The following is a 288,358-nucleotide window of genomic DNA, read 5'->3' as shown; positions in this document are numbered from 1 at the left end:
AGAATAGGCATATTCATACACACAGAAAATAAACTAGACTTCCCTCGTGGCTCAGCTGGTAAAGAATCTGCCTGCAATGCAGGAGACCTGGGTTCAATCCTGGGTTTGGAAAATCCCCTGGAGAAGGGAACAGCTACACACTCCAGTATTCCGGCCTGGAGAATTCTATAGATGCTATAGACCATGGGGTCACAAACAGTCAGACATGACTGAGTGACTTTCGCTTCACTTCACTGGACTGGAGGTGGGCTTCCCTGGTGGCTCAGCTGGTAAAGAATCCGCCTGCAAGGTGAGAGACCTGGGTTCGATCCCTGGATTGGGAAGATCCCCTAGAGAAGAGCATGGCAAACCCCTCCAGTATTCTTGCCTGGAGAATCCCCATGGACAGACGAGCCTGGCAGGCTACAGTCCATGGGGTCACAAAGAGACATGACTGAGTGAGCACAGGGCCTGCAGTGAGAGTGGGCAGCCACATGGCCCACTGGGTTCCTAGTTCCCTGACCAGTCCCTTGGCAATGAAAGCACAGAATCCTGACCACTGGACCACCAGGGAATTCCCTGAATTATGTCTTAATAAAGCCATTTAAAAAAACAAGACATAAATCTCTTGGTTTCTAACCCACTTGGCCCTTCTTTCCTCACTCACTCACCTGTATCCATGTTCTCTTCTTTCTGTCAAATTTCCTATACTTTGTAAGTATGGTTCCTACTTAGAACATTCTACCCCAAATTATCTCAAGCTGAAATTATTATTATTTACTCTCAATTCAAGTGAATTCTCCTCAGAGACATTATCCCTGACCACCCCAATTAAAGCAGTCTCTCCCCCTGAAAATGGTCTCTTTTATATTCTGTTCAGGAAAAAAAATAAAGTAATTCAGCTATTCAGCTGATGCATGTCAGGTGCACCTCAAAATTAGTTAAGTTCCTGAGCTGAAGCAGAATAGAAGTTTTTATATGGCAGGAGAAGAGAGGGGTATATGGTTATGGTATTGTCCCAAGTTGCAATTTTCTTTATCTGTAAATGCTGCAAAACATTGCAATTTAAAAGGGTGGGATATGTTGGGGTATTCACGCCTCTTTCTCATAAATGACAGTACTTTGGTAGCAGTTCAAAGGATTCTTTTGAGAGCTATCTTTGTAAGCCATGTTGAAGATCTAATGTCAATAAGGTTAAAGGGAAAGGACTGACCGAAAGGGGAAAAAAGAGGAAAGAAAGAAGAAAGGAAAAAAGGAGGTAATGGGACTTCTCTGGCAGTCCAGTGGGTAAGACCCCAAGCGTCCAATGCAGGGGATTTGGCTTCAATGTCTGGTTAGGGAACTGAGATCCCACATGCTTTGCAGCCAAAAATAAAATTTTAAAAAATTTTAAATTAAAACAAAAGGAGGTAAAGACTGAAACAAGGAAAAGCAGGATCTGTTTCAATTCTTTAGTACACATTTCAGTACCTGAAATCATCTTAGCTATTTGTTTGCTGCATGTTTATTTTCTGTCTCCCCTATCACTAGGACATTTCTGTTTTGTTTGTCCACATAGTAGATGCCTAATATGTGGTGGCTGATTGACCAAATTCCACACCAACATGATAATCAAAGATGAAATCATGAGCAATTATTTTTGAACTTTTCAGCCACTCCTCTCATTTCTCATGATTATAACAAACTCTGCCTAGTCTCTGTCATCTGGGTGTTGAAAAGAATTAAAAATTTTTGGGCCACACCTCCACAGACTGGTTCATCTGTGCTTTAACTACATCTGCCTGCCTACAGAAACAAATATTTTAAAAGGTAAGGAAAAGTCTGCGTGACAGTCTGGGCCGTGCTTCAGTGGAACTAGACACAAGTCATTGAACTAGACACTAGGACAATTAATTGTACAGAAGAAACTGGATCAAACTTACTGCAGTTTTTTTCAGGGCTCTTAAGTCCTTAATTCAAGCATGCTTTTCTTCCCAGTAGTAGCGGGGGCCACTGTGCTTAGTTACTTCTGCAATTGCTAGAGGATAGGAGCAAAGACTCAAAGCATTTAAGCTATGGAAGGAAATTCTGGGCACTACTTAGCTTGTTTCCTTCTTATCAGATGTTTCCTTCTTATTGTTTGTATCCCAAATATCAAGATTTCACCTTCTAAGAACACTTCCCAACTCAACGCATTTTCTCAGACCAGCATCACTGGCAGTACCCAGACGTGCATTTGGAAACGCAGGATTTCAGACTTCATTCCAGAGCCATAGAATGTGTCACACCATAAGACCCCCAGGTGACTAGTGTGCAGTTTGAGAGGTATGTAGCAATTCTGGACATGCTGAACCAGTGCTACTATCTCCAACAGTGTGTACTGATCATTAGCACTATACCTACAAGCTGGACTAATGGAACAAGGAGAATTCATAAGTGAAGTTTTCCCAAATGCCCCCTGTAGAATTCAGGACCTGTGTATTAGGGAAAGAAAAGACAGGCTGAAAGGATAAAACTCAAAAGTAATTACAAAACTTATTGGCAAAATGGTGATTTTTTTTTTTAATGAATACACTGAGATTCATTAAACTACTCTAAAAGTGTTTAAGGAGAATTTTTTAAAATTATATTTACACTTGTGTATTTGCTTGTTTGGTTGCACCGTGTAGCATGTGGGATCTTAGTTCCCCAACCAGGGATCGAACCTTTGCCCCTGCATAGGGTCTTTGGCATTAGACCACCAGAGAAGTTCCCTGAAAGTTTCATAATAAAATTTTTTTTAAGTAATCTCAAGTTAGTGATAACTACCAGTCCCACCAAGAGGCATCTGTGGTGGGAAAGTGTACTCAAGAATGTGTATCTGCCCAAAGTGAAGACTGACAGGGAATGGGGAAAGAGTAAGGTTTATGAACCAGGCCCCCTGGGTCTTTCATTTAATCCCCCATCACAGCTCTGTTAGGTAACACCACTTTAACTAAGTGATTGAATTTAGCATCAACAATCCTGGGACAAACTAGTATTGTATGGCCCCTGGTGAAGCATGGGGCTTCCCTGGTGGCTCAGAGGTTAAACTGTCTGCCTGGAATGCAGGAGACCTGGGTTCAATCTCTGGTCAGGAAGATCCCCTGGAGAAGGAAATGGCAACCCACTCCAGTACTCTTGCCTGGAGAATCCCATGGACGGAGGAGCCTGGTAGGCTACAGTCCATGGGGTCACAAAGAGTCGGACATGACTGAGCAACTTCACTTACTCACTGGTGAAGCGTATGGGGGAAGTAAACATCCTCATTGACATGGTCCTCTCCTTTAAGCAGTAATTCAGGCAGTTGGGCTCCTTCCATTCTGTGCTCTGCCATCTTCAACTGAAGGCTTCTAAAGCAGCACTAGTAAAAGGGTTTTCAAAGTGAGGCTGGAGACCATTCACCAATAGCACCAATTTACCTTTTTTTTTTTGGCGGGGTGTGGGGTATAGAAATGGAGAGGGTTCAAGGTTAGATTAATTTCTGGTAAAGACTGCCCACAGCAGATGCTACACAAAGTTAAGGAAGCTGAGAAGTTCAAGTGGCTAGCAAGAAGGTGGCTGAGTACTGCACCTAGGGCTAAATGCTGGGAAAAAAAAAAATAGAATAACAATAATGCAGGGAGTTGATGGACTTGGGAGAAAAGTGTGGAGAGATCAGAATGTTGAATAATGTCTAAGTATAAACTGTGATCAATCCGGAGGGCAAGCAAAGTGTAGGAAGTTACTTATATATCAGGGTTTAAGATTAGTAAAATAGTCTAGTTCAAGGTCACCATAAGGAACAAAGGTGTGGCTGTGGGAGTGGGTGGCCATAATAGGGGTAGGATTTACAGTGCCTCCAGTCCGAGATAGGCAGGAGGCCTTAATAGGTGTTGGTTGGATTATTCACAGAAATACTGAAATTCCCACATGTAAAGGCCCCAAGTAAACAGAATATACAGAAAGGGTGTAAAGTAATATAGCCTATATTTCATTTTTTTCAATTTTTATTGGAGTATAATTGATTTATAATGTTGTATTATAGCCTATATGTTAAAGGATAGTTATTGTGTGACTCAGAGAACAGAGATCCTGGGAGGACAAACAATATGTTAGACTTCTCAGTTCAGTTCAGTTCAGTCGCTCAGTCGTATCCAACTCTTTGCAACCCCATGGACTGTAGTACGCCAGGCTTCCCTGTCCATCCCCAACTCCCGGAGCTTACTCAAACGCACGTCCATTAAGTCAGTGATGCCATCCAACCATCTTCTGTTGTCCCCTTCTCCTCCTGCCTACAATCATTCCCAGCATCAGGGTCCCTTCAAATGAGACTTCTAGACTGAGGAAAAAAAAAATTTGAAACAGGCTGTAAGGCTGGCACTGTCTTTCAGGAGACAGCCAAGTTACACTTCAGGAAAAAAGGTGAAGGAAATATTCTCAACAATTTGGGAATGGCACAGAATTTTATCTGCCATGGAAGAATTCCAGGGGAAAAGAATGGAAGGAGGAAGCATGAGGTGGGAGGGACCAAAAAGTATGGGAATATCTATAACAATATCACAAACCAGATAACGTGAAAATAAATATGTGGGCTTCAAAACACCTAGATATGTTAAATCAAATCTAAAAGACATACTTTCAGATTCAGAGCTAATTTTGCAAGAGGGTAAAGGTACCTCTCAAGGATCACAAAGAGAGAACTAAAAACTAGAAGAAAAAAAGAGTATGGTTGGGACTTCCCTGAGGGTCCAGTGGTTAATAATCTGCCTTCCAAAACAGGGGACGAGGGTTTGATCCCTGGTCCAGGAACTAAGCCTGCGCATGCCACAACTACTGAGCCTGCTTTCCACAAATACTGAAGCTCTCTTGCTCTGGAGCCTGTGCCCTGCAACTAGAGAAGTCTGCCTGCCTCAACAAGAGAGAAGCCCCTGCATGCCACAGCACTCAACGCAGCCAAAAATAATATTTATTGTTTTAAAAAAGAGTATGGTTATGCTGGTGCTATCTCAGTAACCAGGCTTCCCAAGTAACTCGGTGGTAAAGAATCCACCTTCCAATGCAAAAGACACCAATTTGACCCCTGGATGGCGAAGATTTCCTGGAGGAGGAAATGGCAACCCACTCCAGTACTCTTGCCAGACAAATCCCATGGACAGAGGAGCCTGGTGGGCTACAGTCCGTGGGATCATAAAGAATCAGACACAACTGAGCAGCTGAACCCAGCACACATCTCAGTAATCAAGAGGTTTGGATTTTAAGATGCAGAGTGGAGGCCTTAGGCCCAAGTAAGGCAGGGACTAGAAATTTAAACTCTGCATGAAATCAGGACCCTTCAAATGCTAAGCTTGAACAAAAGGATGAATTAAAAATTAATCTCCCTTGGTCTGCCTTTTGGAAGAAAAAAAACCTCTCCCATGAGAATCTGTAACCACAGGCATTCCTTTGTATGGATTTGGTGTTCAATTGCATTCTACCTACCTGAATGGTCTGGAATCCCAAGCTGAGAAATTCACATGAGAAGTGGTCCTAATCCAGTAGTTTTAATAACAGAAAAGATGAGCAGAAGGGGCATTGGGGGATATTCTAAAATCGTGTTGATGGTGGTTTGATTGTCCTTCGTTCTATTACTGTGCTTTATTTCACTGATTGATTTTTTTCATGTGTTGAACCATTCTCATATTCCAGGAATAAATCCCACTTGGTCAAATCTGCTGTTGAATTCGGATTGCTGGTCCTGTGCTCATCTTCTCTATATTGTTCCCATTTTAGTACATGTGCTACTAAAGCAAGAAGTCCCTGTGGTTTTGTTTTTTAAATAGGGGATAATGTACTTTCGCATTTCAATTTTCAAACGAGTAAATGTCTCAAAGAGCAAGAATTATTTTCTATGCCTGAAACGCTGACAAAAATTAAGACCCACATGCTCGTTTACAGACTTTTCTTCCCAGAACTGGCATCCCTCCCTCCTACATAATACACCTCAACTGGAATATCAGAAAGCTACCGTTTCTACAAAAGGTGCTGTGCAATAATCTGACCCACAGAGAGAATCCAGATTTGAGGTTTCTATGTCACCACATGACACCCAACTGCAAACTGTTTAAAGTAAGAGTATGACTAACATGTCCTTGGAATTCTCTTCTCCAAAGAACTTAATAATTCAACCTTTGGGGTACTTAAAATTCAGACCCCCAAGCACAGTAACGTGTGCTGTGTGTGGAGTTCAGCGGAGGATTCATCTTTCTGGTTCAGCAGAAATCCAAACACGTGTGTCAGGTACTGGGGACGGTGAAAAGCAAGATTATTTGAGAAAAAGTTCCAGGGACAATACTTTTGAAAACTGACAACAGCTACTGGAAATTTCTTTTCCGTTTCACAACTCAAGGAACTTACTGGCACCTGCCCAAAACGAGGAATAGGTTAACAGGTGTTCACAATACCTAGGGACGACTACTTGCTGGAAGCCTCCCGCCTGACGGGGCCCGAAAGGGATTCGGTGGGGTGGGGTGGGTAGGAAGGGATTCTCTCAAGGCGTGCGGTCAGGAAATAGGCTAAAGAGGAAACAATACCGAAGACTAAGGAGAAGTAACCGCCTCACCAACAGAGACCAACTACGGCCACCGTCTGCTTCCAGAGCACTGCACCTAGCCCCAAGATCGCGCATGCGCCCTGAGCAGTGCAGCACGCCCCCCGCCCCGCCATCTGCGCCTGCGCAGGCGTGGGTTCTTTCCCCGCTATCCACAACAGCCGCTTCACTCCCCAACCCCGGTCTTCGAAAGCCGCCACGCAGCCCATACCCGGGCGTTCGTGGTTGCTAGGGACTAGAGTGGCATGGTTTGTGTATTGGGTCCGTTATAACTCGTCAGTTACCGCGTAAACGATGCTTTGGTTAGAATTCACAGCCGCGAGCCCTTGTTTCCCGAACTGTTAACGCATCCTTCGTTTTGTCCTCAGATACTCGGATGTCCTGCTGTCGCCATGCGTGAGGCGGCTAGAAATTTTCTCTTGAGAATTTTAATCTTGTTTGGAAGCAGCCCCGGCCAGTGGTTCCTTTTTTTTTTTTCCTTCCCTAGGATCACCCATGACGTGACGGACACCTCAGAAATGTTATCCCTCCTTTGATTTCCATAGGAAGCTGAATTAGAAAGTTGTGCTTAGTCGTGTCCGACTCTTTGTGACCCCATAGACTGTAGCCCACCAGGCTCCTCTGTCCATAGGGATTCTCCACTCAAGAAGAATACTGGAGTTGGGTTGCCATGCCCTCCTCCAGGTGAATCTTCCCAACCCAGGGATCGAACCTAGGTCTCCCGCATTGCAGGCAGATTGTTTACCATCTGAGCCACCAGGGATGACCAAGTAATAGTTAACTTTGAAGGAAAAAAAGAGAAAAAGGAAAAATTCATGTAAACATTTACGTGTACAGAGGATAATCTCAAAGAACTGGACAGCAACTGCTACTGTGATTACCTCAGGAGAGAAATGGGTGGCTGAAGGATTGGCATGAATGTTTTGGGTTTTTTGTGTGTTGTTTTTTTTTTTTTTTGCATCGCTTGAAATTTGTCCAATATGTGTGTGTGTTTTAATCTTTGAATGTTCATTTGACTCCCTTACCAAAATGTAGATATCAAGGAAATTTGGAAACTTAAGACGTCTGTCTAGATGCCCTAATGCTAGATGGAATTATACATTATGTGTGAAGATAAAACGTTTTGTGTAAACCACTAAGTTTTCCTGTTTATTTCTGAACAAACGTCCTTGGGAATTGGGGCGGAAAGTACAGGAAAAGAGGAGCCAGGAATTTTCGAAAAGCCGGCAGGGTTGGCATACAGGAAACAAATTTTCATCATCTCAATCATTTGTATATTCCTTTTGGATTTGCTGAAGAAAATTGAAGGGTAAATTTTAGTTGATTTCGCTAAAGTCCAGCTAGATCGGAAGGGGGACATTTGATGTTTATTTTTGTAAAGGAAGTTAATTGAGTGTGTTTGGCAGGGTTGGGACTCGAAGTTCCTATTCTAGACAAGGAAAATATCCCTTAGTAAGGAATCTCCAGGATGGTTATGATACATTCCTTCCCCTAACCTTGTAAGATAACTTCAGGTTCCCTCCTCCAAGGGAATGGTGAGGGGAAAAAAGTAGGCAACTGTGCCTAAGAGGATTTGCAGACAAAAAGCTCATATGGAAAAAAGATCTTGGACACACCTCATTCTCTTGGTTAGCTGAACCAATTCAACTTGTTACCCAGTAAGTGGTTAGTGAATCTAGGCGACAGAGAAATAAATGAAACCTAGTGGGTAATACATCAACCAGGTTGAGCAATAAGCAGCACCTGGGGATAGAAATTTCCCACAGAGGAGAAAAATGGCATCACAGAAGAGAATACTTAGTAAAATTTATTAAAATAAAAAAGAAAAACAATAATTTATGCCCTTGGCAAAATAAAAGATCTTGTCAATATAAATGTTTCTTAGAAAACATATGAAAAGATAATATAATATATATATATCAATAAATCAGTATCAATGTTACAGCAAAAGTAATAATGATTGACAAGTGAGGATAATTCTGGCCCTTACACAGCAGCATTTCTGGAAGGTCCTCTGATTCCTCCTTTTTTTTAGTACAGATATGCCTTCATTTTAAGAAAGCCTGATATACATATATCTATATTTAGAAACTATCAATTGAATTATTTGTCACAAAAGAATTCTCTACCAAAAAATCAACAAGTTTCTATGATATATCCTTCAAATTAACAAATTTTCTTAATGTGTTTAGAATTAACCAAATACATGTGTCCCCAACTTCTTTCCTTCTAGCACTGTTACATACAGTGAGGTACACCTGAAGTGAGCCAGAAAAGCTGGGCTTCAAACCTGACTACAGAGAGTGTGTTCTTACTTAGAATAAGAAGAAATGGTTGGGGGCATGTGTTCCCTCAATCTTTTGTTTCTTGAATCCTAAGCTCTTGATTTTCTTGTCCCTGCTGTTTCCTGGGCCACTTTGTTTACCTGGTACTCTCAAGATAAAAGGAGGAAATCAAACAGGAGAGGGATGGATTAATGAATTAGTGAGTCACTCCGGCAGAGCACAGTGAGATGAAATCTGGGGTTTAGAGTGTGTGTGTGCGGCTATAGCTGGGGAAAGCCAGAGCAATTCTCTGCCCTTGACGTGGTGTTTGTGAGGCTCCTTTCCCAGCAGGAGCACCTGATTCCTGGAGGGGCAGCAGGGCTCAGTCCAGTTTCCCCAGCCAGACGGGACACATACTCAGGACACATACTCCATCCTATTTGTCACATTCCTCCTGGCTCCCTTCAGCACAATGGTAATGCTGTTCACAGAACTCTTGGATCCGGCTACAGGCCTCCAGCATCATCACTTCAGGGACTGTGATTACCACTCGGAAGAAATTTGGATATTCAAAGCACTGCAAAAATAAAAGCATACTATTCTCAGAGCAGTTGAATCAGTGACTAGACCACCCTAGTATGGCCAGGGCCCTAATCAGCAAGAGGAAGCAATACCATTTACCCAGGGCTATCAGTTCCCACTACTGGGATGCTGAACCAGTAACTGAGTTAATTTATCTTAAAAGGAATTTGTGGAACAAGCTTGATTTCCTCTCACTTAGAATGTCCAACTACAATTTTTCTTCCTGAATCAGATAGGATAATGATGAGGAAGAAACAAATTTTAAATAGAGATCATGACACCCACCAGTAAGAATCTTCTCAAAAGAGAATACAGTAAGTAGTCCCTTAGTATCCATAGGGGGGTTGGTTCCATAACCGCTGAGAATGCTAAAATCCGAGGATACTTAGGTTCCGTATATGAAATGGCATAGTACTTGCATAACCTACATACCTCTTCCTGTGTACTTTAAATAATCTCTGGGTTACTTATAATACCTAATACAATGTAAATGCTATGTACATAGTTGTCAGGCTGTAGCAGATTCAAGTTTTGCTTTGGGGCACTTTCTGGAATTTTTTTTCTTCTAATATTTTTCTATCCCTAGTTGGTTGAATACTTGGATGCGGAACCTGCACATATAAAGGCCAACTGTACACTTTGTTCGGGGAGGAAAAGGCTAAAGACCAGCTCAGGGAGAGCTCCCAAGGCACTATATACCACTGAGAGTTTCTAGAGAAACCTGAGAGGGATGTAAGCACTCACCGTTGCTGGGAGGCAGTGGACGGATTGCTCGGCAACTAACTGCTCCGTGAACTCCACATCATTCTCAAATTCTGGGAAATGTTCCATCTCAATTCCAACCTATACCAATAACAGGGAAAGGCAAACTGATCATAAGGAGGGAAAACAGGCCACTCCCTATGCCAGAAATCAAGGCAGGGACTGCTGTAAAAAATATCTTGGAACTCCACTACTGATAACTAAGAGTTCTTGCTCTTATGAGCTTGTGGAGTTTTTCATAGGGAAGAGAGGATATATTCATATTAATATTTTAGTTTACTGAAGTGTTCCTTCTTGGATGCTGATAAATGAAAGCTGAAAATAGGATGCTAGTGTTCTTTAAAAAAAGGCACTATTGGTACTGTGGGCCAGGCTAGTCTTGATTGCATGGAACTACCCTGCCCATTGGAAAATATTCAGCATTGCTGGCGCACAAGATGCCGATAGCACCTTTCAGTCCTTCTAGAAACAAATAACATTCCTATGTATCCCCAAACACTCCAAGGGAAGCAGATCTCTCCTGGTTGAGAGCTACAGTAGTGTGGAAAGCCTCTTATATGTGTCATATCATCTCTGCATCTGCATATAAAACAATTCTCTGTATTGAAAAGTTGTCATTTTAAGAGCTTTTTTTTTTCTTTCTTTTTATTTAGCACTGAGTTTAAACCACATCAGTGGGACAATTCAGAACAAGGCAGTTCTTAAACTGACTGGCTCAGGAGCCCATCTGGTTGTCTCTGTGAGCCTTGCAGACTGGCTTCCCTCACCTGCGACCCACATACTCACCATGAGGTACATGGCCCCAGAAGGGCGAATGGGCCGGAGTCCAGGGATGGCAGCCAATGCCCCATAGCAGAGATCTGCATTGGACTATGAGAAGAGGCAGAGACATCAAGGATAAAAACTTCAGCTAAAGAAAAACTGGGTCATTAAAAAGAGAGCCCACATCAAAGGCGGGGAACCTAGGTTTGCTCTGCTGGCATAAGGAGTTAACAAGAAAAAAAACTCTGCCCACTCACAGCTTTAGGCCAGGAGCAGAGTGGATTGCCAGAAGTTAGAGTAATGTATGGATGAATGTTGACAATGATGCCACCTTCTGGCTTGGAAGCCCCATAATGGCGGGGCTTCCCTGGAGGCATTCCCTGACTCCCAGAGTGGAAGGCTACAGGCTGCCCTTACCTTGAGGAAGCTTAGAGTGTTGTGGTAGAATTCTTGAGGCGTGCGACACAGGATGCTTTTCAGAGCTCCCTGGACAAGGGTGCAGGGGCCCAGGATCCGTTGACTTAGTTTCACCAGCCCATCTCGGATCTAAAAGCCCCCCGGCAAACACATTATTTAGCCTTTCTTAAGCATCCCTGCTGTGGAGATTCTTGTTCTGATCATTCTTTCTATAAAGTGTTTATTTTTGTCTATTTTCAGTTTTGTTGTTGTTGTTGTTATCTTCTATCTAGGCAGAGTTAGGGTTAGTTTTCAATCTCTGGAGACATGGTGGTGCCTCGTGTCATTCTTAAATCAGACCACCTGGGTTTGTAGCCCAGCTCTGCCACACACTGACTGTGTGGCTCTGAGAAAATTATCCAACCTATCTGAGTTCATTTTTATCAGCTGTAACATGGAGATAATACCAATACTGGCCTCACAGGGTTGTTGGGAGAATTACATTGAAATAAAGTACATAAAGCACTGGTACCTTGTAAGCCCACAAATAGTATTAGGGATCATTACTGCTTGTTGCTTCTTTTTGTGTGGTGATAAAATTGGAGGTAGATGGAACTTCCTCACCAACACAGAAAAACTGAGTTCTGGAGAGAAATAACCAGTACTATCTTTATCCAGTGTCTTTCCAGGCACACAGAACTACAGGGCCTAGAAAGGAAAATCTCACATCTATACCACCACTGTAAGATAAAGCAAGCAAGTAATAAGTAAACAAACAAACGAATATTTAGAATATATATATATATATACTCACCTCATTGCCAAAAATATCTCTTCGGTCATGGATAAGGATCCAGCCCATCCTCCAGCCAGGAACCAGCCAGCGCTTGGCCAGCCCTCCACAGGACAGGATGGGGACATTGCTGCTGAGGGTAGCCAGAGGCTCAAATTTGGAATCTGAAAACACCTGAGGAGAAGAGGTGCTTCTTACAGTTGTTTTCTGGCATCCCTCCAAATCCCATGCCTCCCCAAATTTTCCTTATATCATTAAGCACAGGGCCTCAGATTTACAGGCTCTTTCTACCCTGAAGCATGACTGGGATCTCAAGAAGCTTCAGAGGGAACTATCCAAAAACATATAACCTGGTGTCTTGTCTGGGTTAAAAAAAAAAGCCTAAAATGAGGAAACTGGTCCCAGCCCAGTAATATGTACAACCCCTGACTCTAGGGAATGAATGAAATAATTAGATCCTGCCCGAGACTCACCATGTCTCCATAGATCTCATCAGCTAAGATGGGGACACACTGCCTTGCAGCCACTGAAAATAAGAGAAACATGCTGATGTCATTTTTAATATGAATTGCCTTAGCACTTAAATATTTACCTGGGCTTATACTTTACACTCAATGTTTGTGGGTTTTGTCTTCCTCTTCAAGAACTACAAATTCTTCTCATATTCTTCCAGGGTACAGAGCCTAAATTTGCTGTTTAGTTAACTAGATATTTCAAGTCCTTTCTTCCACATGATGGGAGTGATTAAGAGGCAAGTCTTTTTCTCCTTCTTTCTACCTTTCCAGTGGGACACCACCCACTAGGGACCCCACTGGAGCCCTCTGACCTCTATCCTAGTCTCGGAACTTAGTGAAGGACTTCTTTCTCACTCCAGGAAACAGCTAAAGGATTCCATCCCCATCTTCTTTCCTGTCAAGTGAAATCTGTTGGACTTACCTGCCAAAATTTTCTGGAGATGACGTCTACTGAACACTGACCCACAAGGGTTTGATGGATTGTTGACAATAAGACAAACTGTCTTTTCATCAATCAGAGATTCTAATTGTTTCAGGTCAATTTCCCAATTCTTCTCTGGCTGGGGAGGGAAAAAACACTGAGATCAAGATGATTCTGAAAAATGTAGGAAGACTACTCACTTCACTCAAAGGTATAATATAAGTCACAAAATGTGTCTGTGGCCTCAGACTTCAGATCTTTCTCTGCTAAGCTAATGGTCATGTATGTTTATGAAGTATTAATTGAGCATTTGTGTCTAAAATTATCTAATTTGTATCTAAAATTAATAAGTCATTTACCAACAAATTGTAGAGTTTGACCTCAATTCCCATAGATTCAGCCAGAGTCCTGTAGAGAGAGAAGCCAGGTCTCGGAACTAGGATGTTTTGCCCTGGGTTGGCCAACACAGCCAAACACAGTTCAATAGCCTGACTGCAGCCACTTGTCAGAATGACATCCTGTGAAGAAAAGTTTTGTTTTGTTAGGAGTTCCAACAGCAACAGGAAAAAAGGGATTATCAAATGAGTGAGTGGGAAGCAAAAATAAGCTTACTTTTAAAAATCCTATGTAAAGTAGTGGGGACTATAGTAGGCCAAAATTGAAATAAACGAATATGTTTATATATGTCCATATCTAGAGGCTGTTGAAAATGCTGGCCACTTAAAAGAAAAAAATCGCTTTAAAAAGGACAGGTTGGCTGTGACTCAGCAGACCTCCATGAGAGGTCATTATGACCTTGGACTTTTTCACCTGGTTATTTATTTACTTTTGACCAGAGATTTGAAGCATGGCTCTCTTCTGAAATACAAAGGGCTCCCCTTAACGTTAAGAAATGTTGACCTCCACCCTATAAACAACAGAGTGGAGGGCATATAAACTTGACCCTGCCATGAGTCCAATATGCCATGGAAACTCGATCCTCCCATCTAAGTGACCTTAGGTAAGTGAAGGGAACTACAGATTAATAAAAGACCATATAGGTAAAATTAAATTTTCCAATTATTTGGTATTTATGAATTACTGTTTTTCAATGATCTTTTGCAGAAAATCAAATAAAGGGTGACCTCTGAGTCCTTTGAGCCTCTATGAGACAGACATCACATAAGTTGTATGCAATGTTATTATCATACTATAATTACATTAAATATAATCACTGACTAGCAGTCTCCCCATATAAAAAGTCCTGGAATTGCCAAAGGGAAATTATTCTTAGTTTTTGTTTCCCTTAAAACCCTTATTCCTCGTGGAACAGAAACAAAGGGTAGAGTTTGCCTGGTATTGCTTTAGAGAAATTGCTCTAGAGCAATTTTTTAGAGCTAGCAACTTGTCTAGGGCTCACCTTAGCTTCCAGGGGTGCCTCGGGACAGTGGTAATAAGAAGCAACTTCCTCCCGACTGGATAAGCAGCCTGAGAGAAAAGAGCAGAAGGAGAAAGCTGGAAGTTTTCATCCCACAACTGACAGAGATGCCCTTAAGTCACAGGGCTTCAAGGCTACCTTCTGTCCCAGATCAGAGCACATAGCATTCGGTTCAGCTCTCAGTCACTATAGTTAAAGGAGATTAACTTTGTACCTTACAATTTTATAATGAGCACACGAATGTATAAATAATAACAAAAAGAGTTCACAAAACTATAAAGTATTCTGCAGCATCTACTGTGATTATGCTTTCTTTTAGATTATTTAATCTAAGATACAGGATTTAGATTATTCTTAAATCCCTTTCAGGGATTATATTTGAAAACTTGTAATTAATGAGTTCATTACACTGGGTTCATTTTAACTTTCTCACTTTGTGTTGTATACCTATTAGTATTTTCCTTTTATATTATATTTAAATTAAAATATTTTCCTTTTAAATTATATTCTCATGCAATGTTTCCAAATGTTGGCTTGCAAGCTTGAAGTATAGACAGTTTCATACCAGTTATTATGTTTTACAGAATTGCTGTCCAAAAAGATTATCTTCAGTTACCAAAGCTAGAGGCAATATTTCCTAATGTTTGATAACTTAATAGGTACAGATAGTTCTCTTGAAATTAATCAGCATTTCCTTAGTTGCTAAGAAAAAACACAGATAAACATTTTCTGTGTTTCCTTTGGTATGAAGTGTTCATATCCTTTGAGTATTTGTCAAATGGAGACTTGGTTTTAAGGTTTCAGGTTAAATCAGTTTCTTAATACTTTGAATATAAAAGTCATAATAAACATTTTTAAAAATTGTATTGAAGTATAGTTGATTTACAATATGGTGTTAATTTCTGCTGTACAGCAAGGTGATTCAGTTATACATATATATATTCTTTTTCATATTCCCTTTCATTATGTATAAACTCTTTTTATAACTAACTTTTGGTCTTATTTTGTTTTGATTTTTATTTATGAAGCTGCATAAAATGTAAATAATCAACCTAAAAATCATGTTCCTGATATCTCTTTAAAGTGTTTTTAAATTCTATTTTAGCATGAAGCTGATTTTTATTCTGCACATATACACAGTGGGGGAGTGTGTGACACTGAAACAAAGTCAAGGAGTCACTTATCAAAATGCTTAGGGTAGGAATGTTCAATACATGGAGAGAGTTGCTGCTGCTGCTGCTGCTAAGTCACTTCAGTCGTGTCTGGCTCTGTGCGACCCCAGAGACGGCAGCCCACCAAGCTCCTCCGTCCCTGGGATTCTCCAGGCAAGAACACTGGAGTGGGTTGCCATTTCCTTCTCCAATGCATGAAAGTGAAAAGTGAAAGCGAAGTCGCTCAGTCAGGTCCGACTCTTGGTGACCCCATGGACTGTAGCCCACCAGGCTCCTCCGTCCATGGGATTTGCCAGGCAAGACTTACACCTAAATAAAATTATTCCTGTCTTAACCTTCTGTTCTCTAATAGAACAACTCATTCTTTGCTGTTGTTTTTGTTTGTTTGTTTTTGCCTTGAAACAAGCATAGTTACATTGAGAGTGTGACCAGAACCATAATTAAAATAAATCTTGAATGTGCAGAGGAGGAGAAATAACGCCAAGAAGTATTTACACAGGGCAGTAAGTAAATTGATTTAGGAGCTAGACGGCTCTGTCAAGAAGCAGCTGCAGCCAAACTCAAGGCCTCCGTGGAGAATGAGCAATGATAGGAAAGGAGTGTTATTTGAGCAGAGTGTGTGATGGGAACCGGAAACAGGGAGGTGCCATAATGCCAGAAGAAGCCAGGAAAGAAGCTGGACCTTGATGGCTTGAGGTTAAGAATTCTGAGACTCCTTTCCCCAAATTCAACAGCCATATTATCTTAGCCTCTCCTTAGGAATTATGCATCAGGAAAACAAAGAGAACTGCTAGAAATTTATTCCTGTCAGAAGAGCACAGAAGATTTGGAAACTGCCAGAGTAGAGTCTCAGGGTGAACTTACCGATGGAGGGTACATAGCCATTAAACTTCCCTGAGTCGAGGGCATCTTTCATTGCTTGGGTAACTTCAGGATCTGTCGGCAGGTTTCCAAATACAGTAGGGTCCCCTTTTCAAGAACCACCAAGAGGTTATTCTTCCAAGCCCAGTACCCAGACCCACCCTCCACTTCCGTCCGCTCCGCCCAACCCATGAGGATGGGGTGAGAGGAACAATGCCTGCCTCTTGGTTAAGTGTACTCAACTCACCGATCGACAAAGCAATCATGGTCTTGTTTGGATTTGGCTTCACCTTCATGTTGTCCACAATGGCCCGGATGGGATTGAAAGTTTTGTTGGACATTTCCGAGGGCCTCACGGACCATCTGGCCTTCCTGCTTTTCACTTTCCCCAGCACGGAGCTTCTCCCAGTGACATTGACATGCACATCCAGAACTGAGGGGAGGCTGCCGTGGTCCTGCATCTGAATCACATATGGGTCCATGACTAGCAAAGACTATGGGGAAAAGTAGGGGTCACTGTGACTCTAAGGACAGATACAGTCCAGTGGGGCAGCTACAGTTGGACCTAAACACTGGGGTGACTTTGCCAGACATCTCTTTTCAAACTCCTTTCACATGTAAAGTAGCTTTAAATGAATGAGGGCAATTTAAAGACTTTTCACTCAGATGGAAAATAAGCAAAATAACCATTCTACAATATTAGCAGAGTGTTCCATTGAATGCTTATCTACCGTGAGATTCACTGTGTGCTACATCATCACCATGAAAATTTAACTATGCTGTCCACAAAACCAAGAAAGAATGACAAGAAAACTAATGTTAAACAAGGAAAGCGTAGGTATCCCTTCCTTTCCATGCAAGAAGAGTCTCCTTACACTTCAACAGACTGTGTCTTGTCCTGTGCAAAGAATAACCAGGAAGAATTATTCCATATTGTTAGAAATTTAGTGTTAACATTATCATTAGTAAAAATAAAGACCTATTCTATGAGCAGCTTGCTGCCCTGTGGAAAAAGAAGTCAATACACCACAAAGAAAAAACCATGCATCCCAAATCACAAGGTTAGCTGAGGCTTGAGATTTTACCTTCCCAGTAAAGGAGAAGCAGCCTCCGAGCAGCCAAACCAGGAAGTTGCCTAAGTTCTTTGACAAGTGACAGTGACCGTGAATTCAGATGCAACCTCTGATGCCTGAAATAGTCCCACAAATGGGCGTTGGGCCTGAAACTCTCATGCTATTGGTTCAGGTAAGAACAGAGCAACCAGCCCTCTTCTTCCCCCCCCCCCCCCACTTCACTTTTTGGTGCTTTTTACCTCTAACCCTGCCTCCACCTCCACCACCAAATCAGGAATTTGAACACTTCAGCCCTCTGGAATTGTCTGCGTTAACTCTTTCTAGGTAATTTGTGAGATATTTGAAAGGATTGTCAGAGAATAGTTAGGATTACAGTTGGTAATTTTTATTAAATCTTTTTTGTGTGACAAAATGACCTATTAAAATGTTAATAGTACAGAAATGTATAGAGTAAAAAGTGAGAGTATTGCAAGGGCCAGGCAGTGGTAATGATCTGGCCATTTCTATCCATTCATCAAGACAGATAGATGATAGTAAATAGATCTACAGATGATAAATAGATAGGTGATAGACAGTAGATAGATTAGATGATGGATACCTAGATACAGAATTGTAAATATTTTCAAAACACAGCTGAGATCATGCTCTACAACTTGTTCAGCAGCATGCTTATTTAATTCCTACATCTGGGGTTCCTTTCCTTGTTAGTTCACAAAGTTCTACTCCAGTTAGAACAAGCTGTGCAGCTAGAGTAAATGAAGGCCCACTCCATAAACATTTAAAAAGTACAGGGTATCTAAGGCAACTAAAACCTGTGCAATTTTATCCTTATGCTGTGAATTCTTAATTTTCCTGTTATGGAGTTATTGGAAAAATAAGATGTCAGGTGAGATCTAAACAACAACCTTTGCTAAGCCAGCACAGCAGACATCTCAGAATTCCTGTGAGCCTATGAAAAGTATCATCCACCCAAGAGTTAAGAGAAACCTTAGTGACCTCATGGCTCAAATCCTACCGTTTACTTATTGAGAGACAGAGAGTTGTTTCATAAGCTCTGTCTTCTTCAGCTGTTTATTGGTGATTTGAGTCTCCACTGGGGTTGAATAACCTTTAATTTCTCTGGTCTTTCCATCTTCTTCTTTTCCCTCTTTTATTTGTTATTTATTTTTTTTCTTTTATTTATGTCTTTATTTTTAAAATTGGAGGCTAATTGCTTTACAATGTTTTGTTGCCTTCTGCCATGCAATGATGAGAATCAGTCGTATGTATACATATATCCCTTCCAACTCTTAGTGCTTTGAAAAATTCACCTAATGCAGTCACTTCCCCACTCCACTGAAGCAAGCATTTACCACTTCATCTCACCAGTGGAGAAGCAGAAGCACCAGACAGGTGCAGGAAGCCAGCCAGGTCAAAGAAAATTTAGGTTAATTATGAAGCCCTGAGCCCCGAGCTGGACAACCCAGACAGCTTTGTTTCAAAAAGCTATGTTTAAAACATCTAAAAGGCAAAAAAGGAAAGGTTTAGGTCTGTTACTTGGCACCCTGCTGCTGCTGCTAAGTTGCTTCAGTCGTGTCCAACTCTGTGCGACCCCACAGACGGCAGCCCATCAGGCTCCCCTGTCCCTGGGATTCTCCAGGCAAGAACACTGGAGTGGGTCGCCATTTCCTTCTCCAATGCATGAAAGGAAAAGTGAAAGTGAAGTCACTCAGTCATGCCTGACTCTTAGCGACCCCATGGACTGCAGCCTACCAGGCTCCTCCGTCCATGGGATTTTCCAGGCGAGAGTACTAGAGTGGGTTGCCATGCCTTCTCCTACTTGGCACCCTATACATAGGCAAATGGCTCAGTTTCCTAAATACAGTTAACCATTTTACAGATAGACACACGCTTCGCAGGCTGGATCTACTACCCTTGGTGAGGTTGCCAAGTGAGAACATGGTACTGTTTCCAAAACACATAGATCTTGTCAAGAGAGAAGACCACCCCTTCCTAAACACATTTATTCCACCACCACCTCCATTTAAAATATATGTGTGCTGGAGAAAATCAGAAAAATTTAAAAGCATTTATAATCTACCACCACTCTTAATACGTTAGTTTTACTTTTTCCCTGCAAAGTTGGGATCTTGTTCTATGCACATATTTTTTAAATTGAGAAAAAAATTATATAACATAAGATTCACCATCTCAAAGTGTAAGATTCAGTGATTTTTAGTTCATTCACAACATTGTGCAACAATCGCCACCATCTAATTCCAAGACATTTTTTTTCATTGTTCCAGAGAGAAACTCCATACCTATTAACTAGCCCCTCTCAATTTTCCTCTTCTTAGCCCCCAGCAACCACTAATTTACTTTCTGTCTCCATGGATTTGCCTATTCCTGATGTTTCACACAAATGGAATCATACAATATGTCATCTTTCATATCTGACTTCTTTCACTTAGCAAATGTTTTTCCAAGTTGTAGCATATTTCAGTACTTCATTCCTCATTATGGCTGAATAGTGGTCCATTGTGTAAATATATTCATTTGTTCATCTGTTCATCAGCTGCTGGACATTTGGGTTTTTTCCACTTTTTGGCTATTAGAAATAATGCTGCTACTAACACTTAGATCTAGGTTTTCATATGAACATATGTTTTCAATTCTCTTGAATATATACCTTGGTGTAGAGCTGCTGGACCATATTATGGATAGTTTTGCATTGCAAATTTTTTAATTATATCATGAATATTTTTTCATGTTCTGAAAAACATTCCATCATAGAGAATTATCAGAATTTATTGAATAATTTTCCTATTGTTGGACATGATGAGGAGTCTAGCTTTTACTATTGTAAGAAATGCTGCCAAGAGTGTCATTGTATATAAATATCAGTTCATACATGTTCATACATGTCCCTAGTAGCTCAGTCGGTAAAGAATTTGCCTGCAGTGCAGAAGACCCGGGTTTGATCCCTGGGTTGGGAAGATCCCCTGGAGAAGGAAATGGCAACCCACTCCAGTATCCTTGCCTGGAAAATCTCATGGACAGAGGAGCCTGGTGGGCTGCAGTCCATGGGGTCACAAAGAGTCGGGCGCGACTGAGCGACTAACACTTACTTACATACTTACATGTTATTATCTCCTTAATGTAAATTTTACTATACATGGACTTACTGCATTGAAGACAGCAAACATTTTGCTTTCACTCTTCTAGTAATTAAAGTATAATATATAATCATATAATAAATTCAAATTCAGATGTTTATGAACTAAACTCTTAAAAACTTCTTTCCTCATAATCCCATTTCATAGAGACAGCCAGTTTAGCCATTTCTTGGTTATCTTTCTAAGTGTCTTCTATGTCTACATAGTGCTTGTACAGCTGGTTTTGGAGTTGTTCAAAATTGTATATATACTATATGTTCATTCTGCAGCTTCACTGTCTCTTATTGTAACCACTATTCTTAAGTGGCAATTGAGTACTTGGAATGTGCTTTATCTGAATTGAGATGTGTCATTGGTGCAAAATACACAACAGGTTTCAAAGACTTATATAAATAATGTAAAATGTCTCACCAATAATTTTACATTGACTACATGCTTAAATAATACTTGAATCTATTGGGTGAAACAAAGTATATTACTGAAATTAGTTTCATCTGTTTCTATTTTTTTGACATTTAAAAATATTCCCGTTAGAAAATTTGAAATTACTATGTGGTTTGCATTCCATTTCTATTGAACAATGTTGTTCTATAGCTTGCTTTTTAAAAACTTCAATAATATGTTGTATCGGCTTCCTTTTCATTTTCATACATGGAGATCAACTTAATTCCTTTTAATGGCTACGTTATGTTCAGTTAGCTATTCCACTCTTTTTGGACATGGGGCAGCTTCCAACTTTTCTTGCTATTAGAAATAAATCATATTGCATACACTTATTATTTATGATTGAGAACTTTTATGAGCATCCTGCAATCTGTGGGATAATTTCCTTGAGGCAGGATCACATTTCAAACACTGATAGACCTGACAAATTGATCAAATAATGGACTATAAGAAGAAGAGAGAACACAAATATATCTTATCATGACAACTTCTTGGAGTTCAAACCAACTATTAGAACTTGAAGGGTGATACAGGGAATCAACTGAGTGTTATGGCAGGGGTTTTCCAGGTAGAGAGAATCTCAGTGGTTAAGGCCCTTCCTCTCGATACTGGCCTTTGCAACAATTAAGTCAAGCAAGGATGAGGTTGTCTCAAAGTTAAAAGCTACTGTGACTATTCTGCCACTCCAGGTTTAACCTTTCAAAGATCCCAACTACACTGGAGACTCAGGTTCAACTCGCTCTTCCACACACCCACACAGCCAATAGGCTTGTTGTCCTGTGCCCAGCTCAACATTAAACCAGAAGTCTTAGACTATTCAAATTGATAATCTCCGTGGGGCATCAGCAGTGTCAGCTCATCTGTCCCTCTGGTTTTCAGTCATTCTCATAGGTTGGCCTCTGGGGCATTCCACTTTTATCTTTGGAGCTCAGTTAGGCATTTTGTTATATTTAACCCAACATTTCCAGATATTTTTCTAACTGGAGATCTTCCAGGTCCTCCAGACCTCAATATCACCAAAAATTAAAGTCTCTCTTTGTTAATTTGAAATGTCACCTTTATCTCGTACTAAATTCTTCCAGCTTCCTAACCCTTTATGGAAAATTATATTCTAGAATGAAAAATTGTACAGTTCTTGACACACATTGCCAGCTTCCTTTCAGAATGGCCATTTACCTTCCTATTAGTGATTGCTTGCAAACCCTGAGAGCTATTTTCTGAAAAAAATCTTTGCTCAATTGATCAATAGGAAAAAAAAGTGTATTAAAGGTTGTTGTTATTTCTGTTCCTTTTTATTTTAGTGAGGGTGGTCATTTTTCATGTAGTCAGAACTGGACATGTAACAACAGACTGGTTCCAAACCGGGAAAGGAGTATGTCAAGGCTGTATATTGTCACCCTGCTTATTTAACTTATCTGCAGCATACATCATGCGAAAAGCCAGGCTGGATGAAGCACAAGCTGGAATCAAGACTGCCAGGAAAAATATCAATAACCTCAGATACACAGATGACACCACCCTTATGGCAGAAAGCTGAGAAGAGCTAGAAACTCTTGATGAAAGTGAAAGAGGAGGGTGAAAAGATTGGCTTAAAACTCAACATTCAGAAAAGTAAGATCATGGCCTCTGGTCCCATCACTTCATGGGAAATAAATGGGGAAACAAGGGAAACAGTCACAGACTATTTTCTTGGGCTCCAAAATCACCGCAGATGGTGACTGCAGCCATGAAATTAAAAGATGCTTGTTCTTTGGAAGAAAAGCTATGACCAACCTAGACAGCATATTAAAAAGCAGAGACATTACTTTGCCAACAAAGATCCATCTAGTCAAAGTTATGGAGATTTGAGAGTTGGACTATAAGGAAAGAATAGCCAAAGAATTGATGCTTTTGAACTGTGGTGTTGGAGAAGACTCTTGAGAGTACCTTGGACTGCAAAGAGATCAAACCAGTCAATCCTAAAGGATATCAGTCCTGAATTCATTGGAAGGACTGATGCTAAAGCTGAAACTTCAGTACTTTGGCCACCTGATGCAAAGAACTGACTCACTGGAAAAGACCCTGCTGCTGGGAAAGACTGAAGGCAGGAGGAGAAGGGGACAACAGAGGATGAGATGGTTGGATGGCATCACCAACTCGATGGACATGAGTTTGAGCAAGCTCCAGGAGTTGGTAATGGACAGGGAATCCTGGAGTGCTGCAGTCCATGGGGTTACCAAGAGTGAGACACGATTGAGACTGAATTGAACTGAATAGCTCTTCACATTTTGTGAATTACCTATTTACAATCCCTCGGCTGTCTTGCCCGGGGTCTGGATTTTTTCTTGGGTGAGACCTGGGCCAAGGAAGGCACTGCAAGGCAACAAAACAGCAGGTCTGAGATCATTGGCCTAGCCTCCTCTGTCTCAATCCAGCTGGCTCAGACTCAGGGTTACAGATCAAAGAACAGCCAGCAGCACGGGGTTTTTGAGGGTGGTCCTGCAAATAGTGCAATTGACGCAGAACCAGCAGGGCTTGAGGGTGTGTGAAGGGAGCAGGTGCCGCTGGGTCAGAAGGCCATCCCCTGGGCATGCCCTCATTCAGTAGCTGACAAGCAAATGCAGATGAGAAGGGAAAACAGACAAAACAAACAAGTTTCAGTAACACTCCTCTTCTGTAGTTCACGTTTTCTCTTCATAGAAAGCAGAGCAGGGAGAATGAAAGAGAAGGCCCAACCATGCTTATGGAGCTTAACGGCCACCAGCTAACCTTCACCTGGCAGTCAGGGTCCAGTAAACCATAGAAACGCTCACTAAAAGGTACACCAACCAACCATTAGGGCTTTCACTTAAAAATCAAACAACTTGCACTGAGTTTGTTCTTAAATATGACACTATTGTATTTGCCATAGAAGAGTGTTTGTGTGTGTGTGGCAAAAAACAAACAAACAAACAAACAACATAACATTAAAATTGCCATCTTCACCATTTTTAAGAATAAAGTTCAGCAGTGTTAGGTATATTCACTTTGTGCAACAGTTCTCCAGAACTTTTCCATCTTGCAAATCTAAAACTCTATACCCATTAAACCAATTCTCCCTTTCCCCTCCCTCCAGCCCTTGGCAACCACCTTTCTACTTTCCACCTTTTCGTTTTCCAATAAGTATTTTAAAAATAGTCCTACCCACCCAGAGATAAGCACTGTTAACTATCTTGCCCACAATTAATATTCCGAAATATTTTTCCTTAGGGGTACATCCATAGGCCTTATATATCAGAATTTGGTATTCCATATGATGCTGTGGTCTTACTAAGACTGTAAAAAAATTTTTGAACCTAGTTTTTAGGAATCACCTATAACCCTGTGTCCTCCCATTTTTATACATCTCTTGCCACACCCTTCTTTTCTTGACCCAGGCATAAGAGTTTATGCTCATGGCTATTTATCCTATAACCAGCACTATTTGATACACTCTATTCAAATCAACTCATAATCCTCACCTCTCTCCCAGAAGTAAGGCCTGTTTCATTTCCATTTTAAAGATGAAAACAAGTCCCATAGTAGTGAATGGTGAGTTGCAGTTCCAATCTTAACCATCTGGTTCCAGATTCCGCTACACAAGTCTGCCCCACTTTACCACAGGACCAAGTGAGTTGAGAAATACAGCCCTTTCTTTCTCAAATAGAAAAAAAAAAAATCAAAAAAGACAGAAAAAAAAAAAAAACCACCATGGAGAGTCACTGGGGATAAATTTAAGAAAATAATGAATCAATTATGTGGATTAAGCATGGAGGATTCCCCTTTTATTACTTATTACTTGTTATTTTCTAACTTTCCATCCTGAGTCATTCCCAGTGATCACTCATCTGTTGGGTACAGAGGAATTCGTAAGTTTTAACTCCCCTGGTGGACTGTAAGCTCCCTGAGGAAGTGCAAGATTGAGAGCATTCCTTACACTTCTTGACAACCTCCTTCAGGTCTGGCCTGATACCTTCTATCAGTCATACCCAATGCTTGCTCACCAGCTGGCGGTGAATAGTACATAAGCCAGAGGGAGAGGAATGGCAGAAGGGGCGATCAGTGAGGCGAAACTCAAGCCTTTGCCCAGGTATAGACGATGAGGTGAGGGATGTAGGAGGGGATAGGTGGCTAGGTTAAGCTTTGTTCATTCATGGCGCCATCTTACATTTACAGAGAGAGCTTCACAGTTTTTTCCTACGTTCACTATCAAGTAATTAAAAACCAACCCACATGCAAACCACAGACCTGTGAGCTAGACAAAGAGAAGGCTGTCAGAACAGAGAGGTTGCTCTAGTTGAACTTTTAAAATTTAAAGTAAATATTTAATTTTAGAATAGACTTAGATTTACAGAAAAGGTATGAAGATGGTACAAAGAGTTCCCACATACCTTCACCCAGGTTTCCCCTTATTCTTAATATCTTACATTACCATGGCATATTCTTAATCAAAACTAAGAAATAAATGTTGGTCCGTTAATAATCACCAAACTCCACGTTTTATTTAGATTTCACAAGGTTTGTCTGATATTTTTCTCATGGTGAAAGGGGAAGGCAAGTTAAGCTTTTAACATTATGGCCATTCACTTAATGTCAGGACACTAAAGGCTAAAGAGAAAATAAAGCTTTCATCTGTTTGCTGGTTGAAGCACCTGCTAGCTACTTCTTTCATGGAGCTTAGCAAATAATACCAACTTGTTTATTTTGCACTTTGCATAATCATTTAAACCATTCTCACATTAACTCAGTCATTTTCCCTTATTCAGAACTTGGGGTTCTTTTATTTGAGAATGTCTAGGACCTCAGTACCACTCCAATTCTTAGCATTCGCCAAGAAAGAGTGTCATTTGTACTTACAGAGGGAGTCACCAGGCAAATAAGCTTAGATTCTTGGGAAACGATTCTGTGTTCTTGCCATTCTGATGTTGAGAATAACCTAGTGTCTAAACTATGCTCCAATCCATCAGCCTGTCTCTAGACTACAATTTCCCACTGTTTTTCTCGTAATAAAAATATTATTTTGGATTGTCTTTAAAAATTGAGATATAATTCATATTTTGCAAAATTCATCCTTTCCAAGCATACAATTCACTGGGTTTTAGTATATTCATAAAGTTGTACAATCATCACCACCATCCAATTCCAAGACACTGTCATCATTCCAAAAAGAAATCCTGTACCTATTAGCAGTCACCCTCTACTGCTCAATCTTGCCTTGCCTCTGGCAACATTTAATCTACTTGCTTACTCTGAACATTTCCTGTAAGTGGGAACTGTATAAGTAGTCTTTCGTGTCTGACTTCTTCCACTTAACATAATGTCCTCAAGCTTCATCCATCTGTAGCAAGTATCAGGATTTCATTCCTTGCATGGCTGAGTAATTTTCATTGGATGAATACAGCACATTTTGTTTATCCATTCATCTGCTGATAGACATTGAAATCATTCCATAATTGATTGTGTTTTGATAGCTGTTCAATATTTACCAGTTGACTCAGCTCCTGGTGTCATAACTTATCTTCCTAATTCTTAATCCCCATTCATGTCTTACCTCCAGCTGCCATGAAAATGTAGCCAACAGTGGCTATCGCTGAAAACGAATATATTTAAAAAAAACACAAAAATGACCACTTCTATAGAAATCAGAGAAGATTTTTCTACCATTTTCATTCAGTAATTGACTCATCTCTGCTTACGGAGTACCTGCCATTGGTTAAGCACTGTTCTAAGTTCTACAGATACAGGATTCAAGAAGATGGGTACAAAACCTGCTCTCAGAGTACTATTATTAAAGTCTAGTGAGAGACTTTAAGCAAATAGTTATACAGACATTTAAATAGCTGTTAGAAATTTTTGAAGCTGTTCAAAGTTAGGCAGTTTTTCTTCCAGCCCTATGAGGTGCAATGTCAGTCCTGAATCTCATTCTTGCCCAAGGGTCACGTATTCTTGATATTCGGTCATCTACTGGGATGCTGGATATCTGTGAATGTTTTAGAAAGCCTCAAGAATTTTTTTTAATATTTATCTATTTGGCTGTACCAGGTCTTAGTTGTGGCACATGGGATCACTGATGTTCAGTGCAGTATGTGGGATCTTTTTAGTTGCAGCACATGGGATCTAATCCCCTGACCAGGGACCAAACCTGGTCCCCCTGCATTGAGATAGTGGAGTCTTAGCCACTGAACCACCAGGGAAGTCTCACTCCCAAGTACATTTTCATAGGTCTGCAGTTCTGAAGAACTCTCTCAGCCAAGAAGCACAGAAATGTCCCAAAGTTTAAAGGGTTGCTGCTCTCATCCCCCAGCGAGGCCTCAAGGACACTACTTTGCTCTTCTGCCTGGAAATAAGTGCCAGAGGTGATGCAACCCAGCAAATTCTATCTGGATTCACTGCTCAGATCCATGAAAGGGAGGGGACCATCGATAGGGGCCAAACTACAGTGAATTACCCAAGTCTGGGAACATCAAGTTCCTGCGAGACTCTGATGAAACAAAGACATGATGGGGGTCTCTAGTGATTGAGAAGAGTACCACAGGGTACACATCGCCCTCCATGGGAGGACTATGAGGGAGAGAATAAAAAAGAACAATATGTTTACCAAAGGTGAAAGAGGGTGGGGAGGGTAAATTAGGAGCTTGGGATTAGCCAATACAAACTACTATACATATAATAGATAAACAACAAGGTCCTTATGCACAGCACAGGGAGTTGTAGTCAATATTCTGTAATAAACGACCATAACAGAAAAGAATAGGAAAAAGATATATATGTATAACTGAATCATTTTTCTGTACACCAGAAACACTAACATTGCAAATCAACTACATTTCAATTAAAAAAAGAAAAAGAACAAATCAGGATAATAGGACTTCAGGTTTGAACCAAAACATGGAGAGGTGGGGCATTGCGGCTACTTGTCACTTAAAGCCCTTCTACAGCAAGAGTTCTGCAACCAATTTTAATTAATAAATTCAATCCATAAGTATCAATGAGCCATGCACATGCCTAATACTGGGGAGACAGCAGTGAAGGAACAAGGCAAGCCCTGCCCCTACGTTCTTGGAACTGACATTCCTGTGGGGCAAGAGAAGCAATGAACAAAGAAACATATGTCAGGAGGCATCAATATCACAGATAAGAATGAGGCAGAGTGTGAGATGAGACTAGTGGTATTTTGAGTAAGATCATTAGAACAGCTCCTCACCACCTACACCCTCCCTGAGGCAGTGACGTCTAATGGAGAAAGGAAAGGAGAGAGAATGAGTGCAGTGGATGACAGGAGAACAGGCATTCCAGGCAGAAGGAACAGCAGGGCAAAGCCTTGAGGTGGGCTGGCACCTGGTGTGTTCGGGGTGTGGCCAGGCCAGTGGGCTAAGCGAGCCAAGGAAAGGTTGGCAGCAGATGGGGTAAGAGAAAGTGCTTTAGTCTTGCTTCCGAGAGGACGAACTAGGGACACTGGTTTAAGACAGGAAAATTTGTTTCACCGCCCCAGACTGGTCCTGTAGCCCCAACTCACTGTCGATAGATGCCTTTAGACATGAGGAGTTAGGAGTGTCAACTTCATCAGTGCTGACCCCACACAAACTAAAATAAAACCTGTAAAGGACACATGCTGTTGCTGGTGGGTCAGCAGGATCACCTCATTCTGTAGTTGCCGGGCAAAGGCCAGAGGACCAGACAGAGATGCAGGGGGAAATTAGGAGGTTATCCTTCTGGTTGAGTCTGTAGAGAACTGGGGCTCTGCTAGGGAGATCCCTGCAGACACCCCCAGGAAGTGAGTCCACCCCAAAGGGACTTTACACACAACCTGCTCCATCTCTCCCAAGGCCCTTCCAATCGAGCTGCTCCCTTGGCTGTCACCTGAGAGTCCTGCAAAGTGCTGCTTTGAGGCAACAATGATATCAGTGCTTATGGTGGCAGGACTCTGACCCTAGGTTTTAGAAAAGGAATGGAGAAGCTGTTAATTTATTTTTAAATATCCCACTCTGGTTCTAGAGATTATTAGGCAGTCATAGACTGTCACAGCATGGAAGGACACCACCCGGGAGACTGAATTGCATGGCTCCCAAGTGCTGGGGCTGGCCTCCTCCCACCCACGCTGCAGCAGCCTCCAGCCTTCCTTCTCCCCTCTCCTTGCCCCAGGTAACGGGCCCACCTCTCATATCCAGGGTTTAGTGAGTATCCCTGGCACTTCATAGCAATAAAAGAGGAAAAATTGGAAACAGTGACAGATTTTCTTTTCTTGGTCTCTAAAATCACTGCCAACAGTGAATGCAGCCAGCCATGAAATTCAAAAAACACTTGCTTCTCAGAAGAGAAGCTATGACAAACCTAGACAGCATATTAAAAAGCAGAGACATCACTTTGCCGAAAAAGGTCCACAGAGTCAAAGCTATGGTTTTTCCAGTAGTCATGTATTGATGTGAGAGTTGAACCATAAAGGAGGCTGAGTGCCAAAGAATTGATGCTTTTGAACTGTGGTGTTGGAGAAGACTCTTGAGAGTCCCTTGGACTGCGAGGAGATACAACCAGTCAATCCTAAATGAAATCAACCCTGAATATTCATTGGAAGGACTGATGCTGAAGATGAAGCTCCAATACTTTGGCTACCTGATGCGAAGAACTGACTCACTGGAAAAGACCCTGATGCTGGGAAAGATTGAAGGCAGGAGGAGAATGGGACCATAGAGAATGAGATGTTTGGATGGCATCACTGACTCAATGGACATGAATTTGAGCAAACTCTGGGAGATGGTGGAGGACAGGGGAGCCTGGCATACTATAGTCCATGGGGTCACAAAGAGTTGGACATGACTTAGCGACTGAGCAACAATAACTGGCAGCTGAAAGGCTGGGCCTCCAGGTTGTCTCTATGTGGGAAGTCTTCTGCAGGAAAGTTAGGGAAAGGCAAAGAAAACCACAGAGTTCCCGGCTCCTTGACCCCCTCACCCCCACTCCCCTCCCACTCTTACCCCCTCCTCAGGGAAAGACAGTTTGCTTTTTCCTCTTGTCACTCTTTTCAATCCACTGCATAGAGATAAACCCTGACCTTTCATTTGATTTGCCAAAAGCCTTTTCCCCTTCTCTCATAAAGTAAAGAGGATCAAAAACTCTGGTTCTCACAGCTAATGTCTTTAAAATCAACTTTGAGAATCCTTTTTAGAAGTCAGAGCTGAGCTTAGATTCTCCCTCTGCTCTAACACTTCCTGGTCTTCCCTGTGAGATGGGCAACTCTGAGTAAAAGGCAAATGAAGGTCACAGATGATGAAGAAAAAAGAAAAGCATCTCAATGCTCCTTCAAGATAATATTTAATGCTCCATTAACCGTACTACATTTATTATTGTGATACTAACAGAAACTTCTTGAGCATACATATGAAGAAAACTGATGTTCTTTTTTTAAGATGAGTACTCTGGATTGGAAAACAATGTTTTTTCATGAAGTTCCACATACTTAACCATACAACACTAAAAGTCATCTTACTGTATTACAGGAAAAGATTTTTCTTAAGTTATTTCACACAAAACTCTGGATGTGAATGTTTATAGTATACTTGTAACTGTCAAAAATGGGAAACAGCATAAATGTCCTTAAGCTAATGAATTAGTAAGCAAATATTAGTATATCCAAATAAAGAGAAACTACAGAGCAATAAAAAGGTATGAATTGCCAATACACCCATCACCAGGAATGAATCTCAAATGCATTAGGATAAGTTAAAGAAGCCAGACTGAAAAAGTGATAGTATGATTTCATTTGTAGGATATTCTGGCAAAGGTTGAATTACAAGGAGAGAAAACAGCTCAGTGGTTTCCCAGGGGCTGGAAGTGGGGGAAGGGATGGCTGCCGGTAGTAGTTTTGGAGGACACTGTCCATATGTTTTTTGTGATGCTGGCTATATGACTGCATACAGTTGACTGCAGAACTGTACACACACACACACACACACACACACACACAAAAACCAGTGAATTTTCTACTCCAATTTTAAAAAAGTAACCCAGAACTCACTTCAGCAGCACATATACTAAAATTGAAACAGTACAAAGAACATCATGGCCCCTGCACAAGGATGACACACAAATTTGTGAAGCATTCCATATTAAAAATAATAATAATAATAATCCATAGGTTTGTTTAAGATTTTTCAGTTGTTTCCCCTCCACTATATTAAAAAATCTTCAAAAAAAAGCTCTTGACTACTAAAATCTTTTAAAAAAAAAAAGTGAATTTTCCTGTTTGTAAAGTACAACTTAATTTTTTTTTAAAGAAAGAATAATAACAGGTTACCTCAAAAAAAAAAAAAAAAAAAAAAGGAGCTAAAACCAACCCAAACCAAAACACCTGTGCTGAGAAGGATGTCGCTGACAGTAATTTTGCAGAAACAGATGGGATGACATCACCTGAAGGGTGGTTTGTTCTTTTAGGAAGCAGAAGTGTCCTTCGTGGACAAAACACTACATCCTACCATACACACCCCACCCCTCAACTTCTCCAAGGTTGGCCATCCTGGCTCTCTGGGTCCTTGAACAGGTGAAGCTCATCCCCACCTGAGGACCACTGCCCTAGCTAGGTTTGGACCACAGTTTCATCATTTCCTAAAGTGAGCAAATTACTTAATCCCTGTGCTTCAGTTTCTTCACTGGTGAAAATGGGAATAATGATAGTACCAACACCATAGGGTTGCAGTGAGATCTGGTCAATTAACATGTATAAAGGACTTTAACAAATGCTGGAACCGTGTAAATATTTGATAATTGTTAGCGGTTATTACTTCTGGTTCCCGAAACTCTTGCCTTTTCTACCTTTCAGCCTTGTAATCCAGAACTGTTTGTATGCATGAATGTGCCTACTGGGTAAAATATCTTACAAAGAAACTGCGTCCAAACAAATAGGTTATTTATTGGCAAACAGAGTGGCTTCAAGTTCACTAATAACATTTTTTGTTAAAGTTTTTATTTGACGATAAAAGTAAATATACCAAAAAGTTGTAAAGAAGGTACAGATTTTTCATATACCCTTACCGAGTTCCTGCTAATGTTATTACATATAACCACAGTATAATCATCAAAATTAAGAAATTATCATTGATTCAGCCCTTAATTATACTTGCAAACTTCATTTGGATTTCACTCTTTTTCCACCAAAGTCCTATTTCTGTTCTAGGGTCCCATTCAGGATACTACATTGCATTTGGCACAAACAATGTTTTTAAACTATTATTTGACTCAATAATTGTGGTTTTGACTTCTAAAATATGTGAATATAAAAAGACACAAGAGTATATGCCATATTTAACTTGCAAAGCTTCCCAAGTTCCCTACCCTCATCCTGCCTTATTTTTTCTATATCATTGATTTTATCTAACATGCTCTCATGCGTGTGTGTGTGCTAAGTCTCTTAGGTCATGTCCAACTCTTTGCGACCCTATGGACTGTAACCCACCAAGATCCTCTGTCCATGGGGATCTCCAGGCAAGAATACTACAGTGGGTTGCCATTCCCTTTTCCAGGAGATCTTCCCAACCAAGGGATTGAACCTGCATCTCCTGCTGTTCCAGCATCACAGATGGACTCTTTACCACTGAGTGACCAAGGAAACCTGACATGCTCTCATATAACGTCAAATTTAAGATGCCATTGCATGAAACATGTATTACCATTTCATGTATGAAAGAAAAAATGCCAGCAATTACAAGCACAAAATGCCATCAGTTACAAGGTGCATCCCAAGTTCTAAGATATTAAGACATGAAAATGTGTGTCCTAAAATCTATGAAATATATGAAATTTACATGTTCTATTTATTGTCCTTTTGCCTCATTGGAATGTTGATTTCTTTGTTCCCCAATGTATCCCTGGTTCCTAGCGCAAAATGAAAAGAAAGTGAAAGTGAAAGTCACTCAGTCATATCCAACTCTTTGCAACCCCATGGACTGTCCATGGAATTCTCCAGGCCAGAATACTGGAGTGGATAACCTTTCCCTTCTCCAGGGGATCTTCCCAACCCAAGGATCAAACCCAGGTCTCCTGTATTGCAAGCAGATTCTTTACCAGCTAAGTCATCATGGAAACCCAAGAATACTAGAGTAGGTGGCCTATCCCGTAGCTATGAGGTTCCCTCATAGCTCAGTTGGTAAAGAATCTGCCTGAGATGCAGGAGACCTGGGTTCTATTCCTGGGTTGGGAAGATCCCCTGGAGAAGGAAATGGCAACTCACTCCAGTATTCTCACCTAGAGAATCCCATGGGCAGAAAAGCCTGGCAGGCTACAGTCCGTGAGGTCACAAGAGTCAGATATGACTTGGTGACTAAACCACCACCAGCCTATCCCTCTCCAGTAGATCTTCCCAACCCAGGAATCAAACTGAGGTCTTTTGCATTGCAGGTGGATTCTTTACCAACTGAGCTATAGCACATAATAGTCACTCAGAAAGTATTTGTTGAATGAACAATTTAATAACATAATGCCAGCTAAAATGGAGCCCTTGTGCCAGGCACCATTCAAAGCTCTTTGCTTGTATTAACTCTGTTCATTGCTTAGATGCCTGGTGGGCTATAGTTCAAAGCGTTGCAAACAGTCGGACATGACTGAAGCAACTTAGCACATGTGCATGCAGCAATAACCCAGAGAGTAATATTTCCAATACCTAAGCTAACCAGAACATAAAATTAAGCAACTGGGAAATTTCCTGGCATTCCACTGTTTAGGCCTCCACATTTCCACTGCAGGGGACTCAAGTTTGACCCCTAGTCGGGGAACTAAAATATGACGTGCCACATGGTACAGCCAAATATAATCATATAATAATAAATAAATAAATAAAATTAAGCAACTGAAAGAAAAACAAAAAAAAGAGTATGAGTATCTTGTTTAACAATGTACTGAGAATTTAAAATAATTTTACTCATCAACAAATATCAATTGAGTACTTGTACAGTATCAGCCCTTTTGCCAGGCAATCCACTCCAGTATTCTCACCTGGAGTATCCCCATGGTCAGAGGAACCTGGCAGTCTACAGTCCATAGGGTCAAAAAGAGTTGGACATGACTGAGCAACTAAGCACACACACACAAGTGGTAGTTAGTTCAGTTCAGTTCAGTTCAGTCATGTCTGACTCTTTGTGACCCCATGGACTTCAGCACGCCAGGCTTCCCTGTCCACCACCAGTGAAGTTGCTCAGTCGTGTCCGACTCTTTGCGATCCCATGGACTAGCCTACCAGGCTCCTCCATCCATGGAATTTGCCAGTAAAATAATAAAAATCATGTACTTCTGTGACCAAAGTGACCCCCTTACTCTCTGGTTAATTAGGCCATTGCCTTTTCTGGCCAATGATTATCAAGTGAAAAAACCTACTTTGGTTGACTTTTGTCCTACTGACATTTGTTGAATGCCCTTGATATGACTAGTACTGTGGTATGTAATGGGGATAGACAGGTAAGACACAGGCTGGGAAACCAATGATTGTCACCGTGGAGGTCTGTAAGGAGCTTCAGGATGAGCCCAGAGGAAAGGAGAGGACTTTATGAAACCTTGAGTGGAAGCTTGAGGGAGGGCTCAGTTTGCCAAGTGAGAGCAAAGGAAGGCTACACCCACTGCCAGGCAAACCTCCTAGCCTCCAGACCTGAGGCTGGATGGACTCCCCCTCTCTTTACAAAATGGTTTTCGCTGCCTTGGAACAAGAGATCAGCTCTGGCTGCCTGTCTCTGACACAGAGCAAATATTGAGAAACATCAGACTCAGTGACTCCAGTGTTGCACCTTATTGCATGTGCCACGGAAGACATCTCTTCTCCTGCCCTCGACCCCTCAAATGAGCATCAGGTAGTCGAGGTAGAACTAGTAAATGAGATGGGATAATTAGAGGCTGCCAAGGGACACAGAGAGTGAGGAAAGAACTAAAAAAGAGTGACTGAAGACTGATCCTGCAAAGTTTCCCACCCACAGGGACCCTGGGCTTGTGGAGTTAGTGATGAATATTGCCTGACATCAAAGGAATAATCCATAACTACAAAGCATGTGAATGTTAGCTGTTCTGGGGTCTCCCAGGAACCACTGTCTCCTTTCTTTAAAATAAATTTTAAAAAATAAAGTTACAGTTTTAGGTACACATACATATATACAGTAGTGTTTTCTCAAATTTTATATATGATCAATCTATCAAAGTAACCAATAAAATTGCTTATAGAAGTTTCTGATTTTTACTGTTCTATTGATTTTTAACTGCCACTAAGTTCTCACTTAGATGTCAGTGTGCCCTAACATGAAAATTATTAACTGTAATGGTTATGTGTGTCTTGTAAATATTTGATCAACGTGTTCCTAGCCTGCGCTTTTGCTAAAGTGTGGACTCTAGAAAAGGGTATATATCCCTGTTTCTTTTCATGTTTGTGCATTTCTGAAGGCAGGGGCCATATTTGTTTAACTTTTTAAAAATACAGTTCTAGATAGTTCCATGAGCAAGGGAGTGCTTAAACAACCCAGTTTAATCAAGAGGTGAATGTTCATTTCCAAGAGGAAGTAAGATATGAACACATTCAAACATTTTGATGTTTTAAAACTCATAAAAAATGTGGTTTACAAGCACCAAATAAATTGGACCAAATATACATACTCATTAATAAAAATGACAATTTGGATAAGTTTGTATATTTTGGTTTTTCATCATGGAGTGACAGTCTGAAACTGGCAGCCACAATTTGTATCTGATGTAGGCAGAACTGGAAGAACATTCCAGCACAATGGTAATATTCCAACTCCAACTGTCCTTTTCCATGCATCTTCAAGTCATGTCTACCATGATTTTTCCCTCTTTTTTTAAAAAAATTACTTGCTTATTTGTTTTTAGCTGCTGGGTCTTCATTGCTGCGCAGGCTTTCTCTACTTGGGGAGAAGTGGAGGCTACTCTCTAGTTGTGGTGTGCAGGCGTCTCATTGCAGTGGCTTCTTTAGGGCCCAAGGGCTTCAGTAGCAGGCTCAGTAGTTGCAGGTCCTGGGCTCTAGAGCACAGGCTCAATAGTTGTAGGCCACAGGCTTAGTGGCTTCACAGCATGTGGGATCTTCCAGATCAGGGATTGAACTCACATTTCCTGTGTTGGCAGGTGGATTCTTTACTACCGAGCCACCAGGGAAGCCCTTCCCTTTTTTAAAAAAAAATTCAAACTTGTCCTTTCCCTTCTATACAAACTATGGGAAGGTTCCGGTGTGAAGCGACACAGAGAAAATAAATACAACAGCTAATACTTATACAGAACTTCTTACATGTAATACCAATTCTAGGTGTTTTGCATATTAATCTGTATACTTCTTACAACAATCCCATGAGGTCACTTTTAATATTATGCTCATTTTCATGAAGGAAAGTTTTTCATTTCTTTGAAGGAAACAGGTCCAGAAAGATTAAATTTCTTGTTCAAGTTCCCAAATTTATCAGGTAGTGGATCTGGGATTCAAACTTAGGTAGTCTGACTCACAGATTTATGTTTTTTTTAATTTTTAAAAATATGTATTTGACTGTACTGGATCTTAGTTGCAGCACACAAGATCCTTTAGTTGCAGTATGCAGGATCTAGTTCCACGACTAGGGATCAAACCCGGACCCCTTGCACTGGCAGTGCAGAATCGTAGCCACTGGACCACCAGGAAGTCCCTCACAGATCTATCTTAACCACTAATATATGACCAGAAAAAAGCCCTTCAAGAATGTGCCAGTCACCTTTATCTTTACCATGAGTGGATCTGATCTGCATGCTAAGTAAGTGGCACAATAACTCTCAAACTTCTTAAAAGTCATGGCTAAACCACACGTGGAAAAATGAAACAGCAATGAAAATTTCAAAGTATATAAAACTTACTTTAAGTTATTTGATATGTTGACATATATGTCATGTGAATTTTGGAAACATGATACCTTAGAATGGAAGCTCCCAAAAGCTTAGGGACCTGTGATGATGCTCAAGCTATTTCTCCAGCTTCTTCCAATCACCTGGCATTTACATCTGCCTCCTCTATGTCCTCTCAGACATAACAGAGTTCACACGTCCCTAGCAGTCAGGCCAGATGGCAGCAGCTGCTGGACACTTCATATGATATGTTGCAGCAACTCTAAACTCTGATTTTTCCCCTCACGGGTTGTTGCTATTGCTGTTCTTTTGGTTGTTTATAGTGACTTGACTGGACTAATTCTGTAGAGTCTGTTTACCCTACAAAATGCAGCCCCAGATATCTATGGATGGTTTGTTCTTTTTTTCCATTACTTTAAAAGTCTGGCTTCCTAGGAGTTGTCCCTTGATCAGGATAACTTAACACTCAGTACTAATCCAGAAACAACTGGATAGCTGTTCCCGTACATGGCCTCCTGGATCACCAGAGGTCTGTGGGAGCTCATCAAGACCTACTATGTCTGTCTCAGTTCTTAATTTCACTATCAACTTTCTGGCCAATCTACTGCCCTGTTGCTTGCCCAGACCCTCAGGGTAGCTATGGCATTTGCCTTCCTTATCTGTTTGCCACTAAGATCTTTCCCTGGTAGCTCAGAGAGTAAAGAATCTACTTGCAATGCAGGAGACCCAGTTTTGATCCCTGGTTTGGGAAGATCCCCTGGAAGAGGGCATGGCAACCCACTCCAATATTCTTGCCTGGCATATCCCATGAGGAGCCTGAAGGGCTATAGAGTCACAAAGGGTCAGACACAACCGAGGGACTAACAGAGAAAGAGAAGATGGTTGCTATTTTTTTAACAAACCCTTGGGCATTGGGTTCCCTTTCTGTCCTGCTCCAAATCCAATTGGTCCCCTCTGGCAATGAGGGTGCTATTTTATAGCTTAGCCCAGCTATAGTCCATGGGGTCTTAAAGAGTCAGACATGGCTGGGTGACTGAACAACAGCAACTCTGGTGGAATTACCAGCCAGAAGAACTGGGTCCCAGGGTGGGGAGCTGTCCAAGACAAGAAGTTATAAACGCTCACTGCTCATAACCTGATGCTGAGTAGTGTTTCCTGAATAAACACTTCTCAATTTGTTGTACACCTCTGCTCAACTTCCAGAATCCCTAAGTGGTTGTTTTTGATCATTTTATTCAGTTTTGTTATTGCTTTGAGGGGAGAGGATTTGTCATGTTCCTTGCTCTGCCATTCCAAAGTCCTACACCCCTCACTCTCAAATACAATCAACCACTCAGTTCTAGCAAATTTATTTGTCATAGATCTCTGGAATCCATTTCCTTCTCTTTATCTCCACTACCTCCTCCTAGTCCCAGCTACCATCACCTCTTAAGTGAACTATTTGTAATCATCTCTTTGGAAATCTCTCATTCTAACTGTTCTCCATGTTGTAACCACTCATATTGTCCAAAGGTATTTTCTGATCACGTCACACTTATCTCCTTCACCCTAGCTTAAAATCTTTGACTGACTTCCCACTGCTCTCAAGATAAAAAGTCCCTAGCACTCTCTCAGAAGACCTGAGTTCTCTAACTGCCCATGGTATGGCTTCTTTTTCCTAGACCCACGGATCGTCCCATCATTCTGGGATTATCCCCATATTATTTCTATCTTAGGGCTTTTGCACATGCATTTTCATCCACCTTGAACTCCCCAGTCCTTCTTAATCTAGCTAAGGCTCACTCTTACCCCAGAGACCATACTGCAAATATCACTTCCTTGGGGAAATCTTTCCTAACATGCCCTATGTCTGCTCCCACCAGAGTTTACTTCTTGGCACTAATTGCAAGTGTGATATTATATTTATGGTGTGATTGTTTCTTTGTTTTCCATTGCCTCCTTCACTGAATTGTAAACTCATGAAAGTAGGAACCATATTTACCTCTACATCTCCAACACTGAGCTCATAGGATGTGTTCAATCAGAATGAATGCATGTATCTCCCAAAATACATCAGTTCAGTTCAGTTGCTCAGTCATGTCCGACTGTTTGCGACCCCATGAATCACAGCATGCCAGGCCTCCCTGTCCATCACCATCTCCCGGAGTTCACCCAAACTCGTGTCCATCGAGTCGGTGATGCCATCCAGCCATCTCATCCTCTGTTGACCCCTTCTCCTCCTGCCCCTAGTCCCTCCCAGCATCAGGGTCTCTTCCAATGAGTTAACTCTTCACTTGAGGTGGCCAAAGTATTGGAGTTTCAGCTTTAGCATCAGTCCCTCCAATGAACACCCAGGACTGATCTCCTTTAGAATGGACTGGTTGGATCTCCTTGCAGTCCAAGGGACTCTCATGAGTCTTCTCCAACACCACAATTCAAAAGCATCAATTCTTTGGCACTAAGCTTTCTTCACAGTCCAACTCTCACATCCATACATAACCACTGGAAAAACCATAGCCTTGACTAGATGGACCTTTGTTGGCAAAGTAATGTCTCTGCTTTTGAATATGCTATCTAGGTTGGTCATAACTTTTCTTCCAAGGAGTAAGCGTCTTTTAATTTCATGGCTGCAATCACCATCTGCAGTCATTTTGGAGCCCCCAAAAATAAAGCCTGACACTGTTTCCCCATCTATTTCCCATAAGTGATGGGACCAGATGCCATGATCTTACATTTCTGAATGTTGAGCTTCAAGCCAACTTTTTCACTCTCCTCTTTCACTTTCATCAAGAGGCTTTTGAGTTCCTCTTCACTTTCTGCCATAAGGGTGGTGTCATCTGCATATCTGAGGTTATTGATATTTCTCCCGGCAATCTTGATTCCAGCTTGTGCTTCTTCCAGCCCAGAAATACATCACTTCATGGCAATTCAATCTAAATATCAAAGGAGATATAAAAGCAAAGTTCTAAACTTGATGTTGAGAAAAAAAGATGTAATATATACATTATAAAGGAAACTTGTAGAGAAAAAGGACCTGATGAACAAGAAACCCAACTATTTTTATCACACAAAAATCACTCCTCATATTTTAATATAACTTTTTTAAACTTTTGGCCACACTGCATACCATGAGGGATCTTAGTTCCTTGACCAGGTATCGAACCCCTGCCCCTGCAATGGAAGCACAAAGTCTTAACCACTGTACTGCCAGGGAAGTGCCCCGGTATATTTTTAATAGACTATGTTTTTTTAGAGATGTTCTAGATTCACAGCAAAATAGACCATAAGGTATGGAGATTTTTCATATATCCTCTGCCCCTACATATGCATAGCTTCCTTCATTATCAACATCACTCACCAGAGTGACACAGTTTTTTCTTTTACCAAGAATAAACCTACATGGAGACATCATCATCATCCAAAGTCCTTAGTTTACACTGTGGTTCACTTTTGTTGTTGTACATGCTATGGGTTTGGACAAATGTATAATGACATGTATCCACCATTATAGTACTATAAAAAGAAGTTCCACTGACCAGAAAATTGTGCTCCACCTATTCATCCCTCTCCACCTAACCCCTGGCAACCACTGATCTTTTAACTGCCTCCATAGGTTTGCCTTTTCCAGAATGCCATATAGTTTGAATCATACAGAAAGCAGCCTTTTCAGGTTAGCTTCTTTCACTTAAAAATAGGCATTTATGTTTCCTGTCTGTCTTTTCATGGCTTGATGGCTCATTTCTTTTTAGTGCCGACTACAGTGCCATTGTCTGGATATATTCCCCAATTTATTTATCCATTCACCTAGTGAAGAACATCTTGGTTGCTTCCAGGTTTCAGAATTACTAATAAAATTGCTATGTGAAAGTGAAAGTCACTCAGTCACATCCAGCTCTTGAGGACCCCATGGATTATACAGTCCATGAAGTTCTCCAGGCCAGAATACTGGAGTGGGTAGTCGTTCTCTTCTCCAGGGAATCTTCCCAACCCAGGGACCGAACCCAGGTCTCCTGCATTGCAGGCGGATTCTTTACCAGCTAAGCCACCCGGGAAGCCCCAAAATTGCTATAAACAACTGTAATTAAAATCTCTGTGCAGGTTTTGCTTTGTTGTTGTTGTTTGGGCACTAAGTCATGTCTGACTCTTTACAACCCCATGGACTGTAGCCCGCCAGGCTCCTCTGTCCATGGGATTCTTGTCCTAGGCAAGAATACTGGAGTAGGTTGCCGTTTTCTTCTCCAGGGGATCTTTCCAAGCCGAGGTCGAACCCATCTCTTATGGCTCCTGCATTGGGAGGCAGATTCTTCACCACCGAGTTACCAGGGATGCCCTCAGACTTTGGTGGGACCTAAGTTTTCAGCCCCTTTGAGCAAATACTGAAGAAGATGAGTGATGATGAGTGATCGTATGAAAAAGTAAGTTTAGTTTCGTAAGAAACTGCCAAGAAGATCTTTCTAATGGCTTACCATTTGCATTCTCTCCAGCAATGTATGAGGTTTCTATTATTCCTCATCCTCATCAGTAGTTGGTGTTCAGTGTTCTGGATTTTGGTCATTATAGTAGGGATGGCTTGGGTCTACTTCACTTTGAATTTCCATTTTCCTGATGACATATGATATGGGTATCTTTTCTTGTGCTTATTTGCCATCTGTATATCTTCTTCCATGAGATAACCTGTTAAGGTCTTTGGCCCATTTTTTAATCTGGTTGTTCATTTCCTTATTGTTGAGTTTTAAGAATTCTTCATATGTTTTGGATAACAATACTTTATCATATGCATTTTTTGCAAATACTTTATCTCAGCCTATGGTTTGTCTTCTCACTCTCTTCATATTTCGCAGAGCAACGATTTTTAATTCTAACGAAGTCCAACTATCAATTATTTCCTTCATGGATCATGTCTCTGATGATAAAAAGTTATCACTACACCCAAAGATATCTAGGTTTTCTCCTGGTATCTACTAGGAGTATAAAACTATAAAGTTTTGAATTTTGCATTTAGGTCTGTGACCTGTTTTGAGTTAATTTTTGTTAAGAGTGTAAGTTCTGTGTCTAGGTTCTTTTTTGTCTCTGTGTGTAGGTCCAGTTGTTTCAGCACCATTTGCTGAAAAGACGATCTTTGTCCCATGGTATTGCCTTTGCTTCTTTGTCAAAGATCGGTTGCCTATATTTACGTGGGTTATTTTTGAGCTCTCTATTCTGTCCCATTGATCTATTTGTCTATTCTGTCACCAGTGTCACACTGTCTGACTGCTGTTGATTTATACTAAGTCATGAAGTCAGGCAGTGTCATTCCTTAAGTTTGTTCTCTTTCAATATTGCACTGGCTATTCTTGGTCTTTCCCCTCCAGGTAAATTTCAGGTTGTCAATATCTACAAAATGACTTACTGGGATTGCACTGAATCTACTAGATCAATTTGGGAGGAAGTGACAATTTGACAGTAATGACTCTTCCTTTCCATGAATATGGAATATCCCTCCATTTATTTAGTTCTCCTTTGATATTTTTCATCAGAATTTTGTATTTTCTTCATATAAATCTTGTACATACTTTGTTAGATTTGTGTCTTTTCATTTTTTTTGCAGTACTAATATAAACTGTATTACGCTTAAATTTCAAATTCCATTTATTCACTACTTGCATAGGAAACAGTTGATTTTTATAAATTAACCTTGTATCCTGTAACCTTTACCATAACTACTGCCTTGTTTATTAATTCCAGAAGTTCTTTTGTTTCATATTTTCTACATAAATAATCATGTCATCTGTGAACAAAGGTAGTTTAATTTCTTCCTTCCCAATATGTATACCCTTTATTTCTTTTCTTTGTCTTACTGCATTAGCTAGAATTTTCAGTATGATATTAAAAAGCAGTAGTGAGGGGGGAAATACTCGCCTTGGTTCTAACCTATAGGATTACAGAAATGTAGTGGTGAGAGGGGACTTCGGAGTGGGAATGCTTCTAGCATCTCACCATAAGTATGATGTGAGCTATAATTTTTTTATAGATATGCTCTAAATTCAGGAAATTCTCTTCTATTCCTAGTTTACTGAGAGTTTTTATCATAAATGGGTGTTTGAGTTTCTTAAATGTTTTTTCTGCATCTAAAATATGATCATGCGGTTTTTCTTCTTTAGCTTACTGATGTGAGGAAGTGAAACTGTTAGTCGCTCAGTCGTGTCTGACTCTTTGCAATCCCATGGACTGTAACCCACCAAGCTCCTCTGTCCATGGAATTCTCCAGGCATGAATACTGGAGTGGATTGCCATTCCCTTCTCCAGTAGACCTTCCTGACCCAGGGAACAAACCTGTGTCTCCTACATTACAGGCAGATTCTTTAACATCTGAGCCACCAGGGACTTGTCTGATAAATTACACTGTTGTGATGGATTATATTATTTGATTTTCCAAGTGTTGAACCAGCCTTGCATACCTGAGAAAATTCCCTCTTGGTCATGGCACATAATTCTTTTGATTTGCTAATATTTTGTTGAGGATTCTTACATGTGTGCCCATGCAAGAGATTTGTCTGTAGTTTTCCTGTAATCTTTTTATCAGAGTTTGGTATTAGAGTAATGTTGGCCTCATAGAATGTGTGAGGAAATACTCCCTCTGCTTCCATCCTCTGAAAACTAGAGAGACTTAATACAATTTTCTTCAATAAATGTTTGGTAGAATTCACCATTGAATCCATCTGGGCCTGGTACTTCTGTTATATCAATTTATCTTTTCAAAGAACCAGGTTTAACAATACTAATAATTTAATAATAATCCACTACTATCTAAAATAATAATGATATTACTAATGAACAATGATAATGATATCAATAATAATGATTGATTTTAAAGATGAAGATGTTTCTTTGTCTATTCAACAAATGTTTGTTGAGCACTTAACTCCATGCCAGGCACTGTCATAACGTAAAAACAACTTCTATGAAGATTCCATGCGGAAGTGAAGTGAGTGAAAGTAGCTCAGTTGTGTCCAACTCTTTGCAACTGTATAGTCCATGGAATTCTCCAGCCTAGGATACTGGAGTGGGTAGCCTTTCCCTTCTCCATAGGATCTTCCCATCTTCCCAACCCAGGTCTCCTGCATTGTGGGTGAATTCTTTACCAGCTGAGCCACAAGGGAAGCCCAAGAATACTGGAGTGGGTAGCCTATTCCTTCTCCAGGGGATCTTCCCAACACAGGACTCGAACCGGGGTCTCCTGCATTGCAGGCGGATTCTTTACCAACTGAGCTATGAGGGAAGCCCTTTCCATGCAGAGGAGAAGTGATATAATCAGGCAGAGGTCATTCACCCTCTGTGCAAAAGCTTACTTTGGGAAGATTCTGGGGTGGGAGTGATGTGGCAGAAGAGACTGCCACCTGCTGGAGGGAACATGTGCCCCAAAGAAGGAAAGGATGCTGTGTGCAGAGGTCTGAAGGTAGTAATCAGTGTGCTTCCTCTGTGTATACATTTTACCTGAAGCTGGCTCTTGGAGTCAAGTTGGAGTTCCAGCCTCCCTGGCCCAAGGCTGCCCTTTGCACTCAGCCACCATCCCTGGGACATTATGAATCACGTGCACCCGATACTACTGACCAAGATGGGGCTGATGACAGGACATCAGCGCACAGAAAGCCTCAAACACAGGTCAGCTGATGCAGGTGCCATTTCCTGGCAAGGAAGTGGTTTCTTTCTGAGTCACTTTTAGAGGCAACATACTGAATGTTTAATGAGATGAAAAGGTTGGAAGAACCTGTTTTTGATTAGTGTACACATTACTGACATCCTACGGTTTAGTGAATGGCTAGGTTTTGCTAGTGACTGGTGGACTTCCTCACTGAATGCTAAAAAGGAAACTATGTCCAGTGATGCTCAGAGGGCATGACAAAGAGCATGAAGGGAGAAGCCTGCAATAGAGAAAAACAATTACACAGGACTTTGGCCTGCCACAGCCACGTTACAAGAATGTCTCTTTGAGAAAAGAAAATGGCAAGACACAACTGGACACAAAAGATCCATATTCTTGAACCCCAGGAATTCCTCTTCAGAGAATTTATCCCAAAGAAGTAATTTATTTCTGCCTCAGCTCTAATACTGAAGCATTGAAAACATCCTAAATACCGACAATTGGAGGACAACTAAGTGAACCGTGATGATACAAACTGAAAGTACAGTTGTCCCTCAGTACCCAAGGGGTACCAGGACCCCCACGGACACCAAAATCCAAAGATGCTCAAGTCTCTTACATAAAATGGTATAGTATTTGCATATAACCTAGATGCATCCTCCTGTAAACTGTAAATCATCTCTAATTACTGATAATACCTAACACAATGTAAATACTATGTAAATAGCTGTAAATACCATGCAAATGCAGGGTAAATAGTGTCAGCATGTGGCAAATTCAGGTTTTGTGTTTTGGAACTTCCTGTAATTTTTTTCCCAATATCTTTGATTTGTGGTTGGTTAAATCTGAGAATGCAGAACCCTGCTGATACCAAGGAACAACTGTACCATAGATTGAGTGGATTCAACAACCGAAATACATAGAAGGGTCTGTTCTGGGCCTCTTTCACTGGTCATCTTCTCCCTGTCTCTTCACATTGTTGTCCCTCTATACACATCTATCTCTGTGTCCAAATTTCCCCTTTTTTAAATAAGGACAACAGTCATCTTAGATCAGGTCACACCCTAACGATCACATTTTAAATTGATTATTTTTGTAAAGTCCCTATCTCCAAATAAGGTCACAGTCTGAGGTACTAGGGGTTAAGACATATAGGCCGTAATGTGCATAGCTTACAGGACATTAGCTCCCAACCAGGAATTGAACTCATGCCCTTGGCAGTGAGAGTACGAAGTCTCAACCACTGGACCACCAGAGAATTCCCCTTTTTGTCTTTTTGAGGGGAGATACAACTTAACTCATAATAGCGTTTCATGGCACAATGCTAAGGGAAATAATAACAATAGCAAACTCTCATTCAGTTCTTTCCCTATATCAGTGTTATAAATGCTTTAGATATGCTAATTCATTCAGTCCTCAAGACATCTCTATGAGGTACCATTATCCTCATTTTGTGCATAAGAAAACTGAGGTATAAAAATGTTAAGTTATTTTCTCAAGGTCACATGAGTAATAAATGCTGGAATCAGGATTTGAACCCAGGCCATCCAGGTCCAGAGATCATATACTTGTCACCATACTGCAAAATCTCATGTATGTTAGGATGCCAACAATACTTAAACATGTAAAAAATATTTTTGCAGGCAAAGCCTTAATAAAATACACAAAAAGTAAAAGCAATTTATAGTCAGGAGCCAGGTTATTTTTTATGTAACATTACTTTTACAATTAACAAAGGCACATGCCTCTCTGATTCCCTAAAATCAGAGACTGCTGTGAAAACAGTCTTCACAATCTGGGAAAATTATTACATATACACCAAAAGATAAGTGATGAAAACCATTAGGATAGCCAGTCTCCAAGATGGCCCCAGTGATGCTTGCCTGCTGGTAGCCAAGCTTTGGTGTGGTCCTTCTACATTCAATAAGCGCTGACTTGTGTGACCAACACAATACTGTATGACTTCCAAGGGAAAGGTCAAAAAAGGCACTGCAGCTTCCACCTTTGTCTCTTGGATCTCTAGCTCTGGGAAAAGTCAGCTGCCATGTCATGGTGACACCCAAGCAGTCTGGTGGAGAGCCTCACTTAGGGATGAATTGATGCCTCCTGGCCACAGCAGCATCAACTTGCCACCCTGTGAGTAATCAACCTTTGGAACAGAAGGATTAAAACCTGGCTAACTATAGACTCAGCTACAACCTCATGGGGGACCCATGAGCCATCCAGCCCAGTCATTACTGAATTTCTGACCCATAGTGTGGTAAACAGAATAATGTCCCTCCCCAAAAATGTCTACATCCTACTCCCTGGATCCTGTGAATATGTCAGCAATACATGGCAAAAGTGACTTTGCAGATTCAATTAAGGATCTTAAAATAAGGAAACTAGTCTCAATTGTCTGGGTGGGCCCACATTTGGGGCTCAAACTCTAACCTGCCTGGAATTACAGCCTTTGCAACCTTAGGAAATGGTGGATAGTATGGGAGAGATAAATCTTAATTATGCAAGTGGACAGCTTACATCAAGAGGAGTCCCCCCAGTTCAAAAGGACCAGGCTTGCCCTTGACAACTCTTCTTTCCTCTAGAGACATGGGCATTTGTGGATGAGGTATAGAAAAATGATTTAACACTTGGAAGTAAAGAAAAAATAATTGTATGTCTTCAACATCACATGGAACATTGTTTAACAGGCCTGCCCAAAGCTATTGATTCTCAGGACTTCCCTGATGGTCCAAGTGCACTGATAACTTTTATTCTGTGTCACTGAAAACAAACAAAAACCAAAAGAACACACTTAAGGGACTTCCCTGGTGGCCCACTGGCTAAGACTCCATGCTCCCAATGCAGGAGCCCCAGGTTCAATCCCTGGTCAGGCAACTAGATCCTACGTGTTGCAATTAAAGATCCTGCAAGCCAATGAAGACTGAAGATTGCATGTGCTGCAGCTAAGACCCAGCACCAACAAATAAATGCATACTTTTAAAACTGAAAAAAAAAATTTTTTTTTAAGATGAGTATTTTTGACAAGGAATTTCTCTGGTGAGGGGGGGAAGTGGAGAGGTGCTTCTAGAACAGGCCCTGAAGTTCTATACAAGAGACATCATTTCTGTTTTTCATGCCTTTATTGATCCCCTTTCTCTCAGTCCATAGGTATGATTAAGTCTCTCCTTTCTAGAAGATAGCTTCCCTTCCTTCTGGCTGTGGTGCTGTCTCCTACTCTTCTCACCTGAGAATGCAATCTGGTTCCTCCTTAGCAACCCTCTCATGATCTAGCCAAACTCATTGTCGTTGTTTAGTCACTAAGTCATGTACGACTCGTTGGGACCCCATGGACTGCAGCCTGCCAGGCTCCTCTGTCCAGGTGATTCTCCAGGCAAGAATACTGGAGTGGGTTACCATTTTCTTCCTCACGGGTTCTTCCTGACCCAGGGATCGAACTTGTGTCTCCTGCATAGACATACTCTTTACCACTGAGCCACCAGGGAAGCCCAGCCAAACTCACTAACACTGTCCAAATACAACGGCCACTTTCCAATCTTGAATTCACTTAGCTTTCTGTAATAAAAAATATTTATAGCTACCAATATCTGACATTCATTGAGCACCTGACACTCTTTTGAGTATTCATCTTTCATTGAGTGACCATGCTCTTGGTCACTTGGCACTTACTGATTGGTTGCTCTTTCTCATTTACTATATACTTTATTCCAACACTGTTAGTTGCTCAGTCATGTCCCACTCTTTGTGACCCCATAGACTGCAGCCCACCAGGCTCCTCTGTCCATGGAATTCTCCAGGCAAGAATACTGGAGGGGTTAGTCGTTCCCTTCTCCAGGGGATCTTCCCGACCCAGGGATCAAACCCAGTTCTCCCACATTGCAGACAGATTCTTTACCATCTGAGCCACCAGGGAAGCCCAAGAAAACTGGAGTGGGTAGCCTATCCCTTCTCCAGGGGATCTTCCTGACCCAGGAATCAAACTGGGTTCTCCTACACTGCAGGCAATTCTTTACCAGCTGAGCTACCAGGGAATCCCCTTATTGCCTAAATCAACTTCCTTTCCATCCACAATGCCCTGGCTTGAACCAGCTCTCCTTCCCAACTTCCTAAAAGGTTATTTCTATAGCAAATTTAACTAGATACTTCCTCATAAAAAGCCATCTGTGGGTTCTGCACAACTTGTGGTCACAAACCTAGCATGCATGCCAATACACAAATATTTATTTATAAATTATATCCACGTACCACTGTAAATTATATCCATGTAGCCTACCCTCGTGTTTCAGTAGTAGAAAATCTGCCTGCCAATGCAGGAGACACAGGTTCAATACCTGGGTCAGGAAGATCCCCTGGTGAAGGAAGTGGCAACCCACTCCAGTATTATCGCCTGGACAGAGGAGCCTGGCAGGCTATAGTCCACAGGGTCACAAAAGAGTTGGACATGACTTAGCAACTAAAACAACAACCACCACTGTAAAAATATATTGCTTATATTTATATATAATGAATTAAGTATAGAAGAAAAATTCCCAAAGAAATAGCATTTACAAATTAAGTAGAAGTTCTAATTTCTTTCTCTTCAGTGCAGGAGGGGTTCTGTGCACTTGCTCAGTAACCACAGACCCATAGCGGTTAAATTCAAGAACTTATGGCTGACTTTCAAGGCTTCTCTCAGTCTGGCTCCTGCCTGTCTCTTCTGTCTCTTTGTTCTTTGCTTCCTCTCTCACTCCTAATGGTTTGGTCCAAATGGAAGGATTTAAAATTCAAGCTCCCCAGATCTTCCTGCTTTCCATTTCGTGCCCTCTTTGGAAGGCTGTCCCCTGCCTTGGCTCCCCCAAGCCCCTCGATCTTATTTATTCTTCAGGCACTCCCTCTGGAAAGCTGTTTTTATGTTACTTCTGCCTCATACTCCCTCAACACACCTCATACACATCTCTTCTTTCGTAGTCAAACACAATGTGGAGGCTTCCCTAATAGTCCAGTGGTTAGGATTCCGTGCTCCCAGGGCATGGATTCCATCTCTGGTCAGTGAACAAGGATCCTGCATCGGACTGGCACAGTCCAAAATAAACAAATAAATAAACCCACACCTCGCTTCCTCTCTCATTAAGCTGTGAGCTCTGTAACTGTCTTGCTCACTTAGGAGTCCACAGTGACTTATAAATAATAACAATGACAGTAATAACAGCCAATATTTTTATAGTGTTAATATATGCCAGCTACTGGAGTCAAGCTGCTGTACACATATTTGCTTTATTTAATCCTATGAAATGGTATCATTATCCCTGTTGTGCATATGAGGACACTCAGACACAGAGAGACTAAGTAACCTCCAGAGGTCACTTATGTAATAGACAAAGTTCAGGAAGTACTGGACTAAACTGAACTGCATCCTTTCCATCCACCTGTGATGAGAGTACAGTCATCCAGGCCCAGGAGAGGATAGAAGGAAAAGTGAAGTTGCTCAGTTGTGTCCGACTCTTTGTGATCCCATGAGCCTGGTGCTCCTCTGTCCATGGGATTTTCTAGGCAAGAGTACTGGAGTGGGTTGCCATTTCCTTCTCCAGGGAATCTTCCCGATCCAGGGATCGAACCCAGGTCTCCCACATTATAGATAGACGCTTTACCGTCTTAGCCACCAGGGCCCAGGAGAGGGTGTATAGTAAATGTGGGCAGCCCTAGCCTGGGCCTCTGCTGCCCCCTGCTGGCCAGATCTGCCCTCACTGCAGGCTTAACCAGTTCCGAAGTCTCCTCTGTCACCTGAGCTTGAGCCTGGGTTCTAACAAGTGCAGGATCTTTTCCAAGAGGGAGAGGGAGCCATAAGATCACGCCGAGAACATACACAGATGTCTCCTTATCCACACACATAAAGGCCATCTCCCTGATGAGGAGCCGAATGAAACCTCTCTGAGTTAGAACTGAGCAAGCAAACTCTCTGCCACCAAACACCACAGAATTTACCGAAAACCAACACAAATGTTTATTTTTTAAGAAAAAAATTAGGTAACTATTTGGATTATTCTTATGCTAAACTTTTTAAGGATGGAGAATTGAATGCTAATTTGTATTAACAGATTGGTTTGCCAGTAGGTTGCCCCGTGGAACAACTGAAAATTACTGACACCCAGGCTCCATCTCAAGCCTTAGAGCCACTGATGTTTTACTATTTCTCCATATTCTACATTTTCCCAAACCCCCAGATCTCTAAGACCCTTCAGCATTCCACTTTTCCAGTTCAAGCAAAGGCAATGCCTTTCCATTTGTGCTTCACTAGAAAACTAAGCTATTTTTTAGAACTCTGTGTATTGCGGGTAACTGATAGTGATGAAAAGAAAATTCTTGTCTGTAGACATACAAATTCTATCCTGTCTGGTGGAGGTTCAATTGATTTTCCTCTCCCTCTCTGTAAGAAATCAGTTTTTCCTCCTTTGTACATTGATTTCCTTCTTCCTGATCTATAATGAATCTGTTCTTCAGATTTTCTCCTGAAACTGCTGTAACATTGGCTGATCCCCTCAGTGATTATTGAGTTAAATAAAATCTTTAGCATGTGGTCATTTTAATAAGACTTGTGATTTTACCTCTTTTGGAATATCATCTCTAATACCCTCAATGGCAAGTATTTTCCTTCTCCCTACACTTCAGCCATCTGCTACTGTGGTCTTTGCTTTAGGTGAAAACTCAGAGGGTTTCCTCAGAAAAGGGCCCCTGCCTTTAAACCTTCTACCATATGCATAATGTCTAATCAAGCATTCCTGAAATAATAATGGAGTGAGCAAAGTATGTTACATTTTTAAGGCAAAAGTGAGGTCAGGGCATTGGTTCCAAGTCTTCTACAAAAACTAAAATAAAAGGACATAAATTTTAAATTCAATAATGAGCATCATATTTTTAACTCTCAAATACCTTACTTATTTACTTATTTCTTCCTTACCTGTGTTGTTGATGGATTTAAGAAAAATTATATACATTAGGATTGTTTTACTTTTAATGCACTTTATGCCACCTTACACCTTATTCAAGATGCCATGGAAAATATAAGGTCCCTGTCATCTTCCTGAGTAGACAAATTCATCTAAGAACTAATATTATTTACTCAACAATTTCTGGGATTTCCCTTGTGGTCCAGTAGCTAAAACTCTGAGTTCCCAATGCAGGAGGCCCAGGTTTGATCCTTGGTCAGGAAATTAGATCCCACATGCTGAAACTAAAGATTTCGTGTGCCACCCGGTGCAGCCAAATAAATAAGTAAATAAATATTTAACAATTACTTATTGAGCACCAACTGTGTGCCATGCATAATGGCAAAGGCATTGTCCCAGGCAGCTGACAGACTAGAGAGAGGAATAGACAGCATAAACAAATGTATAATTTCAAATTTTGAGACCAACCAATGAAATTCCTGTTTTCCATTCTTCCCTCACTCTCATGGTCTTATGCCCCAATTTTCAGTTAGGTACATAGCTACACTTCCCAGCTTCCTTTGCAGTTACCTACAGTCATGTGATTATCTTTTGGCCAACAAGATGTGAACAGAAAGTGATGTCTCCAACTTCTGGGTCTCACTCTTAAAGAAATGAGAAGAGCCCTTACTAATCCCTAATTTTCTTTCCTTCCTGTGGGCTGAAATGTCCCTGGTTGACATTTTGGAGCTTGTAGAAGAGGGCAGCATCTGGAGGGGTGACAGAACAACATAGAAGGAGCCTAGACTTGCAAGAACTTCACAGAGCAGAGCCACAAAAGAGGCTCAGAGTTTTCCAAGAGAAAAATAACTTTCTATCATGTTTAAGATACTGTTACATTGGGTCACTGGCCCATCCAGCCCATCTTATGATCTAACTCTGACAAGCCTCGAAGGAACAGAGGATATTCTGTGGACCTTAACAGAATATTCCTATGGGGATGTGGGGCTCAGGAGTGAGCATTCTCCAAATGAGGGAACATCAAGAGAAGTGAGCTAAAAAAAAAAAAAAAAAAGAGAGAGAGAGAAAGAAAGAGAAGTGAAAAAAAAAAGAGAGAGAAAGAGAAGTGCTTCAGGAAAGAGGCAAATCAGTCAAAGAGGCACAAGATGAAACCACAAAGACTGATGAGCACATCAGTACATTTCTCCTGATGTCAAAAGCACACTGGAGATAGTGTGACAGGATTCCCACTAGCCAAATTTGGGCAATGTTAAGTTTCAAAAAATTAATACATTATGACACATTGTCAGGGAAAAAATAAGTCTAACAAGTTAATAGTCTGACACCATTTTGACTCTGACTACTGACATTTTTCAAGTCCCACCAGTCCCCTGCCCCTTCTGCCCCACATCTGAGAAAGCTGATAAGAAAGTTTAGGTAAGTCCTTGACCCTGGCAGAAGTTCACATCAGGCAGGTTCTTGATGTGAACACAGAAAAATCTTCACCCCAGATCTATTCCCTAATCACAATAAAACCCCAAGGCCAGTCACCCCTTCCTGCTTTCTCAAGTCATTCTCAAATCTACTTAGGAATCTGTTCTGCTCTCACCAGAAAGTCTCATTATGTAAGCAACAAACATACCCAGCTGGTACATTTTTGGCATCATAAGTCTTGACATGAGAACTAAATTTGGGGTGGGGTATAGAAACTACTTCTGCAGGTTGATCACAGTAGGTGGAAGGGAAAGTTCTGCATTATTGGAAAATGCCAATAAATTAATAAATATAGAAGGATTGATAGAATTAAAAAACAAAAGTTTGCAACCACCATTGTAATAATTCATTCAGGCAAGAAAGGTTAAGAAGGAACATAAAGCCTTAAAGCTATTAAATACAAATGGAAGGGTGCTTCCTTTAAAATTAAGAATCTGATGGATACTACCTTATCTGAGTGATCAAATTTAACATCACCAATCGTGGGACAAACCGACATCTTGTGTCTCCTGATAGAACATAGCAAGAACAATATAGCATCACTTATTTTAATATTCCTGCCAAAATGTTAAACTAGAAGTTAATCATAAGGAAATGACCAATAAACTCAAGTTGAGTATAAGCAAGTATTTAGTGGGGACACTCATGTGTCTGCAACTTATATGTTTCATAAAAAAGATTTTATAGCTATATATAAAATTGTAGAAAAAATGTGGCAAAGTAGCTTATTAAGGTAAAGATATGAAATAAAACAAAAACAAATGAAACAAAGGATAAGCTGGTATGGGGGTCTGTTTACTCCAAAAGAAGCTTCCAGAGGGAAGGTTTGAAAGAGAAAGGACCATGACATTTCACAAACCATCCTGTGTCTGCTTGTTCACAAAACTCTTCTATACCATAGCAGTCCCAGGCTCAGAACAGAGTTTGTTCACATAAATATTTGTAGACGGTCCTAGGATTTGGCCCATCTTCTCCACTCTGGGAAGCAAGGCTGGTGGAGTTCATAGGAGGCCATCTGTGGGATGGGGGATGATGTCTATGCAGATAGGCCTGGTGGCCCCACCCTCCTGGATTTTATACGTCACTCCTCACTTTTTAATCTTCTTGCTTTTTAAGTCTAAATGTTAGTTTTCCTGCAGCTCTGCCCAAACCCTTCTCTATTCTAACTCCCTCTCTCCTTAGGGGAGTCCTTTTACTCCCCCACACCACCCAACTCCAGACTCTTTCATCTATTCCATTGCACCTGGGCACGTGGATGAAGCATACCATCTCAAATTTAACACTAAGACAGGATGGAAAGAGTCAAGGCACAACCTTTAAAAGAATGAATGCCATAGCTGTTGAGGATATGACAAAAACTAGTTAGAACCTAGCAGGCCCAAGAAGGCAGAAGATTCTCTTTCCTATAGACCTTGAATCTCTTTATATGCTTACTGTACTACATTCAGTTGAGTTCAGTTCAGTCGCTCAGTCGTGTCCGACTCTTTGCAACCCCAAGAATCGCAGCACACCAGACCTCCCTGTCCATCACCAACTCCCGGAGTTCACCCAGACTCACGTCCATCAAGTCCGTGATGCCATCCAGCCATCTCATCCTCGGTCGTCCCCTTCTCCTCCTGCCCCCAAACCCTCCCAGCATCAGAGTCTTTTCCAATGAGTCAACTCTTCGCATGAGGTGGCCAAAGTACTGGAGCTTCAGCTTTAGCATCATTCCTTCCAAAGAAATCCCAGGGCTGATCTTCAGAATGGACTAGTTGGATCTCCTTGCAGTCCAAGGGACTCTCAAGAGTCTTCTCCAACACCACAGTTCAAAAGCATCAATTCTTCAGCGCTCAGCCTTCTTCACAGTCCAACTCTCACATCCATACATGACTACTGGAAAAACCATAGCCTTGACTGTCTAGACCTTAGTCGGCAAAGTAATGTCTCTGCTTTTGAATATGCTATCTAGGTTGACCATAGCTTTCCTTCCAAGGAGTAAGCATCTTTTAATTTCATGGCTGCAGTCATCATCTGCAGTGATTTTGGAGTCCCCAAAAAATAAAGTCTGACACTGTCTCCACTGTTTCCCCATCTATTTCCCATGAAGTGATGGGACCAGATGCCATGATTTTGTTTTCTGAATGTTGAGCTTTAAGCCAACTTTTTCACTCTCCTCTTTCACTTTCATCAAGAGGCTTTTTAGTTCCTCTTCACTTTCTGCCATAAGGGTGGTGTCATCTGCATATCTGAGGTGATTGATATTTCTCCCAGCAATCTTGATTCCAGCTCGTGTTTCTTCCAGTCCACTGTTTCTCATGATGTACTCTGCATATAAGTTAAATAAGCAGGGTGACAATATACAGCCTTGACGTACTCCTTTTCCTATTTGAAACCAGTCTGTTGTTCCATGTCCAGTTCTAACTGTTGCTTACCCTAAATGACACACACACATGCACCACGACAGTTCATAAAAGGCAAAAAAGTGGGCAGTAGCCCAATTCCTGGAAATCCCCACCTCTTCCCCCCAAATAGTTTGAACAATCCTCCTGCTCCTAAGCCTATGAAATTACCCTATTAGCCTATGAATTGCCCATAAAAACTAACCACCCCATATTTGGGGGCTGTTCTCTCCTTCTCAGTTAAAGGGCATTCTGCCTATGGCATGTGTATTTCTCTCAATTACCTGCTTTCATTTTACTATGGCTTGCTCTTGAATTGAGTTCTTTCCTGTGCGAAGCCAAGGACCACTATTTGGTGGCCCATCCCAGGAACTCACCTGGGACCTGATCATCCTCTCAGTTCAGTTCAGTTCAGTCGCGTCCAACTCTTTGCGACCCCATGAATAACAGCACACCAGGCCTCCCTGTCCATCACCAACTCCTGGAGTTCACTCAGACTCATGTCCATCGAGTCCGTGATGCCATCCAGCCATCTCATCCTCGGTCGTCCCCTTCTCCTCCTGCCCACAATCTCTCCCAGCATCAGAGTCTTTTCCAATGAGTCAACTCTTTGCATGAGGTGGCCAAAGTACTGGAGCTTCAGCTTTAGCATCATTCCTTCCAAAGAAATCCCAGGGTTGATCTCCTTCAGAATGGACTGGTTGGATCTCCTTGCAGTCCAAGGGACTCTCAAGAGTCTTCTCCAACACCACAGTTCAAAAGCATCAATTCTTCAGCGCTCAGCCTTCTTCACAGTCCAACTCTCACATCCATACATGACTACTGGAAAAACCATAGCCTTGACTGTCTAGACCTTAGTTGGCAAAGTAATGTCTCTGCTTTTGAATATACTATCTAGGTTGGTCATAACTTTTCTTCCAAGGAGCAAGCGTCTTTTAATTTCATGGCTACAGTCACCATCTGCAGTGATTTTGGAGCCCCCAAAAATAAAGTCTGCCACTGTTTCTACTGATTCCCCATCTATTTCCCATGAAGTGATGGGACCAGATGCCATGATTTTTGTTTTCTGAATGTTGAGCTTTAAGCCAACTTTTTCACTCTCCTCTTTCACTTTCAAGAGGCTTTTTAGCTCCTCTTCACTTTCTGCCATAAGGGTGGTGTCATCTGCCTACCTGAGGTTATTGATATTTCTCCCGGAAATCTTGATTCCAGCTTGTGTTTCTTCCAGTCCACTGTTTCTCATGATGTGCTCTGCATAGAAGTTAAATAAGCAGGGTGACAATATACAGCCTTGACGTACTCCTTTTCCTATTTGGAACCAGTCTGTTGTTCCATGTCCAGTTCTAACTGTTGTTTCCTGACCTGCACACAGATTTCTCAAGAGGCAGGTTAGGCGGTCTGGTATTCCCATCTCTTTCAGAATTTTCCACAGTTTATTGTGATCCACACAGTCAAAGGCTTTGGCATAGTCAATAAAGCAGAAGTAGATGTTTTTCTGGAATTCTCTTGCTTTTTCGATGATCCAGAGGATGTTGGCAGTTTGATCTCTGGTTCCTCTGCCTTTTCTAAATCCAGCTTGAACATCAGGGAGTTCACGGTTCACGTATTGCTGAAGTCTGGCTTGGAGAATTTTGAGCATTACTTTACTAGCATGTGAGATGAGTGCAATTGTGCGGTAGGTTGAGCATTCTTTGGCATTGCCTTTCTTTGGAACTGGAATGAAAACTGACCTTTTGCAGTCCTGTGGCCACTGCTGAGTTTTCCAAACTTGCTGGCATACTGAGTGCAGCACTTTCACAGCATCATCTTTCAGGATTTGAAACAGCTCAACTGGAATTCCATCACCTCCACTAGTTTTGTTCGTAGTGATGCTTTCTAAGGCCCACTTGACTTCACATTCCAAGATGTCTGGCTCTAGATGAGTGATCACATCATCATGATTATCTGGGTCGTGAAGATCTTTTTTATACAGTTCTTCCGTGTATTCTTGCCACCTCTTCTTAATATCTTCTGCTTCTGTTAGGTCCAGACCATTTCTGTCCTTTATAAAGCCCATCTTTGCGTGAAATGTTCCCTTGGTATCTCTAATTTTCTTGAAGAGATCTCTAGTCTTTCCCATTCTGTTCTTTTCCTCTATTTCTTTGCATTGATCACTGAAGAAGGCTTTCTTATCTCTTCTTGCTATTCTTTGGAACTCTGCATTCAGATGCTTATATCTTACCTTTTCTCCTTTGCTTTTCACCTCTCTTCTTTTCACAGCTATTTGTAAGGCCTCCCCAGACAGCCATTTTGCTTTTTTGCATTTCTTTTCCATGGGGATGGTCTTGATCCCTGTCTCCTGTCCAATGTCACGAACCTCATTCCATAGTTCATCAGGCACTCTATCTATCAGATGTAGGCCCTTAAATCTATTTCTCACTTCCACTGTATAATCATAAGGGATTTGATTTAGGTCATACCTGAATGGTCTAGCGGTTTTCCCTACTTTCTTCAATTTAAGTCTGAATTTGGCAATAAGGAGTTCATGATCTGAGCCACAGTCAGCTCCTGGTCTTGTTTTTGTTGACTGTATAGAGCTTCTCCATCTTTGGCTGCAAAGAATATAATCAATCTGATTTCGGTGTTAACCATCTGGTGATGTCCATGTGTAGAGTCTTCTCTAGTGTCCTATTTTCCTGCAACATCTTTACAAAGGAAGAGGAAGAAGGTAGTCTTCTCTTCTTCCCTACTTTTCCTTTGATTATAAAAATGTAGCCCACTTATTTCCTGAAGCAGCACCCTCTTGCCTGCTCACCTGTATCCTTCATAAGCATTCTGTATTAATAAATCTACTTCTTACCTATCACTTTGCCTCTCGCTCTCTGAATTCCCTCTGACTTGAGACATAAAGAATCTGAGCTTCATTAAGTCCTGAGTGGAGTCCTGTGGTTTCAACATGTCCAAAATGGAACCCTCCAATTTTCTTCAAACCTGTTTCTCTCCAGTCTTCCCATCTCAGTAAATTATTCCTCCATCCACTCATCTTTTTAATTTCTTCCTCCAAACTGCAACCTACATCTGTCTACTTGTCATCACCAACTCAGCCACCATCACTCCTTACCTGGAATGCTTCCGTAGCTTCCTAACTTATCTCTTAACACTGTTCTTGGGCCCACGGAGTCCATCTTCCTCACAGAAGCCCAAGCGATCTATTTTTTTTTTTTAAAACAGGTGAAGTGAAAGTGAAGTTGCTCAGTCGTGTCCGACTCTTTGCGACCCTGTGGACTGTAGCCCGCTAGGCTCCTCTGTCCATGGGATTCTCCAGGCAAGAATACTGGAGTGGGTTGCCATTTCCTTCTCCAGGGGATCTTCCTAATCCAGGGATTGAACCCGGGTCTCCTACATTGCAGGCAGACGCTTTATCCTCTGAGCCACCAGAGAACAGGTAAGTCAGAGCAAATCAGAAGTCACTCTCCCGGCTCAAAACATGTCAAAGTTTCCCGGCTGCTCTTTGAAAATGACTCTTCATGAAGTCCTATACCAGCTCCTGCTCCATTTCTCAGCCTCATCTCATCCCCGCCTCACTAGGCTCACAGTGACCTTCTTGTCCAGCCCTCTGCATAACGCAGGCTCTTTCTCTTTCTGGAACGTTCTCTCAGCTGTTCCCAAGGCTGCCTCTTTCTCTTCCAGAACTCGTGTCCCCTTCCCAGATCTATATAAGCAAACCTGCTCCGTCAGAGTTTGTCTTGTCTTTTGATTGCCTGTTCTCCTTCTCCTTACACAGTAGAGTGGAAGTGCGGTAGGAGGAGAGATCACCGCTGGATCTCTCAAGCCCACTAAGCTAGATGCTCACACATGTTTGTTGAAATAATTCATTAACAGACAGCAATTTATGTTTCAAAGTATCCTGATTTGACAAAAAAAGCTGTCAATTCTGTGCGGGTCATCATTAAAAAAAAAAAAAAAAAAGCTTTGTAAGTTCTGCTGCTGCTGCTGCTAAGTCATTTCAGTCGTGTCCGACTCTGCGACCCCGTAGACAGCAGCCCACCAGGCTCCGCCGTCCCTGGGATTCTCCAGGCAGGAACATTGGAGTGGGTTGCCATTTCCTTCTCCAATGTGTGAAAGTGAAAAGTGAAAGTGAAGTCGCTCAGCAGTGTCCGACTCTTCGTGACCCCATGGACTGCAGCCCACCAGGCTCCTCTGTCCATGGGATTTTCCAGGCAAGAGTACTAGACTCTTATAAATGGATAAATTGGCCTCAAGTCCCCTAAAATACAGTTGTAAGGACAGCAGGAGAGGGAGGAAGAAAACAACCGCTGGCTGGCTGGCTGAGTGGCTGAGGGAGAAAGCAGATGGGAACACTCTGGAAAAGCAAACCCAAGGTGCTAAGTTGAGGGCACAGTCCCCCGGCCGCCATCTTGAGGGGTCACGGTCCAGATACCTCAGGGGTGACGAGGCACGGCGGGCGGGGAGTAGCCGCGTCCTCAGTGTGTGAAGCTGCACAACGCTCTAGACTCGCACCCAATCCGGGCTCAAGCGCCCAGAGCCCTGGCCGCGCTCACCTGCTCCCCCTGCCGGCGCGGGGCCTCAGGTGAATGCTCTCCCGGGCCGCAGCGGGATTAGTGCGCGTGCGCGCAGGTGAGCGTCCCGCCCCCAAGCTTGGCCACCTGCCGTCGAAACTTGTGGATTGTGGCCCTCGGGTCGCTCCGGGGCGGGGACGCGCAACCGGGCCATGGAACAGACGTCGGGGACTCGCGAGTCCCGGGCCCGGCCGAGAGAGCGGGACCCAGACCGGCATCCCCGCCCGGAACGAGACCGCCACCCCGAGAGACAGCGGGACAGAGCCGGGGACCGGCACAGGGAAAGAAATGGAGGCGGGCGGAGGGACGGGGACCGGGACAGGGAGAGGAACCGGGAACCTCGCCAGGACAGGCCCAGGGCCGGGGACCATCGCGGCGGCGAGCAAAGAGTTTGGGAAAACTCCCGCCAGAGTCGGACGCGAGACGGACCCCCGCGGCAGACCTGGGACGCGGCCCCGCCCCCCTGGCCCGCGACGTGGGAAACCCCGGAGCCGCCGCCCCTGCGGAAGGACGGCCTCGGACGTCGAGGACCAGCAAGGTGAGGTGGGGCGGCGGGGCCCTGGATCTCGGCCCTGAGGAGCCTGGGTCTGAGGCCCGCCTGCCGTCCCAACTACTTGTCCTAGGAAGCGGGTTTAGAGAAAGTGCCATTCTTCCCTTTTGAGCTTTTAGAGGTGACCTAAGGAGGGAAGGAAGACGAGGCCCACCACCACACCCTCTCCCCTCCCCCGCACACACACTGCTTAACCCGAACCGGGTTAACAACAGAGACCCACTACCCCTCTCCACTCCCCCCGCCCCACTCCCCGTGGAAAGTGGAAGGGCCGGGGTTCAAGAAAGGACTGCAGGACCAGAAGGGTAAGGAATAGGAAGGAGATTGTGTCAGGCCCCTCCCTGACACCACCCCACCCCCCACCAGACACACCCATGTGGTCACAGGACTGCCCCCTTGAGGCTTCAGACCCTTGTCCTGTTTTCCAAAACCAGCCCTCCCCGTTCCCTGGAGGTTCAGGCCTAATAAAGTCAGCCCAGTGAAAAGTTAATACCTTAATGTGTAACCCTTTCCAGGGGTATATGCATTTCAAAACCAGACAGCTGGGAGAAGCTAGACTTTTAGCCAAAGAACTGTATGAACCTAAAACTGCACGAAAGGGCAGAGATCTCCCCCATCTTTGTCAATGAGGTCCTTCTGGGCAGCTTCATTCAAATCCCATGATTGTCTCAGACCTCACCCCCCTGAATGAACAAATTTTGCCATCCCTATCTTTAGAACAGAGTTCCCACAAGGCCTGTGGAGTGACAGCATCATGATGTTTTAGAAGACTTGGTGAGCTGGGAGAGAGGGTTAGGATGGAAGGAAGGAAGGAGAGGCAGTATTCCCAGGCCCCACTCTTTCTCTAGGGAAGTGGTCCTTTTCCCATTGCATGTTCTGTCTAACTCCACAAATATTACTGAATGCCCAGATTAGATGCCAAGAGACAGGCAGGTACTAGAGTGATGATGACCTACTGGTTTTTGCCCTCATCCCTACGAGGACTCCAGGCTCCTGTCTGCTATGGGACTTGGAGGCTTTAGCCCAGTCTCTCTCCCAGTTGTGTCCACAAAGCGGGAAAGCTACTATCCTGAGTTTATGTTAAATTATCTAGAACTAACTAGCCAAGGTGTAACAAAGGATGTGCCCAGTTACAGTCACAGGCACTGGTCGTTTTTTCCCTACCTAAAGCCAAACTGCGCTGCAACTGCCTGACCTAGGAGACGGAGAAGGCAATGGCAGCCCACTCCAGTACTCTTGCCTGGAAAATCCCATGGACAGAGGAGCCTGGTGGGCTGCAGTCCATGGGGTCACGAAGAGTCAGACACGACTGAGCGACTTCACTTTCATTTTTCACTTTCATGCATTGGAGAAGGAAATGGCAACCCACTCCAGTGTTCTTGCCTGAAGAATCCCAGGGACAGGGGAGCCTGGTGGGCTGCCGTCTATGGGGTCGCACAGAGTCGGACACGACTGAAGTGACTTAGCAGCAGCAGACCTAGGAGAAGCCACAACTTCTTTTTAAAATTTCCTTTTAAAATGGTGTCCTGGGCTCCCTGACCACCACAACCACCACTACCCCTACTAGCCTCAAAGCTAGTGAAGGGAATACTTTAGCTTCTTTTGTTCACAGTTAGTTGGTGGTTTAAAATCAAAAGCCATTTATATGACTCTCCTCCACATAACAAGCATGTATTTAATGGATGGGAGGCAGGGCCAGGGACTACAGAGGTCCATTCAGGATGTCCATAGGACACTGACAAGTAAACAGGCCAATTTGCTGCTCCAGGGGAAACCGATTCAGAGAGAACTGAGCTGGGGCCCTGACTGGGCTCTGGAATGTTTGCCGGAGGAGACAGACTCAAAGCTGAGTTCTGGAGAAGGAGCTCCAGGCTGTTTCTCACGGTGACATGATGACCTAAAAGCATGGGAATGCAGATCATCTTTTGGGGCAGGGAGAGGGGCAGTTCACTATGGCTGGGTCTGTAAAAGTGAGATTGTGAGTGGAGAGTGATGAACAAGGGCCCTCCTGCAATGTGCTTAAAGTTTGGACTTTATGGATTTCGAACCCAAAAGGTACATGATGAGATCTGTGTTCTGTAAGAATCCCTGGAGCCCAGGTAGTAGAATGCAGCCCCTACCATTCACCACAGAATCTTGGACAAAAGCCCAGGATGTGCTGGATAAAGTGATGGGGAAGGTTGGGAGTAGGGGATAAGGAGAAGGAGCAGAATAGAATATGCCAGGGCTGTCAGAAGAAGAGGGAGAGCTATGATGTCCAAAGTTTTCTGTACCGCCAGAGCCTAGAGAATTATTGCTGATTCACCTCTTTCCAAAGTAACAAGGGAAGGAAGAGAATGCCAGCCTGGACATCAGTCTTGTGAATGCAAACTAGTTTTGAAGAGAGCCCATCCTCAATGAACTGAAAAGCTCCCCCAAGTGGTTCCCAGCTACCTGTTCAATAGCCACCCTCCCCGCTTCCCCAGCAGGCCAACGAGCCAGCATGAGAGGTAGGGCTCAGAATTACTGGGATAAGTGATGTACTTAGCAGAATTGGGCCAAGTGTTTGGACACCCTTTGGAGCCACTAAGCCAGAAAATTCTCTGGAGTATGAAAACTGTGGCAGATTTTCTGTGCTGTGCATTCTTGAACCTCTGGGCCCAGCATGAGGTGTCCAAAGTTCTAATACTGAACAGCTATTGAATTTGAAGCCTGCTAATGGCCATGTATGTGTTTGGTTATAGTGAACCCACTTCAGGGAGATACCCACTCTCGAACCCCCAGCCTGGACTACAGGAAGTGGTATATTACCAGTCAGAGGCTGAAGGGCTCCTGGAATGCCACAAGTGCAGATACCTGTGCACCGGGAGAGGTGAGCCGTTTTGAAGGCAGACCATTTACTTACCTTTGGTGGTGGTCCTGGAAGGGGTCCAAGGTGGTGGGGCAAAATTTCAAGCAGACCTCCCTTTTGGTTTCCTAGCGTTTTTGTTTTCATACCCGCCTGAGGATCACATTTTCTAAAAAAACAAAAAACAGGTGACCGGGTTTCCCATGTTTCTTCTCGGACATGCCTAGGGGTGATGAGACAGTCATGCCTGCAATGTTCACGCTGCAGATGGACCTCCAGGCAGAGCCAGCTCTGAGCTGCCAGCTGTCAGAGTGGGGCTCATCAGGCAAGGTGGTCAGAACTAGAGAGGGAAGATGACCTGGAGATGGCAGACAGGTTGAGCTCATGCCACAGGACAGGAGATCTGATGCCCAAACATGCCATTATGGCTTTTAAATGTTGTTGACTGAAACCCACAGTAAGAAATACACACACATCATGAACCAACTTCTATCCTGTTTTGTGTTATTAATAAACAAAAAACCACACTTAAGGGACTTCCCTGGTGGTCCACTGGCTAAGACTTCCACTCCCAGTACAAGGGACCTGGGTTTGAACCCTGGTCAGGGAACTAGATCTCATATGCTGCAACTAAGGGTTTGCATGCTGCAACAAAGACTGAAGATCTTGCGTGCCTCAACTAAGACCCGGTGCAGCCAAATTAAAGGTAAAATAAAATATTAAAAAAAAATACTTCTTAGAATCCACAGTTTGAAGAACTGTGATTTTAAATAATATCATGTGTCAGCTCCAAATGTAGTTTTCCAGAGTTCTCATCATAGCACCAGGCTTGGCCTTGCCAACAATGAAGAAAATCAGGTTTGTCAGGGTGAGTCCTTATGGCTCACATGATTTAGTGAGAAATTTACCTCAGCTGCCTATGACTAAGAGGGGAAAACTTCTCAGCCTAAGGGGGAGAAATCATGAAACTTACACCTGAAAGTGACCCTTAGAATGATTACAGTGAGATACGTTGTTATAGGATTACGTAGAACTCTTATTGAAGAGTTCTGGGTAATCCAGGTACAAGAATCCTCATTCTAGTTTACATATGTTGGCACACCCCATTGCTTTTAATTCTCTCAACAACTCCTGAGGCTCAGAGAAGTACAGTAAGTTATAAAGTCACACAGCTGTGAAGTGGAAGAGCTGGAATTGAAACTTAGAGCCTAACGCTAAGGCCTGATATGGTTTATGTGATTGACCTTCTTTTCATGATGATATAAATAGTAGGAACAAGCCAGAGGCTGTTTAACAGGTTTCTCTCTAGAGGTATTCTTCTTTGGTGATTGATTTACCAAGAGAGAGGAGAGGGCCGAGCTTGAGGCCCCTGATTTAACTTTGATTGCTTCTGGTTATTTGGCTTTGGGCCTAGAGGTTGGGTTTCTGAGTCAAGATAGTGAAAGGATGGCTCAGCAGTCAGAAGCTAACAAATGAAAGCTTATAAAGATCTCTGGACACACAGAGACCCGTATGTATACACAACGTTGTATTGTTTTGAGAGCAGCAGTCATTGAACACCAGGAACTTGTCTCAGCAGGAAAGGCACACCTGGATAAAGGTCACCTGAAGAATTTCAGCCTTGTCTTAGATCTTCTGTGACTTCTTTTCCTTATCGGTGAAATCACATCCTCCTCCAGCAAACGGGCAAAGAGGGGAGGCAGCTGTGGCTCTGACTTCTTAGGGAGACCCTGCAGTTTGGGTTGAGTCACTCTTAGGAAGTTCAGTGGAACACTGACAAAAATAGATAAGCCCTGAATTCACGGTTTGGGGCAAGACTCCTCAGCTACCAAAATCTTTAAAGGCTGAGGATAAAGATCAGATAATAAGCAAGTACAAATATTACATGTGCATATCAGATCACTAGGATCCTGTGTGTGTATAGGTTTATTATTTGGAGGGATGGTGAGGAGTTACAGGTTCCCTGGGAAGGAGATACATTGCCTGCTCTCCTCCTGGTTCCCTCCAATTTGCATTTGGGGCAGCTTCTCCTTTCCCTTTTTGTCCTTTTCCTCTTCCTTTAGACCTCTGTTGCTCAAATCATAATGGAAAATATCGTAAGAGGAAAATTAGGCCAGTATAACAAGGAAAGTGTGTGTGGTTTTTTTTAAAGGTAATGTTTGCATTCAGCTTGCAGCCTTACTTGCAAACCATCCTTTAAAATTTAATTTCTCTCTCCAAATGTTATAATCTCTATAGTCAGTGGTGGTGTCTGTCATTCAGAGCCTAGAGGTTTAGTTCTGAGATGGCTTCTTACTGCCCATGGAATTGACTTGTGACCATGCTGAAAAGGTTAAGGGGGACAATTGTGGAGATTTTGCTCCTCAACTTGCATTCTCAGTGCCCCAGTACCCTTACATTCTCAAAATCCTTACCCAGTGCTTAGGGGACTGAGCCTATGTCAATATTTCAAACCAGGGCTGACTCTAAGAGTGTTAACTCATTAACAGATCTGAAATATTCAGCCAGAATCAGAGGAATGAATGACCTGAATGCATAACTGCTTCTTAAGAGAGAAGTGCTGACTCAGTGAGCTAGATCCTTTAAGGGGCAAGTAAGGCCTAGAAAGGCTCTGGGCTTTTATTTTTAAAAACGTATTACCAGACATCTCCCCCATCCCTGGTGATTGTTTTCTGTTTCTATTTAAAGCTACAACAGGAATAAGGAGTTTGTGGAGGCTCTGTCCTCTCCAAACTCTATTAGGAAATACATAGCATATATCTGCTCCCATATAGCACAACACTGCCAAAAGCCTAAATATCCTTTTCATTGAAATTATTTAAATTCATCGTGGCATCCTATAATCCTTTAATGATATAAGTATATTTATATTTGCTATGGCAAAAAAACTGTTCATACTATATTAAGTGAAAAAATGGGTTATATAATAGTAGAGAGAAGAGAACCCTATTCTTACTTAAAAACAAATAAACAGCAAAAATTATGCACATGTGGCAGAAAAGTCCAAAAGAAAAAAAAATGGTAACAGTGGCTTCTCCAGTTTTATTGATTGGACTTTAGATCATTTTTATATGTTTCTGTTTCATCTAGATATTCTTTCTTTCTTTCTTTTTACCATCCTTGTGTGTTACTTTTATAATTAAATAAAACAGTAATGCTGTTTGCATTTTGGAAGGGGGATAGCAGAGTGTAAACATAATACTTGAGAGTGCTTGGTTTCAATTAGCAAATGTGCAAATGTAACACACCTTCATGCTTAGACTACCTGGTGTTTGCTGTTTAGCTGACTCTTAGGGACCCCATGGACTATAGACCAGCAGGCTCCTCTGTCCATGGGATTTTCCAGGCAAGAATATTGGAGTGCGTTGCCACATCCTTCTCCAGGAGATCTTCCCAACTTCCAGGGATTGAACTCATGTCTCCTGCATTGGCAGGCAGATTCTTTACCACTGAGCCACCAGGGAAACCCTAGACCAACTGGACCCAGGCCCAAAATCTGGTTCTGTAAAAGCCAGGGAGATGCAACAGCCTGATCCTTCTGTCAGCTGACCCATAGAACCATGCCAGCACATACAATTCCCAGCTTTGTATTATGAAGAGAAAAAGAAGCCATACACAAAAGAGCACGTAACTGTATGATTCCATTTGCATGAAATTCGAGAAAGACAAACCTAGTTTCGAATAGCAGAGAGCAGATCAGTGGTGGCCTGAGGAGGAGGGCGAGGGGTTGACCCCAAAGGGTTTTAGGGAACTTTCTGGGAGGATGAAAACAGTCTATATCTTGATCATGATTACATGGCATACACATTTGTGAGACTCTATCAAGCTGTGTGCTTAATGCAGGTCATTTTGTTGTGTATAAGGTATATCACAATAAACTGACTTTAAGGAAAGCAGCCAGCTTTGGTAGAAAAGCTGGAGCTCTTTGATTGTCCAGCCAAGGATCCTGAAAAAATCCAGCTCTGGAAAAGTATCACAGATTTGCTCTTAAAAGTGAAAGTGCTAGTGGCTCAGTCATGCCCGACTCTTTGCGATGCCATGGACTGTAGCCCGCCAGGCTCCTCTGTCCATGGGGTTCTCCAGGCAAGAATACTGGAGTGGGTTGCCATGCCCTCCTCCAGGGCATCTTCCCAACTCAGGGATCAAACCCAGGTCTCCTGAATTGCAGGCAGATTCTTTACCATCTGAGCCACTACTTCTTGAGTTAAAGTCTAAGAACAGTAAGTTATGTTTTACTGTTTAATTATATTTAATTCAGTAATTAATTAACAATCTTTCCTATCTCTGGTACTTGTGAACCACGATTAATATTTTGATGGGTAACCTCCATGCTTTTTTCTGACTTTATTGTAATTTTTAAGCACTATGTTATAATCTTTTTCAAACTTGGAGAAGTTTCCTCTTCTAAACTGAAAGAAAGTCGCTCAGTTGTGTCTGACTCTTTGCAACCCCATGGACTATACATTCCATGGAATTCTCCAGGCCAGAATCCTGGAGTGGGTAGCCTTTGCCTTCTTCAGGGGATCTTCCCAACCTAGGGATCAAACCCAGGTCTCCTGCATTGCAGGTGGATTCTTTATGAGCTGAGCCACAAGGGAAGCCCAAGAATACTGGAATGGGTAGCCTATCCCTTCTCCAGCAGATCTTCCTGACCCAGGAATCAAACTGGGGTCTCCTGCATTGCAGGTGGATTCTTCACCAGCTGAGCCACAGGGAAGCAAATTGAAGATGGCCACAAAACATCTAAAGAGGACGTAACTATTTTTTCAGCCTTTGTTGCAGGGCAGGGCTATGGCAGAGAATCTTGCCTTCCATGAACAACACCTTTCTTCCTGCTCCCTGGCCTGACTTCTCCCCTCATTGTCCTGCAGCCACCTGGACCAGCTGCTTTGCTGTTTTTAGAGTTACCCTTTTCAGTCCTAAGTATCTCTGACATAATTTCTGGATTCCACGGTTCCCTGCTACCATCTAGTGCTAATCCTGCAGCTTTGGCTGCTCAGGCTTTCCAAGGGGCAGAAGAGTTGGCTGTGGCATGAGCTGTCACTGGGAAGATAAGCCTTGAGGTGGAAGTCTTCAAGTGTAAAACAGCATCTCTCAAAATGGTAATATGCCCTTCTTTTGCAGCCTGCTGCCAAATGCTGGAAGTTCTCCTGAACTTGCTGATCCTGGCCTGCAGCTCTGTGTCTTACAATTCCACCGGGGGCTACACAGGCATCACCAGCCTGGGGGGAGTTTACTACTACCAGTATGGAGGGGCTTACAGTGGTTTCAGTGGTGCTGATGGGGAGAAAGCACAGCAGTTGGACATTCAGTTCTACCAGCTAAAGCTGCCCACGGTCACTGTGGCGATGGCCTGCAGCGGAGCCTTCATGGCCTTCTGCTGCCTCCTCCTCACCCTGGGCGTCCTGCGGGTGCCGTGGCACTGCCCGCCACTGCTGGTGATTGAAGGTGTGCTGCACATGCTTATTGCCGGGGCATACATCCCGGCCTTGTACTTCTATTTCCACAACCTCTCGGCTGCCTACGCCTCTCCCTTGTGCAAAGAGAGGGAGGCACTGTACCAGAGCAAAGGATACAGTGGCTTCAGCTGCAGTTTCCATGGGGGAGACATTGGTGCTGGAATCTTTGCTGCCCTGGGCATTGGGGTCTTTGCAGTGGGAGCCGTGCTGGCCATCAGGGGTTACCAAAAGGTCAGGAAGCTGAAGGAGAAGCCTGCAGAAATGTTGGAGTTTTAGGCTTTTTAAAACATTCCGTCAAACTTGAGTGATGGAAGTTACTCTGAACTACCGTCTTTCGTGGAATGCTTTGTTGTAGAACTTGCCAGCCCTCAGGAGGTAAACAGTCCAGCTTTGGTTTGCTGGGCCAAATTCCAGGGTACTTGGAACAGCACCGCCTGATGTAATAAACCCTGGTTCTGGAGCTCTCTGTTGGTGAGGGACTGACCAAAATGACTTTTAACAAAGATGAAAATAAAACAATAAAAACACACCAAAACCAGAGCCCAGGAGCCACAAGGAAAAGGCATGTGCTGTGGCAAAATGCACTCTTGATTGAATAAAGGGAGATAACCAAGGGTACTTGAAGAACCTTATCCTCAGTGAGCATGAAAAGCCACATAGACATGAAAAAACATTTCAGCCTTAAGTCATCTAAACACAGCTGTCTCAAGCAGATTAGCCTCAAATTTTTTCCTTACTGAACTCTAGGTTCTTCACTTCCTTAATGCTCTGGGTAAGGGCGAGTGGGGATGCTGGGGAGACCACTTCTGTGAGATTTAAGTTGGAGGAGACGTGGGCTGCGGAAAGAGGAATCAGATTATTTCACAGGGTTGTAAAAGAGGTTTTCTAACAAACCCTCTTACAATGGCCTTGAAAGCTCAATACGTTTTTTGTACCTCTTGTAAATGTACCATTGTACAACAGATTCAACTTGACAACCAGAATTCAGGATCCATCCAGAATCAAAGAATGTAAAATCTTTCCCAGCAGAAGAATGCTGCTTTTGGCCAGACAATCTCATGAGTTCTTACTGCATGTTAAATTAGGACTTATGGCCCATTATAACATATTCTTGGTACAAGTGAATATGTTCTTTGCTTTATGTGACACCAATAAAAATCCAAAGAAAAGATTTTGATTTGGAGGTGATGGTTCTCTTTACATTTATAATATTATTTCCTTACGTGGCACATATAAAAGGTGAGTTCCATTTGGGTTTATAAAAGGAAATACATAAATTTGCTTGTATATGATTAGAAAGCTTCTTGAAGAGTATATAAGAAAGTATTAACAGTATTTGCTTTTGGAGAAGAGTTTTAATTCGATTAGCCACAAAAACAGCCTCACCCAAAAAAGATGCTATTTTACAACAAAAATCTATTTGTTTCAGTTTTTATTTCCCTCTACAGCTTATCCCTAACTGCTAGCTCTAGTGGTGGTTGTGGTTTAATTACTAAATCCTGTCCAATTCATGGCTACTCCATGGACTGTAGCCCACCAGGCTCCTAGTAGGCCACTCTTTTCTTTTCTCCTGATGTCTGTGAATCTTTCTGCACTAACCGCATGCTTGGAAATACTTGAACCTGTTCATTGTTTTCAGCAAAGCCAGGTAGGCCAGTGCTCTGAGTAATACCCAGTGGCCATATTTCTTCATCATTGGACCTGGCAACAGACCGCTATTCCTCTTGCTTGTTGTAGTCAATGGAGTGGCTGACAAGATCTAGATATATTCCATGCCAAGCTGGCAGATATGTGCTCTGTGTATTTGACTCTGCTGTTTTGGCAGAATCTGTCCTAGAAGGAGAGGTTCAGGCTGCGCACGTCTTGTATTAGCACAGAATTCCTGCTTCCCTTCAGAGGGTGAGAGATTAATTGCATGCAGAAGGAAAACCAAGGCAGAGAAAGGTATGGTTAGGGGAGATAGCTACTCCCCATGAATTAGAATGATCTCTGGGTCAATTCGCTGTAGGGGGAGAGTAGCCAGTAGTTTATGGTGCCTGGGGTAGGAGTATGCAGTTCTGGTCTGATGTTATTTTCAAATTTAAATTAGAGGAATGTAGCTTCTCAACTCTCAGAGTCCTTAATTATTGCTACTTCTGTCCTGTGGGCCTCCTTGGAATTTGTGTGGGCCCAGCAGGAGATGGAATCAGCAAGCCCAGTAGCTGTTGCCTAAGTACTTTAGACACACTGGTCTTTAGCTGCTCAGTTTATAAACACTGTGGTACCCCTTTGTGTATTAGAGGGTTTTTCTGATTTCTGGAATTCATGCTTTTCATAAACTTGTCCCATTTCCTAAAATCTCTTACTAATCCTCTTTCATTTTATAAATGTTACTAGGTAGTATCACCATCCACTTGCATAACATTTTATGATTTTCCAGATATTTTCACATACTTGCTTTCATCTGGGCTTCACCCCAGCCCTGTGGGTAAGACAGACGAAAGAAGGCATTACCTTCATTTATTTGTCAGATGAAGTATCTGAGGCTTAGAGCCAGTGACTTGGGCACAGTCACAAGGCAGCAAAGAGCGGGGAAGTGAGCCTGCACTCCCACTCTAAGTTCTTACGCTTTCCTCTTTGTTTTCATCCCTGACACCTGAGGGAGCCACAGGAGACCTTCTCCCAGGAATATGCCTGACGAGAGGCTGAGGTCCCCTTCAGGGAGAAATGAAGGGTGAAGGGTGACTCTGGACAAGATGACGTTTATCTCCATTCACCTGCTGGTGTCTCCTGCCTCGTGGCATTTGTGGGTTCCTTAAACTTGTAAGAACCCCCCAGGTGAACAGGATAGGTATCCAGCAATAGGATCCTGGTTGAGTAGACTGGTCCACCCACAGGTGGGGTTGGAGGGCACGTCACAGGGCACGGGGACCCTGTTGGCTGATCTGAAAACATCTGTAGGAATGAGTCAATGAAAAAAGCACGATGCAGAGCAGTGTGTGTGGTGTGCTGCCAATGACACTAGCAGGGGAAGGGAGGGGTGAAATTCAGACTCAAATATTTTTATTTGCATAAAGGAACACTGGAAAGTTGTATTAGAAAACACTGAAAGTGGTTGCTGGTAGAGAACAGGGTGGACAGTGACATGGGTGAATTTTTTTCAGTTTACCTTTTATGTAACTTCTATTATTTTAAAACCTTACAATTTGAAATAATTATACATTCATGGAACACCGCTAATACAGCACAGTACTGCACTGCGTGGCATGAACTCAGTTTACCCCAGTGGTGACTGTAATACAGTATCACAACCAGGACACTGCCAATCTTCAGAGCTTTTGTTTGGGATTGACCAGTTTTATATGCGCTCAAATCTGTGTGAGTGTAGGTCTCTGAGGTTTCATCACACGTGCAGATTCGTGTGAGCACCACAGTCAGTTGCAGAACTACCCCATCATCAGGCATCTCTCTGGCTCCCCCACTCAGTCCCACCCCTCCTCCCCTTCCCCACCGCCACTCATCCCCATCCTCTGACAACCATCAATCTGTTCTCATTTTGAGACTGTTATGTAAATGGAATCATACAGTATGTAACCTTTGGAGTCTGGCTTTTTCTTTTTCCCACTCATTATGAATCCCTTGAGATCCATCCGAGCTGTTCCAAGTATCAACTGCTCATTCCTTTTCACCACTGAGTAGAGTTTCCCCTTGGGAGGGCTGTACCAGCTTGTGTAACCGTTCACCCATTGGAGGGCATTTGGGTTTGCTCTGACATCCATGTACATGTTTTTGTGTAGACCTAGGTTTTCATTTCTTTAGGATGAATGCTCAGGGGTACAGGTTGCAAAGTCACATGGTTAAGTGTATATAGTTTGCCAAAACTTTTTCCACAATGGCATTTTGATTTTTCAAACACTAGTGCTAAAACAAAATAAAAAACAGGGACTTCCCTGGAGGTCCAGTGGTTAAGACTCTGTGCTTCCATTGTAGGAGGCATGGATTTGATCTCTAGTTAGGAAAGTTCCACATGCCACATGGTGTAGCCAAAAAGAAAGCCCCCCAAGATGAACCAAAAAAACCCCCAAAACCAAGGATGTTAATGTTGAATCTGTGTCCTCACAATCAGCTCACCGATGTTATTTCTCTTGTCTGACCTAGGGAGCTTTCCTGGGTGAGTGATCAGTGTTAAATCCCCCATCTTTCTCCTCCTAGGTGTGATACAGATAGTGGAGGTGATACTGAATGGGATGGTTCTCATGTGTATCGTGGCCTCCTACTTTGTCCTGGCCGGATTCAGTGCCAGCTTTGCCAGCGGCGGCGGCTTTGGGAACAACTATTACTCACCATTTGAGGGCACCGAGCTGGAGCAGGTTCGGCAGCTGGACCAGCAGTACACAATCCTCCGGGCACCCCTGATATATGGCGGCGTGGCTGTTTCTCTGGGGCTCGGTGTCCTCACCTTGGGTGTTTTACTCCAAGGAGCCAAAAGTCTACATAAACTGCCAGGGAAGTGGCTCCTCCTGGAGGCCATCTTCAGCCTCCTGGCGGCAGTGGGCTACTGCGTGGGCATCGGCATTTACCTCCACACAGCCTTGCAGATCAATGCCACAGACACTTGCAGAACAAGAGAGAGGGTCTATGCCCGCAAGGGTCTCACCTGGATGAACTGCCAGCTGGCAGGCACCGATGGAGCAGCTGCCACCTTTGCTTGTCTTCTGGTGGTGATGTATGGCGCCAGCATGGTGCTGGCCCTGCGGAGCTACCGAGAACAGAAGCAGTACAAGGACAGCCAGGAACAGCAGAGAAATTACAATGATGCACCAGAATACGTGTGGTCTGGAGTACTCTGAGATCCACTGGAACCTAAAGTCAACCCACCTTGTTGCTCTCAAAAAGATGGGTCCATTAAAATTGCACTTTACATGTATGTGGTTTTCACATACTTGATTTCATAAATGCTCCCTCTGGAACCAATACAAAGCTAGATGATCATCCCATTTTTCTATCCGTGTCTTTATTGGCTGAGAGTGTGCAAAAAATACCTCCACCTTTACTACAAAGAGCAACATTAGGAAGTCTGCATATATGCTTATGGTTTGGCTCTCTTGCTAAATGGTAAGGTAATAATAATAGCTTAAATATTAGCCAGAGGAATTCTGAAAGATGAAAATAACACGTCAGGCAGTAGCAGGCAGTAGAAATATCTTGCCTGTCTGAATTAAAGTCATTAAGAAAAACATGCCATTTCCCCCTGTATATGATCCCAGGGGAGTGATTTTAAAGCCTTTGTGTGGTTAGATTTCAAACAAGTAATTCCATTCTCTCTCCCTAGAAGAAAACTCTCCTGCCCACTAGATAAGATAGTGTGCCATGACCCCAAGAAGCCTTCCTCTATTAGAGATGGGGGGCTGGATCCCTGATACCTGAAGGCAAGTGCTTTTAGCATGCATGGTCCTCCTCAGGATTCCTGTGTTAGGGCTCAGAGAAGATGGTTTTTGCCACCTTTGCAGGTTAGTTTCTTTCTAAAGTTATTTGATTGGAATTTACTTTCCTGGAAGATTTTATCATTTCCTGAAATATGAGGCCTCCAAACAATGAGAAATAACTCATAAACTTCTTATAACATGTTATTCAGCTGAATACAAAGATAAAACAGATGATTTTCCTGGAATATACAGGAATATTGGAGGCATCTTTATTTCTGCATCCCTTCCAGTGCCCTACAGATTAGGCTTTCACAGGTTAATTATAAATTCTTCATGATCCTGAATTGTTTCCATAATATAACAGTTCATTAACATAGAATCTCAAAAATAAAGTTCTTTTGATAATTTTAATCTAAATTTTATATCTCTTATACTTTACAACTAGTCTCGGATATTCAGTTCATGTGGGATGCAACTAAACATGTTCTTATTAGTTCTTTTTCTAGTTGCCATATTTTTTCATAACTTGTCATGAGATTAAATAAATTCAAAATGAATTAGTACATTTCTAAAAACAGAAAATTTGACAAATCTCAGACTGTCTATACAGTTAGTAAGAAATCAGCCAACATAAGCCTGTTTCAACATATGCCAAAATAACTATGAAAACAACTGTCAACATCATCTCCTCTGACATGGGTTGGACATTTTTACTCCTGCATGTTTGCTTGCTCTTCTCCCTGGAATATACCGTCTTTTCTCTCACTTGTTAAATCCGTCCTACTCTTAATTCTTATAAAACCTACCCCAGGCGAAGGATCAAAACTAAACCTTGTACAGAAATGGGGAAAAAAAAAATCTAGATTATACTTTTACAAAAAGTAAAGCTTGGAGGAAAACAATCAACTAGAAGTCCACATTGTAACCTAAAATACAAACACCTATGCCACAGAACGAAGCTTCCGCTCCACCACCTTAGCCCAAGGCAGTGGCTGGAGTCCTGGCAGTTTTCACTGAGTGGTAAGACAGGTTTAACAGCAGCAAAAATCAAACAACCCATTGCCTACCCCAAGCACCCCCCAACCCCACCAAAACTTCCGAACACACACTATTCTCACATAGGATTTATTCCCTGAAGTATGTCCTGAGATGTTTGCCACGTCTGGGTCAGGGGCTTGGGAAAATGAGGACTTCCACCTCTGTGACCCCCATATGGTGCTCAGGCCCAGCTATACAGCACTGTTCCAACTCAGTTCCTCTCATCACTACACTACAGTAACACTCCCATCACATTCAAAACGCCTTAGCCAAACTTGCCTTACTACCACTTATCAGGTCAGTCGGTCAAGGTTTCTTACATTTCACAGATGAGACGAAGGCTCGGGAAGGCTTAAGTGGCTCACCCAATGGTTGACATTTCATTGTCGCGACTGCTCAGTGCCAGGTCCAGTGCTGAGCTAAGGAAGTATTTGTTGGCATCATCTCATTTCAACTCAGCTGATGACTCTTATTTCCATTTAACATCAAGAAAAAAACTGTGCCTGGGGAGATGAACTTGCCTAAAGTTAAATCTTTTTTAAGTAGCAGAGGCAAAACTCAGACCCCGTGGATCACACACTGAAACATGTTCCAGTGTTCTTGTGATGTACCAGGGAAACTGTCACATGAAGTACTTATGCCACCCTGGAATAGGTGGGTTTGTGTGTCATGGAACTGAGGTATGAAAGCAGGTGGCGGCATTGGGCCCAGCACATAAGAAGTGTCATAAATTCTGCTAAATGAGGAGGAAACCTGCAAAATTATTTCAACTGGGCCTTTATTTGGAGTGAGAGGTAGCTAATCTTGCTTGGACATCCAGAAATTATGGGAGACAACCAATAGGGAGAGGGAAGGGGAACAATTTAGAGGCTTACCTAGATCAGAGGTATTGTGAACCAAAACTCACTGCCTTAAAGTCTAACACCAAAGCCAGACAGACATGATGGCCAGATTATCCACTTAGTTCCACTGTATCGTCAGTAGCTCTGTGGTTTAAGAGGAGCTGTAGATTATTCACAAGTTGAGTTCCCTTTCATCAGCTAATAACCTGCATGGAAATAAGGACCATGCTTCTTGTCTTTGGGATTTCTTTAAACATATAAACCAAGTCAGAATATAATATTTCTTAATGTAAAAAACTTTATTGCTATTTCAGCTTAAAAGGTGATCAAAAATATTTATTCTTGCCTTAACTCATAGCTTCATATTTGTCATGGAATGTGATTTCACTTATATTCCCCTAAAGCAAGAAAAGGCAGAAAAATCCTAAAGGTGCTTTTGGTTAAGAAACTAATTCTACATACAAGTTAGAGAAAATTACAGTTTCATGCTAAAATAAAGTACTTATAAAATAACAGGTATTCCATTTTAAAACAAAGCCATGAAAAAGATAGTCCATTTTATTTTATTTATTATTATTGTTATTGTTATTTTTATTTTTTTACAAACAATAGATTTGCTGCAACATGCTCTGGCTCATATTATTGAATTAAAAAATTTAACACATTTCAAAAATATCAAAAATACACTATAATGAGTCTTAGGACTACAATACGACAATGATTGCACAAAACCATAAGATATGAACTCACTGTCTGGATGACCTCCACTGGCAACAGTGAGAGAAAACTCTATAGCATCTGGGAGAAGTGCATGAAATTTAGAATACAAGGAGCTTATGTGTGACTGAATGATCACCAAATGAGGGAAACAGAGCAGGATTTACTGTAGCTGCTTTTCTCAGTCTAGAAAGTGCTTACCCAACTATGGGGCAAAAGTCACTAACTGGAGAGAAAGATTAACTTGCCTCCATGAACCGGGGAGTCTGAGAGGCCCCGCCCAGAGGGAAGTAAAAAAGTGACACAAGACAGTTCTAGAGTGATGCTGCAGACATCACTGAATGGCTTGGAGACTATTTAATAATTGGTATGTTTATCGACAACAGCCAAGTGCTCCCTGTGGAGGTCTCTTCATTAGTGATTATTGAGTAGACAGAGGAGGGGAGCCTGTGGCTTCCAAGTACCTGCTTTTGCTGAGAGCTGACATGGAAAGAAGGGCATCATCTGATATTCAGCAGATCAGCCAAACCTAACTGGCTCCATCTCCTAGAAAATAGCACTCGCTACAAACAATTAAAATAGCACCCAATGATTACCAAGCTGCTCGTGTTGGTTCTTCTATACATCAGGAAAATGAATTCATCAACTTATTGCACATACACTCTACAGTAGTATAAGAAAGCCCTCACTTGAATGAGGAGTAATAATTCAATGACTCTATGGTATCACGGTAGCTTTATAACATACTAGCATTCAAATTTTCAAATACATTTCCAATCCATCTGGATAAGAATAAAAATACCATGGCTGCCCAAGACGTGTATAGTTTCCTTTCTTCCATGGGACTCCTGGACTGCTCCCATAAGCAGGAGTGATATTCTTTCAGAAACTCTCTTTAAACAGCTCCATTAAATGGGAGGTATACACAGGGACCTGAGTATCGTGCAGAGGCCGGGACCTCTGGGCTAGAGATCAACAGGCCTCTGCCCACCTGGGGAACGCGTCCTCTGGGTAAAGTCCTGGGAAGCAGATTACATTCACCTGGAGACAGATTACTGGCTTTCACCACCTGACAACCTAATCAGCTCACACAGTAAGTGTAAATGACTTCATAGGTCAAGCGGGTTCTGTGTATTTTTGGTGATGGGCTATGGCCTTTTCATCCTCTGTTTTAACAAACAGCAATTATAGAGGGAAGTGAATCAAAGGAACTTGCAAAAAAAGCAATCAGTTTTGGTACAGCCTATATTAAAAGATTTTCATACAACCTAATGTTTCCTGAACATAAACCTGGGACATAAACATAAAAGAACACTGGGAATTTGAAGGTTCTTCTGATTACCAAATAAATACATTTACTTTCAGTTAAGTAGTTGCATAACTGGGCTTTGTAGTGGTTCCAATAGGATGGGAAACAAAGAGACAAGAAACAGTTCACAGACAAAGGACAATTTTAAAAAGCCTATACTATTAAAGTGGTATCGTCCCAAAATAATTTTCATCACTATCATCTTGGGTTTTCCCTTCATTTTCCTTCATTTCTCCCCATTTTCCCATAAAAAAATAAGGCGGCAACACACTATTGTTCCCATCTTTCTTACAGCACCTGAACTTTGTATGAACCATATTACGTTCCCCACTTCAAATCAAGACCTGAGTTCTACAATTTTTCAGTAGCTAACAAGTAGTTTGACACAGAAAAAAGTGTTCCTGACAATTTGGGGACTCAAATTCATATCTTAGAGAGGCTGAACACCAGACACTCATTGGTAGGGAATCTTCCAAGAGTGTGTACCCCACTGACACATACACATGGGTACAGGCCTCTGAGAAGATGAGGATACCTATCTGTGGAGAGGTCATCTGGTTTTCTACTACTGCTTCAGCAAAACTTAAAACCCCCAACATATGTATGTATAGAGCAACCCTATCTTTAATATTTCATTTCTCATGAAACAGATTTAAAATGATTCTACTCTATTTTCTTTTTAATTGTCAAAGTATTCTAAAAATTCAAAGCACATTCCCCACTGGGTAAAATTAAGCAATGTCAAAACTTTGTAGGAAAAGGCAATGGAACAGAAATATGGAAGGAACTGCATTTTGCTAGGCTTACATGGAATGTGCAAAAAAAAAAAAATCAGTAAACCAGGTTTTCTGTAAGCTTAGGATTTTCTCAATCAAGTTTTTCAGAAATTGAGCCCAGTACTGTCAAGCCATGTGAGGTGGATAAGCATTTTCAGAAGACTCTGTTAACCATTAAAAGTTGAAACTTAACTCACTCCTAATGTTTTAGAAAACCATCTCTAGGCTCGAGAATGAGAGAAGGAACTTGTCTAACTGGAAGCTCCATCCATCCATCTGTTCTCATTCAGCCTCAGTCTATTCAGAGTCATCTGCTGTAACTCAAGGTTACTTGGATGTGAGAAGCAGCATCAGCCTTGGGCCCTGCGTACTAGAAGGCTGACTGCCAGCTCCACCTCATGTTATGCAAAGAAGCCAATCTCCAAATGCCTCTCTTGTGATCTTCTGGGAGATTCCTAGCAGGTGTCGCATTTGTCAGTTATTCTCTTTTTGTGATTTGGGGGAAGTAGTCTTGTTCTTCACCCCTTCCCCATCTTCATCCCCCAAAGAAGATCCTACTCCCGTTTCTCAGGAACTTTCACAGTCTGACATCCAACAGTCCATTTCCCAGGGCCCTTTCTCGTACCCTCACAGCTGGCCCCAACTCCCGATGATCATCCTGCCTACGGACAAAGGATCCGGGCTGCCTCTAAGAAGATTGGCTCGAGTGCAGATTTGAAAATAAAAAGTTCACAGTCAGTGGAAAGTGCTCTCATTACATCACAAACATAAATTATCTGATTGGTTCTACATTTCCAATAAGCATCATTTCAATAGGCTGTATTCTCGTAGAGAAGAAGGAAAAGCCATGTGACTGGTCACATCACATCCCATCAGGTTGAGATAGAAGGTGATTTCTCTGTCACAGAGATCCATCAGCAGCAATCAGTAAAAGGAACCAATCTTCAGTTATTCCTCCACAGAAATAGTCCCTTTCCTGCCCAGGCAGGCAAATTCTCAAAATTATCCTAGGAGAGAAAGGGTTAATGGCAGGTGGTAGGACTGATACAGAGTGATGCCTGCCTGCTCCCCAGGAACCCTGGGGATCCCTATGCAGGTTAAATGTGAAACTTAACACTGATGGTGTTGACTAGCTTATCCAGAGCAAGACCCTGACAGCTCTCACCATTTCCACCTCTGAGATCCAGCCCCCTCTCATCTGTGGTTTAGAGATACAGAGGCAGAACGCCCCTGGCAGGGTCCCCTACCCTACACCATGCAGCCTCGCGCGATGCCATGGCCCCTGGGGGAGGACTACAGAGCCGTGTCAAACTCCTCCGGGAGCTCGGTCCGATCCTCTTCACTGGGCTCAGGCTCGTGCCTGCTTTCCTGGTGGTGTTTCATTTGTTCCTTCACTTCTTCTTCTAGGTCACGAGGTATGACAAACTGGTCCTCTGGCTCCAGCTGAGTGGGGGCAGCAAAATAGCCGGTTTTCTTCTTGGGTGCTTCAGTGGCCACCTCGATGAGGTTCAGGCTGTCTTCCAGGGGTACGATAGAGCCATTGGAGAGCTTCTTTCCATAGAGACAGGAAGTGGAGGGAGACTTCTGTAACTCCGTCCGGTCTTTGCTCACTGGCAGGAGGATGCCACTGTTCACACTGTTCTGTCTTCGGATCCCAAATAACGATCCTCTAGCACGGTCCTCGGGGCACGGGGCAGGAGAATTCTCTGGAAGGGTAGGCGAGTTCTCAAGATCCCTCCCCCGACAGCAGTGGATATCTACTTCTACTTCCACCTTGCTGCCGTTTGTCATGACCCCTTCTACCGGCTGATCATCATCACTGTCCAGGCCGTTGTCAGACTGGTTACTCGAGAAAGTCGCACAAGAGGGCTGGCGTTGGAACACCCCTGAAGTAGGTGCCGGGTGGAGGCTGCATCGCCTCTCTGGCCTCGGAAGCAAGCCAGCATCCAGGCCAACAGTGTTATGTTCATCAGAAGCAGTAGACCCCACCTCGCTGCTCACCTCTGAAGTGGACATCTCGCTACTGAACTCAGAGGCAATACCACTACTGGAGGAAGGAGTGGTCGGCTTGGGCGGGTCCTTGATGATGGCAGTTGAAGCAAAACCCATAGGACCTGGGAGTGTGAGCCCATTCATTTCACAAGTACAGCCTTCCTCACCAATGTTCAAATAAACCACCATCGCCCCCACATTGTCCTGACAACCATAGCTCTGGGCTAATGTGCACAGCTTCTTGGCAGCTGCTAATGGGTCTTGCACATGGCGTACTGCGTTGACTGCTTCTGTATATGACAAGTGTTCCCACAATGCTTTGTTTCCCAGAATTAGCAGCTCATCCTGAATGGTGAGTGGAGTGGAAGATATGTGGGGCTTGGGAAGGATCCAAGGGTAGAGGTATGTACAGCCCAGCAGCCGGGTACAGCAGGTCACCCCATTCACTTTGTTGTCCTAGAGATAAGCAGAATGCAAACTTTGAGAAACAAGCAACAGTGACACACAATTTTATATCTTTCCAGATCACAACACTTAGGGCTCTACAACAGAATAGAGTTGACATGTTATATGGTTTTCTCCTAGAGTCTGTGTAATTTTAAGTGGATTTACAAAAAAATAAATGTATAGAATTCCAAAAGGACAGAATATCAAATGGGTATTATACCACTAATAGTTGAGAGGACTGAGTTAAAACCAATAAAAACTAAGTGGTTAAAAGGCACCTCCATCTCAAAAGATATTCGCTCTAACATTAAGTATAGGCCTCAGCATGTTCTTAAATAGAGACACACATCTGTTAGGAAAATAATAAGCAAAACTATCATTAATTCTCCATCACTCGTATTCTGGCAGGGGCCAAAACTCAGATGGGTCACTAAAAATGACTTCTCATTTAAAAGCAGAGTTGGGGGATTTTTCTGGTGGTTCAGTGGTTAAGACTCCACACTACCAGTCCAGGGGACCCAGATTCGATCCCTGGTCAGGCAACTGGATCCCATATGCTGCAACTAAGACCCAGCACAGCCAAATAAATAACAAAGGCAGAGTTGGGACTGAAGATATTAACTGGGTAAGAGAATCTTTATAGCTAAAGCACTGAATAATCCCTGAAGTCATTTGGCCTAGAAAAGGAAAGTCTGAATCCATGGTATAATTTACCTACTCTCTAAGGGTCATATTAAGAATGATATAATTCTAGACTCAGAGGAAAAGGAATAACCCTGGTTGCAAGCTGGGCATGTTCATCTGCCAGATGCTTCATACTGATTTCTTAATAGAAAACCAAACAAAACCACCTAAGCCCTCAATATATTAATTTCATAGCTGCAGTCATTCTTTGGGTGAAAATCCTGGCACTCTTATTTATCAGAACTTGTCACAAACTCAAAATTTATAATTTTATTTTCTTCATCTGTGAAATAAAAATAAAAGCACTTCTTTCATGGGGGTTATTGTGAAGGTTAAACAAAACAATGAAAGTACAATGCTTAAGCAGGTAACAAACAAACAGTACATGTCTATAATTATAAAAATGTTTCCTTCTTGTCTAGGATTCCCTAAGAAAAATCTTAACAACATTAATTAAATTATGTAATAGACTAATCAAATAAAAAGTTATCTTTTATCTTTCATTTGTTCTGACTAAAAGACCCTCCTAAGATCATAGCTCCAGAATCTTCACAGATAGCATGAACCACATTAGAAGGATAATTTTTTGGTTTTGTGCTTCCTTGGATGGAATCTTTTAGACAGTCCTTATTGTAAAATTCTGACAGGACAGCCCAGAAGTGGACCCACACAAATAAGAGTCCACTGATCTTTGACAAGGAGCTAAGGCAATTTGCTGCTGGGACAACTGGACATTTACATGTCCAAAAAAAAAAAAAAAAAAATCTGGACATGGAGCAAGCTACCCTTACTAAAAAAAAATTAATTCAAAATAAATTACAGATCTAAATGTAAAAGACAAAACTTCTAGAAGACAACACAGAAGAAAATCTAGGTGACTTTGGGTTGGGCAATGAGTTTTTAAATACAACACCAAAAGCATGACCCATGAGGAAGAAAATTGGTAAGTGGGACTTCATTAAACTAAAAACTTCTGCTCTGCAAAAGATACTACTAAAAGAATGAAAGACATGCCACAGACTGAGAAAATATTTGCAAAACATTTCTGATAAGGACTTGTATCCAAAATACACAAAGAACTCAACAGTCAAGAAATAAACAATTAAATATGGGCACAAGATCTGAACAAAATTCTGCTTTGCTTTGCAGTAAACAATGTTCACATGTAATTGCTAAAGTCTCTTTGAAAGCAAAAGTCCTATGCTAACTTCTGAAAAAGGAGAAGAGTTATGAAATACTAGAAATATTGATGCTTCTTTATTAAAAAAAAAAAACAAAACAGAATATATTCAGCCATAAACAGGAAAACTACTGTGAAACTTTGCACTTCAGAACAGGGATGTCAAACTATAAAACTTTTTCTTCTTGTTTTGGAATAAGAAATCAGATGAAAATTAACCAAGGAGGACATTTACATTTATTTTACATGTTAGGTATAAGTCTAAAGACCACAATTTAGGATTTTTCATTTTTAATTACTTTGCTCTTTCTTTCTGCTAGTCATTAGCTGCTCATTAGATTTTCTTCTGTTACTATTATCTGGATTGAGTACAATTTACAAGGCTTGATAGGAAGAAAATGGACTTTCATTGTTCTATGTAGAATAGCATTCATTGGATTCGAGGAGCAGAAGTGAGTGGTGGAGAGTAAGATTCACCTCTGTTATGATGGCTTTTTGGTCCTTCACCCTCTGAGCCTCCTTTGGATCCTGTTCCAGGCTGAAGACTTTGGAGAGTGGCACTGGCCTCCCACCTCGACACAGGACTGCTTGGCATGTGCCAACATTAGCCACAGTCAAGCTAAAGCTATTCATTGGATCGGCAGTGTCAGGACGGATGTAACAAAGGAGAGCCGAAGAGCCTAGTTTCTGGCCAGCCATTCCTAATTTCCTGTTTAGAAAGAAAAGAAAATGTAAACACAGCTAGTTTTAGAAGAAAGCAGCAGTCCTTCATATCCAAGACTTCCTCGTTTTTCTGTTGACCATGAACCCACCTCACCCTCATCCATCTTGATATGAGTGATGATGGTGAAGAGAGCTTTGCCTTCTACTCTTAGCTAAAAAATTTTACCAAAAGGGTGGGGGCAAAGAAGACAATAAAGAGGTAACTTTCTCTGCTGCTTCTGATTGATCATAATCAGCAATAACCTAACTCAGTGGCTTCCAACTGAAGCAAATCAGAATCACCTGAAGTGCTTGTTAAGTTTCTGATTCAGTGGGGAAAGGGCTGGCCCAGTAATCTACCTTCCAGCAAGTTTCTGGTGATGCTGAGGCTTCTGGTCCTAGAACAACACTCTGAACCACTTACTTGGGTTGTAAGTTCCCCAAAAGAAGGCCCATAGTTTTCCTTCTATTTCTCCCATGCACATGGTGTCTATCCCCAACCCCCAGCACTTGGTACACAATACTAAGCACAGAACAGATGCTATCAGAAAGATCTGGTTTCAGATTCCAGCTCTCCCATTTATGGGCTATAGATCTTCAGCAAGTTAATGCTCCAAGAAATTTTTCCGATTAAAATACTCACCTCCTCGGCTTATTTAGAAAATTACGTATGAAAAATGCTTGGAACTGTGCCCAGCTCTTGGGAAGTGCCTCATAAATTGAGTTTCCTTTCCCAAATGCTTTATTTTGCCAAGTCCCTAGGCTCAATTCTATTACTGAAAAATAGACTTCTTTCCCAACATCTTTGTGTTATAATGACAGGTGAAACCAGCTTGGGCTCCAGGCTGTTGCATCTGAACACTGAGTATGCAAAGGGTCACTCTCTCAGTTGTACGTATGCTTTAAGCAGACCACCTGCTGGGCAAGATGCTCTATTAGCCGCAAAGAGTTTTCAACAGTTTGGTGTATAGGGTGTTTGCCTTTAAGGGGCTTAAGCATCAGCGAGGAGATTAGTTGGTAAATCCTCAATAATAAGTATTTTAAAAACAAGAATCTGATGAGTGCTTAACCTCTGTAGGTCACTGACCCTTAGGAGAATCTTATAGAGGCTTAACCACCTTCCTTCCCTCAAATGCACATAACACATACATAACACATGCTGTCTGGGCTTTCCAGATTCTCAGCAGCCTTGAGAAAACAAACAGCTCCCACAGGCTCTTTAAAGAGCCACAGTCCCCATGTTCCATGCTGATGGACAGAACGGTCATGAGACAAAAATCAAGATCTCACCTTGCTCCTGTACTTATATTGAGACCCAGACCAACCCACCTGCTTACCTGTGAGATACCAAGAAGGTATTAGCCATGAAAACTGTGTCATTTGTTGACTGCTGCACCTCTTCCAAAAGCACATCAGCCATGGTACACTGGAGAAGGCGAGGGAGCTCCTCGTTCCGGTCACCGTCAAACATGCCATACACAGCTCCCACCCCCTCTGCAAAGTTATCCACAGCTAGAGCAGACACACATAACCTATCACAGAAACAGAAGAAAGACAGAGAAAGTCAGTGGCAAAGCATTCTTCTCCAGGGAGCTTCTTTAAAAAAGGAAGGGAATTCCCTAGCAGTCCTGTGGTTAGGACTCACTTCTAACACAAGGAACACAGGTTTGATCCCTGATCAGAAAACTAAGATCTTGTATGCCATGTGGTGCAGCCCTGATTGAGAGTGGAGAAGAATAGTGGTAAATCCCCATCTATACATGAAAAAAGGGTTACACAGAAGATAAGCAGGCAACATCTTAAAGAGTTGATGTCATAAGAAATGGAGGAATTCAGCCACATTCAGGAGCAGTACATATTACCTTTGCAATGTTACAGAAGGCTAGAAAGATGTTTTTTCTCAGTAGTGATAAAGGCCTATTATCGACACCCTTCAAAGACTTCCCCAAAGTGTACAACACACCTGTAGCTCAACAAGTTGGGTTTATCATATAACAATGAGAGAAAGCACACCATGGGACTCAAGAGTATATTAGTGGGTATTGGAAAAAACCTAGACAGGATTTGGAAAAAAACCTAGCATAGTATTTGGGTTTGGCTGGATCACTTTGGGGAAACTCTAACAAAGTGGGGGATGATACTAGATAGGGTGCTGTCAGAAAGCAGGGCTATTCTGGGACTTCCCTGTTGGTCCAGTGGTTAAGAATCTGCCTTCTAAGGCAGGGAGTACAGGTTTGATCCTCAGTCGGGGACCTGCCTCACAGTGCAGCCAAAAATTTTAAAATATACATATTAATAAGAGAAATTTCAAATCCTGAAAGATGATGGTGTGAAAGTGCTGCACTCAATATGCCAGCAAGTTTGGAAAACTCAGCAGTGGCCACAGGACTGCAAAAGGTCAGTTTTCATTCCAATCCCAAAGAAAGCCAATGCCAAAGAATGCTCAAACTACCACACAATTGCACTCATCTCACACGCCAGTAAAGTAATGCTCAAAATTCTCCAAGCCAGGCTTCAGCAATACGTGAACCGTGAACTTCCAGATGTTCAAGCTGGTTTTAGAAAAGGCAGAGGAACCAGAGATCAAATTGCCAACATTCGCTGGATCATCGAAAAAGCAAGAGAGTTCCAGAAAAACATCTATCTCTGCTGTATTGACTATGCCAAAGCCTTTGACTGTGTGGATCACAATAAACTGTGGAAAATTCTTGAAGAGATGGGAATACCAGAGCACCTGACCTGCCTCTTGAGAAACCTATATGCAGGTCAGGAAGCAACAGTTAGAACTGGACATGGAACAACAGACTGGTTCCAAATAGGAAAAGGAGTCCGTCAAGGCTGTATATTGTCACCCTGCTTATTTAACTTATATGCAGAGTACATCATGAGAAACACTGGGTTGGAAGAAGCACAAGCCAGAATCAAGATTGCCAGGAGAGATATCAATAACCTCAGATATGCAGATGACACCACCCTTATGGCAGAAAGTGAAGAGGAACTCAAAAGCCTCTTGATGAAAGTGAAAGAGGAATGAAAAAGTTGGCTTAAAGCTAACATTCAGAAAACAAAGATCATGGCATCTGGTCCCATCACTTCATGGGAAATAGATGGGGAAATAGTGGAAACAGTGTCAGACTTTATTTTTGGGGGGCTCCAAAATCACTGCAGATGGTGACTGCAGCCATGAAATTAAAAGACGCTTACTCCTTGGAAGAAAAGTTATGACCAACCTAGATAGTATATTCAAAAGCAGAGACATTTCTTTGCCAACAAAGTTCATATAGTCAAGGCTATCGTTTTCCAGTAGTCATGTATGGATGTGACAGTCGGACTGTGAGGAAAGCTGAGTGCCAAAGAATTGATGCTTTTGAACTGTGGTGTTGGAGAAGACTCTTGAGAGCCCCTTAGAATGCAAGGAGATCCAACCAGTCCATTCTAAAGGAGATCAGTCTTGGGTGTTCTTTGGAAGGACTGATGCTAAAGCTGAAACTCCAGTACTTTGGCCACCTCATGCGAAGAGCTGACTCATTGGAAAAGACTCTGATGCTGGGAGGGATTGGGGGCAGGAGGAGAAGGGGATGACAGAGGATGAGATGGCTGGATGGTATCACTGACTCGAGGGACGTGAGTTTGAGCGAACTCCGGGAGTTGGTGATGGACAGCAAGGTCTGGCGTGCTGCAATTCATGGGGTCAGAAAGAGTCAGACACGACTGAGCAACTGAACTGAACTGAATAAGACAAAAAAATGTTTAATAAAGTTAAAAAAAAAAAAGAAAGCAGGGCTATTCTATGGTTGATAATCTCAACAAACCTTAACTACAGGGAAAGAAGGTTAGCATGGGAACAAAGCTGTGATTGATAAAGAAAGGAGCAGTCACCCATCTTAGTTACGAGGTGGGGTGTGAGTGTTCTGTGCACATTCATCTTGTTGTGTCTTACCGGATCACAGTCTCAGAGGAATCTTATCTGATGTTGACATTCTGTGATTTGTTTATGTCAAACCAGGAGAACAACATGGCCTAGCTTTCAGCATTAGATCTGTTCCCAGATGTCAGGAGAATTTTCTCAGTCTTCATGGCCATGATACTCACTTATTTCTCTGCCCTGCCATCTCAGCCAGTCCGTGGCTCCAAAAGGTTGATGTAACTGTAGAATCAGTAGTTGGCAAAGGTTTCTGATCAATTTTCAGGGTGGTGATATGGCTGTGGGAAGTAGAGGAAGGGAGGTTTAAACCTTACATGCATCTCTACTTTACAAAAGCTATCCCAACAATAATTTGTTTTTACAAAATAATCTGTTGACATACCAAGACTCATTTCCAGAGAGACCCACAGACCAAGAAGGAAGAGAAAGAAAGAAAAGGGGTAGGAGGAAGACATACGGGCCAATTTTGTGCCATTCATTTCACTGAAAAACTAAGCACAATAAAGATTTCTAGTTTCAACCAATTGTCTACTTAGTTGAAGTATTTTGATACAGTGAAGTCTTGGTACAGTGATTCTGCACTGTCTTAGATGTAACACAATATAATCTGTGCCACCTAAATTACCTATGCCTGCTGTATGATCAGACCACTCAAGATAGCTGTTCTCTTGCTCTCTGTACCTCCCCTGCTTGACAATTCTTGTCTCACTCACACCCTACTCACCTGACTGACCTTCCCTCTTAATCAGAGAGCCTAATCATAAACTCATACATAACGCCCCACCCCACCTCTGACCTCCCACCACTTCACCTAGCCCTAGCTAGTGACTGTTCTGATCTTTAGATGTGAACTATCTATCTCTACTATGACAGTTTATCAAAGGCAGGGGTGAGGGGGCGTGCTCCTCTGCTGTTTCCCAGGTAACCGTGACTTCCCCCTCTGCAGTAGATACTACCATGTCCTGCACGCCATCTGCTGCACATGGTGGAGTGTCGCTCTAGTACCTTGGTTCAAACAAGTAAGAACCCCCTACCCTTTAAACCATGATGTCTCTGTTGCCTCCTCTGGGCTCTTTCTTTGGTCGTGGGCAAGTATAGGATTTGCAAGCCTGTGGGATGCAGCCCCCTGTAAAGGTACCGGGGTGCGGCTGAGCAGCAACCATGATGCTGAGCTTGACTGCTGGACAGAACACCCAACACAAACTGGATCAAAGAAGAGAACCGAGGGGCTTTATGACCTAAGTCATCCTACAGCTTTAATAAACTGAGGTCTGCACAGTCATTATGAAGAACCACACAAGGCTGGAGGGAGTAAGAGCACACGTGGATTCAACATCAGAAGTCTTCCTACCTAAATGTGTCCAGTGTCTTGTGTTCCAGAACCAGATTTGTATTTCCAGTCAGGTCCAGGTCTTGTAAAGTAGCAGGCAGAGCCTCTGGAATCAGGATTTCGGTCAAGTCATTGCAACTTAGGTCTACAAACTGAAAGGAAAAGGGAGAGATTAAGTTAATTCTTAACTCCCTAACGTTCAAACTCCTACTATATCCTCAAAGGGAATTTCATTTCTTTCCAAGAGTCAATTAAATATACTGTGATCCCAAACTGCCGCTTTCTTAGGAGTCACACTCCAGCTATCACCCCAGGACACAGCACCCAGAAGTACCTGGATCTGAGGCAACTGCAGTATTTCCGGAAAAATACTGATGTGGTTGGAGTGGGCCACCAGAGTGTGCAGCCTTTTGCAGTTCGCAATGGTCGTGGGGATGGTTTTAAGCTTGTTACCACTTAGGTTGAGTTCTTCCAACTGCTCCAATTTATTTAGTTTGCTGAAAAAGAAACACCAAAATACCATACTGCACCTAAACAAGCAGCTGCCAAGCAAGTTCTACAGCAGCCAGAGTACAGAGGGGACCAGCCTGTGGCCTGGTAACTGGCCATAATGAACAGCCACCACGGTGAACGAATGTTCCCGCCGAGCCTCAGCCTCAAATGCAGCCTCATCTGCCTCCCTCTCAGTGCACTTTGAGAGCTGGAGTGTCCCATGGTTCTACTGCAGCTGCTGGATCTTCGGGGCAGGAACGTCTTTCCAGGGTTAACTAGACTAATTACGGTACTGCTTTGCCACTAACTAGTAGCAAAATACTGGGTAAGTTAGTCACTGGACATCAATTTCCTCAGCTATAAAATAAAAAGTTGTACTAAATTATCACTAACATTCCTTTCAGTTTTAATTTCCAGTTATTCATAACATAATCCAGCTTCCATAAACTTTACCAAGTGCCGAGCATAAATACAACCCTGTGCCATGGGCTGTGATGCAGGCCATTCACACTGTCCCACTGGAGTAAGCCAAGCTTTCTATGCAGTAAGCAGAATCGCTTCAGAGGGCCTAACATCTTTATCTAGATTTTTTAAAACTGTAAAGATAATAAACTGCTCTAACAGAAAGTTTGTTATTGCTGTTTACTTGCTAAGTCGTGTCTGACTCTTTGTGACCGCATAGACTGCAGTCTCCCAGGTTCCTCTGTCCATGGGATTTCAGAGGCAATATTCACTAGAGTGGGTATTCCTTCTCCAGGGGATCTTCCTGATCCAGGGATCGAACCCACGTCTCCTGCATTGCAGATGGATTCTCTACCACTGGTCTACTAGGGAAGCCCACAACAGAAAGTTCAGAAAATAAAAAAAATATATCCAGAGTACCACCACCAATCTGAAAAAGTTATTTTCATTTTGCTGAATTTCCTGTCAAATTTTTCATATGCAGATTTTACATTAACTCTGCCCTTTTCATATATCACAGATAATTTCCATTGCTAGAATACTAAAAAATTTGTAATAATTGAGTTTCGTGAATTAAAATTGCTTTCTTATTACAACAGTAATACTCACTGAAAAATATTGAAAAATAAAGCTGAACATAAAAAAAAACTTTTAACCCCATGACCAGATTTAATCTCCAATGACAATTTGGTGGTGAGTATTCTTGTCCTTTTTAATGCATGAAATCCTTTTTTTTTTTAATTAAAACATGATGCTTATTACATGTACTGTTTTATAACTTTTTAAAAAACTAATCATATATATTTAAGGTGTTCCCATGTCCAAACCTCATGCTTTTCTCTTACACAGAGACACAGCATCTATATCTCAATCAGTCTTACTGAGCACCCAGAACTGTGCTGGATTCTGAACACAATCCAAAGGAAACAGAAGCCTTGGACTGTGCCCATGCAATTATAACGTTGTTCAGGAGATGACAGCAGACTTACGATTGAGGTTAGAACACATATTTTCCTTAAAATTCTGCTCCTGAATTCCATTTAGTTTTATTATCTGTATTCAGATTACTCTAGTCCAACATTCAGAAAACTAAGATCATGATGGCATCTGGTCCCATCACCTCATGGGAAATAGATGGGGAAACAGTGGAAACAGTGTCAGACTTTATTTTCGGGGGCTCCAAAATCACTGCAGATGGTGACTGCAGCCATGAAATTAAAAGACGCTTACTCCTTGGAAGGAAAGTTATGATCCACCTAGATAGCATATTCAAAAGCAGAGACATTTCTTTGCCAACAAAGGTCCATCTAGTCAAGGCTATGGTTTTTCTAGTAGTCATGTATGGATGCGACAGTTGGACTGTGAGGAAAGTTGATGCTTTTGAACTGTGGTGTTGGAGAAGACTCTTGAGAGTCCCTTGGACTACAACGAAATCCAACCAGTCCATTCTAAAGGAGATCAGTCCCGGGTGTTCTTTGGAAGCAATGATGCTAAAGCTGAAACTCCAGCACTTTGGCCACCTCATGTGAAGAGCTGACTCATTGGAAAAGACTCTGATGCTGGGAGGGATTGGGGGCAGGAGGAGAAGGGGACGACAGAGGACGAGATGGCTGGATGGCATCACTGACTCGATGGACATGAGTTTGAGCGAATTCCGGGAGTTGGTGATGGACAGGGAGGCCTGGCATGCTGCAATTCATGGGGTCGCAAAGAGTCGGACAAGACTGAGTGACTGAACTGAACTGAACTAGTCCAACAATGTCATCAAATTAGGAGGACTTCATAAGTTTCAAGAGTATTACATCTGGTATTTCCCAAGAGCTTCATAAACTCACATAACTTATCAGTGGTGTGTCATTTTCACTTTATCTAAACATATTTGAGGCCAAATGAACTAATCTGCTAGGATTTCAAGAGATCTATCACATCTTGAAATTGAGATTCTGCATTCACTTTAAAAGCTATTGCTCAAGTTCTTTCAAGGAAGCAATCAACTTTATTGCACTTATCTTCTATATCACAAAAATTACAATCTCTGTTTTCCATGTTTAACACATTTCTAAGAAAATTTGTAAAACAAAACTAGAAAAGAAAATTTTCATTCAAATGGTATCAAATATAATTTTATGATATATATATAATTTCACTCAAATTATATCAAATGTCATTTTCCTATGTGTGTAGGTTTTGAAAATATGATTTTTAATAACTACCTTCATGGATTTTTCTGGTGTCAAATTTTCTAAAAAAGTTTTTCAATCAAAGGTATTTTGGAAGATACTTATTTCTCCACTAATGCTGTTTAAAACTTTGACAACACCAAATGTCTCTCTTATGTCTTATAAATATAGCCTGGCTAAATACTATTCATCTCTGCAATGCAGCTACCTACACATATCTTTAACATCCTGCATTTATTACACTGCACTGCAACTGCCAATATTATAATACTTTTCTATTTCCCTAATTTAAATTCAAGTTCCTTAAGGACAGAGACTGCAACTTAATTATCACTGTCTCCCTAGTATGTACACAGGTCTTGACATACAGCAGACATTCAACCTATATACTAAGAATTAAACACATTTTAACCACAACCTCTGTGGTTAATGATACTTACAAAAGGGTACAAACAGACTTTCTCATTCAAGTAAGGGATCGGTAGGTCGGTCAACATAAAGCAAGAGCACCCAGTAAAAGAGCTGTGACATAGTCTGACAAATGTGGAACCACGTTACATGTCTGAAACGATCAGAGTATGGATCTGTTTACCTTGCAGGAAATGTCTGTAGCTGGTTGTTTGCAAGATGCAGGATGCGCAGGTGCGGATGCCCCACCAGGACAGGCACACACTGATCTGTCAGGAGGTTGTTGGTCAGGTAGAGCAGCTGTAGCGCACTCAGACTCTCCTCCCCAGCACAGGCAGATGGCAGAGACTCCAGACTATTTGCGGATGCATTCAAGTATCTGAGACTGACAGACACATGCAAACCATCATTTCCTTTATGGCTATTTGCTGCCTTCTGACATGGAAACCATCATGCCATCTTAGTATGCAACAATGCCTTTCCATGGTCCCAAACTGATGACAAAATAATTTCCTCCAGGGTGTTTTCTCTGCTTAACTTTATCCAATGAAAGTTCCTTTTACTCAACTCATGCCAGTTAAGTTCCTGGGCTTCTGCACTGGCTTGATTCTAACCCAGCTTCATATTTTTCTGTCTGTATGTCTGCTGAAAGGATGCTACTGAGTATCACATTCACAAGTATGTGAACTGTGAAGTCACCCTTTGGAAAAATTTTTGTCTGATTTTAATAGAATCATTTACTTAGCCACTCCTTCTATAATCCCCTAATTATGGGCATATCGGCTATTTCCAATTGTTTGTTATTATAAACATTGTAATGAATATCTTTGAGCCCATACCCAATTATTTCTTTAGGCTATATTCCCAGGAGCAGAAGCTGTGGGGTCAAAGGCTACACATATCTTTAAGATTTTTATACATATATTGCCAAAATCAGCTCCAGAAAGGCTATAACAAACTATACTCCCACAAGAAGGATACAAAGAATGTGTTGGCTCATACTTTTGTCAACACTGAATATCATAATTCACTTTAACCTTCACCTATCGAATAAGTAAAACATGGTATGAGTTTAAAAATCTGCCTAGCACAGAGTTTGGTACATATAGAACACGTTCAATAAAAGGCAGTTAATATATTATTAAACTCAGTTCTTAAGTCATCCTCAAACTGTGTGATCTGTATCTCCGGTTAGCTTTTAAGTTATTGAGGGTACTGTGTGTCTATATCTTTGTATGTCCCAAATTCTCTGTGCAGATACTAGTAAATATTATTGACAGTTTGCTACAACCTCTAGGTAACTTCCTTACTGCAGATTCTAAGCCTGTAAACTAATTTTATTCAGACTTCATCAGAATGAAAGGCACTGTAATGCAGTACTAACAAATACTTGCTAATTAACAAATATTACTGCACTAAGACTCCACATTAATTTTTCAAAGAGAAAATTTCCTTCATGCATTTTTTAGAATTTCCAAAGATCTTTAGGAAAATCCAACCAAATATATCATACATTAAGAGATGTATAAGCTGCCAAAAGCCTGGCATGCTGCAGTCCACGGGGTCGCAAAGAGTTGGACACAACTGAGTGACTTAACAACAACAAACTGCCAAAGAATAAGCCAGACGCTTGTGGGCTAAATGCTTTTTGTATGCATCCTGCAGCCTTATGTTAATTACTGTTGCTTCTCTCTGCTTTCTCCATGTCTAAATTGAAGACAATATTGCTTTCTCCATATTGCAGAAGACTATAATTAAAAACCAGTTTTCATTGAATGGTGACATACGTGTTAAATAAACCTGATTATGGGTATTAAAATAGGAAGATTTACTATCTATTTGTTAATTTAGAATGAGAAAGCAAGTAATACTTTTGGAACAATGTTGCATTTAAATTCACAGTTTTCAAAGCAGGGAGTAAAAAAGGCCTGCAGATAAAGAGTGTAACTTAATGATAGCTTGGCAAGCTAGAAGCAAAAACTAAATTAACTTCAGTGGTATGTCCTTTTCTCCTAAGGCAAAAGCTGAAAAGTGCCCAAAGAAGCTGTATCAGAACACTGCAGCCTCTCTTTGAAGATCATAAATGTATTCCTTTTCTGAGATGAAAGCCTGAACCTTCCCAAGCTCTTGAAACCTGTTTACAACATAATAACTTCCCAAGTATTTGATGGTTATTTCATCTTTTGAGTTGAAGCTTCCTGCCTCCTAAGACAGTGTCATATTTTATTCCATACAAACTGCAAATAAGTCCCCCCTTAGCCAGACTATGAAGTAAACACTCTGTAAAGATAGTTTCAAAGGTCACTCCGATGATAAGTCCAGGTAGTTTGCTTATCCCATTGTCCTGCTCTTCTCAATAAAATCTACAGCACTTACTTTAAGGCCTTAGAGAAGAGAGTATCTGGCAGCCTGGTGAGCAGATTATGCTGGACATCCAACACCTCCAGAGGGATATGCTCCACCAGCGTGGGAAGGCTCTGCACATGATTGTGTCCCAGCATTAGTTTCCTAAGACTCAAGCTACTAAGGATTCTAAGGGAACAGAGCACAAAGAAACACCAACACCAACAAAAAAAAACAGGCTTAAATCTCTCTTCCTGAGTCTGCCCTTGGCTATTTAACTACAATCAGTAAATGTACAGAAACGTGTTCTTCTAGACAGTATCATCACCGACAGGTGCCTGAGCAGAAAGCAGCTATGACCATATGTTTACCCACCACCCACCAGGAAGTCATTCAGGTCATTCTGGGGAAAGATGAACTAATGAAAGCACACAGCCCCAAACATAAAAAGCCCCAAACAAAAAAAGCAATTTGTGCCATAAATCAATTTAGATTTCAAGTCTAGACGGGACCAAAAATTCAGTGAATTTATTAACATGAATATAATCAATGATAATAATTAAAAAATTTATTGTAACAAAAACTACGACTTATTCAGTTCTTAAAATGTGCCAGACCATTTAACAATTAGGTTAGAAGGGTTAAGTGACTTTGGTTTGCCAAAGATCTCACATCACACATAGTAAATGGTACAGTCAGGATTAAAGGCTGACTCTAATGCCATGTTCATATCTACTATGTACAAAGCCTCCTGTATACTTTTAAAGATTCTTCTAGGTAGTGACCTCACATTACACATCTTGGTACCACCCCTCATCCCCCAATGTTTGTATTTTTCCCCTCCACAGATAGAAACCCCACCATCTTATAAAGGTCAATTCAAACAGGTATTCTCCACACAGCATCCCCTAATTATTCAAAGTTCTGAATTTCTAAAGCATGTTATTTATACAGCACAGTGGCCAAAAGTGAGGCTTTAGCGTAAGAATGATTACATTTAAATGCCAGCCAGCTCTTATCACTTCCTAGTTAAGTGTAACATTGGACAAACTATCTAACCACTCTAAGCTTTAGTTTCCCTATTTGTAAGATGAAGTAACAGCACCTATAAAATAAGGTTAACACAGGATTAAATAAGATAATGAAAGTAAAACTCTTAGAACACTGCCCAGCTCATACCAAATCACTCAGTACAGATGTTCTATTATCACTAACAAGTCACTGACCTCTGCCAGCAACTCTTGTACATTGTATCCCAGTCATCTCTGCACAGGTCACCCTTACTGTCTGCTTACTAAGTTCCTTGCTGGCCAAGACTAGGCCTGATGTGTTACTGCACTCCTTACAGCACTCATGCTGCCCTGCACTCAACAGATACTCAGTGTTTACCGAAGAGATGAATCAAAGCATCCTTGACAGGCAACCCAAATATAGGAAAATTATTTAATTAAATGCATACATAATATATATAACACATGAATACCTCATGGGAACCTCTGTCAGGAGATTATAGCTCACATCTAATATTTCTATCTTCTTTGCTTCACAGGCCCAGTCAGGGACACACTCTAGCAGGTTTCTGCAGAAAATAAACAATTAAAGCGTATCATTTTGAATGAGGAGGAACTCACACCGTTTCACCAGTCTGTAACACATCCACCCCTGTGCTCCCAGAGGGCAGAAGCACAGTGCCCAGGGCACCCCTGGTGTGCTGCCTGGAATACAGCAGATGCTCCATGAATGTTGCTGACAGAAAGGTGGAGAGAGAGAAAGAAGCACACACATGTGTGCTGGATCAACTGTGTTGGGGCTCATGAAAATATGAAGACCTTTAGCACTAAAAGCACACACGGGGCAGGATGGGACAGGAGAGAGAGGGGAGGAAGTCTTAAAGGAAGATGACGCACCGTACACGTATCTTCAAAGCTGAGGAGGCTATCCCCAGGTGATAATGACTGGGGGAGAAGAGAAGTGAATTCTGGGGGAAAAGAACCAAAGGAATAAAAGTGAAGAAGCAAGAACAAAAGGTAACACGTCAGGGGAAAGTGCCAGATCATTCAGAATGTGAATTCAAATCTTCAGTAGAGCACTGGGCAGATCCTCAGTCACAGGAATTTTATTTTCAGATGTTACTTAGTTTCCCTAAGATTAAAAGTCTCTACTGATGGATGGATCAGTATGATGAGGCAGAGTGAAGTAAATGCTGCAAGAGAAATGCAGAAGCTGCTCCGACTACTCAGTGAAGGAAGCCCTTCAAGGCAAGCCCCCTAAGAAATATGACATCTGCAGTAGAATGTTGCACAATGCCCTGAGGTGTGGCAGGCATGTCAAGCAAGAGGCTGACAACACGCGCTAGAGCACAGAGGCAAGAAAAGAAGAAGTAGTGTGGTGATGCTGGAGCGGCAATAATGGAGCAGAGTGAGGAGAAACAAGGCTGGCAAGACCTAACCATGTCTCGGAGGCTGCGACCTTATCCTGCAGGTGCAGGGGTACTACTGAAGCATTTGTGAGCTTCGAGGAGACAATGTCAGTTCTGCACTTTAAAGAGCTCACTCTGAATACAAGAGAGGTCTGGCTAAGGTGGTTGTATTATTAAAAGGAAGCGTAATCAGGAAACTGTGAGACAATTTTATCCTGAAAGGAGATGATAAGGGCCTCAATGAGTAGTGATACACCTGGAAGGGAAGAGAAAGGAGCTAGAAACACTTAGGAGGCAAAAATTAAAATGGCTTAGAAATGGAGTAAATACGTGAGTAGAGCAGGGAGAAGACTCAAAAGTGACATCAGAGAGGAGATCCTATCCAGAGGAAGGACTGAGAAGCTCCAAATGAGGTTGAGAATCATGAATTTCAGCGGTGTCCATCTTGAGCTGATCGTCTCATGGTAACACCAAAAGCTGAAACAGAAAACTAGACAAACCAGTTAAAGTGCTGGTGGAGGGGTGGATAATAAATCTCATTTTCCACATATCTGAGGTATTTGCAGACATGCAGGAGGAAACATCTATTATGAAATTGGACACACAGGTCTGAGGCTAAAAGAAGAGAGTATGGACTGGTGCTCTGGGTGATGTGGACACTGAAGGGTAGTGAGATCCTGGGGGTAAATGAGATTGTGTCAAATGAGAAGTGCAGTAGCCAAGGACAGACCCTGAGACAAGTTACCTTTAAAGGGTTGGCTAAGAAGAGACAGGAGAAATGGTCAGAGGGGCATAAAAAAAAATCAGACTGTATCAGCCAGCCAAGGAAACAGCATGTCTGAATAAAAGATAGCAAGGTGAACAATGTCAATATAGAAAAGTTCCACAAGAGGAGGTCTAAGACCAGCTGTCGTGGGGTGAACAACTGGGAACAGGAAAATGTGCCAAAAAATAGATAATTCTTGAAAAATGTGGACAAAAAAGGGATGAGCAAGATGAAGGAACAGAATAGTAGCTAGAAGGGGTGCAAGATAATGGGAATGTTTATTTGTTAAGACAGGAGATATAAATGTGCATAGAGACCAAGAAAGACACTGAACACATGTGAAAGGAGAGAAGGAGGGGTGACTAACAGAGCAAGGTTCAGGGCAGTGGGAGTGGATGCGGTCATAGGCACAGATGGCTGGGCTGGCTTGGAATAAAGGAAAGCTGAGAATGCATACGGATCTATGTGAATTTTAGCAAGGGAGTAGGAAGCTAAGGGAGATCACCCATGATGACCTCTATTTTCTTAGTCAAGTGGGAAGCTGAGCTCCAGAGCAGAGGACATAAGAAGGGGAGGGGTCGAAAGAAGCCAAGCAATTTGGAACAGATCCAGGACCCTGGAAAGAACTGACAAGAGAAGAAACTCCAGATGAGGCTGGCTGGAAACCGAATTTAGGGTGGGTCCACATGATTTTCTTCAGTAATGATCAAATTCAGTGCGGAAGGTAAATCTTCATCTTGAACCATGCAGAGGTTTTGCTGACAGGAAGACGACAGAATGAAATGGATGGAAGGGAATCTAGAACAACAGCTTAATAATAATGATGATAAAGTCACAACAAAAGGAATCCTGGCTATCATGGCTAATATTTCTTGAGAGACTATTTTATGCAAGGTACTAGGCTACATATGCTGCATTTATTGTCTCATTTAAACTCTGTGGCAACTCTGACCATATAGGACTCCATCCACTGCCCATTCCACATGCTGCTACCACTCTATACCCACAGCACTTATGATGCTGCCCTCTCATTGCTTATCCAGTTGTCAAGACAAGCTAGACTGTAAAACTAGACTGTAAAACTCAGCCACTGACTCCTGAATGCCTAACACAGTGTTAAAAATGAATGAAGGAAAGAAAGCAAACCTCATTTATGTTTATTCTTGACCACTGACAGAAGAAATAAAATCTTGAATATAATTAACATCATTCTGCAAATCAGATTGACATGGCTCACAAGAGTAAGAAAATAACATTTTAAGTCACTCAAAACCAAGAATTATCTGATTCCAATTGGAAAAATCAATGCCCATGGAAGGGAAATAGTTCTTTGTTTGCAACTCATTCTAAATCCACACACTGTAACTGAGTAATTCAGAGGCACCTTTCCCTTAATTAGATCCGTTCAGTTCAGTCGCTCAGTCATGTCTGACTCTTTGCGACCCCATGGACTGCAGCACGCCAGGCTTCACTGTCTATCACCAACTACCAGAGCTTGCTCAAACTCATATTCATAGAGTCGGTGATGTCATCCAACCATCTCATCCTCTGTCATCTCATTCTCTTCCTGCCTTCAATCTTTTCCAGCTTCAGGGTCTTTTCCAACGAGTCAGTTCTTTGCATCAGGTGGCCAAAGTACTGGAGCTTCAGCTTCAGTACTTTAACTAGATAGTATGGCCATTAAATGTACTCCTTTAGCCAGCCTTTTGCCCTTCTCTAGGTTATCCAACTATTTCAACATATTGGGATTTCCTATATCTCAAAACTGCCAGAGTGCCCACAGACATCTCTTAAGTATAGGAATCAAACCACCACCACTCTAATGAGACACACTCACCGGGAGAGTTCTAGAGATGTGAGCAGACTGGGTACTGGATAGACATTCACTGTTGTCAATCCTAATCAGAGAACAGATTGGTGTTAGTGACATTCTCCAAAGAAGAATGTAACTCAGAGGAAACACGGGGGAAAAATCGATAAAAATTTGTGTCATCTACTGAGATGAACTGAAGATAAAAACCAGTAAGTAGGGACTTCCCTGGCAGTCCAAAGACTTTGCCTTCCAATGCAGGGGACACAGGTTTGATCTGTGATTGGGAAGCGAAGATCGCACATGCCTTTTGGCCAAAAAATCAAAACATAAAACAGAAGCAATACTGTAATAAATTCAATAAAAGACATCCCTGATGACCAGGGAGGGCCTTTCCCTCTGTTAATTGGCTATTTGGCTAAATCCTTCTGTGAAGCTGAAAGCTTAGTTCTTTACTCTTGAGGTGTCAAAACCTCAAGTGTTGGTGTGAATTCTTCTAGGTTGTAGAATTTAAGGATTCTGTGAACAGAACAATTCTTTTGCTCTGTTCTGTGATAGAAAGGTATTACCTAAATTTGCATTTCTTTGGCACTTAGTGAAACTGAATATCTTTTCTTCTTTAAACACAGAAAAGCAGTTACAATTGACCCTTGAACAATGTGGGGGTTACAGGCACTGACCCTCTGAGCAGTTGAAAATTCATACAAAACTTTATATAGTTTTATATATATATCCCACACACACACATACATATGTATGTACATATATATATATACACATATATGTAAATACTACAATACTACACAATCATGAAAACAGAGGGCTGATTGTAAAGTTACACTCAGATTTTTGTCTAAAGGGTTTGTTTGATGTGCCCCTAAACCCTGCATTATTCAAGGACCAACCATATTTACTACTGAAAAAACTCCATGTTTAAGTACACCTGTAGAGGGAACTTCTTGGTGGTCCAGTGATTAGAATTCAGCGTTTTCACTGTCATGGCCCCAGTTCAATCCCAGATCAGGGAACTAAGATTCCCCCAAGCCCCATGGCATGGCCAAACAAAACAAACAAAAAGCAGACCTGTGCATTTCAAACCTATGTTTTCCAAGAGTCAACTGTATAACTTCCTCAGTAAAGAATTCTCTATAAACAGAATGGCCTCAACAAATATCAGGCCTTTTACATTGAAAAATAGCCCTGGGGCAAATAAATCACTATTGAAGTGAAGGGCTTCTCATTCTGGAATTAAGGCAGCACAAGGTTTTAGACTAGAGACTGGTAATCTTCTATAAAGGTCTAAGCATTTAGTAACATTTTGGCCTTTCATGTGGTCTCTCTCAAAACTACTCAATCATTTTGCCACTGTAGCAGGAGAGTGGTTAATATGCAAACGAACATGGGTGTGTTCCCATCAAACTTTATTCAATTAAATTTGAATTTCATATAACTTACCCATGTCAAAATTATTTTTCCTCTGATTTTTTTAAAAACCCAACCTTTAAAAAATATAAAAACCATCCCTCAATGGCCACACAAAATGAGATGTAGGCCATATTTAGCCCGTGGGCTGCAGCTGGCCAACCCATGTTGCAAGACTATTACTGAAATTCTCTTTTGAACATGCTTGCCCACCCTAACATCCTAGCATTTTGCAAAATGCCTCTGATTATTATAACGTTCATTTAGTGAAGCTCAACTAATCCTGCAATGCCTTTTTATGCATATCTCAACCACTGAAGTGCTGACTGCAAACTTAAAGCTAGGTCTCTATGAACCTCAAACTCCACTTGGCAGAGAGGCTGAGGAACACCTCAGATGCCACTGTTCTTGTATAGCTCAGACAAGAGCTACAAGAGGAAACACAGGAGGCTGGGTAGAGAACTCACTGTTCGAATTCGCGTAGAGAGTTCGAAGCGAGAAGCCACTGAGCGTCAGCTCCCTCAGCTGGTTCCGCTCACAATGCAGCTGCTCCAAGTTGCAAAAGGAGCTAAGATCTAAGTCAGTCAGCTGATTGTCCCGCAAATCCATGTGGGTGATGTATTTATTTCCCTCCAGATTCTCAATAATCATGGTTTTTAGACGGTTCATCCTTAATATTCAGAAATAAGAAAATCATTAGAAATAAATTCTACTAAATGTGCTTACCAAAAGAAAAAAACAGGAGAAGTACGTTTCTCTTGTCTCTTTCCTAAACAACTTAAGAATTTTACTCCTTGCCTCATTGTGCAAGGTACTAGGTAAATAACCACAGATAGTTGTACCTTGGGTTCTTTGTCTACAAACTAAGTTAGAGACTGTGCAGATTGGCAAATACATGTACAAATTAAAGAGAAAGAAAAGGGGACCATGTCCACAAACAGTTAGTCTAAAACCTGCATCCAAATACCTAGTAAGGTTAGGCAGGGATGAAGGAATAAAACAAAGAAATGAGAAGATGAGCATAACCTTTGGGGCTGGGACTAGCAGGACGGTCATAGTGTAAGTATCACATGAGAGCAAGAACAAACAGCTACGCTGCCTCTCACTGCTCTGCCTACTGTCCAGTGCCAAGATTCCCATTACATTAATTAAGGGAGAGGAAAACAGTCTGTTATCTACATGGAATAGTTCAAGGGCAAGTAAAAGAAAACAACTTCTTTGGCTTCTTCTATACAGGTATATGATTTAATGCATGCAGGCTTATTCTCATTTTCCCATTCTTCAATAAATTTTTGTTACTACGTCTTTATGAGGGACATCAATGGCTTAGTGTAAATAACAGAACATTCAGTATGTGTGTTTTACTACTTTCGTTTAGGAAAAGATTACAAATAAATAAATAATTTTAAAAAGGAATAAAACTCTCATTAAAAAATATTACTAGTAAAACTGGTAACATTTCAATTCTAATACCACAGATATCAAGAAGAAACCCAAGGATTCAACAGAAAAATGGTCAAGTTTATTACGGAAAAATACAAACCACCAATAAGCATACAAAAAGACACTCATCCTAATTCGTAATAAATGCTGATTAAAATGATGAAATACTAATTTTTACCTACTACACTAACAAGGAAAAAGACTGCTAAAATCCAACATTGGTAAGGATGAAAGGAAATGGGAATTCTCATAAAACGTTGCTAGGAGGGTAAGTCAGAACAACCTTCATCTCTACCACATGGTACACCTACCTCATCCATAAATCTCTCTACCATTAAGTGAAAAATGAAGCTTTACTACAGCTTTAAAAACATACATTGTTCTAAAATCCTAATGGTTTCAAGAGTCTTTATTTTCAAAAAGAAAATGTAAAGGAACATCAGAGGTCAGGCAAAAAGAAAGCACAGTGAACAATGACCAAAACAGACTTCCCTGGTGATGCAGTGGATAAGCATCCACCTGCCAATGCAGAGGGCACAAGTTCGATTCCTGTTCTGGGACACATGACACAGAGCAACCAAGCCCAGGCACCACAACTACTAAGCTGGTGCTCTAGGGCCCACGAGCCACAACTACTGAGCCCGCATGCTGCAACTATTGAAGCCCATGTGCCTAAAGCTTGCACTCTGCAACAAGAGGAGCCTCTGCTTGCCGCAACTAGAGAAAGCCCACAGGCAGCAGTGAAGACTCAGTACAGTCAAAATTGAAAAAGAATGACCTCACCTCAAATCCACATGTTTGATATGGCTCATCCGATTCAGCACCCCCAGGTTTAGCACTTCCACTCGGTTTCCGGCCATAAACACTTTATCTAACATAGTGAGTTTCTCATAAACCTCGGGAATTTGACTAAAGTTGTTGAAGGAAATTCCCAGGGAGGACAGCTGTTGTAGATTTCCCAGTTCTTCAGGTAAAGTAGTCAGGAAGTTGCCATCAAGACAGAGAGTCTGAAGACTGCAAGAAGAAAACAACACAAAACTCCCTGATGAAACGTTTTACTTGGAAGGGATAAAACTAGAATTATGGATTTCTACTTGTCACTAATTTATTATGAGTCCAATATGATTAGATGCCCTCAGTCTATCTATAGAGATTTACTAAGATGACTCAAATACAGATGGTCCCTTTAACATCAAGGGTAGTCAGAGCCTCTGTGGTTAAACTGAGGGAATAGTCTCTTTTGTAGGCAAGTAACTGCTGCTGACTAGAATTCTCATAATTACATGATCTATTTCACTGCAAGAGCTGATGGAACTAGCTTCATTCCAAATACCAGACAAGTTCCTTACACTGCAAACAAAGGAAAAGACAAACCCAGTAAAAATCAGGTACTTACTTCAGCAGACTGCCAATCTGACTTGGCAGGTCCTGGAATCCATTACAGGAAAGGTTGAGCTCAGTCAGGGTAGGAATTTCACATAACAATACAGGAAATGACCCAAGCTTATTATGGGACAAGTTCAGGCCCTTCAGCTGAGAAAATCTAAAAAGCAAAGGCACATTATACTACTGAATGAAAAAGTGATGTTGTAAATGTCCATCAAAGAATTTGTTCTGCGTATATTTACTGAACATTCAGTATGTGTCAAACAGTATGTGTGGCACAGACACCAGGATGACTAACGCCCAGTCTGAGCTATCAAGGAAACCAGGTCTGGTGAGATGGGAGTTGTTCTCTCTTCTCCTCAGAAAGGCAAACTCTTGAAAAACTCACAGTGGTACAATTATTTTCTATCAAGTTGAATCAATACCATTATTGATATGCTTCAAATAATTTCCTTTATTAAATGTCTACATGGAATACACAAAAGCCTTACAATTAATCAATTCATGGACACAGGACTAACTAACAAAGCTATGGATCAAATCTCATTACAAGTAATTTCTCTTTTTGTAAATGACTGAGCCAGTTAGTTTAAAAATACATAGGTGATATGCAGTTTTACTGTAATGTGATGATACACAACAGAAAATAGTAATTTTTAACACTTCAAATTTTTGTAGAAGTATCTACATAATGTCTCACTGAGAGATAGTATCATCATAAATTGGATCCTAAAGAGTCACTCCTGTAATTCTACTTAATATTATACTTCATTATTATACTAGTGTAAGATGGTAAGGCTAAGGTGATGATCTCCACAATGATGAACCATATCATCTACTTCTAGATGTGAATCCATGGTACCCCTCTCTAACATTTCTCTTTGAAAATTTCAACTTTTGTCTTCCAAATATCCTGACTTTGAGTACTGATTGTTCCTTTGATTTGGCACCTTGACTTCTAATTTCCTAAGCCAGCCCTCAAACAAGATTAACCCTATTTTCATAGAAATTCAGAAGGAAATACTAGAAGTCCACTTCCTTAAAATTATAGCTTGTTTTAATTTTTAAACATCAATATTATTAAAATAATTATCTCATTACTACATAGAGGCTTATGTTTGAAAACTTTGCAAAACATTTCAGATGAGGTAAAAATCATTCACTTTTTGAAAATTATGAAATACTAGTTACGAAGTATGTAAAATACATCATTTCAATGTGCATTTAGCTTTTTGATTACCATGTAGTTTGAACACTGTAACTTTCAATTTCTCCCCTTCCCACAAGAAGCCCAATTACTTACACCATATATTTATTCACTTCTACCCATTTTTTAAAGAAAGGAAGGAGGTGAAGTTGGTGGATGGTGGGAATGGGGAATATATTCTAACAAAGGAGATGGAAAAATATATGGGTCATTGTCACTTAGGACTGAAATGGTTCCTTTATTAGGAGAGAGAGGTTTCATCACTGACAAAAGGCTTGTGAGTTGGCAGCAGCAGGTGCAAAGGAAAGATAAAAGCCCTAACCTGGGAGTGGAATTCTTGAAATTTGGCCTATTTCCTTTAAGTTATTTAAGTCTGAAACTTTTGATTTAAAAACTTCCCAAATATGGAATCTCTCTATTTACCCTAGCTGCAGATCATGCTCCCACTGTCAATGACTTATAGAAAGATTATCCAGATCAAGGGCAGCTCGATGCTGCTTCTATGTCAGAAACTTCACATCTATCATATCTTATACAGAGGGGAAAGGGGGAGTGGGAAAACTGAACAAAAATTCTTACTTCTTCAAAAGGGAGGGGAAATTTTCAAATATGTACACAATGGGTAAACATGCTTATCTACAGATATTGATTTACAATTAGATTTTAGTAAGTTGGTCTGGAAACCTGTGCCCCACATACTTGTAGAAAGTGTCAAGGCCCCCTGGTCTTTCTAACTGCATGAAGTTGTGTCGCAAGTTGAGGTAGGTGATATCTTGACTGTAGAAGAGATGCTCAGGAACCTCCTCAAGGCTGTGACACGAGAGGTCGACGGTACTGATGCGCTGGGACACCACCTGGATGAGGTCACAGAGAAGAGCCATCTGAGCCAGCAATGTCTCCCACCCAGTGGAGGATGGAACAGCACTGACACAACAAGGAACCAATTAAAAAGATGAGGAAGACAAGAAAGGTCACAAGATCTGAGTATTCATTTATAAGAAGCAGTGAATTTTTACTTTTTCCCCAAAACCATACGATGCTTGAAAAACAGAAAGGTATAAGCTATAAAGTGTCTACAAGTTTAAAAAAAAAAATCATAAAGATGGAAAGTTAGTAACAGCTCATGCAGGAAGTAAAGTTAAGATGATTCCAAGTAACTGTTCAAAACTTTAGGAGGGAATGTGATATTAAAAGATCTTTTAATATGGCCTTTTGCAGCTACATAAGCTCAGTTCCTAAACTGCACAGCTTCTTCATCTGTCATGAAGAAAATTAAAAAACCAAGTATGCAGCACTGCTGCTTAGCATGCAAAAGATGCTCAAAAAATATTAATTTCTCTTTACAAGGGCAGAAGAATAGAGAAGCTGTTTAAAATTGAAACTAGTTTTATTCATAGCAGATTTTATTACTATCACAAATACAGAAATAACACTGAAAAAGATTTATATTGCCACAATAGTATACTAATAAAACATGGGCTGTGAAAATGGATCTAAAAAAAAACCAAAATATCACTACAAAAGTCATTCATGTTTTGGTGGCATGTCATTATACTAAAACAATCTTTAATGCAACTACCTAGCCCTATGAAGAAAAATGCGTTTAAATCCTGAAAAGATGGCTAAGAAACAAGAGAATTTGGAAAATGAAATATAATTTTATTTTATTTTTTTTTCTTATTGTTTTACTTTATTTTACTTAAAAATATGGAACGCTTCACTAATCTGCGTGTCATCCTTGCGCAGGGGCCATGCTAATCTTCTCTGTATCGTTCCAATTTTAGTATATGTGCTGCCAAAGCGAGCACTGAAATATAATTTTAGAGCACTTCATCTTTAGGGGACAGCTCCATCTATACAGACCACCACGGTGGGGGAGAGTCATTTGAACCTCATTGTGTCTCTACTCATTCAAGCCCCTACTTTCCTCACAGAGCTGGTACCTGAAAACACTTTTGAAAGTGGTCTGCACTGTGCCGATATAAATAATAAGTTAAGGACCTGGGAGAATTCCATTTCATTCACTATGTATTCAGAAAAGCCTGGAGTGATGTACATAAGAATTATAATTCGATCTCCTGGGAATAAGCTCAGTTTCAAAATATCTTTCTGTTGGTTTCTCTGCTCTCATCTCCCCATGAGGACGTCTGACAGCTTTTCACCTTGGAAGCTTGCCGCTGCCACCTCTGGTACTCAGCCAAAGTCTCAAAGCTGACAAGATAGGTCTGCGCTTGGGCTCCAGCTGAGCTGAATGCGAGGGAGTACTGACGTCGCTTCACTTCTTCTACCTGAAGAAGCGGGGAGAAAACCAGAACCAATTAAACAGAACAATTCCAATCCAAAAAACCACAGGACAATAACAAAGACAAACAACTCAATTTTTTTAACTAGGCAAAAGATCTGAAAAGATATTTCTTCAAAGAAGACAGAGGAATGACTGATAAGCACATGGTACAATGTTCTACATCACTGACTGTGTGCTCAGTCGTGTCTGACTCTTTGTGACCCTGCGGACTATAGCTTGCCAGGCTCCTCTGTCCTTGGAATTCTCTAGGCAAGAATACTGGAGTGGGTTGCCATTTCCTACGCTAGGGGATCTTCCCAACCCAGGGATCGAACCTGACTCTCTTGTGTCTCCTGCATTGGGAGGCAGATTCTTTACCACTGCACCACCTGGGAAGCCCTCTATGTCATTATTTATTAGACAAATGCTAATCAAAACCACAAGGTACCACCTCACATCCGCTAGGATGGTTAAAATAAAAAACACAGATAACAAGTGTTGGGTAACAAGCATTAGCAGGATGCAGGGAAACTGAATCTGGGAATGTAATATGGTACAGTCACTTTGAAAAATAGTTGGGGAGTTCCTCAAAAGGTGAAACATACAGTAACCATGTAACCCCGGAGAAGGCAATGGCACCCCTCTCCAGTACTCCTGCCTGGAAAATCCCATGGATGGAGGAGCCTGGAAGGCTGCAGTCCACGGGGTCACTGAGGGTTGGACACAACTGAGCGACTTCACTTTCACTTTTTCACTTTCCTGCACTGGAGAAGGAAATGGCAACCCACTCCAGTATTCTTGCCTAGAGAATCCCAGGGACGGGGAGCCTGGTGGGCTGCCATCTATGGGGTCACACAGAGTCAGACACGACTGAAGTGACTTAGCAGCAGTAGTAGCAACCATGTAACCCAGCGATTCCATTCCTAGGTATATACCCAAGAAAAAATGCATCCATACAAAAATTTTCTGTGAATTATAGCAGAGTTATTCATAATAGGAAAAAGTAGAAACAGCCTCAATGTTCATCAACAGGTAACTGTATAAACAAAATGTAGTACACCATATAATACTATTCAGCCATAAATGAGAATAAAACACTGATACACACTACCACATGAACCTTGAAAACATTACACTAAGTGAAAGAAGCCAGTTACAAAGAACCATACATTGTATGATTCCATTCATGTGAAATGTCCAGAATGAGCAAATCTATAGAGACAGAAAGTAGATTAATGGATGCCTGGGGCTGGAAAAGGAATGGGGAGATGAAGGCTAAGTAGTGCAGGGTTTCTTTTCGAAGGGTCATGGAAGTATTCTAAAATCAATTATGGTGACGGCTGCCCAACTCTGTGAATTTACTAAAAGCCAGAGTTGCATACTTTAAATGGGTTAACTGTACAGTATATGAATTTCATCTCAATAAAGCTATTTAGAAAAAACCAAAGGGGGAATTCTCTGGTGGTGAAGTGGTTAGGATTCTGTGCTTCCACTGCAGGGGAGTTTCAGAACAGGAGAGTCTGTAGGCCCACAAGGAAGAGGCAAAGTTTCCACTTCAAAGGTAAGACTGCTCCATACCTTTTCACCACCACTGTGGCACACCGGAGATAGCTGTCTGCCTGCCTGCAAGGGGTACGCTGGCCTCCTCTTTGGACTCACCCCCTCTCTTATGTTCAAGGTGACGGGCTAGAAGCCATTTCTGACCCCGTCCAGCACAAACATTGGGCAGAATGAAAAACAGGGAACATGCAAACCCAAAGGTTATTACTAAACTAGCAGAGTCATAACCTGACTTCACGCTCTCCAGACCTACTAGATTTTAAAGGGGATGATCTTCCTCAATAGGTCCTTTTGAAGGTTCTTTGGATACCAGCACCCTAATTCAACCATTAGCGGCTTCTCACCTACAGATTCCTTGACCAGGCTAATGCATACTATTCCAATAGGTGACCACTCCCTCCTCAGACGTGAAGGAACCTGGTGGTCCCCTGACAGCTTGTCCTCCAATGAAGTCTGCTGGCCCCTCCAGGTGGCCCCACCAGACATGAGAATCCACCCACCCACCCAACCAATGGCTCGTGTTTCCTCTCAACCCAACTGGGTCACATACTAACAAACCCAAGGAATACACAAGGATCCCAACACATGAGTTAGGCTCTGTGCTCTATCAATCACTAAAGCAGCCTATCTCATCCTCAAGACTTCCTGGTCAGAAGGCAGGACACCAGTGCACTATGTCCCCCTTACTGCAGGGAACCTGAACCAGGATTCCATGGGTTCTTTTGAAACCTCTTTCACTGGGCTTGAGGAAAGAGTCAGAACTTCCTCCAGTCCCACCTGGGGTGATGGTAAGGATTCATAGCACAACAACAGCTTTCTTCAACAACCCAGCCTATATACCATTGATGAAGATGAAGTCTTTTTATAGCTATGGAACCACTTATATCTTTGTCTGACATCTCACTTCTATATGTCATAGCTACTGAATCTTGGTGAGTCAGCTGGAAACTTCCAAGTTATAAATCATTAGACTTCTGGTGCCAAGTAAAGACTGAACCAAATGGCAGAAACACAAAATACTTTTAAACAAATAAGAATCATATTAAGAAGATCCAATAAAATTAAATAATATTCATAACATTCAATTGTGATGCTTACAACTAGGCCATTTTTATTAGTAATAAATCACCACAATTCAGTGAGTTTGTGTCAAAATAAGGGACTTTGTTGAAATGAAGAACAGGCATTACTGATTGCTTTAGAATAACCTTTTCTTCTAAATATTTTTTATGGGATGTTTGACACAGAAAAATAGTCATATAATGCCAAATTCTGAGAAAGGCTTATAAATCTCCCACTAGAAGTTAATTTGTCAACTTCTGAGTAATTTTGTTAAGTTTTGCAATATGTATGTTGAGACTACATGGTAATACACGTAAAATGTTCCTCTCATCAGTTTGCAGTGAGCCTCCTTATCCCTATTAACGCTTTTGCACATTGTCTTTCTCAGGAGGCAAGTTTTACTGAGGTATAATTTATATAAAATTTGTGATTTTTAAATTCATAAACTCTAAGTGAACAATTTGATGAGATACATAGTCTGACAACCCCATCACCCACAAAACGTCCCTCATGGCTGTTTTGCAGCCAATCCCGTTCTTCCATATCCTGGCACAACCACTCGTCTCTTTTCTATGACTACAGTTTTTTTTAAATTTCATGTAAATGGAATCATACAATAAATAGACTTTTACCTCTGGCTTTTTCCACTTAATGTTTTGAGACTCACTCTTTTTCCTGTGTGTATCAGCAGCTCACGTCTTTTCACTGCTCAGTGGCACAGTGAATACAGCACATCTGTTTTATCAATTCACCACTCAGTGAACATTTGGGTTGCTTCCAGTTTGGGTCAATTATAACCAAAGTTGCTATGAACATTCACTTATACTTTTCGGAAATATTTGTGTTCATTTCTCAGTATCTAAGAGAAATGCTCAGTCATCTGAAAAGCAGATTTTTAACTATAAGAAACAAAAAAAAACCCCTGTTTTCCAAAGTGACTGTGTTCCCAGTTGCTTCCCAACTTTGCCAAAATAGGTTATTTGTCTATTACCAAGTTGTAAATGTTCTTTATGTAGTTTTGACACAAGTCCTATGTTGCATACAAACTTTCATGTGCTTTGTATGATGTTAATATAACCATACCAATTTTCTTTTGGTTGCTATTTGATTAGTGTGATTTTTCTATCATTTCACATTCAACCTTCTAAGTTTTAGGTGTGTCTCCTATAAACAGTAATAGTAGAAAATATTTGGGTTTATTTCTATGTCACTATAACTTACCATGCTAATTATTTTGCTCCTTTTTCTCAACCCTTTTCCTGCCTTCTTTTAGCATTACACAGCTTATATTCTCTTTTCCCACTCTACTTTTAGTAGTCATCCTTAAAATTTTTAAGTTTGGTGGTGGCTCAGAGGGTAAAGCATCTGCCTGCAATGCAGGCGACCCAGATTTGATCCCTGGATTGGGAAGATCACCTGGAGAAGGGAATTGCAACCCACTCTGGTACTCTTGCCTGGAAAATCCCATGGACGGAGAAGCCTGGTAGGCTACAGTCCATGGGGGTCGCAAAGAGTCAACAGGACTGAGCGAGTTCACTTTCACTTTCTTTCTTTCCTTTTATCCAAAGATTGCATCACAAGTTCCTCATTGAACACATCATCACATCCTGAATGCTGTTCAGGAGTTTGAGCTTTGGTTGTTGAAATTTATATTTAAGATATAAAAAAATTTAAATCTTTTTATAATCAGTATCAAATTTACTACCATATTTTATCAGTATTTGCATTCATCATCTATTCTTATATCTTATAGAATTTATCAGTGTTTCCATTCATCATCTATTCTTATATCTTATACCTTCCTTTGAATTTACTTTCCTTCGTTCCTTTGTTGTTTTCTTCTTTTTTTCCCTGTTTGTTTTATTTGGAGGGGTGTTGTTTTTTAGACATACATCTTTAGTAGTTCTTTTGGTGAGGATATATGCCAGCTCATTTGTTTTATGTTGGGTTTCTTTTCCCCCTTCAGCTGTGCAGCATAGCTTGCAGGACCTTAGTTCCCTGACCAGGGACTGAACCCAGTGAAAGAACCGAGTCCTAGCCACTGGACCACAAGGTAAGTCCCTCATTAGTTTTTAAATGTCTGAAAATGTTCTATTTTGCCTTGATTCTTATAAAGTAATTCAACTGGATATAAAATATAAAATACAAAATATAATTCATTTTCTCAGTAATTTTGCAAATACTCTTCTGTACATATTGTTGATGAAAAGAAAGCTGTTGTCAGCCTGTCAATTCTTTGTAGGTTATCTTTTCTCTCCTATAACTTCCAATAAACAGTAGCATTATCTGTTTCCAGTCATCTATCACTCTGATGACTTTGAACTGCTTTTCCTATCATGGGGAATTCTCTTGTACAGATACAAAAAATGCAGGTCTCTCTGGCTGCTTGATAGGAGCTTATGAGCACTCCAGACTCTGAATTTCAGTCTAACGGGGGAAAAGGAGAAATAGGAAAGAATCTGTTTTGGTGGAGGATGCTAAGTTTCCAAAGGCAGGCCTCTCTGGCTGCTTGATAGGAGCTTATGAGCACTCAAGACTCTGAATTTCAGTCTAATCGGAGAAAAGGAGAAATAGGAAAGAATCAGTTTTGGTGCTGGATGCTAAGTTTCCAAAGGCACCCTAGTTTCCAAAAGTGGCCACTACTTCTAGTTTCCAAAGGCAGCTGCTAGTGGCAGCTACTCTTGGTGGTACTACTGACAGTATTTAGTGGCTAGCAGTGGAAGCAGGGGTTTCTTCAACAGACAGGTTCTGCAGCAGAATCTGGGGCATGGATAGTCTCCATGAACATGAATTTGAGCAAACTACAAGAGATGGTGGAGGACAGAGGAACCTGGCATGATGCAGTCCATGGGGTCACAAACGGTTGGACATGACTTAGCAACTGATCAACAACATAGTATTTGGACCTCCGAGGGGGTTTGTGATGTAAAAAACTTGTTTTATGTGTAAATTAGCCTGAGTCAGTTTCATTTAAACTTAAGAATGCAAAAACTTTGTGATGTAATCTTTAATAATGTTCAGAATGGCTTCTTTGAAAAGATGTGGAAAAAACTCTGAAAAGCATATGTGATTTTTTTTTTTAATTAAGATGATCAAAGAAAGAGTAATTTCTGTTTGTGGGTCTTACCTTTCCCCCAACCAGAGGCAATATGTGCATTTTCCCGGTCTGACAATCCTTCACTGAGGACACGATGAGGCAGGTGCCACAGAGAACAACCAGGCGTTCAGCCCACTTATGCAGCTGGGTCTTTCCCTTGCGTACATTATAGATGCCAGACAGAAGGATTCGATCCAGATGATCCATCTGGCATGGCTTTTCTGAAAAGAAAAGAGTACATCAGAAACCACCATTAAGGTAGTACAAAAATAATGAAAGGGAAAAAGAAAGCATTACATGTCAACATTCAGCAACCCTAATACAGATATAAGTAACTAAGCAATATAAGTATTACAAAATAAGCTCTCAGTCTTAAAATGTTGTCCAGCCCTGAAGTTATATAATGGGAACACTATGAATTTCGGATGCTACCGTCAATCCTTCTTCCAGTCATAGCTCCCATGTACACAAAGAAAGGCAGTATGACAGAGTAGTTAAGATCATGGACTTGGGAGTCAGATATTCAAACTTAAGTTCTGCTACTTACTTTGATTCCTTGAACTACATAATCTCACTGACCTTGACATCCCCCATTTATACAGTTCAGATCTTAATATTACCTACCTTTGGAAGATCCTTATAAAAAAGTAAGACAATGAATGTAAAGTAGTAAGCCTGGTTTTAGATACAAAAGAAGTATGGAATAAGAGACAGCCACTATTGCTGTGCTTAGCCTACTGCAGAAGGTTAATGACTAGTTCTGTACACAATCCTCCATCTTCCTGCTCTTTGTGAGGAAAAGCTTTTGACTGATATTTCAATCAACTATCCCAATTATGGTAGCAGAAGCTGATACAGACATGCAAGAGCATCTGTCTTTTTCCACCCTTTATAAAACTTTATAAAGTGACAGATAATAGTGAACAAAACAGAGCATTATGACAGAAGAAATGTTCTTGGTTAAAGTACTACTGGAAATAGACAGTAACTCTATACAGAAACGAACAGAAGCAACAGTATGAGGCTGAGCGAACAGCAACAGACTGGGAAGTGAAAAAACTGGGTTGTACTCAATACTGTTACATAATTAATTAAACCCTGGGCATCATGGTACCCTTTTGACTGTGTGTTTCCTGTATAAAAAATGAGGAAATGGTCTGGCTTACTTCAAAGCTTTAAACTTTGTACGTTAACACCACCATTTCTCCTTCTAGTCTAGGCTAATCCTTTCATCTATATTCTAAATTTCATGTTCCTTGGGGAGTTTGGTTCTTCTTCCTCCTCACTCTTCAACTCCACCTTCCCTATTGTTTCTATCAAAGCTACAAAAGCACTCGAGTTTTCTCTAGTTCGCTCTCAGTCTCAACTGTAGAATTCCTTTAGATCAGGGATTCTCCAATTTCTGTGTGCCCAAGAATTATCAGAGAATTAGTTTACAATGCAAAATGCCACGACCTACCCACAGAGAGTTTAATTCAGAGGATCTGGGATGGAACAAAGGAAAATATGTTTTTAACAAGTATCTCAAGTAATTTAAATGCAGATGGCCCACAAATCATATTTTAAGAAACTCTATAAGTTTATCTTTTTAAGGCTCTTTTCTTCTCATTTGTGCTTCTATAGTAGCTATCTGTAGCTACTCTCAGAAAGGAATATTCAATTTGGGGGGGAATAAGTTATTTATACACAAAATAATATGCTGTCTTATTATTTTTGGAGGGTTTGCTAAGTCTCTGATCTGAAAGTGGTAAAAAACAGAATAAGGAAGTTCTAATAAATGTTTGGAATGACTAATAGTTCTAGTTAAAAACAGACTTACAATCTCAAAAGTCAAGATTCTAAGTGGAAAATTATGGTATACTTTGAAATGTTCTATAAAGAAAATAGAAAATAGGGGCTTCCCGGGTGGCGCTAGTGGTAAAGAACCCACCTGCCAATGCAGGAGATGTAAGAGACACAGGTTTGATCCCTAGGTCAGGAAGATCCCCTGGAGAAGGGCCTGGCAACCCACTCCAGTATGTCTGCCTGGAGAATCCCATGGACAGAGAAACCTGGTGGGCTATAGTCTGAACAGCTAACACTTTCATTTTCATAAAGAACATGGATTGTTTTATAATTTAAGAAAAAAGTTTCTAAAAAATCAAGGAGAGTTCTCTAACAATGCCCATAGTATAATCTCTAAACATTATGTTTCATTAAAATGAACCAGGAGTCCTTAGAAAAATCACCTATTCCTGGTGTGAATCATGATGAAAAGATCAGCTTAGGACATCTTTTTGTGTAAGAACTTAATGGAAAAATCTAGAATGTTACCAAAGACTGTGCTGGGCTAGGCTCAGTCACTCAGTTGTGTCTGACTCTTTGGATCCCATGGCCTATATCCCCTCAGGCTCCTCTGTCCATGGGATTTTCCCAGCAGGAATACTGGAATGGGTTGCCATTTCCTCCTCCGGGGGATCTTCCTGATCCAGGTATTGAGCCTGCATCTCCTGTGGCTCCTGCATTGACAGGCAGATTCTTTACCACTGAGCCAACCGTGTAGCCCTACTGGGGTCATGTTGGAAGGACACAGAAGGCAACCTGAAAGAACTCCCAGGAACTGAGATGAGACAAATTAAGCATCAGAAAGAAAAATGGCTGCAATGAATTGAAACAAACATACATAAGCCCATGAGATCATGATGATACTCAAAACAGACAATAAAAAGTGAAGTTACACAGACCTTGTGAATATAAACTGAAAGGTAAAGCAATATAGCGTCTAGAAAATAATAAAGGGAAGGACTGCTAAACTGGACTCCATCAAAATGAAATACTTCTTTTAATCAAAAGATACCATTAAGGTTCTGGTTCTGAGTTAGAGAAAGCACACTCGGTCTGCCCTGTCTCTCCCACTGAATTCACCTATAAAACCTGGACACAACATCTGGAACGCTGGCGAACCCTAAACAGGCTGAACACAAAGAAAGTCAAGCCCAGACAGTTCATAATCAAATTGCTGAAAATTAAAGACAAAGGAAAAATCTTTAAAGCCAGAGGAAAATGAAGCACTGTTTATATGGGAACAACTGCTTGAGCAACTGCATGAAGGCTGTGCAGGAGCGCTCTGTGCTATCTTTCCAACCGCTCTGAAAATCTAAAGCTAGTTCAAAATAAAAAGTTAAACCGACAAATAAATAAACACTGGCTGGTATTATTGGGGGTTAAAATGAAACATTTACTTACACTGCAAGAGTAAAACAGGAAACTTCAAAACAAATTTCAGACTTGGTGAAGCAATCCCACCATGTGGTTTCGTGACCCTGAACAAATTTTATTAATATATTTTTAGGCCTTAATTTCCCAAGTTAAAGACCAAGGAGCTGGATTAGATGATCCCTAGTCCTGCCCAGGTCTCACATTTTATGGATCCTTTTTATTCCTGTAAACTGTTTCTCTATCAACTAAATACTAAGAGTACCTTAGAGGTTAAGAAGATGAGATTTAGAATCAGTTAAGACCTCTCTGGAATAATAATATCTACCTGAATGCTTGTAAGGATGAAATGAAAAATAGTACACAGAGTGCTCAGTACCTTAGTATGTGCTCAGCACATAGTGAGGGTATATAATAAAAGATAGTCATTATTAATATAATGAAAGTCCTGCCTTAAGCCTCCTTCTTTTCCTATATTTTAAGTATTACTTTCAATCTTCAACAGCTTCCACAGATTTAACACTCCCATGTACCTGACTCCCAGATCTGTATTTCCAAAGCTCCTGGTTCCACATATCTGACTACCTGCCAGACATCTCCAACTGGATGTCTACCACTGCTTACAGTTACACTTGCCTGAAACCAGATTCTTCTCACAAGTTAAGTACTGCCATTCTCCCAAAGCCGCCCAGGCTCAAAACGTCAGTCAGTTTTGCCTCTTAGGATCTCTTCCTCAACATCTTTTTTTAAATCAACCACCAACACTTACTACTCCTTCAAAAAGTCTCTATATGAATGATTCCTTCCATTCTCTAGTTCAGATCCCTAATTCAAGCCTGAATTGTTATCCATTCTGGTGCCAGAATCATCCTTCTCAGCCCCACTTGGATCCCATCACTTCCTCCACCATCTGCCAAATGAAGGGCAAATTTCTGATATTGCACTCAAGGCCCAGAACAATCTGGACTCAAATTATCTGATTCACAGAACATGCATTGAAATTCCTAATACCCTTTCTCTGTCCTCCTTTTCCTTTGTGATTACTGAAATTGTGCCCATTTTTAAGGAACCAACTCAAAAACTACTTCTTCAGAAAGATTTCTCTGTTTCTAGAGACCTTCCTGATTTTCTAGAACAGTAAAGGGGAACTTCCCCATCGTCTATTACAATCTATCATGTAGGTATATTAATAAAAAATAGTGTTGGTATTAGCATTAGACAAAGAGATCAATGTAATAGGATAGAGTCCAAAAATAAACCTCTGCCTGTATAGGAACTTAATAAAGGTGATGCATCAGATCAGTAGGAAAAGGATGAGCTATTTCATAAGTATTGTTGGGACAACTGGCTATCAGTAGAGAAAAAAAATAATACAGTTAGATTCCTACCTCATATCATATTTTAAAACTATAAAAATACTTCAAAAAATATAGAGGATGTTTATGACCTAGGACAGGAAAGGAATGTAAATGTATTAAAGGAAAATATTCATAAATATGATTAAGTAAGTCTTCTGCACCATAAAAAACAATAAATAAAACTACAAAACAAGTTACAAGCTGGAAGAAAAATATGTCACAAATACAGCATCCAGAGGATTTATATTCAGAATATGTACACAAGTCTTTCAGATAATAAGAAAAAGATAAACAGAAATATATAAAGGCTAATTCAAAGAAGAAATTAAGATCTAATATAACTATGAAACAATATTCCACCATTCTAGTAACCAAGGAAATTAAAACAATGAGACCATCATTTAATCCATCAGATTTGTAAAAACTTTAAATGCTAATAATATTTAAAGTCCCAATAATTTCATGTTTAAAGATAAACTCTGAAGAACAGGTGTACAAAGATGCAATTTTATCATAATGCTGTGTAAAACAGCGCATCACCAGGGAAACTGTTACATAAACTATAATACATACATGACATTCAACAGTATGCAACGTAAAGAAAGGCATATAAAAGAGTTTTTAAAAGACCTCCAAAATGCTACTGGGAGAAAAAAAGCATGAAGATCAATACCAAATGATAGGATTTACGTTAAAAAATATATATTTCTACAAATACACATTAGATAGGAATAAAAGTTAGAAAATTCTCAACAGGTATATACCAAATTGATTAGTATATCATAATTATTACACTAATGTCATTGCTTAATAGATAGCCACTATTGGTATATACTTGTACTGACTCAAAAACACTACTTGTAGGAATCACTTCCTCCCTCAACCCTAGAGGTCAGCCATTCTCTTGACTTTTAGATCATTTCCTTATTTTCTTTGCATTTTTGCTACTTATGTATTAGTTATAGTGGTTTTAACTACTGTAACAAAAAGAATGTACATAATTCAACAGAAATCTAATTCTCTGCTAGGGCAGGCAATATGGGTTGCCAGGAGTCAACTCTGTTGAGAAACTCCAGCTGAAAGTGGCTTTGCTATTTCAACACATGACTTCAATGTTGCTCGGATGACTGCCTCCCTAGCCTACAGGAGAGGAAAAGAACAAGAAGTCTGCATGGGAAGATTTAGGAACCAGGTGTAAAAGTGGCACACAACAATTTCATTCCATACCACTGATGAAAATTTTGTCACAGGAGCACATCTAACTGCATAAAAGATTGAGAATGAGGTATAACCGAGCAGTTAAGCCCAGTCTTGTTACGGAAGAAGGAAAGAGCAGATCTGATGGACAAACAGTGGTCCTGTCACACGTCTCTAAACAATATGGCTGAGTTTTGCTTGTTTTCAAATTTTAAATGAATGGAAACATAATATGTGATTCTTTTGTATCTAGTTTCTTTTGTATGTGTTTATGCCTCTTGGATGGAAGTGTCTCAGACAACCTGTGAGAGAATATGGGATATAAAGAAACGCTCAGGCTGGGTGCTATGCTACCTGAACTATTCAGTCCCAGCAAATCACACCTCTCAGACTCCACTTCCTCCACTTCCAGTTGATTAACTGACTCTCTTAATCTCTGTGATCAATCATAATACCCACTCATCTTTAGTCACACATGTTATTTCAAGGCTTTTATATCATGAATCTGCACTGAGTCACTCTACTCATTTTCCCCCAGCACCCACACCAGCAAGACTGGTAACTGGCATCTGCACAATGGCCCTTGAAGTACTGAGCAACTTTTATATTCGGCAAACATAGCAAAACTAACTGGCCTGAACTTGGGTCCCTCTGACCCTCGCCTTATTAAGACTATATTCTAACCTAAGGTAACTCACCAAAGGCTCTATACATGAAATATTGAAAGCTGATTGATAAGTTGTTAATATTTGCTTCAAAAAATACTTCAAATTCTTTAATACTCCTTTCTTCAAAAGGTGAGGCCTAATTCCCCACTCAACAGTGTGCTGTTTTTGGTGACACAATTCTAATGAACAGAAAGTAGTAAAACAATGGTGACTTATGAAACTAGGTCATAAAAAACTGAAGTCGGTGTGTTTACATATACATGTATGTACACGCTCATGTGAGTGTGTGTGTCTCATCGCTGGGGGCAGTTAGCTGCCACAACATGAAGATATTTACGCAGCTCAAGAGGGGGTCCACATAGCGAGGAACTGAGATCTCCTGCCAAAAGCTGGTGAGAAACTGGGGCCTTTACCAACAGCCACATGAGTGAGCCATGTTAGAAGTGAATCTTCCAGCCCCACTCAAGCCTCTACAGCTTCAGCCAATATTAAGAGTACTATCTCAGGGCTTCCCTGGTGGTCTAGAGTTTAAGAATCCGCCTGCCAATAGAGGTGACACAGGTTCAAGCCCTGGTCCAGGGCAATTCCACATGCTGTGAGGCAACTAAGCCCATGCATCACAGCTACTGAGCCTGCGCTCTAGAGCCTGTGAGCCACAACTACTGAAGCCTGCATACCGAGAGCCTGTGCTCCACAACAAGAGAACCACTGCAATGGAAACCCACGCACCATAACTAGAAACTAGCCCCTGCTCTCTGCAACTAGAGAAAGCCTGCACACAGCAACGAAAGACCCAATGCAACCAAAAATAAAAAAATAAAGAAAATTTTTTAAAAAAAGAATAAAGTACTTAGGATAAATTTAACCAAGGAGGTACAAGACTCATACACTGAAAGGAAAAACAACCCTAAAAAAAAAATAAAGCTTACTAAATTCAACAATATATACATCTGATGAGTCCATCAAATGTTAAGTCATATATAATAACCACCTACTACTTAACATTCTCAAACTATCCAGAAGTTCATGACCCTTATAAGGAATTTGAAAATCTGAAACTAAAGCTCTGATTTAATCGAGATGCTGGCAAAGGTACATAATAATTCAGAAGTCAGCAAAACACTAGAACAAAAAGAGCAAAAATAAAAAGAGAAGACTTTTGCTGTTGTTTTCTGACTGCCTAAGTAAAGGCAGCTTTGAATAAAATATTTTTAAAAGGCTTAAGTTACAGGTACAAATAATCAATTAAAAATAGTTAATGCTATATTTAAAATGGATAAACAACAAAGACCTTCTATAAAGCACAGCGAACTCTGCTCAATGTTATGTAGCCGCCTGGATGGGAGGAGAGATTGGGGGAAGAATGGATACACATATATGATTGACTGAGTGCCTCTGCTGCTCATCTGAAACTATCACAACATTGTTAACTGGCTATACCTTAATATAAAACAAAATGTTGTCTTTTAAACTAGTTTAAATATATTCACAAAGCCACTGAAAAATTCTTACCACCATAAAATCGGAGCATACAGCCGAGATCAGGATTTGCTGCCTCCTCTTGTATTCGCGCAGGGTCATCAAACCCCAGCCTGGATAAGTAATCATAAACAATCTGAAGAGGCCGTTCGGTAGGTTCCAATCTCCTGCTTACACAATTCAGAAGAAAAATATTCGGTAAGTTATAAACACACTTTATTTGATTTTTAAAGTCTTTTAATATGCTCTAGATTTTTACTTCTATATCAATTTTCTTTAATATCTTATGATACAACTAGTGGTGCTCAAAGTTTCTGGTCTCAGGATCCCTCTATAGTCTTTGAAGCCCCCAAAGAGCTTTTGTTTACATGGGGTTTATCTATTGATAGTTACATGGTGTATACCTAGTGACATTTATCTACTTATTTACTGAGAAACTAAAATTAAGAATTTCTAAATATTTATTCCTTTTTAAGTAACAATAAACCCATTACATGTTAACAAATATTTTCTGAAAACTGTATTTTCAAAATAGGACAAATGTAGTGATAAGACTTATACTGTTCAGCACTTTGTAAATGTCTTTAATTACTGGATAACAGAAAACAGATAAGCTCTAAGATATGTAGTCTCTAGAAATCTCCATTGTATGCTTATGAGACTGAGAATTAAAAAGAAAATTAATACCCCATTATTATTATGAAATAGTTTTGACCTCATGAACTTCTTTAAAGAATCTCAGAGACCCCCAGAAGGTCCTCTGAGAATCTCTGGTTCAAACTAAAAGGCATCAACACTATGAGATATAAAAGATTATACTCGGCCATAACTGATTTCACATAAGCTGGAACACAATTAAAAATGGAGACTTTGGGTTGCTGACCTCTGGCTTCAAAGATGGATTTTTCCAAAAAAGTTAGGAATGAACTGCCCAGTAATTACCCAGAAATCATTCTGTTACATGGTTATAACTGAAAGCAAGGAAAAGCCAGAATATCAGTAATCATTTGTGGCTTCTGGGGATACTGCATATTTTAAAATCACATGAACTTAAAGCTTTCTTTACAATTATTTTAGGAGAAAGCAAACAGTTATAACAAATACAGCAGCTGAGAGCATGAACTCCAAAAGTCAGACTGCCTGGGTCTGAGTCTTACTTCTGCCACTTATCAGCTCATGTGTGTCCTTAGACAAATTATTTAACCTCCCTGACTTATTCCTCACTAGCATAATGGGAATGACAACAGTGCCTAACTCACAGGGTTGTTACTAGAAGTATTTATTTATTTGCTTATAAGAAGATATCGTATAGTACATAAAGGGCTTAGCAAATTATTTCACATTGTAGTAGCATTCGATAACATACTGACAATTATTATTCAAAAAATTTTTAGGAATGGAATAAAATTTTAATGAGAATAAAAATAGAATGTCTCCCCCAACTGAAACAACAATCAAAAAACAAGTATAGGAAAGCCTATGTGTTTAAAATATCTTGAAGAACATCACTCTTTAAAAGGATTCTGTTTAGAAAACTTAAGACTTGTATTAATCGCAAGAAACATGATACACCTTCCATCAAGGCATAAAGACATGAAGGATCTGTGTTTTGTGGTTCAAGAACTAGAAAATACTAGTTGGCAATAAGATTTACTTTTTAAAAACATGAAATGAGAATACTATAAAGTGAAATATAAACAACTGTAAAAAAATTATAATGTAGAAATGGAAATCATACTGATGCATACAAAAAAAAAAAAAGACAAAAATAAAAGCCACGATATGGCCCCTCCTGACCCTCCTGACTCAGTTCTGACTTCCAGCTTCTGTACACTAAGAACTACTACATGGGGAATGACCAAAGAACTAAAAGCCTAAAAAGATCAGCAAATACTGAATTTAACAGAAATGGAAAATATATTTTTCAAAATAAAAACATCAGTTACAATGAATCTCTAATCAAATAAAAGAAAAGTCCACAAAGGGTTGTGACAATATTGGGTACCTTCCTCATACAACGGTAGAATCCTTCAAAGAAGGATACATTTTAAGAGAGACTTGTAATAAACTATCCTGGAGGGGTCAATTAGTCATGTAACAGGAAGACTGGCTGAAGGATTAAGCTGAAGACAGGGTGACCAGGGGCATAAACAGCTCCATCTTTCCATGTCAAGAATGGTTATTAGATTTGGTCTAGATTGATCCAAAGAAAGGCACTATGACCAGTAAGAAGTTGCACAGGTAGACTTGGATTAAAAATGAGGCAGAACCTTCATAGTTAGAGATGCCCAATAATGAAACAGACTGTCCACCAAAATAGCTCAGAGAGAGCCACCTGTCACAGACAATTTAGAAGAGTCTGCTCTAGGAATCAAGTCAGGCCAGATGATCTTTAGGGTCTTTTACAACTCAGGGGTCCATGATGTATCTAAGACACCTTCCTAATATAGTACAAATTCTACCTAAACACTGCTATTATTTTTGGATACAGAGTTCAATGTATTTAACTATAATTCCACATATATGGTGTGTGTGTGTATATATATATATATATGACCATATATACTATAATGATCACATATTAAGACCAAGAAATTTTAACTCAAGCTCTATCTTATCAGCTCAATTTTCTTATTTCTCTCTGGAAAACCAAGACAATTGTAAACATCCTAACATATTTCGCATCATCAGATTTCCTGATCTAAAAAGGCTCTGTAGATTTTGGAAACCTCTTTAACTAGTTCCACCAAAAGAAAGTATTTTCCCTGGGAGAGAGGGAAAAAAACTAAGAGAAACTCCACATCTGCTCTCATCAATTTAGCATAAATGAGCAAACAAGAAATATTTCAAGAACTGCAAAAACAAGTAAAACAAGGGACTAATTCCATTTACTCATTAAACTCATCTGCTTAAGGGAGTAGAGAGTTATGGGGGAGGGAAAATTCTATCATATGCTTATGGATCAATTCTGTGTTCCAAAGTTCCAAAAGTTTAACAGGCTGCTAATTTATGTGTTAAATCTCTCATAAATCAAAGGAAATACACTCTATTGAAAAACAGGTGTAAGACAGAATATGTTAGCAAAGAAAGGTTCCATTCATCATTTGAAATACTTCCGTTAAGGCTTTAAGAAGAGACAATAAGACTATTGTTAACAGTGTGCTTCTCGGGCTTCCAGAAGCTACAATAGTCCTTGTAAATCTGAATATATGTGCATCTAGTTATTTTTCTCCAAACCAGCCAACCAATACAGTAATGCTATCAACAGTGTTTGTAGCGCTTGCATGCTAAGTCACTTCAATCATGTCCAACTCTTTGCAACCCTATGGACTGTAGTCCGTGTAGCTCTTAGCCAACAGCTATTCTGAACAGTGCCCACAGTTAAGTTACAGGTAAGAGAAGAGTAAGTTTCATTTCAGGGATCACTCCACATCAAGGAACATGAAACCGAGCAAACTTCAGGATATAGTGGAAGACAGGAACCTGGTGTGCTATACAATCCACAGGGCCCCAAAGAGTAGGTCTTTAGTAACTAAACAACAACAATCACTCCACAAGAACTCTAGTTAAATAGTAGGAGTACCTTCTTGCAACCCAACACACTGTATCCAAGACCCTAACACAGCACAGAGCAGCATTTCATATATCAAAGTCAGGTTAAAACTCAATCTCTAGCCAATAAGGTAAAATCTGCAAACTTTTAAGACCAACAATACATATAATGATACAGAAAACAAGGATACTTTGATAAATGTTTACTCCATATCTGACACCATGCTCGGAGAAGTCAATGGTACTCCACTCCAGTACTCTTGCCTAGAAAATCCCATGGATGGAGGAGCCTGGAAGGCTGCAGTCCACGGGGTCGCTGAGGGTCGGACATGACTGAGCAACTTCACTTTCACTTTTCACTTTCATGCATTGGAGAAGGCAACCCACTCCACTGTTCTTGCCTAGAGAATCCCGGGGATGGGAGAGCCTGGTGGGCTGCTGTCTACGGGGTCGCACAGAGTCGGACACGACTGAAGCGACTTAGCAGCAACAGCAGCAGCAGACACTATGCTAGAAGTGTCTCACATTTTACAAAACTAGGAAATAAGTACGAGAGAGTCGCATAATTAGTACATTTGGCATCAGGGTTTGAACCTATGTCAATTTCCTTACAAAGCCTCGCCTTTAGGCAAACAATATTATTATTATTTTTTTAACAATATTATTTTTAAATGTAGTTGAAATAATTTATGCAGAAGAGAGCTCAAAGTACTTCCTATGTTAACTTGTACCAGGAATGTAAAAAGTTATGTTTTAAAATTATTGTACATCGTTAGTCTGATACATCCTCATTTCAAAGATATACTATTTTATGCATCACTGTTGTATAAGAATCCTGCTAGTCTTTCAGTCCCTGGTTTCTGTGAGAGGGATTTTAGATTCTTGAAATTTCCTGAGTAATGGAAGTGTCTTAGTTATTCACAAGCGCCTTGGATCACCTCTCAGTTTATGCTAAGTGATGAGCTGACACAGGATGGGAGGTGGTCACAGAAAGACCAACCTCCTGAAGAGAGGCTTGGGGCTTGACATGAGCCCAATCTTGGGGGAAGAGAGGGCTGGAGATTTAAATTTGAGTTCAAGCACAAGATCAAGGATTAAATCAATCAATCCTACCCTATAACTCAACAAAAACTCTGTACTGAAGCTTCCTGATGGATGAACACATGTGCTGGGAGGGTAATACGGATGCTCCCTATGTGTGTATTCATTTGGCTCAGCCAATAGAGAATCAATCCCTGGTTTGGGAAGATCCCCTGGAGAAGGGAATGGCTACCCACTCCAGTATTCTTGCCTGGAGAATTCCATAGACAGAGAAATCTGGTGGGCCACAGTCCCTGGAGTTACAAAGAATCAGACATGACTGAGCGACTAACACCTATACTTAAATAGTAATCTTAAATACTGCTTCCTTGAGTTCGGTGAGACATTCTAGTGAATTACTGAACCTGAAGGGGTGCAATAACGTTGTGATAGTTGCAGGTGTAATGTCCTTGAACTTGTGAAGAAAGTCTGTGCAAAGTCTGGGTGGTTATTGTCAGAACTGTATCGCAGTAAACCAGACGGCATTACAATAACCATTAAGAAAAAAAACACTGCCAATTAGACTATGACCTACCAACAAATGTAAAATACACACTGATTTCAGAAGTGAAAAACTAAAATGTAAAAGCAAAATTTTCATAAAAGACAAATTACTTAACGTATAACACATTCTTTTATAGTTTAAAATAGTACAGAAATATGAAACAAAACAATCTTTTTCCTACCTCAGAGTTAATCAGCTCAGTATGTATTCTGAAACAGGACTTTCCACTCCCCTTTTTAATGTTAAAATATGGTAAACGAAACTTCAGACACTTGTAAGAGGTCACCTAGCAAGTCAGTGATAGTAAAGGAATTACAACTCAGGATTCCAAATCGCAAGGGCATAACTTTCTGCTAGACATATCTTATCAATTATTAACTTATCTTAAAAAATAGTGTATCAGCCACCGAAATCTTAGTCATTTTGATGACTAAAAATAAAAGTAAATATATGACCATGAGCCAAAGGGCATTTCGTTTTGTTAAGGTAATGTTGTTACAACTTTTCAAAGAGAAGGCAATGATTACACTAAGCTTCACTAGTGAGTCATTTATCACTTAAACAGTCCAATAAAACAGACAGACCAAATATTATGTAAAGAACACTGGACTGGGAGACAGGACACCTGTGTTCCAGCTATAGCTCTAGCACCACGCAGCTGCAGGAATGTGCTGTGGACCTCACCTCTCCAGTCCTCGGTTTCACATCTATAAACCGAAGGAAAATGGTTTCTGTGACTCCCATGGGGAAGTTGCTAGCCTTTTAGGCAGGACAATTTTTGCTGTATAAGACTTTCCCACACATTGAGGATATTAAGGTTCTCTGGCCCTTGTTCCCTAAATGCTGGTAATTCTCTCCTGTAGTTGTGATGACAAAAGCGAGGCCCCCACACATATTCCCAGATGGAAAGGGCAGGAGGTGGCAGGGCTGTTAGGTTGGGTTCATTTTCCTAATAGGTATCTCTCTCAGGTTCCTTCGAGTGCTAAAATTCTATAAATTCATAACCCCTCAGTTAAATTCAAGTGACAAGTCCATAACTAAAAAAGAGTAAGGAAAGAAGAAAATCATGGATGATTTAGGAAAAATAATGGGGTAATTTTAGTGCCAATAATCCCATTTCTAGGACCCAGCCCACAGAAATCAACAATTTAAGATAAATGGGGAGAGAGAAAAAAAAAAAAACTCATGGGCAAAGTTTAGTTATCACACTATTTCTGAGTGTTGAATGACTTGAAGCAACCCGAAGAGGTTAACACTAACTAGGACCAGGAATCATTTTAAGTACTTTACTTCCTTGAGACTCAAAATGTAGCACATTACGTAGGAGCTTAACACAGACCCCAGAGCCACTGAATCAGAATCTGTCTTTGAACAAACTCCCCAGGTGGATATTAGAGTTTAAGAAGCCTTACAAGTATAAACTCATTTAATCTTCATAACATGTATAATTTATTTAACCCTTGGATAACTCTATAATATAAATATTATCATCCTCCATTGTATAGATTAGTAAATTGAAGACAAAGCATTAGGTCATTTGCACAGTTAACAGTCTGAGCCAGGATTTGAACCCACAAGCTCTCAATCCAGAACCCAAGCTCTAAGCCATTACTGTATATTAGTTCTCAAGTTTTAAATAAGTTACAACATATGCATAAAATAGAGTACTCTGTAGTTATTAAAACTGGTATCTAAGGGATTTTTAATGACACAAGGAAATTAGTTGAGGTAAGCAGTAAATAAAATTGAACAAATAAATGGTATGAGTCCAATTACGTAATTTTTAAAAATTAGACATACCTACTAATTTTGAAAAAGAGCTGGAAAAAAATGTCAGGGTGTTGGGGGAAGGGGAAGGCAATATATGGAAGCTAGTGTCAGAATCTAGAGTTCAAATTCCAGGTCTCACCAGCTGAGTGATTCTAGATGAAACGATTAACCCTTTTAAGACTCATTTCCCTCGTCTATAAAATGGGGAGAATATTTACCTCATAAAATTGTCATGAGGATTAAATGAGACAATCTACTAAAAGTCTAAGTATTGGAAATTATTATTTCTTTGTACATTTTTTCACTTTTTCCAAAATCTCTACAGTGATCGTACACTACACTCCAATAATTAAAGAAGAGATATTGCCTGACCTTGAACATACTACCGGATCTCTCAAAAAGCCTCAGTTTTCCTCACTGAGAAGGAATAATCCTACCCCTCTTACAGTTACTGTGAAGAGTTAAGGAGAAAAAAATGCATAAAGCAGTAAGCCTGCTAACTAGCAAAAGAAAGCACTTAATGTTAGCTAAAATCTATCATCATCATTATTGTTTCTTTGGCTAACTGAGACTTCTTTATCTCCTACTCCAGCAAAGTAAATATATTCATATCTCAAATACTGTATGATACCACTTACACATGGAATCTAAAAAAACACAACGAAACTAGTGAATGTGTAACAAAAAAGAAGCAGACTCAACAGACACAGAGAACAAACTAGTGGTTACCTGTGAGGGGGTCGGGGGAGATTTGGCAGGGGTGGAAGAGTAAGAGGTACAGTTTATTGCGTATAAGACATGCTATAAGGATGTACTGTATAGCACAGGGAATACAGCCAATATTTTGTAATAACTGTAAATGGAGTGCAACCTTTAAAAATTGTATAAAACATTAAAAAAAATTTTTTAATTTTAGAAAAAGGAAAAAATATATTCATATCTTCAAACCACAGTTCAATAGTGTTTTCATTATTTTGTAATCAATTCATTGTTTTGTTTCCAAAGAGCTATTTCATTACAAAATTATCAAAGCTACACTCTCCATTTTAAGAACAGTTTAGGTTCACAAAAGTAAATTGTATTGCATTTGGACTCTTAACTAACAATACAATTAGTAGTAGCAAGCCAATTCTAGTGGGCTTTTTTCCACTTTTCTAATATCTCTGTATACATACACATTGGTATACAGATGAGTAAGTCTAAGGTTTAAATACTTGAACTCCATCAGTCACTACCAGCTATAATGTAGGTCAAGGCTTTCCACCTGATAAAATTAGATCGGAATCAGTGTTAAGATTTAGAAAAGCCTAAGGATCACCCAGTCTGATCCTTTCATTTTACAAATGGATTTAGGAAATGTAGTTAACTGGTGAACAAGGAAAACATTCAAGTGCTAATCTGCTTTTTCAGGAATTAGTCCAATTCTAAAAGGAACACATAATAAACCTCAGTTTAGACTTTTAAAATGGTATCAATTTTTAGCTCAGCTAAATGTGTTACTATTATTACCACATTTTTAGGTGGAAGCGGGAGCCTCCCTTCTCACTTTCAACAGTATTGAATCCACAGTTTTGAAATTCTGTTTGGAGACATTTACTTATTACTGAAAAAGGGGAAGTGAGAAAGGCACTTAAGGAGCTCTTATCTGAGGTATCTCAAAGAGCTGCTAATAGAGTTTTATTTTTTTTAAAGCTGAATCAGAGTTCACATGCACAGTATAAGACTACTTTGAGACTACTTTGTTTCTTCACATTTATATAAGATTTTAAGGAAAACACAAATGGCTTTTAAGCTTATGAAAATACGCTCAACCTCACTGTATCACATAAATGAAAATTAAAATAACAAAATTCCTATCAGATTTCCAAACATCTAAGTTTTCAGGCTTGAAAAAAGATTTGTCCTTGGAATGCTGAATTTACAATTCTCTAAAAACTGTTGACAATCATTTCTATTCACAATCTAGTATGTGCTCATGCGTGAGGAAGTCAAAACATGTAAAATTTAACACTAACATGTTCTGGAGAAAGTAAGGGCGAAATAGGTATACTTTTACATTATTCATCAAAGTATAACTTCTATGAAGAGGAATTTGACAATATCTATCAAAATAAAAAATGCACATATTCTTTGAGACAGCAATTCCATTCCTAAGATGACTTCCACATGGGAGAAATATCACAGGTACAAGGATATTCACTGCAGCAGTGCTTGTAGTAAAAAAAACTGCTAACAACCTACAGACCCACTAATGGGAGACTGGCTAAATTTATGGTAGACTTGTAGAATGGAATACTATGCAGCCATTAAATAAATGAAAATTACAAAATATTAATATGGAAAGGTATCTAAGATAGTGAGTGGACAAGGCACTGCATATAGCACCATCAGTTTTAAAAATTCATATACAAATAGTGACACCTACTCATGCATGAGCATAGGTACTTGTCATTCTCTATTTCCTTTTATACCTTTTTATTTCATCCTATTTACCTGTATCATTAAAAAAAATAAAACTTCAGGGACTTCCCTGGTGGTTCAGTGTAGCGATCTGTCTTGCAACATAGGCAACACAGGTTCTGTCCCTTCTGGGAAGATCCCACATCCTGCGGAGCAGCTAAGCCCATGCACCACAACTACTGAGCCCACGTGCCTTAAAGCCCATGATTCACGACAAGAAAAGCCACTGCAATGAGAAGCCCACGCACTGCAACTAGAGCGGCCCTGGCTCGCCGTAACTAGCGCAAGCCTGTGCACAGCGATGAGGACCCAGCACAGTCAAAAGTAATAAAAATAAACAATGTTTTAAAAAGAAAATAAAACTTTAAAAATTATTAATTGCTTAGATAGTCAACCCGTGATGTAACCCAAATGAAGTAACTATCAAATTTTCCTCCTCTAAGACTTTTTAAATTCAAGGATTCTAATGTCAGCATTCTAAGGACAAGTCTATTTTCAAGCCTTGTGACTATAACCATCATCAGCTCCAGCACAAATAAAATCCTAAAGCCCATTTCCAAGCAGAAACACATTTGACTTATACTGTAGTAGAATTAATGGTAAAACTCTGACCTCACCTGACCAGGTCTCCATGAAGCTGCAAATAAAGACTTTCCCTTCCCTCTCCAGCACAAATTTCTGATGCTGGTGTCTCTACTGTGCAAAGGACAAGATGTAAGTCAGAGGAGGAGGAGGCAGCAGAGGAAGTGGTGGTTGTAGTGGCAGTGGTCGTGTCCGCTCCATACAGGTAAACACAGCCTCTCTTCACATCTTCTCTCAGCCAGTCTCTCTCCCGAGAACCAAACCTACTTCTCCTATTCAAACAATTTCTGCTCCCATTGCGCTTCATATTTCTCTAAAAAAAAAGTCAAGAAAAAGAGATCGTTAGCCCAACTGTCCGACTGAGTTAGACATATTTGGTCCTTACCCCACCTTTCCACTCCTTATTCACCAATACTTGGCTGGGTACCACTTCCTCTCATGGAGCATTCTGTACCTGCCACGCCCATCCCAACAACTAGAAATTTTCATTCTCTTTCCTGGCAGCTATTCATGTCTCTGCCCATCATCTTCTGACACTTTTTTTATGTTTTCAGAAAAATGTCAAGAACAACAGTAGTATGCACACTACCTAACTTTCACAAACTTTTATATTTTGCCAGATTTAGTTCAGATCATTATTCTAAAGAACATATATATGATACAACCTTACATATACAGCTAAAGCCGCCCACTACCTAAAACCTCATTTCTCTTCTCCCTCCCCAGAAACAAACACTCCACTATACTGTTTATCATCCCATGCATTTTTTTACATTTGCCCTATATGTATACATCTATAAACTCTATCTAATATTGTTTTACATAATTTAAAACTGTATCTAAAACCTGACATACATATGTTTCACCCTGTCATTTTTTTTCCCCTTGACTCAACACTGGTTTAGAAATATATCTATGATATTACACCCAGCTCATTCTTTTGAATACCATTCCACTGCATGACACACCAAAATTTATCCCTTCTCCTGCTAAAGGCATTTAGATTGTTTTTAATTTTTCATTGTTGGAAACAGTGAAAAACAATGCTGCAATGAACATTTTTTTATATCTCCATCTGAAAACTTCAGATGGAGATATACATCTGAGGCAGAGGGTCCTCATCCTCTGCCTTATATCCCAAACAAGCAAGTACAGAATCAACACAATGCTGCACAAATATTCTTTCCATTCTCATGTTTAAAAAAAAAAAATTCCTGCTGCATTTGAAAACTTAGGTATGCATATACATTGTAAAATCACATCACCTCAAAGCAAAAACAACTGCTGCAGCAACATACCGCTGCTGCTGCTAAGTCACTTCAGTCGTGTCCGACTCCGTGCGACTCCATAGATGGCAGCCCACCAGGCTCCCCCGTCCCTGGGATTCTCCAGGCAAGAACACTGCAGTGGGTTGCCATTTCGTCTCTAAAGATCAATATTGACCTGCTCTATTTTTATAATGAGCCATTTCTATTCCCTTTAATAAAAAAACCAATTTCCACAAATAGTTACTCTGATGCACCTCTCCTGGTCCACTCCCCACTGCTTTTCACTCTGTTTCAGTCATATCCAACTCCCCCAAAACACCAACTATTTCACAATTCCATGACTTATCTGAAAAGTCCTCCTCCATCTTGTCCACCTCAGTAGTTATTCCTCAAAATTACTCAAATGTCACCCTCTCTATGGAGTTTTCCATGTCTCCCATTCCCATTTTCTCCTATCTTGAAAGAATTAATTACTCTCTCCTCAGCAGAACTTTTTCACCTTAAACATACTTCCACTACTACGTAAATCACCATATGTTTTTAATTATTTGGTATTTTGTCCTCTGTTTACACTGAGAAACTATTATAATGCCTTAGAGCCTAGGTGGCACAGAGATGCATGCACAACTCAGCTGATATCACAGAAATTTATCCCTGGTCCCTACTGAAGCCTGACTAGCTCTGGCAAGAAGCTGAATCAACTTGGGGGGAAAAAAATCTCCATTTTTTAATAGGAAACCTTATAATCTTTCCTTTCTATCAGCCACAAAGCAAATACTTTTGCTAATATTCCTCATTGGAAAACAGAAATATCTATAATAAAGCTGATATTATTCTTGTACTTACTGAGATTAAATACTTGAAGATAACTGTAGCACCTAACGGAGACGGCAATGGCAACCCACTCCAGTACTCTTGCCTGGAAAATCCCACGGATGGAGGAGCCTGGTAAGCTGCAGTCCATGGGGTTGCTAGGAGTCGGACACGACTGAGCAACTTCACTTTCACTTTTCACTTTCATGCATTGGAGTAGGAAATGACAACCCACTCCAGCGTTCTTGCCTGAAGAATCCCAGGGATGGGGGAGCCTGGTGGGCTGCCGTCTATGGGGTCATACAGAGTCAGACACGACTGAAGGTGCAGCAGCAGCACCTAAAATTCAATCTCTGAAGATGATAAAGAAAGGGGAAAAAAAAGAACGTATTCCCCATGTGGAGAGAAAGAAAAATAAGAAATGAGAGTGGCTTCACTGTTTAAATTTAGGATAATAGTTAAATTGATCATTTTATAGATCTCAGGAGTTGCAGTATGGCTAAACCAAAACCATGAGGATTATTACTGATACTAACTTTAGATAAATAGAGTAAAGCCCTGCTACAAGTGGGAACTAGGTCTCTTTACTCTCATCAAGAGCATTTTCTCAAAGCTGAACATATTAGAATTAACAAAGGGCTTTCAAGCACTTATAAACAAGGGACCATCATATCTGCACGACTAAATAATCTTAACCAGTGCATAATTAACCAACTGATTTTAAGTATTTATTTTTATTCTTTGGGAAAGATCAACTGATCCTCTGAAAACAGTGTTCCATATGGTACAGCTACATTTATGCAAAGAAACCCCACATTTTCAGTGGAGAGAAAGTTCACTCACTGCTATCGAGAGAGCCATGGACACTGCTCCACAAATCCATCAGAAAGAATCCTTAAAAAAACTTAAGGTCAAACAATATCCCACTAACCTTCTCAATCTTAGAAAAGTCAAGGCAGACCCCAGGAGGTATTACATTAATTCACCCATGATTCTTCTTCGGTGAGAATGTTTAACAGTAATTTTTTAATGTGAATATCTATTTCCCTTAAAAGACTATACATAAATTCTTTAAGAAAGTTACGCTCTTGAAACACATGTGTTGTTGGTCAAAGAATGTATCTCCTTTTATATGACATATTCTACCCTATGAAAATAAACGGCTGAGTTAGAACTTCAGTAGATATTCTCTTAAACCTGTTCAATGGGCATTCAAAGGTCTAGATACCAAGGCATAGCCTTCTGGGAAAAATCTAGATGAACTGGTTAGCTATAATTATTGTTTAGTCGCTAAGTCATGTCCAATTCTTTTGCAACCCCATGGACTGTAGCCCACCAGGCTCCTCCGTCCAGGGGATTTCCCAGGCAAGAATACTGGAATAGATTACCATCTTCTCCTCCAGGGAATCTTCCAACCCAGGGACTGAACCTGAGTCTCTTGGACTGCAGGCGGATTCTTTACCACTGAGCCATCAGGGAAGCCCTTAGCTATCATTAGTCACTGCTGAATTACCGACGGTAAAGCGTCTGCCTACAGTGCAGGAGATCCGGGTTTGATCCCTGGGTCAGGAAGATCTCCTGGAGAAGGAAATGGCACCCCACTCCAGTACTCTTGCCTGGAAAATCCCATGGACCAAGGAGCCTGGTAGGCTACAGTCCATGGGGTTGCAAAGAGTCGGACACGAATGAGTGACTTCACTTCACTTCATTTCCTTCTCCATGACCTAAACCATCAAGGAAGTGTTGGGAAGGTCAGTTCTCTACTTTAAGATGCCTGTAGCTCTTTTAATTACTATTCCACTGGAATTGCTAGATTGAAAATACTTCATTTCCTCACTTACTCTTCTTATATAAGAACTACTGACAAGCTTCTCTAAAAGGGAACACAACCATAATCATCCTCCCATCAAACAAGTGTATTAAGAGCACATTTAAGATTTAAAGATATTTCTAGATAGTAGAAATCTTCAGAGGAAGCGATGAACTAAGTACTTACTTCAGTTTTACACTTTCCACCCTCTAAAAAATGAAGACAACATTGAGGGCTAGCTCTGATTAGTTCAAAGGTGATAAAACTATTAAACGCTCACACACAATTAACTCTAGATATGCATGGTAGAGTTGGGGGCTTCCCTGGTGGCTCAGAGGTTAAAGCATCTGCCTGGAATGCGGGAGACTCGGGTTCGATCCCTGGGTCGGGAAGATCCCCTGGAGAAGGAAATGGCAACCCACTCTAGTACTCTTGCCTGGAGAATCCCATGGAGGGAGGAGCCTGGTAGGCTACAGTCCATGGGGTTGCAGAGTCGGACACGACTGAGCGACTTCACACCATGCATGGTAGAACAGGGTCTACTGAAGTAACTCTCCATACTCAGTGAGTTCTAGACTGTGAAATATCCTAAAGCAGGATATGTGTTCCCGCATTCAAAAGTTCAGAATGATATGGGCTCATCTCAGAATACACATGCTAAGGAATATCTTGAAATGGATGGAAGAGATAAACAGAGGAAGAATATTTCAGTTCATTAAAATCTTTTTGTTAGTGATTGATTTTAAAAACCACATGTGCACATCAATTTGATAAAAACTTGAAACTACTATTGAAAAAACAGGTCTCATAGCAGTCACTGACTTGATGAACTATAACTTCATTTATTATACAGACTCAGTTAAAAAAAAAAAGTAAAAGAGTTGGACATGACTGAGCAACTAAACTGAGTAAAAAAAAAAAAGCTAAACTATAGCAAACATCTGGAAATTTTTGCTTCAAGTATACTCCTGATAATCTTAAAGAATATTAAAAATATCATACTTATATTCCAACTACAGTTATGAAGGACTATATTCTAAATAGCAATTTGCTAAATAAGATTCTGAATCCAAATTCTGAATCAAATTTTCCAATACTCCATATAGTGGTGTGTGCGTGCTTAGTCACTTCAGTTGTGTCCTACTCTTTGTGACCCCATGGATCATAGTGTGCCAGGCTCCTCTGTCCATAGGATTTTCCTGGCAAGAATACCAGAATGGGTTGCTATGCCCTCCTCCAGGGCATCTTCCTGGCCCAGGGACTGAACTGACATCTCCTACATCCTATATTGCAGGGAGAATCTTTACCGCTGAGCCACCTGGGAAGCCCTAGATCTCACCTGACTAAGTTACACCAGCTTAGCTATAATTGATGCTCATTATTTGATATTAAGTATTAGAGAAGGGGGCAGCAGAGGAGATCATTAGATGGCATCACTGACACAATGGACATGAATTTGAGCAAACTCCAGAAGACAGTGAAGGACAGAGGAGCCTAGTGCGCTATAGTCCATGGGGTCGCAAAGAGTTGGACACGACTTAGTGACTGAACAGTAATAGAAGAGTTACAAAAAAGAATGATAAGTCTTTTTCAAAGGGTTTTTGGAGAAGAGTATTAGGAGACAACAGATTCTGAAAGTCTTCTACTTATGTATTCCTTTCCCCTTTCACCTGGCACAAAGTTCAACCACTCAGCTACTGAAGTCAACTTTTGTTTGTAAAAAAACACACAGCACCTATTCTTCAGTCAATCCCGTTTATTGGCAAGAATGCAAAGGTCTTAAGACACTGTTAGCCTCCCATACCACCAGATCAGCACTAGACTAAGTATTAATTTCTGGAATCTTTCTAATGGCCTCCAGATTGGAACCCCAGTAGTAGGTTGGATCTTTTCCTGGAACTGTAGGATGCTAGGACTCTTCCAATAAAGATCCTTATTTCTCAATTCCTTCCCTCCCACATCTCATTCCCCATGGAAAAATAGTTGCTGTAAAAATAGCAAAGGCTGTTTACCTTCAAGGCCAGAGGGCATTACCTATCTCTCAGACTTGCCCTTTCCTGATAAGCCAGGCCAGCAGAATTTTTTAAAGTTCATTCACAATTTATATTTTTGTGACCTTACAGTAAATATCGGAAAGCCTTTGAGTAATTAAATTTAAAACATGATTAAATAGTTTACAATAAATATGTAAAAGGTCTATGTGGAAGTGGAAGTTAACTATGAAAAGTTATTTCAAGTTCCTGTATTAAGATTGGGAGGTAGTAGCAGAAAATTTTTTTTATTTTACAGAGTTCTAATTTATGTGGTTTCGTGGATTCACCAGATGTTTCAAATCTACTATTTTTTTCAGTGTTGCCATCTTTGTGATGTCCTACGAATAACCTTAGTAGCAAGTACATGGTGCGCACTCTCAATCCCAAAGACCATTACTTAATAAATTTTTCAACATGATGTATTTTCATTGTTTTGCAAAGTATTTTCGAAACACGCCAAATCTAAATTTTCTTTGCTCTCTTCCTTTTCTCTGGCAAGTTTTAAATACTGCTAATTCCTCTTCCAGAACTTTAGAAGGAATTCCATTCCTTCTCCAGGACACCTAGTTTACGTATTTGACCTACGGAAAAATTTCTCTCCAACTAGATATTTCGAAGGCTAAAACTCCCTCCAGTGAATCTTCCACTCTCTCTCCTTCTAACCACCTTCACTGGCCCCACCCCACCCTACATTCCTTGTGCATTTTAACTTCTCCTCATCACCTTGAAGGCTCCATTCCCCCCACACCCCTTGCCGGCATCTGCCTTCATTTCCTCCTACTCCCCCTAATTCCAATTCCTGCCAAAAAGCCCCGTTAGTTGCCTGTTGCATAACTGCTCCCCCATCACCGTCTCCCTGGATTGTCAGCCCCGCTCCCGCCAGGAGGAATGCCCCCTTTTTGTCCAACCCCTCCTCCCTCCTGCAACACGCCCAGCGCTTCCCCGAGATTAAGCTCCTCCGGGGATTCTCTCCGCAGGCGGGACAGGTCGTGCTCCCAGGCCGGCGCTCGGGTGCGGGGAGCGGGTCTTAACTTCAGTGGGAAGCTCCGAGGGCAGAGGTTGCCGCGCCAGCCGGCGCAGCCCCGAACACCTCAGCGCCCGGCCAATCACCGCCGCCATCCTCCCGCTGCGGTGATGTCTTCAGGTGTCCGGGGAGAGAGCCCTGCGTACTTCCAGCTCCGCTCTCGGGCCAGGAGACGCCAGCCCGGGGCCGCGAGCGCGGCCGGAGGAAGCAGAGGCGGGCCCCCAGGTCCTGAAGGAGCCGAGTGGGCGGCGGCGGCCGGGTGGACGCCAGACCCAAGGCGTGGGCCTGTGAGGCGGGTGGCGCGCGGCCAGGGATGGGCAGCGGTGGGGACGGAGGCGGCCGCCGCCTCGGCGGGGGCCCGGCCCAGAGGCCTCAGCGGGTGCAGCGGCCCCTCCAGCCGGGCTTGGGGGCGACCGAGCCGCGAGGCTGACCGACCGACGCGAGGCGGGGGTCGCCTGCTACCTCAGCCACCGCGCGGGGCAGGGGCGGCCTCTCCCTGCTCTCTCTCCCTCTCCAGCCCGCCCGAGCACCTCACCTTCAGGACCCGAATCCCGCCCGGCCGACGGCTCGTGGGCGCTTCAGGCGGCTCAGGGGGCTCGAGCGGGCCCGCGGGTCCCGGCTCCACCTCCCCCATCGGCGGCTAGCGGCGGCTGCACAGGGACGCCCGGCCGGCGCGACGCCGCGCGGAGCCTCGGCGGCGCGCGCGAACACCCAGCAGCCCCGCCCCCCGCAGGCCTCTGGCCCCGCCCCTAGCCCCGCCCGTCCCTGGCCTGCGTAGCTGCGGGCCCGGTGCGTCCCGAGCGCTAAGGGACGCAAGCCGCCGGCAGTCGGCCGGGGACTTCACGGGCGGAGCCCGGCGCCGCCGCAGGGCTGGGCCTTTACTATCACCGCCGCCATCGCGTCGGTCAGTCAGCCTTCGGTTTGGAGTACTGAGGCGCAGGGAGAGTTATTTTCTGCTCTCCGCGACTCCTAAGTAGGGGCTGGACAGGGACAAGGGAGGTTTGCACCTGTCAGCAGAGCCGGGAGGATGCTGTCTTCTGCAGAAGGTGGCTTTTGTCACTTACCTCTCCCAGACGTTTCCTCTGTACTCCAAAACTGGCCCGTCACCCTCACGGGTGCAAAGCCATTGAACGAACTGAGAATACCCACCTTAGCAAGGCCCTTTCTCTTCTTTGTTGTAGATGGTCACAGCCTTCTTCAGAAAATTCGACCCCACCTTCTGTACAAAATGTCATCTCACCTCCCAGCCACATTTGAATTCCCTCTCTTCATGTAGTAGAATTTTCTGAATATTGTTCTCTGCTTCAAGCAGTAATGTGGTCTGGTCTCTAAGCTATTTTGTTATTTGCAATTCTAATTCAGAAATTTTTTATTTTCTTTTAGTTCCTGCAGTGATAGTTTTGTGGCCGGCCAGTGAGCCAAATCAGAGAGCCTGATTCCAAATTTCAGCTCTACCAACCCCTTATTCTCTCTATACCCTTGTGCAATTTATTTGATCTAAGCCTTTGGTTCTTAGCTGTGAAACAGAAAATAGTCTGTCTAGGAGTTAAGTCTGAAGATTTTGCAAATGCATACAAAGTACTTGACACATAGTGATTCACAGCAGTCACTATTATTCTGAATTTTCAAATTGAAGATACACTCAATTCCTCAGAGTCCTATTCTTAATTCTGCTCTTTATTTTCCTAGGAAACCCTCTAGACCTCTGAATTTTTAGGTCTTCCCCTCCTACACAGGTCTAAATCGTCAAGCAACTAAGGAATGAAGCAGAAAAAAAGTTTCTTTCACTTTGAATAATTGGTATAAATGGTATCACCAATTATCCACTCCTTCAGATTACCTAGTCCAGACCAACTGTATGTTAAGAATATTTTAATTACAGGTTTAGTACAAGAGAGTTTGAGGTCTAACACTGCAAACTGTTCCCCTCTCTTCTAGGAGATTGGTCCATTTATAGACATTTTAAATTCTAAGACAAAATTTGACTCAAAGATTCTGACTCTATACAAATTATTTCTTCTGTGGAAGTTTGGTCACTACTTTCTCCCTTTACTTGAGTTACTTTATATATACACCAAAATTCCAATCTCCAGTTATCTTCGTTTCATTTTAGTGAATTTAAAATAATGTCTCTGTCAGTCTGGCATAAGATGAAAAAAAGCTCTTATGTTGTCTGCCTCTGAGTTTTCCTTCTATCCTGAAATTACCTTCAAGAAAGCTACTCAGAGTTGTTGGGATTCCCATTTCAGTGCTTACTGAGTAACTTGCTCCAGCAAGGACACTCATATATAAGGGATAGGCACCAATATGGGGACAGAAGTGGACTTGACCAAGGGCAAAGAGGCAGAAAGAATGAATGCAGCTCAGTGTTTCTAAAAGCCCGTTTCTTGAGGTATTACATGTTACCTTTTCCACATTTCATGAGCAGAAGTTCTCTCCAGGACCACCACCATTAGAAGTTGTGCTGGGAAACAGCAGCAGTTAGATGATGGGTTTGCTGTTGTTATGATTAATGGAGTAGTGGGCATCAATTCAGAATACCAGCATATGCTGAGTTATGTATTTACTACTTCTTCAGCAGCAACAGTAGTACTTTCAAAAGTAGAACAACAAAAAGCTACGAGCCCAGGTGTTGTAGGGGTAACTTATGATACAGCTCTTTAAAAGTCTCCATTGTTAAGATCGAATTCAGTTGAGTGGTGGCGACCAGTTGATTCTGAGTTTTCCTTTCAAATCATGTATTGCCATTAACATTTTATACTGTTTCAAGGGTCACATATCCATGTTCTCCCCCCAGTTCAAGGCAGTGTGTATTATGTATGCCAAGGGTTATGTAACTACAGTTTCTGGAAATGGTAAACAGCTGAGACTAACCCTAAAAATAAATTCCTCTGGGAATTTTTGTGCAAAAATCCATCTGCCCTCACTGCAGGTTCATCATTATAAAAATCACTGTTTGAATCAAGCCAAGAGACAGAGAAGTCATTAGACTACCTCCTTTCTGTATTCTTCCTATAAGCAGCTATGCATACCTCTCTCCACCTGAAAGGGGTTGGGGAGGGACACACACACACAGTTTATTCTAGGAGCTCTTCCTAATCCTCACTACAAAATGGAAAGAGAAGTCTGGGAAAGGAGAGTTCATGTCTGCCAGATTTTGGTAAAGGAGTCTTAAGAGCTTTCTACATGTGCTTCTTTATAGCTAGTTCCCACTCCTTCAGTGATCACAAGTCATCTTTAGGCCTCAATGCTTTATTTCTACCATAGGCTGAGCAGATGTAGATATTCCTTCTTTTAGTTTTGAATAAACAAGGTGGACTTAACCTGGCCTCCAGGTTTATAGGACTGTTTTTTCCTTTGAACATTTCTATATTTTTTGAATCTGGAGACAATTGAACTAGAGCAGGAAATAGCATGAAAAATACTTAAAAGTGATAAAAATTAATTTGGTCCTTCTGGATGGAAGTTCAAATCTGCTACTCTTCATTGTATTGTTAGGAAAATGTCTGGAGTCTATTACTGCCTAACAGTTTCTAATGTAACTCTTATATTTTCATCTCATAACACAAAGATGAAAATGTCAAGTAAATTTAATATTAGAAACAAATATGAATTTTAACTAAGCCACACACGAGGAAAGATTATAGAAATGTCACTTATCAAACAGCACCAAGGGGCACTTCTGTATAAACCAGATTAATTGCTAAGGCGTACTTCCTTCTACTTTTCAATTAAGGGACTATCATACTCTCCCCCTATCTCAATCAAGGTCAGGGATCATGTATAAGCTCCCAACTTTGAACCACTCTCACTTCTATGGGAGAGTTTGTATAAAATAGATCAGGAAACAGAATTCATTTTGGCTGGTCAAGGCTTCCTCTTCCTAGTCACAGATAAAAAACCACAAACAAGCTTATAGCTAAAAGTCCATGACCACCCTCAAATACATACTTCATCTAGACATGATTCAGTATTTTTACTTTGAGAATTCACCCATGTGGAGAAGATCAGCATGAAAACAGTCACTAGTTAAAATTTCCAACTATACTTTTTCTGTTAACTACAGAATTTTTTTTGGGGGGGGGGGAGGGGGGCGCTTCTCTTGTGGCTCAACTGGTAAAGAATCTGCCTGCAATGTGGGAGACCTGGGTTGGGAAGATCTCTTGGAGAAGGGAAGGGCCACCTACTCCAGTATTCTGGCCTGGAGAATTCGGGGTCACAGAGTCAGACACAACTGAGCAACTGAACAATTTTTTTTTTTAATTTGTTTAAATTTCTCTCTTGCTAAGTTTTCTGTGGAAAAGGAACATGAACTGGTTAGTGGGTTTAGCTCAAAGCTCTGGAATAAGAACCCATCCAGGGCTTCTCCAACCCACTTGGAAGAAGTGAGGAAGCAAAATTTAAATCATTGAGTATTGACTTTTTATTATTAGTCACTGTTCATAATTTGTTTCAACCAAAAGACAATACACACAGCAGAATTCTAATGCATCCCATGTAAATGTTTACATCCATTTTATTCCTCACTCGCCTCGAAGACTTATCATTTAATTTTAAATTTTTTTTACATCTCAAAAATATGTCTGCAATAATTAGAACTTCATTAGCCATCCCACTTGGAAACAGCCTTTTAATATTTTTACAGTAAAGAAGATGTGATGGGGCTTAATGAAAATGTAACTTACAACATTATGAAAGAAAAGGGACTATACAGGGACACACTGGAGTTCACAGAGGAAAGAGTTCAGCTCTTTCCCATGAGGCCCCCAAAGAGAAAACACAAACAAAAATACACAAAGCGCAACAGCAGGTTCCAAAAACAAAACAACGAAAAAACCTCCAATGCTCCATCTGGAAGCCAGAATCAGCCTCGTGGAAGTTTGTGAAGCAATTCTGCAAGCTGCTTCAGCTTTTTCTTGTTTGAATGTTTCAGGTCCTGGAACCCTGTAGATGGGACCCACTCTCTGCTATTGCTTGAAAGAAGTTATGCACTTCCAGTTCTACAAGCAGCCCCACCCTCCTGAGCGAGAGATGGTCAAAGTGTTTTCAACTTCAGGACTTTCTAAGCTAGTCCCTTCGGTGATCCTCCCCATTCCCAAACCCAAGTGCACAGACATGTACCACCTCTCCACCAACCACAGAGTACATGAATATCCACTTTTTGCTTTCTAGCTCCCTCTCTGTTTAGGACAGTGGGGATAAGATACATTCACTAGAAAATAATTTACGCATTCAGATTTTCCTTCCCTTAGTTCTCATAGCCCGGTATTTTCCAATGCAGAAGATAATGAAGTTGAGCCTCAAAAACAGTGTCCCCTCATTTCCAACCTCTTATAAGAACAAACACAGAAAGCATGTTATATGATAGATGGAAACACTCAAACCATTAGTGCTGACAGTTTTTCTTATATCAATGTGACAAACAAGGGGTTCGAACCACTCTTTAACCTAGCAAGAGGGGAGAATCCTCTCCCAAATGTTATGCTGAGGAATGTTTCTTTAAATGAGAAAGACCTTAAAATGAACAGATGATCACTATACACAGCATGAAGCGTTCCATGGCTGTCCAAATCACCTCAAGGTAAAGCACCGGAGCATTGGGGGAGAAGTTTCTTGGGTAGAGCACCCTTCCTACAATTTTTTTAGATTACTGAGACGAATTATCCCTTAGGATTCCTGTGAGGGCAGGGAGGATGTAGAGAATAAAAACTACTCTGGAAGAGGAAGAAAAAATGAGGTAAAAGTGCTTGTGAAATTATCCAAGTAAGTGCTTGTAGGCTCAACGGCTTATCACCCTAGAGTTATTAGAGCAGCCATGGAAATCACTCTTTCCTCACAATGGCTCTGAAGTTGTAAATCTATCCAAATTTGCTCCCCCTTGGATGGTTATACTAGGGAAAGAAAAGAACTAAAATGTGCAAGTATTGATAGAAAGTAAGACACCTCTCCTTTAGCATTGAGGCCAAGGGAGAGGAGAATGAATTCTGATCCTAGAAACTAAGGCACGCTGAAGCTTTCCAAGATCCTATCATTTGAAAGTCTTTACAACCATCAGTGTCCAAGGCAAGTCATCTGGCTGCTAGTCCTTCAATATGGTGCTTAAGTTCACTCTCTGGAATCATTACATATTCTACACAGCACCCTTTGTGTTAAGGCCGATTTTTACTCTGTCTGGATGAAGCCATGGATGATCACATAACTCTACCTCAAAACTACATTCACCCAAAGAGACTTTGTTCTCAGAGTAGCCCCTTTTCCAGCCCCATCAGGTAGCGCTGTCTCATAGCATGATCTTCAGCAGACTTCTGAGATTCAGTTTGGTTCAACTAAAGAAACTTGAGCTGGTTAACTGTAGACGTGAGAGAGAAAATAAAGCCTCAACCACAAAAAGGAATGTTAGACAAATTCTATTCAAGAAATCCACCAATATTATGTTAATCCTATCACATTTCACAGCGTTAAATACCCATCCAATGAAATCTGTCTGCAAAGAAACCTCTAAAGGTTACTTTTCATCATACAGGCAGAGCAGTTGTCTGAAACGTACACTAGTCCACACTTACTTTACTGAAAACTATGCACAAGATAATATTCTGTTCTTGATTCAGCCAACCATTTACCCGGTAGAGTAAGTTTTAGCAAATCTTGCTCTTATATACTAAAATAAGACCAGGAAGTTCCCCCATTGGAGCCTTTAGTTCAACTCCTGCTTGTCAAATGTTAGGAATAGTCTAGCATCTGATACAGAGCTAGATTTGACAAGACACTGAAGATTTTCAGTAAAGGCTTGGTGAAATGGAAAGGAAACAATGGCTATCTGTACCCAGTTCTAAGATCAAAGCCAAAGTAGTCCTTATACTGTACTCAATACAGTAACATTTTAAGAGCAAGGTGGGCCTGGCCTTTCCTCTTCTTTAGCACATCAGACGTAGCGCCTGTGCGCCTGAAGGCACATGGTGCATTCAACGAGCGCCACAGGAGAGTCACCTTACCTCATGCCCACACCTCAGTGCTGACTGGACACCACGAGGGGCCTTTCGAAAAGCACTAGGCATTCTCACTAGTTTAAAAAGCTCCAGATCTCAAGGCTTTGATGTAGATATTCATGAGTCTGGCCTCTCAAGAGAAAGACCAACTTCTCAGACTCAGGAAACGATAGTCCTACCCTACAGTGTCCCTGAGACTTCCTCTGACAGAGGGGACAAGGAAGCTTCAAGGCTTCATTCCAACACCATAAAGTACAATATAGGAAAGATTTCTTTAACCGTGTGGTCTTTATTTCAGTGCCAGTGTTACAGATACAACACAAATGTTCCAGTTAGAAGAAGGAATTCAAACGGAATGCCAAGGTCCAAGCCAGGCTCAGGAAATAAAAAGGGAGGTTTGGAGTAATGGAGAATATGACTCCAATACGCTCTAGGGTGAGTCAGATACTCACTCTTCATATGGGCAAAGGTGCTTTTGTTGAGGAGTTTGTACTTTAGAAGTGGCAAACTCCTCTTTCCACCCATTTACCATAGTTCATCAGGCAAGTTATGGGTTTAGGAGAAACTTTAAAATTTGTGGTGGAAACAGGGGCATTAATAACTATTAATATATCTTTTAGAAGTTGTCCACTTTTTACTTTAAGGGGAATCAGTTTCGAAAATCATGGAGAGAATTCATGACTACAGCTAAAAGAATGAAGAGAAAGGGGAGCTGGAAGAGCCTTGGAAGTTTCTATTACAAATAGAGCACCATAACCTTCATGCCAAATCTCAACACAAGCTCTTCTCAACTGCATCTGTCCAGTGTTTACAAATAACCTCTCAAGGTCTCACCAGTCCTTGGTAACAAACATACATATACATGTGTGTGTCTGTGTATATACAGCAATGCACAGAAAAGGGTACCAGGAGCCTAATGCCTCTTTCAAACATTGGGGGAACCAGTAGAAAAAGGCATGGCTCCCTCATGTCCACTGTTACATTTCCATTCTGAATGCCAGATGTAAGAAGCGCCTGAAGATGGTAACCCTGCTAGTGAGGAGTAAGTACCCCACCTCGCCCAGTCCACAGAGAAACACAGTAGAAAGAAGGGGCAACTCTTCGCTGCAGAGACAGAGTGAGTGTTTTCTTGTCATGGATTCCAGTCCTCTCCTCCAGACCAGCTGCTTATTTCCTCGGGGGCCCAGGGAATGTTGATTCTGGCTGTAAATATAGGAGGGGTGGAGAAGTGCGGAAACAGGAGGAGAGGAGGAAGAGTGCAAAGTTGTCTCCAGAAGCAGCCGGCCTCAACAGTGGAGGAGAGGAGATTAGTCTTTAACAATGCTTCAAGGTCAGCAATAACTTTAGGAAAAATCCTCCTCAACAGTTCTCTTCAGTTCCTCATGCCCATGGTACAGCTGGGGGGGACTTGCCAGCGATCACAACCTCCTTCCCAGAGTTCCTTTGATTGAGTGGGATAAGAATGAGAATGGAGCTGGACCCTCATTGCCAGGACTGAGGGGGAAAGTTGTTCACCTCTGCTAGATCTTGCATTGCTGAGCCCTTGTGATTATATGTGAGCTTGATCCGCATTCGCAGCTGTTGCTGAAGAGAGGAAAAAAGAAAAAAAATGACACACTGAAATAAAAACTCCAGAATCTGTAGAGTCTACAAATAGACTTTTTCTTTTGTTTTGGCCACAATGGGTAGCATGTGGGATCTTAGTTCCCTGACTAGGGATCGAACCCACATTCTTTGCAGTAGAAGCATGGAGTCTTAACCACTGGACCACCAAGGAAGTCCTACAAATGGACTTTTGATCACAGAAAACACAAATAATTGTGAAGCAGAACTGTCTCTTAAAATGACACACAGGCAAACAACAACAACAACAAACGCCTAGTACTGTAGCTACTGGCCAACGTCACGCAGTCGAGTAGAGAAAACGACCTCCAGAATGCAGCACTGGCTTCAACCCTAGAGCCATAGTACAGGACAAACCACTCGGGAGCATTTTCACAGTAACATATGCTGAGTACTTTTCACAAGGATTTGACCCTTGTATCCAATTTTCTAGAAAAATGAGGTAAACACACTCATCTATTATAGTCTACATTCAGATATACTGGATGTTTTGTCTGTAAAACTGACAGTAAATGTGCATATCAACTTGTTTTGTTCTCAAGGCATAAAAGAAAAAAAGAAGAGTTAACCTAGGGTAACAGTTATATTTTAAGAGAACTCAATTATATGTGCTCTTTACTTTATAAGGCAGATTTCAAACATTAATACACTAAGAAAATGTTTACTCTTTGTATCAGATCATCAAAAGAATTTGTACTTGTCCTCTGGGCAGACAATCAAAATACAGTGGATAGCAGAGGAGAACCAAGGTGTTTTAAAAGCAGGAAATCATACTGGTATTTATGAGACACTACTAGAGATCTCTCAGAAGTCTCTAGAAATCCTCTGAACCATTTTCAAAAACTGCTGAAAACGAGACAACTGATCAATATTAAGTGGAGCCAATACACTTCTCTGAGAAGATGTAATAAAAATATTGCTTACTTTCAGGTGTTTGAAGTTATTTTTCATTTGGCTGCTTCATTGAAAATGTCTCCACTTCTGATATGCATACTTAATAATTACTGTAGTAAATGTGAGCATCTGGTTCGATGCTCTCAACCTCAGACAACAACTAATATAGACTAAAATGTGTAAGCTTTCCACCCTCCCCATGCAAAAGACTAGATCTTTAAGCCTCTAAATAGAGAAATATTTAAATGTATATTTTAATAAGATGCCATTAAACCATTTCATGTGTCTGGGCTTCCTTTATTGTCTACAAAAGAACAAGGAGGTAAGGCCAGACATTTTAATAGATATCTTTTCTGCTATGAGTGGAAAAAAAAAAAAGAGAAACAAAGTAAATTTTATTTTAGGAAAATGCTATGTCTTGCTCAGATACTGTCTTTGAATGTGGTACTCACCTTCTGTGGGTTCAGAACTTTAATGACCTGTGTGATGGTCCCCGTGTTAAATGCTGGGACGATGCTGCTGCTAGGAGACAGAAGCTGCAGCTGGAATGTCTGGTGGGGTGGAGGGGAGACAAAGGGCACTCTTCAGAAAATACACTTAATACTATGTCAGAGATGTCAACAAGTCAAGTCAGACACCCAGATGATGGTTCAATTAACTGATATACCTAACACTAAATTCTATTTGTTTTCCAGATAATCGGCAATTCTCAGCATGCAGACTATCACTTCATGATATTTATAAAACACTATTGTTTCTAGCAACGAGCCACCTTCTCCTTTCTGGTAGAAGCAACTTTAGCCGAGCACTTTTCAAAAGGTAAACAAATCTTGTTCTAGTAGCCTCACTGAATAGTAACTGATCAACTATGTAGGTGAAAAAACAAAAAACCTGGGTGCCTGTGGCTAAAAAAAAACTACAAAGAAATGAAAAGGATTCTAAAAATAGTAAACCAGTACCCTAGTCACCAACAACAAGCCTTCATGCTTCTATGTATTTGGACAGTTGAGGTCAGGGACTTGAACTTTGTTTTCTAAAGCCTATATAATCTGGAATGTGTCAAGGGTCACTCCTACATGACGGAGGTGCAGGAAAGGCTGAAAAGAGGCAGCTTGTTCACACGGATGTGAAACACCTCAGGGTCTCCACAATGAAACACCACAAGTACTAGCAGAAAAATTACGGTGCAGAACTAGCCTAGACAGTGCAAGACCTGAAAAAGCAAACACCGTAATTTGTTGAGTGTTGGTAGATTTGTTTGTGTGTTTACAGGGAAGAGAGATGAAAGTGCTATGAGCAAGATAGGTAAGTCATAATTAGCAGAGTAAAGTATATATGTCGACATATATATATATATATGTTGCTATTTTATAGACTAGGATTCTTTTTTTTAATTTCCTAAAGTTTAGTCTCCTAAAATATTGGAGAGGAGAATGAGAGAGAGAAAGAGAACAAAAAAGAAGAGGGGGAGAGTAAGAAGGGAATGGAGGGAGAGAAAAGCAAGAAGGGCAAAGGGGAAAGAAATGGTGGGAGGGAGGAAAGAAAGAAGGGAGGAAGGTCCATGGTACACCTGCCCTGGGACTTATAAGTCTACTGTCAAGATAAATTACATAAACTAAAATATCATTTATTTGTTTACATTTAATTAATTAATGTTAGATGCCATCAACTGTAATCCACACCATTATTTTATACACCACTGAGAGAAAGTCTGCCAATGAAACTATGACAAGGGCATCAATTTCAAAATATACTCCATATGGACAAAAACTATTTGCAGGGCAGGAATGGAGATACCAATGTAGAGAACAAATCTGTGGACACAGGGAGGCAAGAAGAGGGTGGGACGAACTGAGAGAGTAGCGCTGACATATATACACTACCATACATAAAACAGACAGCGAGTGGCAAGCTGCTGATCACACAGGGAGCTCCGCTTGGTGCTCCGTGATGACCTAGATGGGTGGAGTGCAGGGAGGGTGAGAGGGAACCTCAAGACAGAGGGGATATATGTATACCTATAGCCAATTCACGTTGTTATACAGCAGAAACTAAAACAACATTGTAAAGCAATTATACTTCCAATTAAAAAAAATTTTTTTTAATGTACCTCAATTTCAGAAGTAACAAAAAGCAAAATCAGTATTAGTAGAATCTATGAAATACAATGTTTTGATGTTCCAGATACATCATAATATGCAAATAGGCATTGTATAGTACAGCACCAAGAATAAGGCCATGCTTTAAAGCAGAGGTGGTATGTGTTAAAGCGGCAGCCTAAAGTAATAAGTATAAAACTCGAATCTGTAGAAGCTAACAAACACATGAAAAGTGCTTAAAACAAGACAGTACCTGGCACATAAAACTCATTTACTCCTCAAAGAAACCCTATGAAGTAGATATCATGATGACAGGCCCCCTTTGCAAATAAAGAAACTGAGGCATAAAGATTAAGTAACCTGCTTAATGTCATACAACTAGTATTGAAACCACTAAATCTACTGCTTCTAAAACATCTACATTTTTCTAACTCCTAAAAATGAAAGTAAAGACAGATGCATAGGCAGCAATAACCACAAATAAAAGTCTTCAATTTCCAAAACTGTGTTATCTGAATGTCATACCTCCCAAGTCACTGAAAAGATTCGATTAGCCTAATCTATCTCAGGGGTTGGTAAAATATGGCCCATGGGCCAAGAATGAACCCACACCTGTTTTTGCAAGTGTTTTACTGGAACAGAGCCATGCGACTTTATGTATTATCGCAGTAATGGCACTTTGACAGCATAAAGCCTAAAATACTATCTCATTGTTCACAGATAAATCTTGCCCACTCCTCATTCTGAATTCTCCTTTTTCAAAATTTTTCATAATTCAATGATGAACATAAACACTCCTTAAACTAAGAACTGGTATAAACAAAACTTCAATTTACAATAACAAGCAGTCATTGCATCAATAGTTAGCTATATGTTAATGAAGGAGACAAAAACTTTAAATTCTGATCCAGTGACTAGAAGACAATACATGAAGTCTCTCATCTTGATTGAACTTGAATTTCATGTTAGAATTTGTGTTTCTTAGGTCTTCACGACTGTATTACCGAACTCCAATCTATCCTCAATACTCTTGAGCATTAATGAACCACCTTGTAGAATTCTACTCTCTTACTAACTACTTTTAGACTGTACTTCCTTTATCCTATAATACTAACTGTAAGAATATTTATGACTAAGCAAAAGTATTCATTAAAAATGACACGCTCCAATGGACCGTAACAGTTACATTACTGATAGTTTGAGTTGAATCTGCAAATTTAATCTCTAGGCACTAAAATATATCCCTTACCAAACACATAAAAAAATAATCAGCAATTTTTAATTCAAGGATAAAGGCCAAGAAGACAATTATAGTACCTTTGGTACTGCAGCCTGGAAAACAAAGTCCGTCATGTCCAGCTCTGTGCTGTTGGAGGCCTGTATCGTGATCACTGTGACACTAGGGTTGGTATTTGACCGTTCAAAGGTGAATTCAATCTTCAAGCCATTCTTACTGTACGCTGTGATGGAGGGGATGCCTGGGAGAGCACAGGAAGATCAGTCAAGTTGCAGTCAGCCTAAGGCTTGCCAAATCACTACCTCCTTTCTTCAACAACTACTTCTCATAGGTCTAATGATGATAACACCAGTAACGGTACCTGTAGCAATGTCATTGAAGAGAGGCTGTGATGAAAGCCCATCCAACAAGAAGGGGGGCTGGGATATCTGTGGGACTGAGGCAGGGGCAGGAGCAGCAGCTGGAGCACCTAAATGGCACATACCACAGTTAAGTCAATCTTAGCTGACAAATCCCACCAAGAGAACACACAAGAAAATTACCACGATCTCAAATTAAGGGAAGGAAGCCTTAAACAATCTGCAAAAAGCATGAACCATAAAGAATTAAAAATTTCAAATACTTTAAAATGAGTAACTTCTGTTCACTAAAAAATACCACCAAAAAATGGACCAAAGGCAGAAGAAAGTGTATGCTACAAAATAACAAATGGATGAATATCCAAAACTATAAATATCTTCTACAAGTCAATAAAGATAACCCAATTTAAAGTAGTAAGACAAATGTACAAGCAAAAAAGAAAAAAGAGATACGTACAAGCAATTCACAGAAGAAACATGAATGAAAAGGAAATATTATGAAAAGAGATGCTCAAGTTTACGAGTAATGAGGGAAATGGAATTTAAAACCACGATGAGGTGCTACTTCACATCCCCCCAGCATGGTGAATACTTCAGTGTCTGATAACACCAGATACTGGTTAAGACTATGGAGCAATGGGGAATTCTAATCTCTGCCACAGGGCTGTGAACTGGAGAACAATTTGGCAGTAGCAGAGTTGAATACAGGCTTTCCTGGTGGATCAGTGGTAAAGAATCCTCCTGCAACACAGGGAATGTGGGTTGGATCCCTGGGTCAGGGAGATGCCCTGGAGAAGGAAACGACAATTCACTTCAGTCTTCTTGCCTGAGAAATACTATGAACAGAGCAGCCTAGCAGGGCTATAGTCCATGGGGTCGCCAAAGAGTGAGACACAGCTTGGCAACTAAACAACATCAGAGCTGAATACAAGTATACCCTTAAACTAAAGGTCCTCAACTGCAAAACTAACAAAATTTCAGGCTGGATAAGACTTTGCTGTGAGGGGCTGTCTTTTGCGCTGTAGGATTCAGCACCACTGGCATCCTCTCAGTCTGACACCCAAAAAGTATCTTCAGACATTGCCAATCCCTGGTGGGCAAAATCTCCCCCAACTGAGACCCACTGCCTTTTTTAGGAATGCTTTAATTCTTGCATATTTACACAGGGAGACATATACAAAAAGTGTGCAGGGCAAAATAACTTCTAACAATGAAATTCTAGAAATAATCAAAATGTTCACTATCAAAATAATGGGTAAATAAATTGTGGTACACTGACAAAATAAAATACTATTCATTGTCTGTTGTTTTTTAGTCATTAAGTCGTGTCCAACTCTTTGCAACCCCATGGACTGTAGCCCACCAGGCTGCTCTGTCCATGGGATTTCCCAGGCAAGAATACTGGAGTGTGTTGCCATTTCCTTCACCAGGGGATCCTCCCGACCCACGGATCGAACCTGTATCACCGTATCTCCTATACCGAGAGACAGATTCTTTACTGCCAAGCTACCATGAAAGCCCAAAATACTATACACATACAGCAATAAAAATGTGAATCCATTAGAAATACACTTAACATAGATTATTCACAAATTCAATGTACAGCAAAAGAGCAAGGTATAAAAGTACACATTCGATTGGACACCAGTTCTAAAAAGCCAAAATAATACTACACACTGTAACATTCCAAAAATACACAGGAATGGTAAACACCAAAGCTAACACTATTTTAGGATAGACAGTAGTTACCTCTGGGATCAAGAGGGAATGAGAAAAGGAGGTAGTACACAGGGAATGTCAACAATCTTAGCAACATTTTATTTTATAAGCTAAGAAGATCAAGACAAGACTTATTTATTGAATTTTACATATATTAAATATTGCAGAGTATTATGTTAACACACACACACATCCTGGGAAAGGTGGTGTGAAGTGGGGAAACAAAATCGTCAGTCTATTATTTTTATTTGATCCTTCCAAATAAGAACAAGTTACGGAGGGCAAATGATAGAACATGACCATGAACTGACAGAAATCAAGATTCTAAGAAGAAGCATAAGAAAATTCACCAAAAGAAACAGAATGCATTTTACGCTTAAGTTGGTTTCAAACTACTTTATGAAATTAGCTGAAATTACACCATTTTAAAAATCACAAAATAAAATAAAGGTTGAATTAGCTTTTAAAAAAATACCCAAGTACACTAGGAAAAAAAAAATTATGTAGTAAAAATTAGCAAGTAAGGGAGAAATACATATGACTAAGCAAAGCACAAGGACCTAAAACAAATGAAGACACCACAGGATGTGCAGTCAGACTACCAATGAAGAATATAAACAATATTCAGATAGCTATCCTAGTTTCTATAAAACTAATCTAGTAATTTTCCCACAATTTCCATTTTCAAAACAATTTTAGAAACATCTTTCCATGGAAAATCATAGGCTATCCAAGACACAGAGGCAACATATGGGTCCCTAGTCCTTCAAATTGTAGCTTTTTTTCCTCCTATAATGGTACAATAGGTAGTTCTGAAAAACAACAGAAACTCAGAGCTCAAGTTTTTCTAAAAGCACATACTAAATTTATTTTCTAATTTATACTCATTTAAATGATGGTGCATGAGGATTTGACTGTGATAATGGCTTAAAGAATCTAGAATTCAAAACTTTACTTAAAATTGTAAAGAAAATGGGGAATTGCATTTAAAACACATTATGTTATACAGAGTGAAATAAGTCAGAAAAACAAATATCCTACATTAACGCATATATATGGAATCTAGAAAAATGGTACTGATGAACCCACTTGCGGGGAAGGAATGGAGATGAAGATGTAGAGAATGGACTTGGGCACACAGTATGGGAAGGAGAGGGTGGGACAGATGAAGTAGCCTCAACATATGCGCTTTATCACGTGTAAAATACATGGCTGGTGGGAAGCTGCTGTGTAATACAGGGAGCCCAGCTTTGTGCTCTGTGATGACCTAGAGCAGCGGGATAGGGTGAGGGGAGGGAAGCACAAGAGGAAGGGGATGTATGTATAATTATGGCTGATGCATGTTGTTGCATGGCAGAAACCAACACAACACTCTAAAGCAATGTTCGTCTAATTAAAAAATAAATTAAAAAAGTAAAATACATTATGAATAAGGAAAAAAAAGCTAGACTTCATTATTTTGCTTTTTTTATTAACACTAGAAAAAAAAGAAAGTCAGAACAAAAACAAAACATTAAGGCTCCAGAATAAATGAGTTAAAGGAGACAAAAGGAATGTGCAAAATGGAAATTCACATATAATACAAATATGGACAAATATAAAACATTCCCTAGATTGAAAAAATAAAAATAAGACGAGAGGGTCAATCACTGTTAGGGCTTTTTTATTTATAACTAACAGTGAAATTCATAGACATTGAGGAAAAGGTAAGTAACATTTACCAAGTGCCTACTATGTGTCATGCATGCACTGTCACTATTCCTCACAAATACCCTATGATGGTAAGAATCATTTTTATTTTAAACAGATTCAGAAAGAGTAAGCCTAACTTAACTGAGCCTAAGAATGTAAACCCAAAATAAATTTGGGCAAATTTATGTAATAACAATATTTACTGAGGCATCAGTTAAGAAAAATCTGGAAACAAGCAAAATGCCCAATAGTAAGGAACTGAATAAATAATGGTTAAACTTAGCAAATATTAGACAACCATCCAAAATTATAATTGTGAAGATTATACACTAACATGGAAATGCTAATATGTTAATAAGTAAAGCGTATCATCTATACACTGTGTTCTGGTTTTTCATTTGGCCTCACCACACAGCCTGTGAGATCCTAGTTCCCTGACCAGGGACTGAACCTGGGCACATGGCAGTGAAAGCACAAGAGTCCTAACCACTGGACTGCCAGGAAGGTCCCCATACACTATGTTTCAAATGGGGTTGTTCCTGTTTTTCCATATGTTCAGGACAGCTTTGGCATCCCGGGATTTGAAACTGACTGTGAATGGCCCTAAGCAATATTTTGAAATTTTGTTAAGACATAAATATAAACCATAAGTTCTGGGAGGCAGTTATGTTAGGAAAAAACCTTTAAGTCTGTGATAGCCTGTCTAGATTAGCATCCAACATCCTTAACCTATGGCCGTTTTCCACTCAAGGTCATGTATGCTGTAACTCTCCATTTTACTTTTAGAGAAGTCACTTAAGATAGAAATTATATGCTACAGTGATATTCTCTTGACCTCTTGTGTTTACAGTATCTGTAGACACACTAATTATAAATTTCTACTACATGTCAATAAAGATAAGATATCCCCAAATGAAAAGTTATGTTTGAATATTGTAACCCTGGATAATTTTATCCTTCCATTGCTTTAACACGAAGGAGAAAGAAAGGGCGAGAAGGAAAGAGGAAAACAGGTTAACATCTTTCCACTCTCCACAGAAGGCCACAGCTCTTGGAAACTAACCCTGAGTAGAAAGAAACCTAGAAAAAGTAATGTATTTCTTGGGATGTGCTTCTTTTCTAACCTGAGACTGTTCTTTCTGTCTTAAAACACTGTGAGTAATTTACTCTCCAAAAATTAAAAATTAGACTTTGAGGAATCTCTATGAATTACCGCTAGAGTATTAGTATGGCAACATAGGCCAGAAGTTGTGAAGATTCTTGTTTTTTGTCACTTACCCTCTCCATTCTTCAACTGTCTCATGTGCTAGACAGAAAGTCTACATTCAGTGTAGTTTTTCCCTAAGGCCCTTATCCCTGGCCAAGCATGAAATTAACTCTAGTCTGGCCTCACCTGTAAGGTTGATGTCTCCCAGCAAATCAAGAAGCTCTCCACCAGCAGAAGCTGGTTTGCTTGTAGGTGCAGTTGGAATAACAGGTGTTATGTCATTTCCTCCCAACAAATCCAATAAATCATTGGCCTAAACAAGAAAATAATATTTTATTCATTGTCACTATCTAATCTGTTATCTAACACAAAGCCCCTTCAATACTTAAAAACAGGGAACAGAATTATCAATCAACCCAGGAACACTGAAGGGAATCACCTAAGAGATAGGGTCTAAGGAACCAGAAGATCATGAGGATAAGCAAGGGAAAAGCTACCTGGCTGGTGGGCTGTGGCCCCGAGGGCGGTGGCTTTGTCTCTAGAGGAGTTGGGTCTGTCTCTCCGTTTGTCTGTACAATCTCAGTAGGGCCATTTGTGGTCACTTTCTCCATGACAGGCATTCTCTCAAGCAGGGCAGACCTGGAAGAATCTGAAGTGGTTAAATTCTAGGCAATTAACCTAGATTCCCTACCCAAAACAATCACTGTTAACTATACTCCAGCCAAATGTGGAGAGACCTCTCCCCTCCCCACATCCCAACACATATACTAAAATAGAAGCTGGATTACAAGAATATGTGACCTACATTCCTGACTGGATTAAGGGCAGGCAGGAAACCTTGAATGGACAAACTGTCCATCTAAATCCCAAGAGCCTGAGAATTATAAGTGACAGAGAAATTGGAATGAAAGAAAGATAAACAAGTACATATTAGCAGTTCACAATGGTAATAGTAATGATATCTCAATGAGATTCTCCTGAGATAAAACAACTCTCACTTCTTCACCAAATAAAATGGAAATGAAGAAAACTTTCCTTACCAAGAGAAAGGGGAAAAGGGGACTAAAAGAACACGGTTCACTTATTTCTTTAGAGGCTAGGCAGAACAGAAGACGAACAAAACACAAGTAGCCAAGCCACAAGAACTGAACGGGGTTGTGACGTCCCACCAATAAAGCATGAGGGGTGAAACTCCTTTACGGGTTATCATGAGAAAGTGTTTGGGATGCTAAGAGGCACATGCATTGTTCGGTTTCTTTCACTTACCTCATATGGTCGTATTTCTTAAAAAGTGCATTATATTCTACTGCCCTCTGCTGGAGTTCCACATCAATGCTGCTTCCATAGATGGAAACCACTTTCTTAATTCGGCTTTGGGATAAAATGACAAACAAATTCAAACATCCAAAAGAAAATTCATAAACAAGCAGAAAGAACAGTGTTTAAAACAGATGTTTCTGGTTAAAATTTTGAAATGTTCATCTTAATATCTCATACCCTAAAATTTGATAAACAAAAGTACCAATTATTAATTTGCTACAAAATAACAAATTTATAGTATTCATTCCCTTCTTTAATAACTTTACAGTAGTAAGCTTTTATCAACAAAAGGGTCATAGCATCAGACTTTTATAAGCAAAGTGTCACAGCCTAATACCAAATTCTTATACTTCACAATTTAAACAGTAAAAAATATCATTCTTCATGAGGCTTTACATTAAAAACAAAAGCAAAACATCTGAGAGAACTAAGTTTATATTAAATATGCTTGACTGGGAAACTGACCCAAGAATTGAGTTCTATTCAAAACAGTGTTTTTTTTAAAAAAAGCAAAATTTAAAGATTTAAACACCAAAATGATTTTCTTCCAATTCAGGTATCTCAAATTATAATAAACCAGAACCTCTACATGGGAAAATAATTTCAGTACTTTAAAAAAATAAACAGACATCACATACCTGATTTTAAAAACATTAGTTTTTACCTTCAAATTAAGCAGTGGTGGGATAAAGGGATGACAGGGAGCAAAGTATAGATCTAATAAGGATTAACCATGAAGTGATGACTGTTACTGAGGAGTAAAAGGTATAGGCAGTTGATTTTACTATTCTACTTTTGCCTTTGCTTGAAGTTTCCCAAAATAAAAGTTATAAAAATTATATCGCATTCACCCTTTTTCTCCATACTCACTTTACAGTACAGGTGAATCGAGTAGAAAGCTTCATAATGGCAGTGAGGGCATAACCTCGTGTCACAGAGGTGGACATATTAGATATTAGGACACTTTCTAAAATATCCAACACTTCATCCTCTGTTACCTGGGGAGAAAAAAATGGAAACATGACACTCTCACTTCTCCTCAGCCAGAAGGTAAGAGAAACAATGTAAGTCACTATGATGGGGTGGGGAGAGGGACCTAAAGGTGAGTTTCAAATCTCACAATGGCCCAGTAGGTTCCAACTGAAAACTGAGCAAGCTTTCCAATGAATCTATGATTCCGCCCTTGCGTCTTTAAAAGGTTTTCAAGGAATCGACTTCAAAGCATTAAACACTACTCTTAAAACAAAAACACTGTCTTCCCTTTTCTTAACCAAGAGTGACAAAGGGTACCTGAATAGGCTCTTCCTCTTCACATTGGCCAGATACAAGAAGATCTCCATATTCACCTATACACCAGGCAGCCACTTGCACCAAAGGTTGCTGTCAAAAGAGAGTCACAGTTTGAAAAAGATTTTTATCCTTTAAAGGATTAATACAAATCATATAGGTCATCCAACCATAAAGGTCACAACTGAGGCACCTCTAGAGTGACAGTAATAAGAACATATCAGAAAAATTATGGCAATTTCCCCCCTAAAGTAAAAGTACTTACCTGAGAATAATCACCAAGAATTGCTTTGTACAAGCGCTGGACAGTATAGGCATGCATCTCCACGCTATTGGTTATTAACTGGATCAAGTTGGGAACTGCATCATCACGAACATAGCTTCCTGCCTAAAAGGAAATGTAGACAGTTACCCCAAGAAACACACAGTAATGTTAAGAAAAGTCAGCTAGTGCTGTTGTTGCTCAGGAGACGACTACAAAACACCCTCCAAGATAAAGTTGTTTCCAACTCTCATGTTCAGAAGCAGCTCAAATTTCAAAGTCTTATTTAAATGAATATTCTAAGTTCTAAGGTTTTATAAAAAGATAAAATCTTCTCTTTGTCCAAAGTAAAATTAAAATATAAAGGCTCAGAATTTCAAGAAAGGCCCTTTCTACTCAGAATGTTTACTAACGCAAAAATGTAAGAAATACATTCACTGGGAACTTAATTACAACAACCTCTTCCTCCCCACAACTCCTCAACACAGGTGTTAAAAGCGTACAAATGAGGCAGTCCTAAGATGGCAGAGGAATAGGACGGGGAGACCACTTTCTCTCCCACAAATTCATCGAAAGAACATTTTAACACCAAGCAAACTCCACAAAACAACTTCTGAATGCTGGCAGAGGACATCAGGCACCCAGAAAGGCAGCCCATTGTCTTCAAAAGGAGGTAGGACAAAATATAAAAGATAAAAAGAGAGACAAAAAAGGTAGGGACGGGGATCTATCCCAGGAAGGGAGTCTTAAAAAAGAGACAGGTTTCTAAACACTGGGAAATACTCTCTCTGGCGGGTCTGTGGCGGGCCTTGGAATCTCAGAGGGCAAAATAACCGGGAGGAAAAATAAATAAATAATTAAAACCTACAGATTATGTGCCTAACAGCAACTCCCAACAGAGCAGCAGCCCAGATGCTCGCATCCCCCACTAGCAAGCGGTGCGGGGGGGGGGGGGGGGGGGGGGGCAGGGAGGAACAGGCTGTATTGCTTAGGGTAAGGACCAGGCCTGAATGCCCTGAGGCAATCTGAGGGAACTAGCTTGAGAAAGCAACCCAGACTGTGGGATAGCTATCCCAAGAAAATCCCTAACCTAAGACACCGCCAGGCCCACTCACAAAACAAAGGACTGAGCAGAGCTAGTAGGCTGAGAACCGGCCCATCCCCCTCAGGAGACAGGCAGGCGAGGGAAGCCAGAGCTGGAAGGGAGCAAGCACGGCCCCAGAGAGGCATCCTATACCAAACTGCAAACAGACTTCCTTGCTAACCAAGACTTCTTGAGATTCTGGATGATCGGCATCCACCAGGAGGGTCACAGCGAGAGATCAGCTCCCCAGAAGAGACACACGGCACACCTGAGAAGGCACGCCCGTTGTACACCCAGAAAACCAAGCAGCTGGAACAGGGGAGGCAATAAGTCACAGCCTTCAACTGGGGGCAACGTGCTCGCCAAGCACCTGGTCACCTGAGCTGCTTGGACCTGGGACAGGCACAAGACACAGGCCCAACCAAGTCTGTGTCTTTGAGGAGTGCCCGAAAACCTGAACCTGAGTGGCTTAGACCTGGGGAGTGCATACAACCCAGGGCCAGCATCAGACAGTTCCCGGCACAGCAACCTAGAGCCTGAACAGGGTAGACTGGGAAAGCAACACGCCGTGAGCAGGGACAAACCCAGTGTGGCTGAATTACTGTGAGCACACGCCAGTGATATTTGTTTGCAGTGTTCCTCCCTCCCCACAACACGACTGAACAAGTGAGACTAAAAAAAGTGACCACCACCGCCCTCCTTGTGTCGGGGTGGAAATTAGACACTGAAGAGACCAGCAAACAGAAGAAGCTAAAATAAACAGAGGGAACCGCTTTGGAAGTGACAGGTGCAATAGATTAAAACCCTGTAGTTAGCACCGACTACATAGGAAGGGGCCTATAGACCTTGAGAAGTACAAGCTGGAACAAGGAACTATCTGAAAATGAACTGACCCCACACTGTCCGCAACAGCTCCAGAGAAAGTCCTAGGTATATTTTTACTCTTATCATTTTTTAAATTAAAACAAAATTTTTTTTCATGTCTAAGTCCCCTATTACTCCTTTAATTTTCATTTTTATAACCTACTATTACCTTGCAAAAAACCCTGTTTTGAAAGCAAAATTCATGTATGTATATAATTTTGTGACTTTTTTCTTAATATTGTATTTTTGAGAATCTAACCTCTACTCTATATTTTTAATCTTTGTTTTTTGGTATTTGTTATCAACCTTGTACCTTTAAGAACCCAATCTTCAGTACCCATTTTTACTTGGGAGTGAGATTACTGGCTTGACTGCTCTCTTCCCCTTCGGACTCTCCTTTATCTCCACCAAGTTGCTTCTATCTCCCCCCTCCTCCTTTTCTTCTCTACCCAACTCTGTGAATCTCTTTGTGTGTTCGGGATTGTGAAGAACATTTAGGGAACTGATTACTGGCTGGATCTGTCTCTCTCCTTTTGATTCCCCCCTTTATCCTCCTGGCCACCTCTGTCTCCTTCCTCCCTCTTCTCTTCTCTGTGTAACTCTGTGAACATCTCTGAGCGGTCCAGACTGTGGAGAGCACATAGGAAGTGATTACTGGCTAGATGGCTCTCTCCCCTTTTGATTCCCCCTCTTATCCTCCTGGTCACCTCTAGCTCCCTCCTTCCTCTTTTCTTCTCCATGTAACTGTGTACCTCTCTGGGTGTCCCTCACTGTGGAGAAACTTTTCATCTTTAACCTAGATGTTTTATCATTGGTGCTGTATAGATGAAGAAGTCTTGAGCTTACTGTAAAAATAAGACTAAAAACCAGAGGCAGGAGGTTTAAGTCCATATCCTGAGAACACCTGAGAACTCCTGAATCCAGGGAAGATCCTATCCAGCTCATCCTATCAATGAGCTCGATAGGAGCTCATCAAACACCTCCATACCTACACTCCATCACCCAAGCACCACCCAAGGGCCAACAAGTTCCAAAGCAAGACATACCATGCAAATTCTCCAGCAACACAGGAACATAGCCCTGAGCTTCAATATACAGGCTGCCCAAAGTCACACCAAACCCATCGACATCTCAAAACTCATTACTGGACACTTCACTGCACTGCAGAGAGAAGAAATCCAGCTCCACCCACCAGAACACAGACACAAGCTTCCCTAACCAGGAAACCTTGACAAGGCACCCACCCAACCCCACCCATAGTGAGGAATCTCCACAATAAAGAGGAACCACAAACTTCCAGAATACAGAAAGGCCACCCCAAAACGGCAATATAAACAAGATGAACTGGCAGAGAAATACCCAGCAGGTAAAGGAACAGGATAAATGTCCACCAAACCAAACCAAAGAGGAAGAGATAGGGAATCTACCTGATAAAGAATTCCAAATAATGATAGTGAAAATGATCCAAAACCTTGAAAACAAATCGGAGTTACAGATAAATAGCCTGGAGACAAGGATAAAGAAGATGCAAGAAAGGTTTAACAAGAACCTAGGAGAAATAAAAAAGAGTCAATATATAATGAATAATGCAATAAATGAGATCAAAAACACTCTGGAGGGAACCAACAGTAGAATAACAGAGGCAGAAGATAGGATAAGTGACGTAGAAGATAGAATGTAGAAATAAATGAAACAGAGAAGAAAAAAGAAAAAAAAGAATTAAAAGAAATGAGGACAACCTCAGAGACCTCCAGAACAATGTTAAACACCCCAACATTCGAATCATAGGAGTCCCAGGAGAAGAAGACAAAAAGAAAGACCATGAGAAAATACTTGAGATAACAGTTGAAAACTTCCCTAAAATGGGGAAGGAAATAATCACCCAAGTCCAAAAAACCCAGGGAGTCCCAAACAGGATAAACCTAAGGCAAAACACTCCAAGACACATATTAATCAAATTAACAAAGATCAAACACAAAGAACAAATATTAAAAGCAGCAAGGGAAAAACAACAAATAACACACAAGGGGATTCCCATAAGGATAACAACTGATCTTTCAATAGAAACTCTTCAGGCCAGGAGGGAATGGCAAGACATACTTAAAGTGATGAAAGAAAATAACCTACAGCCCAGATTACTGTACCCAGCAAGGATCTCTTTCAAATATGAAGGAGAAATCAAAAGCTTTACAGACAAGCAAAAGCTGAGAGAATTCAGCACCACCAAACCAGTTCTCCAACAAATGCTAAAGGATCTTCTCTAGATAGGAAACACAGAAAAGGTGTATAAACTCAACCCAAAACAATAAAGTGAATGGCAACGGGATCATACTTATCAATAATTACCTTAAATGTAAATGGGTTGAATGCCCCAACCAAAAGACAAAGACTGGCTGAATGGATACAAAAACAAGACCCCTATATATACTGTCTACAAGAGACCCACCTTGAAACAAGGGACACATACAGACTGAAAGTGAAGGGCTGGAAAAAGATATTCCATGCAAATAGAAACCAAAAGAAAGCAGGAGTAGTAATACTCATATCAGATAAAACAAACTTAGCAAAGGCTGTGAAAAGAGACAAAGATGGACACTACATAATGATCAAAGGATCAATCCAAGAAGAAGATATAACAATTATAAATATATATGCACCCAACATAGGAGCACCACGATATGTAAGACAAATGTTAACAAGTATGAATGGGGAAATTAACAATAACACAATAATAGTGGGAGACTTTAATACCCATTCACACCTATGGATAGATCAACTAAATAGAAAATTAACAAGGAAACACAAACTTTAAATGATACAATAGACCATTTTTAGGGTTAGACCTAATTGATATCTATAGGACATTTCACCCTCCAAAAATGAATTTCACCTTTTTCTCAAGTGCACACGGAACCTTCTCCAGGATAGATCACATCCTGGGCCATAAATCTAGCACTGAAAAATTCAAAAAATTGAAATCATTCCAAGTATCTTTTCTGACCACAATGCAGTAAGATTAGATCTCAATTACAGGAGAAAAACTATTAAAAATTCTAACATATGGAGGCTGAACAACATGCTGCTGAGTGACCAACAAATCCCGAAGAAATTTTTTAAAAAATATGCATAGAAACGAATGAAAACGAAAACACAACAACTCAAAACCTATGGGACACTGTAAAAGCAGTGCTAAGGGGAAGGTTCATAGAAATAGACTTACCTCAAGAAACAAGAAAAAAGTCAAATAAATAACCTAACTTTACACCTAAAGCAACTAGAAAAGGAAGAAATGAAGAAACCCAGGGTTAGTAGTAGGAAAGAAATCTTAAAAATTAGGGCAGAAATAAATGCAAAAGAAACAAGAGACCATAGCAAAAATCAACAAAGCCAAAAGCTGGTTCTTTGAGAGGATAAATAAAATTGACAAACCATTAGCCAGACTCATCAAGAAACAAAGGGAGAAAAATCAAATCAATAAAATTAGAAATGAAAATGGAGAGATCACAACAGACAACACAGAAATACAAAGGATCATAAGAGACTACTATCAGCAACTATATGCCAATAAAATGGACAACGTGGAAGAAATGGACAAATTCTTAGAAAAGTACAACTTTCCAAAACTGAACCAGGAAGAAATAGAAAATCTTAACAGACCCATCACAACCACAGAAATTGAAACTGTAATCAGAAATCTCCCAACAAACAAAAGCCTAGGACCAGATGGCTTCACAGCTGAATTCTACCAAAAATTTAGAGAAGAGTTAACACCTATCCTACTCAAACTCTTCCAGAAAATTGCAGAGGAAGGTAAACTTCCAAACTCATTCTATGAGGCCACCATCACCCTAATACCAAAACCAAACAAAGATGCCACAAAAAAGAAAACTACAGGCCAATATCACTGATGAACATAGATGCAAAAATCCTTAACAAAACTCTAGCAATCAGAATCCAACAACATATTTAAAAAATCATACATCATGACTAAGTGGGCTTTATATCCAAGGGATGCAAGGATTCTTCAATATCCTCAAATCAATCAATGTAACATACCACATTAACAAATTGAAAAATAAAAGCCGTATGATTATCTCAATAGATGCAGAGAAAGCCTTTGACAAAATTCAACAGCCATTTATGATAAAAAAAAAAAACCCTCCAGAAAGCAGGAATAGAAGGAACATACCTCAACTTAATAAAAGCTACATATGACAAACCCATAGCAAACCTTACCCTCAATGGTGAAAACGGAAAGCATTTCCCCTAAAGTCAGGAACAAGACAAGGGTGCCCACTTTCACCACTACTATTCAACGTAGTTTTGAAGTTTTGGCCATAGCAATCAGAGCAGAAAAAGAAATGGAATCCAGATTGGAAAAGAAGAAGTAAAACTCTCATTGTTTGCAGATGACATGATCCTCTACATAGAAAACCCTAAAGACTCCATCAGAAAATTAATAGAGCTAATCAATGAACATAGTAAAGATGCAGAATATAAAATCAACACACAGAAATCCTTTGCATTCCAATACACTAACAATGAGAAAACAGAAAGAGAAATTAAGGAAACAATTCCATTCACCACTGCAATGAAAAGAATGAAATACGAATGTACCTAAAGAAACAAAAGATCTATATAAAGAAAACTATAAAACACTGATGAAAGAAATCAAAGAGGACACTAATAGATGGAGAAATATACCATGTTCATGGATTGGAAGAATCAATACAGTGAAAATGAGTATACTACCTAAAGCAATCTATAGGATCAATGCAATCCCTACAAAGCTACCAACGGTATTTTTCACAGAGCTAGAACAAATAATTTCACAATTTGTATGGCAATACAAAAAGCCTCAAAGAGCCAAAGCAATCTTGAGAAAGAAGAATGGAACTGGAGGAGTCAACATGCCTGACTTCAGGCTCTACTACAAAGCCACAGTCATCAAGACAGTATGATACTGGCACAAAGACAGAAATATAGATCAAAGGAACAAAATAGAAAGCCCAGGGATAAATCTACGCACCTATGGACACCTTACCTTTGACAAAGGAGGCAAGAATATACAATGGAGAAAAGACAATCTCTTTAACAAGTGGTGCTGGGAAAACTGGTCAACCACTTGTAAAAGAATGAAACTAGAACACTTTCTAACACCACACACAAAAATAAACTCAAAATGGATTAAAGATCTAAATGTAAGACCAGAAACCATAAAACTCCTAGAGGAAAACAAAAGCAAAACACTCTCTGACATAAACCACAGCAGGATCCTCTATGACCCACCTCCCAGAGTAACGGAAATAAAAGCAAAAATAAACAAATGGGACCTAATTAAAATTAAAAGCTTCTGCACAACAAAGGAAACTATAGGCAAGGTGAAAAGACAGCCTTCAGAATGGGAGAAAATAATAGCAAACAAAGCAACAGACAAAGAATTAATCTCAAGAATATACAAGCAACTCCTGAAGCTCAATTCCAGAAAAATAAATGACCCAATCAAAAAGTGGGCCAAAGAACTAAATAGACATTTCTCCAAAGAAGACATGCAGATGGCTAACAAACATATGAAAAGATGCTCAACATCACTCATTATCAGAGAAAAGCAAATCAAAGCCACAATGAGGTACTATTTCATGCCAGTCAGAATGGCTGCTATCCAAAAGTCTACAAGCAATAAATGCTGAAGAAAGGGGAACCCTCTTACACTGTTGGTGGGAATGCAAACTAGTACAGCCACTATGGAGAACAGAGTGGAAATTCCTTAAAAAACTGGAAACAGAACTGCCTTATGACCCAGCAATCCCACTGCTGGGCATGCACACCAAGGAAACCAGAACTGAAAGAGACACGTGTACCCCAATATTGACTGCAGCACTGTTTATAATAGCCAGGACATGGAAGCAACCTAGATGTCCATCAGCAGAAGAATGGATAAGAAAGCTGTGGTACATACACACAATGGAATATTACTCAGCCATTAAAAAGAATACAGTTGAATCAGTTCTAATGAGGTGGATGAAACTGGAGCCTATTATACAGAGTGAAGCAAGCCAGAAAAAAAAACACCAATACAGTATACTAATGCATATATACAGAATTTAGAAAGATGGTAACGATAACTGGTAACGATAACCCTGTATGCAAGACAGCAAAAGAGACACAGATGTAGAGAACAGTCTTTTGGACTCTGTGCGAGAGGACGAGGGTGGGATGGTTTGGGAGAATGGCAATGAAAAATGTATATTATCACATGTGAAACGGATCACCAGTCCAGGTTCGATGTATGATACAGGGTGCTCGGGGCTGGTGACTGGGATGACCCAGAGGGATAGGATGGGGAGGGAGGTAGGTTCAGGATGGGGAACACATGTACAGCCGTGGCAGATTCATGTCAATGTATGGCAAAACCAATACAATATTGTAAAGGTAAATAAATAAATAAATAAAACTGAGATTTAAAAATAAATAAATAAAAGCATACAAGCCAGCTATGGTAGTCACACTACTCCAGGATATGGAGAAAGGGCTGTGTATGAACAGTTCAAAAAGGCTTAATAAATAAAACTGAAATAAACAGCAACTTTCTAAAAATCAGAATCTCTTGAAAACATAACAGTCCTTCACAAACTAGAGTTTATAAATATAGAACCAATACATAGCCCCAGAAATGGGAAGTGTTTTGTATTTCATTATCCACACTCCAAAAAAAAAAACACAACGATCTCTTTATTGTCCTTTGACAAATGGAATCTGAGATTTACCACCACGGAGACAAAGTAAAGCTATTTAACCTATGAGGAAATTAAATTTTGGCCTCACAAGAGCATTATGATAACCAAGCTGCACAGGACATACAAACTGTGGAAGCTCTGCCCACCTTGGTCAATCTCCCATTATTGGATAGAAGAGTGGATCTGATTTACAGGAACAAGACCTGGCCTACACACGTGTACTTTGAAGAGGAAACAGAAAAAGACAAAGAAAAAAATCCCAGATGGGTAGGATACCCACTCCTGTTAAGAAACACAAAAATGGAGGGAGAAGTTTGGGGAAACTGGCAGAAAAGAAAGGTAAGACACTAAAAACCAGGTAATTAGTGGTGTGACTTAGACATGTATATTCTTCCCTAATGGGAAAAGCAGAATGTTTTTAAGAGAAAGCTTCAACATGATCTAACTGACATTTACAGACTATGTCATTCAACAATAGCATAAACATTCTTCTCAAGCTCACATGGAGCATTCATCAAGACAGATCACATTCTGGGCCATTAAAAATGTCTTAAATTTAAAAGAACAGAAATCATACAAAATTAAACTAGAAATAAGCAATAAAAGATAGCTGAAAAGTCCCCAAATATTTGGAGATTAAACAACACACTACTAAATAATACAAGGGTCAAATAAAACATCAGGAACAGAAAACTATAGACCAGTATCTCATGAACACAGGTGCAAATATCCTTAAAATTTTAGCAAATCAAATCTAATAATGTATTAAAGAAAACTATACACCACAACTATGTGGTTTTTATTCCAGATATGGAAGGCTGATTCAACATTAAAAATTCAATTAATGCAAGCCAACTAAACTTCAATTAAATAAATTATTTTTTAAAAATCAATTAATGTAACCTAGCACATCAACACGCTAAAGAAGAAAAGGCATATAATTGTATAATAAGAGACTATAAACTGATTGGAAAAATTAAAAGTTGGAGCACTTTCTTAAAGAAAGGTTTTGACTTTCCTGGAGGCCCAGTGGTTAAGACTCTGCGAATCCACTGCAGAGAGCATGGGTTCGATCCCTGGTCTGGGAACTAAGATCTAGCATGCTACACAATACAGCCAAAACAAAACTAAACAAAGCTTCCCAATGATTTCCCGTCATATTCAAAATACAATCCTAACTCCTGTGAGGCCTTATAGAATCTAGCCCCTGCCTCAAACCATTCTCTGCCTCTCTCAGTCTACTGGCTGCATGGGCCTTCTTGATGCTCTCCAAACATGGCAAACTTGTTACTTACCCCTGGGCTTTGCAACACCAACTGTTCCCTCTGGTTTGTACACTCTTCCCCCAAATCTTTGCACAGCTTACCACTTTACCAAGTTCTCTACTCAAATGTTACCTCCTCTCAGTGACCTGCCCTGACTATTCTACCCAAGAACCTGGCCCACTGCCCCATATCCCATTCTCCTCTGACATCACTATAGTTCCTCATGCTGCTCTAGTATTTTTCACAGCATTGCCCCCTGCTTGACAGGAGCGTCCTTCTTTCCCCATGAATTTCCTATCTCCCCCACTAGAACATAAGCTACACAAGAATAAGAGCTTTGTCTGTCTCATTAACCGACACATCCAGCACTTAGTACACACTTCCCTAAAAAAACTACTTACCGTTGTCAGAACGCGCATAATCGTGTCTATATGCCACCGTTTGGAAGGTGCATACCTGAAAAAATAATGGCACAGGTGAAAAAACTGGAACCTGTAAATTAAGTTCTGCTCAGTGACTTTCATGGAGAAGGAAATGGCAACCCACTTCAGTACTCTTGCCTGGAAAATTCCACGGATGGGGGAGCCTGGAAGGTTACAGTCCGTGGGGCTGCAAAGAATCGGACACGACTGAGAGACTTGACTTTCTTTCTTTCTATAGTTCCTTTTGGAGAAGGAAATGGCAACCCACTCCAGTGTTCTTGCCTTGAGAATCCCATGGACAGATGGGTCTGGTGGGCTACAGTATATGGGGTTGCAAAGAGTCCGACACGACTAAGCAACTCACACACACACACACACACACACTGACTTACAGTATATGGGGTTGCAAAGAGTCGGACACGACTAAGCAACACACACACACACACACACACACACACACACACACACACACACACACACACACACACACACACACAGAGTGACTTTCAAAACTCCTGTCCTATAGTCTTGAGGTTCACAGGTTTAAGTGGCTCTATCTGGACACATTTCACCTTCAAAACTACCAGCAATTAAACTAGCACCAATTCCCATTTCAACGGACGATGAAACAGTACATGGTCAAATGCAGATGTAAATACTACAATAGGAGTTGCTGAGTTGAGAACTGAGGACTCTGTCTCCAGTATTTTTCTTAGAAAAGAAATCATAAAGTCAGGACAGGAGAGGACAGAGACGAAAGAATAAAGAGCACTGTTCCCAGACCCAGGTAACATCAGGTCTAGGACTTGCCTCCCCTTAAATTCACAATGGAAAGAGGAGAAATAACCATACTATCAAAATCCTGAGCACTTCATCCCAGGAAGTTTTACAAAGAACCACAATTCAAATGTTTTAACTTTTCTATTCTCTTCATTAAAAGGGAATCATAGAAGAGAGGTTAAAGAACAGATACAAGAGGAGATTTTATAAAAGTGGGATTATTTTGGTCTTAGTATAATGCTTAACATAAATACTGACTAGAATGACCTTCTGAAACCCAATTTCTAATGGTAAGCCTGAAATAAACGTTACATATTTAAACACGTTTACAACATTTCCCTCATGTTTTAAAGATGCTTTCCAAAAAGTTCCAAGCATTTTTTACCAATGAATATAAAAGTTAAATCTTACTTTTCTGCAGCAAGGAAGATTCCCGATGCACAGTCTGCTTTAAATTCTGGCTCACATGAATCCAGAAAATAAAGTAACTCCTTCATCATGCCTCGAATATTATTCCCATTTACCAGGGCAAAACTCAATTCCATTGCACGCCTTCCATGGAGGGAGGAAAAAAAAGTTATGACATTTACAGTGGGAATGAAACAAAGACCCAGGTATGCTGTCCCTGAACACCAAGCACCAGTAGACGTATTGATGTCTTTGCGTAATCTTGTAATCCCAATCTTTGCACACGAGATAACCAAAGTTAACAAAAGTTATTTTGAACTTTCATCAATGCTTTTCTTCAAATATTCCCAAAAGATACACACTACTAAAGACAGTTTGGATTCAACAGTATATTCTATGAAGCTGAAATTTAGAATACCTACAAGGCTCAAAATGAGAGGCAAAGAAATTAATACTCAAAGATACTATCCCTCTGCACCAACAGTTAAAACTGTGATATACAGTCACCAAACTCTCTTACTAACATTCACTTCAACCCAAAGATGATGTAACATACATCAAAAGGTATACAGGTGATTAGAACAAAAACAAACCCTGAGGGCTAAGGGAAATAAGTTAGAGAAAGACAAATATTGTATGATATCACTTATATATAGAAGCTAAAAAAGCTGAATACATAGAAATACAGCTAGAATGGTGGTTACCAAGGACTGTGGGGTGGGAAAAATAGGGAGATATTGGTCAAAGAACATGAACTTCCACATGTAAGATAAATAGGTTCTGGAGATTTAATATATAGCATAATGGCTATTATTAATAATATGTATTAATATACTTGAAAGCTGCTGAGAGAGTAGATTTTAAATATTTTCACCACAAAAAAGAAATGGTAATTATGTGATATGCTGCAGGAGTTACATTTTGCAATAAAGTGTGACAAAGCAATGTGATGTACATCTTAGACTCATACAATTATATACCAATAAAGCTGGAAAGAAAAACTAAAAAAGATAGTAAGCACCATGAAAAGGAAAAAAAGATATGCGCTATGAGAGAAAACAGGAGTTTCTATAATAGCATCACCATGACATGAGTTTGAGCAAACTCTGGGAGATAGTGAAGGTCAGGGGAGCCCAGTGTGCTGCAGTCCATGGGCTTGCGAAGAGTTGGACATGACTGAGCGACTTAACAACAATAACAAATAGCTGCCTATCAAATTTGGCAACCAAGGGAAATATGGATATGCTAGTTACTATACTCATCTTTTCATATTTGGTCAATAATGACAAACCAAGGCATATAATTTACTTTCAAAAATACCAATTTAATGAGTTGAAAATACTTTCATCTTAATCTACAAGCAACAAAAACTCAATCCTTACAGAAATGCAATAATACCTAATTTCTTATACAGTGTTTAAGTGCTTTACATATGCGAGTCCAGTTAATCCCACATAACCTTTGGAAGTGGGTGCTCCTGCCTCTACACTGTATATGGAGACAACCAAGTAGAGAAAGACTAAGTAACCAGACCAAATTTATTAAGGGCAAAGCTAGGATCTGAAATGAGGCCTTCTGGCTCCAGAGTCTTAGCTGCTATTGCTATATAACCTGTCAAAAGACCCAGGTTTTATTTTTGAAATGCAAAGCCCAGTCAAGAGCTATAGAGAAACAACACAATAGGAGTCAGAAAATCTGATTTCTATTCCGAGGTCTGCCTTGTTCAAGGAGTAAGCTTTACAGTTAAGTCATTTGATTCCTTTGGGACTGTACTTTAATCTGTTAACTGAGGAGAGAAGTAATTGCCTAGTTTCTCTCACTGGCTTGCTCTGAGAACCAGCTGAGAGGGTGCTTATAAATCCTTCACAAAGCTTTATATAAAAGTCATTATTACTGAGACCAGGTCTTATTTTTAGTTTGCCCAAGCACTTAACACCTGTTCTCTGCAAATAAAAGGAACTCAATTATCAATAAATGTTTGTTAAGTGAATAGTTTCAGAGATCAGTTCAAATTAAATTTTTTCTGGTTTGAACAGTAAACCAAAAGTTCATTGAAACCTACTATAACTAGGTTTTACAAACACATACAGTTATTCTAAGAGGGGGACCAGTAGGGTTAATTGATCAAGGAAAAAAATATATGCCTTTCAAAGTCCTATGCTGAGTAAAATAAGTTAGAGAAGGAGAAATATCATATGACATCCCTTATATGCAGAATCTAAAAAGAAATGATACAAATAAACTTATTTACAAAACAGAAACAGACTTAAGAGAATGAACTTATGGTTGCCAGCAGAGAAGATGATGAGGGAAGAGATAGGGAGTTTGGGGCTGACATGTACACACTGCTGTATTTTAAAATGGTAACCAGCAAGGTCCTACTGTATGCCACATCAACGTTCTGTGGCAGCCTGGATGGCAGAGAAGTTTGGGGGAGAATGGATACATGCATATATATGGCTGAGTCTCTCTGCTGCTCACCTGAACTATCAGCACAGTGTTAATCAGCTATACTCCAATATAAAAGGTTTTGTTTCTTTTTTAAGTCCTACATGCTGCCTAAAAGTCATTCCCAGATGCACTGTTTTAACAGGCTGCCTCTAGTATCTTGGGGCATAAGTACTGCGAGAAAATGTGTGCTGTCAGCCATTCGAGTCTCAGCATAGTGATAGAACACTCAGCCGATGGATCACTTCGTATCTTCATCCTCCAGCACACAGAACACAGTACCTCTGATGAGTAAACGTATGCCCAGCCTACTTGCACCTGTTTTATTTAACAAAGAACCAAGGGTAACTTCAGGGTGCACTTAAGTATTCCTTACTGGTCTCTCTCATTGATCTAAACTTCTCCCTGCCAATCCTTTTCAAAAAAAGGATTTACTCTGTCAAAATAATGACTGAATACACAAATGTCAACATTCTCCTTCTCAAAACTCTATTCCAAAGTTATCAGATGGAGGATGGGGGGCACAGAACTTTCAATTGTCTGTTACCGTTTTATGGAGACATCCAAATCTTTTAGACAGTCCACAATTGTGCTTCTGTGCCTCTGTACTGCATTGTGATCTGTCTGCACAGTCTTCAACAAAGATGTCAAAGCTACATATCTGGGTGAAACAGAGTTGCAGAAGAACAGAATTAAAATGGGAAATTCAGGATAGTTCTCTGCTTAATGACAAAGACGATGTTCAATGACTACTGAAAACTGTACATGGTTAAATATTTAAAAGATACAACAGACTTAGTAAAATGTAAACGCTGTAAAGCCATAAACAACGTTATAATAAAAAGCTGTGGCAACCAGAAGCCTGGGATTTAGATTTGCATTCATGGTCAAGTCCACTTAAACTTCTAAAAGTGATGGACTCGATTCTTCCAAACTCTTTCAAATAGCACAACAAAATAAGCATACAGTACGTCTTTTCAGGCTGCCTGAGCCTCAAAATACAAGAAGAAATTATTTCAATTTTACCATTTGTACTTTCTCTGCTTTTGACACCAGAACCAAAACTGCCCCTACAAAACTCTGAATTTACCATCCAAGTATAAAAAATTCTTCTGAAAGGAGAAGATAATTCAGGGTACCATAATGATTATTTCCACATTTTTTTTCAATCATTAACATAAGAAAGAATAAAAAAATAACACTGATAAATTCATTCACTTTTTAAAAGTAGCTGGAGTTTATAAACATCTTCTAGGTTTGCAACCGAAATATTCTATTTTTCTTAATTGACAGGGGTCAGCAAACTAAGCCTAGAACAGCCCTCTGCTGTCCGGTTTGGTAAATCAATTTTTATTGCAATGCAGCCATATTCATCATTTACACAGTCTGTGGCTGCTTCCACACCAAGAGGCAGAGCTGAGTAGTTGCCAGAGACCCTAAGGCCCATGTAGTCTACGATACAGACCATCTGTTCCCAGACAGAAAAAGTTTGCTGATTCCTAAAGGTAAAGCATAAATAGCACTAAAAGTTAACTCATGAGGCAAATCCTCAAATTCTTATCAAAACAGTCTTGAGACTAAAAATAAAAATCCTGAGTTGAAAAGTTCTAGATATGTCACTCTACATGTGTGCTCTTGAGCAAAGTCACTCATGAATACACTGAGTTTATAATAGCCAAATACAAGATATTTTTCAGCTTACTTACCTGATGTTCTTGTCATTGTTCAATAAGAAACGACCCAGGATATTTATGGCTAGGACCTACAGAAAAATAGCATAGGTTAAGAATTTAAGAAAATCAAACATCTATATTGTTTAAGATCACTTCCTGGCCTCTGATGAGTGCAGACTATTTAAAGGTGGTAGTTTAGTCAGCACTTCTACAGATTGCTAGCCAAAAAAAACCTCTGAAGGCAAACTCTTAAAATCATATTCTATTTCAACAGTAAAACTTGCAAGAATGTTTTCAAGTTTTTATATTGCTAGCAGGAAAATACTATTGGTACAACTTCACTGGAGGGAAATTTGGCAATAACTATAAATAATAAAAATAAGGTATTCACTGGATGGTTAGGCTAGGACTCCGAGCGCCCACTGTAGGGGGCACGAGTTTAATTCATGCCTCATGACACAGTCAAAAAAATTAATAAATAATTAAAACTATAAAATGAAAATATATCCCCTGCTTCAACAATTTCACTTCTAGGAATTCAGCTGACAAATATACTTGAACATATGCACAAAAATCTACTGCAACACTATCTGTAATCACAAATGATAGGAGTGTTCATTAATAGCAATTTTCCTAAATGTACTAAGGAACATTCACACAATGGAATGTTATACAACCATTTAAAAGAATGAATCATGACACATGCTATGACAGGTATGCACCCTGAGAGTATTATATTAAGTGAAATAAACCAGACACAAACACCCCATATTATATGATTCCATTTAGGTGAAATGTCCTGAATATGTAAATCCATAGAGACAGAAAGTAGAATGGTGGTTGCCAGGGGTTGGGGTCAGGGGATAATGGGGAATTACTGTTTAAAGGGCACACAGTTTCAGTTTGGGAAACTAAAAAGTTCTGAAGATGAACGGTGGGTGTTGGCTACACAGCAGTGTGAAGGTACTTACTTAATGCCACTGAACTACAAAGTTAGAAATGGTTAAAATGATAGAGGGTATGTTATGCATATTGTACCAATCTTTTTAAAAATGAGAATGGTCTCTCTATATATGTTTTGCAATCTCAAAAACAACGCAATGATCTCTGTTCGTCTGCAAGGCAAACCATTCAGTATCACAGTAATCCAAGCCTATGCCCCAACCAATAATGCTGAAGAAGCCGAACGGTTCTGTGAAGACCTACAAGACCTTCTAGAACTAATACCTAAAAAAGATGTCCTTTTCATCATAGGGAAATGAAGAAATACCTGGAGTAACAGGCAAATTTGCCCTTGCAGTACAAAATGAAGCAGGGCAAAGGCGAACAGAGTTTTGCCAAGAGAACACACTGGTCATAGCAAGCACCTTTTCCCAACAACACAAGAGAAGACTCTACACACCAACATCCCCAGATGGTCAATACCAAAATCAGACTGATTATATTCTTTGCAGCCAAAGATGAAGAAGCTCTATACAGTTAGCAAAACCAAGACCAGGAGCTGACTGTGGCTCAGATCATGAACTCCTTATTGTCAAATTCAGACTTAACTGAAGAAAGTAGGGAAAACCACTAGACCATTCAGGTATGACCTAAATCAAATCCCTTACGATTATACACTGGAAGTGACAAACAGATTCAAGGGATTAGATCTGATAGACAGAGTGCCTGAAGAACTATGGATGAAGGTTCGTGACACTGAACAAGAGGCAGTGATCAAGACCATCCCCAAGAAAAAGAATTGCAAAAAGGCAAAATGGTTGTCTGAGGAGGCCTTATAAATAGCTGAGAAAAGAGAAGCTAAAGGCAAAGGAGAAAACGAAAGATAATACCCATTTGAAAGAACAGTTCCAAAGAACAGCAAGGAGAGATAAGAAAAGCTTCCTCAGTGATCAGTGCAAAAGATGGAGGAAAACAATAGAATGGGAAAGACTAGAGATCTCTTTAAGAAAATTAGAGACACCAAGGGAACATCTAATGCAAAGATGGGCTTGATAAAGGACAGAAACGGTATGGACCTAACAGAAGCAGAAGACATTAAGAGGTGGCAAGAATACACAGAAGAACTGTACAAAAAAGATCTTCATGAGCCAGATAACCACGATGGTGTGATCACTCACTTAGAGCCAGACATCCTGGAATGTGAAGTCATGTGGGCTTTAGGAAGCATCACTACAAACAAAGTTAGTAAAGGTGATGGAATTCCTAAAAGATGATGCTGTGAAAGTGCTACACTCAATATGCCAGCAAATTTGGAAAACTAGGCAGTGGCCACAGGACTGCAAAAGGTCAGTTTTCATTCCAATTCCAAAGAAAGGCAATGCCAAAGAATGTTCAAACTACTGCACAATTGCACTCATCTCACACGCTAGCAAAGTAATGCTCAAATTCTTCAATCCAGGCTTCAATAGTATGTGAACTGTGAACTTCCAGATGTTCAAGCTGGATTTAGAAAAGGCAGAGGAAGCAGAGATCAAATTGCCAACATCCATTGGATCATAGAAAAAAGCAAGAAAAGTCCAGAAAAACATTCGCTTTGCTGATTACACCAAAGCCTTTGACTGTGTATATCACAACAAACTGTGGAAAATTCTTCAAGAGATGGTAACACCAGACCATCTGACCTGTCTCCTGAGAAATCTGTATGCAGGTCAGGAAGCAACAGTTAGAACCAGACATGGAACAGACTGGTTACAAACTAGGAAAGGAGTACATTAAGGCTGTATATTGACACGCCACTTACTTAACTTATATGCAGAGTATAACATGTGAAATGGTGGGCTGGATGAAGCACAAGCTGGAATCAAGATTGTTGGGAGAAATATCAATAATCTCAGATACCACCCTTATGGCAGAAAGCGAAGAAGAACTAAAGAGCCTCTTGATGGAGGTGAAAGAGGAGAGTGAAAAAGCTGGCTTAAAACTCAACATTCAAAAAACCAAGATCATAGCATCTGGTCCCATCACTTCATGGCAAATAGATGCAAAAACAATGGAAACAGTGAGAGACTTTATTTTTCTGGGCTTCAGTATCATTACAGATGGTGACTGCAGCCATGAAATTAAAAGATGCTTGCTTGCTCCTTGGAAGAAGAGCTAAGACCAACCTAGATAGCATATTAAAATGCAGAGACATTACTTTGCCAACAAAGGTCTGTCTAGTCAAAGCTATGGTTTTGCCAGTAGTCACATATGGATGTGAGAGTTGGACTATAAAGAAAGCTGAGTGCCAAAGAATTGATGCTTTTGAACTGTGGTGTTGGAGAAGACTCCTGAGAGTCCCTTGGACAGAAAGAAGATCAAACCAGTCATTCCTAAGGGAAATCAGTCCTGAATATTCATTGGAAGGACCAATGCTGAAGCTGAAACTCCAATACTTTGACCACCTGATGCAAAGAGCTGACTCATTTGAAAAGACTCTGATGCTGGGAAAGACTGAAGACAGGAGAAGGGGACGACAGAGGATGAGATGGTTGGATGGCATCGCTAACTCAATGGACATGAGTTTGATGAGTTCCGGGAGTTGGTGATGGACAGGAAAGCCTGGTGTGCTGCAGTCCCTGGACTCGCAAAGAGTCAGACACGTCTGAGCGACTGAACTGAACTGACATCATTTTGTATTGAATTTTTTTTACTTTATGTGTTCATTTTTTTAATAAAAATAAATATTAAGAAAAATGGATTAACTCAAATATGTTGTCATCTTGTTTGAAGTGAATGAAGCCAACTCAAATCACGGCTCCAAACAAAAGCTTATTCTGAAATGGTTCCTTCATTCAACATCATCTATATTTATAACCATACGTAAAATCTTCCAATTTCTATTATAATCAACATTAATCCTTCAGTGGAGAGAATGATACTTCAGGTACCAAAACATCATACATTCTGCACCATTCTTTCCTAAAGTTAATTTCCAAAATCCAAGTCAATTATTTTAAAATAAAATGTTTAAAGATTAAAAACTTACTCGCAGTCCACTCTCTGACTTAATATCCATGATAGTCAAAACCGTTTCATAAAGAATAGCATTTCCTACATTTTTACTAGTCTCCGTATTAGTGGCAACCTGAAAACATACAGAAGGTGTTACGTGACAAAACAATGCTTCCAAAAACATCCAGAGGTAACAAGAGACATTTTGTGATTGTTTTCAGCCACCAATGAGAAAACATAAATAAAAATTGCTCCATATAATCACAATCAATCTCCTCCCTGCTATACTAAAATGAGTGTTTACAAAAACACAAGTTTTGTTCTACTCACCTGTGCTAATATATCATTCATAGCTTCACTTGAGTCATCATCATTTCGTCCTAAAATTCTTAATAACCGCAAAATTCGTACCTAATGTGCAAAATATGACAAACATCAACAAATTCTGTCTAGCACAAAGGAACTTCGCTTGATATGAAATTCATATAACTTAAATGAAGTCTTAGATCCCAATAGAAATGGTCAAAATTCAAACAGAAGAATTTTAAACAGGATCTTTAGAGCAGTTATGTATGGTTCTATGTCTTAATGAAGCTATTAGACAACCTACACTTCACAGTCACAGGATACCATTACCTGCAGAGCTATACCACACTGGAAAATCACGTTTCTATGCGGTATATGATTTGACTATTACAAATATAATTTTATCCTGTTAATCTAATACAGAATTGCATCACTATTCATTTATTAATGTAATTAGCTTAATCAATTAACTACCAAAACTACCCGACACAAACATAAGAGGAAGGAAAAATTCATTCCAAAATATATCATTTATCCTAAACTTTCTTTCAAGCTCACCTGTAAAAAGGGGTCACTGATCCCAGAAACATCATGTTCTGGTGAATATCCGGACATGATGAGGTTCTTTAAAATACGAACTAATTGGGGCACAAGCTACAGGGAAGAGAGATGCATCAAAAAACAGTGAACATCAAAGAATTTCTCAGGAATAGGCAGAGGTTAACTTGGCTTAGAAAAAAAAGATTCAAGAGTCTGAGTCCCAGTAAATTCTACTGATACAATATCTTAGTTATATTGTTGATATTTCACAGACATAACTTAGAAGTATTCTGGCCCAGAACTCAAGAAGGAGTATGTATGTTATCAGAATTAAAACCAAATCAGACATTTTTACTCCAGAGTTATATATGCAAAGATACTACAAATAACAGTAGGTCAGAAAGCCTATGAGAAACGAGTAAAACAGATGCCTATGGGGACTTCTATGGGACTTGACACACCTAGGTTACACAAGCATGCTCAGTTTTTAATCTATCCAATACATGTGGATATAAAATGCTACCACATCCAAAACTCTGGTAATTTTATGAAAATTAGTTTTAAAACAAATTATCTCAAATAGAGAAAAAAAAAACTCTCTCCTCTTAACATATTGTCAGTTATATCCTTTCTCAATAAACAACAGGGAATACAAAAGTCTCTAACACCTACCAAGTGGAAAAGATGCATGAAGAACTGTCTCCTTCCCCTGAGGAAGACAGCAAGGCCACGAATGCTGTTTTTGTCCTATTCTTAAATCATAGGACACAATTTTTGGTAAAATTTAATTTCAGGACCTAATCATACATTTGTTGCCTATCTTATCTTACTAATGAAACGATACATTCCTTATGGTCAGAATGCCCTTCTTTTTTTAACTCTGTCCACTAGACTGACTGATGAAACACAGCAGAGGCAATTTTATTGCCAAGCTGAACTTAAAAATGCTTTAAATACTATTACTTATTACAATTCATTGATAAATCATTTAAGATTAAAACCACACTTCAAAATGTTTGCCACAATAAGAACCTTTCCAATCTCCAACTACAAACTCAATTTAGCTATATAAACAATTCTAATCACCTAACATTAAGAAGTGTCCAAAGCAAACTCAATCTTATCTGTCTTGGAGGCAATCAGAACAGCCCCAACTTTGCTGCAACTCGATTATCTTTTTCTCATTGAATCTGGATTCCTCTCTAAGGGGATCAAGACCGAAACAAAAGCCAAGCTGGGCCCAAGGAATGCATTCAAAACACAACACTAAGTCTACTGCTGAATATAAGACAACATAATCTGTGTGAACAGGTTTGGCCAGATCACTCCAGAATTAAGCACTTCGTAAATCACCTAAACAAAAATCTAATTTGGACAACTCCAAGATTCAAACAAATCTAAGCTTACAATGGCCTGTAAATTCTAAACAGAATCCTCATTAAATCTGTCAACTCTGGACAGATTCAATTAGAAGTCAGAATAATATAACTCTATAAACTGCTTTAAAATGTAATAAAACTGGGACCATCTAGTTACCAAGCTCTGCACTAAGAAATAGTTCGCCTTGCATACTTCTCAATGGTCTACTTTTTTGTACTACACACATCCTTCATTATTTTTTTAAATCTGGTTTCTGTCTTGGAAAAGTTCTTTTTCCTTCAGCTACTAAGCTCACACCACATAAGAGCACCCTGGGACAAAAAGCACAAATATCTCTAAGTGTTCAGCATACAAATTCTTGGAACCACGCTTTATTTTTCAGACAAAAAAGCAAGTTACTACAACTGATGACAAGACAAACAAAATAAAATGACAAAGGGAAAAGCTGCAGCCATGAAAATCAGTTGATGCCCACCACTCTACCTCAAAAATCTTTTAACACTCCAAAACTTCAAGGCAAGATTGAGGGCAAGTCAGGAGGAAATTAAAGCTCTAAGTCTGAACTGAAAGTTCAGAAGTACGTACTGAGCTTTTTAAAGTATGAGGTTACCCAGACACGGTTCTAAAGTGTATCTACTCCAAAAAGAAGCAGTGTTTGGTGTTTTGGTTCCAAAATGATCTGGACTGCCATCACCAATGCCACTGGGAAACTGCTCAAAGTTTCTCAAGTGAAGATAAAGGAAAGGCAGAGGAGGAGGCTTAAAAATCAGGAAAGGCTGCAACTGAAATCCAAGGCTGACTGTGGAGTCAGGAGTTTAAGTGACAAGACAAAACCTGGACTAAGGATTTAGTCAAAAATGCTATGACAAATAACACAGTATTAAGTACAGATTCAGCATTAGTATATTTTTTAAGTCACATTTGTAGATGGATACACAAAAGCTACTAAGGACCTAATGCCAGCATGCAGAATCTAAATGAGGGTTAATTCTTACCTTTTCATTCTAACATACAGCAGGATTCCAAACAGAAAACAGGAACAAAACATACAAAGCAAGCATTAGGGACAGATACGGGCCTCATACTATTTTTATAATACTTTAATCAAGACATGATCATCTAAGGAGGAAAAAAAAGCGCCCCCGCCCCCCACCACCGCCCCAAAGAGCTCCTATTAGAGCTTCGTTAAAGTACAAAGTAAACCCAATATATAGAGTGGTCAGCATCCTGTAAAAGGAACTGAATGCATGTAATTACCCAAAAAATAGTCTTTCTCTGAGTCCTGCTTACTAGTGCCTTCTGAAAGTAAGTGGAAAAAACGAAAATTTCCATTCTAGAATGCTCTAAGAAAGGGAGGGAGGGACTTCAGAAAGCTAGTGATATCCACCACTGGAGTCACCACAGCACAAAATGAACAGAGGGGGACTCTAGGTTAGGTAAAGGTAATGTCAAATCTCAGTTTGCAGTTTTCACCTTGTGGGGGGGCGGGGAATCACCTGCCTTAAAACACGTGCGCGCACGCACACACACACACACACACACGCAATTCCTGCTCGTAATTCGACCTCAGGTTACATTTCCTAACTTCAATGTGAAAACAGTAGACAAAGCACAGGAGATCGGTGTGTCTGCCAAGGAGAGAAGACTTCCATTATGAAAGGGGAAACACTGTACTACTGCCAGATCTTACGCGCCTAAAGCAGGCTTCCTACCACACAGAAGGGTTGGTTAGGGCCTTTACTCAGTTCCATACCTTTCTTTCAAAAGAAAATTCCTAAGTGAGAAAGTCATGTCCTTTAAGAAAATCATTTCAATCAAGAGAGGCTTAGATATACAGAATGGCACCTACCTTTCTGAAATGTGCAAGCATGTCTGGGCTTCGCTCACACATTTCTGTGAGGAGGACTACAGAAGTGTGAAGGACACCTGAAAGAAAAGAGCCAATGAAAACTAAAACTGAGGCTGTATTCTTCAGTTTCATAAGCACAGGGCTTTCAGTTCTGAAGGTCAATTCCAAAAAGGTAGCTGCTACTTTTGTTTTTTAATCTCCCAAGAATCTAAGCATTGAGCTGAATACAAAGAAGATATTAATAGATACCTGCTGATTTAACACAGATGATCTCAGTCAAATCAGAATATTCTAAAGTTATGGGGCCAAAATAATTGGTTACAAATGACATCCAATGTACAAGCCTCTCCATTTGAGAATATCCATAAAGACATGCTCAGTCAACATAAACTGGATATCACCTGCTCCAGATTTAGTAAGCTCTTAGCTGATTTTTGAAAGATATCTCAAGAAGAAAAATCTTACTAAGACTTTAAATTTCCAGACAAAATATAGTCATGAATGACAAAGTAAATTTGCTTGTTCAAGAGTGAATGAAAAGAATCACATACTTAACACTAAATATGTGCCCTAGACATTCATTTATTCAACAAATATATTCTGAATCTTCTAGGCATTGATCAAATTAAATACCTGTTACCATTTTTTTTCTTAGCATTTAGGACAGAAGAATTTTCTTCACTCAGAATCTGTTTCATTAAATTCAAAACAAGAATAAAATGTTCAGTAAAGAACAGCCACATACATTCATTCCATCTAATCCCTCCGAAGTTTTATATATCTGAGTACCCATTACAAATTCCTGTTACAAGTAACCTACAAAGAGTTTCACAAATTTTACACTACAATGGCAAAGAGCTAAAGAAAGAAGCCAACAAGTCAAAAGGTTTCACACATGAAAATCAAGGCTGGATCATTTGCAATTATACTGAGTATTACGTAATATAGTATTTTTGATACAGTAAAAGGGGACTAGAAATGAAAAACAGGCTTACTATAAAGGAATCAATCTCTAATTACAATACTAGCATTTGAGAGTAGAAGAGAGATTCAACCCATTGGCCTTTCCTGGAAAAGGTGTCCAAGCACAGCAGAAAGCTGAGTCCACTGTGTGAGACAGAGGCCAAGACTGCCTGAAGACTATTCTCTTTCTCCTTCTCCCTCAGTACTTCATGAGTGCATCCAAATCACATTACCATGGTTCTTTTCATTCAACAAATTTTTTGTTGCTGGTAAAAACATCTCCATAAGTTCAGGAACCTTCCTGATGACATGAACAGCACAAAGTGCTGCCTACAAAAAAAAACATAAAAAGGACAAAAGAAGATTTATTTCAATTAAAGTCAGGACAACCAATCTTACAAACAAAAGAACCTTGTCAATCAGTTCACCTACATGAAAAAAGAAAGGGAGTATAGATCTGATTATTATCAGATTTATTAGTTATTAATTGGTTAGGGCTGTCCAATTTATACTACTGCATTAATGAGAACTTCTAACTCACCAGTCTCTTTGGTCATATATTACCAAATAAGTGGACAACAACTTTTTTCAACCAGACCATCTGTTAACACGAGCTTACCAATTGTGCTAAATATAATTTATCTGCAGCTTTGCAAGTTAAAAAATAAAGACTCCGTCTGTGATCATCGTTTTTCTGAGTAAGAAAACCAAAAGGTTTTATAAAAACACTATGCAGGTGAAAGATACATATATTGCAGATGCTTTAAATCTGCTGCTACTTTTAATAATACCTATACTTTCTCCATTCAACATCTACTGAAATCAAGAAAATCATTTGAAAGTTACTTAGTATCTTAGTTAAGTCTCTCTGTTAGCCAATCTCTACTAAAGAAAAGATGGCCCTAGCTTGTTCACGGGAAAGAAAGGGACATTCAAAGACTGACTTCAGTTACTCTCCCCCGACCCCCGCAAAGGAATCATAACTACCACTTGTTGGAATTGAATATCATAATTTAGGTACATTAATAAGGAAAGATTTCAACTAATTCTTTCCATGCTACAATTGAGGAAAACAATTTTTTCCTAATCTGCAGGGATATTTTATTTAATATTTATGTAATCTTTCTGAACAAGAGCAGCCCACACATTCTTTAAGAGAAAGGACTGGCTTTGGCCTATAGCCATCGTTAGCAGCACATGATCCTGGAAAACAGCTTGGCCCTTTTAACAGCTTTGTCTCACACCATTAAATGCAGAGGCACGATCATTGACAATCAGACGATCTTATGTCATTCACTTCTAGAGTCCTAAATTTTATACTGCTTATTTATGAAGGCTTTAAGATTCAAGCGCAATAAAATAACAACAGAATATTTATACTAACAAAAGCATATAAGAGAATAAGATCGCTGTCTTCCATTACTATTCCACTTAGATTTACCAATTTTAGGAAGGAGGTTCTAAATCATTCCCTAATAATTATCTAGGTTCCAAGGAACTGCACTTCCAAGATTCAAAGGCCCTAATACAAAGGCATAGGCAATAAAAAAATCACCTCCAAAATTAGCATAAAAAGTAGATTTTGACTTATGAACAACTGATTCATATAAAGTCATTTAAAACTTTTACTGCACAGAGAAAGTTATGTTATCACTTGCGCTTTCAAAAATGAATAATATGCCTTCTCTCCATAATACTCCCTAATCCAAACACAGACATTCCATTTCATGGAAAGTTACCTTTTTTCTTAAGTAAGAGTTGGAGGTTTTCAGGAGTTTTTCTACCTCTCCTGCAAGATCTCTGCACATCTCTGAGGATCCCATGCAGCCGAGGGTACAAAGTGCTAGCCCTTGTACATATTGTGTGCTATGATTGAGATCACTGTAAAAGAAAGAAGGCGGCAGAAATGAATATGCCCTGCCCAGTGCTCCCAATGAAGAAGCTTCACAATCTAACGAGAAAGCTCTGAATGATTCATGATTTCTCTCGTAAGGAAAATGTTAGGATAATTTTTGCAAAAAAAGTGTTTATTCTAACCTTATTATTAATACAAATTACAACACAGTAAACTGACAGTTCGTTCTACATGCTTACAACCCAGAGTTTCCAAACACCATGAGTAACAGAAACTGTACAACATACTATCTATGGGATGCCAAAAGAACTTTCTTTACTAGCAATGACAGAATATGAAGCACAACTCTATCTTTTAAGATTTTAATATGCTCTACTACTAACTACAAAAAAGTAAGATATTAACCAAAATGTTAAAAAAAATTTTAGAAAACACAATCTCTACTGCTAGAGCATTTAAGATGACAAACATCACAACAGAAACACTCTAAAATCTTTGATCTTATGGTATAGTATTAACCTTGATATTAATTTTTATTTATTCAAAAGAAGAAAAACAATAACTAAAAAAACAGCTAATTAAACCATCTTAAACTAAGGTAGATGTTACAGTGAGGCTCAATATGTAGTACTACAGATACAAAAAATTCTATTTCTAACAGGCACTGATTACTGCACAAAATTATTTCTAAACCAGCCAGGAAGTATTTTCAGAAAAGTTGAAGCATTAAAAGTTTAAATAGTAAATGCATTTATATATTATAATCAACTCTTACTATGCAGAAGCTGAATTCCTATGTTGAATTATACCTTATGCTACTTCTACCAGCCTAAAGAGTATTTTAAAATCCTTTAGTTCAGTGGTTCTCAAATGGTGAATAGAGAATCTCTGGAAGTTCCCAGGACTATTTCAGGGGGTCCATGAGATACAAACTACTTTTACAATACTAACTCATTATTTGTCAGCTTTATTGCACTATTAGTGCAAATGGGAAAAACTAAGGCACATTAGCACAAATCAGGCACCAAACTGTATTACCAGTCCCTGAATTCACTGCCACACAGTTACAGTGAAAGGAGGAAGGGAGGGAGGCAGTTTCACTTAATACTCCCCATTGTGTTGCTGTCTGCTGTTCAGTCACTCATGACAAAGAACTAAAAATGACTAGCTTAATTATACCTTGACCTTTTTTCTCTTTTAAGTCACGCCACGCAACTTGTAGGATCTCAGTTCCCTGATCAGGGATTGAACCTGGGTCACTTCAGTGAAAGGCCAGAATCCTAAGCACTAGGCCACCAAGGAACTCCCTCATACCTTGACTCTTCAGTGCATATTTTTTTATATTCTCTGTGACAAAATGGAAAGTATGCATGAAATACTTCTGAGGCATAATGAAATAAGGGACAATCTCATAGAAAAGCACTTGTGTATCTGTTTTATTTGCAAGCTAAACTACGAACCAGCTGTTTTTAAAATGAACATCATTTTTACCTGAAAAATAACAATTATAATTATTAAAATGTGGTTATTTGGCAAACATTTTCTGGAAGAAAAGCCGAATAAGCCTATCATTTCAAGGGCAACAAGTGACAATATTTGTTGCCAATGATAAACCTAAGCTTTGAAAGTGAAAATTAGAATTTTGGAATATTTGTATTGCCATCATGAAACTGACAGTCTATTAATACTTTAAAACTCAGTGAATCAATTTTCTCCAAATGCCTTAAGTATGATGTTTAAAAACTATGCAAAAGAGTCAAATTGTATGAATGGGTTTCAATATAACAAAAAAACAAACTTCACTGATATGGTTTCAGATTCTATACTAACCTAATGAAACTACCACTTGTGGAGTTTGGTATGGTATCATGGAAGGTTATCCACAGTTAGCTGAAAGGTTATTAAAGCCCTCTTCCTTTTTCAAACATTATCTGTGAAAGCCTAGATCTTCATATATTTCAACCAAATCATAAGAAAATGAATGCAGAAGCAAATACAACCATCTAACCTATTTTATTAGGTTAGATATTAAAGATATTTACAAAAGTGTAAAATAATGCCATTCTTCTCTCTGAACTGTTTTTGTTCTGGAAAACAGCTTATATTTCATAATAAAATGTATTGCTGTCAACACTGTAAAGGTTTCATTAACAATAATTTTTAATGAACCAATGAATAAATCCCTGAAGAACAAAGAAAGGAAAAGAAACAAAAGGAAAGTGTCAGTCAGGTTTGCTACTTCCTACTAATTTGAATATTTAAGATAAAAATTACTAATAAACTTTAACTTAATTATGGTCCTAGTTCCCAAAAATATTTCATTAACTCTTCATTCATTTTTCAATGATTAAGAATATCTGTATAATGCAAGCTCTTAAAATAATGTGTCTGATTTTTAAAGATTTAAGTCCAAGATCATTAATGTCTTAAAAGTTTTTCTGGACCAATGAGGTAAAGATGCCATCATTAAACAGAAAAACTGCAAATACACTATGATGCCCTATAATACAAACAAAAAGCAAGAAACCTCACAAATAAACAAAAAAATGATTCATTAAAAGATTTTTAAAAACTGAATGATCCAAAGTCCTTTGACTGAACTTAAAATGAAGTATTAGATCAATTCCCAACTATTAGTAGCTCTCTCCTAAATTCACTTGGGGCTTGGCTGGGTCTCATTATATACACAGATTCCTTCTTTGCCTATATGCCTCATTCTTCCATTTTAATCAAGCTACAAACCTATTCTTAAGTTTGCTCAAAACTTGATGCTAGGCAGAACTGCCAAATTATCAGCATGTGACTAAAGGCTTGAGTAGTAAGGGCAACAGAGCATGTAAGGACAAAAATTAAAGAAACTTTCAGAGCCTTGTCCAAAATAAGAGTATGAAGTCAAGTTAAACATCTGGAATGTAACCTCCATGACATCAAAGATTTCTGCTCACATTTTTCATTCTCCATCCTCAGCATTTACAATAGCTCCTGGCATACAACAGGTATGCAATCAATGTTTGTTGAATAAATTGAAGCAACTTAGTATTTTCATTATTAATATTTATTTCAAGGCCAAAAAGAACAAAATTTTCCCAAATTAAGCTGCAGAGTCAATGTATTTAAATGAGACACTATATTTTTACAAACAAATCATAACTCTCATTTTAAAACTTTTCATTATTGGGAAATTTTAAATTATAACATTTACCACAGAAAATATGAGTTCAATGTCTAGAAACTGATCACCTATAAACCCCTGCTTCTTTCTGTCACTTGCAGAAATAAGGTAAATTAAAAATGAAATCTAAAAAAGGAGATAAACTGGTAGACATACCAAAACCAAAACAAACCAAAAAGAACCTTAAATGAATAAGGCCATCAGAACTTTCATAGCTTTTTAACAGAAATTTATTATAAGAGGGACACTGAGAAGAACTGTTAACTCCCTACTTGCAGGTCGTCTACTTTCTCTAGAATGACAAGCTTCTTCAGTTTCTAAGGTAAATGCATAACTGGACTAGTAAATCAGTAAAGCACCTGTTAGAGAAAAAAGGACTTATGCACAAAAGCTCACAGGATAAACACAACTGTCAGCAACTGAAATCTGGGATTAGACTGCTGACAAGCAAGACCTCTCTTTTTACCTTTAAATGGTATTCATTCAGAATACACTGGTAATTATTTAATAAATACAATGCCTCATAACTCATGGTATTCAAAAAATTCTATGATAAGAAAGCTCAGATTTACCAATGCTTTTTCTATGCTATCAAAGTCCAAATGCTTATTCATGCTAAATAGTTGCTATGACTCAAGATGTACAACAATGCTTTCATTTAAATTATCCCCTACAGTTTTACTTTTTTCTACAGAAGTTTTAATCCTTTCCTTAGCCTCTTTATATATAAGCTCCAGAACCAAAAGCAACTCAATTATATTCTAGACAGCAAATATAAAATCAATAAACAGAAGCCTTTGATGTCATACTATTAAAAAGACCTAAAAAAACAAAGCAGTTATTAGAAGAAATTAAGACTTACTTCTTGATACAGTTGGTCATGAGAAGATGGACATCTTGTCTTTCGTCTAACAGCAGCATTGCCCCTAAATAGCCAATGCGTTTGTCTGTGAATTTTTGAGAGGCAATAAGCTTGAGGCACTCCAACTGCAAATTTAAAAAAAAAAAAAAAAAGAAGAAGAAATTAAGAAATTGCTACCACAATCAGGAGAGCAATGTTTTTAACCCAGAGTCAATGGATAACTAAAGTACATAGGTATAACCTATATCATCAAACCACCTAAATAAAAGGCAAAGACTTAAGATCTTTCAATATCTTAATGATAATAATCAAGCTCTGGAATAGAGTATCTAGTTAAGGCCCTATCGTACTTGCCATCCGAATAATATGTGAAGTTTATGTTAGATCTAAATATTTGTACAGACTACGGGAGTGTTATCATAAGGGTTTAATAAACCTTACTCTTAATTTAATTCCTAGGGTACATTAAATGAGCTGCTAACATGTGTGTATTTAATGTCTGGTTCCTATTTTGAATATCAAAAGCTCAGTAACTGAAACGCACCCAAGTGTCAAACAGTCCTAAACATCATGGAAGGTACAATTAAAAAAGGACAATTAACTAACTTTAACATTATGTGGAAAAGTGCTACATTTGAGGCTTTAACTATGAAGAAGAGAGGTTTTAGGAATCAAACAGAAGTAAACAACAACAAAAAGCCACAGGAAAACTCAGTAATAGAATTAACCTAAAATATTTTATACAATTTCCTCTTACATAATTCTTTACACAACCCTCAGAGCTTAAGAATCCATGAAGTTATTTACAATAGCCAAGATACAGAAATAACCCATGTGCCCATTAACAGATGACTCGTTTAAGGTTTGTGGTGTGTGTGTGTGTGTGCACACACACGCAGGCATGTGTGTATAATAGAGTATTAACGAACCAAGTATTACCATTAGCAGCCACATGGATGGATGGACTTCATATTAAGTGAAGTGAAAGGCAAATGGTACATGATATCACTTACATGTGGAATCTAAAAAGTAATACAAATCAATCTACTTACAAAATAGAAACATATCAAGGTAGAAAACTTATGGTCACCAGAGGGGAAGAGAAAGAGAGGGGTAAATTAGGAGCAATTAACAGATACAAACTACTATACATACAATAGATAAGCAACAATCATTTACTGCATAGCAGAGGGAACTATATTCAGTAACATAATGAAAACAAATTTGAAACATATACTCACACACACATTCGTATAACTCAATCACTTCACTGTACACTGGAAATACAGACAATACTGTAAATCAAAAATACTTCAATAAAAAAAAAAGTCCTTGTAATTAGTTTGTCTCTCTACTTAGACTTTCTTGAACTTCATAATCACTGATATATACTTTATCATTTCATCTTGACTAACAAGGAAGAAGCCAAACATTCCCTCTAGGGCAGTGGTTTTCAAAGGGTATACACAAGTTAAAACTCTTTAAGAGGAGTTTTTCAAACTATGCTCCCATTTAGAATCAACTCATTCCAAGGAAAGGGGCTCAGATGCAGACCAATGTACACAGCAATGTGAGATCTCATGAGACTACTTCCCACACGAATCTGCCTGTAAGTATGAAAGTCAAATTGAGGAAAGTAAGAGAGTTTACAAATAAATCCATCTTAAGCTATTTAAAAACTGCTCTCTCAATGTGCCTACATTAAAAACACCAAAAGGTTGTGGGATGACTATAGCATCATGAACAAGTCAAAGAAGCCTCTAAGAGAGAATAAGCAGGATCCCAAGGAAAACTGAAATGCCTCTGATTAACAAAGATTATCTAACAACCCTTTCTATCTACACAATTTAAATTTCAAAGAATAATTTCTGAAGTAGATGATTACAGTCATTCTTAAATGTCAGCAGAAAAGTAACTGCTGAGGTGAATGAGAAAATCACAAGTTAAAATGTTATTAGAAAAATCTTTCTCTTTTTCAAACTGAAGGCTTTTAAATCTTCTCACTTAATCATTCTATAAATAATATTTTAACAGTGAAAGAAAATGTTCTAAGAATCAAGATATCACCGAAATGTTTATCATCCTTACTGAATCACGCTTTTGACAAACATCAAGCATTAAACAAATAAACCACCCCAAATTTTCTTATTAAGATGAACTAATGAGAAGGATATTTTTAGGCATTAATATTACTTCATATTTTTAAAGGCCAGGATTAAGAGTGTGTGTGCACGCGCACATCGCGTGCTCAGTTGCGTCCGACTCCATGCAACCCTATAGACTATAGCCCACCAGGCTTCTTTGTCCAAAGAATTTTCCAGGCAACAATACAGGAGTGGGTTGCCATCTCATCCAGCAGGGGAACTTCCCGCAACAGGAATCAAACCCGAATCTCCTGTGGCTCCTGCACTGGGCAGGTGGATTCTCTACCACTGAGCCACCTGGGAAGCCAGGTTTTAAGATAGACCAAAATTCATCAATGACTAGTGAGTACAATTTGCTGTTTTTTGTGACAGCTGTTAAAACTACTAACTAAATACCAAAAGAAAAAGTAAAATTAAAGAGACAAATAACTAAATCCTTTCTTTTAAATATTCTCCATTGGTTCAGTGACTTTGCTTCAAGAATGAGCTGCTGCTGCTTTTTTTTTTGAAGGTGACAAATTTGAGGGGAAAATATGATTATATACTGGAAATGGTCTCTGGAAATACATCTTCAGGTGAAGGACTGACTCTGATCACACTTCACACTTACGTGGCAGTGGCCAGCAACTGAGCTCATAATGCACCACGTGTCATTATTAAGACTGTTACAAAGTTTTCAAATATTGACAAAGAAAATGACTGAAGCAGAACACAGTGGGATGCAGGTAGTGAGGAGAAGGCATTCATTTTTGAGCAGCCCTCACTAAAAACACAACAAACACATAAGTTACAGAAGAAAAGTAGTGACCAATTAAATGTATCTATTCCTTAGACAACAACCTCAACTTCATCCCAGTACTCCTACTCCTCATTTGTAGCTACCTAAAACTTCCACCTGAAACATAGCTAACCCTCATATCTACCTTTAAATCCACCATAAACAGTCCACCACCAAGATAAAAGAAAGCTTTTGCTTTTACCCCAAACTCTGTGAACAAAGTAAAAACAAATGACAAACTTAGAAAAACTACTTGCAACCCAGACATAAAATCCTATACAATAGGATTCTATACTTACTTTTTAAAAAGACCAACAATGAATATGAAGTGACAGTTCAAACTAAAAAGAATAATTTAAGTACAAAATGAAGTTCAATCTCCTCACAAAACAAATACAAAACCAACTAGGAAAATTTACTGGGGAAAAAAAAAATGGATCTGTACACCTGAAAAGGGTGAGTTATACGATATGCAAAATATGATTCAGTGAAGTTATTAGAAAAGAGAAAGAAATGCAAATCAAAACCATACTGAGATATCACATTTTAACTTATTAACAAAGATTTTTTTCAAGTGTTATTATAACAGTACAAGGACATTAGTAATTAGAGTATAAACTGGCACAAGATATAGTAAGAAAGACTGTATCTATCTACATTACAAACACACATATCCTTCTAACTCAACAAATCCACTTTTAGGAACTGACAAAGCATTTATATTCACACGTGAGTAAGATAATGGATATTATTCCACTGTACTATTACTTTAAACAGTAAGATTGCAAATAAGTGTCCATTAATAAGACATCAGTTTAATAAATTATGATTCATACATAAATGAAATACCATGCTGGATTTACTACCATGAACATGTCAACAAAGCTGGGCAAAAAATATGTACAAGGAAGCTCTTTATATACTGGTATGGACTAATCTTCAAGATGGATTAGTAGGTAGATGGTGCAAACAATATGTTACAATATAATTTTGGAAGAGTTAAGAATATATATGTCAATTGCCTGGAGATGTATAAAGTATCTCTGGAAATATAGTTAAGAAATGAATACCACAAGTCACCTGTAAGGAGGGAAACTAAGTGACTGGAAGAGGATGGAAAGCACAGTTTTCATCATATATCCTTTTGTATCTTTTAAATTTTGCACCAGTGAACTGTCATTGTTTATTTCAAAGATGAATAATATTGGGCTGGGAGAAAAAAACTGCAGGACAAAGAGAACTTATGGTTAAAAAAGTTAATACAATAACATTATAATTAAACGGGGGGGGGGAAAACATGAAATAATTTGTTCTCCCTCCAAAGTTAAACAACATATGTTTCAAAAAAGCATTTAAGTCTTGGAATCATTTCATGAAAAAGCCTTCGAACCCTATGCAAATATAACTCAGTAAATGGAAGCAATCAGCCTTTTAAAGATAACTTAAAATCATAATGAACAATTACTGTGCTATTCTATCTATCATATCTGTGATGCTATTGTCGGAGCCTGTTAAGTACACTCCTTTCTTATCTCTGTACTCCACGAAAGCTATGCTTTTTCTGCTGGGTTATTTTGTATTCCTCACCTACTATCAACTTCTCCCCTAACAACACTCTCAATATACCTGCTTATCCACAGCAACCTTCTCCCTGTCTCCCCAACTATCATCCCAAAGGGCTGACTGTGACAACTCTTTGCTACTCACTGATTTTTTTTTATATTTACTTTCCAAGTGTTCTGAGTCATTGGTGGTTTTGCTTTAATTTGTTAAGTTCCTGCTGTGCCCAAACCAATGTGCCAGTCATTCTCAGTGATGCTGTTAGAAGGACACATAAAGAAAACCAGCACTTGAATATTTATCAGAAAATATGATATATATACCATGACAGTCAGGCACAAGCTACTGTGGAAAGAGGGTAGGAAGGACACCAAATTCAGGCTAGACACTGAAAGAAAACATTCGAGAAAAGTTTCTCTCTGTATATAACACAGAGTGGAAGAGAAAGAAATCAGAGTCAGGAGCTGAGTCTAAGACTGGTTCTAGCTAAGAGACCCAAGCCAGCTGTTTCACCAATCTGGGCCGAGTTTCCCATCACTAAGGTAACAGCCACATCAAGGAAGACAGCACCCTAAGAGTTGTCCTATATGCCATGTCTTCAAGGCAAATAGCTACTAATTCTCTCCAGCTGATCCTTGAATTTTTCTCAGAATATTTTCTCAGCAGAAGCATTCCAAAACTCCAGACAGTCATTAGCAACAAGCCTTAAGGGAATGAAATTATTGGCCCCCTTTACAACAAATACAGTAGATTTGGAGGGAGTAGAATAGAGGGAAAACTTAACAACTTAATTTTCTAGACTCAATGCTCCAATTTTCTTTGAATTTCAAAACAATTTTTAAAAGGATAATTTTACCAAGTTTCTGGCTTTGTCACATTTTTCTGTACCAAGTAGAAATACTGCCTTTTATCAACATTTAACCTGGTTGCCCTTTTTAAAAAAGCTGCACTCATTTTTCAGCTTTTAGAATAATTTCCCAAAAGGTCAAATGCATGTGACACTTGCATTTAACACTGAGCTTTATGATGTGAACACTCATCTCGATGAAAAGATGCAATTAAAATATTGTAAATATTAATGGATCTGCAACTGGTTAGGTCTTTTTAAGTTACTTTTATTTCATTTTAATATTCAGAAATAACTTTCTAGTTTACAAACACACACACACGTGTTTGAAGAACAAGGTTATAACTGCTTTACCACTATATAGACTGGCAACATAAAATCTACATGAACCAGAGCCTGTTTTTTCATTCTCTGGTTGAAAGGAAAATACATATTAACATTCCTATTGTATCCCATTTTTTTTTCTCTTGAGAAAATTTATTATGAAATATTTCACTCAAAAATTTGACCCACCAACAAGCTTCAACAAATCTTAACATTTTACCCCATTTATTTTTAAAAAGTTAGTATGATGAATTCAATAAAATCCCTCTGAATAGTCTGCCTCGGTCTAAGTTCCCTCTCTTCATCCCAGGAGTAACCAAAACTCAAAATTGCTGTTGATCATATGTCCTTAGCTATACATGGAAAACACAACTGTTTTTGAATGCTTTAAACTTTCCACAAAGTATCATATTGTATTCCTGCCCTTTTCACTCAACATCTTTTGAACATTACCTACATCCAGACAAGAAGCTCCAGTTCAGGCATGTTCACTGCTATAGGGTATTTCACCTATGAATATACAACTTATCTATTCTCTTTGTGGACATACAGACTGTTCCCAATACTTTCCTGTTAGAAACTACAGCAATGAACACTTGTAAATGTCTCTTTTTAAATGGACAAGGAGGCTTGATCAGATTCACGTTTACCAGTTATTGTTTTGATTTAGCAAATATAATTCACAGGTGGTGATATGAACTTTTAACAAGGGCCTTTAATTATTGCTGGTGGTTTTATCTCTTTTGTGACATCAGCAGCACTGATGATCATCAGGGGTTGAAAATGGTAATATTCTAATTCTTCTTCCATTCCTTCTTCATTTATTAGCTGGGCTATTCCTCTAAGGAGCAACTTTATCTACATATACCATTGGATTACCAATAGATCCTTCGGAAAGAACTTAGCAATAATTACAAGGAACTACTGGATAGAAAAGGCAGGATAAGTGTTTCTTTCCTTTTCTTTACCAGTTTTCAAAACAATGAGTCATTTCCCTCATATTTTCCAAAAACGGCCAACAACGCTTTCAAATTTTTTTAATTATTATGAACTATTGATACAAACTTATTTGGTATATTTCAACTACAATTATTACTTTTTTTTTGGCTGCACCACATGGCATGTGAGATCTTAGTTCCCCAACCAGGGATCAAACCTACCTCCCTGCAGTAGATACATGCAGTCTCAACTGCTGGACCACTAGGGAAGTCCCCAATTATTGCTCTTTTATTAAAGCGCAAACTTTCTCATTTTGAGGCATGACAGCCTTCTCTCATGGCTACCAAATCCTTTCAATATGACCTCTGTAGTTTCTCTTAAAAAAATGCCACCTAGACAGACTCGGAAAACATACTTTTTTAAACATGTCACAGAAATGAATCTGAGACATATACATAAAGTTCCTATACAAAATGAAATATCACCAAAGTCTACCCTATGATTTCAAATTCAAGAGTTTGTCTTTGAAGAACAGCCTTAGGAGTATATAAATCTACTGTTCTCATGATGTTAACAGCAGCACTCTCTGAGTGGAAGGATTAGGAGTCTTTCCTCCACTTGACTATCTAACTTAATGTGTCTACTTAAAATCAACCAACAAGAATACATGAATAGCTATCTGTTTTATACTAATTATGTCACATGCTACATGGATAACCACCTAGATCTATTTCTGATATGGCAAAAGCATATGTTTATTTATAGGTGACAGCTGTTGCTTTTGACTGCCTAGTAGCTGGTCTTTTCCTCAGATATTAATACCTCAATTCTCCTTTGGGGAATTAATGCTCTCCTACTCTTAATCATGAATTTCCTGAGAGGCTAATCTCATTTCCTATCCCAAAATGAGCATAAAAGTCACCCAAGTCAGCCTGGGAAGATTCAATCCCATTACTTTTTTGTTTTAACTCAATGATGAGGGTATATTGTTCCACTGAAGTTAGTGAGCTTAACAGAAAATAAACTGATGGCCATCTTTCCTGACAAATATATCAAAACATTAATAATGTTATTATTGAATAATGCAAATATGGGTGGTATTTTTTCTCTTTGCACCTAGTATTGCACATTCTTTCTTTTAATTTTGCAGTCTTTTCCTTAGAAAGACTACTTAGCACACAATTAAATTTTCAAGTGAAATAAAATGTAATAGCATTCATAAGAATCAAAAAACAACCCATTACACCCTTCTCTGTAACTCAATCTCCCTTACTTACCATGTATAAAAGTAGAAAGAAGAAAGTACTTATCACCAAGAATATCATGCCCAGACTGGCTGTATCAAGCAATATGTGTTTTTTTTTTAAAAAAGAAATATGTGTTTGTGTGTGGGAGTGAAACAAGAGGCAGACCTGCACAGTGGCTATAGCAATCAAGGAATGAGGTTCAGGACAAAATCCTTAAATGCCATTACATCGCATTTATCGAATTTCTTTTACTTAAACACAACTGTCAGCATTGTTGGCAGTGTTATAATATTACTGCACTGAGAAAATAATTTAGAAAACATTTAGTAAACTTTTCTTAAACGTGTACTCATCATAGTCCAGGATGTGTGACAGAACAATCACAATCTACCAGTTAATCCCAGTCAATCTTTAAACTCACTACCACCATCAAAACACACTCTAATCCACATAATTAGAGATTCCCAATGGAAAAGACAACTGATGGCAGTATCATGCCTTCCCAGGTCAGCAGCTTTCTCTCTCAGTTCCATAGTAATAAGACTACTGGGACATCAAAAATATCCTGTCCTCCTTGACAGGAAAGACTAACAGTCCCTGACCTACTGACATTAAAATAAGAATACCCTTGTTAGCCTGGAAGAGAGCATGGCAACCCACTCCAGTAGTCTTGCCTGGAGAATCCCCATGGTCAGAGGAGCCTGGCAGGCTACAGTCCATGGGGTCACAAAGAGCTGGACTGAGTGACTCAGCAGAGCACCGCACCCTTTGCTGGATGCGGTCTCACCCCAGCCTACCTGTCCAAAGTGAGCAGGGTAGCCCAGCATGTGCATATAGAGTAACTTTGCCACATTCCGACACCGGTACGTATTGTCTTCTTCTCTGAAAGATGACCGGATTGCAGCACACTCTTTCTGGATCATTTCTCGTTCTTCGGCTTGGGTTCGAGCTGTCCGGATGGTCCGGATCAGCTCCCGCAATCTGATGGGGGCTGGCATCCTCTGGATATAGAAAGACATTAAATAAAGATGTTCACATTTTTTTCTACCAAAAACATACATACAACTTTCCACATACATTTCTGATTTTTAAGAATTTAAGACTTGTTAAATCCAGTAATACAATGTTCCAGCAAAGCGATTACATACAAACCCCTCAATTCATTAAATTTATGTAAAAACACTAATAAAAATGTTAAGTGGTAACTAAAGCAAAATAAGAAATAAAATACACTAACAATGAAAAGTCTATCACTAATATCAAAATATTTTAGGAACTCAAGTCAAATCTTTACGCAATTCTTAAATTAATGCAAGTACTATGCCTAACCTTAAAGAAGATAGGTATTTTCTGCTCAACTGTCATTAAACTCAACATAGTTCAACAAAGTATGAGATGAATACTGAATATCATAATCAAAGCTCAACTCAACAAAATGAGAGATGAGGAGAAAAGATCAAATATCAAATTTAAACACCTCTCTGAGAAACAATCATCTCAGTATATACTAGGTACTCTTTGAAAATGCGGTGGAAAAAAAACAATAAACCAATCTCAGCAGACAAAACTGTCAACTGGAAAAAATGCACGACCTAAAAGCCAAGAATTACATTTTATTACTGAAGACTGTAGCCCAGAATACAGCCTCTCAGATAAGTCTTTCGAAGAAGTTAGGAAGGAGCCAGGATGCATAGGTTTTGCTGTGAAAAAATAACAAACATGTAGTTGAACACCACAAGATGACTGCTAATCACAAAAATTGACATCTCAAAAGTAATAATTTTAATGCTTTTGTATGTTTGGCAAGATTCAAGAGTCTGGGCTTAATGAAATGATTCCTTTGATATATATCTTAGCTATCCAGGGCCAGTATCCTATTTTCCTCCATTCAGAATTCCCTTCAAGGTGCACCATCAGGGGGCAGCTGCACAGGCTGATGTCTTCACAGTCACAATATTCTGTGTTTACTGAAATGGCAGGCAACATTTTTTTGTCCAGAAGACTACTCGTGTCATGAGAAAAAATAAAAATTAACCCTGCACCCTAACCTTACACAATATAAAAAAATTAACTCAAAATGGGACCCAGAAGGAAATCTTTGCAAACGTGGGTTAAACAATGATTTCATATATAAGAACAAAGCACAAAAGAAAAATTAATAATCTAGATTTCATAAAAATTTTGAACTTTTACCCTTCAAAAGATGTTATTATAAAAATAAGGCAAAACAAAGAAAGAAAGGAGTCCTACCTTACAAAGGACTTATATGAATGGCCAACAAGCATGTGAAAAGATGCAAATGTCATCAGTCAACAGAGAAATGTAAATTAAAACTATTAAGGAGATATCACTCTATACCCTTAGAATGCCTAAAATTTTAGGCAATAATATAGAACAAATGAACTTTCACACATTGCTCACGGGAATGTAAAATAGCTCAAATACTTTAGAAAACAGTTTGGCAATTTCATATAAAGTTAAATATACACTTAGCATATGATTCAGCAAATCCACTCAGTGTTTACCGAGGAGAAATGAAAATATGTGTTCTCACCAACACATGATCAAAAATGTTCAAAGAAGTTTCATTTATAACTGCCCCAAACTGAAAACAACCCAAATGTTCATAAACAGGTAAAGCATGATTGGCATACCCACATAAAAGTATACTTGTCAGAATAAAACAGAACCAATACATAACCCACAAGGGTCTCAAAAACATTCTGCTGAGCAAAAGAAGTAAGACCAAGAGAGCACATATTGTATGATTTCACCTATATGAAACTTTTAAGAAAGACACGTCTCATCTACAATAATGGAAAAGAGATCACTGATTACCTGCGGGGACAGGGACCAGACTGGGCAGCAAGGAAATCTTTTGGGGTGATAGAAATGGATATATACACTTCTGAAATTCACCAAACTGTATACTTAAAATACATTTTATTTTATACATATTATTATATCTCCATGTTAATAAAAATTATAGAATTAGACAATTAGAATCACCTTTAGTACATATTAGCTGTGGAATCCTAAACCAATAATCTTCTATGTTGCTCTAATCTAATAAACTCGTAGGATATCCCACTCCAATCAGTTCACTATGGCATCAATCCTCAAGGTAGGGATGGTACGTTAGGAATTCAAAAAAGTTCCCTAGGTATTGATAAGCTCTGGCATACCGGCCCTCTTAAGACTGTGTGTCCTAAACTATGCAAAGCTACCTGTAAAACACCCTTTTGTCATTTTTTTTTTCTCAATTAAAGATCTGATTTATTCAAGCATCTGAAAACATTCTACAATGAAAACTGTTATCAGATGCTGCCTGTACTGTGCTACAGGCCATGCACATACTGCCATACTGTTTTCAGAAGACTTGAAATGCCCATGATTGGTAGTTTAAAAACTCTACACCTGATGGAGAAGGAAGATAATTTAATGTTTCATCCAGATCCAGAGGTGCAGCAAATTAAAGGACAGCTCCAATCGGCAAACAGATAGATATCTCACAACGGTCTCCAAGAAGAAACAGTTGGCAATAGACAGTTCAAAAGTGCTTCTCCAAAAGGTGGATGGTTCTCTCACGTTTCAGGCTGCAACCCTTGCAGAAGACACTGACACCCAACACACTGACTTTCGGTCCAGGAAACATAGGTCTTCCTGGTTCCACGTGGCTGGGGAGCCCCTACCAATCATGCTTCTGTGCTGTGACTAAGAGGGTCCTCTGGGCTGGGCAGGGAGCAAGTGGGGCCGTGCACCATCAGTCACAGTGGACGGCAGTGTAGAGACGATCCAGAGGACCATGAACAAGCTAAACCATGTCATAAACCCTTCTTCTGTGAGCGCCCATGTGCCGCGATAGTCTTCCTCGTCTATCTGCAGGTAGTTGCTGAAGTAGAGGTACACGACACCCACGTTGATCAGGCAGAACCCAGCTATTCCCAAGAAACCTCGCAATGGGAACACTCCCCAACACTTAGCTGTGGACACCTAAGACCACAGCAATGATCCGTCAGAACCAGTAGATCACATCTAAAAATTCATCCTTGTCTCCCCAGGCCGTGAAGCTCGGCAGCACCTTGCTCCAGACAGAGACTTTGAGGGCCCCATTGGCCTGCTGCGGCTGAGACAGCTCCTCCTTCTGCTGCCCGGGGCTCATCCTCCCAACACGCCGCCCGTGCCGGGCCTGGGGCACCCGGGCCGATCTAAAAGGGATCTGGAGTCACGGGTCACAGAGCAGGGGTTGGCAGTGGAAGCAACAGACCCAGCAGATCAGTTCAGCGGCGCCCCTTCGGCTGCCTGCACTTGGCTAAACCCATTTTGTCACTTTTTAATAGAACTATTTGAGGGTTTAATGTCTGTAGTTTACAAAGCACTTTTATGGTTATTATCTTCATTATTTCATTTGTCCCTTACGTCATTTTAAAATAAGCATGGAAAATCACTATCCTCACTTTGCCTTTGAGGAAACTTGGTCTCAGAGCAACTATTCAACCTGCTTAAGGTCACAAAGCTGGCAAGTGACAGAGCTAGGCACTTGAACCTGGTATTAAGACGCAAAAAGTTCTTCCCAGTACTTCAAAAATAAATATTGTATCTATGTGAAATTATATGATTGCTAGGATTTGTTTTAAAATACTCCCAGGGTGGAGAAGGAAATGGCAACCCACCCCAGTAATCTTGCCTATAGAAGTCCACGGGCAGAAGAGCCTGGCAGGCTGCAGTCCACGGGGCTACACAACTGAACGTGCACGCATGAGGAAAGTGGAAGGAGATGGGGTGACAGCAATAACCAAACAGAACTAAAATAAATAAACAAAATGTTCCTCTCAGGAGGAAAAACATCGAGGAAAGAGGACAGGAGAGGGTAAAAATGAAACAAAATGGGCAGGTGTTGATTACTGATAAAGGTCTATGATGAATACATGATAATACATTATATTATTCTCTATTTTCTTGTGTATTAGAAATTGTTCATCACCAAAAGCTTTTTAAAAATCAAAAAGCTTCAACAAGGCATCTAAATCCTTAAAATTTTCACAATAAAAAAATATTAATAGAGGTCCATTTAAAGAACTACTACTTTCACAATAATCATAAATATCAATGACTTTAGGACAAACCAAAATTTAAAGGTAAGCAAAACCAATGTACTATATACATACTTTCAACACAGTGAAATAAACTAAGAAAAGCATAAAGGTATTACAGCTCTGAAAGATCAAGAACCAAATGTAAAATCAGGTGTTGACCGTCTAAAGCCCAGTAACTGCATTTTCAAAAAGAATCTTATTTACTGTTAACCTTAACTTGGTGTGTGGGGAACAAGAGACATCTAAAATCAATCAAGGGCTTCCCTGGTGGCTCAGTGGTAAAGAATCTGCCTGCCAATGCAGGAGACAGGTTCAACCCCTGATCCAGGAAGATCCTACATGCCGCGGAGCAACTAAGCCCGTGCGCCACAACTATAGAGCCTGTGTTCTCGAGCCCGGGAACTGCAGCTACCGAAGCCCTTGCTCCCTAGAGCCTGTGCACAGCAACAAAAGCAGCGTCTGCAAGAGAAGGCTGTCCACCACAATGAGAGAGGAGCCCCCGTTCTCTGCAACTAGAGAAAAGCCCGTGCAGCAACGAAGACCCAGCAAAGCCAAAGAAAGAAAAAAAGAAAAAAAAAAAAAATTAAAAAAAAGAAATAAAACCACTTTAAAAAAATCGATATCAATGGTAATACTCTGCTAGTAAGTAACTTCTCTCTAGAAGACCTCTACAAAGCAAACAAAGACTATCAGAAAAAGCCTAAATCTAGTCCCAAAATATGGGGGAAATCACAGAAGTTTAAGACAGCTGAGAGAAAAACAAGTTACCTTAAGCAACTTCTCAGCTATCAGCCTCAGAGTCACAGAAATATAGTTCATGCCACTAGCTTTTTTCTTTAGTACTTTTTTTTTTTTGCTGCATCGTGAGGCATATGGAATCTCAGTTCCCCAGCCAGGGATGGTCCCTTGCATTAGAACTGTGGAGTCTTAACCACTGGACCACCAGGGAAGTCTCAATGCCCCTAGCTTTGTAGGAGGAAACGGAGGATTCAGGATGTTAACTATCTCGTACGAGGTCACAGAATTAGTCACTAGCCTTACTCATGTCTCATGATTCCCCCATTCAGCACTCTTCCTCCAATACCAGGCTGCCTCTAGCTTAGAGAAACACAAGATTTTTTTTTCTTTGGGCTGTGACAACTTACTACTACTTGGTTTCTTTCTGTATCACAAGAAAATATCTTAATAGGTGTCAACTGAAAAAACGCACAACCTAAAAAGTTGAGAATTATGTTTTATTCGGGGAATTACCAAAGACCATAGTTCAGGGCTTCCCTGGTGGCTCCGATGGTGAAGAGTCTGCCTGCAGTGCAGGAGACCCAAGTTCAATCCCTGGGTTGGGAAGACGCCCTGGAGAAGGCAATGGCACCCCACTCCAGTACTCTTGCCTGGAAAATCCCACGGACAGAGGAGCCTGGTGGGCTGCAGTCCGTGGGGTCACGAAGAGTCAGACACGACTGAGCGACCTCACTTTCACTTTTCACTTTCATGCACTGGAGAAGGAAATGGCAACCCACTCCAGTGTTCTTGCCTGGAGAATCCCAGGGATGGAGGAGCCTGGTGGGCTGCCATCTGTGGGGTCGCACAGAGTCGGACACGACTGAAGCGACTTAGCAGCAGCATAGCTCAGGGCTTCCCTGGTGGCTCAGATGGTGAAAAGTCTGCCTGCAGTGCAGGAGACCCTGGGTCGGGAAGACCCCTTGGAGAAGGAAATGGCAACCCACTCCAGTATTCTTGCCTCGAAAATCCCAGGGACAGAGAAGCCTGGCAGGCTATAGTCCACAGGGTTGCAAAGAGTGGACATGACTGAGCAACTTCAGTTTCACTAAAGGCCACGGATACAGACAACTCAGAGGGAACCTTCCAAAGAGATAAGGGAGGAGCCAGGACATATGAGTTTTGAACAGCAGGATGGGCAAAAAAACCAAAAACATGTAATCAAACAAATATCACAAGATGACTGCTAATCACAAAAACCAGACATCTCAAGTTAATGATTTTAGTGCTTTTCTGTGTTTGTGAAAATCCCAGACTCTGGGTTTATTGAAGTCAATCCTCTGATCCGCATCTTATCTGCCAGTATTCTCTCTTCTCCATCCTGAATTCCCTTTAGGGTACACCACCAGATGGCTGCAGTAGCAGCAGCGGCTGATGGCTTGATGGCAGGCAACACTTGTTTACTGAAACTTTTTTTTTTGTTTACACAGGCATGTAAAGTAAAAAGTAAAGGATTTAGTATATTTCAGAATATATTCTAAGAACAAAACTAAACAAAAAGTTCTGGTTCCAGTGAAAATGGGAGTAAACAACACTCCATGGAGTCCTGCCTCTCTCCTTCTGAATGCAACTATAAATCCTAGAAAAAACACATGTCACAGCTACCTGAGGACTCTGCAAAGCAAATGACAGTGAGCAGGCTAGAGAAAGCAAGAAGAATTTGAAGCTACATCAAACTGGCAAGAAGCTGTCATTTTCCTCCAGTTGCCCAGCTTGTACCCAAAGGCAGCCCCAAATCTGGAAGTGCTCAGTGGGTACAGAGAAGAAGTTCTAAGAAAAACCCTCTCCTTCTGGTCCAAGGAGCAGGAAAAGAAAGATAAATGACAAAGGAAGAAATTCTGTTTTGTGTCTTCCTTCCCTCTCCCCTGCCCCGGGGTAACACCGCTGGTGGCTGCTGCAAAAAAGCAATGGCAGTACCTCCAGGCAGGCACCTAAAAACTGAAAAAGGGAAACTCCTCTCGACCAGAGGAGCTGAGACCCTGCGAGCATGCAGTAATCTCTCCCTATCCTCTCACTGCTTGATGTGAATTCACCAAGAAAATACAACAATTCCAATTGCAAACATACTTAACAATAGTGTTAAAAAATATATGAGACAAAAACTGACAGATATGAAAGGAAAAATAAACAATTCCTCAATTATAGTCAAGAGACTTCACCATGTTCTCCAAGGATAAAACAAAAAAATTGAATGACATTGTCAACTAACTGGATCTAATGAATATCTACAGAACACCCCAACCAACAACAGAACATACATTCTTCTTAATCACAGAACATTCACCAAGACAGACTGTGTCCTAGACCATTTGGGGGAAAAAGTTAGGGAATTCCATAGTAGTACAATTATTAATACTTGGCGCTTTCACTGTCTGGGGTTCAATTGCTGGTTGGAGAACTGAGATCCCGCAAGCCACACAGCCAAAAAAAAAAAAAGTTAATAAAGTTAAACAAATGGAAATTTTAAAAAAAAGCCTCTGACCATAATGGAATTAAACTAGAAATCAATAACAGAAAGCTAACTGGAAAACTCTCCATCTACCTCGAAATTAAACAATACACTCCCAAATAATCCATGGGTGAAAGAGGAAGTATGAAGGGAAATTAGTAAATATACCAAATTGAACAGAAACATAAACACACACCAAAATCTGAGGCATACACTAAAGCAGTGGTTAATGGGAAATGTATAGCATTAAGGACTTACATGCCAACAATCTAACAACTAAGGTTCTACTTCAAAAAAAACTAGAAGGAATTCCCTGGCAGTCCAGTGGTTAGGACTCCTTACTTTCACTGCTGAGGGCATGGGTTCAATCCCTGGTCAACCCTGGTCAGGTAAGTGAAGTGAAAGTCACTCAGTCGTGTCCAACTCTTTGCAACCCCATGGACTATACAATCCATGGAATTCTCCAGGCCAGAATACTAGGGTGGGTGGCCATTCCCTTCTCTAGGGGCTCTTCCCAACCCAGGGATCAAACCCAGGTCTCCCGCATTGCAGGCAGATTCTTTACCAGCTGAGCCACAAGAGAAGCCCAAGAATACTGGCGTGGGTAGCCCATCCCTTCTCCAGCGGATCTGCCGGACCCAGGAATTGAACCGAGGTCTCTTACATTGCAGGCGGATTCTTTACCTACTGAACTATCAGGGAAGCCCCCCAAAAATGGAACGCTTTATGAATTTGTGTGTCAGGGAGCTAAAAAGTAAATAACCCAAAAGAACTAGAAAAAAGTAAATAAACAATACACAAATCAATGAAATTAAAAACAAAAAAAAAGTCAATGAAGCCAAAAGCTTGTTGTTAGAAATGACCAATGAAACTGATAAACCTCTGGCCAGACAATAAGAGAAACAATACAAATTACCGATACTAGGAATGAAAGGAGATATTACGACAAACGTTAAAAGGATAATTAGGTATTAGTACGAACAACTTAATGCACATCACAACTGAACATGCACATGCAAAAAGAGAAGGAAAAAAAAACTGAACTTTGACCTAACTCTCACACCTTATTAACTCAAAATGGATCCTAGATCTAAATATAAAACATACAACTATAAAACTTTTAGAGGACATAGGCGTAAACCTTCATGACCTAGGGTTAGGCAGAGTTCTTGGCTGTTATACCAAAAGCACAATCCATAAAAGAAAAAAAATGATAAAATTGGATTTTATAAAAAATACAAACTTTTACACTATGAAAAACACTGTTAAGAGAATGAAAAGACAAGTTACCGACTGGGATATTTGCAAATCACGTATCAACAAGGGACGTGTCTTTATCTAGAACACAGACACAATTCTCGAAACAGTTAAACTAACTGAATTTTTTAAAACAGGCAAAAAACTAAAATAAATACTTAACCGAAAAGCTATAAGAATAGTAAATAAGCTTATTTAAAAGATGCTCAACTACATTAAGCATTAGAAAAATACCAATTAAAACCACAAGATAACTTTCTTGCCTGGGAAATCCCACAGACAGATGAGCCTGGCAGGCTACAGCCCATGGGGTCACAAGAGTCGAACACGACTTAAAGATTTAACAGCAACAAAATACACCTATTGAAATGGCTAAAACACCAAGTGCTGGAGAGGATGCAAAGCAAATGGAACTCTCTTTCACACATTGCTGGAAGGCAAGCAAAATGGCACTGCCACTCTGGAAAACAGCTTGACAGTTTCGTATAAACTTACAACATATACTTACCATATGACCCAGCAACTCTACATCCAGAAATTTATCGTAGAAAAACAGGGCTTATGAGGGACAGGGAACTAATAGGGGCTCTATTGAGCTAACCTCCATAGAGGTATCAAGCCGTCTAGAAAGGAGATCCTGAGTGCCAGGTTGAAAGGGAGTGCTTTTCAAACCCAGGCAGTTCAGAAAGGGTGCCTATCAAGCTATAGCCATTTTGGACTTCTAAACAAGTGAACTGAGACTAAAAGAGAGGGTAATGCTTTAAATACGTGGAGAAGGACAAGGACAAATCTTTGAGAACTTGTATTTCTCTTTATTTCTACCTTAGATATGCAAGAAGGTCTATTCTAAATATTCCAGCCATTTCAAATCCTACAAAAGAGAAAAATAAAATGTCATGTCTAGTGTTTTGGCCAAAGCACCCAAAGGAGGGAGTCACACCACAGGAACTATGCACTGGAAGCAACAGTAATTAAAGTCAAAGAATTACAAGTGAAGGAAAAATTATTGCAAGAGAACTGGGCCCAGTAAGCTAGCCTCTCCTCTCGCCTGCTCCCCAAGTCTTCTTACATTAATAAACCTTAGTGACTATGGTTTTATATTTTGAATAAGAAATTTCTTAAATCGTTCAAACAAAAACTCTTAACATGTTGAATATCCCTCAGACACAGTTTCTATAAAGAAAAGAACATATTTAAAAGAAATGTTAGGGACAAAACAGTGAAAAGAAGATCCTAGTACTTAACCACCCTTGTTGGCCCAACTACCTACAGCAAGCCACTTGGCTTCTCTAAGCCTCTCTTCCAGCAGTAAAATAAGGGTATTGAATAAATATGAATACTGAAAACTGAAAAATTAAAATAAAAAATAAAGAGTACTGAATCAGCTTTAAAAATCTATGAGAACAAATACTTAATGATGACACTATGTATCATTCTATTTTCAGTCTGTCAATTTTAAAAGCATCATTCTGTACAAATCAAAGGTAGCCTCAACTGACTGCTTGTACAGTCAGGCAATTCTGTACAAGGAAAAACTAAGTTAAGCCAAACTTTAATAATGAGAAAAATATTATATACTATATTAACACTAAGTTTGAGAATTCTGAACTGAGAAAGCAGCAAGATCAAGGTCTTAAAACAGAAAATGAACAACAACAAAAGCTGAATAGCTGAAGGCCCGTTTATAAAACAGAGAATACAATATCATAAACAACATCAACACATCGACATAAGCATCATTTAAATCCATTTCAAAATGGAAAGGGAAAACGTAAAAAATACAGAATCAGAAGTTAGCTTGATGTACCTCTTCTTTTTCCTCCTTGTTCAATTCACTTAGTCACACTACCCCAGAGATGACCTAAGTAACAGGGAAACATGTTATACCAGTAAGTGCCAATCACTCATTCAACAAATATTTGCTGAGCCTTTGCTATGCCAGGCATTGTAATAGGATTGGCAAGGACATAGCCTCTATCCTTAAGATCTCAAAGTCTACTGAAGAAAACAGATTTTTAAATTCCAGCCACATAATAAAAGGCAAAAATTGCTAATCAATGACAGAACACTGTATTTATGATAAGCCAAATATTGTCATGGCCAAACTAACTCAACATATTTAGACATTTTTCTCTTTTGTGAGCGATTTCTGGATCAAACAAACCCTAAATCCCACACATATATAGAAAGATATTTGTAGCACAGTCGTTTATCCACTCAGTCGTCTCCGACTCATTTGCAACCCCATGGACTGTAGTCTGGCAGACTCCTTTGTCCATGGAATTTTCCAGGCAAGAATACTGAAGTGAGTTACATTTCCTGCTCCAGGGGATCTTCCTGATTCAGGGATCAAACCCTCATCTCCTGCATCTCCTGCACTGACAGGTAGATTTCTCAACACTAAGCCACCTGGGAAGCCCCTATGGAGCACAGTACCAGTACTCATTCAAAACCTTTAGGGGAGAACTGAAAATTTTCTGGATTTTAGAAAGGTAATATAGTACCTACACAATACGTCTTAATTTGCCCATTAGGTCTGGAGCATCTGTTCTATTATCTAACAATATTTCTGCAGTATCACATAAGAATATTCATACCAAGGAGAGAAATAAATACTACAAACAGCCTTGCATCTGGTCAGATCAAACTTTAACATCAAAAGAATTATGAAGAACATCTTTGGCAATTTCAGAACTATAAGAGATGATATACCCTTATTCAATGCCCCTATCACTGTTTAAAACAATGTAAAATTACCTAGGTTTATACGCCAGCTCCACAACTTATTAGCTGTGTCCTTGTGTAAATGTCTTAACCTCTCAGAATTCAGTTTCCTCGTCTATAAAACGGGGAGAGTATCTACCTCAATGGATTGTTACAAGAAACAAACCAGAATACACATAAAAGTCTTAGCAAAGTGTCTAGCTCATAGTAATCACTAAAGGAATGTTGACTACATGAACAAATCATCCCTGAATAAAATAATCGAGTAAAAACAAGTCGCAGAAAGTCACACAGCATTAATATTTATAAAAGTTTAAAAGACATGAAAGTATGCACTCTTTAGATCTACTACAAAAATGCAGTAGGAGTATATGTGTAACTGGGGACTGCCCTGGGGGTCCAGTGGCTAAGACTCTGTGCTCCCATTGCAGGGGCCTGGGTTCAATCCCTGGTCAGGGAACCAGATCCTACATCCTACAACCAAGACCTGGGGCAGCCAAATAAATAAATATTAAAAAAAAGAAGAAGAAGAAAAGAGTACATGTATAGCTGAATCACTCTGCTGTACACCTAACACATACCTCAACTGTGAAAATGCAGTAAAAGAATAAGAATGTGTACGCGAAAGACAATCATCTGGGAAAGAGGGGAACCTGACTGGGGTAGTATTATTACACAGGAAGCTTCAGCTACACTGGTATTTTACTTCTTGGACTAGGCAGTAGGTAAATGAATGTTTATTATTATTTTCCATGGGCTTCCCTGGTGGCTCAGAGGTTAAAGCATCTGCCTGGAATGCGGGAGACCCAGGTTCGATCCCTGGGTTGGGAAGATCCCCTGGAGAAGGAAATGGCACCCCACTCCAGTACTCTTGCCTGGAGAATCCCATGGAGGGAGGAGCCTGGTAGGCTACAGTGCATGGGGTTGCAAAGAGTCGGACACGACAGAGCAACTTCACTTTCACGTGCTTTATATCTGAAATATTTCTAAAAATTAGATCCAAATACATCCATGTATTAGATATATGTAATGAATGCTGTAGACCACATTACCTACTTTAATTACAATGTAGAAGATTTCCTTATTTTTTCAAAGTGTTTACTTGCTTTTCAAAATACTCAAAACCCTCAACATATAACAACTTAAACATCTATCATAAAAAACAATAACTCTATCCTTTAAAATAAAAACTTGGTAAAAATATAATGTATAGTAATGACTCAGCTATACAGTAGAGAACACAGATGAGAATCCAAAACACATTTTTATAATCTCATGCAGCCAACAGAGAGATTCACATCAACACATATCGACCCAGAACATCTCCTTTATTTACAGGTTCTTATTCAGCTTTTTCCAGAACAGAACAAATTAGAAAACTGGAGGAAAAACTGAAGAGAGTGGGAGCCAGGAGAAAGTTGTTTTGGGAAAGGACACCGATGATAGTTAAAATGTCACCTAACAGCCAGGGGAAAAAAGAACAAAAACGGGTGCAAAACAAACAAACAAAACTTATATCTAACAGAAGCAAGCATTCAAAAGCATAAGAGCAAGATTCATAAATTCTGGAGATCTGCTGTAACAATACTGTGCCTATACAATATTATATCGTGCAACTGAAAATTTGTCAAGAGGACAGCTCTTGCTGTATTCTAAAAAACACACACAAATATTCTAAAAATTTCACAATCTAAAAAACAGCTTGTGCCCTTTACCGATTTCTCTTATTAAAAATTATAGATGATTAATCAAAAAGGAAAAGACCAAATCACTGATAAATCTCTACCTTTGACTTCCACAATAATTACCTTGATTTACAGCTTTTTAAAAAAAATCCCAAATTAAAGCATTTATCTTATACACACTTAAGACACACACAGAGCATAGCAGTCTGAGGATACTTAGTGTGTTAGTAAAAAGTCTTCAACTCTCCCTGAAGTCCTAAGAATATTAACAAGTTAAAAACAGTACCATATTCAGGTTTTTAAAATAAGACCTTGGCTCATCAAGGAATCGCTCATAAAGAACATTTAACATTTAAAGCAGTAGAAAAAAACTGAATATAAAGTTATATCCTAACTCATCAAATTATATACATTGTTGTTTAGTCACTAAATTGTGCCCAACTCTTCACAACCCCATGGACTGTGATCTGCCAGGCTCCTCTGTCCATGTGATTTCCCAGACAAGAAAACTGGAGTGGGTTGCCATTTCCTTCTCCAGGGGATCTTCCCAATCCAGGGATCGAACCCAACTCTCCTGCACTAGCAGGTGGATTTTTTACCACTGAGCCACAAGGGAAGCCCAAGTTATACATTAAATATGTACAATTTTGTGTGTATCTCATAAAGCTGCTCTAAAAACTAAAGGTAACAGTTACATGAAAATAAAACAGTATCTATGGAATAACCAATTTCTGAAAGTTATATAGTTCAAATACTGTCCACTCTCATTCGTTTAACTTCCTGATCCATCAAAGACTGAGAAAGATATATTTAAGTCTGTTACCATGATTATGTTTTTGTCAATTTCTCTTTGTATGTCTAGCACATTTAGTATTTCAATGGTTTCAGTCAATGCCTAAACATCCACATGTGTTATATGTACATGGTTATACATGTTTTCAAAATAAAATGTCCCTCTTTGTCATGTTTTTAAAAACTAAAAGTAAAAAGTAAAACACTTATTAGGACAAGGATGAAAAGCAAACACAAAAAAATTAAGTCTGATTTATTAAGGAACAGGACCTGTGGATAAATGTATTCTATTTAATTAATGGTTATTTGATAAATAAGGATGAAAACAGAAAAAAAAGGAAGTATGAAATTCACTTTGGAAAAATCTCTATCCAAAATGGTAAAACAAAATTGGGTTTTGAAGCTTAAAACTAAATTAGTATTATTTTACATATCAAAGTAATCAAAACTATAAATGCTTCATATAGAAAAGAAAAATTTTAAATAGTTAGAAGAGACCAGGGGAAAAAAAGACTGCAAATGTTCCAATTCACCTAAATCTTACCCCTGAAATGGAGAAAATACTTTCCAAAATTTCCACAAAACCCTTTGTGGGATAAAACCATCAATACCATCTCCAAGCCATGATCACCTCTTTTTTTTCTCTGAAATACCTTTTTTTCCCACTCACATATAAGCTCCCTAAAGCCTGATTCTTCATGATTTTATTAATCCTTATATTCCCCTTGCCTTGAAGAGTAGGAACTGAATAAATACTGCATTTATTGAATTCTAAAGAGTAGAAGACCCTTATTTAAAGAAAATGTACTTGTCCTTTCCAGAGAATACAACATAAAGTGCACTGGATACACACTAACAGCTATAGAAAAGGCATCAGGTCTTAACCCAGTCCTCTATTCTATCTACTTGGTTAACTCTCTTCCCACTTCTGACCTCACACTCCCTGGCTGTGAGCGCTGAGCTGACAGCCAACAGTCAAATACATAACGGGTGGGACTCCCACTGCTATCTGATCCTGCTTCCTCTAAACTTAAAGGTATCTGAGCTCTAAATCTAAAAAGAAACCCCAAATTAAAAGTGATTTTTCAATATGAAAATTATCTCCTTTTCTAGCCACCCACTATACTTGAAATCTTTCTTGATAAACAGTAAGAAAAGAAATTAAGATTTCTGTTAACTTTACCACCAATCACAGACTTGTAAGTATGGCTGAGAGTGCTCAAGGGACCCAAATTAACACTGGGCAAAACCCTCCAAAAGAGTTGCCTTGCTTTCTCTCTCACACTCTCCATATGACCTATACTTTCAAATTACACTCCACACAAAACCCTTATTTCAGATTTTTATCTCATATGTATATTTGAATTGCTTTAGTATATTTAAAACTTGCAAAACTACCATGACCAAAATAGTAAGAAAGCTTAATAGTAAGAAACTTAAACCAAACTAATCAACAGTATTATGCTTCAATCAGACTTTTACTTTACAATTTATCTTACAGACACTGCTGCTGCTAAGCTGCTTCAGTCATTTCCGACTGTGAGACCCCATAGACAGCAGCCCACCAGGTTCCCCCGTCCCTGGGATTCTCCAGGCAAGAACACTGGAGTGGGTTGCCATTTCCTTCTCAAGTGCACGAAAGTGAAAAAGTGAAAGTGAAGTCACGCAGTCGTGTCCAACTCTACGCGACCCCATGGACTGTAGCCTACCAGGCTCCTCCGCCCATGGGACTTTCCAGGCAAGAGTACTGGAGTGGGATGCCATTTCCCTCTCGAATACAGACACTATCTGTCATTAATCTGACTTAGCTGCGCTCTCTCACTGTCTGTGTCTTTGTGGTTTTCTTTCTTTGGGATAAAGTGGGCAGGGAGGGGAAAGCAGCACACATCTCTTTCTCCTGTATGAAGAAATGTGTTCATAGAAAGGAGCTGTTCTACAGAGTGAAGAAAAAGGGGTGGCCAGTGTTAATACACCACTGTTTGAATAGAAGAGATTAAATCTGGGGATAAGTATTTTGGTCTCTGGAGAGCAAAACACCCTTGCCGGACAGGGACAGTTCTTTCAAGTTTGGCCTTGGCCTAGAATGATAAAACACTCAAGCCCATCCAACTTTATAGGATCTGGTTTCAGGCTCACAATGCAACTTTCTGATTATTAATCACCTTCTGAAGCACCGTGCCTCCCAAACACCTCCATACAAGGAACAGAGGACCCCACAAAGTAGATACAGGTAATTCAATAGAAAAGTGTAACCCCTTATGAATTACAACACTGTTATCCTAACTTACACATCAGTGAGTCTGATCAGGATGAATCATTCCTAGGTGAAATACTAAAACGGAATTTCTAGATCTTCAAGTGGAAGGCTGTGAAATGTGTGACCACATTAGGATATTACCATACCCTGTCTAAGCAGTCACCTGGTATCCCTCTATGAGATCTTAAGCTCAACTGTCCCTCAACTGTGTTATAAGAATCTTCTTTTAGGCTTAATTATCCATAAGCAGAACTCACCAAACCTGAGATTTTAAAATTAGATATATATAAATGTAAATATGCCTATTGAACAATTTAGTCACCCTAATTCATATGAAAAGTAATAAAGCCCAAATAAACAATGACAGATGAACATGATCAATTTGACACAAATAAAATAAAAAGCAAATTTTCACTCTCTTAACCCTAATATTAGCAAAGATATACCATAGAGGCCTCAATTATCAAAAACGGTCACAAAATGCTTCAAATAAAATCTTAATTTTTTTAAAGATAAGCTTTGGACATGGAACAACAGACTGGTTCCAAACAGGAAAAGGAGTACATCAAGGCTGTATACTGTCACCCTGCTTATTTAGCTTATATGCAGAGTACATAATGAGAAACGCTGGGCTGGAAGAAGCACAAGCTGGAATCAAGGTTGCCGGGAGAAATATCAATAACCTCAGATATGCAGATGACACCACCCTTATGGCAGATAGTGAAGAGGAACTAAAAAGCTTCTTGATGAAAGTGAAAGAGGAGAGTGAAAAGGTTGGCTTAAAGCTCAACATCCAGAAAACGAAGATCATGGCATCTGGTCCCATCACTTCATGGGAAATAGATGGGGAAATAGTGGAAACAGTGTTAGACTTTATTTTGGGGGGCTCCAAAATCTCTGCAGATGGTGACTGCAGCCATGAAATTAAAAGACACTTACTCCTTGGAAAGAAAGTTATGACCAACCTAGATAGCATATTCAAAAGCAGAGACATGACTTTGCCAACAAAGGTCCGTCTAGTCAAGGCTATGGTTTTTCCAGTGGTCATGTATGGATGTGAGAGTTGGACTGTGAAGAAAGCTGAGCGACAAAGAATTGATGCTTTTGAACTGCGGTGTTGGAAAAGACTCATGAGAGTCCCTTGGACTGCAAGGAGATCCAACCAGTCCATTCTAAAGGAGATCAGTCCTGGGTGTTCTTTGGAAGGAATGATCCTAAAGCTGAAACTCCAGTACTTTGGCCACCTCATGCGAAGAGTTGACTCACTGGAAAAGACTCTGATGCTGGGAGGGATTGGAGGCAGGAGGAAAAGGGGATGACAGAGGATGAGATGGCTGGATGGCATCATCAACTCGATGGACGTGAGTTTGAGTGAACTCAGGGAGTTGGTGATGGACAGGGAGGCCTGGCGTGCTGCGATTCATGGGGTTGCAAAGAGTTGGACACGACTGAGCAACTGAACTGAACTGAACTGAAAGGTTAAGATGTACTCTCATGTGAAATGCTGGGCTGGATGAAGCACAAGCTGGAATCAAGATTGCTGGGAGAAATATCAATAACCTCAGATACACAGATGACACCACCCTTATGGCAGAAAGCAAAGAGGAACTAAAGAGCCTCTTGATGAAAGTGAAAGAGGAGAGTGAAAAAGTTGGCTTAAAGCTCAGCATTCAGAAAACGAAGATCATGGCATCCGGTCCCATCACTTCATGGGAAATAGATGAGGAAACAGTGGAAACAGTGACAGACTTTATTTGGGGGGGCTCCAAAATCACTGCAGATGGTGACTGCAGCCATGAAGTTAAAAGACGCTTACTCCTTGGAAGGAAAGTTATGACCAACCTAGACAACATATTAAAAAGCAGAGACATTACTTTGCCAACAAAGGTCTGTCTAGTCAAAGCTATGGTTTTGCCAGTAGTCATGTATGGGTGTGAGAGTTGCACTGTAAAGAAAGCTGAGCACCAAAGAACTGATGCTCTTGAATTGTGGTGTTGGAGAAGACTCTTGAGAGTCTCTTGGACTGCAAGAAGACTCAACCAGTCCATCTCAAAGGAAATCAGTCCTGAATATTCATTGGAAGGACTGATACTGAAGCTGAAACTCCAATACTTTAGCCACCTGATGCAAAGAACTGACTCCCTGGAAAAGATCCTGATGATGGGAAAGACTGAAGGCAAGAGGAGAAGGGGACAACAGAGGATGAGATGGTTGGATGGCATCACCGACTTGATGGACACAAGTTTGAGCAAGCTCTGGGAATTGGCAATGGACAGGGAGGCCTGGCGTGCTACAGTCCATGGGGTCGCAAAGAGTGAGACACGACTGAGTGACTGAACTGAATTGAACTGAAAGGGTAAGATAAATCTTAAGGGAGATATCTGTACCTCATGTGAATATAGGTGCTTTAACTTCCACATATTTTGATAGCTTTCATATAATGAACATGCATAATTTGAGAATTCTTGCTTTAAAGATTCAAATTAACAAAAACCGCAAGAATGGATAAATAAAGCAAAACTGCAGACTTTCAAAATAAAGAGATGGCACTCATCCTAAAAGGACAGAGTCACAGTTATCTATGGGCACTTTTCTACAGATGACTTTATAAAATATGAGAAAGTAACTTAATACTAAGACAACAAATTTTCCCTAGCATATTCTTCACGAATCCAAGTTCTGTTCATTTGAGATAGCCAAGAAGTGGGTGGGGAGGAGAAGCACTGGTCTATAGGAAATGAAAGATTCATTTTTAACCTATGTTTGACATTAGTTAGAAATGGCGGGGGGGGGGGGGGGGGTGCGGGGGGCAGGGTTGAAGTCCCACTGATAACAGAGTCAAAAACTGTAAAATATCTAGGAATAAATTTAGCAAGAAAGGTACATGAACTAGATGAAGACAACTATTAAATCTATGAAATCTTTACTGAAGAAACTAAAATAAGACCTCAATAAATGGAAACATAGTAATATGGAAAAGTTATCATTTTAAAATGTCAGGCCTTCCAAAATTAATACATGAATATAGTGCAATTTGAAACACTGACTTGGCTTTTTTGAGGCTTTCTGAACTCAACAGAATTATATTCAACCAACACAGATAAGAATAAATATGAATAGTCAAAAAAACTGAAAAGTACAGTGACAGGAGCTCTTCTTAACAGAGCGTAACTTTCTATATAAAGCTATGATATTCAAAGCAGTAAAATAATGGTACAGGAAGAGTCAAACAGCACATCCAGAAATAGAGCAGACATATATGGGAACTTAACAGATGATAAGGCAGCACTTAATTCATTGAAGAAAAGATGGTTTATTTAGTCTGGACACAGCTGGCTCTCTATACAAAAGAAAATCATATAAGACCCCTTACTTTATGTCAGATAAAATTTAACTCTAGATTAATAGGTTCATGTGTTATACAACAAAGAATTAATATACCATAAGATGTTCCTGCAAGATAGGAGAAAAAGAAAAATGAAGCAAGGGCATGAACAGGCAATTCACAGTAAAGGAAATCCAAAAGACCACAAAACATATTAAAAGAGACTAGCTTCAGCAGTAATCAAGGAAATTAAAATTAAGACCAAAGTGAGAAAACATTTAGCAACTAGCAGACCAGCAAAAATAAAATTAAGTAATGTCACCTAAAGATGTGACATTATGGAGAACCCACTGCTGGTGGAGATGAAATTACGACAACCTACTAAAAGAGTAATCTGGCAACAGTAACGCTGAAAATATAACTCCTTTAACTCAGAAATCCCACCCAAGAGATTCGACTGTAGAAATAAGAGCATCAGCAAATACAGAGACGTGTCAAAGGATGTCTCGTGCACTACTGTTTGTAGTGCAAAAATCTAGAAACAGCCTAAATGTACACAAGAAAATGACTGAGAAAACTATGTAGAGTACACCCACACTGTGAGACATAATCAGGTTTCCTTTTTTTAACTGGAAGATAATCGCAATGCCATGTTGGTTTCTGCTGTAAAACAACATGAATCAACTGTAAGTGTACATGTATCTCCTCCCTCTTGAGCCTCCCTTCCACCCTTCCATCCCACCCCTCTAAAAACAAGGTAGCATTATACTTACTGACCCTGATGTGTTGAGAAAAGTTTCAGTTACAGAGTAACATAAAAAGTATGATCTCCCCTTTGCAAAAGCAAAGCACCCCATGTATGTACACTGATGTATATACAGTACTGAACCAAGCAGGGAGAGGTACTGAAGTATACTCAAAACCGGTAAAACAGTTGGGGAGTAGTAACAAAGCGGTTGGGGAAATGAACAGTTCTTTTTTTAAGAAGTGTGTCTTTAGTTTTTTTTTAATTTATTACAGTGGACATCTATTGTTTTGTAAATATATTATGAACTTTTTAAAAACGCCTCAGCACTGTTAAAGTAGAGTCTTCAAAAACAGTAGGAAAGTCAATAACAAATCACTAAACTATCAACATATTCCCATTTTGAGGAAAAAGACTGAAGTTCTCAGCTTACTATTAGTCCCCTGAGCATAATGAATTACATAACAGGTATTCAAAAGAAAGAAAAAAGATGGCAGGCAGAGCAAATTTCTTTGCTGTCACTTGAAACTTTGGCATAACAAAGGGTCTGAGTAAATAACAAGTAGAAAAGGAAAATATCCATTTTGGAATTAAATATCTAAATAATATTTCCAAAGACACACAGATAAGGTTTTATATATGTTCTAAATCTGAAAATAAATTTCAATAACATCAACTCTATCAGTCACAAGTAAATGACCTGCAGTAAACTCCTATGAGCTTCCCATGTGGCTCAGTGGATAAAGAATCTGCCTGCTACAGAGGAGACACAAGAGACTTGAGTCTGACCCCTGGGTCGGGAAGATCCCCTGAAGGAAGGGCATGGCAACCCACTCCAGTATTCTTGCCTGGAGAATCCCAAGGACAGAGGAGCCTGGCAGGCTGCAGTCCACGGGGTCACAGAGTCGGACTCGGCTGAAGGGACTCTGCATGCACACATGTGCTATGTATTAGGGATGCCATAAATTAGATAGTTCTGTCCTTTGAAGATCAGAACAAGTAAACAATTCCACAAACATTAAAAAAAAAAAAAAAAAAAAAAACAACTACTACAATCCTTTGCCTGGGGTAGAGAGGAAGAAAGAATAGATTCACTAGTTGGAAGGGAGAAAGAAAAGCATTCCAGGTATAAGCAGAACAGGTATAATGAATGAAAGAACACTGAAGTATTCAAGGAACAACAAAAGTTCAGTGTGCGTAAATAAAAGAACACAACCAAACGATGGTAGAGTCAAATTATAAGCAACTTCCTCATTCTACTTTCTTAAATAATGAATGCCATTTATTAAACTTTCACCATGTAAAGCTTCTAAAGAAAATACGGTGCCCATGCCTTCACTGACAGAAATACACATTTTTAAAAGTCACATACATTGATTGAATACTAACAAACAGAAAGGAGTCCCAGGTGGCTCACTGGTAAAGAACCCACCTGCCAACAGAGAAGACAAAACAGACACAAGTTCAATCCCTTCATCAGGAAGATTCCCTGGAGTAGGAAATGGCAGCTCACTCCAGTATTCTTGCCTGGAAAATTAATTCCATGGACAGAGGAGCCTGACAGGTTTCAGTCCATGGTGTGGCAAAGAGTCACAACTGAGCGACTATCAGAAAAAGAGGCTCTTCCTTCTTCTTTTATTTGTTTCTTGTTGTTTTTTTTTTTTTTTGGCCACATCATGACGCATCCAGGATCTTGGTTCCCCAACAAGGGATCGGACCCAAGCCTCCTGCAGTGCAATCAAAGAGTCTTAACCACTGGTCCACTAGGGAAATCCCAAGGCTCTTTCTTCTTACAATAGTTTTCCTTCAATATTCAGACCCCAAAACCCCTAACAATAACTACAAAGATTCAATTAACTCTACACAGTGCACCTATTTCTTCATTAGTTTCCCCATCCATCTCAAACCAGTATTTTCACCATATTTTAAAAGTATTATGTTTTCAAAAATTTCAAAAAGTGGGAAAGGAATCTCTTGTGTAGACTTTAGAAAGGAATTTAAAAAATTAACTTCCCTTCTTCTCTTCAGCTTGAAACTGAACAATTTCCCAAGAGTGAGGTTTAGCAAGCAAAAACTAAACTGAGATGTAAAAACACTAGTGGAACTTCTTTTGAGTTGTACAACTGTGATAATTTACAAAAGTTAAATCTTGTGATCAAATAGTGTACACCATCTGTGCTGTGACAGTCTTAATTTTAACCCAAACATTGACAAGAAGGAGACTACAAATGTTTTGCATCTCCAAAGATTAATAAGTACATGTCCTTCTCATATTTGCTCTTTCTAAGAATCTATAACATTAATCTCACAGCCAGACAAGCTGCACAGCCTAGGATGCTCAGCCCAACACAATCAGCTACACATGCAAACTGGAGTGAGCAAAGCAACGGATTATCAGGTTACACTGTGACTGGTGCACTGTAACAACAAAGAAAGGGGGAGAAAACTACTTGCCTTTAAGATGTCTTTAATTATTAATAAAGTACAAAGGTCACATATGTTTTCTTCATCTTTTAAAAAAAATCCTTTTTCTTTCTAAGCCTGTTTTTCACTGGCAACATTTATAACTCATTAATTTTCTTCTCCAAAAGTTTGAGTAGTTCAAAACAAAACCCCACCAAAAAAGGCTAAACTTCAAAGTACCTAGTAAAAAAGCATTTCTCATTTTAATCATATTATCCTAACCTTTGCCCTTTTTGTACAAAAGTGTTAGTTAATACTGACTCAACAAGTTTGGCAAGTGTGGGGTTTTTTTTTCTTCCACTTCTGGACCCTTCAAACTCTGACAAGAGATTGTTCTAGTGACCAGAATTCATAGCAAATTAAGTATTTTCAATGACTCCTTCAGTGAAGAAAAACCTTGAATGTACTTTAAATGTAGAAATGATGCCTTTACTGAAACAAAATTTTCTATACAAAAAGGCAAATGAAAGAATCCTAATACTTTTTGCCAAAAATGATTTTCGAAACCTGTAAGCCAACAAATACAAGCGCTTACATAAATCTATACGTTCTCTTAATTTTAAAACTGCTTACTACTTTAATGGGCTTCCCTGGTGGCTCAGGTGGTAAAGAATTCTCCTGCAATGCAGGAGACTTGGGTTTGGTCCCTGGGTTGGGAAGATCCCCTGGAGAAGGGAATGGTTACCCACTCCAGTATTCTTGCCTGGAGAATTCCACAGACAGAGGAGCCTGGCGGGCTAGTTGATGGGGTCACAAACAGTCGGACACTACTGAGCAACAAACACATAGCTACTGTAACATCATCCTGCATGAAAGAAACTGAAAAAGTAACAAAAGGATGAAAGTCAAAATCAAGAACTGAAAACAATTCATATAGAAGACTGAAAGACAAGCACCTAAAACAGATAAAACAAGTTGCTGCAGGTTGAAGAAAGGTAATAGTTTTAGACTTTCTGAAGCTAAATCCAAATTAGTTTTAAAGTTTTGATATCAATTACATCATGCTGTATACACAAAATTTTTTAATCCTCATCAAATGCGAATAAGGAGATTAAGCATTTTGATAATCTGTTTTGGTATGTGTTTTCCCAATTCCATTTTTTTAATTAAAAATAATCTTTTGGAAAATATTCCGTCAACTTTTTCAATTTGCATAGTATTATTACAAATCACATAAAAACATAAGCTTTTGTTTTTGCACACGACTAATCTCGACTCAAGACCACTTTTAAAAATAAATAGTATGATGAAATATCACCAAAACATTGCTGACAATTTTCGTACTTTATATTTTCACTCTAAAATTCATCTTCAAATCTAGAACTGCCGTCAGTGAAACAAATCAAAGAAAAAGCAACTGCTCCAAAAGAAATTAAGGTTTCCTAAACAATGTTTATTTCAAGTATGGAACCCCAACAATCCCTTAGACCAAGCAGACATTCAAGTATGATCAATCGAAAGTGCACTAAAATAAACACTTATCATTTGCAAGGCAAAAGGATGCTTTCTCCAACTGCATGCAAACTACCCAAGAATGAATGACGTTTAAATAGCAGTACTTAATACCCTGAAATGAACTAAGTTAACACCCATCTGATAGCTCTCCCAATATTTAATATTGGGAGTATTTGATAGTGTAACTCAGAAATGAACATTTCAGTAGCAACTACAAGGGTATACTCAGTATATGAGCGCTGCTGCGTTTAGTCACTCAGTCGTGTCCAACTCTTTGCAACCCACCAGGCTCCTCTGCCCATGGGGATTCTCCAAGGCAAGAATACTGGAGTGGGTTGCCATTTCCTCCTCCAAGGAATCTTCCCAACCCAGGGATCGAACCCAGGTCTCCCGCATGGCGGGCAGATTCTTGACCATCTGAGCACCAGGGAAGCCCAGGTATATGAGTCAGGATTCCATTTATCTTGTTAGACAGCCCTTTAAACCAAAAAGAGACTCCGTGGCTTTAAAGTAAATATACAAACAGTAAATAAAACATTTTTGGAAAGTCTTCTGAAAACAAATACCAAGAACACTATTTACAATGAAACATTCACTCTTCTACTGAGACATCATATGACTAGTACAGGAATTTATCTACCTGATAATAACCTGATAAGAATAATGCACTTATACAGGAATTAGGATTTCAAATATTGAAAGATTTGGTCAAGTTCAAGTTATAAATTTAAGTTTCAGCACTCACTAGGATACCATCTCAAATAATTTACATCTCTCTTTTGCAGATGTGAAAACCCAGGCTGAGGTGAAACAGAGGTGACTCAGTCGCACTCATCTAACTTGAATTATAAGAAATAATCAGTGAATTACAGTGAAATGCTTTTTATTCAAGTATACTATACTGCAAACATACCTCAAGAATAGAATGAAAGTGGTGAAATTACGGGTCTGGAGAGTCTATATTTTTAAAGCAAAGGTTAAAGCATATACAGTATGATAAGCATTATGGGGAACAGTAAAAGTGAATATCTAAAATTCAACTATCCCCAGAAAAATAACATACAAGAAGTCAATCCAAGTATTTTTTCGGAGTTAATCAGCGAAGAACACTACTGTACAAACGACTTGAAAGTTAAAATCACTAAGAAATCTTCACTCCTCTCTTCTGTTAACTAATCCCTACAGTATCTAAAAAAGGTTACTTTCCCTTCTACCAATGTCAGACTAAGATTCTTTTTCAGAGGCAGACTGCCCTGGGCAGGGATACACAGCATTCAGAAAAATATGTTAAGTGTCCAAAAGTACCCAGAAGCTACGTGTTCAGCCCAAGAAGGGATGAGAAAATACAAATGAGAAAATATTTGACAGCCTCTTCCTACCACCTTCCCCCCAAAAACCCTTTACTCAGCTTTATAAACACGTACTGTTGAAGCACACTCTTGAGCGAGTGGTTCGACGAATCTCCTACACCAAACCCTAACTGAGAAACACAACCAACGGTCCCGACTCTGTCAAGCCGCCAAGAAAATCGGGAGAATTATTAATAACTGATGCCTGCAGGATTAGGACTTTGAGAGAAGGGTAACCAATGTATTCGCAGGTGAGTTTAAGAAAAAAGACGGGGGGAACCCCAGAAAATTGGGAAAGAAGTTGGTTGGAAGGTTAGAGAGAGGCGAGGCCGACGTCCAGTTCAAAGAGAACGGCAATGCGGATGCAGACAACGATTAACTAACTGAGCATTTGGAAATACATTAGAGAGTTTCACGAAAGACCTGACTAGGATGCAAGATACAAGAACACTGATACGTGGCACACAGAAGACACGCGGAGGTGGGACCCGCCCCGCTAACCCCAGGCTCTCTCAATGAGTCCTCAAAGGAGGAGTGCAGCCTGAGAAAGTCAATGGGTCCAAGGAGGCCCGTACCGGTCGGGCAACGCCATAACACAGACGCAGCCGCGTGCGGAGCCTCCGGGTCTGAGGCCTCGGGGCTGGCCCTCAAGAAGTATGAACAACCCTTGTGCTCCCGGCCCCTCCTGGCCCAGTCTCTGTCCTCTCTTCTCACCCTCCACGATCTGGGACCGGACCCCTGGGATAGACAGGAAACTTCCGGCCGAGAGCTCCCGGCAGGCAAAGAGTAAAACAAGAAGTATTCTCTTCGCGCCGCGACTGACACTCACCGGCCCGAAACCTCGAATGAAACCAGCAGCTCCGGGGGCGGTGGCAGCAGTGGCAGCAGGAACCGAACATCCAAAATGGCGGCTCCCTCGGCCTCACCACCGCTACTGCAGGCGGAGGGATCTTAGGTGGGAAGGAGTTTTTAACTAACTTTGCACACTATCACAGAAACTTAGGGCCCTATCTCTTTCTGCTTGTCGGTCCCGCGTTCCCAGACTGCAACTTCTCGTGCTTCCCCTCTCCTATTATCCAAGAACTCGGACCCCACCGAGGACTATTTGCCAAGGAGGAGGTGACTGCTCCTGGAAGAGCGACGCAAAGCGTAGCAAGAATCGGGGCTGTCACTGATGACGCGAGACGCCGCTGCCGAGTCACCGCTGCGGAGAGTCTGAGCGAGAAAGATCCGGTGGACCCCAGAGCCCACGAACATTGGTTCCGCCTGCGGTGGGGTGGGAGCTGGGCTACCAGGAAGTGGCGGGGCCACCTGAAAAGGGTGGGGCTAGCAAGGTAGCGGAGGAAATGGGGAGGAGAAGCAGGTAGAGGTGGAGAATACTGAGCCTGGCCGAGCTGGTCCTGATCCACCAGAACCCCAAATTCTTACCTATCACTTTTCAGACCTTAGCTTTCTGTGTAGGTTAACTGTAGGATCATGCTCCAAGTAGTCTTGGATTCTGAAGTTTTATGTCATCTTTGCAACACATTTTATAAAAATAAGAGAGGATGTCACAGAAGAATAGATTTCAAGCACACTATCACCTGTCAACCTTTGGCATTGAACAAGACATTTAGATTCTCTGGGTCTCAGTTTCCTCATTGTAAAAAGAGAAAATTTATGTTCAGTTCAGTCATTCAGTCGTGTCCGACTCCATGACCCCATGAATCGCAGCACCCCAGGCCTCCCTGTCCATCACCAATTCTTGGAGTTCACTCAGACTCACGTCCGTCGAGTCAGTGATGCCATCCAGCCATCTCATCTTCTGTCGTCGCCTTCTCCTCCTGCCCACAATCCCTCCCAGCATCAGTCTTTTCCAATGAGTCAACTTTTCGCATGAGGTGGTCAAAGTAGCAGCGTTTCAGCTTTAACATCATTCCTTCCAAAGAAAACCCAGGGCTGATCTCCCTTAGAATGGACTGGTTGGATCTCCTTGCAGTCCAAGGGACTTCAAGAGTCTTCTCCAACACCACAGTTCAAAAGCATCAATTCTTTGGTGCTCAGCTTTCTTCACAGTCCAACTCTCACATCCATACATGACCACAGGAAAAACCATAGCCTTGACTAGATGGACCTTTGTTGGCAAAGTCATGTCTCTGCTTTTGAATATGTTGTCTAGGTTGGTCATAACTTTCCTTCCAAGGAGTAAGTGTCTTTTAATTTCATGGCTGCAATCACCATCTGCAGTGATTTTGGAGCCCGAAAAAATAAAGTCTGACACTGTTTCCGCTGTTTCCCCATCTATTTCCCATGAAGTGATGGGACCGGATGCCATGATCTTCGTTTTCTGAATGTTGAGCGTTAAGCCAACCTTTTCACTCTCCTCTTTCACTTTCATCAAGAGCTTTTTAGTTCCTTTTCACCTTCTGCCATAAGGGTGATGTCATTTGCATGTCTGAGGTTATTGATATTTCTCCCGGCAATCTTGATTCCAGCTTGTGTTTCTTCCAGCCCAGAGTTTCTCATGATGTACTCTGCATATAAGTTAAATAAGCAGGGTGACAATATACAGCCTTGATGTACTCCTTTTCCTATTTGGAACCAGTCTGTTGTTCCATGTCCAGTTCTAACTGTTGCTTCCTCACCCGCATATAGGTTTCTCAAGAGGCAGGTCAAGTGGTCTGGTATTCCCATCTCTTTCAGAATTTTCCACAGTTTATTGTGATCCACACAGTAGCGGCTGCGCTTTGCTGGAACAGCCGTGAAGAGATACCCCAAGTCCAAGGTAAGAAAAAACCAAGTAAGACAGTAGGTGTTTTGAGAGGGCATCAAAGGGCAGACACACTGAAACCATAATCACAGAAAACTAGTCAATGTAATCACATGGACCACAGCCTTGTCTAACTCAGTGAAACTAAGCCATGCCGTGTGGGGCCACCCAAGACAGGCAGGTCATGGTGTAGAGGTCTGACAGAGCGTGGTCCACTGGAGAAGGGAATGGCAAGCCACTTCAGTATTCTTGCCTTGAGAACCCCATGAACAGTATGAAAAGGCAAAATGATAGGATACTGAAAGAGGAACTCCCCAGGTCAGTAGGTGCCCAATATGCTACTGGAGATCAGTGGAGAAATAACTCTAGAAAGACTGAAGGGATGGAGCCAAAGCAAAAACAATACCCAGCTGTGGATGTGACTGGTGATAGAAGCAAGATCCGATGCTGTAAAGAGCAATATTGCATAGGAACCTGGAATGTTAGGTCCATGAATCAAGGCAAATTGGAGGTGGTCAAACAGGAGATGGCAAGAGTGAACATCTACATTCTAGGAATCAGCAAACTAAAATGGACTGGAATGGGTGAATTTAACTCAGATGACCATTATATCTACTACTGTGGGCAGGAATCCCTTAGAAGAAATGGAGTAGCCATCATGGTCAACAAAAGAGTCTGAAATGCAGTACTTGGATGCAATCTCAAAAACGACATAATGATCTCTGTTCGTTTCCAAGGCAAACCATTCAATATCACAGTAATCCAAGTCTATGCCCCAATCAGTAATGCTGAAGAAGCTGAAGTTGAAGGGTTCTATGAAGACCTATAAGACCTTTTAGAAATAACACCCAAAAAGATGTCCTTTTCATTATAGGGGACTGGAATGCAAAAGTAGGAAGTCAAGAAACACCTGGAGTAACAGGCAAATTTGGCCTTGGAGTACAGAATGAAGCAGGGCAAAGGCTAATAGTGTTTTGCCAAAAGAACACACTGGTCATAGCAAACACCCTCTTCCAACAACACAAGAAAAGACTCTACACATGGGCATCACCAGATGGTCAACACCAAAATCAGACTGATTATATTCTTTGCAGCCAAAGATGGAGAAGCTCTATACAGTCAGCAAAAACAAGACCGGGAGCTGACTATGGCTCAGCTCATGAACTCCTTATTGCCAAATTCAGACTTAAATTGAAGAAAGTAGGGAAAACCAATAGACCATTCATGTATGACCTAAATCAAATCCCTTATGATTATACAGTGGAAGTGAGAAATAGATTTAAGGGACTAGATCTGATAGATAGAGTGCCTGATGTATTATGGACGGAGGTTCATGACATTGTACAGGAGACAGGGATCAAGACCATCCCCATGGAAAAGATTTGTACTAGTGGTAGCTAAAACCATTCCAGAATGGGCTTTCCAACTGTAGCTCCATGTACCAATGACCTAAGCTGAAGACAGCCCAACCATACACGTCTTGGCTTGATAAATAATCACCAACACCTGACACGAATATTTTCCATGTGAACATAAAAGGAGCCAAGATATCATTGCCCTTTCAAAGAAAAGGTGATCTACTATTCCTTCATATGAAATGGCAATAAGTCGTCCTGAAAGTGAATAAAGCAGAGCACCTAGCTAGATGACAAAGAGAACAGAACTAACCACAAATCTTGAGTTTAGGACCTGTCACAGGCAGGAGGTCCTACTTTTTGTTCTTAGCCATTTTCATGCAGGGAATTTCAAAACAGTTAACAAAAACTGAATTGAGCAGCCCCGCCTGTGCAATTTCATTCTTGAGCTACTGGGGCATGCCAAGTAGCTGTAAAGAAAGGAGGTCAAGGGCCTAATAATAGTAATTATCACTTTTTATTATTAAATATTGATATCCCATCTTCATATATAATCTAATTTGACCCTTGAGACAACCTCCTGAGTCAGACTAGACAAGCGTAAGGAACTTAGTTTTACCAACAAAGAGACTGAGGCTCAGAGAAGTTGAAACTTGCTAAACGACCCTACCTCTCCCCTCCCCCACTGGGGTTCCTCTCTTTGGTACACACCCACTCACCCTCCCCAACACTCAGAGTGCTATAAACCGAGAGCAAATGATTTGGGGAGCAGAATGCTTATGGTATTCAGTTGCCTCATATCCCCTTCATGCACAGCGCAGCTCTTGAACACAGGGGAGGTAAAGTGTAAAACTCAGCAGCTCAGTCCTGTCCAACTCTTTGGGACCCTATGGACTGTAGTCCACCAGGCTTCTCTGTCCATGGAATTTTCCAGGCAAGAATACTGGAGTGGGTAGCCATTTCCTACTCTAGGGGATCTTCTGCACCCAGGGATCGAACCGGAGTCTCCTACATTGCAGGCAGGTTCTTTTACCACTGGGCCGCAGGGGAGGAAGCAAAGTGTAAAACTAGAAACCATAATCATGCCGTAACATGGATTTCACTGTTTCATTGCATGAACACGTGCTAAAGTACAATATGCAGCGCCCATGAAAGTAAGGAGTTTGTAGGTTGCAAAACAGTTACCCAAAACAGTTTGCAAGTCACAAAAATTTGCTTAGAAATTGAATTTAAGTGTTTCCCATTGTAAACCACAAAAGGAAAGTTAAACTAGCTTCTTAAGAAACAGGAAGGAGCTTCTACCATGCCAAGTGGTATAACATTAAAGAGAAAATGATAGACATTATAAAAGTAAACCCCCTTCATGTACATTTTTTTTACTTATATTGATCTTTATAATTACCAAACTCCTCCCCTAATGCAATTGAAAATTAAAAGCAATTGACCTAACATATAGCATGATTATTTTCCTGAGATCTTTGGTCTCCGTGGCTAGCTATTAAAGATTGGGAAGACTTATTCCCCACCTATTCAAATATAATCTCAAATTTCAGATAAATAAATTACAGCAAATCAATAAAGTGGAATATCATGCTACTGATAAAACTGGAGCTCCAACTCTATCTTTATGAGCATGGTATGGCAGGTTTTCAAAAACATTACAAAATGGTATTATCAAATGAGCTTGTAAAAAGTATGAAGTGAAAAAAGTGAAAATGTTAGTCACTCAGTCCTGTCTGACTCTTTTCCACCCCATAGACTGTAGCCCACCAGGCTCCTCTGTCTAGGCAAGACTGCTGGAGTGAGTTGCCATTTCCTTCTCTAGGGGATCTCTGTGACCCAGGGATTGAACCCGGGACTCCCACATTGCAGACAGATTCTTTACCGTCTGAGTCACCAGGGAAGCAAAAAAGTGTGTATATGCAGAGAAGTTGAAGGATAAAACTAAAATGTAAAAATGATTATCTTTGGATGGTGGGGGGATTATCTTTGGATGGGTGGATGATTATAGAGGACTTTTATTATCTTTTTTTTTTTTTTCAAAAAGCATATTGTGTTTTTATTTGGAAAAAAAGACTTTTTTTTCCCCCTCACATTTTCAGGGGAAAAAGTCTTATAAGATAATGCAGTTTTTATGGATCCAAATACTAAAGGAGACTTTTGATTTTAAAACAGCCATAGCCAGAAAGGATTCAATAAACTTCTAGGAATATATAACAGTTGGGTGGGAGATCTTTTTTTTAACGATCAAAAAAAATTTTTTAATTAATTTATTTATTTTTGGCTGCACTAGGTCTTCATTGCTGCACTCAGGTTTTTTCTAGTTGTGGTCAGTCAGGGCTATACTGTAGTTGCAGTGTGAGGGCTTGTTGTTGCGCTGGCTTCTCTTGTTGCTGAGCACGGACTCTAGGGCTCCACACAGCATGTGGGATATTCCTGGATCAGGGATGGAACTCATGTACCCTGCATTGGCAGGATTCTTTACCGCTAAGCCACCAGGGAAGCCCCTGTGTGTTGTCTTACAATTTACAAAAATATTTTCATATATATGGATTCATTTGCTCCTCACCCACCATGAGCTGGTAAATCCTGCAAACACAATGACATAGTAGTTAAAAGTGTTGTTTTCAGGCTTCTCTAGTGGCTCAGTGGTAAAGAATCTGCCCACCAGTGCAGGAGATACAGATCTGATCCCTGAGCTGGGAAGATCCCACATGTCACGGAGCAACAAAGCTCCTGTGCCACAACTGAGCTTTTGCTCTAGAGCCTGGAAGCTTCAATTACTGAAGCCTGCACCCTGGAGCCTGTGCTTTGCAGCAAGAGGAGCCACCACAATGAGAAGCCTGAGCATGACATCCTGAAAGTAGCCCCCACATGCCGCAACTAGAGAAAAGCCTGCACAGCAATGAAGACTCAGCACAGCCAATAAAAATTAATTTAAAGTATTATTTTTAAAAGTGTTAAAAAAAAAAAGGTTGTTTTCTGGCAATCTAGACTGCCTGGATTTAAATTTGCTCTTCCTCTCTCTCTCTTTTATTTTTTGCTCTTCCTCTCTTTATTGTGTGGCCTGCAACAAGTTACCTAACATCTCTGAGCATTTCTGAACCTCAGTGTATCCATCTGTAAGATGGAATTAATAGTAGCACCAACATCTTGGGATTTAATTGGCGGTCCAGTGGTTAAGACTTCACACTTCCACGGCAGGGGGTGTGAGTTCCATCCCTGGTAGGGGAACTAAGATCCTGTGTGCCAAGGGGCTCCACATACATCCCCCAAATAATAGCATCAGCATCTTAAGGCTGGTGTGATCATCAAATGAGCAGATACATTTAAGGTACTTAGAAACAGCAACTGGCACAAAGTGCCAGTAGATATAAGGGCACAATAGATAGTAGCTGCCTTTAGGATAAATATTACCATCCCTATTTTAGATATAAGGAAACAGAAACTCATGAAAGTTAAATGATTTGTCATACCTTCATGCAGCAGAGATCAGATTCAAATCTAGATCTTCCAACCTTGGATGTATCTTTCAGTCCATACAGTAACCATTCAATTAACGTACTTCCTGAGACTTTCCACTACAACACACTGACCTGGGTGCATAGAATCTGTAATAGACACTGCAAAAGAGACAGTCCCTACCCTGCAGATAGTTACAATCTCATTGAGGGAATCAGGTGGTTGTTTTTAATCCAGAAAAATATCAGTGATATTACTACTCAGTAGATAAGTTCTAGTTCCAAAAGAAGCAGAAATATGAGAGGTCACTAGGTGCTTGAGCAGTGAAAAGATAGCTTCTGGAAGACATGGCATGTCTGATAGAATCCATGGGACTAGAAAGGGACCCATTCTCTTGGGCTTAGATGCAGCAGATTTGTAAGTATCAGCAGGATTTGATTCAGTATCAGCAGCTGAAACCACATGACCTTGCAGCACATGGGGAAAGCCCTCTTTACAGAAAGGTGGTCAGTCTTTCATAAGGGACTCTTTCTGCTCCTGCACTTGCCAGAGACCTCAGCCTAGAAAGAAGAGTGAAGAGGGGAGGCAATCCCAGAGAAGATACACTGACATGAGTCAAAGAAGCAGCTCTACTGGCCTGTTTTGCTATCGTTTGAGTCACCCGAATCTATAAATAAGCCTCAAAGTGGAGTAAAATTAGTCCCTCTGATGTTTATGTAATGTTTGCACAAAAAGTATTTCTTTACAATTCTTTTAAGGGTGGTCCCTAATCACAGTTTCTACTGTCCTGAGAAAAGGTGTTAGGAGTCAATCCTACAGTTATGACAGAAACCAGAAATGATGTAAAAATTAATATTCCAACAGCCAACTCTAACCTCCTAACATGATAATGAAAGTGGCTAAGACAATAAATGGAGAAGGCAATGGCACCCCACTCCAGTACTCTTGCCTGGAAACTCCCATGGATGGAGGAGCCTGGTAGGCTGCAGTCCATGATGGGGTCGCTAAGAGTCGGACATGACTGAGCGACTTCCCTTTCACTTTTCCTTTCATGCGTTGGAGAAGGAAATGGCAGCCCACTCCAGTGTTCTTGCCTGGAGAATCCCAGGGACGGGGGAGCCTGGTGGGCTGCCGTCTATGGGGTCACACAGAGTCGGACACGACTGAAGCGACTGAGCAGCAGCAGCAGAAAGACAAAAAACCCTAAGAGTTCTCCTCACAAGAAAAACAATTTAATTTTATACCTATATGAGATGATCAATGTTCACTAAACTTATTAAGATTATCACTTCATAACATATATAAGTCAAATCATTATGCTATATGCCTTATTCTTATAGAGTGTTGTGTAACTATACATCAGTAAAACCGGAAGAAAAAAAAAACTGAGACCACCAGAGATGGACATACCATCCAGAAACAGAGCAGGGCTTCTGACTCATTTTTGTCCTACTCAAGTAATTTTATTTCTTTAATATGGGCACCATCATTTGCCTGGAAGACTTCACAATAAAATGGTTTGGTTTTCCTTTAAGTGTAAGCACCATCCTTGTTCCTCTAAAATCAGTCAGTCCTACGAGATGCTTTAAAATTAGTCTGAGCAGTCCACGAAGTGTTGGAACATCTACAGTAACTGGGGCAGCCAGTTCCTGGTACCCAGTTCAGGAAACACCAAATTCCTCTGCCAAGCCACTCACACACACCAGAGGGATGATCCAGGACTTGAAGAAGTGCCAGGATGAGGTGTCTTAGCCCGAGGAGAGGCAGAGAACCATAAAGTTGAAGAGATCGAAGGGATCGTAAATGAGAAAACTTCAGACCTACACACAGGTGGCCGTATTAAATCTGTGCCCAGGAGCTCTGATTCCCAAACAGTCAGTTCAGGACTAAGGAATATTCTGACTTAGGAGAAGTTTGAGGGTTGAGTCTGCACTTGTTCATTTCTAAAAGTAATTAAAAGTCACAACAATACAGCTCCCCAGAAAGAAACCCCAGCCTCAAAGACAGTAAGCTGTAATCACTTTTGAGAGTGCAGCATATAACATGGCTGGAAAACTGGACAATTCCCCCATCATGTGAATGGTAGTTGTGGTTACATTTGTTTGGCTATATTCTTTAAGTGCTCTCTAAACAGGCACAATTTTTCAAAACATGTGCCAGGATAATCTAGTATGGTAGTATTTTTCTTTTTGATAGTAGTTTTAAAGCATTTTTTTGTGTGTTCACTATTTCTTTGAGATTCACATCCACTTTGAAAGCTGTTAGCTTCTAGAAAGGAATGCACTGTGCTTCTGGTAAACCACTAATAAACTTGTCTCACTAATGGAGGAAAAGTTTTATTTTGTTTTTAATTAATTAAGGTATTATTTGTTTGGCTGTCCTGGGTGCTCATTGCTGCGGAGGCTTTTCTCTAGTTGAGGGGCAAGTGGGAGCTACTCTCTAGATGTGGTGCTCAGGCTTTTCACTGTGGGGCCTTCTCTGGTGTGCAGGCTTCAGTAATTGTGACATGCGGGCTCAGCAGTTGAGGCTCCCAGGCTCTGGAGCACAGGCTCAATAGTTATGGCGTCCAGGCTTAGCTGTTCCGTGGCATGCGGGATCTTCATGGATCATGGATCATGGATTGAACCATGTCTCCTGCATTGGCAGGTGGAATCTTGACCCCTGAGCCACCAAGGAAGCCCAGAATAGTCTTAACAATTGAAATACCTTCATGCACATTAAGCAATTTCAACTTCTACCAGCATTCCCTCTATTTCACAAGAACCAGTGAAGGAAGCAAATCATTTTTTCTTATAGGAGTCATTTTGCAAGAAAAAACATGACTGGGAAGCAATTAGTTTTGAGTTCCAAGTGCATATTTTGTTCATAGTAAGCCTCCAATAAATAGTTCCTAAAATTAACTTAAGTTACACAGTCAAGCTTCCTTCTTATTTGAGGTGAAGGGGATATGTTTGTTTGTTTTGTTTTATGCCTTGGGGAAATTAGCCTTAGAAGCAGTGATGGGTTTTACATCTTCTATCTCCTATGGCCTCATACAAGAATTGGAAAATCTGTTATCTTTGAGTGTGAAGATGCTACTTGTGAAAGATGATTCAGTTTGAGAAAATTAGAGGTTTCTTTCTCCAACAAATAAGTGACAAGAAAAAAGAAAGAAGACGTGAGAAGGAAGTATTAGAGATGAAAAGATTTAAAAGAGGAACCAAAACCAGGAATTCTCTGGTGATCCACTGGTTAGGGCTCCACGCTTCCCCTGCAAGGTACATGGATTTGATCCCCTGGTTGGGAAACTAAGATCCTGCATGCCCACTGGTGTGGCCAAAAAAAGAAAAAGAGAGACATATAAACCAAATACACTGTGTGGGTCTCTTTGGATCTTGATTTCAACAAAATAAGTGTAAAAATGCTGTTTTGAGATAGTGAGTATTATGATAATAAGGAAATATTTTTCATTATATTGGGTATCATAATAACATTACTTCATATTATGAAAGTAAAAGGTATATGTTATAAAATGAAGTATTTACAGGTAAAATTACAAGTATAATGTTTGAGATTTAAATTAAATTCCTTTTGTCTCCAAAAAAGGTGTTAGGAAGAGGTAAGTAGATGAAATAAGAGCAATAGAATATTGATAAACATTGAAACTGAGGGATGGTCACATGAAAGCTCATTTTATAGTTTGCTCTAATTTTGTACATTTACATTTTCTATAATAAAGCTTTCTTCATTTTATTTGTAAAGCAGAGGACTTGAATTCCAAGAGTAGAAGCTGAGCAATACACAAAGTGGTTCAGGCAAATAAATTCACAAGGAAAACCAGAGTTAAATTATGACTGAAATATAAAATCTTTTAAAAGAAAACTTCATGGGGCAGAAAAGCTTCATGAGATGAAAAGAACAAAACAATTTATCTTTGTTTCCTTCATACCGAAGGAACAAAGAGTAAAAAAAAACTAATGTATATGGTTCTTTAAGTTTTTTTTTACTTCTCCAGAATTATGTACACAAATAAGTGCGATTTTTATACTATTTTCAACATAAAAGAAAATTGCTTTCATTCTAGAAAAACTGAGCAGATCTAATCTAGATCACTATACATTAACACTTCAAATAGACTAGCTCTTTAAAATGTTCTTTGCAGTCTCTACTGTGGTATAGTCAAGAGGTAGATAAAAGACTATAGCCCTATTTTCTCATGAACTCATCACAAAAATGCATCAAATATCAGCAATATCAGCAAATATCAGCAATATGATTGCAAATATGCCCCCCACCCCGGCCTTAAAAAAACCATGACAGTGGACTTCCCTGGCAGTTTAGCAGTTAAGATTCTAAGCTTACCCTGCAGGACATGCAGGTTCAATCCCTGGCCCAGGAACTAAGATTCCCACGTGCCTCGTGGTGGGGTCAAAAACAAAAACATAACTTCGGACAGACCATTTTACTATTCAAGAGCCCATTTAGAAATATATTCTAGCACTATTTGTAGTCCCATTCCAGATTCAGTTTCCCTAACCATATGGACCTTTCAGGAGGAAGGGATGAGAGATAAGGGTCTGGAGATGACACAGGTGAGGGCCCTGGTGCTAATCTGGCAATGCCCCAAGTAGATCACCAGTCCTATGACAGTTCCACCACTTTTGTCAAGAGTACCTCTCTTGACATCCTCAGAAAGTCCAATATTGACTAGGTCTTCTGGGGCTTCAGCCTGAGGCAAGAATCACACTGGCATCTCAATTTATGACACATTTATTTATCGCCTACCACTTTTATATGCCAAGTACCCTTAGAAGCCCTGAGGGGGTTGTAGGGGGAGAAACAGCAAGCCAAGGAGACATGATTCTTGCCCTCATGAAACTTAGAGTCTAGGACAAGTCAATAACAGTTAGAGCAAACTGTAGACTTTCTGGCCTACATACTTCTTCCTGTTTCGATGACTATGTTTTGAGTACCTGTGAGGTCAGACATTGTGGTGCACCAGTATTTAAGAACTAGATATCAATATGCATAGATATGTCATTGGAAGAACGGATGCTGAAGTTGAAGCTCCAGTACTTTGGCCACCTGATACGAAGAGCTGACTTATTGGAAAAGACCCTGATGCTGGGAAAGATTGAGGGCAAGAGAAGTGGGCAACATAGGATGAGATGGTTGGATGGCATCACTTACTCAATGGACATGAGTTTGAGCAAATTCAGGGAGACAGTGAAGGACAGGGAAGCCTGGTGTGCTAAAGTTCATGGGGTCATAAAGAGCTGGACACAACTTAGCGACTAAAACACAACAATGTCTACAAGAAAGTTTCTCATATTTTAGCCATGGTAAAGTAAGTAAGTAAAGTAAAGTCATTCAGTCATGTCTGACTCTTTGTGACCCTGTGGACTGCAGCCCACCAGGCTCCTCCGTCCATGGGATTCTCCAGGCAAGAATACTGGAGTGGGTTGCCATTTCCTTCTCCAGGGGATCTTCCCGACCCAGGGATCGAACCCGGGTCTCCCACGTTGGAGGCAGACGCTTTAACCTCTGAGCCACCAGGGAAGCCCCCTCTGGATTTATTCATTCATTTGACAAAAATCTGTTGACCGCATAATATAAACCAGGCACAGAGCTGGGGATGCCACAGCAAACAAAACAGAGAAAAGTCCCCGTTCTCATGGAGCTGATGTTACAGGGTGAGAGACAGACGAGATCACTAAGTGAAGGATACAGTGTGTTAGATCTCAGAGATGAGAGCAATAGAGAAAAAATATAAAGTGGTGAAGAGGGAAGAGAAGGTAGCTTTGGAGGGCTTCCCAGAGAAGAGAACATTCAAGTACAGACCAGAAGGAAGTAAGGGAGGGACCAGGCAGAGAGCTGGAAAACACAGAGTCCCCAAGTACAAAGGTCCTGAGGAGGGAGCAGGTATGTGTTTGAAGAAGCACAGGGAGGCCAGTGTAGCTGAGGCAGAGTAAACAAGCAGAGAGCTGAGGGAATGAGGCCAGAGAAAAGAGGTGGGCGGCCTCCTGGGTCATAGGAAAACTGGTGCCTATTATCCTAAGTGACATTAAAAAGTCACTGGAGGTTTTTAAAAAGCAGAGGAGATATACAACCTGATCTAGGTACTAGCCAGATCTCCGAACATTGGTTCATGGGGAAAAGGAGTAGAAGCAGAAAACACTGAACATCAGTTCATGGGGAAAAAGGGGTAGAAGCAGAAAAACCAGTTAAGGGGGTATTGCAATCATCCAGGCCAGAGATGATCCCATGTTAGCTCAGGGTACAGTCAGGTTGAGAGAAAGGGAAGAGTCAAGAAAGACATGTTCCTAGCATAGCATCACCATTAACTGTAGAATGAGTAGGTTCTTGGAAGAGCACTTTGGGACACGTTAATTTGAGATGCCTCTGAAATATCCAAGGAGATATCAGGAAGGCAGGCAAATACATCAGCTTGCTGTTCATATCAGCCTAGAGACCTTAGCTAGTGATATGCATGTTGAAGTCCTCACCACAAAGGGGGGTAAAAGCCACAGTGTTGAGGACTTCCCTCGAGGTCAAATGGCTAAGACATCACACTCCCAATGCAGGGGGCCTAGGTTCCACCACTGGTCAGGGAATGAGTTACCACACACTGCATGCGCAACTGAGACCCAGCACAGCCAAATAGATAAATAATTTTTAAAAATAAAAAACCCCCACAATGTTGGATGAATTCACCTAGAGAATAGGGAGGAAGATACTGAGCTGTTAGGCACAACCCTGGTGGCATTTCATGTGGCTTTTTCTTCTTCTTAGTCCCTTTCTGTATTGTCTAATTTTTTTTACATGTCATTTTTTCAACAAACCACATAACTCTTTGGAAGAGGAAAAAAAAGAGTAAAAGAGCCCTTTTCAGGAAACAATCGGAAGCAAAACATCAGAAAAGACAAGTGTGCCCTTTAACCACAGTCCAACATGGTCCATGCTGTCAGTTTGAAGGCATTAAGGAGAAATTTCTCCTGCCCTTAAAAAATTCATGACCACCTTTTGGAAGCTTAATCCATTCTCTGTGATAATGATGTGAGGATGAAAAGCAAAACTTGATTATGTTTGCTCTGTGCCAGGCCCTGCATATAAATTCCTTATACATATTAGCTCATTTAATCATCTCAACATGCTTTTGAGATCTGTTAATAACTCTTAAAATGTTATTACCCTCCTTTTTGCAGTCCAGACAACTGAGTCTTTGTGAGGGTAAGTCACTTGCCTGAAATCTCACAGTCAATAAATGCTGGATCTAAATAAGGGTCCTTTTACTACTGAACTCAGACGCTGAACCAAGGCTCAGTGATGGCACCTTGTGCCTTTGGATCTTGTAGATTTTATTCCAAGAGCTCTTTATTTAAATGCAAAATAGGACTTCCCTGGTGGTCCAGTGGCTGAGAACCTGCCTGCCAGCTCATGGGATGTGGTTCAATCCCTAGTCTGGGAAGATTTCACATGCCATGGGGCAACAGGACCTGTGATCCGCAACTACTAAACCCATGTGCCCCAAATACAGAAGCTGGCACACCCTAGAGCCTGTACTCCCCAACAATAGAAGCCACCACAATGAAATGCCCATGCAGCACAACTAGAGAAAGCCTGTGAGCAGCAACCAAAATCCAGTACAACCAAAAATAAATAAATATTTTTAAAAATATATAAAATTAGTAGATTTTTTTTAAATGTAAAATAATACTCAGATAGAGATCTCAGATAAAGAGATTTTAAAAACTAAATATGCTTCTGGGAATAACACTTTAGATAGCTTCATCTTTGTTTTCTCCTCTATTGCTAACAACTTATTAAATAGAAGGGTCATCTGACCGTAGAAGTCCATCTCTGCTAGAAAAAGTATGTGGGTGGAGAAAAGGTGCAGAGGTCACCCTTTTACAATCCTGCCAGAACAACTCTGGAAGCCACATTCTTAAGTTAAAAAAAAAAAATCTAGTGCACAATAAAAATCTTAGCTTTAAGTCAGTTCTCTCTTCTTGAAAGTACTCACCATAAAGGTTGGTTTGGATTTAAATGGCACATTATAGTGGTAAAGAACCTGCCTGCCAATGAGGGTCCGATCCCTGGGTAGGGAAGATCCCCTGGAGAAGGGAATGGCTACCCACTCCAGTATTCTTGCCTGGGAAATCCCATGGAGGAGCCTGGCGGGCTATAGTTCATGGGGCCGCAAAGAGTCAGACTGAGCATGCACACACATAGTTCTTAGCCATTTCTATAGGTACTGCTCCACTAGAACCTGAGTTTGAGTGTTCATATTCAATTTACACATCAGCTGCAAAATGAAGAACAGAACAAATCTGGTCACACACATACCTGCAAAGAAAGAAACAAAAAGATTTTAAGTAGTATTTCAGTTTTGAATCATAGTTCTTCATTTTTCTTGTCTCTGTTATGTAAAATGCATAATTTTTAAGAGATGTATAGTTTAGCAACAACAAAGAGATGCTCTGTTTGTATCATAAGGCAGCCTTATCCGAGGGTGAGGGAACCAAGTAGAATAATAAGAAGAAAATAAACACAAGAAAAAATATTTTTATTTTCTGATTAGTATTATCTCACTTTATGATAAGTATTTTGAATTATATCAGAGGTAACAGTCAACATATTCAACAAGGCTCTGTCCAATCAGAATGGACACGCTGAATGATGAGAGTGTCCACCAGCCTGAAAACAACTTCTGAGGCCACCTCCCTGTGTCCCAGCTGAGTATCAGTCCTCAGTTATGTATGTGGTCATGATTAAGATGTTCAAATATTTGAAACTTCTAAGTTGGATTAGATTCTTTCATATTACTAGGCCAGTTATATTTAGGAAAATGTATGCTTGGGCTTCCCTGGTGGCTCAGCTGGTAAAGAATCTGCCTTCAATGCAGAAGACCCGATTCAATCCCTGGTTGGGAAGATCCCATGGAGAGGGGAATGGCAACCCACTCCAGTATTCTTGCCTGGAGAATTCTGTGTACAGAAAAGCCTGGCAGGCTATAGTCCATGGGGTCGCAAAGAGTCAGACACGACTTAGCAACTAAGCATGCACGCGCACAAACCTTTATGTCTCTATCAGTATATAGAAGTATATATACGGACACGGAGATGCATACAGATAAACATACACAGACGGAAAGAAATATACCAAAATTCTTATCTCCAGATTCTTTTTGTCTGTACTTCCTAACTTTTCTACACATTTATACTACACCTTTACAGCTCAGGGTGGGGAAAGACAACTAGTTGGTTTTAAAAATGGTTCTGTGGGCTGACATATTCTTGTCAAGCAGAACTAGTTCTCTACTAAGTGGAGACAGTGCTTTTTGACACAGTCCCAACTTCCCAGGTGGCTCAGTGGTAAAGAATCAGCCTGACAATGCAGGAGATGTGGGTTCAATCCCAGGGTCAGGAAGATTCCCCTGGAGGAGGAAATGGCAACCCACTCCAGTATTCTTACCTGGAGAATTCCATGGATAGAGGATCCTGGTGGGCTATAGTCCATGCGGTCACAAAGAACCAGACACAACTGAGCACGCACACAAGTTAGAGCCCAGCACCGCCCTCACTAGGTGGCAGAAATGCCTTGTAATTTTGTTGAGCCTGACAAATGATGCAAGCTCAATAGGTCTCACTCTGTGCCCTGGATCAAGCTAAAGTAAGCCAGCAGCAGGTCCCCAGTACAGTTCCAGGATCTCCATGGCCTCCGGGGGTAGTCTTCTCAGGTAATGTGCTCTGATCCGAGCTTGTTCCTCTTTCCCAGAGGCCAGATAGTCAGTCACCTCTTTCCTATTTTCTGGGCCTGTTCTGCTGCAGCACAAAGCATGCATTTAGGAAAATGAACTGACAAAGAGGAGTTTTTTAATAAATAGGGCCATATACAAAATAGTGTGAAATAATGTTTTTATTTAAAACAAAAAACTGAAAAAACCAATATGTATCCCTGATTGTCAGAATTAAAGGACAGTTGATAAAGTTCACAAGTTCTGTGTATACCATCAATGTCATTCTCTTTGTTCACAATAATAATAATGAGTACCACTGGATTTCTCTATATGTCATTTGTTTTGAATACTTTCCATAGGTTCCTTATATAAGTAATGCCCAAATACCCTCTGCAAAATTTGGTTAAAGAATGCCTAAAAATCAGTTTGAAAGTTTGGGTAATATCTGCCTCTCCACTACCATAATCTAATAGACTATAGTAATTCAATAATAAATAGCACTATTTATGCAGCACTGAGAAAACTGTGTTTACGTGCATTACTGATTTCACCTGAACCCTTCTCATAATCAGAGATCCTCAGTTTCTCAGTTTACTGAGGGGGTCATGGCACATGTGACCCTCTGGAACAAGGAAAGAGCAAAAGGCAACATAAATTACAGAAAGAAGACAACAGAAATCAGCTACTACTCATATTCACAGGTACAACATGACTTAAGCTGTCACCTGATAGAAGAAAGAGCATCTTCTGTGTGTGTTTGAAAAAAGCTAAGGAAGCTCTTTCAGAAAAATTTGCCCAGGAGCTCAAACTTAATAGCTATTACATATCTAAAAAAGGCTTGGCTAGATAAAGCGCTGTGCTTTGGTGGAGAGAAGTCCAGTCATTTGGACATAAATTGCATCTTAACCCTTACGAAATGTTTTTCTTTCTTTTGGCCATATTTGGAATCTTAGTTCCCTGAGCAAGGATTGAACCTGAGCCCCTTGTAGTGGAAGTGCAGAGTCCTAACCCTTGGACCACCAGGGAATTCCCTGGAAACCTCCTTATATATTTTTTAAAAAGCAAATGTTATTTATTTATTTTTGGCTGTGCTGGGTCTTTGTTGCTGCATGGGCTTTTCTCCAGTTGCAGCAATTGAGGGTTACTCTCTAGTTGTGGTGCACGGGCTTCTCATTGCAGTGACTTCTCTTGTTGAGCATGGGTTCTAGGGGCTCACAGGCTTCAGTAGTTGCAGCACGTGGGCTTAGTGGTTGTGGCTCCTGGGCTCTAGAGCACAGGTTCAATAGTTTGGTGCATAGTCACATGGCATTGTTCCAGCTCAGGGACTCAACTTGTGGCAGGCAAATTCTTTACCACTGAGCCACTGGCAGGCGGATTCTTTACCAATGAGCCACTAGGGAAGCCTGAAACTTCTTCTTAAAGTTTTTATTTTGACATAACTGTAGGTTAACATGCGGTTTGTAAGAAGTAATACAGAACAACCAAGGACCCCCTTGACCCAGTTTTCACCGGTGGTTTAACATCTTACAAAACCATGATTTGTATTGAGACAATCAAGATACAGGAGATTGTTTGAAAATTTTTAAACAATTTGATCACTATAATAATCAGTCCCACAATTCAGGAACATTCCTTTAAATTCCAGAGTTGCTAAGTAAGGTCTTATGAGATATGCCATGGGACTCGGAGGTGGCAGCATGAAGTGCACAGGAATTTGAGGGGCAGCTTGCTATGCTCTCTCACTCTAAAAAAATTTTTTTCCAGGAATTCTAGGCGATTGACAACCAGCTGCAAGTTGTCTGCGAAGGGCATAAGCTTTGAAGGCAGAGCTGAATGTGATTTCACCATAAGGCACTGCTACTGCTGCTAAGTCACTTCAGTTGTGTCCGACTCTATGCGACCCCATAGACAGCAGCCCACCAGGCTCCCCCGTCTCTGGGATTCTCCAGGCAAGAACACTGGAGTGGGTTGCCATTTCCTTCTCTACCATAAGGCACAGCAGCTCGCAAATCACCTTGCTGAGAATTTTCCCAGCCAAAGAGAGAGTTATCAGAGGCTCTAATTTTTCCACATCTACTTTATTTATTCAGGAGCCTGGCAGGCTACAGTACATGGGGTTGCAAAGAGCCAGCCACGACTGAGCACGCACACATTTATTTATTTAACAAATCCTGTGTAAGGAACTCTTGGCTGCTTAGTACTGGCCTGAATGCACTTGCTTCTCTGTGGACAAGTTCCCCAGATACGACGCTTGTGATTAAAATAAGAGCTAGATCTCCTTCAGTTTATTCTAATCATCAGTGTTTTTACTGCAACTTTTGAGAGTTCTGCCGGCAGTTTTTGACAAAAAGTGAAAGTCTCTGGCAAGTGTCTGAGGAAGTAGACAACAGAGGGATATTCTCCTTCCCAGAGGACATAATAGTCACTTATGGAGAAGTTATAAGACCTTCTTCTAAATAAAATGTTAATGAATTTGGAAGGGAAATCCCCATTGGAACCTGGAGAGATTGCATAACATTAAAGGCATGTGGAAATGAGAACACAGGGAAGTAGATAAAACAGAAGCCTGAAAACTGCACATTCCTACATTTGGAAACAATTAGAAAACTTTCCCAAATAATCTAATATCAGGAACCAACATGTTTCTGATGCTGCTGCTGCTAAGTCGCTTCAGTCGTGTCCGACTCTGTGCGACCCCATAGACAGCAGTCCACCAGGCTTCCCCGTCCCTGGGATTCTCCAGGCAAAAACACTGGAGTGGGTTGCCATTTCCTTCTCCAATGCATGAAAGTGAAAAGTCAAAGTGAAATCGCTCAGTTGTGTCCGACTCTTCTCGATCCCATGGACTGCAGCCTACCAGGCTCCTCCATCCATGGGATTTTCCAGGCAAGAGTACTGGAGTGGGGTGCCAGTGCCTTCTCCGAGCATGTTTCTAGGGAAAGTCAAATCTGCTAAGGATTCTATAATTTCAATATATGCTTAAGATTAGTTGTCATTTCTGCCATAGGATCTAAGGATAGAAGTTCCTTTCCTAAAACGACACCCTGGCATGCTAAAGCATATAAGCAGGAAGACAAGACGGTATGAAAAAAAGCCACCCACTCCTCTTGTTGTGACAAACATGGTTTCCCAAGTTTTTATCCCAAAGTTATCTCTGATTGATTCCTTAGCATCACAAATAGTTGGGATAGTTGTCTGAGCTTACCCTGCCTGTAGGCCTTCCCTGGTGGCTCAGTGGTAAAGAATCCACCTGCCAATGCAGGAGATGAGAGTTGGATCTCTGGCTCAGGAAGATCTGCTAGAAAAGGAAATGGCTACCCACTCCAGTACCCTACCTGGGAAATCTCATGGGCAGAGGTGCATGGCAAGCTACAGTATATAGGGTCACAAAAGAGCCAGATACGACTTACCAACTAAAAAACAACCATCAATATGTACAACCAAAGAAATGAGGCTTGCTTGGAGTAAAGAGTTCTAGAAGAAGATACAGCAGATATGACCTACCCTTTTGGGACTGCAGCATCAAACCAGGAAATCACTAGCGTTTCACCATTCAGAACATCCTTTAACAAAAATAGACACATATCTTTGAACCATGTCATTATGTTAATGTCTGGCAGCCAAAAAACATTTTGCTTGCATCAATTTTGCCTGAAAACCAGGTCTCTGATTGCATATCTTGATCTGGGAGAAACGCTATCGTTGAATACACTTTGATGGTCCAAAGGTCTTTATCTTGGCAGTTTCAATGCCAGTTTTGTGAGCAAAGAAATGAACCAGAAACCATTCTGCCAGTTAGCACTAAAACAGGGTCCCTGAGTAACCACAGGACTTCCTTCTTGGCCAAACTGAGAAAATAATTGTTATGTATAATATTAATACTCACAAAGCAAAGTTCTCTGCTGATTTAGATGGCTACGAATCAGTAGTGTCACTATGTTTTACCCACTTGGGTGTAGGGGTGTGTGTGTGTGTGTGTGTGTGTGTGCACATGCGCATGTGCATGTGTGTGTGTGTGTGTAGTGTTCAATAATTTTGATAATTCTTTGGACCCACCCAGGTGAGAAAATATCAAATTTGAGGCCTAAGTGTTTCCTAGAAAGAATGTTAGAGATCATATACCTTATTTGTATTTTAACTTGCTCATTTAATATTTCTAAGGTAATACTCTCATTTAAAAAATCCAAACAATAACAAAAAGTCTCTTTTATTCCTCTTGGCCACCACCCAGTACCACTTTCCTCTCCTGAGATAGCCAATGTTAACTAGTTGGTACATATCCTTCCACTCCTCTTCTGTACAAATACATAAATATATGCAACTGTAACATTATAATATGTTGTTTAAAATAAATACATGATCTCACAATGTATATCTTCGCTTATTTTTTCACTTAAAATGTTTCGCGATCTCTCCTATCTATGTTTTACTCCGGCCCCTTTACCCAGTTCAGGAGAAGGCAATGGCAACCCACTCCAATACTCTTGCCTGGAAAATCCCATGGATGGAGGAGGCTGGTAGGCTGCAGTCCATGGGGTCGCTAAGAGTCAGACACAACTGAGCGACTTCACTTTCACTTTTCACTTTCACGCATTGGAGAAGGGAATGGCAACCCATTCCAGTGTTCTTGCCTGGAGATCCCAGGAACTGGGGAGCCTGGTGGGCTGCCGTCTATGGGGTCGCACAGAGTCAGACACAACAGAAGCGGCTTAGCAGCAGCAGCTTCACCCAGTTCAAGCTCTTCGTTTCACAGAAAAGGAAACTGAAGTCTAAAGTAGTAAAACGATTTTCCAAAGGCTTAATAGCAAGAGCCCAGCCGGTAGTACTTTCAAAATCGAACAAAAATCAGTGATTATTTACTGAACAAAGTTTGCAGAAACTAAAAAGGAACAAAATCTACTCAGAATCCAGTCTCTCCAACAGTTATTTTTTTCCCCTCTGTTCAGCTTTTGTCTGTATGCAGAACTACTTTTTTACATAGTTGTAATCAAAGCATAAATCAATTGGTGTCCTTTTTTTTTTTTTTCTATTTTGGCCACGCTGCAGGGCTTTGCAGCATGCGGAATCTTAGTTTCCTGCTCAGTGAAAGCCACGAATCCTAACTATCGAGCCACCAAGGAATTCCCTTTTTTCACTTAAGTTAATCAGATGTTCATATTACTATCAAGTCGACAAGTTAATTGGCAACGATTGGTGACCAAACAGTTCATCTAGTAGTCAAGCCCTCTTCCCGCTAAGCTGCTTCCCACTGTACTAACCCCCATCCTCTCATTCTTCACAGACTTGAAAGTCTAATTTCACTTTCCCCTAGATCCTGGTTCCGGTCCATTTCTCGTCCCCCCTCAGACGCATTTCTCAGCTCTTAAAGAGCTCCCCTCTCCATCCCGGCTCTCTAGGGGGAATCTCAATACTCTCCCGGACCTGGGTCGCCTCAGTGTTCCCCGAGGTTCCCAAGAGATAGTTTCACAAAGTCAGTTCCTGAGATCCAGGAGACGCGGGTCACAGATGGCCACGCTTCTGTGGGAACTCCCAGAATTGACTGGAGTAAGCGATTGTTGGGTCCTTGTGGGGTCAGGGTGTGGAGGCCGGGCCCAGTCCTATTCACGTGACCCGGCCCCAGGGAGAGGAGGTCGTTTTCCCACCAGAGGGGGCGCTGGGAGTGACAGGCGGGGAGCCAGCCCCCTCCCCTTCGGGGTACTCCTGGGCGTCGCTCTCCGACTAGGGGCCCTGACGTCATCTCTCCGCGCCGGGGGCGGGGCGCGCTTGACGCCATCTCCGGGCGCCCGGCTGGGGGGGCGCTGGGTGTGGGGCGGCTCCGGGGCCGGGGATGGCGGCGGCCGCTGTTGCGGCGGCTCCGGGACCAGCGGGAGGAGCCCGGGGAGCGCCGTGAGATGGGCCGGTGAGTGTCGCCTGGATTGAGGCCGCCGACCTCACTGGGGCCAAGCAGGCCTGGGGTTGGTCCTGTGAAGGAAGTGGCCCCCCAGAGTCCGTTGCCCCGCGGACCTAGGGAGCTAAAGAGGCCTCGCCTAGACCCCGGATCGCTTCTCACCGGCCTGGCCCAGAGAGCTGCCTCAGGTTCCTGCGCCCCCGCGGCTGTGTCCTGGCGGCCCGGGCTGTCCGAGTCCTCGGGGCGGGAAGGGGCCCCCAAACAAGGAAGCAGCGCCTGCGGGGCCTCGCCCTTACTCCTCTGCTTGAAAGGTCGACCCGCCACTCTCTAAACGCAGAATTCCCAATTTCGGGCCTTACCCCTTTTGGGGCAGTGATTGGGGGATCAAGGGAAGCCTTAGCCCATGTCTGTTCTAAGCTCCTAGCCCTCAGCGAATTCGAGTCTGGGGCTGGATTCAACCTCTTGATTCTGAGCTGTGCTGGCAGCTCCAGCAGCTCTCCGGAATGGTCCTCCTTTCCCGTTAGCTCCGTTAGGGCCACAGGCTGCGTCTTGCCCTGTGAAATCCTCATTGAGCCTCTTAAGAGGCTAACGTTTCAGATTCCAAAATGTGTTTTGCGTTGTGGGAACCTGGTGCATAGCCTTGGCTCTTTGTTACTCCCGCAGACCTTTTGCCTCTTTCAGTCCTTTTATTAGCCTCTGTTTGGCTAACCCCTCTGTGACCTAGAGGCAGGTTTTCTTTAATGTTTTAGTCATGAGAGGCAAGTATCATTCTAGAATTGAAGATGTGACCCCATTTTCTGTTGGAAATGACAGAGAAAGCTAACAGCTTTTCAGTTACTGGAACTGCTGGCAAAGAAGGAATGCAAGACTTGTGCCCTCTGTGTATCTTTGTGTTTATGGAACGAAGAATTTGTCTTTCCATCTTGTTTTCCTGTCTTCTTCCTTTTTTTTTTTTTTTTTTTAATATATCTGCACGTTGCCGACCTTAAGGGAGAAATACCTTCATTTTGGTTTGAGGCTTGCAGTATTCTGTAGGACTTGGAAAGCACAATGGGTAGTATCAACAATTTCTACAAGTACTGGTCAACATTACTTTGTTTTCAGAGATTAAGGCTCTGGTCTTCAGTGCATAATGTTTGTGACAGGTGTAGATTCAGATGTTGACAGTTTAGCAGTTTTGTTTCCCATTGTTGCGGTACCTGAGGATGAAGGCAATACTTTCAGTTTCTGTCACACCTGATTCAGCACTTGCTACAAAGTTGTCACTTAGAAATTTACACACACACACAGGAGACTGTTTTTTTTTTTTTTAACCCTGGAAATTTGTTAATAAGGCTTCCCTTTGAGTGACTCCCCCTTGACCTCATTTTCTGCCCCAGAAACATAAATAATTGTTCTTTTTCCTCCAGTGCCTCTTTTCTCATTTAAATAACTTCCACATCTATGTTTTCATTAGCCCAGAATAAAAGTGAAATCTGTGAGACTGATTTTTTTCCTGCTTCCCTTTGTTCACATGGGGACAGTGCTGAGTCTTCCACTTTGTGCATTTACCTGAAACTGGGATTGGAAATAAATGTAACCTTTGGTGGAATAGGTACAGGTAGAGAATGAAGAAGACGATGTTAAGGAAAACAGTAAAGTTTGACACTTGGAAATTTTTTTTCCCAGAAACATCTTCCTACAAATTAGAATTTAATGTGTTGTTACCCCTAGAGGAGAAGCTGAGGCAGAACTCCTGGACTTTAATGTCCTTGTGGCTTTAGAATTCGCTTTCTTCATGATCCTGGGGATCGTCAGAGGCTAGGCTCCCGCTTACTCGATTCCTGCTTCTGTCTTCTAGGCTCCCAAGCCAGTGGGGAGGACACTGCTTCTTATTACAACTTCTCAGAAGCACCACTGGAAGCTCAGGTAATAGAGGTGCTTTGGATACCTTGTTGCAGAAAAACATCTGGAATCAACAGTGGAAAAACAGAACAGAGTGTAATAATCATAGAAATATTTTTTCAGAGCCAAAGAACTGAAGCCTGATTGGAAGAAATAGGTGACAAATTTCATACGTGTCCAAGTATTCAGACCAAAATGATAAGTTGTGACAGTGGACAAAAGCGTGTATGAAAGGTGATAGGGAAAGGGGAGAGAGAACTTTCTTATAAATCGCATAGACCTAAGATAGCGATAAAGAGGCGTGTTTTGGGGAATGGAACCAGAATCTTAAAGGAGCCATTGGCAAAGGAAGAAAGAAAGGGAGTGAGTGAAGAAGGCAAATTGAAGGTGGTCCATTGGAGGAAAAGAAGTTTCACCAGACTAGGGAACACAAAGTCTTTGTGAGGTCAGAAGAGTTTTGTTGCTCTTTGAAGAAAAGGAGAAATAAATAAATTCTAGAAAATACTAGTACAGTCACTTTCCTCATAGGGCCCAAGTTTAAATGTAGTATTTTATGGGGCAAAGAAGATACTTATTTTCGTAACATACTTAAGGAACAGCATTTTTTTAAAAAAACAAGCAGACCTCAGGACCTATTGACACCTGGGTCCTTGGGGTAGTGGTGATATGAGGCAAAGGAGGTAAGGCCTGGGAGGGAGGAGGGGGGTAGGTGAAATCATAACCCCAATTAGGCTGGGGAAAGGAAGCAAGGATGAGCTCATACGTTCAGGAAAGAAGATAGCACAGTAGTGTTTGGTGACAAAAGGAGAAACTTAAGGACCCAGCAGCAAAGACCATGTGTTCAAATCCCCCTTAGGGGAAAAGACTCAAAATAGTCAGAGTTCGCATCAGAGACACAGCTAATCATGACGCTGTTGGTTTCCCTGGGGTCATGGACCAACAGGTTACGTTCCACATTTTTGAATGCTTGACCTTATAGCTGTGTGGTTTTTGTGATTGTTTCTTTCATGCCCTTGGCTGGATGAGTGAGGGGGGTTAGCATCCTTGTCTGCCTCTTTCTCATTCCTCTTTTTTTCCCAGCAGTCCCCTTGGTTCCATCTTCCTCCATGGATGCAGTTCCTGCTCTTCCATTTGACTTGGTTTACCCCTGGGTTACTGTTCTTTGCCTCTGATTTGTTCCCTAGCAGATGTGGGCGCCCCAGCCAACAGCACAGAGGGGTGCAGGGGAGCCACAAAGAAGCCCCTTCTGATGCCCCAAGGAGCAAGCCGACCCCTTCCAGGCTCCAGGAACACCACAAAGCAATATGAAACCTGTTCATGAGCGGAGTCAGGAATGCCTTCCACCAAAGAAACGAGACCTCCCCGTGACCAGCGAGGATATGGGGAGAACCACCAGCTGCTCAACTAACCACACACCCTCCAGTGATGCTTCTGAATGGTCCCGAGGGGTTGTGGTGGCCGGGCAGAGCCAGGCAGGAGCCAGAGTCAGCCTGGGGGGTGATGGAGCTGAGGCCATCACTGGTCTGACGGTGGACCAGTATGGCATGCTGTATAAGGTGGCTGTGCCACCTGCCACCTTCTCCCCAACTGGCCTCCCGTCTGTGGTGAACATGAGCCCCTTGCCCCCCACATTTAATGTAGCGTCTTCTCTGATTCAACATCCAGGAATCCACTATCCCCCAATCCACTATGCTCAGCTCCCGTCCACCTCTCTGCAGTTCATCGGGTCTCCGTACAGCCTTCCTTATGCCGTGCCACCTAATTTCCTCCCGAGTCCCCTCCTTTCTCCTTCTGCCAACCTTGCCACCTCTCACCTTCCACACTTTGTGCCATATGCCTCACTCCTGGCAGAAGAAGCCACTCCTCCCCCGCAGGCTTCATCCCCAGCCCACTCGTTCAGCAAAGCCCCCTCTGCCAGCTCCCCGCCTGGGCAGTTGCCACATCACTCGAGTACTCAGCCACTGGACCTCGCTCCAGGCCGGATGCCCATTTATTATCAAATGTCCAGGCTCCCTGCTGGGTACACCTTGCATGAAACTGCCCCTGCAGGTGCCAGCCCAGTTCTTACTCCTCAGGAGGGCCAGCCTGCTCTGGAAGCAGCCGCTGCCAATGGACAGAGACTGCGAGATCGGAATTTAGTGAGACGGGAAAGCGAAGCCCTTGACTCCCCTGGCAGCAAGGGCGAGGGCCAGGGGCTGGCGCCAGTGGCCGAATGCGTGATGGATGGACAGTTGTTTTCAGGTTCTCAGTCTGCACGGGTGGAGGTGGCAGTGCCAGCACACCGAGGGACCCCAGACACGGACCTTGAGGTCCAGCGGGTGGTGGGTGCTTTAGCGTCTCAGGACTACCGGGCGGTGGCAGCTCAGAGGAAGGATGAGCCCAGTCCCCTCAACCTGTCCCACCATAACCCCGACCACCAGGGCGGGGGGCGAGGGCCAGCCAGGAGCGCCACCGAGACGGCCGAGAGAAACCAGGCCCGAGGGGTCTCCCCTCACTCCCACCAGGAACCCCTGAAGCATAGACCTTTCCCCAAAGCAGTGGTTGTAGCCAATGGCAACCTGGTGCCCGCTGGAACTGACCCAGGCCTGCTCCCTGTGGGTTCGGAGATCCTGGTGGCATCAAGTTTGGACATACAGGCCAGAGCCCCCTTCCCAGACAAGGAGTCGACGCCACCCCCCGTGACCTCTTCCCATTTGCCCTCCCATTTCATGAAGGGCGCCATTATCCAGCTGGCTACCGGGGAGCTGAAGCGGGTGGAGGACCTCCAGACACAGGATTTTGTGCGCAGTGCCGAAGTGAGCGGGGGGCTGAAGATTGACTCAAGCACAGTTGTGGACATTCAGGAGAGCCAGTGGCCTGGATTTGTCATGCTGCACTTCGTGGTGGGTGAGCAGCAGAGCAAAGTGAGCATCGAGGTGCCCCCTGAGCACCCCTTCTTCGTCTATGGCCAGGGCTGGTCCTCCTGCAGCCCCGGGCGGACTGCACAACTCTTCTCTCTGCCCTGCCATCGGCTCCAGGTGGGAGATGTCTGCATCTCTATCAGTTTACAAAGCTTGAACAGTAACTCAGTCTCTCAGTCCAGCTGTGCTCCCACAGGCCAGCTGGGTCCTCCCCGAGAAAGACCTGAGAGGACAGTCCTGGGACCCCGAGAGCAATGTGACAGTGATGGGAAAAGCCAGCCGTCAGGCGAGGGCTCCCGGTCGGTAGAGCCCTCGCAGCCAGAGCCTGGTGCTCAGGCCTGCTGGTCGGCTCCGAGCTTCCAAAGATACAGCACGCAAGGGGAGGAGGCGCGGGCTGCACTGCTTCGTCCCTCTTTCATTCCGCAGGAGGTGAAGCTGTCCATCGAAGGGCGCTCTAATGCGGGGAAATGAACTTATCCCAGACCTGGCCTGGGGCTCCACCCCAGAGCTGGGCCTCACCGTGAGCGAGCAGAGCAGAGGATTTGCACATGCCGAGCAGGGGGTAGCTCTCTGGGCAATGAGGTTGGTGGGGAAGAGGCGGCACAAAGGCAGCCTCCTGAGGCAGGGTCTGTTACCTGTCACCCCATGGCATCCTTTCAGAACAGCCCCCACTGGGGTGCTGGGATGGGGAGCAGCAGGCCTGGGCCAAGGAAGGAAGGGGGTGCATGCAGGATAAGAAACATTCCAAATATCAGGGCCCCCTGTTCTTTCCTCTTCATCCCTGGCTCCTGCAAGGAGAGAGTCAGGCTTTGGGAGCAGGTGGCAGAGGGAGGGAGCAAAGAAAGAGCCAAAAATGATGATCCACAGCTTATAGTAGCAGTTCAGCTGTCTGAAGTTTTTTTTTTTCCTTTTTTTGTGATGGGAGGGCAGGAGGCCCCATGGTTGGAAGTAAGAGGGTTCCCACCCAGAACTCTTCTTTTGAGAGCTGTGCACTTTAAAGGGTAGTTTTGTTACAGATGTTGGAGGCTGGGTTTTTTTGCAGGGGACTCTGCGTGACCCTCTGCTCCAGCCATTTCCCGTCTCTCCCTATCGTTCCTCCCACAAGGCTTCTAGCATCCCACCAGGAGAGAGAAGCCCCTCCAAGGCTCAGAGTGGAGACCTACCTTGGTGGGGACCCAGTTGCGGGATATGAGGAGAAAGACCTGATGGCCAGACTGACCAGGCTCTAGGCAGAGCTTCTGGAAGGGCGCTGACTTAACAAAGCCCCTCCTACTCAGTGTGCCAGACCCACTTTGAAATTGTCCTGAATCTTGAGTTGGTAATGGCGACTTTCAAAAGAGCCAGTGGACCCTTTGCCCAAGGCCCCTATGCCCGCTCCTCTGTCTGTCTTTGTTGTGCCTAAGTGCCTGCGCTGCCCCCGCCCTCTGCTGACCTAACCTGTCTGCTTGGTGTCTTGACCTGGGCCTGATTTTTAGCTGCATTGCCATTCCCTTTCTACAAAACTGGTTTTGTCCACTCTGACCAAGACCTCTAGTTTTTGGTGTGTAGGGGGTCTCTCTGGTTTCCCTTTCAGTTATTCTCTAGTTTTAAAAACTCAGAGTCATGTCCCCTCCTCTCCTGTAGTTGAACTGTTTGGCGGGGAAACAAGAATGGAACTATGCCCTGGGTCGGGGCCAGTATCAGTGGCTGGGCAGTGCCTATCCTTAGGTTTTTAGAGAGTCCCTCCCTCCTTACTCCACTCCCTTTCCCCGCATTTGGGCTTCCCTAAGCCGTCTCCTCCCACAGCCAGCTCTAAGGTGTTGGGATAGTCTTTTTTTTTTTTTTTAATTTTGTCCGTGGGATTTTAGTTCCTCAAATCAGGGACTGAACCTGGATCCTCAGCAGTGAAAGCATGGAGTCCTAACCACTGGACCACCAGGGAATTCCCCGGGATACTCTTGATAATATTTCAATACCTGAAAAGTCTCCTAGATTTCATTTCGTGGTGGACTATTCCTCTGCAAAGAGTTTTTTCGATCTTAGTTGCATGGGCCCCCGTGTCTTAAGCCCATTTTTTTCTTCATGACTTTTAGCATTAGCTTGGACTGGGATTCCAGTGGATGTTGAGAATTAGGCTTCCCCCATCAGCTTTCAGGTGGGTGGGTGGATGTTCTGTTTGTATGGGGGGTCTTTAGACTCTTGAAACAACTCAGGGTATTGTCCACTCAGTTCTCTGGTGAGGCTTCTCCCAGGATATGACCCTGGCCTTTCAAGATGGACTGGCCGAGGCCTGGCTTGTCATCCGGAGTCCCAAACCTCTGAGGTCTGAAACCTCTGCTCTGTCAAAGACTTTAGGCAAGTCTTGTGACCTCTCACTCTCTCACTTCCTCCCCAGCTGCCAAATGGGGATAAATAATCTTACCTACCTCCTGGGGGGAGGGGGAGTTCTGAGAATGGAGTCATTCTTAGTGTTCAGGTGCTAAAGGTTGTTCTCCTGGGGGAACAAAGTGACTGAGACCGGCTTGTTTGCTCCAAGCCCTACACTCCACGGTTTCATTCCTTGCAAGCAGTTTCCTGGTCAGTCAGCTTCTGGAGGCCTGTCCAAAGGAAACTGCTGACCTGATCACTTCAGTCTCCGGTTCACCTCAGAACCAAACACCAGCCATGTCTGGTGAACACTCACCCTTGTACACGTTTGGGATCATGTCCTTTCGCTTCTCTGTCCCCGTTCTCTCTCAATGCTGCTTTCTCTGGCTTGTTTCTACACTGGGGCCCTGTGGGGCTGAGTCTTGAGGAATCCTCTCAGAGGAGGCCTCCAAAGAGAGCCTCATTTCTGGCTGCTCCACAAGCAATTCATTCCCAGTTTCTCATACCCAGGTTTCTCGGAAACCTCCTTTCTCATTAGGAAGGCTCATCCACTGAATATAGTGACAGGCACACCATAAACACTCAAGAAATACCCACCACAGATAACAACCGAGCTTCTTATGGGAGCAAACCTCTGTCTAACCAGATACACGCCAAGTAGTTTAAATACAAAAACCCCTCACTGCCTAGCGTGGTAACTTCACTTAATTCTGGAAAGAGAAAATCTTGTGCACCTTGGTGAGCTGGGTCCTGAGCTTTCTGCTGCTGTTCCTCTTCTGCATCTTGCTGGTAAGGCAATACCAGCACTTCCCCTGATACTGTGCCATGCATATGTAATATATTGATCACTTGACTTTGCTGAGCTGCAGAGGTGTCTTGTGTAAAGTATGGTCTCCAGGGAAAGAAGCCCTGTGCTCTAGATCCTGGTCAGAGCACTGGCATTCCCCTTACCTTTTCCCTCTGGTTGAGTCTTTTCTTCCAGGCGTGAGGAATGAATAATCTATGGTGTGTCCATTCTTCCTTGTGAAGATTTCATAAGTGTTATTATAAGAGACCTAAGAACATTTTGAAAGAGTGAGTGTTTTGGTGGCAAGCTGTCAGCTTTAGGGGGCAATGGGCAGTTGGAGAAGGCCAGTGTCAGGGGTAGGACATCCTAGAGGTTAGACATAGAAAGGAAGATGGCTAACTCGGGTGTTAAAGCAGAATTGCCTACACCGGTTTGGGAGTAGGGGGACCAGGTGAAGGACAAGTAAGACATCCAAGTCTTGGATAACCATTTCTATCAAGATTAATGTACAAGGAAGGGGTTTGGCAAGGGGGAAGGGGAAACTGGGAGGTCAGAGCTGAGCACGGTCGCCCAGCGAGGAGGGGCGGCCAGTAGGTCTGGACTGACCCTTCTGTACTCTTGGTTCAGTTGGTTGTCACATCAGGGGCTTTGGTCTGTGCTGCTTTGCCACTGCTGCTGTCTACTCACTGTCCTGCCTGCTGCCCTTCACAGCACTCTTTCTGTGTCTTTGGCCATATAGGTGAGACCCAGGCATCCTGTCCATCCTTACCTGTGCAAGGGTTACTTTGTAGCAAAGTCATGTTGAGTAGGGATGGTATGAAATGCTGCTGGTGGGCTGGTGAATCCAAAGGGATGTGGCTTCAGTGCGTCTTGGGAGCCCTTTGGCTCCAAATATCTGACTCTTGAAGAAGAGACAAGTGGGTCCTGTAAGTGGTGTTTTCTGTGTATTCACTTCTTTCCTTTATAATACCTTGTATCCTGTTTTAAAAGTTAAATGACGGGGAACCAGGTTAGGACCTGTGTCAACATCCCAGGGAGGTTCATCTGGCTCCAGTTAAATGGATTCTGGGGTTGGGGGAGGGTTTGAAATAGACCCTCAGGTGGGGTTTAGTTTTATTTTTACCACTGGGCACCATAGAATATGCACGGGGTGGTGGTATGATTTCAGCCTGCAAGATGCAGGCATGTTGAAAAGTTGAGTGATCACACTGGAGATAAAGGGTAGACATGAGTTGACTAGGAAAGGGCTTGGGTCCGTTGGAGTAAAGACAACCTGGTTGATTGAATTGGCCGCGGGAGATTTCAGTTACAGTCTTAAAGCAAATAGTGCAGTGGCCAAGTTTTAGGGAGACTTCTTGGCCTCTGAGGCTAAGTTTACTAAACCACACTGAAGCTACAGTACTTTCCAGATGGGAAGAAGTGTACACTACAGTTGAAGATCTGAACCATGCAAGGTTGGATGTTGACCAGGAACCTATTAGCCCTTTACTGGGAAGCCTTCACCCTCCAGCTTCCCTGGGATAGACAGGGCCTCCCGCATTATGCAATAATAAAAAATGCATCTGGGTCTTTGCAGCTGTCAGTTGCTCTTTCAACTCTAGGATCCATCTTTGGGCCACACGTCTGATCTGGGCCTAGGATGATGCTGGCCCTTGAGATGCTAGAGTCCACTGCACTCTCTCCTTACCTTCAGACTATGCACAGTGCCTGGGGCGGAAGGAGGAGAGGTGGTGCAGTGTGCCCTGCTGAGCCTCCCCAGCAGGAACAGTAGTAATAAATGCACTTTTCACACTAAGGTTTCTTTATTAGTTCTCCTATTAAGCCTAGATCCTCCCCTGGTAGACTGCAAACTCAAAAGTCTGTGTGATTCCCCCAAGCCATTCTACTGCAAATGCCCAGCAGTGAAAATGGCCTCAAATTGAGTTCCTGTCTGCAGTGTGTGTGGCGGCAGCCCATGTGCCTTTACCTATTGTCAAACTTGCAAGCATTTATTTTGGTCTTTATGACTGTCATGGGGACTGAGATTCTTCAGAAAGAGAGACAGTGTGTGTACGAGTGTGAACGAGCTGCTGACACAGTGGTTTTACATCCACTCCCCACACAGGGAGTTTGCACATAGTTGTGAGCTACGAGTGGTTAGTGCATCACTGAGGTTGCTAAAGGGAGGGTTCATCTCTCATTTGCTTGACACTCGCATTCAAGAGAAGCTTGTGTTGGGGAAGAGACTGACAGTACGCTTGGCAAACTTAAAGTATTAAAAATAAGGCTGTCCCCTACAACCCCCCCCCCCCACACACACACACAGGATCCCTGTAGCCAAAACAGTGTATGTTCCAGCTGCAGAGAGCAGACTGCTCTCAGCTTGCACAGCACCTTAGGGGAGGGAAGAATATATGGGTAGGGAGTGGGGTGGAGAAGGGAGGATGGGGATGTTGTCATCCAGGTGGCTTTAGGGTCCTGAGGAGTAGTAGAGGACGGCACTGGGGAGGTCTGATGGATGGATCTGATTTGTGTAGGAGTTCCCTGTAGATAAATTACTGATCCCCCAACTACTATCCCCAGTATGTAATGGCTAAATTAATATGTAATCAACTGCATTGTATCTAAAGCCTTAGAACTAGTCAGGTGCTCCCCCCACCCAATACCATTTCTTACCCTCTAATCCTACCTGATCTTTAACAAAGCATTAATAATTCTAAGGATAATCTCTATTTTGTTGTGCTTTTTTGTAACTGTTTTAAATAAATCAATTTGTACTGTATATTTGTACTTTTGTGAGATCCTTTTTGCTGTTTTACCATTTTAAGTCTCTGTACTTGGCTACACACAGATTGTATTTTTATTGTTAATGCTCTTCTTATGGATACCTGCATTTAACTTGTGGACTATGTAAACAATATATATCAATATCTATATATCTATATATCTATCTATATAAACTACTAGCTTTTCCTTTTGGTGTTTGCGCCTTCTTCATATCCCAGCCTTAGACGGTGGCCCTTGGGTGGGGGACCGAAGCCCTGTGTGGCAGAGCTTGAACTGGAGAGCAAGTGGCACCCATCTTTATGTGGTGGGCTTGGGGCAGGTTGTGTGAGCTAGTCCTGAACCGTGGTCTACACGTTCTATGGTATCTCAGGGACCCAGAAGTCTACCTGGAGACTCAGATGCTGTACTAGCACAACCACAAGGACCTGTAGATGCCCTCACTGTTGGCCTTTTTTCTAATTCTATTCTCAGAAACACTGCCAGAAACTTTCGGAGTATTAGCTCACCACTAGTAAGGGGTGAAACACTCAAGATACATAATAGTTACTCACATTTATTGAGCACTTGCCGTGTGCCACAGAATCTACGTGTGTTATATATTAACAACTACTTGTTGCTAGTACTATTATTTCCATTTTATGGGTGGGAAAATGAAGAGGTTTAAGTATGTGCCCAAAGTTACACCGCTATTAATTAGCGGTACAGAATGTTAAATCCAGGCACCTAATTCCTGAGTTTGTTAACTCATAGTTTGTTGTAAAAATTAAAGTGAGATAATCCATGAAAGTGCTCAGAACAATCTTTGACACATAATGAGTACTCAACCATTTTTGAAACATCCCAGGTAGAACTTCCAGTGTGGGGCTCTGTGAGGAAGCCATTGGGTTCAAGTATTCTCTTTAAAATGTCCAGTACTTTGTCCAGGCTTACTAAAACTTTTCAAAACACATATTTCAGCCAGCCTGGTAGGAATTAACCCTAGTTTGGTGGGGCGGGGGGGGGGGTCAGTCTTGAACCTACAGAGGTCAGGGAGGAGTCCAGGTTTCCTTGTTATGATATTGGAAGAGGTCCACATTCCTGGCATAGTTATTTTTCTGGCTACAACTTAACTAGGGCACTTCCTTCTGGACCTCAGGATCTATAATTATCTAAACTGTACACAACCTTTGGTGCAGGCTAAGGAAAGTTTTGTGCTTATTGTGTACCATCATAGGCGGCTTTTTAGAAATGACCTCAGCTCTTGTCTCCTCCATGGCTTGGCAGCCATACAGACTGCCATAGTAGTCATTTTGCTCTGGTCTTGACCACTACTGACTTGAGCTCTCAGTATCACCTTCACTCTGGATTTTCCTCAGTGGGTTTTATTATCCTACCTTGGCTCTGGGGACTACATAAAAAGATGGGCTGTTACCTCTTCTTTCAAATATTGAGTTCCCTGGCACTATGTACCTTAAATATCACAGCTGTTTCTATGACTGTATCCCTAAATGCAAATGACTGCTGTCTAGGGTAGAATTTAAGTTTGGCAGACTGAATTCTGCTGGGCAAAGTAGTTGGTACCTAGTCTAAATACTACATCCTCTTTAGCAAGTGCCAGTCATGAAGAAAGGTGTCTGCTTCTGAGTTTGGAAAAGGTATGCTCAATATTGCTCAGTCATGTCTGACTCTTTGCGACCCCAGGGCCTATACAGTTCATGGAATTCTCCAGGCCAGAATACTGGAGTGGGTAGCCTTTCCTTCTCTAGGGGATTTTCCAAACCCAGGGATCGAACCCAGGTTTCCCACATTGCAGGTGGATTCTTTACCAGCTGAGCCACAAAAGAAGTCCAAGAATACTGGAGTGGGTAGCCCATCCCTTCTCCAGCAGATCTTCCCAACCTCAGGAATAGAACTGGCGTCTCCTGCATTGCAGGCGGATTGTTTACCAACCAAACTATCAGGGAAGCCCCAGTCATGGGAAAGGTGTCTCCTTCTGAGTTTGGAAAAGGAAAGCTGAGTTGAAATAGCTCTTGGGACCACAGGTGAGCCTCATTAGGGTCGTCGGCATGGACCCTCACAAAGCCGGCACTGGTTCTTTCTCAATGTTGCCATTAACTTGTGAAGGGCCAGATAAGTGATCTCTGCTTGGAGAGCCTAAGTGGAGGAGCACTCTCCCTTGGAAAAAGACAATCACTGGAAGTTCCAGCCTGAAAACTTCCATCCAGGTCTTAGATCACTTCATTTGCTAGAATGAAATCAAGAGAAGAGCAGGAAAGGGCAGTAAAGATAAAATTAATTTATTTGCCCTCGTAACTCCGCGGGCCACACTGGGACCCCACAGTCCCATACGCAGACCTTGCAGCAGTGGGCTGGAGAGTTGAAGTGTCTGGAGTGCCTGCTCCCTTGTCCACAGCTGCCTGGAGCCAGGTCCCACCTGACCCCATCATCCTGCTCCCACATGCAAGGGGTATGCAGGTCCACCTGCAACAAACCCGGGCCTGCCTCCGCCGCAAGGACAGGATCTGAGGGTGACTGAGTGAGGATCCCTGTGGGCTCAGGTGGGTGGTGAGCGGGAAGGCAGGCAGGAGGGTGTGGCTTCAGTGCAGAGAGCTGCTGTTCTGCTCTTCAAAGGCCATCTTGCCCAGGAGTTGGCTGTCCAACTCCACCCCACTCACAGGTAGCTGGAAGAAGTTCATTTCGGCTGCTAAGGCTGCCATGGCAGAAGGGTCCTGGCCAAACTGAGCTCGCAACATCATGTCCATTTTCTCCAGCCTCCTCTTGAGCCGCTTGGCCTCCCGCTCCCGGATGAGCCGGGCCTGCCGCTTCTCAGGGGTCTCGTTGGCTCGCTTCAGCCTCATGGCCTCCCGATCTCGTTGCAGCCGGCGTGCCCGCTGCTCGTCTGTCTCCTGCATGCGCTGCAGGCGCTTGGCTTCTCGGTCCCTCATGCGCCTCACCTCCCGCTCCTCAGGGGTCTCATTGTCCCGCCGGCTCTTCTTGGCTGTGCGCTCTCGTTCCAGTCGCTGCAGCCGGACTTCCAAAGGCTCATTCTGCCGACGCAAGGCCCATTTGCGGACACTGGGGGTCTGGGCTTCCAGCAGCTTCCGGTAGGCAGCACAGTTGTTGCACACAAGCAGAATTCCAGCAGGGTACACTGGAGGAGTAAAGGCAATGTCCTTCCCCTCGGCACTGGAGGGGCCCTCACTGTGGGCTGGCGGTAGGGATTCCATATTAAGGACTTCAGGGAGTTTCTCACTGGAAAGCAAAAATTTTGTACAGTTAATGCCATGGTCTAACAAGGCCCTGATTTATTCTGTCCTGCCAGGCCAGTCAGTCCAAGTTCACCACTAGGGGTCAGTTTGAGTACTTGGGAGACCTCCTCTACCTTTCCACTCTTGCCCTTCTTTGGGCCAGGGTGTCTACCAAGTCTTGAAGCCCACCTGGAGTTAGGGACTGAGCCAACTGCCACAGCAAGCCACCAGAAATCAGAGGAGGAGCCCTTACGATGTGCAGTCCTGTTCAAGCCAAACTGATGGTGTGTGTAGGAGTTGTGCAGGGCAGTCCTCCTTGAGGTGGGAGCTGCCGTAGGGGAGGTCCGGTCCATTGGCTTCACCTCCCCCTGCCCGACCCTGCCTTGCACACTAACTAGCAAACGGTGTGGACACTCACACAGCCCCAGGTTTCCTGGACACGGTGGAGACTAGTCCTCCTGTGAGGGTCCTCATGGCCTCTCTAACTTCTTTCTCCATGCTTTATCATGAAGGTTCTTGGACTTCCCACATCTCTTTCCAGATGAAGATATTCTGATCGAGGAAAGACATGAGAATTCATTTCCCTTTGGGGGTGTTTTAACGGAATGGACATATTTACTAGCCTCCTTCCTTGTATTTCCAGAGTCAAGAGTCAGTTGCCTTTGCAATGCCAAAGGAGAAGCCACACCCAGTAATCTGCTCCCAGCACAGAGGTTTAGGTGCCCGGCTAACCTGTTAAACGTGGCATGGCTAGTGAAACGGGCTCCACACACAGCACAGTTCGACCGCTGGTCCTCTGAGTGGATTAAGAGGTGGCGACCCAGTGACCCTGGGGAGCTGAGGGCCCGGCCACAGACAGGACACATGTAGCTCTTGGCGCTCACCACGGCTGCAGTGTGCTGGAAAAGAGAGCCTCATCTGTCAACTCACACCAGCTCCAGGACAAGTTCTACCCATTGAGGAACTACTTTCTGGGAAACATCCCTCTTTCCTTAGTCTTAGAACAAGAACTCTTCTCCCTATTTAGCATCCAGAAAAGGAACAGGCTTATGTTAAAGGGCCTTCAGAAGGGCAAGGCCATCCACACCACTGCTCAGATTTCACTGATTTGAGTTCTGACTATGTTCTGGGATGTGGGGCTGGCTTGGGGAAAAATGAGATGCCACATTCCTCTTCAGAGCCGCAGAAGAATTTTAGCTAAGGATACTTTCTCATGGTCTGTTTGCCCCATGCTGTGTAGGCACAAGTGCACTTTACCATCCTGAGCCACCAGGGAAGCCCAACAAGTGCACTGGAAAGGAGCACTGAAGGCCAAGTCTAGAAGCTGGCTGGGAAGACTGGTACCCAGAAGGTATTTAAATGCACAGCCTTTCCTTCCATCTTTTAATATCAGTCTTCCAAAGAAACGCTTCCCCTCATGACCCAGTGGTCTTTATGGTAAAGCCCAGGCTGCCACGCGTGCCGATGCCTGTTCACTACAAATCATAAGACACATGTGTTCTGCGACTGGACGGTCATCTTGTTCTGATGCATTGGTTTACACTAACTTTCTCCAGTATTTCAGAAACATCTGTTAATTCATTTTTTTCTTCTTTAAAACAAAGCCCATTTCTCTCTCACTATATAAAATATACATTAATTACTTTAGGAAAAAAATGATACTTAATTTTCACAATGTCTGCCTGGGAACCCAGAACATATTCACTCAATGTATCCCACTTATTCTCTAAAGTGGAATCTGGGTGGAAGCATAAACAACCCAAGGTTCTTTCTGGGGTTGGAGGCAAAGGCTAAACAAGTCACTGGTGCCTGTTTTCCGGAGCGGGTGGCTCCCCAATCCATACCTGGTACACGTGAGCAATCAGCTGCTCCCGACTCCCACAGTCGAGCTGGCAGAGGGGACATTGGCAGAGTCCAAGTAATGGGTCAGGATGCAAATTCTCCGTGACCTGCAACACAACAAGTAGGCAATTCACTAAGATGGTTTACCAGTCTCTTCCCTGCCCCTGCTTCTTCTAAAAGGGTATCCTGTTAAAAGTAACACAACCTTTTATCATACATTATTCTCAGGTTCCCATCGTGGGTCAAAGCAGAGTGACGGGGGAAAGGGAATTAAATTTGTTCCCATCTTCATTTTCTCCAAGGCTTCCTGCCATGAAGACATAGAATTACTCCAGAGAGCTTATCTGATTTTTCCCCCCTAAGGTAAACTCTGTAGGGAGAACACTAGCTTTCCCTCCTGCCATGCCTCTTGCAGGAATCCTCAAGAGACAATTTAGTGAAAGGATGGCACCTCATTTAACACTGTGACTGAAATTTGCAAGCGTATTCAAGAGTACATCTCAGGAAGTCAGCTAATAGTTTTACAAAGATGGACATTCTGCCAGAAAGAAGTGGGGAGCTTTGGGAGTAGGAGCTGTGTGTGGGTAAAGTGATATGTGGGAGGGTGGAAAAGGAAGGCTGGGTGTGATGAGAACTATGTGCCTGAGGGTAGGGTACCTGGTGCTGTAAAAGAAGAGAGGCTGCGTCTGAAAACCTGGGAGACCCTCAGAGGTAAGAGTTGCTTCAGGTGGAGAGGCATCTGGACAGAGCAGAAGGGGAAGGGTGCCCAGAAGCCATTTGTCACTTGCCTCACGCTCTGCCACTTTCTTTCCACCAACAGGCTGTTCTGCATTTTCTAACTCTTTTTCCACTTTGACCACTCCTCCATCTTCCTCTGACGTATGGGAAGAGACTTCATCTTGTGTGGTCTCTTCTTCATCTCCCTCACTGTCACCTGGAACACACAAACTGGTCACTTGTTCTGATTTTTGCATGAGTACATCTTGTGTTGCTTTCCACCCAAGAGTTTGCAGCTAAAATGGAAAACACCCCCAGATCTTCCATAATATAGTTGGTATCAGAGCTTTTTTTGAGTACCAATCATGTTAAGTGGAAGCCAGCTCTAACTGTTCCTTATATTGTCATATATACACAAAAGAGAAAATTGGAGGTAAAACTGCATTGGAAAATGGTTATTAAGCCTTGTATATTATCATAAAAGCGATACCTTCTTACACACAGTTCCCAAATATCTCACACTTCAAATCACACCTCCCATGCACCTCACACCATGCTTATTCCGACAACACACCACTTCCAACTTACCAACACTTAGCACTGATTTTATTACTTACTTTTGTCCCTAACCTCACTGCACAGTATCTCCATGGTGTCATACTCTATTCTATTCTGAGACCCACTCGTCTTTTCTCTCCCAACAAACCCCAAGGAGCACTTGTAGAAACACCAAGTTTTTCTTTCTTCTTATCAGTAAAGGAGGTAGTAGGAAATTAGGTAAAAATGTCACTTTCTAGGGGAAAAGCTGCTCAGGACAGTGCAAGAGTTAGTACAGCAACCAACCTCTGGCATTCTGCAGTGGTGTTTGACTCACGGTGTCCTCACCCTGCTAGGAACTCAGCAGTTTAGGCTAAATAAGTCCATTATTCCTGGTGGTTCCTTGGATTATCTGATGGACAACTGAATGCTTAACTGGAGGGAACAAGATATTCTTTACTTCGGGATGAAACATCATTTCTCATGACTATAGTAAGAATTGAGTTTGTTTTAGTTTAGGTGTAGGATGTGGCTGTGCAGAGGTCTGCCTGTGGCTGGGGGATCTGCAAGGTTTGTGTGAGCTGATTTTTTTTTTCTCTGTTATAAAATAGGAAAAGAAATGATTTTTTTTTTTAAAAACATAGTAATGTAAGGAGTTCTTTCTGAAAGGGAAAAAAAAGTGCTAGTACATTGAAGATCCCGAGAGGAAGCCAAACCTGGGGAAGCTGTCAGACTCTAGTCCCGTCCCAGCACCACCTGGATCTTGGACTCTTGGGCCTGAATGTCAGTGAGAGGAATACAGGATGGAGCTTCACCAGGCTCTCTGCATTGGCAGTGGGACTCGGCTTTCTTAGCTAACGATGCTTATCTTCTACTATCCCTTAAGTAATTTCTAAATCTACCAGTAACTGGGCAAAACTGGTCACATTCCCTTTCCAAAGAAAATCTACCCATGTCACCTGCTGGTAGTTACCTGTGTCTCTGTTAGAGACTCCACTTGGTTAGTGGCCTGGATTTGAGCCCTGGAAAGATCTGTGGTGCACGTGCACTACTCCTCAGTCCAAAGGTTTAGTTTGAATCCACTTCAGTAAATAAGGATTGGCACAGATTAAATGACACAATGTTTTCTCATCAGCTTATTTAGTATACTTGTAGTCTAAGACAATACTGTATCAAACACTTTTTGTAATTTCTCAAAAATTCAAATATATCTACTAGAAAGGTTAAAAAAAAAAGTCTGCCATGTAAAGGGGTGATACAACTTTTCCAGAATGGAAACCTACCAGACTTCTATAGATTTGGCATTCCCACCTACTACTAAAACTGGTGGCTCCCACAGATTTTCTAGAAATATTTGGGTTTATTTTTTTATACCTGAGCAATGACTTGCTAAATTACTTTTTATTGCTAACATGTTAGTTTAAATAGAAAATGTAGTGCATAGAAGAGTGCAGAGCTCTCTCCCTCTTCTTTCCTTTCCAACCCCAAATGTGGAGAAAAATCAGAAATGTCAATCTGAATTGATACTAATAACAACCAATATCAGAAGGATCAAATTAGTAAAGTGAGCGTATCATCCTAGAAAATAACACATCTCAAAGTGTATTTGTTTAAGCAAGTCGTGGAACAGATGATCCCTGAGGCTCAACCAGTTACCAGCCACCGTCTTTTCAATCTCTTAATCAAAGGGATCTACTCAGGACGTGGGGTGGGAAGACTTCCACATCAGCATTTTATATGCTATGTAATCTCACTAATAAGCAAATCCTCTTACAGAGCATTAAAACTGGGTCCTCAAGCAAAACTTTCACGAATACCATGCTTATATTTATTAATTATGAATAAATAGATTCTAAGGGACAGGGATTTTCTTTTTTTTCTTATTTGACCTAGCCCAGGGGCTCCTTGCATACTAAACATCCCTATGCCCCTATCAGAGTTATCACAAACCTATCTATGTATGGCACTATGCCAAGTATTGCAGTCCTTGAATTAAAAAAAAATCAAAAACATAATGTCAAACCTGTTCTCTCTCTGAACAAGCATATGACCATACACCTTAGAACACCTGTGGGAACACTGAGGATCCACAAATCTCCTTCATGTCTTCCTCCCAACCCCCATGCACAATCCCCAGAGCACACACACTCTGATAATTCTTCTCCCATTGCCCTGAGTCATTACCAGAAGGTGTAGAACTCACTGCTACTGGAGTCCTGATCTCTTAGTTGTTGGATAGCTTGTCGCTGACTGCCAAGGTCTCCAGGAAAATCAGTTTTCATCATCGCCTGGCGGGCTTGCTCTTCTAGCCCAGCAAATACTTGATCCCCTGGTGGTCACAAGGAAAAATAGTCAGGCCACCAGCTGGGCAGTACATCCCCAGGCAAGCTGGTTGGAAAGGCAGACCATTCAAAGGTAGGAGACAGGCAGGTACCCTGTGGTGGGGTCATTCATCTCCAAGTCAGCTGGTGGCCTCCAGTGGTTTTTGGGCACAGCTACTCTGCCTGGGCAAGAAGCCAGATGCTCTAGAAAGCAGCATTTGCTTCTCTTAAATCCTCCTACTCTTGACTCCTTTTAGAGGTAATAAATTGCTATTATAATGTTCCATCAGGAATGGAGAGACAGAGACAAGAGGAGGCAAAGCGATGGGATGAAGATAGGGCGACAAATCTGGGCATAATTTCGAATCTTGGTGTATTAGCGACATGGCCCTGACTGCCAACTTCTGACTATATAAGCAAGTGCTTCAAAAGATCCATCTAAAAACAATATCTCTGACCCCATCTTTCATCCATTCTCCTTACAAGACATACTATGGAAGTTTTCCCTTGACTCTCTCACATCTATAAAAATTAGTCACAAGCAAATAAAAAATTGGTTCAATGATTGATTAAAAGGAAAATGGACAATATGTGAACTCACTTCTGCTGGGGAACAAACTTCCTGAAACATGCCAACCAGTTCACAACGGGATAATATTTCATTTAGTCTCCTTGGTTTAGTGTGGTCTTTTTTTTTTCCTCTTTGTATAGAGTATCCAAAAGCCCTGGAACCATCCTTGATTGTGCATTTACCCCAAGGAACTCCGCCTGGTGTCTGTGTGGTTATTGAAGAGTTAACATTTAAGTGCTCTTTGATTTCCAAGAGGCCAGGCATAAGGAAAAAAAGAATTGGGTTTCTCAAGGTTTCCATTATCTCAGTCAGAGTGGAAACTACAATCCCTATTCTCCAGCCACCAAGGAAGAATAATAAAAGCCCTAGTGAAACGTCTAACAATAGGCCAGGTGCTTTCTTAATGAAGAGAGAAGGGAAATTAAACAGGCTCAGATTCCAAGGCTGATGCAATGATTTAGGAGAAATGACCTGGTCAAATGACTTGAACAACTAGTCTTCGGGCAGTGAAGAAACTGATGTGAAGTATGACTTCTCAAGTGGCTCAGTGGTAAAGAACCGACCTGCCAATGCAGGAAGCCACAGGAGACACAGGTTCAATCCCTGGGTCAGGTAGATCCCCTGGAGGAGGAAATGGCAACCCACTCCAGTATTCTTGCTTGGATAATTCCATAAACAGAGGAGCCTGGTGGACTACACTTCATGGGGTCGCAAAGACTTGGACATGACTGAGCGACTGAAAACACACACGGGCTTTGTGTGATTCACTTAGGTATTTGTTCAGCAAATATTCAGTGAACATGTCCTATATGTTAAGTGCTGAATGCTAATAATAGTGATTATTTGGCACTTCCTAGTTCCAGGCTGTGTTAAGTGCTTTATAGTTGCTTTGTTGATGTTCAGTCGCTAAGTCGTGTTTGACTCTTTGCGATCCCATGAACTGAAGCAGGCCAGGGTTCCTTGTCCTTCATCATCTCCCAGAGTTTGCTCAAACTCATGTCCATTGAGTCAGTGATGCCATCCAATTATCTCATCCTCTTTTGCCCCCTTCTCCTCCTTTATAGTTGCTACTTCACCTTAATTCTCTGCAAGACTCTTTGTCGTGGGAATTACTATCCATATTTTACTTGGGAGAAAAACTAAGATCTATGGTGGAAATAAAGATTCAAACTCCAGTCTATCCAACCCTTAATAACCATATTTTTCAACTCCTTTCTAGCATAGTTGTAAACAGAAGTTTAAGCGGTTCATTAGAGTGATGTTACCAAAAACAAATGCTTGTCTCCGTGTGATAAGAATAGCTCTGATCCTACTGTCAGTGTTACTTTCCTTCCAGGAGAAACTGATATACACAGTGCAAATATCAAAATAATATCCTCAAGGCCAGTAACGACGGAAGGAACCATCATGTTCCTGGTTCTGACGCCATGTGATGAGTTACCATGCCTGGCTTAGAGTGATATTATGCTGCTCTGAATGACACCGTGAGTGGGAACAGAGATGCTGAAAGTCTAAGTGCACTTCTAGATACACAGCCCTCAAGTAAAGGAAAAATAAGCCGCTTCACGTCAACCTTCATAATATTCAGGATGACACACTGGGTATAAATTATAGCAATGGAGAGCAAAAAATGAATTCTTTGTTACAGTGCCTTCTCTTTCCTCTCTGCAGGAGTAAAATATTGAATTTCTCCTTGTTGGTTCCTCTGTAACCACAAGACCAAGGCCAACTGGAACAGTTAATGAACTCTGGGTAAATGCATGTTTTTGGACCTGGTGGCCGTGGCAGGTATGACACTAAGGAATAAGTTATGTACTAGCATATAATTATCAAGGGGCAGACCATCCGCATCAAAGACATCACTAAAAAAGCCCATCTAGAAACCAGCTAGGTTCTGAACACACCAAGAATCTACGCTTTCCCCTCCTTTCTTAATGGGGAATCACCACTGGATTAGAAGGACATCTGAAAGGATATGTACTTTTTAAGATCAGCTAGTAATTCAGTCTAGTCTCCATTAACCTGGGCTAAAATTTTACTTCTCTTGATGTTATCTAAATATTTAGGCCTTCACAGAACAGAGAAGAGTCTGTATAATACAGCCATCCTATCCAGGACTTTTGGGAGCATTCTCACCTTGGATAGTTGGGCTATATTAATTCTGTTATTCTTTCCTTTGGCAGTTTGGAAAGAAAAGCTATGGTCCCATATTTTATTCCACTCCTGACTTGGGAAAAAGGCTAAGGTAAACTTTACTCCTCAGGAATATTCCTATTTTAAATATCAACATAAAGCAAACTATATAAAAACTATAAAAAAGGATTATTTCATAAGAAGGTAGTGATACTTGCTAAAAGTATGTCATATTAACTCAGGTATAATATGATCTATACAGATACTAGTGGTTAAGAAGTGTTACACAATTGCCTGCTTTTACAGTGTAGAATTATTATTTCCTTCTATCTTGAGACTATTGGAGTAGGTTAAAAAAAATCCTCTGGTTTTTAGATATCAATGTAAAGTAACCATCTTATTTAATTAACATGGGTATTTATTTGTCTATTGATAGTTGAGAAAAAGTCATCTAAGCTCAACAGTAAAAAGCAAGGTGCTACCTCTCATTTTTATGGTATGAAATCTAGATACTGTTGGTCTGATTTGGCTAAGGTTTTTTAGACCAGATAAGAATAAAGTCACACAAGCAAGTCTGTAGAACAGATGAGAAGCCTGAAATAAAGATTTTACAATTCTCTTTCTTGAGTCTTTGGTGCAGTTAAATAAATGCAATGTCTGGTGGAATGAAATTAAGTAAAGCAGTTGAGACATTTTCTAGGAGAGATGTCGAATTCAGAATAAAATCAGTTAGTGTTAGGAATGAGGTGCTTAGGATTCTTTTTCTAGCTTACAGTCTCCGTAACTGAGGTGCTACCACATGATGGGAACAGAACCATTATCTTACAAGGATGCTGACAATGAATAAAGACAAAACCAACTGCACATTTTAGAAGATGAGGGACTTTAAAGCCTTTTTTCCTACTTCTATGTAAAAGTTACAAAACTTTAATTGAAGTTGGAAGTTTTCAGTCTCATATATAATTTGAAAACAAAAGTCTCTTAAGAAAAAGTTTTCCTTTACTTAAGTGGTTTGCTTGGTACAAACACATCAAATGAAAGTGTGCAAAGGACTGTATTTGAAACCACTCTAGAAACAGTTTACAGAAGTTTGTACTCAGAAGGGGGTGAGATAAGGAAGGAGGGAGGGAAGAGATCTAACCGAGATCTCAAGCTATCAGCAGTTCCTCTGTAACTAACAATAATTCTGGACTTCTATTCCAAAAGCTCTGCATCAAGTCTATTAACCAACTGGGCAAAACATAAAGAGTGCCTAGATGTTTCTGGGAGAAGGAGAGATCATGACGATAATTTAGATCCAGATACAGTCCTGAGGAAAACCAAGTATATGCCAGAGCACCCTGTGCGTTGGCTTCTAAAGTAGATCTGACAGATGCTGCCGTGCTACAGCAGTGCGATTCTTAATGTATTCTTTCAGGCGGGCTTTGAGCTTCATGCCACACAATGCTTTTCTTCCCAGAAAGCAGATCTGATGGAGCTCAGCCATTACTCTGCTCAAATGCCGATTGGCTTTGACATTTAAGCAAAGCTTCTGCAGACCTTCCCACCTCCCAGAACTTGAATCCATTCCATTTACTTTAAATAGAGGAGAGGCATTAAATTCAGTATATTTCATTGGTTCTATTTCACCACAAGGGGACAGAAGGCTCACGTGGTCAGAAGACTGAAATTATTAATTTCCACTTGTCATTATTATCATGGGAAACGAGAAAATGACCTTTCAAAAAAGGGAGGATCAGCTTTAGTCCCCAAATAGTAAATAAGCAGAAGATCGCCAGAGACTAGCAAATCTCAGGGTCTTTCTTCTTTCTTAGTCCATCGTATGAGATACATTCATAATTTCCTGCCCAAAGGTCCCCTCCTTGAAGGTCTGCTTTTTAGCTGCACCTGAACCTTGCCGTTCATAACCCTCTTAATGGTCACCAGTGCAGTCTGCAAAGTCCCACCCGCCCCACCACTGTACTATGATATTCACTAGCTCAACTCTAGAAAACTGCATTTCTGCAGCTGCAGATACGGTATTCCCTTCTTCTCTATGGCCTGTGTTCCAACTCCAATAGCAGCTCACCCTGGCTTTGAGTGACTACCATGGGAAGAGATGCGGCTATGGATTTATGCTATGTGGGTGTAGGAATCTGCCACACAAGCATTTACTGGCTCACCTGGACTGATCACAGTCATATATCATCTCTGTGAGCTACATTCCTCCAAGTCTCTTTGGACAGGTGGCTTTAATAGGTAAATCCAAACTCCAGTGACTGCCTTATTTGTGAACTCATCACTCTACTAAGAGTTCCTTTCCTACCCTGCCTTCTTGGGGAAACATCTGTGTCTTTATCAATATTCATCTTCAAACCAGAGCAGAGAAGACAATCCTTCTGAACTTCTGTATCCAATTACCTATGCTACAGATACTTCATCTTAGCTCTCTTGACAATCCTCACATTTAGGGCCACTAAATTTCACTGTTTTGGCAGCAATTTCTAAATTGTTCCTGAACCACTCACTTTTATATTAAGCAGCCTTCCAGATCCACTTACTATAGAAAACACTCTGAGAAGCATCCAACCTGCTCTGTTTTATACAACTCTTCTGGGACTTGAATAGAAGAATTAATTGTATATGAATGTTTGCCACCCTAAACTCATTTAATCTATAACATACTGAAGTCCTCTTAATTCCTCTGTACCTATGGTTTTCTCTCCTACTCTTGAAATTACCCAATAAAATAAAATAAGGTACACACTGTTTGGCATACAGTATCTTTTTAATAAATTTTAGTCCTTTTAACTCCTTGACTAACCTACCTCTCAAATGTAGGATTTCTTTCCTTAAAAAAAAAAAAATCTTTCAAATGTTCTAATGCTGAATTCCCTTCAAATGTTGCTGTGCTTTAGTCAGTCCTCCATAACAACAGGGGGCTATTTGCCTCTTTTTTATGTTTGAATGAAGATATTTATCTGCTCAGAACAAGGGAAATTGGTTACTGGTCTCAAATCTGTGTAAATATGTTAATGCTAATTTAATAAGGCCCTTTTGAACACCTACTCTGAGGAGTGCTGCTTCCCTGATGGCTCAGTGGTTAAAAAAAAAAAAAAATCCACCTGCCAAGCAGGAGATGGGTTCAATACCTAAGTCAGGAAGTTACCCTGGAGGAGGAAATGGCAACCCACTCCAGTATTCTTGCCTGGGAAATCCCATGGACAGAGGAGCCTGGCGGGCTACAGCCCACGGGGTCACAAAATAGTTGGATATGACTTGGTAAGTAAACAACAACAAATCTGAGCAGTGCTAAAAGTTGAAAGGGAGAGCAGGAATTATATATGGGACATAGTGTCTGCCCTCCAGAAGTTTACAATTCAATTACTGAACTAAAACAAACATATGAACCTGCTGACAAATAATGCAAGGCAGTAAAGCATGGCCGTTTCCTGTTACCAGTCTCTCCTTCATGTGATCCACTCCGCACAATGCTTTGTGGTCTAAATGTCACTCCACTATCCGTAAAACCTTACAGTATCTCCTTACAGTCACAATGAAGTATGAACTTGGCCTGGCCTTCAGGCCTCTGCAATGTAGAGTTAAACATCTCCAACCTCATTGTCTGTGGTTTCTGAACGAATGAAACTTTTGCTTCATACAAAGTCTCCTTGTTCCCTGAACATATCATGTGCATTCCCTCTTTGTATCTTCGCTCATGCAGTTTCCCCTACCTGATTTTACCTCTCCTTTCCTCTGTTTTAAAAAAACCTACCTTCTACCTTCTAAAGCCCAGTTCAAAGTCATGTTGTGGGGCCTCTTCTATCAAGCATGCCCTCGCTACTTCAGTCCATGGAGTTCTCTCCCTCCTCTTAACTTCTGTAGTACACACAGTGCACAGCATCCTTATTTGACACTTAGCATAGATTATCTTGCTATATGCTCATCTACCTCTCTATATATCTGTGGCTACACTTAAGTCTTACGTATCATTTTATTGTTTTATAGCCTTGGTATCTAGCACAAGGCTTTGCACAGAGTAGGAACCCTATAAATATCTGTTAATGTGAATACTAAGGATGAATCAAGAACACCTATTCCTAAGACAGGTTTCCAAGACTTCCCCTAGCACAGACACACTTTAAATCCATCACATTTGACACCTTTGACTCTTTTTTGCTTCAAGAATGAGTGTGAGCCAATCACCTAAATTCAGATTCCTCTTCCATTCCAACCCTCAGCATTCCCAGGTTTCAGAAGAAAAAAGCCCCATACTCACAGTGAACTTTATTTGGATTTGTCTGTTTCCGACGGGACATGTTTCCCTGATCCAAGAGCTCTGGCTTTTCCCAGTTTCACGACTGGATGTTACCACCTCCTTGCAAGGTGCTGACCTACAATAAAAAGGATAATGTTAGCATGTGTCATTCAGCCTGGAAATTATACACAATTAAAAGATAAAAGACTTTTTAAAATAGTTTTTGAGCATATAAAACTCACCATTTATAAATTACTGTACTACTTAAAGAGAGAAATGAATAAATCTCTAGCATAACATTAAGGTCCCAGGAAGTTTGAGAGGGGAGTCTAAAGGATTTAGAGAATTCCACTCTAAATCCACCTGTGGAATCCAGAATACTGTTAAGTAATCATGTTCAAGGTCACGGGGTAGAAAAGAAAGTGAAAAACTCAGGCAACCAGCATTAGACACACTGTGGGCTCACCCCACAAATTGTAAAAGGAAGCAAAGGAAGCTCAAGAGGGTGGCAGCTCACATGTCACATGCCCTCTGGAAGTCAAATCCTGCAATCTGCACCAATGGGAGCCTCCAGATGTTTTTTTCAAGAGGTTATGTCTCCTGGAGAGGACAAAGGCACCACATTCCTGTGAAACAGGAACTATCTCAAAACTCTTGGGCACCTGTCAATGAAAACACGGGGAGTAGAGCCTCTATCTAGTGATGTAGGCACAGTGCCAGGCACTGTGGATGACAGGGCACTAAAGCAAATCAGACTTCCAATGCTGAAGATGGGCTTTCACCAGAAGAGCTGGGCGCCATCCACATTGTTGAGTACTAATTCAATTCCCCAATGTGAAGTTATCAACCTGGCCCTGCTCACATGCTCCCAGGTGGTGGTCAAAGTTAATAACTGTAGTGCCTCTTCTCAATCCAGCCTCTGTGTAGCAAAGAGTGGGAAGAACAAAGAGAAAAAGTCCCCAAATGAGACCTGTTGCAGAGACATGCACCTGCTTCCCTGAAATAGGAGGAAACAGATACTTACGCCTACAGTTCCTGGTTAGTTATAAGAAAGGCTTTCCCAGCATTAAGTGTTGTTAGAGAGTCTGAAATGGATTAGTAGAGGAAGCTGTGAATTTTCTTTGAAAGACAGAGTGAATAAACAGACATAGATTGAAAAGAGAGATATTCTCTTTCCTACCAAAGATAAGAATGTGGACCTGATCACCCTCAAACTTTTCTTTCAGTTCCTGCCTTCTCAAATTGTACTCACACTGAATAAGCAAATATAAAATTGTAGTTTACTGCCTTAAGAGGCATTATGAGAGGTTTACTTACTACTATCTATACTTTGCACTCAAGTTAGTGAAGACTTGCCTCCTGTTATGCCAACTAACTCCTCTATGTAGCTAGAAAGGACCTCAGACCTGTAATCAGATCCTGCCTCCCCTTACCAAAAGAAGAAAGAAACCGCAAATGGCAAAGACAGGCCTCCACAGGAAGTGGCAAAGGAAGCAGCTTTCAGGCAGTCTTCTATCATATCTGCATATCAAACACAGTTCTTTTTCAGACCTTTAATTAAAAAAAAAAAAACACTCCAAATGTATACAGTAAAAATCAATTTTAAGGTAGAATGCTGAGTGCTAATGTTAATGAAATGTGTTCTCTAAGTTTTGTTTGTGTAGATGATTTCTTTTTAATCAAGTAGTTATGTCATAAACTGAAGCGGTGAGTGAATATTACACTTTGGGTCTTTTTCTGTAAGTCTGTGGAATCACAAAACAGAAAGTTGAATGAAATGCAGGTTGCCTGTCATTTTTTCCCCCACATTTGCAGAGCTATAGCTCTCTATTGTATAAGGAAGAAATGAAATCTTAACTAATATTTACATTTTCTTCCCATCAAGATCTGAAATTGAAACTATGAGATAAAGGCAATAAAGTTCCTTCAAAAGAAGGCCAAATAATTTGAGACAGGCTCTATTCAGATCATCTTGGTGAGGCAACAATACTGAATACTAAACAATACTAAAGCTACAAGTCGGAAACAGAGATCAGTATTTGCATATTTAAATCGCCAGTGTCCACTGCATCTCACAATCCTCCTAGTGGTCAAATGAGGAACCAGCCAGATGGTACCCAATGGGATTGACTTCACACCTGAGGGATTGAAGGGAAAACAAAAGCAAATATTCTTACCTCCCTCAAAAAAAAAAAGAAAGCCTGTGGGGTTTTGGACTCTTGAAAATAAATGTCATTTACTTAATTAACAATTAAAAAACCTAGCACTGGAGGTACATTCTTGACTGCACAACAAGATTTCAGAGATTAGCCAATTGTTTTACAGCAGTAAAAGCTAATGAATTCCATAGACACAGTGCCCTAAAGTTCACTAACTCAGTTTTACTTTCAACACTGACTCAGTTCCCAAGTCGTAATCCGAAACCCATACAAAAATGTACATGGATAGCCTGAACATCACTATCTGGAAGAAAAAGAGGATGGGAAGATTCAGGTTTACAAGGGATCCTATTTTAAAAGGGAGGCAGCTTTGTCCATCTTTAACACAAGGTTAAGAATCCTTGGGAGGGAGGCCAATAACTCCTCTTAACACTGTCCCTGATCTCTCACAGGTGTTAGGCTGCAGGTTCCAGGGCACGCCACAGACTTCAGCAAGGAAAAAATGGGTGAAATCCAAGCTTTAAGAAAAGAGGGTTCACTCCCACCTCCAGATCTGGTGCAGTTCCCACGGAGCAAAGTAAACTCGCCTGAATCCCAGTGGTTTGTACCTGCCAGAAAGGAGAGGACAAGAAAGCTGGTCACGTAGCCGCCTCCCGGTTCACCCTGTTCCCGCTTCTGTTTGGTCCGGAGATTGTGTATACTCAGCCGAGACGGTCCCTCTGGCTTCCTGAAGCAGGAGCACAGGTAGATTCCCGGGAATTATCAGCCAAGAGCCAGAGGTCTTCCGAGGCGGCTCAGACAATACGGTCTTCTCAGAAATCTAAATTTAGAAGCCTTTCTGGAGACGGCGGCTCCGGACTGATACCCGGGTCGGCACCCTCACGCCCATCCTCTCCCTCCCCCAGCTCCAGCCCAGCCTGTCAGACGCCGGGGCCGTCCCGGCGGTGCCCGGCTGAGACCGACCTAGGCCCACGCGGGGAGGGCGGCGGCGCGGACACCCCTCCCGCGCCCGAGATCGCCAGAGGGACGGGAAAGAGGGACGGCCGCGGCGGGGAGTCAGCCGGGTCCAGCCGCGTCGCGGGAGCCGGGGGCAGGGGGAGGGTCAGAGCCAGGACGGCCCCCGCCCCCCAGGCCAGAGTGAGCCCCTGGCCCCTTCCCCAGACGCAGACTGACAAAAGGACCGACAGCCGGCGACCAAGGGAGGGGGCGAGGAGCCCCTGCATCCTCAGCCTGGTGCCGGATGGAAAGAGTCGGGGGTCTTTTTACCCGGCGCCTCGGCGCTCCGCGGCGCTCCGGGTCCCTGGGCCCCGCCTCCGGACAGACAGACCGCCGGACAATGGGCCCCGAGCCGTAGCTCGGGCCCGCCGGGCCGGGGCTCTCCGCGACTGGGCCCCGGCGGGCAGAGGGCAGCTCCGGGTCGTGCCGGTGGTGGGGAGCCGAGGGGCGGCGCTGCAGACGGACAAAGCCAACAGCAGACAGACAGACTGAGGGGGAAAAGATGGCGACGCGGGTGGCGGGAGCGCGCTGCTCGCGCACCCGCAGCGAGTGGAGCGCGTGCACGAGTCTCTCCTCTTCACCCCCCCGCCTCCCCCCTTCTTCAGCTTGGTCCCCCTCCCCGCTCCCCAGGCGCGCGCCCGGAGGCATGGGCGGGGCTTATAGGGAGTGGGTCCGGGGAGGCGGAATCTAAGAGAGCATCCAATCACAGACATTCGAGAGGGGCCTCGTCTGCATCCTCGCCCCGCGGAGACCACCCAGCTTCGCACTCTCCAAGGTCTTTCTCTCGTCCTGTCAGCTCCTCAGCTCCCCTTATCGTCTTCTGAACCCTTTAACTTCACCCTGACTGTCAGCTCTGATCCTGGTTTCCTACCCCACCTTCGAGTTCAGCCACAAAACCCACATCCCCCAACCACAGTTCCACCACAGGCTCCCCCTCTCCTTAGCCCAACCTTAGCCTCCCCGTTTCCCCAAACCCAAACACTCTTCCCTTCATTTCCCCACATCTCACGGTTTCTTCGGGCCCCTAAGGCATTAAATGTGACCGAGACCTAGGGGTCACGGACCACTGTGGGAGGGGCTAGGTTCAGCTGTCAGAAACTCGGAGGAGAAAAATCTTTAATTCCTTTTAGACATGTAAGTCTCGAACATGATTCTCAACTAATAACAGTAGCTGTACACCGGCGGCATAGGATTAATTCAGAGAAGGGTAACTTGTAGCATTGTTGCCACTTAAGAGACATTTGGGTCAATTGAGAGTGGTTAGACTCATTTCTTAACAAAACACTTCTTTCCCCTCTCATCTTTCCCTTCTGTTTCCTCACCACTTCCCTTCCTTACCTCTCATTCTGTCATCCCTCTCATTGCAGAATGTGTGTCTGCCTTTGATAAGGCTCACTTGGAGAAGTAGGGCATGCGGTGGAAAGAAGGTGAAATCTGATATTAGAAGATCCAGTTTTGAGTGTGCTGCTTACAAGCCTGGTTACTTGGGGCAAGTCACTTCTCTATTTTGAACCCCTGCTTCCTAAAATGTGAAATGGATAATAGTGTAATAATTCCTAGTCTCTACTGTCGTAGGGTTGGTGTACCGATTAAGTAAAATGAATATATGGAAGCGTTATGCATGTATCCCGTATGATCACTGACCTTACAAAGAGGAGGCTAAAGAGAATGCTGACCTTTGCTTATAAAGCAACAAGTCCTGGTATTTACATAAAGCACTCTTGCAAAATGGCTTTTCCAGAAATCTCTCAAGAGATGATATCATTGTCTCCATCTTGTGTTTAATGTGAGAGGATCTTGTTCCTTCACAATTCTTTGGTAAATGGCTTATTCATTCATTGTGGCTGGGATTTGAGGTAGAAATTATTATTCTTGAACTTCAGTTAAATTTCATTTTAAAATAAAAAATTAAAATTTCCTTTAAAATTTTGATTTCTGGGTAGGTAACCAGAAAATGGAATATTCTCATCCAACCAGAAGGTTTCTAGACAGTGTAAGAATGCAAGCTGGAATAAACACTGGCTTTTGTACTTAACAGTAATTCTTCATGAGTTTAGACTGAGGGATACAAATACGGCTCTATTATGTCACTTTAAAATTGACATAGTTGACATTTTCATCATGAAAATAGCTAGCAGGTAAAGCATTAGGAAACAGCCTCCAGGGAAATTTCTTGGCTTCATCATATACTAATGTGTAATACTGGGTGGTTGGTTTCATCTACTTGAACTGCAAGTAAAATAGAGTCATAATAATGCTATTTTTAAAAACTTCATGTACCCTAGAAATTGGCTTACCTGGTGGCTCAGACAGTAAAGAATCTGCCTGCATTGCAGGAGACGTGGATTCAATCCCTAGCTTGGGAAGATCCCCTGAAGAAGAAAATGGCAACCCACTCCAGTATTCTTGCCTGGGAATCCCATGGACAGAGAAGCCTGGTGGGCTATAGTTCCATGGAATCACAAAGAGTCAGACACAACTGAGCAACTAATATACACACACACACACATAAACCCTAGAAATGCCTCTGAGGTGTTATGATTCAGGGTTATAGTCAAACAAGGGAAAAATTATTAAATAAGAAATTAGTTTATATTTTCTCTGCTGTCACCTAAACATGTTCTGGATCTAGAAGACTTTTTTATTAATCTTGGGGTTTTTTTTCAGCTTCACTTTTACTTTTACTTTCCCAGTCTACTTATGAACTAATGCTATTATTTTGCCACTTTAACTATATTAACTTTCCCTTGGAATATCCTCTTGTTTATATTTATTGGCTCCTGCAAAAACCTTATTAGAGCTTTACATTATGATAATATTGGTAGGATAACTTAAAGAATTTCATTTACAAATTATTATGATTTATAATGTATAATTCACATACCATGAAATTCACCCTTTTAAAGTAAAGCTCAGTGGATTTTAGTATGTTCACAAGGTTGTGAAAAATCACAAGTATTTAATTCCAAAACATTTTCATCACCTTGAACAGAAACCCCAGACAGCTGTCAATCCCTCTTCTTCCTCCTTCCAGCCTCTTTCAATCACTAATCTTTGGGTCTCTATGGATTTACCTGTTCTGAACATTTAACATAAATGGAATCATACAATAATGGGCCTTTGTGGCTGGCTCCTCTCACTTAGTGTGAAATTTTCAATGTTCACCCACGTTGCTATGTGTGTGTTAGTACTTCATTCCTTTTTTTGGCCAAATAATATTCCATTGTATGGATATACCACATTTACTTCCATTCATCAGTTGATAGATATTTGTGTTGTTTCCACTATTTGGCTCATCTGAATAATGTTGTTGTGAACACTTGTGTACAATTTTATGTGATCATGTTTTCAGTTCTCTCAAGCGTACACCTAGGAGTGAAATTGTTGGTTCATATGGTAACTCTGTGTTTAACATTTTGAGGAACTGTCAAACTTTTGCCCAAAGAGCCTGCATCATTTTACATTCCTACCAGTGATGAATGGGAGTTCCAGTTTCTTCATGTCCTGTGCTACACTTATTAATGTTTGTCTTGTTCATTATAGACATTGTAATACAGTGAAGTGATATCTCACTGTGGTTTTGGTTTGCATTTCCCTGATGACTAAGATGTTACTTTGCTGACTAAGGTCCGTCTAGTCAAGGCTATGGTTTTTCCAGTAGTCATGTATGGATGTGAGAGTTGGACTGTGAAGAAGGCTGAGCGATGAAGAATTGATGCTTTTGAACTGTGGTGTTGGAGAAGACTCTTGAGAGTCTCTTGGACTGCAAGGAGATCCAACCAATCCATTCTGAAGGAGATCAGCCCTGGGATTTCTTTGGAAGGAATGATGCTAAAGCTGAAACTCCAGTACTTTGGCCACCTCATGCGAAGAGCTGACTCATTGGAAAAGACTCTGATGCTGGGAGGGATTGGGGGCAGGAGGAGAAGGGGATGACAGAGGAGATGGCTGGATGGCATCACTGACTCGATGGACGTGAGTCTAAGTGAACTCCAGGAGTTGGTGATGGACAGGGAGGCCTGGCATGCTGCGATTCATGGGGTCGCAAAGAGTCAGACACTACTGAGTGACTGAACTGACTGACTGACTTATGACTAAGGATATTGAACATCTTCTTGGGCTTATTATCAACAATTTGGAGAATGTCTTCACAAATGCATTGTGCATTTTTAAGTTCAGTTATTTGCCTTTTTATTGTTGTTTTATAAGTGTTTTTTAAAAAATATTCTGGATACTAGACGACTGTAGGTTGTCTTTTCAATTTCTTGGTAATGCCTTTTGAAGCACCAAAGTTCTTCTATTTTTCCTTTTGTTTGCCTTTGACTTAGGTGTCATATCTAAGAAACCATCTCCTAGTCCTTAATCATAAAGATTTCCATGTATATTTTGTTCTAAGAATTTTATAGTTTCAGCTCTTATATTTTACTCCTTGATTAATTTTGAGTTAATTTTTGAATAGGTATTAGGCAGGAATGTTCAACTTTATTCTTTTCTATGCATATATCTAGTTTTCTCAGCACTGTTTGTTGAAAAGTCTGTTCTTTCCCCATTGAACTCTCTTGTTATCCCTGTTCAGAATCAAGTGACCATAAATATATTGATTTATTTTTAGATTTTCCGTTCTATTTTATTGTCCTATATGTCTATCCTTATGCAGATGCATACAGTCTTGATAAGAACATCATATTTTAAGGAGATGGAGTTTATATTTAGAATATAGGGTTATAAGTTTTCATGTCTTTGAATTCATTTAAGGAAAAATTAAGTTTTATAGGATGATTGCAATCAGGATAAATGTCATGAAAAGAATCTGATTTGAGAATTCCCTTTTGATCTGATATGTGAACTCAAATGAGAGTTTATAATTGTGATATAATGCATTTTCTTTTTCTTTTTTGATAAACTCATACACAAATTGAAGGTAAAAGGAGGATGCAAATTATTATGGAAATGTGGACCTATGAAAATTATATCATGTTGAATCTCAAGATCTGGAATCAAGATCTGATCCTGGCACGTACTGCTGTTGATCTTGGATTGATCACTCTACAGCTCTAAGCTTCACTTTCCTCTTCTAAAAGTTAATAGACATTTCTGACCTACTGTTCCTTCACAGGAATGTTATGAGCCTCAGATTGAGTTAATATGCTTGTAAGTACCCTATAAACTGCAAAATGCCATGGATATATTTAATATCTGTATATAGCCCAAATTATTGATGTTCATAAGTTCTCTGAGGAGTCATTTCCTAAGTGCTCTAAAACATGCATTTGTTTTTTTTCTAGACCTTATTAGGAAGATATCCAGAGTGGTTTCTATTTCACTTTACAATTTTTAGCCTAAAAACTTTCTGAGACTTGCCCCTTTGTAAATGTTAGTCCTTTAAAAAAAAAGGCAAATTACTATGTTGCTTCAGTCGTGCCCAACTCTTTGTGACCCCATGGACTATAGCCCACCAGGCTCCTCTGTCCATGGGATTCTCCAGGCAAGAATGCTGGAGTGGGTTGCTATGCCCTTCTCCAGGAGATCTTCCTGACCCAGGGATGGAACCCTGTCTCCTGTGTCAGGTTTTTTACCACTAGTGCCCCTGGGAAGCCCTTCTTCTGTTGTGTGTGAAAGTCGCTCAGTCCTGTCCGACTCTTCATGACCCCATGGACTATATAGTCCATGGGGTTCTCCAGGCCAGAATACTGGAGTAGGTTCCCTTCTCCAGGGGATCTTCCCAACCCAGGGATCAAACCCAGGTCTCCTGCATTACAGGTGGATTCTTTACCAGCTGAGCCACCAGGGAAGCCCCAGCACTCAGCAAACTTTTTCTGTAAAGTTTACAAATAGGTTTTGTGGGCAATATAAGGGTTCTGTCACATATTATTCTGCCTTTTTTTTTTTTTTTAAGATTTACTTATTTACTTATGGCTGTGCTTGGACGCTGTTGCTTTGTGCAGGCTTTCTCCAGTTGCAGGGAGTGGGGGCTGCTCTTCATTTCAGTGCACAGGCTCCTTGCTGTGGCTTCTCTTGCAGCGCACGGGCTCTAGGGCGCAGGCTTCAGTAGTTGTAGCTCCTGGGCTCTATGAGACAGGTTCAATAGTTGCGGCTGCTGCTGCTGCTGCTGCTAAGTCGCTTCAGTCGTGTCTGACCTGTGCAACCCCATAGACGGCAGCCCACCAGGCTCCCCCGTCCCTGGGACTCTCCAGGCAAGAACACTGGAGTGGGTTACCATTTCCTTCTCCAATGCATGAAAGTGAAAAGTGAAAGTGAAGTCGCTCAGTCGTGTCCGACTCTTCGCGACCCCATGGACTGCAGCCCACCAGGCTCCTCCGTCCATGGAATTTTCCAGGCAAGAGTACTGGAGTGGGGTGCCATTGCCTTCTCCACAATAGTTGCGAAGCATGGGCTTAGTTGCCTAGCGGCCTGTGGCATCTTTCTGGACCAAGTATTGAACCCATGTCCCCTGCACTGGCAGGCAAATTCGCAACCACTGGACAGAGAGGGAAGTCCTGGTTGTTTTTTTTTGTTTTCTTTTTTTCCCCACAGTCTCAACACTGTAAAAACCATTCTTAGCTGGAAGGGCTATACAAAAACAGGCCTGACATTTTGTCTTACAAGCTTGTAAGACTCTTCAAGTACTATATCAAGTTTTAGTTGCAGCCACTGGTTATAATGTACACATATAGAATTACTGGTTAGTTAACCAAAGAAATGTTATGTGTTAATTTTTATCCTAACAGCAAAGCAGGATTTTCAAGTGAAACAATGTGAGTCATTTTGGTTTTTTTGGATTATGTTTCGCTTTGATCAAAACTGGTCTAGTCAGCCAGGGATAGAGATACTGTTTTGAATAATTGGCAGGTTGTAGTACAATTCACATTGATATATTATAGGACCTAAATAATTAGACAGGACAGGACACAGGTGATGATTGCTGAATCCAAGAAATTGCTTAGTTAGAAGCAATTTTTCTAAGTGAAGCGTATCATTTTTTAGCAAGACAGTGGCTTGATGACACTTTTCACTCATCTTTACTGTTATGGTTTGTTCAAGGGTCTAAAAATGTCAAGGATTCCAAAAGTTATGCGAACACACTATTACTGATGGCATGGGGAAATAGAAACTCTCAACACATTGGTGGTGATGATGCAAACTGACACTTCCTCTTTGTAGGGTGATTTGGTAATATCTATCAGCATTAAAAATATACCTACACTTTGACCCAGTTCTTCTGCTTCTGGGAATTTACCCAATTTGTACAATCCACACAGGCAAATGTTTAAGCATTGCAGCATTGTTTATACAGGCAAAATATCAGAAATAATGTAAACACCTATCAATAGAGCAGTGCTTAAAATACATGGTTCACATAAAATGGAGTATTATGCAGCTTTTTAAAGGAATGAGAGTTATTGATAACTGCTGCTACGGTGCAATCTCTGAGATATGTATCTTAAAGCAAGCTATAGTACTAAACAAGTTACAGTATAAGGTCAGCTCTCCATACCTAAGAGTTCTTCATCCATGGAGCCAATCAACCTTGGCTTGAAACAATTGTGAAGAAAAATTGGAGAAAGTATCAAAAAGCAAAATTGAGTTTTCAGCTATTTACATATACTTTACATTGTATTGGGTATTATAAGTAAATCTACAGATGATTTGGAGTAGATTGGAGGATTATGTGAGGCTTCCCTGGTGACTCAATGGTATAAGAATCCACCTGCAGTGTGAGAGAGACACGGGTTTGATCCCTGGGTTGAGAAGATCCCCTGGAGCAGGAAATGGCAACCCTCTCAGGTATTCCTATCTCAAGAATCCTATGGACAGAAGAGCCTGGCAGGCTACCATCCGTGGACTTGCAAAGAGTCAGGTGTGATTGAGCATGTGTGCATGGAGGATCATAGGTGGTATGTGAAAATATTAATTCTACAGCACGTTATGGAAGGGACTTGAGATTTTGGTATCCTTGAGTTTCCTGGAACCAATCTGCTGATACCGAGGGACAGCTGTAGAATGTGTAGTATGCTACTACATGTTTAAAAACAAAAGTCATATTTATGTATATGGCCTTACAGATAGTATCACTGGAAGGACTTCAATAGCGTTAACATTGTCAGACACTGTTCTAAGAGCTGTTTATAACTGACACTTTTAATTCTCATAACAACTTTATTAATGTAGGTGATATTATTCCCATTTTACATATGAAGAACCTGAAGCATAGAGAGATTAAGTAACTTGCTCAAAGGCACAAGAATCTGGTAACAATGATTACTTCTAGAGTCAAGAGACTGAAGGACTAAGGGTCAGAGAGACTTAATTTTTCCTATCCATCTTTTTCAGCTGTGTGTGGTTTGCCATGTTTATGCATTACTTAAAAAATTATTTTTAAAATAATTTAGGAAAATGGTAAAAAGACTCTCATGAGTGCTATTTACAAGACAGTCAATCTCATTTTCAAAGACGTGCCAATTAACATAACTTCTTAGCTTCCAAAGGATGAGAAAGGTTGATAACGCTTACAGTTGGAGAGTAGGAGAAGCTGGACCCGAGGTAGATACAGTCATGGAAACTTTTTGGAGAGCAGTCTGGTGCTGGGTTGTGCTAGACTGCATGTGCTGCCATAACAAAGTACCACAAACTGGGTGCTTTAAACAACAGCCTTTTATTGTCTCATAGTTCTGGAGGCTAGTCTGTCTAGATAAGACTGTTAGTAGGATTAGATCCTTTTTGAGGGCTATGAGGAAGAAACTGTTCAAGGCCTCTCTCCTAGCTTCTGGTGGTTTGCTGGCCGTCTTGGGTGTTGCTCCATGCATAGACTCTTCTGCCAGTCTCTGCCTTCATCTTCACGTGGTTTTCTTCCCATACCTGTATCTGTCTCCACATTTTACCCTTCTTTAGAGGTCACAAGTCATATTGGATTAGGGCCCACCCTAATGAGCTCATTTTAACTTGACTACCTCTGTGAAGACCCTATCTCCAAGTCAAGTCACATTCTGAGATACTGGAGGTTAAAACTTCAACACATGTATTGGTGGGGAGACATAATTCAACCCATAAATAACATGGGTATCCAAATTTCAAACATGCATACTCTTTAACCTTGCAATGCCACTTATGGGACTGCATCCTTAAGAAATAATCTGAAAGTATGCATAGATATTTTTAGAAGGATATCCACAATGGCACCTATTGGAATGTTGGAATCTACCTAAATATCAGTAAAAGATTTGCTAAATAATGATATACCTGCTTCCGTTGTTAAAGATAATATGGATTGATATGCATTGATATAAAAAGATATGCAGAATACATTAAGTATAAAAAGCAGGTTTACCTAATATTGTGTAACAACCTAAATGGGAAAGAATTTTAAAAAGAATAGATATAGGTATATGTATAGCTCAATCATTTTGCTGTACACCTGAAGCTAATACAACATGGTTAATCAGCTATGTGTGTGTGCTTAGTTGCTCAGTCATGTCCAACTCTTTGCGATCCCGTGCACTGTAGCCTGCCAGGCTCCTCTGTCTGTTGGATTTTCAGACAAGAATCCTGGAGCAGGTTGCCATTTCCAGCTCCAGGGGAATCTTCCTGAGCCAGGATTTGAACCCGAGTCTCGTGCACTGGCAGGCATCCTGGACCACTGTGGCACCTAAGAAGCCCTCTAATCAACTATTCTCCAATGTAACATAAAAAGTTTTAAAAAAGGTGATTTCAAGTGCTTTACAAGCTTGCATATCAGTCCAGTAAGGAATAAAGATCTTTCCAACTTAAAAATAAAAGCAAGTTTACTGAAGAAGTGAAGTGAAAGTTCCTCAGTAGTGTCCGACTCTTTGCGACCCCATGGACTATATACAGTCCATGGAATTCTCCAGGCCAGAATACTGGAGTGGGTAGCCTTTCCTTTCTCCGGGGGATCTTCCCAACCCAGGGATCCAATCTAGGTCTCCCACAATGCAGGCTGATTCTTTACCAGCTGAGCCACAGGGGAAGCCCAAGTGTACTGAATAGAGTGTACATTGTTATCCTATTTGTGTTAAATTTTAAATAAATAAAATTTTTAAATAATATATTCCAAAAACTAACAATGGCATGGAGGGTGTGCATAGGCCTTTCAGTTTACTTTACATATATATTCTCAAACTAGTAAAAACAATAAATATATTTCTGTCCTTAAAAAACAGAGTATTGAAATCAGTCCATTTTATTCTGTTTTTAAACTGACAGAACAGAATCAGAATATACTTGGGTTTCCCTGGTGGTCCAGTGGTTAAGACTATGGGTGCAGTTCCATCCCTGGTTGGGGAACTAAGGTCCCCACATGCCATGTGGCACATCCAAATATATATATGTGTGTGTGTGCATGTTACATATATATATTTATATATATACTTATTGCTGAGATCTTAGCTTAGTCTGGTAGTTTCTGGGGGAAACCTAACAATTCCCATTAAGACATATAATAGCCTAGTTGTGCACACACGCTTCCTGTTTTCTCAACTATATAAAAGTTGTCGACACCATGATCCTTCAGTTCTACACAGTTCAGCAGGCATCTTCTAAGAATAAGGGCATTCTCCACTCAGTGACATGATTATACCAAGGAAAATTAACAATAATTCCGTATCTTATATCTAGTACATATTCAAATTTCCCAAGTTGTTCTCCCAAATATGTATTTTTTTCCTAATCTGGATCCTATTGAATTTTATGCATTTCATTTGGTTAATGTATCTCTTAGCCCTCTTTCTGTAAAGCCAGTTTTCTTGCAGATGCCACATTTTCCATTTAATGCACTAGTATATTACTTAATTCTCTCCCATGACACAGCGGAGAAGGCAATAGCAACCCACTCCAGTACTCTTGCCTGGAAAATCCCATGGATGGAAGAGCCTGGTGGGCTGCTGTCTATGGGGTGGGTCGCACAGAGTCGGACACGATGGAAGGGACTTAGCAGCAGCAGCAGCATGACACAGACGTCATTTGAAAATTTTTACAATGAATATTTTTTATTGTGGTAAAATACACATAAAAGCTACCATTTTAAAAGTTTTAGTTGTACAGTAAAGTGGCATTAAGTACATTCACGGTTCTGTAACCATCACCACCATCCGTCACCAGAACGGTTTCATCATTCCAAACTGAAATTCTGTACTCATTAAACAGTAACTCCCCACTCTCCCTTTCCACACCATTCTGCCTTCTGTCTTGAGCCGACCTCTTTAAATTCCTCAAATAACTGGAATCCGGCAGTCTTGACTCTTTGCGAGTCCATGGACTATAGCCTGCCAGGCTTTTCTGGAGTGGGTTTCCCAACTCCCAGCCTAGGGATCTAACCCATGTCTCCTGCATTGCAGGCAGATTCTTTTACCGTCTGAGCCACCAGGGAAGCCCATAAAAGACTATAAATTGGTTTCAGGCTATTTAAACAAGGTCCATGTGACATGTGGTTGCTGTGTTTCTAAGCCTGTTTAGATCCAAGCAATTTGCTCACTTTTTTTTAGACGCTTTTGCTTTACTGCAGAATAATTCTTATATGCATGTATTTACCAACAACAAAAATCCATACATTTTAAAGGAACCACGCACTGTATACTGAGGTTCTGAAAGCTGCTTCTAATTTAGAAATACTAGAAGTAGTTAGAGAGACACATTACTTATAAATTCATATAAACCTCATATAGTTACTCTTGGTTCCATCTTTGTCAGATTACCTCATCACAATTTAGCAAACCACAATTTTGGTCTTGGTAGATGCACCCAGTACAGCAGGGGGCAGGATTACCTCCTTCTAGAAGCTAAGTGCTTAGGAAACCCCTTCTAACGTTAATCAGAATAGTGTTCAAGTTAAGCACAAAGATAACTAAAAGAAAAAGTTTTCTCTGAATACAGAGATAAGGTAAATTTCCAGAGAATGTGCTGGTGAGAGGAAACATCTTACTTAAAAAACTATCGGTATTCTGTTTGAAAGAGCAATCAGACTTGGTTTAAAAAAGCGGGTCAGGAGTATCAGAATGGGTAAGCGAGAGGGTGGACGACTAAGGAAGGAGGGCGAAGAGCCGGAAAAAGAGTCGTC

The 288,358-nt window shown here is 40.8% G+C and overlaps 6 protein-coding genes and 1 pseudogene across 20 annotated transcripts; 2 read left to right on the top strand and 5 right to left on the bottom strand.

Moving 5' to 3' along the window:
• On the bottom strand, positions 7,680 to 17,713 carry TAT (tyrosine aminotransferase). 2 transcript variants are annotated; one of them, XM_005692221.3, is made up of 12 exons: positions 17,575 to 17,713; positions 16,737 to 16,950; positions 16,493 to 16,597; positions 14,439 to 14,506; positions 13,399 to 13,557; positions 13,040 to 13,178; positions 12,577 to 12,629; positions 12,125 to 12,277; positions 11,332 to 11,460; positions 10,939 to 11,022; positions 10,135 to 10,233; positions 7,680 to 9,385 (listed from the first exon to the last, which is right to left on the bottom strand). In XM_005692221.3, exons 2-12 carry the CDS (start codon positions 16,948 to 16,950, stop codon positions 9,245 to 9,247), a joined length of 1,344 nt encoding a protein of 447 aa, XP_005692278.2. In that variant the 5' UTR covers positions 17,575 to 17,713; the 3' UTR covers positions 7,680 to 9,244. The 2 variants fall into 2 exon arrangements, with proteins under 2 accessions (XP_005692278.2, XP_005692277.2); XM_005692220.3 differs by having other exon boundaries at positions 16,737 to 16,983; positions 17,575 to 17,652.
• On the top strand, positions 59,936 to 74,589 carry MARVELD3 (MARVEL domain containing 3). Of its 3 annotated transcripts, none has more exons than XM_018062240.1 (3): positions 59,997 to 60,475; positions 63,211 to 63,338; positions 72,965 to 74,589. In XM_018062240.1, exons 1-3 carry the CDS (start codon positions 60,090 to 60,092, stop codon positions 73,600 to 73,602), a joined length of 1,152 nt encoding a protein of 383 aa, XP_017917729.1. In that variant the 5' UTR covers positions 59,997 to 60,089; the 3' UTR covers positions 73,603 to 74,589. The 3 variants fall into 3 exon arrangements, with proteins under 3 accessions (XP_017917728.1, XP_017917729.1, XP_017917730.1); XM_018062241.1 differs by lacking the exon at positions 72,965 to 74,589 and adding an exon at positions 68,439 to 69,950; XM_018062239.1 differs by lacking the exon at positions 63,211 to 63,338 and having other exon boundaries at positions 59,936 to 60,475; positions 72,965 to 73,749.
• On the bottom strand, positions 76,334 to 138,938 carry PHLPP2 (PH domain and leucine rich repeat protein phosphatase 2). Its single transcript, XM_018062238.1, has 19 exons — positions 138,791 to 138,938; positions 131,343 to 131,620; positions 121,392 to 121,525; positions 113,492 to 113,682; positions 107,621 to 107,746; positions 106,158 to 106,312; positions 104,262 to 104,408; positions 103,649 to 103,879; positions 101,890 to 102,092; positions 100,028 to 100,088; positions 96,489 to 96,584; positions 95,039 to 95,194; positions 92,847 to 93,047; positions 89,455 to 89,617; positions 89,142 to 89,272; positions 87,958 to 88,068; positions 85,203 to 85,397; positions 83,641 to 83,872; positions 76,334 to 81,308 (listed from the first exon to the last, which is right to left on the bottom strand). The coding sequence occupies exons 1-19, from the start codon at positions 138,887 to 138,889 to the stop codon at positions 80,154 to 80,156; spliced, it is 4,065 nt and encodes a 1,354-aa protein (XP_017917727.1). The 5' UTR covers positions 138,890 to 138,938; the 3' UTR covers positions 76,334 to 80,153.
• AP1G1 (adaptor related protein complex 1 gamma 1 subunit) lies at positions 142,655 to 224,863 on the bottom strand. Of its 2 annotated transcripts, XM_013971270.2 has the most exons (24): positions 224,527 to 224,863; positions 198,121 to 198,324; positions 189,485 to 189,609; positions 185,335 to 185,476; positions 183,829 to 183,925; positions 182,633 to 182,709; positions 181,779 to 181,787; positions 179,422 to 179,517; positions 178,888 to 178,968; positions 178,592 to 178,690; positions 174,655 to 174,710; positions 173,496 to 173,609; positions 170,504 to 170,644; positions 169,292 to 169,346; positions 158,944 to 159,066; positions 158,682 to 158,771; positions 158,262 to 158,389; positions 157,338 to 157,442; positions 156,569 to 156,710; positions 156,258 to 156,384; positions 151,456 to 151,563; positions 151,175 to 151,335; positions 148,211 to 148,309; positions 142,655 to 146,825 (listed from the first exon to the last, which is right to left on the bottom strand). In XM_013971270.2, the coding sequence occupies exons 2-24, from the start codon at positions 198,319 to 198,321 to the stop codon at positions 146,724 to 146,726; spliced, it is 2,478 nt and encodes an 825-aa protein (XP_013826724.1). In that variant the 5' UTR covers positions 198,322 to 198,324; positions 224,527 to 224,863; the 3' UTR covers positions 142,655 to 146,723. The 2 variants fall into 2 exon arrangements, with proteins under 2 accessions (XP_013826724.1, XP_013826725.1); XM_013971271.2 differs by lacking the exon at positions 181,779 to 181,787.
• Positions 200,502 to 201,660, bottom strand: LOC108637980 (annotated as a pseudogene).
• On the top strand, positions 246,779 to 257,735 carry ATXN1L (ataxin 1 like). Of its 2 annotated transcripts, none has more exons than XM_005692215.3 (3): positions 246,779 to 246,880; positions 248,709 to 248,776; positions 249,940 to 257,735. In XM_005692215.3, the coding sequence occupies exon 3, from the start codon at positions 250,057 to 250,059 to the stop codon at positions 252,121 to 252,123; it is 2,067 nt and encodes a 688-aa protein (XP_005692272.2). In that variant the 5' UTR covers positions 246,779 to 246,880; positions 248,709 to 248,776; positions 249,940 to 250,056; the 3' UTR covers positions 252,124 to 257,735. The 2 variants fall into 2 exon arrangements, with proteins under 2 accessions (XP_005692272.2, XP_017917726.1); XM_018062237.1 differs by having other exon boundaries at positions 249,937 to 257,735.
• ZNF821 (zinc finger protein 821) lies at positions 259,812 to 276,838 on the bottom strand. 10 transcript variants are annotated; one of them, XM_018062230.1, is made up of 10 exons: positions 276,562 to 276,605; positions 275,841 to 275,903; positions 274,570 to 274,687; positions 273,654 to 273,798; positions 273,158 to 273,272; positions 266,078 to 266,203; positions 263,409 to 263,554; positions 262,623 to 262,727; positions 261,511 to 261,677; positions 259,812 to 260,782 (listed from the first exon to the last, which is right to left on the bottom strand). In XM_018062230.1, the coding sequence occupies exons 5-10, from the start codon at positions 273,195 to 273,197 to the stop codon at positions 260,128 to 260,130; spliced, it is 1,239 nt and encodes a 412-aa protein (XP_017917719.1). In that variant the 5' UTR covers positions 273,198 to 273,272; positions 273,654 to 273,798; positions 274,570 to 274,687; positions 275,841 to 275,903; positions 276,562 to 276,605; the 3' UTR covers positions 259,812 to 260,127. The 10 variants fall into 10 exon arrangements, with proteins under 10 accessions (XP_017917719.1, XP_017917717.1, XP_017917724.1 ...); XM_018062228.1 differs by having other exon boundaries at positions 273,158 to 273,736; XM_018062235.1 differs by lacking the exon at positions 273,654 to 273,798 and having other exon boundaries at positions 266,059 to 266,203.

The sequence above is a fragment of the Capra hircus genome, chromosome 18 (genome assembly GCF_001704415.2).
Source record: "Capra hircus breed San Clemente chromosome 18, ASM170441v1, whole genome shotgun sequence".
NCBI lineage: Eukaryota > Metazoa > Chordata > Mammalia > Artiodactyla > Bovidae > Capra > Capra hircus.
The sequence above is the reverse complement of the archived record's forward strand: the minus strand, read 5'-3'. Positions and strand labels throughout refer to the sequence as shown.

Bases quoted from the DNA above. Each gene is read 5' to 3' on its own strand.
- TAT (XM_005692220.3), bottom strand. From the start codon at position 16,971: ATGGACCCATATGTGATTCAGATGCAGGACCACGGCAGCCTCCCCTCA. The intron at 12,278-12,576 runs GTGAGTCTCGGG...TCTTCTCCTCAG, and splicing joins ATGAGATCTATGGAGACATG to GTGTTTTCAGATTCCAAATT. The intron at 10,234-10,938 runs GTGAGTATGTGG...TTATTGGTATAG, and splicing joins CTGGGGCCATGTACCTCATG to GTTGGAATTGAGATGGAACA.
- MARVELD3 (XM_018062239.1), top strand. From the start codon at position 59,953: ATGCTCTCCCGGGCCGCAGCGGGATTAGTGCGCGTGCGCGCAGGTGAG. The intron at 60,476-72,964 runs GTGAGGTGGGGC...TTCTCCTCCTAG, and splicing joins GGACGTCGAGGACCAGCAAG to GTGTGATACAGATAGTGGAG.
- PHLPP2 (XM_018062238.1), bottom strand. From the start codon at position 138,889: ATGGGGGAGGTGGAGCCGGGACCCGCGGGCCCGCTCGAGCCCCCTGAG. The intron at 106,313-107,620 runs GTGAAAAGCTGT...GACCTCATCCAG, and splicing joins GGCAGCGGCAAGCTTCCAAG to GTGGTGTCCCAGCGCATCAG. The intron at 103,880-104,261 runs GTAAGTACCTGA...TTCTTCTTGCAG, and splicing joins CAGATTGGCAGTCTGCTGAA to TCTTCAGACTCTCTGTCTTG.
- AP1G1 (XM_013971270.2), bottom strand. From the start codon at position 198,321: ATGCCAGCCCCCATCAGATTGCGGGAGCTGATCCGGACCATCCGGACA. The intron at 189,610-198,120 runs GTAGGCTGGGGT...TTAAATTTGCAG, and splicing joins ACCCTGCTCACTTTGGACAG to TTGGAGTGCCTCAAGCTTAT. The intron at 170,645-173,495 runs GTAACAGACAAT...CCTCCATGGAAG, and splicing joins TTGGATGTCTCCATAAAACG to GCGTGCAATGGAATTGAGTT.
- ATXN1L (XM_005692215.3), top strand. From the start codon at position 250,057: ATGAAACCTGTTCATGAGCGGAGTCAGGAATGCCTTCCACCAAAGAAA.
- ZNF821 (XM_018062232.1), bottom strand. From the start codon at position 273,197: ATGTCCCGTCGGAAACAGACAAATCCAAATAAAGTTCACT. The intron at 263,555-266,077 runs GTGAGTTCTACA...TGTGTGTTCCAG, and splicing joins AGATCAGGACTCCAGTAGCA to GTGACAGTGAGGGAGATGAA. The intron at 261,678-262,622 runs GTATGGATTGGG...TCTCTTTTCCAG, and splicing joins TGATTGCTCACGTGTACCAG to CACACTGCAGCCGTGGTGAG.